Source organism: Tamandua tetradactyla, chromosome 9, assembly GCF_023851605.1.
Source record: "Tamandua tetradactyla isolate mTamTet1 chromosome 9, mTamTet1.pri, whole genome shotgun sequence".
NCBI lineage: Eukaryota > Metazoa > Chordata > Mammalia > Pilosa > Myrmecophagidae > Tamandua > Tamandua tetradactyla.
Window position 1 is genome coordinate 679,201 of NC_135335.1, and position 250,800 is coordinate 930,000.

The 250,800-nt window shown below is 54.4% G+C and overlaps 5 protein-coding genes across 13 annotated transcripts in view; 3 read left to right on the forward strand and 2 right to left on the reverse strand.

The window, feature by feature from the left end:
• Nucleotides 1–4,267: 4,267 nt before the first annotated feature.
• Nucleotides 4,268–12,708, forward strand: TSPAN4 (tetraspanin 4). The gene is made up of 7 exons (XM_077115312.1): nt 4,268–4,573; nt 9,155–9,346; nt 9,847–9,921; nt 10,871–10,972; nt 11,077–11,208; nt 11,316–11,399; nt 11,580–12,708. Exons 1-7 carry the CDS (start codon nt 4,268–4,270, stop codon nt 11,646–11,648), a joined length of 960 nt encoding a protein of 319 aa, XP_076971427.1. The 3' UTR covers nt 11,649–12,708.
• A 1,841-nt stretch (nt 12,709–14,549) lies between these two features.
• CHID1 (chitinase domain containing 1) lies at nt 14,550–35,560 on the reverse strand. The gene is made up of 13 exons (XM_077115311.1): nt 35,481–35,560; nt 30,990–31,122; nt 30,366–30,515; nt 30,130–30,262; nt 29,510–29,551; nt 28,437–28,543; nt 27,544–27,605; nt 25,800–25,892; nt 22,904–23,005; nt 22,336–22,491; nt 15,065–15,145; nt 14,839–14,881; nt 14,550–14,703 (listed from the first exon to the last, which is right to left on the reverse strand). The coding sequence occupies exons 2-13, from the start codon at nt 31,098–31,100 to the stop codon at nt 14,605–14,607; spliced, it is 1,179 nt and encodes a 392-aa protein (XP_076971426.1). The 5' UTR covers nt 31,101–31,122; nt 35,481–35,560; the 3' UTR covers nt 14,550–14,604.
• A 7,812-nt stretch (nt 35,561–43,372) lies between these two features.
• On the forward strand, nt 43,373–173,543 carry AP2A2 (adaptor related protein complex 2 subunit alpha 2). 7 transcript variants are annotated; one of them, XM_077115315.1, is made up of 24 exons: nt 43,373–43,582; nt 99,278–99,346; nt 116,214–116,356; nt 122,173–122,247; nt 130,208–130,401; nt 133,890–134,019; nt 138,695–138,796; nt 140,055–140,163; nt 141,552–141,702; nt 142,947–143,115; nt 144,668–144,805; nt 148,782–148,964; nt 149,474–149,571; nt 149,997–150,228; nt 150,341–150,514; nt 158,436–158,599; nt 160,942–161,019; nt 162,471–162,553; nt 163,446–163,535; nt 165,002–165,125; nt 170,588–170,704; nt 170,783–170,852; nt 171,031–171,165; nt 171,726–173,543. In XM_077115315.1, the coding sequence occupies exons 1-24, from the start codon at nt 43,516–43,518 to the stop codon at nt 171,801–171,803; spliced, it is 2,973 nt and encodes a 990-aa protein (XP_076971430.1). In that variant the 5' UTR covers nt 43,373–43,515; the 3' UTR covers nt 171,804–173,543. The 7 variants fall into 7 exon arrangements, with proteins under 7 accessions (XP_076971430.1, XP_076971431.1, XP_076971433.1 ...); XM_077115316.1 differs by having other exon boundaries at nt 141,555–141,702; XM_077115321.1 differs by lacking the exon at nt 43,373–43,582 and adding an exon at nt 86,663–87,528.
• Nucleotides 173,544–174,161: 618 nt separating this feature from the next.
• On the reverse strand, nt 174,162–201,057 carry MUC6 (mucin 6, oligomeric mucus/gel-forming). Of its 2 annotated transcripts, none has more exons than XM_077115314.1 (35): nt 200,708–201,057; nt 197,364–197,426; nt 196,855–196,908; nt 196,493–196,733; nt 196,299–196,425; nt 196,058–196,148; nt 195,846–195,973; nt 195,479–195,686; nt 194,926–195,048; nt 194,510–194,630; nt 194,246–194,384; nt 194,064–194,168; nt 193,901–193,973; nt 193,684–193,821; nt 193,256–193,417; nt 193,064–193,158; nt 192,788–192,920; nt 192,373–192,622; nt 192,189–192,238; nt 191,990–192,099; nt 191,513–191,664; nt 191,106–191,247; nt 190,900–191,010; nt 190,512–190,697; nt 190,199–190,438; nt 189,751–189,907; nt 189,427–189,573; nt 188,639–188,701; nt 188,066–188,131; nt 186,988–187,179; nt 186,713–186,757; nt 176,891–186,385; nt 175,967–176,005; nt 175,420–175,522; nt 174,162–174,856 (listed from the first exon to the last, which is right to left on the reverse strand). In XM_077115314.1, exons 4-35 carry the CDS (start codon nt 196,669–196,671, stop codon nt 174,679–174,681), a joined length of 13,548 nt encoding a protein of 4,515 aa, XP_076971429.1. In that variant the 5' UTR covers nt 196,672–196,733; nt 196,855–196,908; nt 197,364–197,426; nt 200,708–201,057; the 3' UTR covers nt 174,162–174,678. The 2 variants fall into 2 exon arrangements, with proteins under 2 accessions (XP_076971429.1, XP_076971428.1); XM_077115313.1 differs by lacking the exon at nt 200,708–201,057 and adding an exon at nt 199,904–200,012.
• A 27,545-nt stretch (nt 201,058–228,602) lies between these two features.
• MUC2 (mucin 2, oligomeric mucus/gel-forming) overlaps nt 228,603–250,800 on the forward strand; it is a 27,401-nt gene continuing 5,203 nt past the window's right edge. The window contains exons 1-38 of one of the 2 annotated variants that reach the window (XM_077115325.1): nt 228,603–228,693; nt 229,298–229,553; nt 230,285–230,399; nt 230,963–231,053; nt 231,131–231,240; nt 231,332–231,542; nt 231,791–231,916; nt 232,087–232,204; nt 232,282–232,420; nt 232,525–232,635; nt 232,868–232,937; nt 233,191–233,328; nt 233,417–233,581; nt 233,899–233,993; nt 234,495–234,621; nt 234,858–235,113; nt 235,313–235,365; nt 235,449–235,549; nt 236,022–236,173; nt 236,280–236,418; nt 236,850–236,957; nt 237,037–237,216; nt 237,553–237,792; nt 238,048–238,204; nt 238,303–238,434; nt 238,778–238,925; nt 239,525–239,568; nt 239,901–240,134; nt 240,919–242,215; nt 242,381–246,357; nt 246,913–247,065; nt 247,261–247,553; nt 247,743–247,917; nt 248,180–248,427; nt 249,007–249,190; nt 249,279–249,495; nt 250,023–250,201; nt 250,446–250,515. In XM_077115325.1, the coding sequence (XP_076971440.1) occupies nt 228,618–228,693; nt 229,298–229,553; nt 230,285–230,399; nt 230,963–231,053; nt 231,131–231,240; nt 231,332–231,542; nt 231,791–231,916; nt 232,087–232,204; nt 232,282–232,420; nt 232,525–232,635; nt 232,868–232,937; nt 233,191–233,328; nt 233,417–233,581; nt 233,899–233,993; nt 234,495–234,621; nt 234,858–235,113; nt 235,313–235,365; nt 235,449–235,549; nt 236,022–236,173; nt 236,280–236,418; nt 236,850–236,957; nt 237,037–237,216; nt 237,553–237,792; nt 238,048–238,204; nt 238,303–238,434; nt 238,778–238,925; nt 239,525–239,568; nt 239,901–240,134; nt 240,919–242,215; nt 242,381–246,357; nt 246,913–247,065; nt 247,261–247,553; nt 247,743–247,917; nt 248,180–248,427; nt 249,007–249,190; nt 249,279–249,495; nt 250,023–250,201; nt 250,446–250,515 (10,685 nt within the window). In that variant the 5' untranslated portion in view covers nt 228,603–228,617. Of the gene's footprint in view, nt 228,694–229,297; nt 229,554–230,284; nt 230,400–230,962; nt 231,054–231,130; nt 231,241–231,331; nt 231,543–231,790; nt 231,917–232,086; nt 232,205–232,281; nt 232,421–232,524; nt 232,636–232,867; nt 232,938–233,190; nt 233,329–233,416; nt 233,582–233,898; nt 233,994–234,494; nt 234,622–234,857; nt 235,114–235,312; nt 235,366–235,448; nt 235,550–236,021; nt 236,174–236,279; nt 236,419–236,849; nt 236,958–237,036; nt 237,217–237,552; nt 237,793–238,047; nt 238,205–238,302; nt 238,435–238,777; nt 238,926–239,524; nt 239,569–239,900; nt 240,135–240,918; nt 246,358–246,912; nt 247,066–247,260; nt 247,554–247,742; nt 247,918–248,179; nt 248,428–249,006; nt 249,191–249,278; nt 249,496–250,022; nt 250,202–250,445; nt 250,516–250,800 lie in introns of both variants that reach the window. The other variant, XM_077115324.1, reaches the window with a different exon arrangement.

Here is a 250,800-nt window from a genome sequence, read left to right on the forward strand (position 1 = left end):
TGAAGCTGCACAACTCTTCCACTGCAACAAGGTGGGAGGCTCATCCTCGCCCTTCAGGGTAAACTCACCCTCTCCATGTATATGGGTGGGTCCACTCTCCTCGAGGTTTCTTGGCTTCAGACCCAAGCTTCCATGGTCCTCACTTTGCAAACTCCCCAATTTGTCCCTTTTGTGTCCCCTTTGTCCAGACTGGCAGTGGTTCCATTTACGCCAACAGTCTCTTCAAGCACTCCAGGACTTCTCCATCCTTCTCTTCTCAGTTCCTCTAAAATCTTCCCCTTAGCCATCCAAAAAACTGTTCCAACATATCTGATGTTTGCAAACTGCAGCAACACCCCACTCCTGGTACCAAATCTGTTCTAGTTTGCTAGCTGCCGGAATGCAACACACCAGAGATGGATTGGCTTTTAATAAAAGGGGATTTATTTCATTAGTTCTTCAGAGGAAAGGCAGCTAACTCTCAACTGAGGTTCTTTCTTACATGGGAAGGCACAGGGTGATCTCTGCTGGCCTTCTCTCCAGGCCTCTGGGTTCCAACAACTTTCCCCAGGGTGATTCCTTTCTGCATCTCCAAAGGCCCGGGCTGAGCTGCAAGTGCTGAGCTGTGGTATGCTGAGCTGCTTGGGCTGTGCTGTGTTGAATCTCTCATTTAAGCACCAGCCAGTTAAATCAAACATCATTCATTGCAGCAGGCACCCCTCCTAGCCGACTACAGATGTAATCAGGAACAGATGAGGTTCACATACCATTGGCTCATGGCCACAGCAACAGAACTAGGTGCCTTCACCTGGCCAAGTTGACACCTGCCTGAACCTAACTACCACAGGGGGCCTCCTCACTTTGCACGGGGGTCTCACTCGGCTCCTCACACACCTCGGTGGGCTCAGGGGTGGGCACCTCCGACCCTGCAGGAAGTGCAGGAAGCCTGCCTTGGGGTGTGGGTAGGGGATGGGACCCTAACCCACAATTAATAGAAGAAAGGGGTGGTAAACAACTGGCGACTAATGTCAAGTAACTTTACCTTAGGGGCACCCTGTGGAAGTAAATAAATGTGCTGGGAGCGAGGGGTCATTGGCCGGAGGGCAGGTGTTCTTGCTGCGTGTTACCTGGCCTTCCTTTCATCTGCCTGAGTTGTGTCTGTGTAACTATGTGTTGATAGCTGGATATTTTGTGTTAAATGGTAGATATTTTTTGCTTTCAATCTATATACAATTAGAGTTTTCATCCCCAAAATAACTGACTATGGAATAAACAGTTCAAAAGAGTAAAAAAAGTAACAGGAGGGGGTGGAGGGCTTCCTGGAGGAGGAGGAGGAGGCCAGGAGAGTGAAGGCCAGGACTGGCTGCCATCTCCGACTGCCCTGGACAGGGTGGGGCCAGGGCCCGGGATTCCTTGGGGGGTGGGGGTCCCAGGGCTGGAAGGGCACCTGGAGGCCATTCAAGTGACCAGGGGCTGACTTGGGGCCGGTGGCAGGGAGGGTCAGCTGGCCTGGCTCTCTGTTGAGTCCATGTCCCATGCGGGAGCACTGGGGTGTGAGGAGCAGGGCTGGGGGTCTGTGAGGGGTGCTGGTGGGGCTGCCCTTAAGGCTCCAGGTTGGGGGGTATGGGGTCCTGGCACTCTTTCTCTCTGCCCCTTCCTTGGGGGTGTAGGGGCTGCCTGGGGGTGCCCGTCCCTGTGTGGGTGTGCCTGTTGCTGGCAGCTTGGGGTTGGTGCTAGGCCTGGACAGCCGGAGTGGCCCCCACGCCCCGCCTGCCTGCTGCCCCTGACCCTCGGCGGTGCACCACTTCCAGGCCCTGGAGGCTCACGGAGGGCGGGGATCCCCATGTGGGATCAGGACAGCTGGGTGGCTGGGCATGTGCAGACCCTGTGGGCTCCTGGGAAGTCACCACCCCCCCGGCCCAGGGCTGGGAGTGGTAGGCACCGCCTTGGGCCCCAGGGAGCTCGGCCCCTCTCCCCACCCTGCACTCCCAGTGGTGGGAGGGAGACAGGCCAGCCCCAGGGTCAGCTGATGTGGCCTGGGCCTTGGGGAGAGGTGGGAGCATTGCAGGCTGCCTTGGGGTCCCCTGCCCAGCTGGGGGGCTGGATCCTAGGGGGTGAGTGCTGTCAGTGCCTCCTGAGTCTGCATGAGTGTGTCTGTGTGTGAGTACACGTCTCTGCACACACGTGCAGCGTGCCTCACACGTGTGCTGTGCCTTTGCAGTGTGTGACTGTGCCCCCATGTCCCTGTGGGGCGCCTGCCCCTGCTGGCATCTCAGTGGAAGGGGTGGAACTTGGCGGTGCAGCCTCCGGGAGCCACTGGCTGTGGCTGCTGTGCGCCTTGGCTGGGTGGGGGCACCTTGGCAGGGCCAGGGTCTCTGTGGGCTGCCTGGCCACTCGGAGGCTTCCAGGGGAGAGCAGCCCAGGAGGGCTGGGCAGGTGGCCGGGCATGAGGAGGGGTACGCACAGGTGGGGCCCGGGCACAGCCCACCTGGCCCTCACGGTGGGCAGCTCAGCCCCTCCCAGCCTGGGAGCCCCCCTCACCCCCACCCCGGGCACGGGCTGCCTTGGAGCCTGGGCCACATCTGTCCCCAGGGTCCCCGCCCCAGGAGGAGGGGCTCCTGCGGGCTTGTGGTGGGCTCGAGACCAAGCCCAGCCAGTGAGTCCCCCCAGCCCGAGGCTCTGCGCGAGGGCCCTGCTCCATCTGCGTCCACTCACGGTGCCTGTCTTGGGGACAGGGCCCTCTGCATGGGCTCAGGCAGGGGCTCTGGGCAGCACAGCGGGGCAAGGGGCGCCAGGGGTCCCACCCCCCCCACTGCAGCCCCCCTTCCTCAGGCCCACTACCCCCAGGGCTCAGCCCACGGCTGTGAGGGCCTCAGGGCTGGTCAGCGGTGCCTGTGGTCCCCTCCCTCCCTCCCTCCATTTTCCTTCCGTTCTCTCCCCCTGTGCTCCTCTCTGCCCCCCCCCGCCCCCCCCACCCCTGCTCCCCTCCCCTGGGGCATGCTCACACACTCGGATTCCAGCTCCCCAGCCCTCAGCCTTGTGCAGTTTCCTGAGGGGCACCCTGCCTGCCTTGGGCCCTCCCCAGGCTGGTACCAAGTCTGGGGTCTCTGCCTGAGCTCTGCACCAGGGGTCTCAGGCCCTGTCCTCTGAGGCTGGGGTGGCAGGGCTGGGTCCAGTTCCCTGGCCTGGCTCAGTCCAGTGGTCAGAAAGTGATTAACTGACACCCACCAGTCTTCCCCATGACGCTGGGTGGATCACGGTGAGGACAAAGCCTTGAGGCAGTGCTCCCCAGCCTGAGGGCGCCACGGGCGCTGGGCATCTGACCTCACAGTGCCGGTGGTGTGGGTGTCGGGGGCAGGTGCAGCCCTGGACTGGGAGCCTGGCTCAGGCCCTCACAGCAGGTATGGGGGGCACCCCTGGGAGGGTGCGGGGTCCCCCAAAAGCGGCCTCCCGCTCGGGCTGGAGTAAATGGAAATCTGGGGACCTTGTTCAAATCCTAGGACGCTGACCAAGAATCCTGGGACGCTGCCCCTTCTTCAATCCGCAATCTCCCCTACACCCTCCAAACGGGACCCTGGCCTGCTCCCTGGGGTGGGCCCCGGAGCTGTGAACCATCCGCCAGCGCCTGGACCCGGCCCAGCGTCCCGGCGCCACCCTCCAGCCCTGGCCCCCCTCGGCGGCTCTGCGCTCCCCAGCCTTCCCCAAGCACTGATCCCCCTGAGCGGGGGGACCCGGCGCTGACCCCTGTCCCTGAGCAGGGCCGGGAGTTGGGAGCTGCTGCAGAGCGTGCTCCCCCCTGGGGCCGGGCTCCCCCCTGGGCGCCGCGGCGCTGGGCTGCGGGTCTGGGGGGGCCCGCCCCTGCGTATGCCCAGCGCTTTGTCTCCGCCTGGGCCGGGGGCGGGGCGGGGCGGGGCGGGGAACCCGGCGCCTCCCCGCGCCTCCCTTGCCCTTCGGGCGCCCTGGATCCCGCGCCAGGGAGGGTGGGCCGCGCGAGGGGCGGGGCGGGGGGCGTCGCCCCGGGGCTGCGATTGGTGGAGCGGGGGCGGCTCGGCCGGGGTTTGCGGGGCGGCGGCGCGGTGGGGCGGGGGCGGAGCGGGCGCGGATTGGCCGGGCGGTGCGGAGCGCGGGGCCATCGCGGCCGGCTGGGCAGGGGTCCGGTGCCCGCCGCCCCCGGGGCCGAGCGGAGCCCGCCACTGCCGCCGCGCGGGGCCTGGGGGGCGAGGGGAGGCGCAGACGGCATGGGGCGCGGGGCGCTAGCGGGGCGCTAGCGGGCGGGAGGGCGGGCGCCATGCGCCGCTCCAGCACGGACGAGTCCGCGTACCGGCGCAGCCCGTCGCCGGACGGCCGGGAGCGGGGCTCGGCGCGCGGGGGGCCCTTCCGGCGCTGCAGCAGCCTGTCCGGGCGCGCGGGCGGCGGCTCCTGCTTCGGGACCAAGGCGGCCCCGCGCCCCCCGCCGCCCCGGGGCCCCAAGTATGTGGTCTTCTATCTGGACCTGTCCTTCATCTTCCTCCTAGAGCTGAAGCGCTGCAGCATGGCGCGCGGCTGCCTCCAGTGCGTCAAGTACCTCATGTTCGCCTTCAACCTGCTCTTCTGGGTGAGTCTGGGGCGGCGCGGGGACCGGGCGGGACGGGGGGGTGGGGGTGGGGCCGGGCCCCTGTCCCGCGTGCCCTCCCGAGCCTTTCCGGGGCGGGGTGGGGTCTCTGCCCTATGCCGCGCCCGAGATCGGGGTTCAAGCTGGGTCGGGGCCAGCACTGCCCACCCCCCGCCCCGCGGTCCCGGGCTCGGATCCCCCGGGGCTGCGCTCCCTGCGAGCCGCGAGGCTTTGGCTGCCCCAGCCGGGCTGTCTGGGGAGGGTGCGTGCACACGTGTGTGCATGCGCGTGTGCATGTAAGGCCGGGTCCCCCAGGCTGGCGAAGGTGTCGGGACCCTGAGCAGTGGCTGGAGCTGGGGGCAGGGGGCACCTGGCTTTCCTGCTGCTTCCTCCCCCAGTGTCACTTCCCCAACTTTTGCTGGGGCAGTTTGGGTTTGTTCAGATGCCAGTGGGAATGGGCTGGGATCTGGGGGCTGAGGACACGGACCTGGGAGCTGCAGAGGCATGGACACAGCTGCTCCCCCACTCCTAGCCCCATCACTGCAGGCAGGACACCCAGGTGTCACGGCTGACCAGGTGGCAGGTAGCCTTACCTGGTGTGGGTCCTGTCTAGCCGCTGTATCCCGAGAAGGGGGCTGGAGTTGGGAGAACCTCTGGGGTTGATCCTGACTCCCTGGATCAGGGTGGGTGGGGGGCCTAGTGGGGAGGGGGCGCCCATGGCCTCACCCCACCTGACAGTCCTCAGCCCACCCTCCTTCCATGCCTGGACAAGGGGCTGGCCCTGCTGCTCTCGTGCCTGGGCGCTCCTTTGCAAATGGCGGAAGCCTGGGGCCGTCCTGTACCACCCCTCCCTTCTGGGCCCCCACTCTCCTCCCCCAGCTGTGGGTGGTCGGGGTGGGGTACTGGGAAGGGCAGCCAGCCAGGCCATCCATGGGGGTGTCACCCAAGGAGACTCCCATCCCAGAGGTCCATGCCCAGAAGGGGCACTTCGGGGTTTGCTCTCTGCCAGGTGGTCCGGGAGGGGCGAGGAGTCCAGGTCAGCTGCAGTAGGCAGGGGCCGAGGCGGGCAGGGACAGCGCAGCAGGTGCCGGGGTGGTTGGAACCGAGCAGCGGGCAGGGCTTAGTGTGGGTGCGGCTGTGGGGACAGCATGACAGCTGGACGATGCCCAGGAGCTGCCGGCGACCGGCCACAGGCTGGCAGCTTGCGCTGAGGGCACCGGGCAGTGCAGGTGGCATCACGACGGGGTCGGAGCTGTGTCTGGGCAGTGGCCCTGCGCCCAGCAGTGACCTGGACACCTGTCTGGAGGGAGGAGGGAAGGGTCCCTCAAGGGGGCCTGTCTGCTCTGAGCCCCCCCAGTTGGAGTGCATGGCCTCATAAACCTGAAAAGAACAAGTCAATAGGCCCCCAGCCCTGGCCGGTGCACAGGGTGGGGCCAGGTCCGTGGGGATTGGCTGGGGGGGCTGCCCAGCGGCCCTGGAGGGGGCGCACCCTCCTTGTCCCTGTGTTCCTGCTGGGCTCGGCCCCTCCTCTCCTGTGGGTGACGGGGCGGCAGGGCTTGGAGTGGGGCTGGGCTGCTCTCCCGACCCTGCTCTGCCCCCGCACTTGTCAGGGTGTTGGGGGCGCTGGCCTGGCCCCCACTGCCCACTCAAACTAGGAACCCGGGGACGGGGTGGGGGGGGTAGAAAGGCCCGCCTGGAGTGTGGTGGCCTCAGTTTCCCCACTGGTGCTGGCGGGTCAGGGCTGGAGTGTGTTGAGACCTTGCTTGGGGACCCACAGGTGGGGACGGACCCTGCGCTCCTGGGCCCCGGCTTGGGGTCAGGGCCTAATGCCCACATGTAGCCCCCTCTACCTCCACCTGCCTCCTGGGGCCAGAGCTGGGGGGACCTGTCCTGCTTGGGGTGTGGTGGGGACCCGTGGTGCTCTCCTGGGGATGGGCCCTGGCTGTTACTAAGTGCGGGTTTGGTTGACAAGTGGCCTTGGTGGGCGGGGAAAGGTGACCGTACTGTCCAGCACGTGCTGAGGGCTGCTGTCTGCCTGGGTGGGCCGTGGAGAGGGAGGCGGCCCCGTGTCCTCGTGGCTGATGGTCAGAGCTGGGTGCCTCGAGACCAGGGGCACATTTATGTGGGTGCACGTGGGTGGTGAGGCGCAGCCCCTCAGAGCTCAGAGCCACCTGGGCCTGAGACCCCTGCAGAGCATGCAGGGGCCACAGACGGACGGATGGACATGCCTGGCCTCCCTCCTGGGAGCCCTGTGTGGCTGTGACATGGGGGGGGTCCACCTCAGGGCACAGGTGGACGCCGGGCAGTGGGAGTGTCCCCTGGGGCAGTGGTCCCAGCCTGTGGCCTGCGTGGCCCCTGCCAGTAAAGCTCTTCCTGGGCTGGGGGCTTCCACAAGGGCTGTGGCCCGTCCCCAGGGGTGGGTAGGCCATGCGGGCGTTGCAGCTGGCCAACACTGCCTCGGGTCTTGGTTTCCCGCCATATGCACCACCCTGAAAGGAGCCATCGGGCAGATGCGCAGCCTGCAGGGTCTGGGTGGGGGCCCTGGCACCCACCACCACGCAGCTGATGTCCCTGGCAAGGGGGGGGCTCTGCCATAAGCCTGGGAGGTTCCCCGAGACCCTCTGGGCAGCCCCACCCTGTGTCCGCCTCCATGGCTGATTGCGTCGCTCTGGGCCTCTGCACAGACGGTGCTGCCCCTCGGCTGTGCTTACCCCGCACACCCCGTTCCCTGCCATGGGACGGCTGCTGGATGCCCCCGAGGCTGGGTGGGGGTTCTGGCCCTGCCTCAGCCCTCTGAACCCCAACCCCTCCACCCACCCCCTTCCGAGCTGGGGGCAGGCGGCCTGGCCACCTGTCACCCTGAGCTGGCAGCAGAACGGGGAGTGGGCTGTCACCTGGCTGGCCCCCGCCTCACCACGTGTCACCATGGGGTCCCTGCCTGCCCAGCCCGAGTCAAGCAATGTGGACGGTGCCGCAGCCCTGCTGGGCCGGGCACTCGGGGACGATGCCCCTCAAAGTCTCTGACCCCATCACAGCCACACGTGAGGTCACAGGCCGACCGGGCAGGGCCCCATGTGTCCACTGCAAGGACAGGTGGGACGTGCGGAGCGGGAGGGTGGGTCCTGAGGGGGGTGGGCTGCACTCCCGCACCCAGCTCTGAGCTCGGCAGTGTCCCTGGGAGGTGCGAGAGGCGGTGGGGCGCCAGGTACCCCTCCTGGGAGCCCATCTTGGCTGGCGGGTGCCCCGGCTGTGGTGGACGTGGGTGGGCCTGGCACCCTTCCCCGCCCGGCTCTAAGGAGCCTCCCGTGCCGAGGTGGCCGGCGGCCCATGTGCACAGGTGTGGGCCGCGTTGCCTGGCCGGGGGGCGCCGCGGGATGGGGTGCCACTGTCCCTGAGGCGGGCGTGGCTGCCTGGCCGGGTGCCCCTCTGTGTCCGCCAGCTAAGGAGATGAACTCCCACCGGGGCTGGCACAGCCTCGCCATGGTCTCACCCTGCATCCTCCTGGACTGGAGTCCGCCCCATCTGTCTAGCCTGAGGGGCACGCACACGTGCTCGCTGGCCACAGGGGCCCCACAGCCTCATGCTCCTCGGGTTGAGGGTCAAAGGGCGGCCTCTTCAGTGGGCCAAGCCACAGGTGCTGTCATCCCGAAACAGGGATGTAGGTGGTGGGGGGCGCACTGCACCCACCTGCAGTCAGCACCACGGACAGTGCCTCCAAGGACCCCTCCCCCTGCACCCCCGTGGCGGCAGGGGTTGCCAAGACCCCCAGAGCACACAACACCCAGCTCCCCAGTCAGGCCTGTCCCCCCCAGTCCCCAGGGGCCCCCCGCCTCCACCGAGCTGGGTGCAGCCCCTCCCCTGCCTGGCTTAGCGCTTAGGGTGCCCCTACCATCTCGGGAGCCTGAGCTGATGGCGGGTGGGGGGTCTCCCCACGTGTCCGTGCTGCTTCCCGGTGCCCCAGGACTGGCGGCCTCAGGGGCCATGGGGGAGCGGCCTGTCGCCTGGACCTGCGCTTGAGCTGCGCACTCACGAGGGTGTGGGGGTGCTGCTGGGGCAGGCAGGGGAACGGGGCAGGTGGGCGTCGGGGCGTGAGGCGGGTTCAGGTGGGGTGCAGGGGTGTGGGAGCAGGTGGGGTGTCCGGACCCTGGCTCCCGTGGGCCCCCCCACTGGTGGGATGGGCTTCTGCCCCCACCCACTTCCTTGGCTGGCTGGAGGGTGGGGTCTGCCCGTTGCTCCGGGAGCCTCTCCCGAGTCCTGCACTTGGTGGCCCTGGTGGCCGCTGTGTCCCTGGAGCCTCTCCAGGGCCGAGCATCCAGGAGGCAGGTTGAGTGCCCTGCAGGCCAGGGGGTCCCGAGGGCGGAGTCCGCGGTGCCTCGCCGTCTCCCTTCTAATTGGTTTTTGTGGTAACGAGCAACTATGACATCCAGCTGCCCCCCGGGCTGAGCTCTGAGCAGGAGCGCAGCGCTGGTCTGCTGGGGGGCTGGGGCGTGGGAGGGCGCGGGTGCTTCCTGAGGGCTGGCGTTCAGGTGGGGCCCTGGGAGCCCCTGCGCCCTCCAGGGCCCTCACCCTTGCCCCTGGTTGCAGCTAGGCGGCTGCGGTGTCCTCGGGGTTGGCGTCTGGCTGGCCGCCACGCAAGGCCACTTCGCCACGCTCTCGTCCTCCTTTCCACCCCTGTCGGCTGCCAACCTGCTCATCGTGGTGGGCAGCCTGGTCATGGCCATCGGCTTCGTGGGCTGTAGCGGGGCCGTCAAGGAGAACAAGTGCCTGCTGCTCACGGTGAGCGGGTGGGGCCGGGCATGGCCTCCAGAGCGGGCACCCAGGCCCTGAGGAGGGAACACGGGGGTGGAGGCGGGGCCTGGGGCAGTGCCAGCTGGTGGTGGGGGCCTCCGGTGCCCGGCGGGGAAGGACACACTTCTGCATGGGCATCCCCCTTCCCCCCGCCCCTGGGGCTCCCCCAGGCCCCTCCGGAGAGGCACAAAGCCCCTGGCCCCCCTCCCGGAGGTGCCCCCACCTGGTGCTCCCTGCAGGTGGTCCTGGGACTCTCCCTGCCAGGCCTGGACCACAGGGGCAGGAAGGGGCTGCAGGGTGCGACTCCCTCCCCTCCACACGCAGCCCCCGCAGCGGCCGGAGCTGTTCAGGGCGGGACCCCTGGGGCGCAGGGAGGCACAGCGGGGTGAGGCCACTCCTTGTGATGTGCCTGGGAGCCCGGGTCCCCCCAGCCTGCCCGCCCCGGCCTGCCCGCCCCGGCCTGGTCCACTGAGCCATCTCCCTGGCAGTTCTTCGTGCTGCTGCTGCTCGTACTCTTGCTGGAGGTCACCGTTGTCACCCTCTTCTTCGTCTACACCGACAAGGTGGGTCATCTACACAGCCAGCTGAGGCCACTCGGTCCAGGCCACACCCTCACCCCTCAGTGGCCTCGGGCCTGCCGGTGCTCAGAGCTGTCTGGGAAGGCCCAGGGTGGTCCTGGGTGGCTCTCCCGGGGCCCTCGGCAGGTGTTGGGGTCAGGTGGGGAGGGGTGAGCCGGGTTACCCTCCTGCCCTGTGCCCAACGACACCAGCACCCCCTGGGTGCTCTCCCTCTGGCAGGGACCCAGCGTCGTCCTCGGTACCCCCGTCCTGTTGGGGAGCCCACCCAGGGTCCCGTAGGACACAGCTCTGGGGGGCCACAGGTTGAGGAAGAGCCCGCAGAGGTGAGGTCGGCTCACCTGGGGCAGGTGGTGTCTGCCACTGTCTGTCCCCTGCCTGCCCCAGGAAAGCGAGTCGCTGAGTGGAGCCAGGCCCTGGTGGCCTCTGTCGGGCCTCACCTGCGCCGTCCACACTGTGGCCAAGCACACGCGTCGTGGGTTTGGCCTGTGGTGCGGTCGCACCACTGCCTTGCGGCTCCACAGGGCCAGTTAGGCCAGGCCGGGTGTCAGGCCTCCTGCCTCCCCACCACACGTCAGCGCGGGGTGCCCCCACCCCCGCCCCGACTGGGCCGCGCGCCCGCTGCCGCCCCTGCTGTCACCCTTGCCCCGGCCACGAGTCCCCAGGTTGGTCACTCATGTGCCCGACTGTCTGCAGGGCCGGCGGCTGCTCGCCCACACTCCCGCTAGAAAGCAAGTGTTTATGCCCTTCCACTCGCCTGCGCCGCCAATGATATGTTACTTTAATAATCATAAAATTACAAGAAAAAAACGTGGCTTTAAAATAAAAAAGCACAGAGGAGCGGGAGGACGGACGCTGGGGCCTGGCCGGCGGGACGGTCCACTCGTAGTGCGTTGGGCCCCCCGGGGCGCCCTGAGCCCCCACCGCCCCCCTGCAGATAGACACGTACGCGCAGCGGGACCTGAAGCGCGGCCTCCACCTCTACGGTACGCGCGGTAATGTGGGCCTCACCAACGCCTGGAGCATCATCCAGACCGACGTGAGCGGGGCGGGGGTCGCGAGACGGGGGCGGGGCCGGGGGTCGCGAGGTGCGCCTCGGCCCCTTGCCCAGAGCCCCGGCCACCCCGCGCGCCCTCTCCGCAGTTCCGCTGCTGCGGCGTCTCCAACTACACGGACTGGTTTGAGGTGTACAACGCCACGCGCGTGCCCGACTCCTGCTGCCTGGAGTTCAGCGAGAGCTGCGGCCTGCACTCGCCGGGCACCTGGTGGAAGGCGGTGAGCGCGGGGAGCCGGGCGCGGGGTGCGGGTGCAGCCCGGCGGGCTCCGGGGCGGAGGCGGTGGCGCGCGGGTCGGGAGCCCCCGGTGACGCGGCGCCCCCACAGCCGTGTTACGAGACGGTGAAGGTGTGGCTCCAGGAGAATCTACTGGCTGTGGGCGTCTTCGGGCTGTGCACGGCGCTAGTGCAGGTAAGAGCTGCGGGGGAGGCCTGCCCGCCCTCACACTCAGGACCCCGAGCTTGCCGAGCCTGCCCCGGTGCGCAAGCGCGAGCTGCGGGAGGCTCAGGAGCCCTGCTGCCGGGCCTCAGTTTCCCCAGGCTGCTGCTGGCCTTCCAGAGCAGGGCTGCCCAGCTGCCTCTGTCCTTGCAGATCCTGGGGCTGACCTTCGCCATGACCATGTACTGCCAGGTGGCTAAAGCTGACACCTACTGCGCCTAGGCCCGCAGCCCTGCCCCTCACGCTGCAGGACTCCCCAAGGGCCAGACCAGGGCACAGGCAAGGGGCAGCAGGAGGGTCCACACCCCAGCCCTAGGGCAAGCCAGAGGGGGAGGCTCCAGGCTCCATGACCTTTTTATGTCCACCCAGCCGTGCTTTTGTTTGCCCCCGCCTGGTGGGAGGCAGGGCTGACCCCCAGGTTCCTCAGGCCACTGGGGGCACATGTCCAGCCCTCCACCTTCCTGCTGCTGGCTCAGGTGCTGACGCCCCACGGCGCCCTGGACTGACATTCCACAGGGAAAATGGGCCTGGGGTGTGCCTTAAAGTGAGGCAGCAGCAGCCCCGACTAACTGCCCCGGGCTGGTACCAGGCAGGCGCCCAAGCTGTACCCAGTGGGCAGGAGAGGTGCGTCCTGCTCCAGCTCCTCCAGATGCGGAAGCCTCCCTGCCCCCACTGGTCAGCTGGACCCTGGCCCACCACCTCAGGGGCCTGTCCTTCCCGGGACCCCCATGCAGCCACCAAGGGGCTTTGGCTGCTTTGCTGCACCAAGAAAAAGGCACAGGACACCGAGCTTAAGGAGAACTGGTCTGTTACTTCTAAGGAGGGTTACCAAGACCCTTGGGGGCTCCCAGAGCTGTGTGTGCCCACCATCTTGTGAAACCCCACTCCATGACCTCCCCATTCCCCCCACCTCCCGCCTGTGCCCACCTGGTGCCTACTCACCCCCCATGCCCAACCCCAGACCCCCATGTCCAGCCTCCAGGGAGGCCCACACGGTTGTCCTCGTCCTCCTCCCCTCGGGGTGACCCCAGCTCAGTGCTCTGCCCTGCCATCTTTCTGTTCTCGTTTGTTCCCGAGACTTTCAGCCCTTTAAGTATTAAGCTGTATGGATTTTGCAAATAAAATGGGTTCGGAGGATGCTTAGAGCGTATCACATCACCTCCAAAGGGGTAGGAGCACCCCGAGAACAGGCCCTGTGGGACACCCGAAGGGGTGGGAGGGGGAGGCATCCCCCTTGGCCCACCCCACCCTGTGCACAAGCATCCCTGACCCACAGTGACCTGGCCAGTCCTAGCCCGGAGATGCGAGTGGACCCCTGTGCCCATTGGCCTCCTCTGGGCCCCGGGCCCTAGGCCCTCACCTGCCCTGTCGCCTGGGCAGCCCCTTCCCCATACACACACTGACGGTGACCCCAGCCCCCTGCTAACCAAGTACCAGTTTGTGTCCCTTGCCTGTCCCAAGTCGACTCCGTCATGCTTTCTCTCCAACTTTGGGCAAAAAGTTGTCATGCCACAGGAGGGTGGACAGGAGCCCTGCCCGGTGGGGACTGCCCCCATCTCCCAGCATGGGGTGCTGCACCGTGACAGCTGCCCTGAGAGCTGAATCTCACATTGTCACCTGACATCGGCCCTGACCCAGCCTTTTCCACCTGGGACCCCCTTTCTCATCCTCTCTGTGCGCCTCCATGCCTCCACACCGCTGAGCCTGCCCTCACGCCCCCTCCCAGCTTCCACCCCCTTGCAGGCTTCACTGCACCCCAAATACCAAACCAAGGGTACGAGCAGCTCTCCCCACACTCGGGTCTCACCCAGCCAGAGCCCCCCAACACCCATAACCTGGCAAACTGCAAAGCCCAGTTATGCTGCTGCCTGCGCACCCCCAGCACCGCTGTGCCCCCAAGCCCGCAGCCGCTCATCACCACCTTCTATCACGCAGGCTGCAGCAGGGCCCCAAGTCCACCCTGGTCCCCCACCCTGGGCATGGCCGGTGCCGCCCCGAGGATGGCCATTTGCTGTGCCACGCTGGCAGTGTGGAGCTGGGCGCAGCCCAGGCATGTCCCCTGCCAGCAGGGTCTCCTGCTGGGGTGACCTCAACCTGCTGCGAGGTCCTTGCATGAAGCTGCCGGGCCGCCCGGGTGCAGCTCCGGGGACACAGCAGTGCCCGGACGGCGGCTCGAATTGGACTTTCTGGCCTCAAACCCGTGAGCCAGTGAACTCGCCCTGAGCCGGGCCCTGCTTGTGCCAGGGTCGGAGGAGCTGGGGGGACGGCAAGGACCCCCGAGGGGGGTCCCTAGAGCCATGGCCTCCCCAGCTCCTGCCCACAGCCAGGCCACCAGCCAGCACCAGGGTGGAGCCCCCGATTCCCCACACAGACCGGCAGGTGGGCACACACCACACACCATGCACACACACACACTCATGGCCACCACGCGCCATACACCACTGAGCACAGGCTTTTCACGCTACCTCAGGGGGGTGCAGTTGCCCCCCTCTCCAGCACAGCTCCGTCACCTGCCCCATCCGAGTCCACCTCCCAGAGCCCGCAGGCCTGGGCCGGAGAGAGCAGGTGGCTAAGCCAGTCCCACCCTCACGGCTACATCCTGCGCCCCCGTCCCTTGGCCCCAGTGAGGGCAAGGCCCCATCCCCTGGCTCCTGCCTGGAGGTGGGTGCTGGGCGGGACCCACAGGAGGTGTTTGGGGCGACTTCCTGCCCTGAGCCTACCTGGGGGGAGGAACAGCAATGGGGGGCCAGTCCCCTGCCCCCCAAAACTTGGGGCTGGGAGGAAAGAGGGGTGGGGGTGAGGAAGGTGAAACATGGAGGGGGGACCGAGGTGTGTGCCCACCTGCTGTGGGGGACCAGTCCTGGGGCTGAGCCTCCTGGAGCCCCCCATTTCCAATAGGTGCCCCACCCTGGATGCCAGCTGGTCCTCCGGGCACATACGGCCCTGGCAGGACAGGCCTGAGCACAGGGGAGTGGCCCCTCGGGTGTGGCCAGCTGGGACCTGCCACCCCCTTATGGCCACAAGGGGCAGCCCAGGAACCGCGAGGGTGGACCCCATACCCCCACCCTGTCCCCGGGGCTGCAGACGCATCGCCGCAAAGAAAGGTGCGCGCCGGCCAGCAGCTTCCATGGCTCGGGAACTCGAGGCCGTGTTTACTGCGGCCCACGGCTGGGCCTCCTCAGAGCAGGTCGTAGAAGTAGTCCAGGCCCTGGCCCAGCTCCCACACGGCCACCCCGACCCCCAGCTCCCGCGCCAGCTCCAGCCGCACCTGCACAGACTGATGGCAGAGCCACAGCCACCCTTCAGCACCCACCCCTGCCAAGCGCAGCCCAGTGCTCCCACCCCCGCCCCAGGCCTCTGGTCCCCAGGCTGCAGCCCCTGCCCCTCGCCCGGAGCCCCCCGCGTCATACACCTTCAGGGTCGGATAGAAGACGACGTGCTTGCCACCGCGGCTTCTGCAGAAAACAAGAGGGACCATGTGCCCTGCCCAGCCTGCCCCCCAAGCGCCCACCCTTCTTTGGGGGCACACTCGGCCTGGCCAACCCCACCCCACCCAGCAGGCGAGGGCAAGGGCTGAGAGGCGAAGGCCCCGTGGCTCCGCGATCCGTGGGGAGCCCCCCCGCCCCCAGTACACTCACTTCTTGTACTCGAAGAAGTGCTCCGCGGCCTGGCCATCCCACACCGGTCGGGGCCGGTGCTCCTTCAGGAGCTCGATGTACCTGCGGGGGGGGGGCTGCACTAGGGCGGGGCCAGGCTCTGCCACCCCTATAGGGGCTCCTGACAGGCCTGGGTGACCCCACGTGGCGCTCACTTCCTGTGGCCCAGCCCTGCTGCCGCACCCCCAGTCCTGTACCCCAGCCAACCGCCTGGCAGGAGGCTGGGGAGCTGCCCCCCCCCCCCCGGCAGTCTGCTAGGCAGCCTCGGGGCTGGGTGCACAGTCCCCCCCGGAGCAGGGTGGGTGGAAAGACCCTGAGGGACCCTCCTGGGACCCCACCTCCCGGCAGGCTGGCCCCTGGGGGATGCGTCAGCACCGCTGGGGTCTCTGGGGACAGCAGGACCAAGGCGGGCCCTCAGAACAGGGTATTCTTGGGTGGTGGGGCTGCAGCAGGCAGCTCATGGAGGGCACAGATGCCCCAGAAATGCCAGTCGCTTGCACCCGCCTGCACCCATGCAGCACGAGCGCCCCAACCAGCTCCTGTGACGCACAGGAGGGGGTGCTCCCTCCCCCAACCAGCACCTACCCCCGATGGGGAGGAGAGCGCCAAGCAGCCCGCCCCACACAGGGCCCTCAGGGGCACAGGCTGCCGCCCCTCAGCTGGGCGACCACAGAACGCACAATGGCACTCCGGGGCAGCCGACGGCCACCCCATGGAGCCAAGGGCCAGGAAACCAAGGCAACACCGAATTGCCCAGCTCACCAGAGGGACGGCCAGGGGTGCAGAGGCCACACGGGGTGGCCACAAGGAACCAGCGTGGAAAACAGGAGGGCCCAGGCCCGGGGGACAGACAAAATGGAGGGGTCTGCGGAGGTGGGGGATGGGCCAGGGGCCCGACACGGGCTGGGAGGGGAACAAAGCCCCCAGCCATGGACAGAGGAGGGAGGAAGGGGACGAGGGAGGAGGGAGGGCTGTGGGGTTCTGCTGGGGACCTTCTGAGGGGTGCTCACCCCCCACACACACTGGACAGGTGAGGGCTGCGGGCTGGAGGCCGGGGCAGGGGTGACTGGGGCTCCGGCTGGCCCTGGCCATGCTGCTGGGAGCTCCTTCTCTGGGCGTCATCGGGGCAGCAACGCTGATGACAGGGACCCCAGGATCTCAGTGGGGCCCAGTCTCAAGACCCCCTGGGGGCACTGCTGGGAGCCACCAGCCCGACGGCACCCTGAGCCCAAGGGCCGGTGAGGTGGCAGTGCCCTCGGGAGAGCAGGCGGAGCCTCTCCACCCCCGGCCCCTCATTTGACCCTCCAGCCGCCCCCAGGGCGTCGTGATGGATCCCTGCCGCCTCACACAGTGGGCACCGACAGCTTCCAGAGACTGCCCAGCCTTCTGCAGCCGGAGACTAAGCCAGAGGCTGGCATGTCACCAAGAAGTGACCCCTACATTCGGGGGCTGCCAGAGGGCACTGAGGGCACAAAGAGAATGGGGAGCAGGCACGAGAGCACCCCCATGACCCTTACAGAGCCCCAAGATGCAGTGGGGCTAGTGGACACATGTGGCTCAGCCGACCTCACCATGCCGGGTCAGCCTGGCAGTTGGCTGAGCCTCGGTTTCTCCTTCTGTAAGGGGGGGAATGGGCTAAGGACGAGTGCACAGGCATGGCCCACCTGTCCTGCCAGGGCTGGGGCAGGGCAAGGGCACAGCTCTGGGGGCACGGGGAGAGCATGGCGGCATGGATGTGTTGGCTCTGCCAGAGCTCTGACCATGAGCGTGGGAGGGGCCCTGCGGCTCCCCGTGATCTGGCACCAGGTCGACCTGCAGGGGAGTTCACAGCTGCTGCCAGGGCCATCCCAGTTCCATGGGACTGCCATCACCCTTCCCTGCCCCCCTCCGCAGGCTGCTTAGAGCAGATGGGCAGGCCAGTGGTGCACCAGGCAGGTGTGGGGGCAGTAGGCAGGTGCAGGTGTGGGGATAATGGGCAGGTGTGGGGGCAGTGGGCAGGGGCAGGTGTGGCAAGCAGGTATGGGGGCAGTGGGCAGGTGCGGGTATGGCATGCAGGTGGGCCTTTCAGGCTTGGGTGGACATAGATGAGTCCTCTGCCAACTGCCCGGCAGGTCTGCAGACCCCTGGAGAAGCATGGTAGGTGGGTTGCAGCCCCCACCGCAGGGACAGGGCTGAGGGTGGCTGTCCCTGGGGGCCCATGTGTGCCATGTCCCCACCCTGCTATCCTCTGGGTTCAGGCCCTGACCCTGACTTTTGTCTAATGCGCCTGCCCTAATCCCCAGCGGGGAATCAGTTCAATGCCTGCGGCCATCAAACGGATGTGAGGTAGGCTGAGCCAGTCAAGGCGTGGAGCAGGGTGGAGGCGCAGCGCCCGTCCTGCCATCCGCCAGGGAAGGTGAAACAGAGCCTCCGTGAGCAGCTGCCCCAACCCTCCCAGACGGCCAAGCTGGAACCACCTGGTGATGCCAGGCGCTGGCACCCATGGGGGTAGCAAGCCAGGCACCCTGCTTTGGGGACTGTGTGGCAGAGTGTGGTGTGGTGGTACCTCGGCATGGCCAGTCTTGCCCCAGAATATACTCAGAGCCCCCAGAATGTACTCAGAGCCCCCAGAATATACTCAGAGCCCCTAAATGCACTCAGAGCCCCCAAAATGTACTCAGAGCCCCCAGAATACACTCAGATCCCCCAGAATGCACTCAGAGCCCCTAGAATACACTCAGAGTCCCTAGAATGCACTCAGAGCCCCCAGAATACACTCAGAGCCCCCAGAATACACTCAGAGCCCCCAGAATGTACTCACAGCCCCCAGAATACACTCACAGCCCCCAGAATGCACTCACAGCCCCCAGAATGCACTCACAGCCCCCAGAATACACTCACAGCCCCCAGAATGTACTCAGAGCCCCCAGAATACACTCACAGCCCCCAGAATGCACTCATAGCCCCCAGAATGCACTCACAGCCCCCAGAATACACTCAGAGCCCCTAAATGCACTCAGAGCCCCCAGAATGTACTCAGAGCCCCCAGAATACACTCAGATCCCCCAGAATGCACTCAGAGCCCCTAGAATACACTCAGAGCCCCTAGAATGCACTCAGAGCCCCCAGAATACACTCAGAGCCCCCAGAATACACTCAGAGCCCCCAGAATGTACTCAGAGCCCCCAGAATACACTCACAGCCCCCAGAATGCACTCACAGCCCCCAGAATGCACTCACAGCCCCCAGAATACACTCACAGCCCCCAGAATGTACTCAGAGCCCCCAGAATACACTCACAGCCCCCAGAATGCACTCATAGCCCCCAGAATGCACTCACAGCCCCCAGAATGTACTCAGAGCCCCCAGAATATACTCAGAGCCCCTAAATGCACTCAGAGCCCCCAGAATATACTCAGAGCCCCTAAATGCACTCAGAGCCCCCAGAATGTACTCAGAGCCCCCAGAATACACTCAGATCCCCCAGAATGCACTCAGAGCCCCTAGAATACACTCAGAGCCCCTAGAATGCACTCAGAGCCCCCAGAATACACTCAGAGCCCCCAGAATACACTCAGAGCCCCCAGAATGTACTCAGAGCCCCCAGAATACACTCACAGCCCCCAGAATGCACTCACAGCCCCCAGAATGCACTCACAGCCCCCAGAATACACTCACAGCCCCCAGAATGTACTCAGAGCCCCCAGAATACACTCACAGCCCCCAGAATGCACTCATAGCCCCCAGAATGCACTCACAGCCCCCAGAATGTACTCAGAGCCCCCAGAATGCACTCACAGCCCCCAGAATACACTCAGAGCCCCCAGAATACACTCACAGCCCCCAGAATGCACTCACAGCCCCCAGAATACACTCAGAGCCCCCAGAATGTACTCACAGCCCCTAGAATACACTCACAGCCCCCAGAATACACTCAGAGCCCCTAAAATGCACACAGAACCCCTGGAATGCACTCAGAGCCCCTAAAATACACACAGAGCTCCTGGAATACACTCAGAGCCCCTAAAATACACACAGAGCCCCCGGAATACACTCAGAGCCCCCGGAATACATTCAGAGCCTCTAGAATACACACAGAGCCCCCAGAATGCACTCACAGCCCCCAGAATACACTCATAGCCCCCAGAATACACTCACAGCCCCCAGAATACACTCAGGGCCCCTAAAATACACACAGAGCCCCTGGAATGCACTCAGAGCCCCTAGAATACACTCTGCCCCAGGGCAGGCCCACGGCAACCTGAGCCAGAGACACGGGCAGGAGAAGGCTGTGTCCGATGGGCACGAAAACAAACAACTGCAGCACAACCACCCACACGGACACACTGTGCAAACACAACACAAGTGAACCGTCAGGCACAAAAATAAATACCCAGTGCACCACTCTGTTCACAAAAGCTTCAGAGATGGGCTGGTGCGGGGCACTGAGGCGGGGGGTCTAGGAGGGACCACCCGGCCGGGCAGTCGTTCCACTGGACCCGGTGAGGCTCGTCTCTCAGCTGGAGGGGCCGAGTGGATGTCAGTCTTGTCATACATGTAGGCCTTAGGCCCATTATGGCGTGTGGGTTTTTATTTTTCAGAAGATTCGGGAGTCTGTTCGCAGCATGACAAAGTAAGCTTCTCACAGGCTGGCCCTCCTGTTAATTATAATGAGAAATTCTGGACAGAAACAAAGAATTACCTGAAGCCTCTGAAGTGAGAAAAAAGCAGTTTCTGGGAGCTGAGCCCTGGAAGAGCGGACAAGCCGAGGGGGTTTTCTAGGCCATGGCAGGGCCTGAGGGCAGAGCTCACGGCGGAAGGTGAGGGCAAATCCCAGGAAGGACCGAGCCGGAGAAGGGGAGCCCAAACTCTGGACCCCATGGTCACGAGACACACAGCCATATATGAGAAACTTCATAACGAATGAAACAACAGAAAACCCCAGCGGAAAGAGGACCAAACAGCAAGGTGAGAACTGAGATACATTTGAAATAAAGTATAACTTGGGTGGACTCGGCACGACGGAGATGACGGCAGAAAGAATCAGTGGCCTCGAAGGCACATCAATAGAAAACAGAGGAAGAGAAAGACTGAAAGCTGACAAGAAGGTGAACGTATTTTTAAAGTGGAGCCCCGGAATGGGACATGAGAAATATTTGAAGTACCCCAAAATTCCCGACTTGAGGGAATGACATAAATGTACAATTCAGAAGCTCGACATATATGAGGAAAAAGCTGACGTGAACACATCACGGTCACACTGCTGAAAATCAAAGATAAAGAGAAAACTCTTGAAAACAGCTAGAGAAAAAGGCACATTACGTTCAGGGAGTGAAGTGAAGGACTGCTGTTGACCAGAAACCGTGGGGGCAGAAGACGGGGGGTCAATGCTTTCTTAAGAGACACATCCGCAGGAATGAAGGAGCAGAGACATTTCAGACAAAGGAAAAGCAAGAGTCCTCACCGCAGTGGACAGAACTGACCATCCAGCGGGAAACTCACCTCTGCCGGGAGGAAGGGCAGGGGGGTGGGAAACAGCTCAGTAAACACAAGACCACTGCTTCCTCTTGGTTCTACGGAGCTCTTGACGCTGCCAGGTGGGGTTCACATGTGGCCACTGAGGTATGGGATGGGGCGTCCTGGGCGGGGCCAGGAAGCACCACGCCTGGCGGGCAGCGGCCACAGCACTGCGCAGACGCCACGATGCATTAGGGACGCGAGCCGGGATCCGCCGCAATGCCAGAAAAGAACACGACAGGGTGGCGCCACCAGGCTACGTGCTGCACAACACGGCATTACGACTATTCAAGTATTTCAAAAAACAAGGGGGCAAGGAAAAACAAAGTAACAAAGAAGATAAACGGGGAGGAAGTAAAAAAGTGGCAGATCTAAACCTCACCACATCGGTGAGTTTGTCTTTAGTGGACTGACCACGCTATGAAAAAGGCAGAGGTCACGAAAAAGGTGGGACAGCCTCAACCACAGTCTGCCCTCAAGGAACAGCCCCGGGACACAAAGGTGATGGGTGGACAGCGAGTGGACGGGAAAGCTGCTGCGTGACGTGGGAACGGAGGCCCCAGGGCTCCCGGCGCGCCCCACGGGTGGACGGTATCGCCAGGAGGGATGTCTCGTGACGCTGTCATCAAAAAAATGTAGTGATCACAGATTGGAAAGCACCTGAGAATAGCTTCAGAATTTATAAAGGCAAAGTGACAGAAAAAACAGGACAAAGTCACGACAGATTTGTGACACTGCACTTAGCAATTAATAGGACAAGACAAAACATTTTTTAATTGGTTTGCACACAGGACGCCTGGGCCTCACCTCACGGGGGACCGCCACAGCCCCGGGCGCTCCAAGTCGAAAAGGACTGAAGCGCTATGTGCACTCAGCAGAATCAAGTGGCAAACTAATACCTTACTGCTAACAGTTAGAATTAAGAATCTAAGCAAATCCCACAAATCTGGACATTTAACAACACATTTCTAAATAACCTGTGGGTCAAAAGGGAAACCACAAGTTTGAACTGAATACTACCAGGACACTGGACCGTCACGCCACAAGGACGCTGAGGTCCTAGGTGGAGACATGTGCAGCGAGTTGGCCACTGTCCAGGCCGCGGCGGAAGGGGGACCCGGGAGGGGCTGGGGAGACCGAGGCCACCCGAGTTCACGGGACAGCGGCCAGGGGCAGAATGCTGCCCAGCCTGGGTCACCACGCAGAGGACCGGCCTGCTCGGGCGGGGGGGGAAGGACCGCCGGAGAGGCTGCGAGGGCCTGGGCCGTGCTGCGTCCCCCGCTGGGAGGAGCGGCCGTGCGCGGGGAGGGCCGCAGCAGCCCACCAGGGAGCCTGGCTCCGAGGACCCGGTGAGGGGCTGCCCAGGCCAGCCCAGGCCCTCGGGCGGGGGGGGGGGGGGTGCCAGGGACGCCCTCAGGGCACCCACCCCACAGCTCCCCGTCACCACGGCCTGCTCACGGCGCCTCAGGCCCCTCCTTGAACGCCTCGGACACGTCGTCTGCATCTGTCCTTGCCTCCGCTGCCCCCCACTATTAGTGTCCCACTATTGTCCCAGGAGCCCACAATGAGCCGATGCCCCGGGCACACCCCACTGAGGCCCTCCCAGCCCCAAGAGGGCCCCTCTGGCCCCCACCGGCCCCCACGATGAGCTCATCTAACCCCACTCAGGCCCTCCCAGCCCCACGACGGCCCCTCCAGCCCCCACCAGCCCCCACAATGGGCTCATTCAGCCCCACAACGGCCCACAACGGGCTCACCTGGCCCCCACGACGGGCTCGCGGGCGTCTCTGGAGGATGCATAGTCCACGCCGTAGAAGTTGAGCCCGAGGAGGATCTTGCTGCGCCACTGGGACTTGGGGTCCAGGACCTGGACGCAGGCTCGGACCCAGGACAGGGGTGCATTTGGGCCGGGCCTGTGGGGGGCGGGGAGAGGGTGGGACTCAGCAGAGGCAGGGAGGCCCCTGACCCAGGGGCCCAGACACTGTGCCACTTCCTTGGAGGAGCTAGGCGGACCCAGAGGGACCGGCCATCAAGGACCCTCTCCCAGGCCACAAGGTGCCCAGGCCTGGCGGTGGGTGCTGAGCGGCCAGCAGACGCAGGGGCCTCCCGGCCTGCGTCCCCCGCTCAGCTCAGGCCTCCACCGGGGAAGGGACACAGGGTGAGGGAACGTGGATGGGACCGACTGGGGGGTGCGGGCTGCCAGGGGTGGGGGTTGGGCTGCCTCTCCCCAGCTGGGGGAGACCCCACGCCTCCCCGGCTGCGAAGGGAAGTGGGCTTCTGAGCCGCGTTGCAGCCTGCGGATGCCAGCCCTGCCAGGGCACTCACTGCGGCCCTGCGGCGTAGTCATAGGTCATGAGGCTGAAGGCGTCCAGCACCGGGGCAAGCTGCTCCAGCTCCTTGTGTGTGAACGTCCCCAGCTGGTCGGTCCTGCGGGGAGCCAGGCACACCCCCCATGGCCTGTCACATGCCCCTGCCCGCCCCCAAGGCCAGCCCCTTCCCCGGCCCCTGCGGTGGGCTCCTGGCCCCACCCTCCCCGAGAAGCTGACCCCCATCCCGTGTTCTCCCTCTCCACCCCAAGGAGCCTCCCAGGCTGTACACGGGGCCACCCTGCACAGCTCCAGGTGGCTGGGAGGCGACACCCCCAACTGTGCAGGAGGGCATCCCCAGCCCCCCAGCGGCCTGAGGGAGAAGAGCCAAGAGCAGCAGGGACACGCTGCCAAGGCCACATGCGTGGCCCGGCTCCAGGACAGACAGCCTTGCCTGAGAGCAGGGCAGAGGACGGCAGGACAGGGGACAGTGGGAGGGGACAGCGGGACATGGGACCGATGACGGGGGATAGTGGGATGGGACAGAGAGACGGAACAGAAAGACAAGGAACAGCGGGATGGGACAGCACAGTGGGGCAGGGGACAGAGGGATGGGATGGTGGGACAATAAGACAGGATGGCAGGACAGGGGACAGAGAGACAGAGGACAGTGGGACAGGATGGCGGGATGGGACAGAGGGACAGGGAACAACAGGACGGGACAGTGAGCCCATGGCAGACGGAAGGACAGGGCTGCCCCCAGATGTGCCCTCACTCAGGCTCTTTGGGTGGAGGGGAGAGGGGCTCAGGCTCGCGGGCACCAGCAGAGCAGGCGCCAGGCTGCAGTGGCCGGGAACCCACGCAGGACCCTTCCCTCCAGCCCGTGAGCCCCTCCCTGGCCAGACTAACCCCCCGGACAGGCCCCGGGCATGACGGGCCCAGGCCATGCCCCAAGGGGAGGGCTCCGAGAGGTGGCAGACAGGTGGCTTCCACCCCGTGGTCCTCACGGACGCCCCCACTGCGCTGAACTCGTCCTCGTGTGGCAGCTCACGAGGGCAGAGGGGAAGCTGGGCGAGGTGGCAGCATCCTTGTGGCCTCGGGTGGGGAGGGGGCTGTGCGGTGGCCTCCCAACATAGAGCCTGCCTGGGGGACACTGGGGGGACCTTCCAGCACTGCGCTCCTGCCACCCTCCGCCCATCCCTTCTGCTCGCCCACGGCCTCCCCGCCTCGGCCCCGATGCTCATGGGGAGCTGCAAAAGTAGCGAGTAGCACATGTGGGGCAGGTGGGCAGAGGCCCGGGCCCAGTGAGGGGAACTGCACTCTCTCCAGGGGCTTCCTCTTGCCCGCAGCCCCCGACCACCAGGGCCCTGGGCCCACCCTGCCCTGCCCCATCCCCCCATGCCACCCCCAAGGCCGGGAAGCCCTGGAAGCCCTGGAGCAAGTGCTGTGCACTGCCCACCCCCACCCAGCCCAGGCCTGAACTTGCAGGCCACAGGCACCCGCCCCTTCCAGGGCCATCGCCCTGCAGCTGTCGGCTCAGGACATGACGCCCTGCTGTCCTCACAGCCACACCCTCAGTGCCCCCAAGAGACACTGGACAAGAGGTCAGATCCACTGGACACCCTTGCCGCAGTGGACACTAGGCAGAGCCAGAGCCGTGCCGCTGGCCCTGGCATGGACCCCTTACACCCATGCACAGAAGGGACCCCGTATGCTGTCTCCCCCCAGCCCTGCTGCACCAGCTCTGGTACCCCCGGTGGGGGAGGCCCCAGACAGGGTGTGGGGGCGGGGGCTGGAGGCAGCACCCAGGTGCACAGGGACCCTGGCCACAGGGAGCGGGCGCAGCGGGCAGTGCCCTGGGAGCAGCAGACGCAGACCCGTGCCTGCTCTGTTCTCACCACAGCTGGGTGGGCTCAGGGACTCTAAGGCCCCCTGACCTGCCCCCACAGGCCCAGGCATGCCATTCAGGAGGGCCCTTCCCCTCCCTGGCCCCTACCCAGCTCACCCTGTCCACTGGGTGCCAGAGCCCTTCCCTTAGAGCAAGTGCCCAGGGCAGGATGGCCATGGTGGCCCGTGGCCCAGTCTGAATCTGTTGTGGACCCAGAAAAGCCATGTCCTTTAACCCCCATTCAATATTGTTGGGGGAGGGACCTTTTTACTGTCTCCGTGGAGACGTGAGCCACCTGTTCTAGGTGGGGTCACTTACAGGAGCCCTTTAAGAGGGAATCGTTGTGGGAAAAGCTCAGAGCTGAGAGACCCCCACAGCCAGAGACCCCTGGAGATGCAGAAGGAAAACACCCCAGGGAAGCCTGATGAAATGAGGAGAGAACAAGGGAACGTGGCCACAGGCCAACCTGAACCTCATCGGCCCTTTCTTTAGAGTTAAGATTTCTTTCTCTGGATGCTTTGATTTGTACATTTTTGCAACCTTAGGAACAGAAACTTGCAACTTAACAAGCTCCCTTTTTAAAAGCCGTTCCGTTTCTGGTATGCTGCATCTGGCAGCTTACAAACTAAAACGCTCCGTTAGCAGCCGGGTGGCTCTACCTTCCGAGCCCCGGCACTCCCGCCTCTCAGGGCTGGTCCGAGAGGGTCTGGTGGCCGCGAATGCCCAGTGTGGCTGGGAGGCAGCACACACACCCACCCTCCCTGCCAACGAGGGTGTGAAAGCCCCAGGTTGCTGCTCTGGCCCAAAGTGCCAACACGGAGGTCTCCCGGGGTCCCGGGGCTCAGCAGAAGCAGGAAGCCTCGGCGAGGGTTTCCCACACTCTCTGTGCAGGCAGCCATCCCTGCGGGCATTCGGGCAGCACCGAGGCCGGCCGAGGGTCTGCTCCTCAGGGCCTCAGGGGCACGGCCCGAGTCCCGGGCGACCCCACACTGGGGGCCCAGCCTGCACCTGCCACTGTGGCACTCACCCTGGGGTGACAGACGGGGGAACAACGAGGATGACCAGCAGCCGGGCCTGGTGCAGTGTCTCTGCCACGTGGGTGAGCATGTGGATGAGGCCCCTGCAGGAAGGAGAGCAGGAGTCAGACAGCCCTCAGGCCCCCCGCCCAGCCTCGGCCACCCCTCACTACAGGTTCCCCTGTAAGGGGTGCATGTGGGCAGCACCCAGGGAGCAGCTGGGCTGGAGCAGAGCTCAACACAGCCCGGCCAGGCTCAGGGATCTCCCCCCAGGACTCAGCCCCTCCCGTCACAGAACGGCCCTGGCTCAGCAATGCCAGGGGCTGCGGGATGGACCTAGGGGCTGAGCTGTGAAACGTCACAAGACCCCACAGATGTGCAGCTCCTGGGAGAGCTTCAGAGAGCATGGGTGGGGGTCCGGCTGACAACACCTGGGGACTGAGACTCTGGGGATGCTGGGCACCTGAAGGGGTGCGGGGAAGGCAGGGCTCCCCAGGGGAGGTGCGAGGCTAAGCCAGCCCTGTGGTCTGGTGTGGACAGCCACCATGTCCAGCAGTGAAACCGTGGGAACACAGGGACTAGCCAGGGGCTACGGTATTACAGACCCCATAAAGCCTGCCCTGGGCCCAGCTCACTCCTGTGGGCGTGGCCAGAGCACCGGACAGCCCTTACAGGAGAGGGTGCCCACAGCTGGGGGTGAGTGGGACGGGTGAGAGGGGTGCCAGAGAGGCTGTGGCAGTGGCGCCAAGCAATGGAGGGGCCCAGGGCAGGCTCGCAGCGGCATCACAGGGCAGACACCCTGATGCTGGGCCTCGGGCCTTGGACCTTGGACCCGTGAACCAGGACGCCCAGGATGCCAACCCCCGCCCCCCACCCCTGCCGGGAGCCTGTCTGGGGCTCTCCTGCAGGTGCAGCCGGCACAGGTCCCACCCCAAGCCCCTCAGGTGGGAATCCTGGCCCCTCTCCCCAGCACTGGCCCAACCCCAACAGCGATGCCCTCTGCCCCTGGAGATCCCGCCCATGGGGCCTGTGCAGCCACACCTCCCACAGCTGCCCACCCTGGACAAAGCCTTGCCCTCAGCCCAGCACCCATGGGGTGCAATCTCAGGAGTCCCACCCAGCCCGAGTGCTTCCTTCCAGGCAGGGAGCAGGCACAGTGGCAGAGGCCTGGTTCTGAGCCTCAAAACCCAACAGGGAGGGTGCCCAGGCCGTTCACCTCGCCTGCCACGCGGGAGACGCCGTCTGAGTCCCGCCCATGCACCAAAACAACAAAAAAGACCCCAATAGAAGCCTGAAGTGCAGACAGCACCTCGAGGCTTCCACCCGCGGGCCGACCGCTGCCGCCTCCCAGGGCTCGGCACGCCTCCCAGGAAGGATGTGGGGTGACTCTCATAGCACCCCCAAGCCTCACGAAGTCCCCGTGGTGAAAGCTGGCCATGTTCCCTCGTCACTGTGAACTGCTGGTCAAGCAAGTGCCACCCAGGCTGCAGCCACCAGTGGAAAACAATGTCCTGCCCATGGGGGCCAGGGGTCAGTGCAGCGGCCTGTCGGTTGGGGTCAGGGATGAGTGCACCAGCTTGCCATGGGGGTCAGGGGTTAGATGGACCAGGCAGCCTGCGCATGAGCCTGGCCCCATTCTCCATGTGGCCCATTCAGGACCCACGAGGGCAGAACGGGAGAGAACGCCCCTCCTTAGGCGCCCCTCAGAGACCCCCAGGCTCAGGGAGAAGCCCCTCAGCCCGGGTCCCCACTCACACATGCTTCTGGCTCAGCAGCCGACTCCACACCTCTACCACGAAGCCGTCAAAATGCTGGGTCTACAGAAAAAGGGAGGTGAGGGCACAGAGTCCCCAAGGCCCCGTGACCCAAACGGATGGCCAGCAGCCCACTGGCCAGGCCACCTGGCCCTCCAGGAAGGCCGATGCCATGCCCAGCCAGACCCTCTGAAGGGGGCAGTGCGGGGGTCCCCACAGGAGCCCAAGGAGTCAGTGTCCCTGCCTCCACTCTTCCCCCGCTGTCTCTTTGGGAGTCCAGGCTCTGAACTTGGGGGGAGAGGGATGGGACGCATCCGCTTGTCCCAGCTGGCCACCACCGCCCTGACCAGGCCTGTGCCCAGCGGCCACTAAGTCCCGTCTGGGCTCTGCAGATAGCACATGACACCCTCCCCTCCTCATGGCATCTGTCCTTCGGTCTGCAGGAGTGCCCAGCTGCCAGTGGGACTCCTTGCCCAGTAGCAGGGCAGACATGGCCAGCTTCTGAGGATGTGACTTGCTGAGGCAGCCAGTGGCCTGACGCCATCTCTCCAACTCCCTTCACACTTCACCCTGAGTCTCCCCAAACCCCCACCTCACCCCAAACCAGCTCTCTGACCACCACGGGTAGCCCTGGCGCCCTCCACTCAGATGCAGTGGGTGGCCAACAGAGAGCGGCTGGGCAATGGGCCTCACCCAAGGTGGGTTCCCTCAGACCCTGGACCCCAGAGGGAGCCATGGCAGCCTCCGTCCCCTCCAGCGGGCCCTGAGCTGGGCAAGCGGACCGAGGGCAGGAGCCCCCCATGACGGCTGCACGCGCAGGCATGGCTGAGGGGCGAGGGTTGCAGGCCCGGCTGGCGCGAGCCTGCACACGGCCTCTCGGGTCCCAGGGCTCACCTTCGCTACCTGCACCATGGTCTTGCTGAGCTCCTCTATCTCGTCCTCGCTGTCAAAGACGTTTCTGAAATCGTCGTACGTCCAATCCTCAAACAGGAGCCGTGGCACTGGGGGTGATAGATGTGCCCGGGGGTACAGCGTGAGGCAGAGGGCAGCGCCACTGCCTCCCTGCTGCCTTGTGCCCGCCCAGGGCTCCTTCACCCCAGGCGGTGCGCACTAGCTCCTCCTCACCTGGGCAGACCCTCTGGGCCCCTCCTCACCTGGGCAGACCCTCAGGGCCCCTCTTCACCTGGGCAGACCCTCAGGGCCCCTCTTCACCTGGGCAGACCCTCAGGGCCCCTCCTCAACTGGGCAGACCCTCTGGGCCCTTCCTCACCTGGGCAGACACTGGGCCCCTCCTCACCTGGGCAGACCCTCTGGGCCCCTCCTCACCTGGGCAGACCCTCTGGGCCCTTCCTCACCTGGGCAGACACTGGGCCCCTCCTCACCTGGGCAGACCCTCTGGGCCCCTCCTCACCTGGGCAGACCCTCTGGGCCCTTCCTCACCTGGGCAGACACTGGGCCCCTCCTCACCTGGGCAGACTCTCTGGGCCCCTCCCTGGCCCTCCCTTCCTGCCTCAGACTCTCCTGAGTCTGAGTAGACTCGTGCTCTGACTCCTTCCAGCTGCCTGGTCCACCCTGCGACCCGCCTCTGTAGCTCCCCTCTGCCCATCTCTCCTGCCCACTACCCGGCCAGCCCAGCTGTGCTCTGGGACGCTGGTGATCTTTCCTTGCCAGAGCACCCAACAGACCCGGAGAAGGCACTGCCAGTGGGAGAGGGAACGAGGGGCTGGGGGGCAGGGCAGTGTGGGCCAGGCAGGACACAGGTCAGCACAGCCTTTGTGGGGTGTAGTGTGGAGGCCAGAGGCTGCCACTTTGAGGGGCAGGGTGCAGGAGGGCCATAGGGCTCGGCCGGGGGACTGTGCATGCCAGGCTCTGGGCTGGCTTCGCTTCTGGGCAGGCGGGGAGGGTCTGAGAGCAGTGCTGCGCTAGGAGGGCACAGTGCGAGAAGCTCCAGGCGGCCCATGACTCACCGAGGCGCAGGCCCTTGTGCTTCCTGACGGCACGCATCCAACCTGCGGGTACGGAGAGGGTCAGGGCGGCCCCCCTACACTGCGGGCATGGAGGTGGTCAGGGCGGCCCTCGCACCCTGCAAAGCAAAGGCTCACCCTCCTGAGCTGGACGACAGACTCAGTCAGTGGCAGGACAGGCCACACCCAGCCAGGCCTGGGGACCCTACCTGGGGTCAGACACAACTTCCCCTTCCTGCTTCCAGAACCCCCAAAATGGGCCCTGCCCCCTCTCTTCTAGGGCCGTCCTGCTCCCTTAAGACCAGCCTGCTCCCTCTCCTAGAAGCCCCCCCTCCTCTTTCAGAAAGGGGACGCCGGCCTGCCACGTCTCTCACCCAGACGTGTGACTAGCATATCACTGAGGAGAGAGCCAGGGCTTGGGGACAGGGGCCCTGAGACCCTGGCCGGGGAGGAGCTGCCCCGAAGCAGCAGAGCCGCAGTGGACACCCCGGAGGCTCCCCGGACGCGGGGTGTGTGGGGCGGGCAGGCGGGAGCAGCGTGTGCCGCCTTCCTGCCGCCGGACATGTGAGGGCAGCCCGGGGGCCGAGCAAGCTGGCCGTGCAGCCTCTGCACACGCACAGCACCTTGGTCCACATCATGCAGGCCCGTGACCTCGAACATCTCCCGGCCGCGCCGCTTCAGCTGCAGCCAGACGGGCGAGACCAGCGTGAATTTGCTCCCGAACACCTTGGCGACGTCGTAGCCGTGACTATTCCACTGGGCAGGGAAGAGGCCAGGGACAGTGGGCAAGGTCAGCGCCCGGCCCCCGCCCCGTGCTCAGGCCACGCAGCTCCCGTGCCCTCCCCAGGGCCCGGCTCACAGGTGTGACGTAGCCCAGGACGGCTCCCGCGAAGTGCCGCTCCCGTGCCTGGGCCGGGCAGTAGCTGCGGTGCTCCAGCACCACGTCCTCGGCGCGGACGTCGGTCACCACCAGGCCCCGGTCCTGGACGGGCCTCTCGGAAAGCTGAGTCTGAAGACAGCAAGGGTGGGGAGGCACCTCCCCGGCAGGCAGCGCTGTGCGCCCGCACCCCCGTGTGGCCCGGCAAGCCTCCGCTGCACGCACTTGTGCCTCCTGCTCGAACACGCGGGGCACACGCGGCCCCTGACCAGCCTCCGGCGTCCCTGCCCCGCCTCCGGCCATCCCTGCCCCACCCTAGGGTGCCCAGGCCACAGAGTGCTCTGCCCAGGACAGGCGCAGACACCCGCTGTGAGTACCCGCCCCGGCAGAGGGCTCCCCTGGGCCCTCCCCTAAGACCAGCACGGGGTTCGCTCGATCCAGGGCCCCCATGGGACGAAGTGCAGACGCAGAGGAGCAGCTGCCGGGACAAGGCAGGAGTTGCAGGGCCCAATGGACCCCAGAGGAGCCCCACAGAGAGAAGCCAGGCCCAGCAGGAGACAGGTGTGGGGGCCGCCCACTCGCCACGCTCAGCCCCCCAGCCCCCACCTTCTCCAGCAGCGTCCTTGAGGCAGCTTTCTTGGCATCTGACTTGGACAGGGTGGGACAGGCCGGGTGGCAGGCGAGCGCGAGGCAGAGCACATGCAGCAGCGTCCTCATGGCTGCAGCGCGGCGGGTGTGGCTGTGGGGAGAGCAGGGCTTACGGAGGCCCAGTGGGCGCAAGGCCCCAGGCCTGGTGCCGCTGACTCTGCTCGGACACCCAGGAAGGGCCTCCTGGCTGGCCTCCAGGGCCGTCCCGTTGGGGCAACGCTGGCCCCCACCTCCCTTCACAAACCCAGGGAAATCCCAGCACAGTAACGATGAGAAGAAAACAGACGTTTCTCGTAAACTCAGCGTGGAGAAGGCGCTTCCAGCTATGCCCACCACGGCAGGAATTAGGAGAAAACACCAACAGGTTTTTTTTCTAGTTTCCTGGATGCCGGAATTCAACACACCAGAGACAGATTGGCTTTTCATAAAAGGGGATTTATTTTGTTAGTTCTTCAGAGAGGCAGCTAACCTTCCACTGAGGTTCTTTCTTACGTGGGAAGGCACAGGATGGTCTCTGCTGGCCTTCTCTCCAGGTCTCTAGGTTCCAACAACTTTCCCCAGGGCGATTCCTTTCTGCATCTCCAAAGGCCTGGGCTGAGCTGCGAGTGCTGAGATGAAGTATGCTGAGCTGAAGTATGCTGAGCTGCTTGGGCTGTGCTACGCTGAGCTCTCATTTAAGCACCAGCCAATTAAATCAAACATTGTTCACTGCAGCAGACACGCCTCCTAGCCGATTGCAGATGTCATGAGCAACAGATAAGGTTCACATACCATTGGCTCATGTCCACAGCAACAGAACTAGGCACCTTCACCTGGCCAAGTTGACAACTGACTCTACCACAAGTTTATAGATAAAAATACAAACCTTCCATTTAGGGAAAAACAAAAGAACCTGGAAAGGCCAATAAAACACATTTGTGGGGAAGAACATTTGGGGCTGGGCTTGGGGGTGGGAGGTCCAGGAAGGCCACCTTGGAGGGACACAGAAGGCCCCGACAGGGCCCTATGGCAGGGCAGGGTCCACCACCAGGGACGGGGCGCTGGATAAGGTGCTGGTGTCACCCAACGTCCACGGGGTCGAAGGGAATGATGTTGGGGCAGGAGCACAGGTGACCCCCCAAGCTGTGGGAGCTCAAGCCGGGGAGGCCCAGCAGTAACGGCCAGCTCTTCAGGCTTCACTTTCTTTCTCCACGCAGCACGAGCGACTCCACCAGTGGTCCCCATGCCGAGTCCTAAGACTCATGCACCCATCTCCAGGGACACACTGGGAAACCCGACGGGGGGCTCCCAGTCACGGTAAGGTGCCACGATGCAACAGGAAACACAAACTCATCGTACTGAGCAGTCCATTTACAGGCTCCAGGAGGGAAAGGCAGGGCAGACATGGGCCCAAAAGGAAGTGAGGAGGGTACTTGGCGCTGCTGGCGGCTTTGTTTCTTTAACTGTATTTCTGATTTTCCCACGGCAAACTTATTAGTCGCACAGCACAGTTTCAGGTCAAGCAAGTGTCCTGGGATCAGGACCTGCAATTCGCCTTTCCTCGTCGTTTGCACGTGGCGCCCGGCTAGGCAGGCACAGGCCTCGGCTCTCCCCACAGCGTCAGAGCACACAGGCGTGAAAGAAGTGGGTCAGTCCACAATGCGTGCGGCCTGGCCAAGGGGCTACCCCAGCCACCCTGCACCCGGCACCCAGCTGTCGTCCGGATCCCAGGCACCTCCATGCCTGCTGGGCAGTGCCCACGGCCCCTGGTCTGCTGACCATTCATCCCATCCCAGAAGCCTCCTCCAGACTGGCATCTCCCTGTAGAGCTGGCACAGCTGCCCCTTTCCACTGTCACCTCCCCAGATGAGAAGACCTCTCCCAGCATGGACTGGGGGCCCTGGGCTGCCCCTGGGGTGAGTTCCGATGCTTGGGCACGGGTCCACCCACAGTGTGCCTGTGTGCAGGCAGAGACTGGACGCTCCCTCACCCATGGAGCAGGGATGCCTCAACGCCTGGTCCGTGAGTAGGAAGGACACGTGCAGGGCGTTCTATGCAGCTGACAGGGAGGAAGGGCCGAGGTGACTGCCTTCTCTCCCATGCCACTCTGGCCAGCTGGCTGGTCCTGCTGTTAGTGAATCGTGCCAGCAACAGAATCAAGGGATAACTGTGCCCTCTGACCTGGCACCAGCACCCCCTGCTGCTGCTGGCTCCTGCAGGGGTGCCAGCCCAGAACCACCTGGAGCCTACCTGGCCTGGGACAGAGGCTGCTGCTGTGAGGCCAATGTAGGACAGCCCGGCCCAAGAGGCTGGGAGAGCAGCAGGATCCCAGAACAAATGAGCTTCCACAGGCACTGTGCACACGGAGGGCCGGCCTGCCCACTGGTGCAAGCCACAAGGTGGTGTGCAGTGGGGAGGGCCTGACGGCATGCTGCCCGCCCCCACAGGTTCTTGGCCTCCGTTGCTGACCCCACTCCACTCCTGACTCCTCTGCAGCTGGTGGCCCACCCTGGTGCTCTGCACACCCACTCCAGCCACCCAGCTGTCCATTCCGGCCTGTACTCCTCACTGAGGACGGTCGTTGCCTGGGGGCAGTGGTCCAGTAGGGGTTTGCAGTCTACCTACCAAGGAGGCCCTCAGTCTGCAGGCCCTGACCTGTCTTCACGTTGGAGGGCAGGAGGCAGGGGGAGAGGGCCAAAGGGATGGCGCCACCAGACACAGACAGCAGGAGGACAAGCCTTGCGGCCTCCATGCCTGCCAGGGGGCAGACCAGGCCGGAGCTGACACTGACCAACTGTGCCCAGTGGGCTGGCCAGAACCACTGAGGCATGGGGACAGTAGCACCAGGACAAGGGTCCACTGCCCCACTTCCCTGACCCATTACGCCCTCGATGCTTGAGGCAGAAGCTGTGTGGGATGTGGGCAGGGAACCTGTGCTGCCCAGAGGCTCTTCCCAGCTGCCAGCTCCTCCCCTGCCTCCCTGCTGGACACTGGGCACTGCTCCGCTTATCTGCAGTTGGAACTGGCCAATCCTGCTCAGAGGCCGAGAACGCAGATTCCCCATCACACCCTTCCCAGAGCGCAGGTGTCTGAGCTCTCACCTGCCACGTCCTTGTACTCAACATGTTTTCTTCTAAAAAGAGCAGCTCTTCCTTTGGGTAGAATGGCCCCACATATGGGGTTTCACGTTTACAGGTAAGCCTCCAAACCACAGGTCACCTGAGGACCTCCTGCGCTGGGCTCTTTGGAAGAAGTGGGCCCTGAGAAGCTGCTTCCAAACAAGCTGACTGAGTGCCACCATTCCAGGCCCCAAGTGCTATCGCTTCCAGAAGGCTTCTGTTTCAGCACGTGGCAGAATGGACAGCTAGCCCCCGGGGTGGCAAGCCTCACAGCAAGAAACCCACTTAAAACCACAGCCCAGCACAGGCTTGTCACGTGTGCACATATACGTACACCCTACACATGTGTGCCACGAGTGGAGCCAGCTCATCAGATCTCTCCTCTTCCACATGATGCCTTCTTTTCTACACTCATTCACGCTTTAGAGGTGCTGGCATTCGTGCATTTGAAGGACCTCCCACCTCAGTAACTCTCAGTTGAGAAACACTCATTTCAACGCCTGAGTGCGTCACCTTGCTGCTGGCCAGAGCCCTGGGCGTCACCCTGCTGCTGGCTGGAGCCCTGAACCACTCTAACGGAAATCCTCCTATTTTAACAGCAAGCATATCGGTTAACCTAGTTTTCTCTTTCATGCCCGACCAAGCTCCTACAGAGAGAGGTGAGTGTGCCCAGGACCCAGGCAGGGTGAGCAGCAGGGCAATCGCACCCAGTGATGCAGGCCAGGCCCTGTGTGAACCACACATTCTCCCCACAGCCCCAGGAGCACTGGGGTGCCGGAGAGGGAGTCTGAACCCCACCGGGCGCAGAGCCCACCAGTGCACAAGGGCTCTGCAGCACAGGGGAGGGAACTGGCCACCTGTGAGGCCACGTGAACTCTCGCTCCTGTCCACATTCCCCTTTGCCCACACTCACACTTGTTCTCACCCATTACTGTGACCCAAGCTCAAACTTACCCACTCACCCTCCTCCACACCATCTGTGCACACTTGCACACTCAGTCGATGCTCATGCACATACTCTCATGCACGCTTGCCCACACTCACATCCGCTCTCACGCCCACCCGTCCACACTCACACACTCGCCCCATGTCCACGCTCGCCCGCACGCACACCCTCTCACACCCGCTCTCACGCACGCTCGCCCTCGGTCCACGCTCGCTCTCCTCCGCACAGCTTCTCCCGCCCCCTACGCGGCCCGCCCCGCGTCGCCCGCGCCCCTCACGCCCGTGGGTCCCTGGCGGAGCCTGCTGCCCCGCACACACACTTCGCGGACGGGGGCTTGGGGCCGCACGAGGAGACACGGGCGGGCAGCGAGACCCGGACACCACTGGCCAGCCGCCGCGGGCTCACCTTCATGTCCTGGAGGCCGGCCGGAAGTCGCTTGCAGCGCCCCCGGATGTCCCGCCCACGGACCGCCCGCCGCCACGCACGGCACGCTGGGAAGGGGCGGCGGGGGCGGGGCTTAGAGGAAGGGGCGAGGCGGGGCTGGGGGCGGGGCTGGGGCGGGGCCTGTCGGGGGCGGGCGGGGCCTCCTGCAAGGTATAGCGCTGTGTGCACCTTGGCGCAGCGGCCACGTCGGGGTCGCCCTGGGCCTCAGGCTGGCAGGGACTCCGGGCGGCGTGGGCGGATGGAGAGAAAACGATGGACTCATCCCAGGCGGCGCGCTCCCCTCCACGCACCCTCTTGGACGTGGCGCGCCGCCTGTCCGGCCTTCCTTCTGCCCCTGGGCTGCAGCCTCAGCCCACAGGCCGGGTAGCTATTGCCACCATACCGAGCCGATGCAGGTCCGGCCCAGGGCCCACCAGGGAGGGTCCATCCGCACGGCCCATGGACACGGAAAATCCCCGAAACTCCCGTCCATCTTGCAAGTTCCAAACCTGGAACCCCCAGAGGCCAAAAGAACCCTTCTATTTGTGCCGGCAGCCAGGGGAATCAGGAGTTGGGGGTGCCTCTGCGGTGGAATGAAGGCCTCTCAGAAAGCACCTACACTTGGTGCACGGTGACACCCACGTCCCGTCCACCCCCAGCCCCCATTGCCCACAGCACAGTTTCCTGCAGAAAACCACGTGCCAGTCCCCACCCTGCCCTCTGCCACCCCCGGCACTGTGGCCAGCTTCGGGGCACTGTGCAGTGGTTCCCCATTTCCGCTGCCTGAACTGAACCTTATTCTCTTCTTTTCCAGTCACATTTCCTTCTTTCATTTCCCATATTTTCTGCCAGGAGACCCTCTTCCCACAGGGGGCTGGGGACTGGGCCATCTGTCTTCTAGGCCATGTCCCAATTGTCAGGGGTCACCTGGCAGGTCTGCTTTCCTGCCACCAAGGCTGGACCTCCAGCTGGGGCCAGGCAGAGTCGAGGACGCCCCTGAGCTTGTGCAGTCCTGGCAATGCAAAGGAGACCCCAGCAAGGCCAGCGCTCTCAAGTGGAAAATGCAGCTCACCACCTTAGGATCCCATCAAGTTCTGAGGCCTTCAGAGCCATAGAATGTCAGAGTCCACCCAGAGTCCACTCCAGGCCTGAGTCGCAGATGCCAAAAGTGGACAGGATGGAGGCACTAAGCCCCTGCCCCAGCCCCCTCTGCAGAGTGCCCACCAGCGCAGTTCTGGGGTCCTGTCCAGTCACCAGTGGGAAGCAGTGGACCTTCCAGTTGGTGCGGCACGGGCCACGGGGCCGGTAGCTCAATTGAAAACAGACCTCTTATGCGTGTACGTGGCTGCAGGGAGATTGAGAGTGCGCAAGGGTGAATCAGTACCAAAGCCTTAGCATCTCTGTACCAAGCTGGAACCTGCACACATCTGGTGTTTTGCTGTTCTGAACAGTTCAGATAACTCAAGTTTACCTAACTGTTTTAATTTTAATCTATCAAGTGTTTAAGTCATTGAGGCACCTGGGAAAATTGTGTTGTCAATTCAAACAAGCTAAGGTACTTGAAAAGGAAATAAAATATATTTAATTTCTAACTTCATTTGGAAACAATGCTCAATTAAAGGAGCTTGTAGGGAACAAAGCATTACGTGGAGACCCCTCAAGATGGGTGTCTGCAGCAGGCACGGGGGACAGGCAAGGGCACCCTCTGCCCTCTGCCGCGGCCCCCCCCCCCCAGCATTCTGGGGACAGGGCAGGGCTGGCACGGCCCCACCACATGTACTTGGCCCACGAGGGTTCCCAGCCTGTGACAAGTCTCTCCAGGCAGCTCGAGGACCCCACTCTCGGACCAGGTGGAGGCTGGTGAGGATGCCCTGGGCCTCTCCCCACCTGCCAGGCTAGCACTAGGTGAGGCCCTTCCCAGGAGTGGCACCCCATGACTCCATCCTGCCTTAAAGGGGAGGCCTTGGCCTGATGTCACCCCGAGAACAGGCCCAGGCTGCCAAGCGCTGACCATGTCCTCTTGCTCCTGGGCCTCAGAATGGACCAGGAAGTTGGACCCACATCAGGAATTTCCTGCTGCTGAACCCCCCACCACGTGTGTTGGAAACATCCGCCAGGGCTGCTAGGATAAGCTAAGTCCAGAGGGAGAAGTGATGGGGAGGCAGGCATGCTCATGTGCCTGAGGTGGAAGCTTCCGGGTATTACCGCAGAACAGGCACAGCAGATTTTCGGTCTGGGATTACATGCATGACCACCTGTGGGCCCTGCAGGCCCATCTGGTCTTGGCCAGGATTTTGACCAAGACGTACATCCTCCTGTGAGCAGCTGTTAGGTGGGCACTGAGCCCCCCTAAGGTCCCCATCATGGGCACTGGGCTGCCCACCCTTCTAACTCGGTGGGCACTGAGCCCACCACCCCTCACCCCCAGGCAAACACTGACCCCTCCGTTCTCCCCCAGGGGGGTACCCCTGGGTGTGGTCTGCACTAGCGGGGACTCTGTGGCCCAGTGGCACCAGCCCTGGATTTGTGCTTCTGGAAATTCCCAAATCAACCTTAAGGATCAGGGCAGCGGGTGGCTGCGCTGGTGCAGGGAGGTCAAAGAGACTGCGTCTCTTGGTGGTTCTGAAAGGCCCAAGTGATTGTTTTGGGGTCAGTTTGGTTTGTTTTCTTTCCTTGAACGGTTTTTCCCAGGCCAGCGTTAGGGCAGATTTACAGTCCATCAGCTTGGGCCGGAGGACACAGAGGGCGGGCGCTGGCCCCAGGCAGCTGGCGTGTGGGGTGGACAGCTGGCTGCCGGCGTCCCGCGGGGCAAGGCTGAGGGGAGCAGCCTTGGGGGCCAATGTGGGGCTTGCTTTGGCAGCAGTACGCTTCCCCTGGGGGCCGCCGGCTGCACTGCCCTTGGCGCCGGGGCTGGGGTAAGGACAGGCGGCATGGTAGCTCTTGCCTCCGGGGGTGGATGTGGAGGAACCCTGGTGACAGGCCACAGGTGGGAGGGCGTGCATGCGCTCAGCGACACCCAGGGCCTTTCCTACGGTGCAGGCCGGGTCCGTCAGGCCTGGGCCTGGCTGGGTGTGACGAGCCCCAGATGCGGGGTGCTTCGGGGTCTGGCCGAGGGCGTGGGATGGGCTCAGCCCCCTGGGCTACGATGGGCTCTAGCTGCGGGGCAGGCTGGCAGGGCGGGTAACTTCTCACGGTCCCTCATGCTGTGGCCACGCCCACTGCCCAGGAGGCCGGGAAGGGGCCTCTCTTTGGGGTGACCATACGCACACCCAAATCAGGGGTGTATGACTCCGGAAGCAGGCTGGACTCGATATGGGGGGTCATGTCTCGACCTCTGCCACCCGCGTGCCCATCCTGCGACCTTGGGGAACAGCGGCTGTCAGGGCAGGGGGCCGGAGCAGCTCAGGGAGAGAACTATCCTGTGTGCGGGCTTAACAAACGAGCATGAGTGCTGAATCGTTATACTGACATCCCTTTTAGTCTCCAGTACCTTAGAACCGCTAGAAACAAAAACCTAAAATTGTGGCATTGTAACCCATACCAAACTCTGAAATCTGCTCTACAACTAATTGCTGTGATGTACTTTGAAATTTATTGCTTTTATATAAGTATGCTATTTAAAGAAAAGGAGTATATCAGAGAAGATAGGATTTAACAAATGAGTGGGACTGCTGAATCATTATACTGATATCTCTGTTGGTCTCCAGTGTCTTGGGGCAGCGAGAAGAAAAAATGGAAAATCATGGAACTGTAACCCATACCAACCTTTAAAATCTGTTCTATAACTACTTGTTAACAGGTACTTGGAAATTTGTTCCTTTTTTGTATTTATATTTCACAATAAAAAAATTAAAACAATTTGTGATGTGGGGGCTTCACAGCTCCCGGGTTCTCGTGTAGCTCTGTGGGGAAAGGGGCCAGTTGCCCCCTGCCTGCCCCTGGCTGTGTCTGCTGCGCTGGGTGGCAGCGGCCGGAGACTGTCGTTCCTTCTGGCACTGCCTGTTCCTGCTCCCGTGTGTCGCTGTGACACGGCTCGGGCTGGCGGCCTGTGCTGGAAGCATCGGGGCACGCCTGCTTCTGCACAGCGAGAAGGCCTGCTCTCCTCCCTCTCCACCGGCCGGGAGTAAGGACACGTGAGCATCAGCCTTGCGCCCCAGATGGGTGCTGCGTGCCTGGGGCCCCGGGCGTGTCTGCAGCTCGGCCCACTCGCCTCTGCGTGCTTGTGCAGCCCCAGCGCCCGGGGCCCTGTCTGGCAGCTGGGCCGGCCCGGCACGCGCGTGTGAGGAAAGAGCATCCAGCCTCCGTGGTGGCCGGCGGCCAGGCTGTGTGCTTTGCCCGTGGGAAGGGAAAACGGCCGGCGCACCCACTGCACGTGTGCGGGACCCCACAGTGGCCCACGGTCCCTCCCCGAGACCCCTGCCCCAAACCAGCCAGGTGGGAGCTGGCCGCCTGTCCAGGGCAGGCCTTCGTTCCAGCTCGGCTCCCTTCTGCTCCAGGCGGCGGCAACCCCGGCTGCACGCGGAGTGCCCCGGGAGCTGGGAAAAGTCCCGGAGCCCAGGCCGCGGCCATCCCTACTGCGCAGGAACCTCGGGGCGGGGGTGGGGGGGACACCCCTTCGTAGTGTTTTAAAGACTCCTCACCCAGGCCCGACCCGTTCCCCAGGCCGGGAGAGGAGCCCCTTGAATTTCCACTTGGACATTCGCAGGCCTTGGCAAGTGCCTGGAAGCCTGGCTGGCGCTCCTGGGTGCCGACGGCCACCTCCAGCCACGTTCTCGGGACAAGTCACCCCTGCGAGGACAGGCTGGGTCTTGCTGCTAAGGGGCCAGTGGTCTAGGACAGGTGCCCAGTCCCCCCCAAGGGTCCTGGTTGTCCCCTTCTCCAGCTTCGCTTGCAGTCACCGAGGCCTGGGGGCGGACGGCGTGAGGTTCGTGGCCCCAGGGCCTGGGCAGGAGACCTTCCTTGGAAAGAGGCTCTTTAAGGATGTGATTAATAAGAGGAGGCCACATCGGAGGAGGGGCCCATCCAACGCGAGTGGGGGCCTCAAAGGGGAGAGTGGACAGCAGGGGTCCTCTGGGGAGTACCAAGGGAGCTCCTGCAGTAGGACCGGAGGGAGGGACCTCCCTGCGGACTGCACAGGCCACAGACGCCCTCGCCTTGCCAGAGGCCACGTCTTTCTGCAGTTTTAAGGTCCCAGCTTTGTTTCAGCAGCGCCAGGGCACCAAGAAGGTGTCAGCTCGGTGTCCAGCAGATACCTGGCTCCTTCACGCATGGGGTCTTCGTGCTGAGGGTATGTGGGGGCAGGAGCTTCGCCCTGGACCGGCCCCCCAGCGCCCAGACCCCTCCCGCAGCCCCTCTCCCCTCAGGCCTGCCCTGCGCCTGGATGCTGGTTCTGTGTGGTCTGCTGTGCCCCCAGCCAGCCTCTGACCACGGCCCCGCTGCCCCTTCCTTGTCCGTCCCCCCCACCATGGTGGCAGCAGGGCTACTCTGGCAAGTCAGATTCACCTCGGGGCCTCCGAGTCCCCTCTCTCCGCCACATCAAGGGTTTCTGGCATTTCAGCCCCGTTTCACGCAGGCAGTCCTGAGACTGGACTCCAGGCCTGTGGCTGCCTGAGCTGCTCCCCAGAACCTGAGCTGCTAGGGATGCTCCCCCGGGCAGAGCTGTCCCAGCCTGCTCCCTGGATCCCAGCCTGCCTGGGGGCGGCCATGCCCTCCCCAACAGGGTGGGACTGTGGGCATTTGGGGACGGACCTGGGTCCCTGGGGGGCTGGGGACTAGGGGGAAGCACCTACTCTCTTGCAAGTAACTCCTCCGAGCGCTTCACTTCAGGGTCTGCAAGCACAAGAACAGCTTCTTAAAACGAGGGGAACGGGTCCTGGAGGCCGGGGGTGGGGGGCGGTCAGTGGGAAGTGAGGTTCCAGCTGATTGGCGTCCCTTAGAGTGTCCCGTTTACCGCACTCCAATCCTCTGGGATCCATTCTCACCCCGCCTGTGCGCCCACTTGCCCACGAGACATCTGGAGAGGCCGGACACTTGACCGCGGCTCCTCTGCAGCTGTCTACTTCAGCTGTGTGTGCAGCCGCAGTTGCGCCCACGCTGGGATGGGCTGACGTTCCCAAGCTCTCCGCTTTCCTCAGGCGGCCATGATGTTCGAAGCGGCCCCCAGCCCACCACCCACGGCAGGGAGACCTTCTCCAGGTCCCCATTTTCCAGAAGGCTTGGCTCCCTCCAGGGATAATTCTTTTCCATCATCGTACTGAGCACAATGGAAGCCAACCCTGGCTAAATGAAGCAGGAGAAATTATGGGAACGAAAGGGGGGCGCCCAAAACTAGCAGGACGCCTGGGTGACTACTCTCGGGTCTGGGGAGGAGCCAAGAGAGCCGCTCATGCCATGGAGTGTCTGGGGTGGGGACACAGCAGGCCCCTGGCTCCCAGGGCCTGGGATCCTTCCTGTGCCGTGCTTGTCGGGGCGGTCATTGGGTGGCTCAGGGGCTCACATGCCCTCCCGTCCCCGCAGTCGCGGGTGAGGACAAGGACTCTGGGCACACTGCTGAGACCACGAGTGGCTAAAACTGTGACAACTGTCCAGCTCAGGCAACTTAAGAAGTGGAAGGCAGCCCGAGGTCAGGGCTGTCTGCGTGGTCTCTGGCCGTGAGGGGGTGGGCACCCAGAGAGGCCAGCTGCCGGCCTTTGGCCTGTGACACTCGGTGGGCACCCCGCAGGCATTCTCTGCGAGGAAACATGCATGGGAATCCCCGGAGGGTCGCAGCCCCAGTGGGCACTGAGGGGAGGAGTCTTCAGGCCTGAGGAGGGAAGGGATGCCCGCCCATGCTACGAGGCCCCCGCCCCTGCCCTGTGCCCGCCAGCCCCTGGAGTCCTGCTCACCCTCGCAGGTGGACCTGGGGTGTCTCCAGTGGTGCAGGACGGTCCTGTGGCCTCCACAGGGTGCTATCCAGGACCTCTTAAGTCCAGGGTCCGCCCTGCTCATCTTTGGTTTTTGGGGGTTGGCAAGGCAGCACGGGAGAAGCCTTCAGTTCCCAACTGGCCAAAGGAGAAACAGGCCATTGTTCGCCTCTGCCCTGCTGGGGGCTGGAGGCTGCAGCCTGGGGGCTCTCCCTTCTCCTGCGGGAGCCCCTTTGCTGGTCTGACTCTTGTCCCTCTGTCTGGGGGCGTCGGGTCCCGGCAGAGGTCCCTGGTGGCCCCATGGTGGCAGGAGGGCCTTTCCTCCAGGGTTCGGAAGCCCCGCGGTCCCGGATCAGGGACTTTGGGTGCTAGTCCAGGGAGGGTGCGCCGGCCTGAGGCTCAGCAGGGGCGGCGGAAGAGAGCCCTAAGGGGACAGAGTCTCGCGGGTGGGTCTAGGCCTGGGTGGGGAGGGGGCAGGGACCACCCAGCTGGCCAGGCCCGGTTGGTCGGCGGTGGGAGGGTGGGGGCAGTGGCCTCTCTTCAGGCCTCAAGCTCCCCGCAGCCCTCCCGTCGAGAGGGCAGCGCCCTGGCTCCTGCCCGGGCACAGGACGCAGCGGGGGTCCTGCCACCTCAGGGCCCTGGAGAGCCGCGGGGCCCCCACCCACGCTGCACTTGGGTCACTTGTGCCACGCACTGGAAGGGAGGGACCTGGGGGTTGCAGGCCCAGGCGGGCCGCACAGCTTAGAGGCGCCCGGAGCCCACAACGGCAGCAGAGGAGGGCCCCCGCCCCGCCCACAGAGCCCAGGCCCGAGCGCCCCCGCCACGCGTCCCCGGGCGGGACGCGAACCCGCGACGCCCGGCCTGGCTCCGCCCATCTCCCTGCGCGCGCCGCCTCTCCGACGGGCTCGCTTCCGCGGCGCCCGCCCCGGCCGCCGCCCGTGCGTGCGCGTGCGTGTGTGCGCGCGCCGGCGGCCCAGAAAGCGCCGCTCGGAGCCTGCGGCGGCTCCTGCTGAGGCGGCCCGGGCTGAGGCGGCCTGAGGGCGACCCGCGCTCTCCGCGCTCCCCGCGCTCCTCCACCCGGGCCTGCCAGTCCCGCCCGCTCCCTGGGCCCGAAGATGCCGGCCGTGTCGAAGGGGGACGGGATGCGGGGCCTGGCTGTGTTCATCTCGGACATCCGCAACTGTGAGCGCCCGGGGCGCCGCGACGGGCCTGGCGGGCGGGGCCGGGGGTAGGGCCGGGGGCGGGGGAGGCGGGGGTGGGCTCAGGCCGGGAGGGCCCGAGTTAGGGGGTGCCCCTGGAGGGTGGGGGTCTGGCCGGAGTGCGGGGGTCCGGGCGGTCCCGCGGCCGGGGTCGGGCCGGGGTCGCGGAGGCCCCTGGGGCGGGGGCGGGCCGGGTCACGGCGGTCCCGGGGGCGGGAGCGGGCCGGGGTCGCGGAGGCCCCGGGGGTCGTGGGTCGGACCGGGGTGGGGAGGTCCTGGGGACGGGGGCGGGCCGGGGTCGCGGCGGTCCGGGGGTCACGGGTCGGGCCGGGGTCGCGGAGGCCCCGGGGGCGGGGGCGGGCCGGGGGCGGGGTGCGGAGGTCCCGGGGACGGGGGCGGGCCGGGTCACGGCGGTCCGGGGGTCGCGGGTCGGACCGGGGTGGGGAGGTCCTGGGGTCGGGGGCGGGCCGGGGTCGCGGCGGTCCGGGGGTCACGGGTCGGGCCGGGGTCGCGGAGGCCCCGGGGGCGGGGGCGGGCCGGGGTCGCGGAGGCCCCGGGGGTCGTGGGTCGGACCGGGGTGGGGAGGTCCCGGGGGCGGGGGCGGGCCGGGTCACGGCGGTCCGGGGGTCGCGGGTCGGACCGGGGTGGGGAGGTCCTGGGGTCGGGGGCGGGCCGGGGTCGCGGCGGTCCGGGGGTCACGGGTCGGGCCGGGGTCGCGGAGGCCCCGGGGGCGGGGGCGGGCCGGGTGCGGGGTGCGGAGGTCCCGGGGACGGGGGCGGGCCGGGGTCGCGGCGGTCCGGGGGTCGTGGGTCGGGCCGGGGTGCGGAGGTCCCGGGGGCGGGGGCGGGCCGGGTCACGGCGGTCCGGGGGTCGCGGGTCGGACCGGGGTGGGGAGGTCCTGGGGTCGGGGGCGGGGGCGGGCCGGGTCACGGCGGTCCGGGAGTCGGGGTTCGGGCCGGGGTGGGGAGGTCCCGGGAGCGGGGGCGGGGGCGGGCCGGGTCACGGCGGGGCGCCCTGCCCCAGCGTGAGGTCGCCCCGAGCTTCGGCCTCCGCGTAGCGGGACGTTTTCCCCGCGGTTTCCGCGGAGCGTGGGTTTTCGCGTCGGGAGTGGACACCCGGGCGCGGGTGCCGGACGCGGCCAGCGAGTCGGCGTCGCTGTGCAGGGCCTCCTGCCCGGCTCGGAGAGCCGCGCCTTTTTTCCGTGAAACGAGAAAGCCGGGGTCTTGCCGGGTGTGCTGGGTCCGCTTGCTCGCTACGCGCTTGCTGGCCTCGAGACCCTCCGGGTAAGTGGAGGAGCGTCGTAGCCTCAGCCGCTGGTGAACGCAGTTGGGCTGGGGCTTCTCTGGTTCGCGCCTCCTTGGACGGAGCCGGCCCAGGACCTCGGCTCGGTTCTGGAGTTGTGTCCCCCCCTGCCTGGCAGAGTGGGTGCAGAAACACAGCCTCGGACCCCCGCTTTTCCAGGGAGAGGGGCTTGCTTTCTCTTCCTCTACCAACCGCATGTAACTTCTGAGGCTCGGCAGTCACGACCAGTCATTCATGGCTGCGTGTGTTACTAGTTCAGAGGACCCTCTGGTAAAGCGGCCTCGAATTAGCTATGACATCTGTCCTCCCAGCTTTGGGGAAAGTTGCCTGTACAGAACACTGTAAGTGGCCCACTGGGGGCCCGGAGAATGTCATGGGGAGCAGTTTTCTCATGCAACTAATTGCACACTATGCAGGTAGGTGCCTGTGTCAGGTCCTGTTTTCGACCAGACGGTGTCTGGTTGAGTGAACTCGGTAATGGCAAATATTTGTTGACTACAGCGTGTAGACCAGACTTTCCCCAGTATTGACGTTGAATTCTTTGAGGTGGGGCCTCCTGTGCTTGTAGGATGTGTTCTAGCATCCCTGGCCTTCACCCAAGAGATGCCAGGAGCGTCCCCCCACCCCCACCCCAGGGGAAACAACCAGAACTATCTCCAGACGTTGTCGGTGTCCCCTGGAGGGTAGAACTGCCCCTGATGGAGAACCACTTATGAGAAGACAGTCCCCACCTAAGGGGCTTATATGGGAGGGAGGAGGAACCAGGTGTGAATGCCCCCTTCCGCAGGGGTGCTCTCCAGACTCCTGAATTAGCCCCTCAGTCCTGGGGCATCCTGTCTCCCCACCACACATGCCCCTCTGTGCCCTCCAGGCAGTGAGCTCTTAGAGGGCAGGGACCATGTCCGTCTTGCGCATTGTGTCCTTCCTTCTGTTAGTGCCTGGCTGGCACTTGGCACTTGCTGCACAAGTGAAAGAGATGAGTAAGCCAGAGAAGACCTCCCCGGGATGACATTCTTGAGCTGGTCTGGACTCAATCCCTGTGTTCTGGGAAGAGGGGGTTCTCTTCCTCTGCCCGTCTCTGAGGAGACAGCGAGGGGCTATCAAGGTCCAGGCCCCCAGCCCCAGCCACCAAGCCTCAGTTTCTGTACCTGACAGTTGGGGGTCTAGATTTATGCTGAAGCATTGAAGTCTATTTCACTCTAAAGTTGTGGTTTCTTTTTACTTTTCAGGGCTCCTTTCTTGTATAGCCCTCCCTGAGCTGAGGGCGGAAGGGTGGCGGGCAAGGGCAGGGCATGTCCTGCCTGCAGTCGTACTATATACTATATATTGGCGTCATTTATGCCTTTTAGATCCTGTATGAAGTAAGAAGTGGAGTCACAAATAGAAGATACAACAGTATTGGCACTTATATTTACCAGTGTCACTTTCTTTGCTACAGATGTTTGTTTCTTCATGTGGTTTCAGTCAGTTGTCCAGTTTCCTTTCGGTTCAACTTGCAGAACTCCCTTTGGCATTTCTTGTAGGGCTAGTCTGGTGGTAATAAAGCCCGCTAGTGTTTGTTTATCTGGGAGAATGTCTTAATCTCTGTCAATTTTGAAAGACGGTTTTGCTGGGTACAGAATTCTTGGTTGGAAATTTTTTGTCACCAGCCCTTTAAATGTCTTCCCACTGCCTTCTTGCCTCCATGGTTTCTGATGAGAAATCGGCAGTTAATCTTACTGAGGCTCCCTTGTACATGACATGTTGCTTCTCTCTTGTGGCTTTCTGAATCCTCTTTGTTTTTGGCATTCAACAGTTTAATTATATCTTGGCATGGTGCGGATCTATTTGGGTTTATTGAGCATCTTGGAGTTCATTGAGTATCTTGAATGTGTGTTCATGTCTTTTATTAAGTTTGGAAGGTTTTATTTCTTTGGATATTCTCTCTGTCCCTTTCTCTCTTTCTTCTCTTTCTGGGACTCCCACAACATATATATTGGTGTGTTTGGTGGTGTCCCACAGGTTCCTCAGGCTCTGTTCACTTTTCTTCATTCTTTTGCTCCTTGGACTGGATGATTTCAGTGGTCTCATCTTCAAGTTCACTGATTGTTTCTTCTCCCAGCTCCAATCTGCTGTTGACCCCTCTAGGAAACTTTTAATTTCTGTTACACTGGTTTTCAGCTCTGTCTGGTTCTTTTGCACAGTGTTCAGTTCTCTGTTGATAGTCTTTCTGTGTTCATGTGTCATTTTCCTCATTTCCTTTAGTTCTTTGTCCGTGTTTTCCTTTAGCTCTTTGAGCATATTTAGGGCCGTTTTTTTGAATGTCCCATGTCTGTTCCTCCTCATTGATGGTTTCTGATGTGTTAATCTCCTTTAGCCTGGGCCATCACTTCCTGTTCCTTTGTAGGTCTTGTAATCTTTTCCTCAAACCTGGACATGTTGATATTTTAATGTGCTACTGCTGAAATTTAGACTCTGAGCTGTCCGTTCCTTAAGCTTGTACCCAGCTAATGTTATGACAGAGCTTTCCTTGAATCCCAGAGGCAAACAAAAAATTTTTTTTAAAAAGGGAAAAAAGAAAACCCCTTTCCCAGTCTTTGCAATGTGGCCTATGCTCTCCTTCAGTGCTTGTCCACACCATGAGTTTAGAGAACAGCTCCAGGCCACAGCCCAGGGGCCTCTCTGGTCCCTTCTCACAGGTGTCTAGTTTTGGGCATGCGTGAGTGGCCCTAGGAATTCCCCCATATACAGGGATAGGAGCAGGCCCTCTTCCCTAGGAAACAGTTTCCTGGTGTGGCCACTGCACTGAACATCCTACAGCCAGCAATCCATTGCCCCAGGCGGCCACTTAGGAGACGCCGTCTAGACTACATGCGGGGAAGGTTCTGGAACCCCCAGATGGATTGGGCCAGACGTACCTGCTCCCAGGTCTGAACAGGATTACCCTGCTCCCTCTAGAATGGGGCCCACACTGGGGCCCACACTGGGGGCCAGGAGAGTCTCCTGCTTTTCAGTGTCCTTTTTTCTTGATTCAGCCCTCTTCTTGTTATACAGTCCTTTAACTGCTTTCTGGAGCTTTGAGAAAATTGTTTCTGCCAGTTTTTGCTGGTTATTCAAAGCTTCAGTGGGGCTGGCGCCCTGAAACGTTTCATTCCAATGTCTTGGTTGGGGTAGGACTTCAGTACTGGAATATTTTTGAAAGTACAAAACACTGTTGAAAATGTTTTTAAACTCTGAAAGTTGACTGCAAATTAATCAGGGACTTTACCTAATCATAAGTTACCTTATTATTGTGAGACTAGTCAGGTTGCCAGGGGATAGGAAATTACCATTTATTTTTTGCCAGTGGTCAGCCATAGTCATTCAGTGTGTGCATTCAGTGTGTGCATACCAGGGGTGGGGGCGCACAGAGCAGCACAGACTTCACTGGGCTGAAGGCACTCTCCTTAGCTGCGGAAGAGGGCACGTGGAGAGACATGATAAGCATGTTGGCGAAAGCTCAATCTCCTTTTTTTTTTAATTGATAAAACTTAACATACAAGCATACAAACATTCTTAACATACAAATATTCCGTACCTGGGTTACCATCAGTGGCTCACAATATCATCACATAGTTGTATATTTGTCACCATATTCATCTTTTTGAACATTTGCATTGCTCCAGAAAAAGAAAGAAAAAAAGAGGGCGGTACAATGGTGGCTCAGTGGCAGAATTTTCGTCTGCCATGATGGAGGCCAGGGTTTGATTCCTGGTGTCTGTCCATGCGAAAAAAAAAAAGAAACAAAAAAGAAAAAACTCATACGTGCCATACTCCTTACCCCTTCCTGTCATTGACAACTAGTATTTTCATCTACCCAATTTATTTTAATCTTTGTCCTCCCATTATTTGTTTATTTTTCAATCCATATTTTTTACTCATCTGTCCATACCCTAGGTAAAAGGAGCATCAGACACAAGGTTTTCACAGTCACACAGTCACATTGTAAAAGCTATATCATTATACAGTCATCTTCAAGAATCAAGGCTCCTGGAAGCTCAGCAGTTTCAGGTACTTCCCTCCACCCACTCCAATACACCATAAACTAAAAAGAGATATCTATATAATGCGTGTTAATAACCTCCAGGATAACCTGTTGACTCTGTTTGAAATCTCTCAGCCACTGACACTTTTTTTGCCTAATTTCTCTCTTCCCCCTTTTGGTCAAGAAGGCTTTCTTAATCCCTTGGTGCCAGGTCCCAGCTGATCCCAGAATTTCTGTCCCATGTTGCCAGGGAGATTTACATCCCTGGGAGTCATGTCCCACATAGAGGGGTAAGGCAGTGAATTCACTGCTGTGTTGGCTGAGAGAGAGGCCACATCTGAGCAACAAAAGGGGTTCTCTGGGGGTGACTCTTAGGCTGGATTTTAAGTAGGCTTACCTTGTCCTTTGCAGAAATAAGTTTCTTAGGGGTGAGCCCCAAGATCGAGGGCTTGGCCTATTGATTTGGTTGTCCGTACTGCTTGCGAGAATATCAGGAATTTTCCAAGATGGGGAAGTTGAATATTGCTTCCTTTCTCACCAGACCACAAGGTGACCTTGCAAATACTCCTTTACTCACTGCCCAGATCACTCTGGGATGTATCAGGACATCACACTACCCTGGACAAACTAACAAAATCTCATGCCCTATGCAAGATTCCATGTACTTATGGTGTTAAACTGACCATGCAAGTTAAATTAGGAAATGCACAACCAAAATAGAAATTTTGCACCAAATAAATGTCTCTCCCTTTAGTCTCACACAGAAGTTGAAGTTTTAAAATGTGGGCAATATCATCCTTTACCCTGTATTCTGATACACCTTAGTCCTATCCAGATCAGCTTCGTTCATATCTCTACTTGATGTCTGGTCACTTTTTCAACTTTTTAAACAGTTCCTTTATAGGGTAATGCTGACTTTCATAGTTTCAGAGCTCTAAACTCTGAGCTCAGGTGTCACACACAAATACCTGTAGTTTTTTGGGAAAGACCACGTTATATACAAGCACTCAGTATCTCAGAATTTAGAATTAGCAGTTACACCTCCTCTCATTCCCCTGTTCTTGAGGACTCTGGGCAGACTTGCTGCGGGTGCAGTGACAACCCAGTAGGGAAGGTATCAGTGCCCTTGGCTCATTGTGACTATAACAAGCCTTGGGTCCCTTCTGTTTGTTAGCTGTTAAAATTGCATACCCCATTTGAATTGTACTTTAGCATGGCTAAAGTTTAAAAAATTTATCTGTTCGTAAATTTCAGTTCTTATGAGCCATAAATTGTACATGGAGAGACTAGGAATGTAAAAATTTTAATTCAACTTGAATTTCATTGTGAAAATTAAATATAAAATTTATAAATAATTTCCCTGAAAAGTAGGAAAGACCAAAATCAGAGTTTGTTTCTGCGTTTTTAACTTTTAAGCCTTTGAGAACGACTTAAAGTTCATTTTAGTCTTTCTGCAGTCAGTGACTGTGCATTTTAAAAATGCTGACTGTTAATAAAAGAATGCTCTTCTTGCACATTCACTTTTGCACCCCTATGCATAATTCGTATTCCTCAGAAACTGTCTTGGGAAGCGTATTACAGAGGGCCCAAGAGAGGAACTGGCCCCCATGCCACAGGGTTGAAGTTTCTGCCAAAGCTGGTGGTGGTTGCTTCTGGAAAGTAGATGTGGGTCCTGCCCTGGGTTTCCTTTCGCTCCTCTGTTCCTTATACAAGAGAGATGCCCCAGGGACTGGCGTGTTCCTAAGCCAAGTTGTTAGCAGTTAGCCATTGCTTCTTTCTCTTCCTAACATGGTTTTTGTTCTGTTGCTTGAAGGGTTTTTGGTAACAATAAGTGTCAAGATTTGTGGTCGCAGAGTTCTGCAGAATATGTGGTTTGCAGAGACTGTTTGTGGGATTAAATGACATTTCCTTGGCTCTGTAAAAATCAAGCGGAGTCAAAGCAGAGGGGCAGATCAGAGTCCACTGTAAGAAGTGATAGTTGGAGGAAGATTTTGCACTAATGGGAATAGAGAAGTTCAGGGCGGGCCACGGTGGCTCAGCAGGCAGAGTTCTCACCTGCCATGCCGGAGACCCGGGTTTGAGTCCCAGTGCCTGCACAAGAGAAAAAAAAAAAGAGAGAAGTTCAAATAAATGGATGTGACTCCTGAGCAGAAGCAGTTTGGAGAGTGAGGTGCTGTGTGAGGCTCCTCTGAACGTTCTCCTTTGGTTTAGCAGGTGCTTGAGCTTGAACCACTCTACCTACCTGCAGGTTTCAGAACTCTTAAAGGTCTGGGAAACAAAAGTGTTTAAAAAATGCTGGACTGGGAGTGGCTCGAGGGTCCATGGGGTCTCCCTGTGGACACGCTGTGTGCTAGCAGGACACTGCCCCCACCCACCTGGGTGCAAGTGATGCCCAGCACCTGCGTTGTGTGCTTCCATTGTGAAGTCTACAGTTGTGCGTTCTGAAACAGACACGGTCCCTACTGTTGGCTTAGGACCGGAGACCTGGACCTGTTAGGTGGCCTTGAGAGAAATGATAGTATACTGCCTACCACTCCCAAGAAGTGTTGGATCCTCGTCAGATCGTTTAACCCTGTACCTAGGACTCCAGGCCGGGCCACCGAGGAGGACAGGATGCACAGCAGGATCCTTGCTTGAGGGGCTCCTCTGATTGGGAGGTGGGCCCACAGAGAGGCACTGCGTTTTCCAGGCCCCTGGGAGGTGGGATACTTCCCTTCTGCGTGTGGACTTGTCAGGCACTCGCTTTTTGTTTAAAGCATCTCTGTCCAGCCCCATCTTCCACCCCTTCCCCTCCAGTGTAATAGGATGAGCACAGATGCAGTGGGAATGTTCCCACACCAGGGAATTAGAAAGTGGAGTGCTGCTGTTGGCTTCGTGTGCTGTGTTGAGTAAGTAAATAACCTTGCCTGCAGTTTAAGAAATACATTGTATGACATTGACATAGGAAAACAAAAATGACCAATTTTCGTCAGATCATCTGATGCTTAAGATTTAGATGATAGAAATCTGTCTCCTGATTCTGGTGGCATTTGCCGCCTTCACAACCTTTCTGACCCTGGTGTTCTGAAAATGCGCAGTTTTAGTCTGAGGAGAGTTTCCAGGTGGGGGGTTCCAGTGGGTGTCCCTGTGGTGAGGTGGGCACTGCTGCTGGATGAGAAGGCTCTGTGGTAGAGCTGAACAGGCCTAGCTGAGATGCACAGAATAAATAGTATGCAGTTCGGAAGCAGACCCCTTTTAAAACAGTGCCTGGAGACCAAGGTAGGGCAGCACACTGAGAATGGGGTTGGGGGCAGCTACGCATGCAGTAGAGAGGGGCGGCCTGTGAGGTAGTTCGCCTTGAGCAGGGCTGGTCCCTGCCAGTCCTTCAGGCTTTCCCTTTAGCACTGCTGGCAGAGGAGCAAGAGGGAGACCCATGTCAGTGTCAGAGGATGGTTATGGTGTGGGGTGGGGCCTGCAGGCTTGGAGTCTCCGGTGCTGGGGGTACGGTGGGAGGAGCCCAGGGTGCGGGGCTGGGGCCTGTTTCCAGTTGGTGGGGACACTGCCGAGGTTTGAGAAGAATGTGCCCTTGAGGGAGTCCTGGGAGGGTGGCGTGCTGGTCCCTGACTGGGCTCTGCTGGCCTGACCAGCTCACCTCACCTCACCTCGAAGGGCTGCTCTTCTGCTAGATGTGCTCCCTGAGGAGAGCACTGTCTGCCAGCGGTGTGGGGCAGCCCCTGAGTCTGCACCCTCCCCTCCCCTCTGCGGGTCCTGGCCCTATTGACAGTGTGGGCCCTTCATTCTTGCCCAAAGTTTCAACGCAGTGAGAGGTTGCAGTGGGTTTGGATTTATCGCTTTTCTCTTGTACTCGAGATACTTCCCATTTGCCTTTCTCCCCACCTGCCCCAGGGCTTGCTGTCCTCTTTCTGCAGGATTGCCTAGAAGCTCAGAGGCCACGTTCCAATGGCAGGTCTTGGTTTTGTTCACGGAAGGTGTACATGTAGTGTGTTTGCGTCCCTTTGAACCTCTCGGTGGCAGCACGAGGGTGTGCCAGGGCCAGTGGCCCACGCTCAGGTTGCTGCCTTGTGTTTTCTGCGGGCAGCCTCGCTTTGCGGGAGGGGTTGAGATACCATTTGCGTTCTTCTGTAACAGTTAAAAAATAAAATAAAAGCAGAGCACCAAGAAATGTTGAATAGATTCTTTTAACATGGCTCATGGAAGAAAATAAAGCAGAAAATGACTGTTTCAGGATATATTTATTTCTCTTGAAAAATACAGTCGTTTGGCATATATATATATTTTGACATGTATGGTACAACCAGATCAGGACCTTACTGTGAATCTCGTTTGAGTGTCTAGGAATCCACGTGCCTTCTGGGGTTGGGTGTGTGCTTGCTATACTGGGGATGCGCAGGCAAGCTGCGTCTCTCTACCTGGGAATCTTTGGGTGTCTTCCTTTCCTGAATGGAGGGCACACAATGCCAGCTCCTTTTAATTAGCTTGTATCTTCTGTTCGGTTACTTTTCCATTTTTACCTTCCTTGCTTTAGTGTTTAGTTATGATTTGAGTTGTTCTTGCACAGTGCAGGACATCTAGCTTTCCTGAGAGCTAAACAAGTGAAGGAGGAAGAGGTGAGGGTGATGGGCCAAACCCATTCTCGAGTCCAGTCCTTGTGGAGAGATTGCCCCCATTCCCGCGGGCTGGTGCTGGAACTGGAGAGATGGGAGATGCCCTGACCTGCTGTTGCTTATGGCTGTTTGTCATGCCTTCTCCAAGGCAGCATCTGCCATAGCTCTGATTCCAATTTGTTTTTAAATAAGTAGCCAAGAAAAATGGTTCCTAATATTTCTTTCTTGTTGTTTTGCTCTAATTTTGATAAAATCCCAAGGATGAAGTGTGTTTTGTAGTAAATATTTCAAAATCTATTTCTTTTGCCTGTTGTGTGCCAGGACTTATTCTAGGCACCAGGCATTCAGTGGTTAACAAAATGGGTGAAAATCCCTCCGTTTCCGAACTTACATTCCATGATAATAGGACAAACAGTAAACTGGAAAACATATCTACGTGTGTGACTGCATCTGCGTTCCATCTGTCCTTCCCCATCAGAGGGGAAAGTAAAGCAGGGTGTGGGGAGGAGTAGCTTGTAGCTTGAAGAAGGTGGTCAGGTTAAGTGGCTCGGAGAAGTTTAATTTTAAGGACACCTTGCAGGAAAAGTGGAGCTGAGCCTTGGGAACTCCCTGAGAAAGAGCTCTCTAGGAGGATGCGGGCACGTCCATCCCTGGTGGAGGGAGGGACAGTGGGGCAGAGCGCATCTGCAGTGAGTAGTGTGGAGGCAGATCATGTGGGGCCTGTTGGAATTCTTTAGAGGGTTTGAGCACAGCAGTGATCGGAGTCAAATAAAAATTGCTTTTTAATAATCTGATCAGACTGCCCTGTTGAGAATGAACAGTAGGGGCCAAGGATTGACCAGGGAGACAGTTTGGGAGTCTATGGTTGAGGTGATGCTGGCTTGAACCAGTTGCAGGGGGCACTGCCCAGCAGCCCCAGGCTTGGACCTGATGCGGGGCATTGCCTGGAGGCCCCAGGCCTGGACCCTGTGTAGGGGATAATGCACAGCAGCTCCAGGCCTGGACTAGATGCAGGGGCTACTGCCCGGCAGCCCCAGCTTGGACCATATGCAGGGGGGCTCTGCTTGGTGGCCCCAGGCTTGATATACTTTGGTTCAGTACTATAAAGATGCTGCTTTGCAGCCTTGGACTTATTTCCATTTGCTGCCATCCTTAATGGTTGTTTGTCTGAACATAATGTCTTTTTTCTGTGGCTGCTTTTTTTGCATGTGTCATGGCTTTATTCTGTCTTACAGCTGCATAATATTCCATCGTATGTATACAACAGTTTGCTTATTCACTCATCTGCTCATAAACATTTGTCCGGTTATCATTTCTTGGGAATCATGAATAATGCTGCTATAATGATTGGTGTGCAAATATCCATTTGTGCCCCCGCCTTCAATCCTAGTAATAGTAGGATTGAAGTAATATATATCTAGTAATGGGGATGGTGGCTCAAATGGCAAATCTATACTTAGCATACTGAGGAACCACCGAACTGCCTTCCAGAGCAGTCTCTGGCCACTTTTAAGATTATTTTTTAAAAAATATTTTTGTTGAGAAATAGTCACACACATATAGTTCAAACTATACAGTCAGTAGCCCATTATATCACATATTTTTGTGTTCTTCATCGTAATCTTTGTTTTCTTTGAAGATTTTAATCTCTTCCTCAATTTTGCAGGATAACTTGGCTGGATAAAGAATTATTGGCTGAATGATTATATAAAGGATACAGCTTTCGCACTGTGACTGTGATTGTGAAAACCATGTGTCTGATGCTTCTTTTATCTGCCTTATGGACAGATGAGTAAAACATATGGATTAAAAATAAATAAATAATAGGGGGAACAAGTGTCAAAATAAATTTAGATTGAAATGCTAGTGATCAGTGAATGGGAGGGGTAAGGGGTATGGTATGTATGAATTTTTTTTTGTTTTCTTTTTATTTCTTTTTCTGAATTGATGCAGATGTTCTAAGAAATGATCATGATGAGTATACAACTATGTGATGAAAAGAAGAATGTTCATATTGTATGTTGATTGGTTTTGTTAATAAAAATAAAAAAATAAAAAAAGAATTAGATGACACACACAAAAAATAATTATTGGCTGAAAACCTTTCTTGTTCAGGATCTTAAGTATATCAGACCACTGCCTTCTTGCTTACATGCTGCCTTTTGAGTAGTCTGAACTCAGTCTTATGTGTTTTCCCTTGTATGTAGTAGTATCAAAATCCCAGAGGGGACACCGCATATGGAACAACTACTCAAGGATGGATATCAGGAAAACACTAGAAGAGCATAAAGAAGTATTCAAAGGATTAAATAGAAAAAAGGCAGATCTAACAAAAATGAAAGCTACAGTTGACCTAATCAGAAATATACCAGATGCTGCTTTCAGGACTTTATTTCTCTTCATGCTGCTTTCAGGACTTTATTTCTCTTCAGCACCTGACAGTTTGATTAGTATGTGTCTTGGAGTTGGCCTGTTTAGATTTGTTCTGTTTAGAGTTCTTTGTGACTCTTTGGTTTGTGTATTTACCTCTTTTATAAGGGTTGGGAAGTTTTCCCCAATTGTATCTTCAACTAATTCTTCCAGCTTTTTATTCTCCTTTTGTCCTTTTGGGAACACCAGTGATTCTTATACTTGAGCGCCTTTTGTTGTCCATCATTTCCCTAAGATCCAGTCCATTTTTTCCATCTTTCTTGCCATTTGTTCTTTTGTGCTCTCTAGTTCATTTGTTTTGTGTTCTAGCTCACTTATTCATCCTTTTGTTTCTTCAAATCTGCTTTTGTGTGTGTGTCTCTGGTATATTTCTGATTAGGTCAACTGTAGCTTTCATTTTTGTTAGATCTGCCTTTTTTCTATTTAATCCTTTGAATACTTCTTTATGCTCTTCTAGTGTTTTCCTGATATCCATCCTTGAGTAGTTGTTCCATATGCGGTGTCCCCTCTGGGATTTTGATTTGGTTGTTTGCCTGGGTCATTTCTGCTTGGGTCTTCATGTGCTTTGTGACTTTCTCTTGTGTTTGGGGCATTTGATTAGGTTGATATATTTATTTTACAGGTTGGTTTTCTTCACTCTTCTAAAGTTTTGTACTTACTTAGTTTTCACTGAAGTTTCCTTTTGCACTTGGTTTATCAGTGATTCCCTGCCGGGTCAAGGTGTGGCTCTCACGTAGGGTGTAGAGTTCAACTTGAGTGTCTGTTAGAAGTGAGGCTGGGATGCGCAGTACTTCAGTGCCAGAATGCCCACCCACCATGCAGGAGACTGAGGGCTCCCTCCCAGCCTGTGTACCCCAAAACAAACAAGCAAACAAAATAATAATAATGAAGTAAAATAAGAATATGATAAAAATATGAAAAACAACAACAAAATGCACCTAAACTGTAGTAGGCCCTGGAGTCAAAAGGAGACACTCCAAGATGTATTGGGAGTGAACCCAGACTGGTGCCCACCAATGGTAGAGAAATTTAAGAGACAAAAAAAATAATAAAAATAAATGATGTAAAATAGAATAATGAAAAATATTATATAAAATAAATAAAAATGAGGAATCAATAAGATATAAAAATATAAACTATATATATATATATAAATAATTAGTAAAAAGGACTACTAATAAAAGATATATGGGCAGAATATATTTTAAAAAGGGGGAAAAATAAAAAATGAATATTACAAAAAACCCTAGGCCTGCCTGGCGACCTGGTCTAGTTTGCTAGCTGCCAGAATGCAATATGCCAGAAACGTAATGACTTTTTTTAACTTTTATTTTGAGATACTTTCAAACTTACAGAACAGTTACAAAAATAATACAACCCCCCAAAGAGAACTCCAGTATACTACCAATAACGTAATGACTTTTAAAAAGGGGAATTTAATGAGTTGCTAGTTTACATTTCTAAGGCTGAGAAAATGTCCCAGTTAAAACAAGTCTGTAGAAATGTCCAATCAAAGGCATCCAGGGAAAGATATCTTGGTTCAAGAAGGTTGATGAAGTTCAGGGTTTTTCTCTCAAGTGAGAAGGCACATGGTGAACACAGTCAGGGTGCCTCTGTCATCTGGATGGGCACATGGTGAACACGGTCAGGGTTCCTCTGTCATCTGGAAGGTCACATGGTGAACACAGTCAGGGTTCCTCTGTCATCTGGATGGGCACATGGTGAACACGGTCAGGGTGCCTCTGTCATCTGGATGGACACATGGTGAATACGGTCAGGGTTCCTCTGTCATCTGGATGGACACATGGTGAATACGGTCAGGGTGCCTCTGTCATCTGGATGGACACATGGTGAATACGGTCAGGGTTCCTCTGTCATCTGGAAGGTCACATGGTGAACACAGTGAGGGTTCCTCTGTCATCTGGATAGGCACATGGTGAACATGATCAGGGTTCCTCTGTCATTTGGAAAGGCACATGGCAAACATGGCATCATCTGCTCTCTTCCTCTCCTGGCTTTCTGTTTCATGGAGCTCCCCAGGAGGAGCTTTTCCTTCTTCATCTCCAAAGGTCGCTGGCTGTTCGACTCTGCTTCTCATGGCTATGTCGTTCTGCTCTGCTCTTTCTGAATCTCTCATTCTCCAAAATGTTTCCTCTTTTATAGGACTCCAGAAACTAATCAAGACCCACTCGAATGGGTGGAGACATGCCTCTGCCTAATCCAGCTTGACAACCACTCTTGATTAAATCACATCTCCAGGGAGATGATCTAATTGCAGTTTCAAGCATACAGTGCTGAATAGGGATTAGAAGAAACGGCTGCCTTTACAAAATGGGATTGGGATTAAAACATGGCTTTTCTAGGGGACATACATCCTTTCAAACCAGCACACGACTCTAGGCCCTCGGCCCGCCTCCTGGCCGCAGCGGCTGGAGGAGGCGCACCACAGATGGGGGATGCTATCTGTGGAGCCAGCCAGTGCCCCAGCGATCAGTCCACCTGCAACGCTCCTGTGGGGCTGCTGTCCCTGGCACCCAATTGTGCCACCACGCTGAACAGTCAGGCCATGTCTTGGGTCCCGCGGGCGTGGGCAGCGGCCCGTGCAGCTGGGGCAGGCTGGAGCCAAGGACCATCCATGTCATCTGATGGCACTTCCCCTCCCCCGCCCAACACCCATGGAGATCACCAATACCCGACCCACGCCATTCTCCCCACCCCCGTCCCCTCACCTCTCCCCCACCACAGAGCTGGAGTAAACTCATTCCACTCTACTCTGCTATCTCCCTGAAGTCCCGATAAGGTTGTTTGGCAGATTGGCTTCCTTCTAAGGTTTTGTATTTGCTTAGGTTTGCCTTGAGGGTCCCTCTTCTAGTTTCCTAGCCTCTGGAATGCAACACACCAGACATGGATTGGCTTTTAATACAAGGGGATTTATTTAGTTAAAAACGTATAGTTCTTCAGAGGGAAGGCAGCTAACTTTCCATTGAGGTTCTTTCTCACGTGGGAAGACACAGGGTGATCTCTGCTGGCCTTCTCTCCAGGCCTCTGGGTTCCAACAACTTTCCCCGGGGTGATTCCTTTCTGCATCTCCAAAGGCCTGGGCTGAGATGCGAGTGCTGAGATGAGATGCCGAGCTGCTTGGGCTGTGCTACGTTGTGCTCTCTCATTTAAGCACCTGCCATTTAAGTCAAATGTCATTCATTGCAGCAGGCATGCCTCCTAGCCTACTGCAGATGTAATCAGCAACAGATGAGGTTCATATGCCTTTGGCTCATGGCCACAGCAACAAAGCTAGGCATCATCACCTGGCCAAGTTGACACTACCACAGTCCCCTTTTGCACTTGGTGTATCAGTAATTCCTTGCAGAACAGACCATGGAGGACTGCAGTTCTGCTTGCCGCTTCCCAGCAGATGATGGTCTTGAGCCTCCTCTTCTCACCTCCCCGACTGCGGCAGCCGTCTGAGCAAGATGGGGCCCCAGTGTGGCTCCAGCCAGGGCCACTGGTCTTGGTGCAGACCGCGAGCTGCCCCTGAGGCTGCGGGTGGGCAGTGTGTGCCTCAGCGGAGACACCACTCATGGGCCCAATAGGGCTGGTGGCCCAGGCTCCTGCTTGGGATGACCTTGCGCTGTGGGGCTGGGTACTTCAGTGGCCCCTGCCCAGAGCTGGCTCCAAATCTCTGGTGGCTCTTCTGGGTGTGGGGCGGGGCAGCTGATGGTGGCTCTGCTGGGGGGCTGGTTCGTGTGGCAGCTGGGTGCACTTCCTGTTCCCCAGGAGCTTCTGGCTGCAGGGCTGCATGGGAAGATCTCCCAGGCCAGCTGTGGGGGTAGGCTGGAGTGGAGGCCAGTCAGCTCCTTCCAACCCATGCTTCCCTGCGTGCTGCCCTTTGCCCCCGTGGGGTCACGCCCAAGCTTACTCACCCGATCTCGCTATCTCAAGTTCTGTACTTTTTCATCCAGGACCTACATCTATATTACACGAGACCTTCTCTGGTCACTTGCACCTGGAAACTGCAGTCCTGGTCATTTTTCTATCCCTTTTCTCCTTGTTCCATGGAGCAGGGGTGAACTCAGCCTATCCTATTCCACTATCTTCCTGGAAGCTCTGTGAGTTTTTTTTTTTTTTTTACTTTCTTGATTTCTTAAAAAATATTTTTTAAAATATATTTTTATTGAAATACCTTCACACACTATATAATCCATCCAAAGTATACAATCATAGTGTCACATACTGTTGGGCATTATTCACCACAGTCAATTTTAGAACATTTTCATTACAATCTCCCCCCAAAATAAAAATAAAAAGAAAATCCAAAACATCCCATAACCCTCATCCTCCTCTATTATTGACCCCTATGTAGTATTGGTATAGTACATTTGTTAGTGTTGATAAAAGAATATTAAAATATTACTGTTAACTGTAGATCTTGATTGGAATAGGTAGATTTTCTCCTGTACACCTGTCTGTTACTAACTCTTTGTAAAGGTGTTGTACATTTGTTCTAGTTCATGGAAGAACTTTTTTATATTTACACAGTTAATCACAGTCATCTTCCACCACAGGATTTACTTGTTCACATGTATGTTCCCATGTTTTAACCTCCAGCTTTCCTTCTAGTGACACACGTGACTCTAAACTTCCCCTTTCCACCACATTCACCTACGCTGTTCAGCATGTTAGTTATTCTCACAGTAACGTGCTACCATCACTTCCATCCTTTTCCAGATGTTTGAGTTCAACCTAGTTAACCATTCTGCACACATTAAGCAAATGCTCCCCATTCTCTAGCCTCATTCCATCTCCTGGTAACCTATTGGTAGATTTTTATGTCTGTGAGTTTACATATTGTGATTAGTTCATGTTAGTGAGATAATATATTTGTCCTTTTGTGTCTGATTTATGTCATTCAGCATAGTGTTCTCAAGGTTCATCCATGTTGTCGTGTGCTTCAGTACTTCATTCCTTCTTTTTTTTTTTAACCTTAATTAATTAATTAAACATAATGGCATACAAACAGAAACATTCTATCATATGATCATTCCATTCTTGAGAAATAATCAGTAACTCACAATATCATCACATAGTTGTATATTCATCATCATGATCATTTCTTAGAACATTTGCATCAATTTAGAAAAAGAAATAAAAAGAAAACAAAAAAATTCATACATACCCCTTACCCTTACCCGTCCCTTTCATTGATCACTGGCATTTCAATCTACTAAATTTATTTTAACGTTTGTTCCCCCTATTATTTATTTATTTTTAATTCATATGTTTTACTCATCTGTCCATAAGGTAGATAAAAGAAGCATCAGACACAAGGTTTTCACAGTCACACAGTCACATTGCAAAAGTTATATCATTATACAATCATCTTCAAGAAACATGGCTACTGGAACACAGCTCTACATTTTCAGGCAGTTCCCTCCAGCCCCTCCATTATACCTTAACTAAAAAGGTGATATCTTTTTAATGCGTAAGAATAACCTCCAGGATAAACTCTCAACTCTGTTTGGAATCTCTCAGCCATTGACACTTTATTTTGCCTCATTTTGCTCATCCCCCTTTTGGTCGAGAAGGTTTTCTTAATCCCTTGGTGCTCAGTCCCATCTCATCCTAAGATTTCTGTCCAATGTAGAGATGGGGAGGGCAGTGAATTTGCTTGTTGTGTCGGTTGAGAGAGAGAGGCCACATGTGAGCAACAAAAGGAGGTTCTCTGGGGGTGACTCTTTGGCCTAATTTTAAGGAGCCTCAGCCTATCCTTTGTGGGGATAAGTTTCATATGAACAAACCCAAGATTGAGGGCTTGGCCTATTGCTTTGGTTGTCTGCACTGTTTGTGAGGATATCAGGAGTTCTCCACATGGGGAGGTTGAATTTTCCCCCTTTCTCGCCATGCCCTCAAGGGGACTTTGCAAATACTTTTTTATCACTGTTCAAATCACTCTAGGATTTATCGGGGCACTACTCTGGACAAACCCTAGGTGTTCTTTAGGATTGGCTGGAATGGTCCTGGTTGGGGGTTGGCAGATTATGACAGATAGCAAGGTCTAAATGAAGCTTGTATAAGAGCAACCTCCAGAGCAGCCTCTCAACTCTATTTGAACTCTCTGCCACTGATACTTATTAGTTACAATTCTTTTCCCCCTTTTGGTGAGGATGGAATTGTTGATCCCACAGTGCCAGGTCTGGACTCATGCATGGGAGTCATCTCGTATGTTGCCAGGGAGACCTTCACCCCTGGATGTCATGTCCCACGTAGGGAGGAGGGCAATGGTTTCACTTGCTAGAGTTGGGCTTGGAGAGAGTAAGGCCACATTTGAGCAACAAAAGAGGTCCTGTACATCCCTACAGGTAGTCTAAGCTTCTCTGCTCCCTACATAAGCTTCGAAAGAATAAGTCTCATGATCAAGGGCATGGCCTATTGATTTGGGTGTCCTTAAAGTTTGACACAGTATCAGGGGATTCCCTGATGGTAAGGTTTAATAGTTCCATAGTCTTTCTCCCCTCCCTCAGGGGACTTTGCCAATACTTTTTGATTATCTGCTCTTATATTATAGAGTTATAACTCTGGGATGATTCCAGGCATTACAATAATCTATACAGGATTAAAGGACCTCTTTCTTATTCTTGCTTCCTGTGTCTCAGTTGTTCAAATGAGCTGTACAGATAGGTTGAATTAGATTATGCACTACAGAAAATTTCACTTCCAGATTAAATAAACCTTTCTTCCATTGGTCTCAAAGAGTATGTGTGGTTCTGAAATATAGACATTGTCTTCCTTACCCTTATGCTCTGAATTACTTTAACCCCTACCTGTTTGGTTTCATTCTTATCTCTAAATATCAGGTGAAGTATATAAAACAGTCTCTCAAACTCCAGAAATAACAATTACCACTCTGGACTTAACGCATCTGCTCTAAAAGTTTACAATCTAGGCCCCTGTTTTCTTATAAGCATTTTCTTAAGGTGACTATACCATCGTATTCTTTTTGTTTCTGGCTTATTTTGTTTCACCAAATGTCCCACATGTTCATTCTCATTGTTGCATGCCTCCCAACATTGTTCCTTTTTGTAGCAGTACAACCTCCATTCATAAGCATATACTATTATTGTTTGCCAATCTACTTCTCTGTCAGTGCATCCTTCAGCCACCTGCATTCATTGGGCATCATGTAGAAGGCTCAAAGTCCACAGTCCATCAACGTTCTCAATTTTAGATAATTTCATTGTTCCCAAGAGACAGAAAACCAATAAATACCCCCTGACCAAGCAGGAAATCTAAACCTTCTCTTAACTCTTGTCCCTCCCCCAATTATTTACCTCTGCTGTTGCTGTGGTAGTGCTGATGGTTTCCTTTGGAACACAGCTCATAGCATGCAATAGCAGTTTTCCCCCTGCACCCTGGACTTAAACACTCTTTGTACAATAATCATATCGTTGAAGTAATTCTTAGAAGAACTCATTAGTATTTCTAGTGTGAGTCAGTGGGTCTGTGGGTCTATATTAATCTCTTTCAATCTTGTTCATCTTCTATATGGTAATATTACTTCTAGATCCACTAGAGAATCATCTTTGCTCCTATCTATTCCTTTACATTGGAGTTCAACTTCATTAGCTAATGGTTCACCCACCTCTAGCTTCTATGCATCTGAGTCCCCTATATTCTCTATTATAAGCCTGTAATTATACCTTTATGCTGGTCATAAAAGTGGAATCATACAGTATCTATCCTTTTTTATCTGGCTAGTTTTGCTCAGCATTATGTCCTTAAGGCTCATCCATCTTGTCATGTGCTTCAGGACATCATTTTGTCTTACTGCTGCGTAATATTCCATCATATATATATATAAACCACATTTTGTTGATCCATTCATCTGTTGATGGGCATTTGGTTTGTTTCCATCTTTTGACAAATGTGAATAATGCTGCTTTGAACATTGCTGTGCAAATGTCTGTTTGTGTCATTGCTTTCAGCTCTTCTGGGTATATACCAGGTAGTGCTATTACTGGGTCATAGGGCAGTTTGATATTTAGTTTCCTAAGGAACCGCCAAACAGTCTTCCACAGTGCCTGTACCATTATACATTCCCGCCAGCAGTGCATAAGTGTCCCAGTTTCTCCACATCCTCTCCAACATTTATAGTTTCCTATTTGTTTAATAGAGGCCATTCTTTTTTTAAAATTTATTTTATTTATTAAACATACTAACAAACACAAATATTCTTACCATATGATCGTTCTATTCTACATATATAATTAGTAATTCGCAGTATCATCACTAGTTGTATATTCATCATCATGATCATTTCTTAGAACATTTGCATCAATTTAGAAAAAGAAATAAAAAGAAAACAGAAAAAATTCATAATACCGTACTTCTTACCCCTCCCTTTCATTGATCACTAGCATTTCAATCTACTAAATTTAATTTGACATTTGTTCCCCCTATTATTTATTTTTTTAATTTTTAATTTATTTTATTTTTTAAAATACCAAAAAATGCAAAGCAAATGCAAACATATTTGTTTATTTTTAATCCATATGTTTTACTCATCTGTCCATAAGGTAGATAAAAGAAGCATCAGACACAAGGTTTTCACAATCACACAGTCACATTGCAAAAGCTATATTATTATACAGTCATCTTCAAGAAACATGGCTACTGGAACACGGCTCTACATTTTCAGGCAGTTCCCTCCAGCCTCACCATTATACCTTAACTAAAAAGGTGGGATATCTATTTAATGTGTAAGAATAACCTCCAGGATAACCTCTCAACTCTCTTTGGAATCTCTCAGCCATTGACATTTTATTTTGTCTCATTTTGCTCTTCCCCCTTTTGGTCAAGAAGGTTTTCTAAATCCCTTGGTACTGATTCTCAGCTCATTCTAGGATTTCTGTCCCATGTTGCCAGAAAGGTCCACACCCCTGGGAGTCATGTCCCACGTAGACAGGGGGAGGGTGGTGAGTTTCCTTATTGTGTTGGCTGGAGAGAGAGGCCACATCTGAGCAACAGAAGAGGTTCTCTTGGGCCTAATTTTAAGTAGGCTTAGCCTATCCTTTGTGGGGTTAAGTTTCCCCAAGACTGGGGACTCAGCCTATTGCTTTGGTTGTCCCCACTGCTTGTGAGAATATCAGGTATTCTCCACTAGGGGATGTTGAATTTTCCCCCTTTCTAACCATTCCCCCAAGGGAACTTTGCAAATACTTTTTTACTCACTGTTCAAATCACTCTGGGATTTATTGGGGCATCACTCTGGACAAACCTATAAAATCTTATGCCCTAATCAAGGTTCCATGTACTTATGGTGTTCAATTAAGCTGTCCACATAAGTTATATTAGGAACTACACTAGTCAAAATATAAATTTTGTGCCAAATAAACATTTTTTGCTTTTCTCACACATAAGTTAAAGTTTTAAAATATTAATTACCAGCTATTTTCAACACCCTGCAGTAATGACATTCCTTTGTTCTTCCTCATGCAAAAACATTTTAAAATTTGTACATTCAGTCACTATCATTATATACTCTAGCATTTGCAGATTATACCTTCTCAGTTTTTATTGTCTATCTTTCCTTCTGATTTCATTTGTGCCCCCAGCCCTCCTCCCTCTATTATTCTCACATTCAGCTTCATTCAGTGTTCTAACATTATTGTATTACAGTTAGGTAGTATTGTGCTATCCATTTCTGAATTTTTACAATCCTGTTGCACAGTCTTTAACCCTTCACCTCCAATTGCCCAATATCTCCCTTATTTCTATCTCCTGATGGTCTCTGTTCTTAGCTGAAATTCTTCAAATTCATTCACTAGTGTTGGTTCATACCATCATTGAGACCATATAGTATTTGTCCTTTAGTTTCTGGCTAATATCACTCAGCATAATGTCCTCAAGGTCCATCCATGTTGTTACATACTTCATAACTTTATTCTGTCTCGCAGCTGCTTAATATTCCATTGTATGTATATACCACAGCTTGTTTAACCACTCGTTTGTTGATGGACATTTGGGCTGTTTCCATCTCTTGGCAGTTGTAAATAATGCTGCTGTAAACATTGGTGTGCAAATGTCCGTTTGTGTCCTTGCCCTCATGTCCTGTGAGTAGATACCTAGCAATGGTACTGCTGGATCATATGGCAATTCTATACTTAGCTTCCTAAGGAACTGCCAAACTGCCTTCCAAAGTGGTTGTACCATTTGACATTCCCACCAACAGTGGATAAGTGTGCCTCTTTCTCCACATCCTCTCCAGCACTTGTCGTTTTCTGTTTTATTGATAATGGCCATTCTGGTGGGTGTAAGATGATATCTCATTGTGGATTTGATTTGCATTTACTTGTAGCCAGGAAAGGTGAGCATCTTTTCAAGTGCTTTTTAGCCATTTGTATTTCCTCTTCTGAGATGTGTCTGTTCATGTCTTTTGCCCATTTTGTAATTGGGTTGTCTTTTTGTTGTTGAGCTGAACAATCTCCTTATATATTCTGGATATGCTATAACTTTTCCAAATATTGTCTCCCATTGTGTAGGCTGCCTTTTTACTTTTTTGACGAAGTTCTTTGATGCACAAAAGTGTTTAATTTTGAGGAGTTCCCATTTATCTATTTCTTTCTTTAATGCTTGTGGTTTGGGTGTAAGGTCTAGGAAACCGCCTCCTATTATGAGTTTTATAAGATATTTCCCTATATTTTCTTCTAAAAGTTTTATGGCCTTAGATCTACTGTTTAGGTCTTTGATCCATTTTGAGTTAATTTTTGTATAGGGTATGAGGTATGGATCCTCTTTCATTTGTTTGCATGTGGATATGCAGTTCTCCACGCACCATTTATTGAAGAGACTGTTCTGTCCCTTGTGAATTGGCTTGACTGCCTTATCATAGATCAATCATCCATAGATGAGAGGGTCTATATCTAAACACTCTGTTCGATTCCATTGGTCAGTATATCTGTGTTTTTGCCAGTACCGTGCTGTTTTGACCACTGTAGCTTCATAATACACCTTAAAGTATGAAACCTCCGACTTAATTTTTCTTTCTCAGTATATTTTTAGCTTTCCAGAGCACCCCGCCTTTCTAGATAAATTTGATTATTAATTTTTCTACTTCTGAAAAGTAAGTTTTTGGAATTTTAATTGGCATTGCATTGCATCTATAAATCAATTTAGGTAGAACTGACATCTCAACTATATTTAGTCTTCCAGTCTATGAACACGGTATGCCCTTCCATTTAGTTAGGTCTTCTTGATTTCTTTTAGCAATTCTTGTAGTTTTCTTTGTATAGGTCTTTTGTATCCCTAGTTAAATTTATTCCTAAATATTTTAATCTTTTGGTTGTAATTTTGGAATTTTTTTCTTGATTTCCCCCTCAGATTGTTCATTACTAGTGTATGGAAACAGTACAGATTTTTGAGTGTTAACTTTATAAGCTGCCACTTTACTGTACTCATTTATTAGCTCTAGTAGTTTTGCTGTTGATTTTTCGGTGTTTTTGACATACAGTATCATATCATCTGCAAACAGAGTTTTACTTCTTCCTTTCCAATTTTGATGCGTTGTGTTTCTTTTTCTTGTCTAATTGTTCTGGCTAGAACTTCCAACACAATGTTGAATAACAGTGGTGATAGTGCACATCCTTTTCTTGTTCCTGATCTTAGGGGGAAAGTTTTCAGGTTTTCCCCATTGAGGATGATGTTAGCTGTGGGTTTTTCATATATTCCCTTTATCATGTTGATGAAGTTCTCTTCTAATTCTTACCCTTGGAAGTGTTTTCATCAAGAAAGTATGTTAAATTTTGTCAGATGCCTTTTCTGCATCAATCGAGGTGATCATGTGGGTTTTTCTGCTTTGATTTGTTGATATGGTGTATTACATTAATTGATTTTCTTATGTTGAGCCATCCTTGCATACCTGGGATGAATCCTACTCAGTCATGGTGTATAATTCTTTTAATGTGTTGCTGGATTCAATTTGCAAGAATTCTGTTGAGGATTTTTGCATCTATATTCATTAGAGAGATTGGTCTGTAATTTTCTTGTATCTTTGTCTGGCTTTGATATGAGGGTGATGTTGGCCTCATAGAATGAGTTAGGTAGCCTTCCCTCCTCTTCAATTTTTCTGAAGAGTTTGAGCAGGATTGGTACTAATTCTTGATTGAATGTTTGGTAGAATTCACATGTGAAGCCATCTGGTCCTGGACTTTTCTTTTTAGGAAGCTTTTGAATGACTAATTCAATTTCTTTACTTGTGATTGGTTTGTTGAGGTTGTCTATTTCTTCTTGAGTCAGTTGGTTGTTCATGCCTTTCTAGGAAGTTGTCCATTTCATCTACATTGTCGAGTTTATTAGCATAAAGTTGTTCATAGTATCCTCTCATTACCTCCTTTATTTCTGAGGGGTCAGTGGTTATGTCTCCTCTTCCATTTCTGATTTTATTTGCATCCTCTCTCTTCTTTAGTCAACGTCAGTTTTCTCATAGAACCAACTTCTGGTTTTGTTGATTTTCTCAATTTTTTTCATGTTCTCAGTTTCATTTATTTCTGCTCTAATCTTCATTATTTCTTTCCTTTTGCTTGCTTTGGGGTTAGTTTGCTGTTCTTTCTCTAGTTCTTCCAAGTGGACAGTTAATTCCTCCACTTTTGCTCCTTCTTTTTTGATATAGTCATTTAAGGCAGTAAATTTCCCTCTTAGCACTGCCTTTGCTGCACCCCATAAATTTTGATATGTTGTGTTTTCATTTTCATTTGCCTTGAGATATTTACTGATTTCCTTTGTAATTTCTTCCTTGACCCACTGGTTGGTTAAGAGTGTGTTGTTGATCCTCCACATATTTGTGAATTTTCTGGCCCTCTGCCTATTATTGATTTCCAACTGCATTCCTTTATGATCTGAGAAAGTGTTTTGTATGATCTCAGTCTTTTAAAATTTATTGAGACTTTGTTTGTGACCCAGCATATGGTCTATCCTTGAGAATGATCCATGAGCACTTGAGAAAAAGCTGTATCTTGCTGTTGTAGGGTGTAATGTTCTATAAATGTCTGTTAAGTCTAATTTGTTTATTGTATTATTCAAATTCATGTTTCTTTATTGATCTTCTGCCTAGATGTTCTGTCCATTGATCAGAGTGGGGAATTGAAGTCTCCAACTATTATGTTTATTTCTCTTTTCAGTGTTTGCCTCATGTATTTTGGAGCACTCTGGCTCAGTGGATAAATATTTATGATTGTTATGTCTTCTTGTTGAATTGTTCCTTTTATTAATACATAGTGTCCTTCTTTGTCTCTTTTTTTTTTTTTTTTTAAAGGAAAGACAGAGAGAAGGAAGGAAGGATAGAAGGAAGGAAGGAAGGAAGAAAGGGAAACATCTTTAAACATTTTCTTGTTTTATTGTATTTTGTTTTTCCGTTTTTTGTTACATGGGCTGGGGCCGGGAATCGAACCGAGGTCCTCCGGCATAGCAGGCAAGCACTTTGCCCGCTGAGCCACCGCGGCCCGCCCTCTTTTAATTGTTTTACACTCAAAGTCTAATTTGTTGGATATTAGTATAGCTACTCTTGCTGTTCTAGTTTGCTAGCTGCTGGAATGCAATATACCAGAAATGGAATTGCTTTGAAAAAGGGGAGTTTAGTAAGTTGCTAGTTTATAGTTCTGAGGCTGAGAAAATGTCCCAATTGAAACAAGTCTGTAGGAATGTCCAGTCGGAGGCATCCAGGGAAAGGTACCTGGGTACAAGAAGGCCAGTGAAGTTCAGGGTTTTTCTCTCTCAAGTGAGAAGGCACATGGTGAACACAGTCACAATTTCTCTCTCAGCTGGAAGGGCACATGGTGAGCAAGGTGTCATCTGCTACCTTTCTCTACTGGCTTCCTGTTTCATGAAGCTCCCCGGGAGGCATTTTCCTTCTTCATCTCCAAAGGTCACTGGATTGTGGGCTGTCTGCTTTTCATGGCTATGCCATTCTTTTCTGCTCTCTCTGAATCTCTTTCATTCTCCAAAATGTTTCCTCTTTTATAGGACTCCAGAAACTTATCAAGACCCACCCCAGTGGGTGGAAACATGTCATCACCTAATCCAGCTTAACAACCACTCTTGACTAAATCACATCTCCAGGGAGAGGATATGGTTACAGTTTCATGCATACAGTATTGAATATGGATTATTCTGCCTTTATGAAATGGGATTTAGATTAAAACATGGGTTTTCTAGGGGACATACATCCTTTCAAACCAGCACACTTGCCCTTTTCTGATTGTTGTTTTCATGAAATATCTTTTCCCAACCTTTCACTTTTAACCTGTGTTTATCCTTGGGTCAAAGATGAATCTGCTGTAGATAGCATATAGATGGGTCCTGTTTTTTAATTCATTCTGCCATTCTATGTCTTTTGATTGGGGAATTTAATCCATGAGCATTTAGTGTTATTACTATAAGGGCAATACTTTCTTCCACCATTTTGCCTTTTGGATTTACATGTCATGTCTAATTTTACTGATAGTCTTCATACTCTTCTCCACACGTCTCTCTCCTGTCTTTTCCTATATGTCTCTAGGGCTCCCTTTAGTATTTCTTGCAGAGCTGGTCTCTTGATCACACATTCTCTCAGTGATTTTTTGCCTGAAAATGTTTTAATTTCCCCCTCATTTTTGGGGGACAGTTTTGCTGGATATAGGAGTCTTGGTTGGCAGTTTTTCTCTTTTAGTAATTTAAATATATCATCTTACTGTCTTCTTGCCTCCATGGTTTCTGCTGAGAAATCTTACACATAGACTTACTGGGCTTCCCTTGTATGTGATGGATTGCTTTTCTCTTGCTGCTTTCAAGATTCTTTCTTTCTCTTTGACATTTGACATTCTGATTAGTAAGTGTCTTCGAGTACATCTATTTGGATCTATTCTGTTTGGGGTACACTGCACTTCTTGGATCTGTAATTTTAAGTCTTTCATAAGAGGTGGAAATTTTCATTGATAATTTCTTCCAATTAGTTTTTTCTCCTCCTTTTCCCTTCTCTTCTCCTTCCAGGATACCCACAACACGTATATTCGTGTGCTTCATATTGTCCTTCAATTCCCTGAGTCCTTGCTCATATTTTTCCATTCTTTTCCCTATATTTTATTTTGCTTGTCGGATTTCAGATGTTCCATCCTCCAGTTCACTAATCCTGTCTTTTTCCTCTTGAAATCTAACATTGTAGGTTTCCATTGTTTTTTTCATCTCTGCTGCTGTGCCTTTCATTCCCATAAGTTCTGAAACTTGTTTTTTCGGACTTTTGATTTCTTCTTTTTGTTCATTCCTTGCCTTCTTTCTATCCTCCCTCAATTCATTGATTTGATTTTTGATGAGGTTTTCCATGTCTGTTTCGAACATTCTGAATTAATTGTTTCAACTTCTGTATCTCATTTGAATTGTTGGTTTGTTCCTTTGACTGGGCCATATCTTCAGTTTTCCTAGTATGATTTGTTATTTTTTTGCTGGCATCTGTAAAATTACAGATCCAAGAAGTGCAGCGTATCCCAAATAGAATAGATCCAAATAGATGTACTCGAAGACACTTACTAATCAGAATGTCAGATGTCAAAGAGAAAGAAAGAATCTTGAAAGCAGCAAGAGAAAAGCAATCCATCACATACACGGGAAGCCCAGTAAGTCTATGTGTAGATTTCTCAACAGAAATAAACTTAATTAGTTTATTCTGGAGATTGTTTTCACTTTTTTTTTTACCTTGGATTTTCTTGCTGGGTGACTTTGTTGTCTATCTGTTCTTTGGCATTCAGTTCAGCTTATTCTAGTCCTCTAGCTTAAGTTTTGTTTAACACATCAGAATTTTTCAGTTCTTGTTTTCTTGTTTCTTGCCCTGCCTCTGTGGTGCTCTTTTTTCCCCTTAGGAGGGTCTACTTAGGTATTATAGACGCCAGTTAGATTTTCCCAGACCAAACTGGCCTCCTCTCAGGAGGGAAGAGTCATCTGTTTCGTTTTCCCAGAAGGTGAGACCCAGCAGGTTCAAAGACTTTCCTGTGAAATCTCTAGACTGCGTTTTTTTCCTATCCTGCCTGGTATGTGGTATTTGTCTGCCTGTGGGTCCCACCAGCATAAGGTGATGAGGTATCTTAACTTCAGCAGACTCTCCCTGCTGGAGTGTGGTGGAGACAGAGGAGAGGTTGTATGCTGGCTTTAATCCTTCAGTTTTTCAGTCCCTGGGGTCTGATTTCCTTGAAGGAGGGAATCCACCTGAGCTGGGCCCCACCCTTCTCCTGGGGAAGGCACAGGCTCCAGACAAGCTCTGAAACAGGCCTAATTCCACCCTTGCCGGGGGCAGTTGGAGCCTGAGAAGCCCTGCAGCTGTATCCAAAGAGCAGTGAAGCTGTAGAAACACAGCCACAAAAAACAACAAAAAAATCCTTTTCAGAGTAGGACCCCTGTTCCTCAGTTTGCCAATCAAGAGTTTAAGTTGGTATGTTACTTTGAATATGTGTAGGTCCTGTGTGCCCCCTCCTTCCCTTCAGGGCTGGGACCCTTTCCAGTATTATGTACTGTCTGATCCAAAAAGCCTCTATTTCTTTTTTTCTTTTTTCATCTACCCTGCCCCCTCTGCACCAGGGCAAAAACCAGCAACCTCAGCTTTTACTTGTGGTTCAGCTGTGCTGCGGGCCTATTTTTAGTAGTCAGAATTTGTTAATTGATTCCACAATTGGAGCTTGGTTTTGCTCAGCCCCTGCTGCTGGTGAAGTCTCTTTCCTTTCCCCTCTGGGAACCAGCCTGTAGGGGAGGGGTGCCGGCTCCCTTACTTGGGGAACTCATGGTTCTGGGGGAGCTCGCAGCTGGTCCAGACTGGGGTCTGCTCTGTGTTCCATCACTGATGTGGCCCCAGCAGTTGATCTGTCCTGTTCCTGGCTATTTACTAGCTGCTCTGGAGGATGAACTAAATCCCACTCCTCACTAAACTACTCTGTTGGCTCCTACCGAGCCTGTGCTTTAAAAATTAGAAAACTTTCAATGTGCACGTCATCACGTTGTTGGAGGCAGAAGGGAGGCTTGCTGAGGTGTGACCATGAGGGCCTCTCTGAGCCAGTGACCATGTCCAAACCCAGGGCCTGGGACCTGGCCCTGTGGGGTGAGAGGGGCCTGAGTGGGCAGGAGCTTGTTCCCTGTTCATGACCTGTGGGCAGTACAGCTGGAGCAGTCAGAAGAGGGACATGAAGCCCAATTTCGTCCCCAGCGCTAGGCAGGCAGCTGTTGAAGGAAAGTGAAGTGAATGAGGCTGCTGGCTGTATTTAAATGATGACCCCAGCTTCTACGTGGACAATAGGTCAGAGGAGGCCGTGAGTAGAAGGTGGAAGCTGTTGAAGTCCAGACAAGAGTTGGTGGAGGTAAAGGAGAGGGTGCAAACCAGGCACTCAGGTGGAGGCAAAAATGGGCAAGATGAGTGAAGGGGGGACCTGAGGAAGGGCCGGGAACATGGATGCAACTTGCTGTGCAGTGGCTCCCAGTGCTGAGTGAGCATGGGCTGTTCCCAGGCTCTGTTGCTTTAGCACTCTGGGACAGTTCTCAGCATGCAGTGAGCACTTGTCCGGGCCCCTGCCACGTGTCAGGCATTCATTCCTCTCTAGATATTAGGTGCTAGGCACTGTCCTTGTCTCTGGGGATATAGCAGTGAACAAAGCTGCAAAACTTCCTGCTCCTGTGGAGCCAGCATTCTGGTGGTGGGAGATAGAAAATAAAAATAAAAATAATTGCTTTGGTAGAAGACCAGAAATGTAACAGAGAAGGATTAAGGAAGGAAGCTGATAGGGAATAGGGTGAGGGTTTTTTCAGTTTTAAATCGAGTGACCAGGGTTGGTTGTGAAGGTAACAGTTTGAGCAGAGACTTGAAGTGGGTGAGGCATGGGGCTGTACAGCATTCGTGGAAAGGGCCTCTTGGGTCGAGGGCACAGCATGTGCAAAGACCCAGGATATGGGAAAAGAAGGAGTTCTGTGGCTGCAGTAGAGTGAGCCTGGGGCAAGTAGTGGGAGAGAGAGGAATGGTCTGAGGGGTGATAGAAAAGGCTCTGTTGGGGTGGAACCTTTTGTAGCACATTATAAAGACTGGGGTGTTTTTCTTGAATGCTAAACATTGAGGACAAGACATGGTCCCTTTTCTGGATTGTTAAAGCTGCTGAAATGCAATATACCAGAAATGACTCAGCCCTTACAATGGGAATTTATTAGCTTACAAATTTGAAGTTCTAAGGTCATGAAAATATCCCAATTCAGGCACCAACAGGCTGATACCTACTCTGAAGATAGGCTACTGGCATTCAGGATACGTCTGTCACTTGGGAAGGCACGTGGCAACGTCTGCTCGTCCTTTGCTCTTGGTTTTCCTTGCTTTCAGTTTTTGGCTTCAGCAGCTTCCTCTCTCAGCTTCTGTGGGTGTGTCCTTGTTTCTCAGCTTCTCTGAGACTTCGTTGAGCTCTCTGGGGTTTTTCCTTTGTGTCCTTTATCGTCTCTGTTCTAGTTTGCTAGCTGCTGGAATGCAGTACACCAAAATGGAATGGCTTTTAAAAGGGGCAATTTAATGAGTTACTAGTTTACAGTTCTAAGGCTGAGAAAATGTCCCAATTAAAACGAGTCCATAGAAATGTCCAATCAAAGGCATCCAGGGAAAGATACCTTGGTTCAAGAAGGCCAATGAAGTTCAGGGTTTCTCTCTCAAATGAGACGGCACATGGCGAACACAGTCAGGGCTTCTCTCTCAGCTGGAAGGGCACATGGCGAATACGGCGTCATCTGCTAGCTTTCTTCTCCTGGCTTCTGGTTTCCTGAAGCTCCCTGGGAGGCATCTTCCTTCTTCATCTCCAAAGGTCACTGACTGGTGGACTCTCGGCTTCGTAGTGTTGCTCTCTTTGAATCTCCCTCTCCAAAATGTTTCCTCTTTTATAGGACTTCAGAAACGAATCAAGACCGACCCAAATGGGTGGAGACATGTTGTCCCTTAATCCAGTTTATATGTCATATTTAATTTTCCTTCTTTCTATACTCTTCTCCACACCTCTCTCTTCTGTCTTTTCGTATCTGTCTCTAGTGCTCCCTTTAGTATTTCTTGCAGAGCTGGTCTCTTGGTCACAAATTCTCTCAGTGATTTCTTGTCTGAAAATGTTTTAATTTCTCCCTCATTTTTTTAAACTTTTTTTTATTAATTAAAAAAATTAACATACAAAACATTAAGATATCATTCTGTTCTACATATATAATCAGTAATTCTTAATATCATCACATGGTTGCATATTCATCATTTCTTAGAACATTTGCATCGATTTAGAAAAAGAAATAAAAAGACAACAGAAGAAGAAATAAAATGATAACAGAGAAAAAAAAAGATTATACATACCAAACGCCTTACCCCTTGCTTTCATTTACCACTAGCATTTAAAACTAAATTTATTTTAACATTTGTTCCCGCTATTATTTATATTTATTTCATATGTTCTACTCTTCTGTTGATATAGTAGCTAACAGGAGCATCAGACACAAGGTTTTCATTCACAGAGTCTCATTGTGAAAACTCTATCATTGTTCAATCATCATCAAGAAACATGGCTACTGGAACACAGCTCTACATTTTCAGGCAGTTCCCTCCAACCTCTCCGCTACATCTTGAACAACAAGGTGATATCTACTTAATGCATAAGAATAACCTCCAGGATAACCTCTCAACTCTGTTTGGAATCTCTCAGCCATTGACACTTAGTCTCATTTCATTCTTCCCCCTTTGGTCGAGAAGGTTCTCTCAATCCCTTGATGTTAATTCTCAGCTCATTCTAGGGTTTTTCTCAGTCCCTTGATGCTGGGTCTCAGCTCATTCCAGGATCTCTGTCCCACGTTGCCAGGAAGGTCCACACCCCTGGGAGTCATGTCCCACGCAGAGAGTGGGAGGGTGGTGAGACTGCTCGTCATGTTGGCCGGAGAGAGAGGCCACTTCTGAGCAACAAAAGAGGCTCTCTTGGGGGTGACTCTTAGGCCTAAATTTTAAGTAGACTTGACCTATCCTTTGTGGGGTTAAGTTTCATATGAACAAACCCCAAGACTGGGGGCTCAGCCTATACTTTGGTTGTCCACACTGCTTGTGAGAATATCAAGAATTCAACTTGGGGAAGTTGAATTTCTCCCCGCTCTCACCATTCCCCAAAGGGGGCTTTGCAAATACTTTTCCACTCACTGATCAAATCACTCTCGGATTCATCGGGGCATCACTCTGGACAAACCAACAAAATCTCATGTCCTACCTGAGATTCCAAGTACTTATGACATTCAATCAAACTATCTACATGAGTTATATTAGGAAATGCCCTAGTCAAAATATAAATTTTGTAACAAATATTTTTTGCTTTAGGCTCACACATAAGGTGACATTTTAAAGTATTAATTATCATCTATTTTCAGCACCCTGAAATAATGACATTCCTTTGTTCTTCCCCTCTCCCTCATTTTTGAAGGACAACTTTGCTGGGTATTGAATTCTTGGTTGGCAGGTTTTCTCTTTTAGTAATTTAAATATATCATTCCACTGTCTTCTCACCTCCATGGTTTCTGCTGAGAAATCTACACATAGTCTTATTGGGTTTCCCTTGTATGTGATGGATTGCTTTTCTCTTGCTGCTTTCCAGAGTCTCTTTCTCTGACCTCTGACATTCTGACTAGTAAGTGTCTTGGAGAACGTCTGTTTGGATCTATTCTCTTTGGGGTGCGCTGCACTTCTTGGATCTGTAATTTTAGGTCTTTCATAAGAGTTGGGAAATTTTCAGTGATAATTTCTTCCATTAGTTTTTCTCCTCCTTTTCCCTTCTCTTCTCCTTCCAGGACACCCACAACACGTATATTCGTGCGCTTCATATTATCATTCAGTTCCCTGAGTCCCTGCTCATATTTTCCCATTTTTGTCCCTATAGTTTCTGTATCTTGTCCGATTTCAGATGTTCCGTCTTCCAGTTCACTAATCCTAACCTCTGTCTCTTGAAATCTACCATTGTAGGTTTTCGTTTCTTCTCTCTTCTGCTGTACCTTTCATTCCCATGAGTTCTGTGATTTGTTTTTTCAGACTTTCCATTTCTTCTTTTTGTTCATTCCTTGCCTGCTTCATATCCTCCCTCAATTCATTGATTTGGTTTTTGATGAGGTTTTCCATGTCTGTTCGTACATTCTGAATTAGTTGTTTCAGCTCTTGTATCTCATTTGAACTATTGGTTTGTTCCTTTGACTGGGCCATACCTTCAATTTTCCTGGTGTGATTTGTTATTTTTTGCTGGTGTTCTGGATATTTAATTACCTTAATTAGTTTATTCTGGAGATTGCTTTCACTTTTCTTACCTAGGGTTTTCTTGCTAGATGAATTTGTTGTCTATCTGTTCTTTGACCTTCAGTTCAGCTTTTTCTGAACCTCTAGCTTAGGTTTTGTTTAACAGAGGATAATTTTTTGGTTCTTGTTTTCTTGTTTCTTGTCCTGCTTGTATGGTGCCTTTTTCCTCCCCACCCTTAGAAGGATGTACGTAGGTATTATAGACTCCACCCAGGTTTTCCCGGACTAAACTGGGCTCCTATCAGGGGGAAGGAGTCACCTGCGTCAGTTTTCCCTGAGGGTGAGACCCAGCAGGTTAAAAGACTTTCCTTTGAAGTCTCTGGGCTCTGTTTTTCTTATCCTGCCCAGTATGTGGCACGTCTGCCTGTGAGTCACACCAGCAAAAGATGTTGTGGCACTTTTAACTTTGGAAGACTCTCCCTGTTGGGGGTGTGGTGGAGACGGAGGAGAGGTTGTAGGCTGGTTTTAATGGCTTCAAATTGCCAAGCCCTGGGGTCTGAATTCCTTGAGGGAGGGATTCCACCTGAGTTGGGCTTTACCCCTCCCCTGGGGAAGGCACAGGCAGGAGACAGCCCTGTGTGCAGCCGGATTCTGCCTATGCCTGGGGCAGTTGCAGCCCGAGAAGTCCCGCCGCTGAATCCAGAGGCTACCAAGTCTCCGTAGAAACACAGCCACTAAGACCTCCGTTTCCTCCCCTTTCCTCTTTTTCCGTAAGCCCAATGAGTGAACTCTGCTTGACCAGGTTTAGAGTCTCTTTCCTTTCCCTCTGGGAAACTGCCTGTGGGGGAGGGGTGCCGTGTGCCACGGCTTGGGGAACTCACGGTTTTGGGGAGGCTTGCAGCCGGTCCAGCTGATCCAGACTGGGGTACGCTGTGTGTCCGGTCACTGACGTGGCTCTGAGAGCTGTTCTGTACTGTTTCTGGTTATTTAGTAGTTGTTCTGGAGGACGAACTAAAACGTGCACATTGCTAAGCCGCCATCTTGGCCCCTCCTCCCCCTTAATCCACTTTAACAACCATTCTTGGCTAAATCACATCATCCAGGGAGATGATTTCATTACAGTTTCAAACATACAGCATTGAATAGAGATTATTCTACCTTTATGAAATGGGATATATTCAAACATGGCTTTGCTTAGGGGGTATACTTCCTTTCAAACCAGCACAGTCTCATAAAGGGGGAATAAGACCCACTTTGAATTGGCTGGGTCACATCTCAATTGAAACAATGTGTTCTAGTTTGCTAGCTGCCAGAATGCAATATACCAGAAACAGAATGGCTTTTAAAAGGGGGTATTTAATGAGTTGCTAGTTTACAGTTCTAAGGCTGAGAAAATGTCCCATTAAAACAAGTCTAAAGAAGTGTCCAATCTAAGGCATCCAGGGAAAGATACCTTGGTTCAAGAAGGCCAACAACGTTCAACATTTCTCTCTCAGCTGGAAGGGCACTTGGCGAACATGGCGGCATCTGCTGGCTTTCACGTGTCTCTACCAAAAAAGGGACTCTCTCCAAAATGTTTCCTCTTTTAAAAGATTCCAGCAAGCAACTCCACCTTCAATGGGTGGAGACATACCTCCATGGAAATCATCTAATCAAAAGTTACCACCCACAACTGGGTGGGTCACATCTTCATGGAAACAATCAAAATGCTCCCACTCAGCAATATTGAATGAGGATCAAAGGGCATGGCTTTTCTGGGGTCCACCACAGGTGCAGACCAACACAATGTAATCAAAAGGTCCCACCCATAGCACATCTGCCCCCACAGGAATGGATTGAAAGATCATGGCCTTAAACCCTGACCAAAACCATTCCTGCCAACCCTAAAGAACACCTAGGGCTTTATATGATATTCTATAAAGGTTCCAGGCACTAGGGTAACTTTCCAGAAACCTACAACCTCTGGATAGGTCCCTGGACCAGCTAAGTCCTGAAACGCAGAGGGTCCAGCCTCTTCAGAACATCAGATAGTCCCACCCCCGTACCCCATATTATCGACAGCCCTTTCCAACATGAAAAGTTAGAATGGACATAGCCCAAATTCCCCTAAAGAGCGGGAGAAAGATGAAAGGAGATGGTGAAGGTATTCAAAGAAGGTCTGGTTTAACAGATGAGTGTGAGTGCTGAATCATTATATTGACATCTCTTTAGTCTCTAGTACCTTAGAGCAGCTAGAAGTAACAATCTAAAATTGTGGAATTATGTAATCCATACCAAACTCTGAAAGCTGTTCTACAACTAATTGTTTCAGTGTGCTTTGAAATTTATTGCATTTTTATATCTAATTTATTTTTTACACTTTAAAATAAAAAAAAGAGATCATGGCCTTTTTTGGGGCACATGACAGCTCCAAACCACCAAGTACCTGTCCTCAAGTGGCTGACAAACCTGTAAATAAGCCCATGCAGAGTGCTGAGGTCAGCGTGGAACGGGGTTCCCAGGCAGGGCAACAGAAGGGCGGGGCTTGGACTGCCTTCAGTTTAATCTTAGCAACATATTTGCATTTAAAAATATGCTTTCTTTTGGTGGATTCTAGGTTTTTGGCTGATCTAAGGAAATTATTTAAAACTAAAGATGTACATTTTTCCTTTAGACAAGTTTTGTTGTATATATCAAAGACACCCTACGTTAAGATTTTGATGTTTTGGTATTTCATAATCTTGTGTTATAGGATCCTATACAGTTTGTTTTGGAACTTGAGCTGTTTCAGAAATATCAGTACTGTCAGTTGATTAGTTAGCTTGCAAATGAGAAGAAATAATTAACCAGCATGCCACTCCTGAAGAATAACCAGGGGCAGTAATTCTAAAATTTCAGGAGCTTTTATCCAATGCCTATCTTCACAGAGTGCATTCTTTGCTACTCTATAGAATGTAAACTGAAGCCTGCTTTTGGCTCATGGTGAGGGGCTAGCCTTGGTTTCTCATTAGCCATAGGACCCCTTAGCTCCCCCCTGGTGACTGCCTGTTTAGTAGCAGGCTGCGTTTTAAGGCAGAAACAGCGCAGGGTACAAAGACTAAAGTTCAAACACCTTTAAGGTGAGGCTTATCGCAGTTCCGTTCCTCTTGCGGAGCCTTTACTATTCTAAAGTTGATTTCTGAAGCCAGGGTAGGTCAGAAAATCCCCCTCTCCCCTCTCCCAAAGCTCATTCTTTATCTAAGAGTTTTTTATTAGTGATTCCTAGCAGAATGGGGTGGGCTCTGCCTGTAGAGGGAAGTGCAGCTGGAGTGCACATTAAGTCAGACACCACCAGGGAAATACCTTCCCAGAGCTGCCTCTGCAGGGTTGCCGAGCTTGCACATGGGGAGTGTGCCACAGCACTCGGGCTGTGCAGCATAGTTGCTGTAGCTGATTTAAGCGTGCTAATCTGGGACTAGACCAGACCCCATGAGCATACCAGATTGTCTCTAGACATTTCCCTTTGACTTGCATGTTTGGGCCAAGTGCAGCAGTTTGTTTTGGTGGCGTTTCCTTTTGGCACTTCCAGGGTATAGTGCTAGTGTGAGGGGCTGGTGTTTGTGGACCTGCGTGCTGGGGTTTTTCTTCCTGGATCTTCCTGATGGTGCAGGAAAGTGGGGCTGGCGCCTCTGGGTGGTGAATTGCTCTCCCCCAGGGGTCCAGTGTAGATTTGAGCCTGGCTGGACCCCAGTACCCGAGAGCTGAGCCAGTGTTGTCGGCCACTGATTTCTTAGGATGGGGACCCCGCTTGCCCTGGTGTGCATTTGCCCTCCAAGGTCTGGGTGTCTACACTGGTCTCATGATTTCCTTGATGCCAGTATTCCAAATGAGCAAACCCAGTGTTCATTTGGAGAGGGGCTGGGGGTGTCCAGTGGCCACCCTACCCAGCTTTGCTTCTGCTGTGGTTGGCAGCCTTGTGGGGGAAGGTGTCTCTGAGCCCGGTAACTGTCCGTGTACTTGAGGACAGGAGGGTTCAGTGAGAGGAGGCAGGGCGGTGATGCATTAAGGTCCAGCCCAGTGTCCTGGGGCAGCAGATGGCGGTCACCTGATCTAGCTGGAGGGTAAAGGAGAGGTTTTTGGGAGAGGCATCAGCCTCTGGGATGAGTGGAAAGTATGGAAGGGAAGTTGACGGTAGAGGACATAGAATGCTGAAGTCTAGAGGGGGATGTGGGGCATGTTGGGAGTTTCGATGAATCCCTTTGAGTCTGTCCCTTGAGGAAAGGGCAGTGAGCAGGTGGACAGGGCCCAGAGCAGGCAGGGCCTGCATGCTGTTCCCCTGTACTCAGAGGAGCCTGGGACTTAAAGAAGGGGAAGTAGCTGTCAGGTGTAACTTCAACATTTCCTGGAGTTGGGGAATCCAGTGCCTCACCAGGAAGCCTACTCTTAGTTTTTCTTTCTTTTATTTTTATTATTTTGGTAAAATAAAGCACAAATGGAGAAAACCACACAAAGCACATGTTTAATGAAGAGTGAGTTGTTATAAGGCACTTAACCGTGTCCCTGCCACCCAGGTCAAGGACCCGAACTCTGGCCTCATCCTGGAAACTCTATCAGGAGCTGGCCCACCACCACATCCCCCCTCAGGCACTTCCGTCCTGGGCCCCCTGTGTGTCCTTATGCATTTCTTTCCCAAGAGTGTATCCCTAAACCTACAGTTTCATCTTGCCCATTTCTGTACATGTCATACTTTGTAAAAAATTTAGTAGTTATTAATATAATATTCACCCATTTGCTTCTTAATAAATTAAGAGTCTTACAAACTTATTTCTTCCACAACATTTGTTGACTTGCATTCGAGTAGATTTAGTCTCTAAACACACTTCATGGCACGGCAGTGGCACAGTTATTTTAGTATTTTTTCCCCTCTATTGAAAACTTCTCATTCTTTCTTGTTTGCTTATTTAGTTTAGATTTGTTTTCAGAGAAGTTGGAGTTTTGCAGAAACATCAAGCAGAAAATATGGGGTTCCCATACTCTACCCCCCCATCATTAACTCTTTGTATTAGTGTGGTACCTTTGTTACAATTGATTAAAATAAATTGTTATAATTGTACTGTTAACTATAGTCCATAGTTTACATTAGGGTCCCTGCTTGTATTGTACCGTCCTATGGCTTTTGTTTTTTAAATTTTTATTCTAGTAATGTGTCTTGCACCCTGCCGCTTTGCTGATTTTGTTAATTGGCTTAGTAACTTTTTTGTGGAATTTTCAAGATTTTCTGTATGCAGGATCATGTCATCTGCAAATAGGGAAAATTTTATTTCTTCTTTTCCAATTTGCATGTCTTTTATTTCTTTTTCTTGCCTAATAATTCTGGCCAGAACTTCTAGTACAGTGTTGGCTAAGGTTGGTCACAGTGGGCATCCTTGCCTTGTTCCAGACCTTAGAGGGAAAGCTGGTGGAGGGTCTTGCCTCAATATTGATTGCTGCTGACTGATCAGAGTGGTGGTTGCTGAAGGTTGAAGTGGCTGTGGCAATTTCTTTTTTTTTGTTTTTTTTTGCATGGGCAGGCACCGGGAATCGAAACCGGGTCTCTGGTATGACAGGCGAGAATTCTGCCACTGAGCCACCAACGCACCACCTGGCAATTTCTTAAAATAAGATGACAGTGAAGTTCCCTGCATTGATTGACTCTTCCTTTCAGGAAAGATTTCCCTGTAGCGTGTGATGTTGTTTGATAGCATTTGTCTGTAATGGAACTTCTTTCAAATTTGGAACTCTGATGCTGCTTTATTGACTCTCTGTTGTTGTCATTTCAGCAGTATTCACAGCAGCTTCACCAGGAGTAGATTCTGTCTCAGGAAACCACTTTCTTTGCTCATCCACAAGAGGCGACTCCTTATCTGTTAAGCTTTTATCATGAAATTGTAGCACTTCATTTTCATCTTCAGGCTCTGCTTCTAATTCTAGTTCTCTTGCTGTTTCCACCACATCTGCAATTACCTCCACCCCTGAAGCCTTGACCCCTTCAAAGTGGTCCATGAGGGTTGGAATCAACTTCTTCCAAACTCCTGTTAATGTTGATATTTTGACCACCTCCCATGAATCACAGATGTTCTTAATAGCATCTAGAATGGTGAGTTCTTTCCAGAAGGTTTTCTGTTTACTTTGTCCAGATCCGTTGGAGGAATCGCTATCTTTGGCTGTGTTTTAGCTTGCTAATGCTGCTGGAATGCAATCCACCAGAGATGAGCTGGTTTTTATAAAGGGAATTTATTTAGTTACAAATGTACTAATTTGGGAAGGCACACGACGATGGCTATTGGCCATCTCTCCTGGCTTCTGGGTTCAAATGGCTTTGCACAGGGTGTGTCCTTTTGGCATCTCCAAATGTCTGGGTCTGAGCTGCTCTGAGCTCTGAGCTGATCTGGGCTGTGCTCCTGAGCTCTGCTGAACTCTTTTTTGACCTCTCTCTTTTAAGCCTCTAGTTATTTTAAATTAAACATCACCCATTGCGAAGGCATTCCCCTTAGCCAGCTGCGGATGTAATCAGCCATGGATGAAATTCACAGGCTGATGGTTTAAGTCCACAGTGATAGAACAACTGGGCACCATCACCTGGCCAAGCTGGTGCCTGAACCTAACTATTGGAAGCAGCTATGGCAATAGTCTAAATATTTCTTAAATAATAAGACTTGCGAGTCAAAATTAAAATATTTTTTAAGAAATGTCAGGGGCCTAGATTGTAAGCTTTTATAGCTGACACAATTAGTCCAAAGTGGTAATTGTTATTTCTGGATTTCGAGGGGCTGTTTTATACACACACACACACACACACACACATACACACACGCAAACTGATATTTAGAGATAAGAACAAAGCTGATCAAATAGGAGTTAAAGTAATTCAGAACACGGGTAAAGAAGTCAATTTCTATATTTTAGAACCACACATACCCTTTGAGACCAAAAGAAGAAATGTTTGTTTAGTCTGGAACTGAAATTTTCGATAGCACATAATCTAACTCAACCTGTCTGGATAGCTCATTTGAACAGTTGAAACACAGGGAGTCCAGAATGAGGAAGAGGTCCTTTAATCCTGTATGGCCTAATGTAATGCCTGGATACATCCTAGAGTATATTAAGCAGACAATCAAAAAAGTATTGGCAAAGTCCCTTGAGGGATGGGAGAAAAAATATGGAACTATTAAACTTTACCATCAGGAAATCCCTTGATACTGTGTCAAACTTTAGGGACACCCAAATCAATAGGCCATTCCCTTGATCTTGAGCTTGCTTTTGTGAAGCTTATATAGGTAGTGGAGAAGCTTAGCCTACCTATAGGCATGCCTAAGAGTTACTTCTGGAGGACCTCTGTTGTTGCTCAGATGTGTCCTTGCTCTTTCTAAGCCCAACTCTGCAAGTGAAACCATTGCCCTCCCCCCTACATGGGACATGACATCCAGGGTGAAAGTCTCCCTGGCAGCATGGGAGATGACTCCCAGCAATGAATCTGGCCCTGGCACCGTGGGATCAGCAATGCTGTTCTTACCGAAAGGGGGAAAAGGAGTATAACTAATAAAGTATCAGTGGCAAGTTTCAGTTAAACATTACTGCATATAATAACTTGCCATCCCCCATCCAGGAACATTCCAGCCAATCCTAAAGAACACCTAGGGCAATAGATAAGATTCCACAAGTGTTCCATGTACTGGAGTAATTTTCCAGAAACCTACAACCTCCAGATGAGTCTCTGGACCAGATAAGTCCTGAAACCTAGAGGGCCCAGCCTCTCCAAACATCAGATAGTTCCATCTCCTTACTCTATATTAGTGACAGCCCCTTCCAACATGAAAAAGTTAGAATGACCATAGCCCAAACACCCCTAAAGAAAGGAACAGAAAAATTGAAGGTGATGGTGAAGTTATACAGAGAAGATAGGATTTAAAAAATGAATATGAGGCGAGCCACGATGGCTCAGCAGGCAGAGTTCTCGCCTGCCATGCCGGAGACCCAGGTTCAATTCCTGGTGCCTGCCCATGCAAAAAAGAATATGATTGCTGTATCAGTAAAGTGATATCTCTTTTAGGCTCCAGTATCTTAGAGCAGCTAGAAGTAAAAACCTTAAATTATGGAATTATAACCCATGCCAAACTCTGTAATATGTTCTACAACTAATTGTGGTGCTGTGCTTTGAAATTTATTGCTTTTTTGTGTATGTGTTATTGTTCACGAAAAAGAAAAAAAAAGTTGGTTGAGGTGATAAAAAGACAGGCTGACTCTCTTGTTAGGTAAATGCAGCCAATGCTTATTTACCATTCTAGGTAAATCTAGGGCCCTTAAGACTTATCGTGAATATTCTATACCTGTGCTCTATCAGTGCAGCAGCAGAGCTTGGGTGATAGCACATCAGTTCACAACATAGTTCACTGAGTGCATTAAGCCCACTGTTCAGCCCTACTGCTTAGAAAAAAGGGATTCCTTTCAAAATATGGCCGTGCGTTGACCACACACCTGGTCACCCAAAAGCTCTGATGGGGATGTGTGATAAGGTGAGTATTGTTTTCATGCCTGCTAATTCAACATCTATTCTACAGCTCATGGATCAAGGAATAATTTTGACTTTCAAGTCAATTTTTTTTAACTTTTTTATTGTATAATATAACATATATACAAAACAAAGAAATAAAAAAGCAATAGTTTTCAAAGCAGTCTTCAACAAGTAGTTACAGGACAGATCCCAGAATTTGTCATGGGCTACCACACGGTCCTCTCAGATTTTTCCTTCTATCTGCTCCAGAATATAGGTGGCTAGAGGGCTTAAATATTTTTTTATCCCCACAATCGACTTTCATCCCTGAATGTCATGCCCCAGGCTAGCTGATTCAGTTGTGTCCTATACTGTTTTGCTTGTCCTGAGCTGCTTTTTCCCTGAGGGCAAATTCTGGGAATGGGGGTGGATGCCAGTCTGGGCAGAGTTTCCTAGGTAAATCTTTCCCAGCTGGAATTAGGCCATGAAAAAGGAGTGCTGGCCTGCTGCACATCGCCCCAGGGAGCGGGAAAAGCCGGCAAGGGTACCAGGAGCTTCTCCCGTGGTTCTTCATTTTTTTTTTTTTAAATTTTATTCACAAACCTTACAGTCCATCCCAAGAGTACAGTTGCTGACTCCCAGTATAATCACAAAGTTATGCCTTTACCACGTAGTCTGTGAGAACATTTCCATTTCTTCTGCAAAGAAAGAAGAGGAAAACAAAGAAGGAGAAACAATAGCTACAGGAATCCCAAACCCCTCCTTTATCTCCCCCCATTTATTGACATTTAGCGTTAGTATATTGCCTTTGTTACAATTAATGAAAGAATATTACAGTGTTACTGTTAACTATAGATCCTAGTTTGCATTGATTATATATTTTTCATGTACCATCTCAGTTTTAACTCCTTGTAATAGTGATATATATTTGTTCTTGTTCATGTAAAAACTTTTTTATATTTGTGCAATTAACTACTATCATTGTCCGCTCTAGGTTTTGCTAAGTTTAACAGTCCTGGTTTTTGTCCTTTATCTTTCTTTCTGATGCCATACATGCCCGTAGCCTTCCTCTTTCAACCAGATTCACGCTTGACTTTGTGACTATTACTTACAATACTGTGTTACTGTTTTAGTTTGTAAGCTGCCAGAATGCAATATGGAAATGAAACGGCTTTTAAAAAGGGGAAGTTATTAAGTTGCAAATTTACAGTTCTAAGGCTGTGAAAATGTCCGAATTAAGGCAAGGCTATATAAATGTCCAAATTAAGGCATCCAGAGAACGATACCTTGGTCAAGAAAGCCGATGACGTTCAGGGTTTCTCCCTCAGTTGGAAAGGCACGTGGTGATGTCTGCTAGAAGATTCTCCAGGAATCTTCAGTGGTTTCCCCAGGGCTCTGTTTGTTCTGTTGGCTGTGTTAGTTCTGGTGGTTCTAAAACTTTTTCCAGAATAGTTTCCTCTTAAAGGGCTCCAGTAAGTGACTCACTTTGAAAGGGTGGAGACACATCCCCATGGAAAACACATCACCAAGGAAACCATTTAATGAGAAGTTACCACCTACAATTGGGTGGGTCACATTTCCATGGAAACAAAAAATGTACAACTACCATCGCATCTATCTGCTTTTAATAGCTGTCTCCCTTCTCTACTTGATCTGAGCTACCAACCCTAACCTACATATTTTCCTTGCAGCCCCCATCAGATAGTTTATGCTCACTGTAATTTTTTATCTTGATGTCTCTAGTAATTTTGGATATCTGAAGTTCATTCTCTCATAGAATCCCCAGAAAAAGCTTATAGAACATTGTTTTCTGCATTCTTACGTGTTGATAAAGTTGGTGAGTTCCCTTTATACCTGAAGATGAATTTTGTTGAATATAAAAACTCTCATCTCACATTTCTTTCCTTGGGTATCTTAAATTTGTCAGGTCCCTTTCTTTTGGTGTAAACTTCTGTCAAAATCTGGTCGTGATCTGATTTTGTGCCTCGTATAAGCCATTTGCTCTTTTTTCTTTGATGCTCAAAGATTTTCTTTTCTTTTCTTTAAAGTCTAGCAGTTTTATTAGCGTATGTCTTGGTGGGGTTGTTTGGGGTTGACATTCCCTGGTAGGTTTGGTATGCGTTTGAAATATGCAGTTTAAAATCTGTTCTTTAAAAAAATATTTCAGCGAGGCTTTCTCGTTGCTCGTTCTTCTTTCTCAGGAGCTCCTGCTGTCCATGGCAGGCGGGGTGGGGTAAGGAAGCCCAGCCAGAGTTGGGGTCAGGGCCAGGGTCAGGGGGGCTTCATGGCAGAGAGTAGGTGGGCAGAGGAGGGAAGGCAGTGGCCCAGCGGGGGTTGGGGTGCTGTCCGGAGCCTCTCGAAGCCACGTGGGCTGGTGTGAGTGGCTGTCCAGCCTCCCCGCACCCTGGCCAGGGCTCATGAAGTGGGGGCCCATGTGGTGGGGGCCCTACTGTGAGAAGCCTGGCTGGTCTCTGAGCCTTCCCTTCACTCCCTTTCTCCAAGCTTCTCGGTTCCCTCTCCTGAGATGTGGGTGCCAGGTCCAGCGCCCAGACCCCTCTACGCCCACTGAAGGAGACGGGTACAGAGCTGCCCTCTTCAGTTATCTCTGCTGTTGTCTCTGTAACCTCATTGCTGTCCAGTGAACCATTATTTTGAAATCGCAGCATTTTCTTGGTGCCTTCCAGGAAATACAACAAGAAGATGGATTGTTGGGTTAGAAAAAGGGAGATTCGAAGCCTTACTTTCTCAACTTGCAGCTGCAAACTTTATAGTTAAAGGTATTGAAACTTGTAAGAAATGGAAAAAATAAAATAAATGAAAGCTATCTTCCTCTCAGCTTTATAGATGTGGTTGATACCCCATGTCTTAATGCAGCACAACATTTTGTACACTCCTGTGAAGTTGCAGCATCATTTTGAGACCACCATTGAGAGTTTAAAGAAGAAAATAATTGAACATTTAAGTATACACATTGTTCCAGGTTTTCAAACTAGAAATAGAAAAGTCACTGAATGTTTTGGAGCAGCTGGAAGGAAAAATCTGAAATTGTGAAACTGTGATCCCTACCAAACTCTGAAATTTGTTCTATAGCTGGTTACAATGTACTTCAAAACTTTTTGCTTTTTGTATATATATTATATTTCACAATAAAAAAAAATTTTTTTTTCAAAAGAAAAAGCCACTGAAGCCTCTCTCAGGGTAAGTTATCACCTTGCTTTGCTGGAGAAGCCCACACATTAGCTGAGAGAACAGTAAAGTCCTGATGTTGCTAAATGCCCACTGGATGAATAGTCCGTAAAAATCAGGCAGTGGCACTTGTGGTGTTACTGTGACTTGTTGAATTAAAGATGTAGCTGTGCACTTACAGACTGAGTTAGTATCTTGCTTACAGAATGTCACTTTTACCTTACAACTGAGCAGATCTACAGCCCTGGCTGGACTTGCTGCATCAGCATCAACTACTCTTTGAAGGACATTTTGTTTTGTGGGAATGCTTGGGCAACACATACAAGTAGTGATAAATATTCAAAAGGATGAAAACTTTTTTTGAATTTCACAGTTTATCCTGGAGCATCTTTATTAATGTTTGCACCATTGGTGCTAGAGTAATGGTAGAGGAGATGGATGGCACCAAAGCATGGATCAAGGCAGTGGCACTGAACCCGACGCAGGTGTCGTTGCAGTCTTCTTCCCTGCCACACTCTCACAGTCGAAAACACAAGAGCCTGCTTCACAGAAGACTGTCCTGGATGAAGCACTAAACATTATATCAATTATCTTGTAATTTTGTTAAATCTCATCTTTGTAATAAGTATCTCTTCTATTCTGAATAATGAAGTGCAAGATTATCTACTGAGCATTGCCGTTACATACTGGAGTGTAACAGTTGTCCTAAGGAAAAGCACTTGTGTGATTGGGTTGAACCAGCTGCATGGAATATCATTTTTTCATAAAGAATGACTGGCAGACACATGATGCTTATTCACACTTGAGCAGTAGCCGACATTTTCTTGAAAATAAACGGTGTGCCTCTCATTTTTGCCAGTGATAAAATTTTGAAAGTTAGAATTTTGGAAAACTTGGATTTGTCACCATGAACTTTATACTTTCCGAATATGTGACAACTTTTCTGATGAGATTGGTGGTGAAATTAATGAATGCGATTTTTTGTTTGTTTTCTCTTTTTATTATTTATTATTATTTTTTTAATGAATGTGCTTTTAAAAAATATTTTATGATATGCTGATATATGGAAATTCTGGATAATACAGTGAAAGAATATTTTCCTAATTACCTGTGGGTAAAAGAGCCATTCACAGTGCAAGATGACCAGTAGATTTTTTTTTATTAATTAAAAAAAAATTAAAAAAACAAAACATTGATATCATTCCATTCTACATATATAATCAGTAATTCTTAATATCATCACATAGTTGCATCTTCATCACTTCTTAGAACATTTGCATCGATTTAGAGAAAGAGATAAAAGGACAACAGAAAAAGAAAGAAAACGATAACAGAGAAAAAAAAGATTATACATACCATACCCCTTACCCCTCGCTTTCATTTATCACTAGCATTTAAAACTAAATTTATTTTAACATTTGTTCCCCCTATTATTTATTTTTATTCCATATGTTCTACTCTTATGTTGACATGGTAGATAAAAGGAGCATCAGACACAAGGTTTTCACAATCAGAGTCACATTGTGAAAGCTATATCATTGTTCAATCATCATCAAGAAACATGGCTACTGGAACACAGCTCTACATTTTCAGGCAGTTCCCTCCAGCCTCTCCACTACATCTTGAACAACAAGGTGATATCTACTTAATGTGTAAGAATAACCTCTAGGATAACCTCTCGACTCTGTTTGGAATCTCGCAGCCATTGACACTTAGTCTCATTTCACTCTTCCCCCTTTTGGTCGAGAAGTTTCTCTCAATCCCTTGATGTTAATTCTCAGCTCATTCTAGGGTTTTTCTCAGTCCCTTGATGCTGAGTCTCAGCTCATTCCAGGATCTCTGTCCCACGTTGCCAGGAAGGTCCACACCCCTGGGAGTCATGTCCCACGCAGAGAGGGGGAGGGTGGAGAGACTGCTCGTCGTGTTGGCTGGAGAGAGAGGCCACTTCTGAGCAACAAAAGAGGCTCTCTTGGGGGTGACTCTTAGGCCTACATTTTAAGTAGACTTGACCTATCCTTTGTGGGGTTAAGTTTCATATGAACAAACCCCAAGACTGGGGGCTCAGCCTGTAGCTTTGGTTGTCCACACTGCTTGTGAGAATATCAAGAATTCAACTTGGGGAAGTTGAATTTCTCCCCACTCTCACCATTCCCCAAAGGGGGCTTTGCAAATACTTTTCCACTTACTGATCGAATCACTCTCGGATTCATCGGGGCATCACTCTGGACAAACCAACAAAATCTCATGTCCTACTTGAGATTCCAAGTACTTATGGTGTTGAATCAAACTATCTACATAAGTTATATTTGGAAATGCCCTAGTCAAAATATAAATTTTGTAACAAACATTTTTTGCTTTAGTCTCACACAGAAGGTGACATTTTAAAATATTAATTACCATCTATTTTCAGCACCCTGCAATGATGACATTCCTTTGTTCTTCCTCATGCAAAAACATTTTTAAAATTTGTACATTGTACATTTCACTATTATTATACACTCTAGGCATTCCTAGATTATACTATCTCAGTCTTTAACATCTATCTTTCTTTCTGATTTCATTTATGTCCCCAGCCGTCCTCCCTCTATCATTCTCACATGCAGCATCATTCAGTGTTTTAACATAATTATGTTACAGTTAGGTAGTATTGTGCTGTCCATTTCTGAGTTTTTGTATCCAGTCCTGTTGCACAATCTGTATCCCTTCAGCTCCAATTACCCAATATCTTACCCTATTTCTATCTCCTGATGGTCTCTGTTACCAACGACATTTTCCAAGTTTATTCACTAATGTCAGTTCATATCAGTGAGACCATACAGTATTTGTCCTTTAGTTTTTTGCTACTCTCACTCAGCCTAATGTTCTCAAGGTCCATCTATGTTGTTACATACTTCATAAGTTTATTCTGTCTTAAAGCTGCATAATATTCCATCGTATGTATATACCACAGTTTGTTTAGCCACTTGTCTGTTGATGGACATTTTGGCTATTTCCATCTCTTTGCAATTGTAAATAATGCTGCTATAAATATTGGTGTGCAAGTGTCCGTTTGTGTCTTTGCCCTTAAGTCTTCTGAGTAGATACCTAGCAGTGGTATTGCTGTGTCATATGGCAATTCTATATTCAGCTTTTTGAGGAACTGCCAAACTGCCTTCCACAGCAATTGCACCATTTGACATTCCCACCAACAGTGAATAAGTGTGCCTCTTTCTCCACATCCTCTCCAGCACTTGTCATTTTCTGTTTTGTTGATAATGGCCATTCTGGTGGGTGTGAGATGATATCTCATTGTGGTTTTGATTTGCATTTCTCTAATGGCCAGACACGTTGAGCATCTGTTCATGTGCCTTTTGGCCATTTGTATTTCCTCTTCTGAGAGTTGTCTGTTAAAGTCTTTTTTCCCATTTTGTAATTGGATTGGCTGTCTTTTTGTTGTTGAGTTGAACAATCTCTTTGTAAATTCTGGATATTAGACCTTTATCTGATATGTCGTTTCCAAACATTGTCTCCCATTGTGTAGGCTGTCTTTTTACTTTCTTGATGAAGTTCTTTGATGTGCAAAAGTGTTTAATTTTGAGGAGTTTCCATTTCTTTCTTTCTTTCTTCAGTGCTCTTGTTATAGGTGTAAGGTCTATAAAACTGCCTCCAATTATAAGATTTATAAGATATCTACCTACATTTTCCTCTAACTGTTTTATGGTCTTAGACCTAATGTTTAGATCTTTGATCCATTTTGAGTTCACTTTTATATAGGGTGTGGGATACGGGTCCTCTTTCATTCTTTTGCATATGGATATCCAGTTCTCTAGGCACCATTTATTGAAGAGACTGTTCTGTCCCAGGTGAGTTGGCTTGACTGCCTTATCAAAGATCAAATGTCCATAGATGAGAGGGTCTATATCTGAGCACTCTATTTGACTCATTGGTCAATATATCTATCTTTATGCCAATACCATGCTGTTTTGACCACTGTGGCTTCATAATATGCCTTAAAGTCAGGCAGTGTGAGTCCTCCAGCTTCGTTTTTTTTCCTCAAGATACTTTTAGCAATTTGGGGCACCCTGCCCTTCCAGATAAATTTGCTTATTGGTTTTTCTATTTCTGAAAAGTAAGTTGTTGGGATTTTGATTGGTATTGCATTGAATCTGTAAATCAATTTAGGTAGGATTGACATCTTAACTATATTTAGTCTTCCAATCCATGAACACGGTATGCCCTTCCATCTATTTAGGTCTTCTGTGATTTCTTTTAACAGTTTTTTGTAGTTTTCTTTGTATAGGTTTTTTGTCTCTTTAGTTAAATTTATTCCTAAGTATTTTATTCTTTTAGTTGCAATTGTAAATGGAATTCGTTTCTTGATTTCCCCCTCAGCTTGTTCATTACTAGTGTATAGAAACACTACAGATTTTTGAGTGTTGATCTTGTAACCTGCCACTTTGCTATACTAGTTTATTAGTTCTAGTAGTTTTACTGTGGATTTTTCCGGGTTTTCGACATTATAGTATCATGTCATCTGCAAACAGTGATAGTTTTACTTTTTCCTTTCCAATTTTGACGCCTTGTATTTCTTTTTCTTGTCTAAGTGCTCTGGCTAGAACTTCCAACACAATGTTGAATAACAGTGATGATAGTGAACATCCTTGTCTTGTTCCTGATCTTAGGGGGAAGTTTTCAGTTTTTCCCCATTGAGGATGATGTTAGCTGTGGGTTTTTCATATATTCCCTTTATCATTTTAAGGAAGTTCCCTTGTATTCCTATCCTTTGAAGTGTTTTCAACAGGAAAGGATGTTGAATTTTGTCAAATGCCTTCTCTGCATCAATCGAGATGATCATGTGCTTTTTCTGCTTTGATTTGTTGATATGGTGTATTACGTTAATTGATTTTCTTATGTTGAACCATCCTTGCATACCTGGGATGAATCCTACTTGGTTATGATGTATAATTCTTTTAATGTGTTGCTGGATTCGATTTGCTAGAATTTTATTGAGGATTTTTGCATCTATATTCATTAGAGAGATTGGTCTGTAGTTTTCTTTTTTTGTAATATCTTTGCCTGGTTTTGGTATGAGGGTGATGTTGGCTTCATAGAATGAATTAGGTAGCTTTTCCTCCACTTCAATTTTTTTGAAGAGTTTGAGCAGGTTGGTACTAATTCTTTCTTGAATGTTTGGTAGAATTCACATGTGAAGCCATCTGGTCCTGGACTTTTCTTTTTGGGGAGCTTCTTAACGGCTGATTCAGTTTATTTACTTGTGATTGGTTTGTTGAGGTCATCTATTTCTTCTTGAGTCAGAGTTGGTTGTTTATGCGTTTCTAGCAAGTTGTTCATTTCATCTACATTGTTGTATTTATTAGCATTAAGTTGTTCATAGTATCCTGTTATTACCTCCTTTATTTCTGTGGGGTCAGCGGTTATGTCTCCTCTTCCATTTCTGATCTTATTTATTTGCATCCTCTCTCTTCTTCTTTTTGTCAATCTTGCTAAGGGTCCATCAATGTTATTGATTTTCTCATAGAACCAACTTCTGGTTTTATTGATTTTCTCAATTGTTTTCATGTTCTCAATTTCATTTATTTCTGTTCTAATCTTTGTTATTTCTTTCCTTTTGCCTGCTTTGGGGTTAGTTTGCTGTTCTTTCTCCAGTTCTTCCAAGTGGACAATTAATTCTTGAATTTTTGCCCTTTCTTCTTTTTTGATATAGGCATTTAGGGCAATAAATTTCCCTCTTAGCACTGCCTTTGCTGAGTCCCATAGGTTTTGATATGTTGTGTTTTCATTTTCATTCGCCTCGAGATATTTACTGATTTCTCTTGTAATTTCTTCCTTGACCCACTGGTTGTTTAAGAGTGTGCTGTTGAGCCTCCATGTATTTGTGAATTTTCTGGCACTCTGCCTATTATTGATTTCCAACGTCATTCCTTTATGATATGAGAAAGTGTTGTGTATGATTTCAATCTTTTTAAATTTGTTGAGACTTGCTTTGTGACCCAGCATATGGTCTATCTTTGAGAATGATCCATGAGCACTTGAGAAAAAGGTGTATTCTGCTGTTGTGGGGTGTAATGTCCTATAAATGTCTGTTAAGTCTAGGTCATTTACTGTAATATTCAAATTCTCTGTTTCTTTATTGAACTTCTGTCTAGATGTTCTGTCCATTGATGAGAGTGGGGAATTGAAGTCTCCAACTATTATGGTAGATGTGTCTATTTCCCTTTTCAGTGTTTGCAGTGTTTGCCTCATGTATTTTGGGATATTCTGGTTCGGTGCATAGATATTTATGATTGTTATGTCTTCATGCTGAATTGTTCCTTTTATTAGTACATAGTATCCTTCTTTGTCTCTTTTAACTGTTTTACATTTGAAGTCTAACTTGTTGGATATTAGTATAACTACTCCTCCTCTTTTCTGGTTATTTGCATGAGATATCTTTTCCCAACCTTTCACTTTCAATCTCTGTTTATCTTTGGGTCTAAGATGTGTTTCCTGTAGACAGCATATAGAAGGATCCTGTTTTTTAATCCATTCTGCCAGTCTATGTCTTTTGATTTGGGAGTTCAATCCATTAACGTTTAGTGTTATTACTGTTTGGGTAGTACTTTCCTCTACCATTTTGCCTTTTGTATTTTATATGTCATATCTAATTTTCCTTCTTTCTACATTCTTCTCCACACCTCTCTCTCCTGTCTTTTCATAGCTGTCTCTAGTGCTCCCTTTAGTATTTCTTGCAGAGCTGGTCTCTTGGTCACACATTCTCTCAGTGATTTTTTGTCTGAAAATGTTTTAATTTCTCCCTCATTTTTGAAGGACAACTTCGCTGGGATAGAATTCTTTGTTGGCAGTTTTTCTCTTTTAGTAATTTAAATATATCATCCCACTGTCTTTTTGCCTCCGTGGTTTCTGCTGAGAAATCTACACATAGTCTTATTGGGTTTCCCTTGTATGTGATGGATTGTTTTTCTCTTGCTGCTTTCGGGATCCTCTCTTTCTGTTTGACCTCTGACATTCTGACTAGTAAGTGTCTTGGAGAACGTCTATTTGGATCTATTCTCTTTGGGGTACGCTGCACTTCTTGGATCTGTAATTTTAGGTCTTTCATAAGAGTTGGGGAATTTTCAGTGATAATTTCTTCCATTAGTTTTTCTCCTCCTTTTCCCTTCTCTTCTTCTTCCAGGACACCCGCAACACATATATTTGTGCACTTCATATTATCATTCAATCCCCTAATTCCCTGCTCATATTTTCCCACCATTTCCCCTATAGTTTCTGTTTCTTGTTGGATTTCAGATGTTCCATCCCCCAGTTCACTAATCCTAACCTCTGTCTCTTGAAATCTACCATTGTAGGTTTCCGTTGTTTTTTTCATCTCTTCTGCTGTACCTTTCATTCCCATGAGTTCTGTGATTTGTTTTTTCAGACTTTCCATTTCTTTTTGTTCATTCCTTGCCTTCTTCATATCCTCCCTCAATTCTTTGATTGGTTTTTGATGAGGTTTTCCATGTCTCTTTGTATATTCTGAATTAGTTGTTTCAGCTCCTGTATTTCATTTGAACTATTCCTTTGTTCCTTTGACTGGGCCATACCTTCAGTTTTCCTGGTGTGATTTGTTATTTTTTGCTGGCATCTGGACATTTAATTACCTTAATTAGTTTATTCTGGAGATTGCTTTCACTTCTCTTACCTAGGGTTTTCTTGGTAGATGAATTTATTGTCTGTCTGTTCTTTGACCTTCAGTTCAGCTTTTTCTGGACCTCTAGCTTAGGTTTTGTTTAACAGAGGATAATTTTTCAGTTCTTGTTTTCTTGTTTCTTGCCCTGCTTGTATGGTGCCTTTTTCCTCCCTACCCTTAGGAGGGTCTACGTAGGTATTACAGACTCCAGCTGGGTTTTCCTGGACTAAACTGTACTCCCATCAGGGTGAAGGAGTCACCTGCGTCAGTTTTCCCTGAGGGTGAGACCCAGCAGGTTGAAAGAGTTTCCTGTGAAGTCTCTGTTTTTTTTAACCTTTTTTTTTTTTTTTTTACATGGGCGGGCACTGGGAAATGAACCCGGGTCCTCTGGAATGACAGGCAAGCATTCTTGCCTGCTGAGCCACTGTGGCCCGCCCCCTGTTTTTTTTTTTATCTTGCCCAGTATGTGGCGCTTGTCTGCCTATAGGTCCCACCAGCATAAGATGATGTGGTACCTTTAACTTTGGCAGACTCTCCCTGTTGGGGGTGTGGTGGAGACCGAGGAGAGATTGTCAGCTGGTTTTAATGGCTTCAAATTACCGAGCCCTGGTGTCTGAATTCCTTGAGAGAGGGATTCCACCTGAGTTGGGCTTCACCCCTCCTTTGGGGAAGGCACAGGCGGGAGACAGCCCTGAAAGCAGTCCGTTTCTGCCTATGCCTGTGACAGTTGCAGCCGAAGAAGTCCCACTGCTGAATCCAGAGGCAGCCACGTCTCTGTAGAAACACAGCCACAAAAACCTCCGTTTCTTCCCCTTTCCTCTTTTTCCATTAGCCCAATAAGCGACCTCTGCCCCATTTTTAGTAGTCATAATTTGTTAATTAATGCCACAATTGGTGTTTGGTTGGACTCAACCCCTGCTACTGTTAGAGTCTCTTTCCTTTCCCTCTGGGAAGCCGCCTGTGTGGGAGGGGTGCCGGGCATCAGCTGCCGCAGCTTGGGGAACTCATGGTTCTGGGGAGGCTCGCAGCCGGTCCAGCTGGTCCAGACTGGGGTACGTTGTGTGTCTGGTCACTGTCGTGGCTCCGGGAGCTGTTCTGTACTGTTTCTGGTTATTTAGTAGTAGTTCTGAAGGATGAACTAAAATGCGCACATTGCTAAACCGCCATCTTGGTCCCTTCTCCCCTGAGCAGTGGATTTTAATGTAAAAGTATAGAAAAATTTCATTGATAAGGTTCCAGATTCCACATTGTAACTAATCTTTATCAACTACCGCTTGTTGAGTTTTGGTCTAGTATCAAAGAAGAAAATCTGCATTTGTAAAGCTGTTAAACTCCATTCTCCAACTACAAAATAAGGGAAAACAAAACGTGGTTGCTTCTTTTTCCAGCCCTGGTCGTGCTCTACAGAGGATTATGCTTTTTAACCATTTGTTTGTTTCTTCTGGAGGTTACCTCTGTAATTCTAAATTATGTACTTTTATTTATTGATTTACCAACCTTAGATAATGCTTTGAAAGTTTATTTTGCTCATTTACATTGTTTCCACTTTTTGCTGCCTCCCGTGCCTCCCAATGTAAAATGTCCCTTTTATTTAACATGTATGAAGCCTTTACCTGTTAGCAAAATTGTAATAAAAGATGCACCTCATTTAATGTGATAAGGTGGTGTGTGTTGAGACTGTCAGGGTGGGGTAGGGGTGGGCTGTGTGGAAGAGGGTGCTGCTGGTTCCCCAAGGCTGAGAAGGGGTTGGGACCTCTGTTTCCAGAGCAGCAGTGGGGAGCCCACAGGCTGGGGCAGCGGAGGGAGTGGCAGGCTCTCCTGGGGTGGGCAGGCTGCACGGGTGCTCCCTCCCACTGGAGATGGACTCGGTGACCCACCATTTACCTTGAGAGAGCGTCTCCTTAACAGTGAACTTTCTTGGGCTTTCAGAAGTGTATTACATTTACACAGACTTGTTTTTTTCTATGTGATAAACCGACAGTCTCTATATACGCCACCTTATCACATTAAATGAGGTGCATCTTTTATTACAATTTTACTAATAAGTAAAGGCTTATTACTTTACTTATTACATGTTTGCAGCCCCCTTTGGGCTGTATAACCCTAGTGAAACCACCTGTGTGCTGGGCCTTGGCTTTCACAGCTCATCGCAGTGGGGGAAACCTGAATATGGTTCAGTCTTCATTCCTGGCCTGTTGCATTATATGCATGCACATCTCAAATTAATGCAAGTTCATTGGTAGATTTAGGAGGCAGCAGAATTTGGCTGTAATATGTATTATTTACCTGGATCCCTGTGTTGTACAATGGAGAGTTCTCAGTCTTCACTGAGAACAAAGTGCCCTTATCAGGTATTGTACTTGATGTATCTCATCGGAAGCCTACAGTAGTTAAGACTTTATACTTCTGTCATCTTTGGCAGTGAAAATCAATTTGAGAAGTAAACTATTATAAGCAAATAATGATTTCTGTGAAAACATTTAGCAGGCATCTTGAGTGCTTCCTTCAGTCCCTGAAAAAGGCAACCATGTACGTGAATCCTCCTTTGCCTTAGGCCACAGGCATCCTGGCCCACCATGCAAGGAAGGGGGGTGGGTGTGCTCCCCACAGCTGGGCCTGTGCCCGAGGTGCTGCGCCTGAACACCGTGATCGCTGCCTGCCATGATGGGGAAATGGGCATTTCTTTAGAAATCAGTAAGAATGCGTTTTTATTCTTTTCTTTTTTTTTTAGGCAAAAGCAAAGAAGCAGAAATAAAGAGGATAAACAAAGAATTGGCAAATATTAGATCAAAATTTAAAGGTAAGTGTGTTTAACTTTTTCCATGAAATGTCCTGTTGTATATTTTATATAGTAAGGACCTAATCTTTTAATATCTTGTTTATTTTTGTTATTACTATTACTTTTTTTTTACCTCAAACCAAAGTAAAGTTCTTTGGTTTAGTAAACAGTTACTATTGTGGCTCTATCAGAATTAATAATGTTTGCTCTGTCAGAATTAATAATGTTTAAGGTTCTGTCAGAATTAATAATGTTTAAGGCTCAGCCATGGGTTATTCTTGAGTTGCTGGGATGGTACACATTCAGTTGGTACAGAGAGTGTGGGCCCCTCCTGGGAACATTTCTTTTCCTGGAGTTGAAATAATCACTAATCAAATGCGGCTGTTTCCTCTTACCAAGATTCTGGCCTGGTAGATGTTTTAAGTAACCTGAGCACTTGTGTGCTGAGTGTGTCCTGTGCTGGCTTCTGGGGACGTCCAGGCTGGTAATGGTGCGGCACTAGGTCTTCCGGAGACCTCTGTGTCACAGCTCGCATGTCCTGTCACTGGGTAATGGGCGCTTGGGTCACGTCCCTTTCTCGGTTCTAGTGAGTGCTTCTGCCTGAGTCCTGCGGGAGGCACATTTCATTCCTAGAGGTGGAATGTCGCATCATGTGGAGGGTGATTAGCCCCCTTTTTGAGGGCCTGCCAACCTGTGCGCTAAAGTAGCTGTGTTGTTTCCATTCCCTCTAACAGTTTCCTCCCTGCTCTTGCTCCCTTGTGGTTGTGGGGATTGTATAGTGGCATGCAGTTGTGATTCGTTTGCATCCCCCTCATGACGAAAGACATAAGACGTTTTTCACAGCTAAATTCAGTTAATGCCACACATAGTAAGGAAACTTGGCCTGGATTGTGGGGGCCATTGAGGAGGAGTAACTCCTGCATCTGGTGAGGGCGATTCTAGTGCTTTCCGTAGAGCAGGTGTTGCTGGGAGAGTCTTCCTGTCAGTGATGTCTGACTCGTCCATCCTTGATATCTTGTCCTGTTCTTCTGTTTGAATGTCATCTAATGTTTACAGAGTGCAGATCACCAACTAAGAGGCAGGGGGAAAAGGTGCCAACAAGCAAGCCGAAAGAGTGTGGCTTACTCTTCGGGCACATCCCTGCGCTCAGGAGAGGCCTTGAGGTTACTCCTCTTCTTTTTCAACAGTGAGCCTCTCACTGGGTAGAATAGGGTCTGACGGGGCTGGTCAGGTACTCACCTGCCTTCTCCATGGGTATCCGATCCCAAGGCCTGCCGCCCTCGTGTCAGAGCCTGCCAGTTTTGAAACCTGCCTATCTCTGTCTAGGTCCCCAGCACTGGCTGCATGTAACACAGCCCCTTCCTGGAAGGCCCTCCCGAAGTGGCCACTTGTAGACAGATGGTCAGCCTGGCAGCCTAGCTGCCTCCTGGAAGCAGGAGCAGTGCTTCTCAGCAGGGCTGGTGGCCTGTTTCCCTCATCCCTGCAAAACCGTTATCTTGGACTCATTTTTGCTACAGTCACTGTTGAAAGAGGCAGGATGAGATGCCCCAAAAGCATGAGTGACCATGTCATTGGGTTATTACGTTAAAAAGGATGGAGCATGTGAAAGTCCACATTTAATGTGTTTTTGTTTAAGTTGACAGATTTCTTTCTTCTAAGGTTTCCAAGTCCTTTATTCAGCTTTGAGATGAATAGACACCCAGGTGTTAATTTTTAAAGAGATTAGATTTTTGTATTTATTGTCAAGGATAAAGATATAAAATATCTAAAACCTTTTCTTTGGAGGTTTACTAAAACTTAAAGTAGGTTATAGCTGTGGGAAGGAGATTTGAAAATTAATTTTCATTGATTCATTTGACATGCTTTTGGTTTCTGTAGTTTTCATGTAGACAAGGAAATTGAACCCAGTGTTTAAACTTAGGAAGAGTTTGACCCTAAAAATCCCATGACCAGAGTACTTTTCCTGCTTGTGAGAAGTCAGGGTTAATAGGGACATGGAGATGTGCTTTCTGCCTCTGCGCTCCAGGAAATCCTGTCTGGAAGCCAGGACCACCCGTGTCAGGGGTGGCAACTGTAAACCTGTATGCTTATCTTTCAATTAGTTTTATATTCCACCTTTTAAAATATAAAATGAGTACATGATTGTTTTTCACTTAGAAGAAAACTTTTATATTGTGGTTTTTCATCTCTTGAAGGATAGTTGGACATCTAACGCAACTTTTTTAAACATTTTTTATTGTGAAATGTAACATATATACAAAAAAGCAATAAATTTCAAAGTACATTTTAACGAGTAATTACAGAACAGATTTCAAAGTTTGGTGTAAATTACACTTCCACCATTTCAGGTGTTTCCTTCTAGCTGCTCTGAGACACTGGTGACTAAAAGAAATATCTGTATAATGATTCAGCAGTCATACTTATTTGTTAAATCCTGTCTTCTCTATTATAACTCTTCCTTCTCCTTTGATCCTTCTCCCAGTCTTTAGGAATATTTGGACTATGCCCTTTTTAATTTTTTCATGTTGTAGAGGGCTGTTGACAATATGAGATAGGGGGCTGGAACTAGTAGGTATATGGGGAGGGCGGTAACTCTATGTTTCAAGGTTTATCTGCCTAGGAACCATCCAGGTTTTAGGTTTCTGAAAAGTAAACTTAGTGAGTGAAACCTTTATAGAGTCTCAGATAGAGCTGTAGGTGTTCTTAAGAGTTAACGATAATACTGTTGGTTGGGGTTTGGCAAACCGTGGAAATTAGTAATATCTAGCTGAAGCTTGCCTAAGAGTAGCCTCCAGAAGAGCCTCTTGGCTCCATTTGATCTCTCCTAGCCACTGATGCCTTTTGTTACATTTCTTTTCCCGCTTTTGGTCAGGAAGGTATTGTCGAGCCCATGGTGCCAGGGCCAGGCTCATCCCTAAGAGTCATGTCCCATGTTGGCCAGGAGACTTTCACCCCTGGATGCCATGTCCCATGTAGGGGGAAGGGTAATGATTCTCTTTGCAGAGTTGCGCTTAGAAGGAGAGAGAGAAGCCACATCTGAGCAACAAAAGAGGTTTTCTGGGGGTGACTCTCAGGTCTGATTTTAAGTAGGCTTAGCCTATCCTTTGCAGGGATAAATTTCATATGAACAAACCCCAACATTGAGGGCTCAGCCTATTGCTTTGGTTGTCCCCACTGCTTGTGAGAACATCAGGAATTCTCCACATGGAGAAGTTGAATTTTACCCCTTTTTCGCTATTCCCCCAAGGGAACTTTGCAAATACCTTTTTATTACTGTTCAAATCACTCTGGAATTTATCGGGGCATCACTCTGGACGAACAAACAAAATCTTATGCCCTACTCAAGGTTCCATATACTTATGGTCTTCAATTAAGCTTTCCACATAAGTTATATTAGAAAATGCACTAATCAAAATACAAATTTTGTACCAAATAAACATTTTTTTTGCCTAAGTCTCACACATAAGTTAAAATTTTAAAACATCTATTATCTGCTTTCAGCACCCTGAAGTAATGATATTCCTTTGTTCTTCCTCATGCAAAAACATTTTTAACATTTGTACATTTAGTCACTATCATTATACACACTAGGCATTCCTAGATTATACCATCTCAGTCCTTAACGTCTTTCTTTCTGATTTCATTTGTGCCCCCAGCCCTCCTCCCTCTATCATTCTCACATTCAGCTGCATTCAGTGTTTTAACATAATTGTATTACAGTTAGGTAGTATTGTGGTATCTGTTTCTGAGTTTTTACCATTGGTCCTGTTGCACAATCTGTAACCCTTCAGGTCCAGTTACCCAATAGCTTACCCTATTTCTATCTCCTGATGGTCTCTGTTACCAATGAAATTCCAAGTTTATTCACTAATGTCAGTTCATATTGACATATGTGAGACCATACAGTATTTGTCCTTTTGTTTCTGGCTAATCTCACGCAGCATAATGTCCTTAAGGTCCATCCATGTTGTTACATACTTCATAACTTTATTCTGTCTTACAGCTGCATAATATTCCATCGTATGTATATACCACAGCTTGTTTAGCTACTCTTCTGTTGATGGACATTTGGGCTGTTTCTATCTATTGGTTGTAAATAATGCTGCTATAAACATTTGTGTGCAAATGTCCGTTTGTGTTCTTGCCCTCATGTCCACTGAATAAATACCTAGCAGTGGTTTTGCCTGGTCATATGGCAATTCTATACTTACTTCCTGAGGAGCTGCCACACTGTCTTCTACAGTGGTTGTACCATTTGACATTCCAACCAACGGTGGATAAGTGTGCCTCTTTCTCCGCATCCTCTCCAGCACTTGTCATTTTCTGTTTTATTGATAATGGCCATTCTGGTGGGTGTGAGATGATATCTCATCATGGTTTGGTTTGCATTTCCCTAATAGCCAGGGAAATTGAGCATCTTTTCATGTGCCTTTTGGCCATTTGTATTTCCTCTTCTGAGAAGTGTCTGTTCATGTCTTTTGCCCATTTTGTAATTGGGTTGTCTGTCTTTTTGTTGTTGAGTTGAGCAATCTCTTTTTATATTCTGGATAATAGATCTTTATCTGATATATCATTTCCAAATATTGTCTACCATTGTGTAGGCTGTCTTTTTACTTTCTTGATGAAGATCTTTGATGCAGAAAACTGTTTGATTTTGAGGAGTTCCCCTTAATTTCTTTCTTTCTTCCATGCTCGTTCTTTGTTGTAAGGTCTAGGAAGCTACCTCCTATTATAAGATTGATAAGATATTTCCCTGCATTTTCTTCTAAAAGTTTTATGGTCTTAGATATAGTGTTTAGGTCTTTGATTCATTTTGAGTTAATTTCTGTATAGGGTGTGAGGTATGGATCCTCTTTCATTCTTTTGCATGTGAATATCCAGTTCTCTAGGCATCATTTATTGAAGAGACTGTTCTGTCCCAGGTGAGTTGGCTTGACTGCCTTATCAAAGATCAATTGTCCATAGATGAGAGGGTCTACATCTGAACACTCTATTCAATTCCATTGTTCAGTATATCTATCTTTATGCCAGTACCATGCTGTTTTGATCACTGTAGCTTCATAATATGTCTTAAAGTCAGGTAGTGTGAGACCTCCGACTTCATTTTTCTTTCTCAGGATATTTTTAGCTATTCAGGGCACCCTGCCCCTCCAGATAAATTTGGTTATTGGTTTTTCTATTTGTGAAAAGTAAGTTTTTGGGATTTAATTAGTATTGCATTGAATTTGTAAATCAGTTTAGGTAGACTTGATATCTTAACTATATTTAGTCTTCCAATCCATGAACATGGTATGCCCTTCCATTTTTTTTAGGTCTTCTGTGATTTCTTTTGACAATTTCTTATAGTTTTCTATGTATAGGTCTTTTGTATCTTTAGTTAAATTTATTCCTAAATATTTTATTCTTTTGATTGCAATTATAAATGGAATTTTTTTTCTTGATTTCCCCCTCAGATTGTTTATTACTAGTGTATACAAACACTACAGATTTTTGAGTGTTGATCTTGTAACCTACCACTTTGCTGTACTCATTTATTAGCTCTAATAGTTTTGCTGTCTATTTTTCAGGGTTTTTGACATAGAGTACAATATCATCTGCAAACAGAGTTTTACTTTTTCCTTTCCAATTTTGATGCCTTGTATTTCTTTTTCTTGTCTAATTGCTCTGGCTAAAACTTGCAACACAATGTTGAATAAAGCGATAGTGGACATCCTTGTCTTGTTCCTGATGTTAGGGGGAAGGTTTTCAGTTCTTCCCTGTTGAGGATGATGTTAGCTGTGGGTTTTTCATATATTTCCTTTATTATGTTGATGAAGTTCCCTTCTATTCCTATGCTTTGAAGTGTTTTCAACAAGAAAAGATATTGAATTTTGTCAGATACCTTTTCTGCGTCAATCGAGATGATCATGTGGTTTTTCTGTTTTGATTTGTTGATATGGTATATTGCATTAAGTGATATTCTTATGTTGAACTATCCTTGCATACCTGGGGTGAATCCTACTTGGTCATGGTGTGTAATTTTTCTAATGTGCTGCTGGATTTGATTTGCAAGTATTTTTTTGAGGACTTTTGCATCAAAGTCATTAGAGAGATTGGTCTGTAGTTTTCTTTTTTTTCTTGTAATATCTTTCTCTGGTTTTGGTATGAGGATGATGTTGGCTTCATAGAATGAGTTAGGTAGTTTTCTGTCCTCTTCAATTTTTTTGAAGTTTGAGCAGGATTGGTACTAATTCTTTCTGGAATGTTTGGTAGAATTCACATGTGAAGCCATCTGGTGCTGGACTTTTCTTTTGGGGGAGCTTCTTAATGGCTGATTCAATTTGTTTACTTGTGATTGGTTTGTTGAGGTTGCCTGTTTCTTCTTGAGTAAATGTTGGTTGTTCGTGTCTCTCTAGGAAGTTGTCTATTTCATCTACATTGTTGAATTTATTAGCATAAAGTTGTTCATAGTATCCTCTCATTACTTCCTTTATTTCTGTGAGGTCAGTGGTTATATTTCCTCTTCCATTTCTGATTTTATTTATTTCCATCCTCTCTCTTCTTTTTGTCAACCTCACTAAGGGTCCAACCATCTTATTGATTTTCTCATAGAACCAACTTCTGGTTTTGTTGATTTTCTCGATTGTTTTCATGTTCTCAATTTCATTTATTTCTGCTCTAATCTTCATTATTTCTTTCCTTTTGCTTGATTTGGGATTAGTTTGCTGTTCTTTCTCCAGTTCTTCCAAGTGGACAGTTAGTTCCTCGATTTTTGCTCTTTCTTTTTTTTTGATATAGGTATTTAGGGCAATAAATTTCCCTCTTAGCATTGCCTTTGTTGCATCCCATAAATTTTGATATGTTGTGTTTTCGTTTTCATTTGCCTTGAGATATTTACTGATTTCCTTGACCCACTGGTTGTTTAAGAGTGTGTTGTTGAGCCTCCATATATTTGTGAGTTTTCTGGCAATCTGCCTATTATTGATTTCTCGCTTTTTTCCTTTATGATCTGAGAAAGTGTTTTGTATGATTTGAATCTTTTAAAATTTGTTGAGACTTGCTTTTTGCCCAGCATATGATCTTTCCTTGAGAATGATCCATGAGTACTTGTGAAAAAGATGTATCCTGCTGTTGTGGGGTGTAATGTTCTATATATATCTGTTAAGTCTAGCCCATTTATTGTATTATTCCAATTCCCTGTTTCTTTATTGATCCTCCGTCTGGATGTTCTGTCCATTAATGAGAGTGGGAAATTGAAGTCTCCAACTATTATGGTGTATGTTTCTATTTCTCTTCTCAGTGTTTACCTTATGTGTTTTGAAGCATTCTGGCTTGGTGCATAAGTATTTATGATTATTATGCCTTCTTGTTGAATTGTGCCTTTTATTAATCCATAGTGTACTTCTTTGTCTTTTTTAACTGTTTTGCATTTGAAGTCTAATTTATTGAATATTAGTATAGCTACTCCTGCTCTTTTCTGATTTTTATTTGCATGGAATATCTTTTCCCAACCTTTCACTTTCAACTTATGTTTATCCTTGGGTCTAAGATTTGTTACCTGTAGACAGCATACAGATAGGTCCTGTTTTTTAATCCATTCTGCCAGTCTACATCTTTTGATTGGGGAACTTAATCCATTAACATATAGTGTTATTACTGTATAGGCAGTACTTTCCTCTGCCGTTTTGCCTTTTGGATTTTATTTGTCACATCTGATTTTTCTTCTTTTTTACCTTTACTGATAGTCTTCATTTCTGTACTCTTCTCCACACCTCTCTCTCCTGTCTTTTCTTATCTGTCTCTAGTGCTCCCTTTAGTTTTTCTTACAGAGCCGGTCTCTTGGTCACAAATTCTCTCAGTGATTTTTTTGTCTGAAAATGTTCTAATTTCCCCCTCATTTTTGAAGGAGAGTTTTGCTGGATATAGAATTCTTGGTTGGCAGTTTTTCTCTTTTAGTAATTTAAATATATCATCCCACTGTCTTCTCGCCTCCATGGTTTCTGCTGAGAAATCTACTCATAGTCTTACTGGCCTTCCCTTATAGGTGATGGGTTGTTTTTCTCTTGCTGCTTTCAGGATTCTCTCTTTCTCTTTGACATCTGACATTCTGATTAGTAAGTGTCTTGGAGTACGTCTTTTGGATCTGTTCTATTTCGTCCACGCTACACTTCTTGGATCTGTAATTTTAAGTCTTTCATAAGAGTTGGGAAATTTTCAGTGATGATTTTCTCCATTAGTTTTTCTCCTCCTTTTCCCTTCTCTTCTCCTTCTGGGACACCCACAACACGTATATTCGTGTGCTTCATGTTGTCATTCAGTTGCCTGAGTCCCTGCTCATATTTTTCCATTCTTTTCCCTGTATTATCTTTTGCTTGTGGATTTCAGATGTCCCATTCTCCAGTTCACTAATCCTGTCTTCTGCCTCTTGAAATCTGACATGGTAGGTTTCCACTGTTTTTATTCATCTCTTCTACTGTGCCTTTCATTCCCGTAAGTTCTGTGATTTGTTTTTTTAGACTGTCACATTCTTCTTTTTGTTCATTCCTTGACTTCTTTATATTCCTTCAATTCATTGATTTGATTTTTGATGGGTTTTTCCATGTCTGTTCGAAGATTCTGAATTAATTGTTTCATCTCCTGTATCTCATTTGAATTGTTGGTTTGATCCATTGACTGGGCCATATCTTCAATTTTCTTGGTATGATTCATTGCTTTTTGCTGGCATCTAGGCATTTAATTACCTTAGTTTATTCTTGAGATTGTTTTCACTTTATTTTTTCCTAGGATTTTCTTGCTGGCTGACTTTGTTGTCTATCTGTCCTTTGACATTCAGTTCAGTGTATTCTAGTCCTCTAGCTTAGGTTTTATTCATCAGATCAGAATGTTTCAGTTCTTGCTTTTTTGTTTCTTGCCCTACCTGCATGGTGCCTTTCCCCCACCCATTAGGAGGGTCTACTTAGGTATTATAGACCCCAGTCAGATTTTCCCGGACCAAACTCGCCTCCTCTCAGGAGGAAAGAGTCACCTGCATCAGTTTTCCCTGAGGATGAGATCCTGCACGTTGAAGGACTTTTCTGTGACGTCTCTGGGCTCTGCGTTTTTTCCTATCCTACCTGGTGTGTGGTGCTTGTCTGCCTTGGGTCCCACCAGCATAAGGTGATGAGGTATCTTAACTTCAGACTCTCCCTGCTGGGGCCTGGTGGAGACAGAGGAGAGGTTGTATCTTGGCTTTAATCCTTCAGTTTTCCAGACCCTGTGGTCTGAATTCCTTGAGGGAGGGAATCCACCTGAGCTGGCCCCACCCCTCTCTTAGTGGCGGCACAGCCTCCAGAGAAACACTCAAACAAGCTTATTTCTGCCTATGCCTGGGGCATTGGAGCCCGAGAAGCTGACGTTAGGCTTCAGTGACATTAGTCTGTTAGCCTTCAAAGTTATTACTGTAAAAGCAGTTTTTGAACCTACCGTCTTTCAGTTTTTGTCAAATCTGTACGTTCTTTTTTTCCCTCTGTCTTTTTAACCTTCAAATTACTGTTACTGGTACTCTTCAATTCTGTACACCCTTCACATCTCCCTCTCCTATCTCTTTTTTCAGCTAACAGAACTCCTTTTAGTATTTCTAAATACTAAAAGGCAGGTCTCTTGTTGACTAGTTCTTGCGACCTTTGTTAGTCTTTGAAAATTTTAATCTCTTCCTCAATTTCAAACAATTTGGCTGAATAAAGAATTCCTGGGTGGGAGCCTTTCTCGTTCAGATCTTAATATATCATACCACTGCCTTCTTGCGTCCATGCTGCCTGTTGACTAGTCTGAATTCAGGCTTAAATGTTTTCCCTTGTATGTAGTAGATCATTTTTCTCGTCCTACTTTCTGCTTCTATTCAATATTTGACAGTTTGATTAGTGTGTGTCTTGGAGTTGGCCTATTTAGATTTATTCTGTTTGGGGTTTGTTGGGTTTCTTTGATTTGCATATTTATGTCCTTTATAAGGGTTGGAAAGTTTTCCCTGATTATATGTTCTAACCAGCGTTCCCAGTCCTTTACTCTTCTTTTAGTCATTTTGGGAACAGCAGTGATTCTTTTATTTGAGCACCTTTTGTTGTCCATCATTTCCCTAAGAGCCAGTTCCATTTTTTTCCCATCTTTCTTGCCATTTGTTCCTTTATACTCTCTAGTTCAGTTGTTCTGTCATCTCTCTCATTTATTTTTCCTTTTGCTTCTTTGAATCTATTGTGTGTCTCTGGTATTCTTCTAATTTGGTCTACTGTAGCTTTCATGTCTGTGAGAGCTGCCATTTTTCTGTTTAATATTTCAGGTTCTTCTTTATGCTATTCTGCTGTCTTCCTAATAGCCTTTATTTCTTTATAAATGTTCTTGAATAATTGTTCTGTATTCTGTGTCCCCTCTGGAATTTTGATTTGTTTTTTACCCTGGGCCGTTTCTGCTTGGATCTCCCTGTGCTTTGTGACTTTCTCTTGTGTCCTGGGCATTCTATTAACTTAATAAGGTTGTTTTGCAAGTTGGTTTCCTTCACTTTTCTCAAGTTTTGTATTTACGTGGTTTTACATCTAAGATTCCCTTTTCCATTTGGTTTGTCAGTTATTCACCACCAGATCTTATGTAGGGGCACAGTTCTACTTGAGGGTCTATTGTAAAGCTAGGCGGGGTGTGGCGGAGTGCCCGACTACCAAACAGGAGACTCGGGCTTGTTTCCTGGCCCATGTACCCCAAAAAACAAATAATAATGAAATAAATTTTACAACCCAACACAGCAGTAGTTGGCCTCAAAGTCAGAAGAATGCATACAAAGTATTTTGTTATGGACTCAGACTGGTGCCCACAGAAAGGAGGGAAAAATATATATATATAAATATATAAAAGTATGTATTACAAAATAAAAAGAAAAGAAAAGATGGGGAGTCTGCCTGCCTGCACTTAGCACTTCCCGCCAGCAGGGGGTGCTGCCAAGGCTCCTCCTCCCTCAGTCCTCCCTCCCCGACTGCAGGGGTGGCTGGGGGATGGCATGCTCAGCAGGGACTACTCCCAGTGCACGGTGGCAGGATGGGGAGCCGATCCTGTGCCTGGCGCCTGCTGGATCTGCCATTACCACACCTGATGGGATAGCTTTTCATGGTGTCTGACCAGGCGACTGTTCCCAGCACTCGGGGGCACAGGTCTTCATAGTGGACAGCCAGGCCTGCCCCCAGGCTCCCCATGGGAGCTGCCGACTGTGGAGCCACTTGGGGAGGTTTCTCCGGCCAGTAGCGGGGGCAGGATGGAGCAGAGAGATCACATCTGCCGGTCCCCATATACCACTGCCCACCCCCAGTGGGGGTCACGGCTGAACTGACCCACCCTGTCCCGATCCCTGCCTCTGCCCTCCCTGTGAAATATTGAAGACCATCTTCGACCACACACCCCCTGGGACTGCAGTCCCATCATTCTCTCCCTGTGGAGCAGGGGTGAGTCCAACCTACCCTGCTCTGCTGTCTTCCCACATATCCCCTGCCTTTTTTGAAAACTCATCACAGAGCCTTTCAGGCACCTGCAGAAGCAGAGGGAGAATGCAGGGCATCTCCAGCCAGGGTGGGCTGGCTGCATCTAACCCTGAATATTCTAAGCAAATTTCAGATGTCATGTTCTGTTATTTTTTTAGTTATTTGGGGTATATGGTACTACTTTTTTTTTTTTTTTTGCATTGGCAGGCACTGGGTATCGAATCCGGGTCTCCAGCATGGCAGGTAGGAATTCTGCCTGCTGAGCCACCGTGGCCCGCCCTATATGGTACTACTTTAAAAAGTATTAAGTATGTTAAGCCTCCATTTGTGCTGGCTTAAATGTATTGTGTAGCCCAGAAAAGCCATATGTTAATCCTGATCCAGTCTTGTGGGAGCAGCTGCTTATTTTAATCCCTGTTCAGCTTTGTAGGTTGAAAACTTGATTAGATTTGTCTCCACAGAGATGTGGTACATCCAGTTGTGAGTATGACATTAGATTAGAGGGAGATGTGACTCCACCCACTCCAGGTGGGTCTTGATTAGCTTACTGGAATATTTTAAAAGAGGAAGCATTTTGGAGAGAGCTCAGAGCAGACAGAGCCTACAGAAATGACAGAAGTGAGAGAAATGACAGTAGCCTCAGAGCTGACAGAAACTGCACAGCAGAGCTGACACAGATGCAGACACCTGGAGAACAGACACAGATGTGTCAGGATGCTCGGAGCCCAGCAGGCATCACCATGAGATGGTAACAAGCCAGAGCTTGGAAAGACAGATGCCAGCATGTGACTACCCAGCTGACAATGTGCTCCTAACCCATGGACATTGCTTGAATTAATGTAACCTCTTATTGGTGCCTTAATTTGTACACTTTCACTTCTTTAGAACTGTAAACTTGTAACTTATTAAACTCCCCTTTAGTAAAAGCTGTTCCAGTTCTAGTGTATTGCATTCCGGCAGCTAGCAAACTAACATACCATTTTTATGGGAGTTTGTTTTTTGTTTGCTTACAGTGCTCTAAAGCCTCTTAAAAATAATTTGCCAGATGGTGATTCCCTTTACGATTATTTGATACAGAAGTTTCCTTTAGGTGATTGTTTTAAGGAGGGAACATTTTTAAATGTTTCTATTATTTCAGAGAAGATCAGTATATTTAAAGTTCCAGAGCAGCAAACAGTCTACCTGCAAATGATGATGAAGTTGAAGGCAGATAATAGATTTTAAAATAATAAACAGTTTAAAGGCAGAAATATTAAACATTTGATACTAGAAAACAGAAGAAAGCAATTAAATTGAATTTTGCATGAGTTTTATTACTACTGAAGATTCATTGCATTAAAATAAACAAAAATATTTTTCTTTATTTTAACAGAGCTGTTTTCCCAGCTCAAAGTTAAACTTCATTTGTTAATAGCCTGAAATTGAATTTTACTTTTCTTTTACTTGGTCAACCCTCTTTTCCAATTTATGAATTATTCAGTTGCTCACTCAAACTTTAATTAACAAAAGCCTGGTGCGCAGCTCCCACTTTGGATGGCACATGGGTTTGGTCAAGGGGTCAGGCTGGGTCAGCAGCACTTTGGGGAAACAGCGTGTCGAGAAGAGGGGTGCACGGCGTGATGGCACGCAACCCAGGGGAGCACTCAGTCTGCACCTCTGGTGCTGGGGCCACTCATCGCCTGCCTCTCTGGTCATTGGGCAGGTCCTGCCTTGTACCCTGCCAGGTCCGGGTGTCAGTGACCCTGAGGTGGGCATTTTCACCTCTCTGAGATGAAAGTGTGTCTTAGAAGTGAGTGGTGTTGATCAGTGGCACCTTGCGGTCTTATTTGTACCTGACACTGTCCTGGGGTCTGCACGGATGACCCGCTGAGGGTCCTGAGGCCTGGAGAAACTGCAACTGTGTGAGCTGAACCTGGAGTTGCCCCGGGGACCTGGCGGCTAGTGCAGCTTTCCATCCAGTCTCTCCTTCCATCCCTTAGCAAGCCGGGGAGAGGCATTGCTAGTCCCTACCCACTTTACAGCTCAGAAAATTACAGCTCATCAGAACTTTATTCCCCCCATCAGAGCATTTTGACGTTATTGTACTTCTTGCCCAGTGCTAAAACTAGGATTTTGAATACTGTACTAGACTGTGTCCACTCAGGAGGTAGAAACCACAAAGTGGGCTAGAGGGAGATGTTTATAATAAAGAATTATTAAACTCTGATTAAGCAGTGGCTATAAGATATAGGGGAACTATATAGTCCCCTGGGGCTGAAGGAGAGTCCCCAAGGAGGAACAGTTTAGAAGGACCCCTCCCAAGGGTACCTCCTTAAAGCCAGCTGCCTGGCCAGCAGGAAAGCACCCAGCACAGATGGTCAGGCTCTGGTGGCATGGGACCCTCCATGCTGCAGGCAGGCCGCCCAGGGGCTTGCAGGGGGAAATGGGGTGCTGGGCAGTCTGGTCCCCTCCAGGGTGCCAGGTCCTGTGCTGAGAGGACCGAGAAAGGTTCCCTGCTGGCTGAGGCTGTGAGGTTGCTGTGGAAGTGTGTGTCTGGGCATTTGGCCGGGGCAAAGCTGCACCCATGACCTCACCTTCACTGCTATGAAGTAGTCTTGTGTGGCATGGTCTAGAGGCCGCAGCTGGGTGAGCACACAGAAACACATGAGACATCGCAGAGAGCCCTGGCCTGGCCTCTCATGAGCTGGGAGGTGGCGAGGGGTGAGGGGCAGGACCCACAGTGTCCCCTGCAGCAGCGTCAGGTGCCTGAGGGGTCTTGGCCTTGCTCTCTGTTGTGTGCAGGAGTGTGTGGTGGAAGGCCAACAGAGCCAGGAGGCTCACGTTCCGAGAGAAGGGAGTGTTGGCGCATGAGAGACGAGTGGTGTTCTTTGCATGTCAAGGCATGGAAGCAGGCCTGCTCACTGCACTATCTTAGAGGCGCTCTCCGGCAGGCATGGCTGCCCTTTTTACTTCTCTCTGACTGCGGCAGCCCTCAGGGGCCAAGATTGACCACTGTGGCCCCTTGGGCACTGCCATCCTTGTGTCTGGCTGCTGCTGAAAAGCCATGATCAAGAAGTTTGGTGATTTCCAACCTGTGGAAAAGGAGCTGAAGTCTCCATCTTCCCAGAGGCGAGCAGGGCAAGCCTTCACTGTGGTTCGTGCCACAGAGCAGAAGTTCTGCAGGCCCTGTGAGTGCTGCTCCAGCATCTGTATGGTGGAAACAAGAGGTCCCTTCTTTGGGAGTCACAGTGAGCCCTTCTGTGGGCCAGGCCCATGTGCTGCAGAGTGCCGGTGGGCACACCAGGCATCTGTGTCCTCTGGGAGCCCCCCTTGTGGGAGACCAGGCGCAGAGCGGCCAGAAGCCATATGGTTGCCAGCCAGTAAGAAGGGCTCTCAGAAGAGAACTCAGGTGGCAAAGGCACAGTTTCCCCAGGTGGTCCCTGGGCAGGTAGGGAGCATCCGAGAACAGGGGGATATACTGAGGAGGGACTTGTGCAGGGGGTGAGCAGTGTGTCTGCTGCTATGGTGGGCATCAGGGACTGCCAGCCTTGGCCAGCCAGGCCTGGGCCATGTATGCTGAAACATACAGACCACTGTCACTTTTGATGGCCTTTGTGGGTCGCAGGCCGTCGCCACCTACTCTCTCATGGGGGATACCACCCCGTTGGTTCTTCATTTCGTCAGGGTTCCTGCTCCACTCCCTGCTGTGCTTAGACCCAGAGTTTTGTGTCCTGCTCTCCTCACCTCTTTGAATTCCCAGAACAGCCTCTGGACACTGGCCCTTGGCTGGGTCAGTCCTGGCTGTGGTCTGAGGACGTCCTCTGAGGGCCAGCCTGTTCCTCATTCTCTATGCCAGTGACACTCTGGGCCCTTTCGCTCGGCTCAGCTGTGCTTTCATTAAAGTATGCCCATGGTGCTTCCTTGAACATCTGGTAGGTTTTCAGGAAGGGACTTTGCAGTACAGAACATCTGATCCAGTGCGAAGCCGAGGTTTGTACAGAGCATGGATGGCACCTGAAGGAGACTTTCACAGCTCAGTCCAGTTGGGGTGCCAGGCCTGTCCTTACTCACACTTCAGGCCTTCAGTGACAGGTGATAGAGACAGGTGTCCAGGAGTCGGGAGGGGAGGGAGAGCACAGTGCAGGCTGTGGTGGCAGAGGGGCTCCTGGGATGCTTGCATGGGCTAGGAGAGATGCCAGTTGTGTCCTGGACAAGGGGCGGCTCCGTTGTTTGCTGCTGCTGCTTGCCACAGGTGCTGGGTGCTTAGCAGACAGCTGCTGTTGTGGCGGAGGAAGGGGGGGTCCTCCCCTATAGGCTGGTGGCCCCGAGGAGTGTGCCACAGCCAGAAAGTGTCAGGGCCGGGTACTGTAAAGGCAGCGAGTGAGTGTTTGGGATCAGCAAGGGACATTGGAGCTAGGTCGGGTTTGCAGTTTCATGTTTGTTCAGTCCTTTAGTTTTTGTCCATTTGCTCCTGAAAAGGAGAAAAGTTTTCTGAAGTGGTCCTCAAGGTCAGGTACCCAGCAAGCAGGTACTTCACTTGCTTTCTTTGAGCAGTTCCAGGATGTCCAGTGCTCCTGTCCAGAAGCAGCGTGTCCATGCTCCTGCCTCCTCGGCTGTGAGGGGAGCTCGGGCACTGCACACATCTCTTTGGTGCCTCGGTGTCCTGTTGAACAGTCACACACGTCCGCAGGAGACCTCCAAACCTCTGGGAGAGGCAGTCGGGCCCCTTAGGCATAACCTCTGCTGCCTGTTAAAGGGCGACTCTGAGGAAGCTTCCTATCCTTCTCTGACCTTTCAAAAGTCCCTGTGGAGTGGTTCTTTTTCTTCGTGGAATTTCATATTCTGCCAGTTACATGTTTTGAGTTGGCCTTGCCTAGACCTCTGGTGCAGGTTTCACTCGCGCTCTGATTATTAGACAGATTAAAGAGGCAGAAATCCTCTGGGAATGATTTCTTTGTGTGTGAATTTTATGGCTTGGTGCTTTGTCCTAAAACTGTTGTAAGATGGAAAATAGTATATTTAGTGTACGTTCATCTGCCTAAATTAGGTGGGGTTATTAAAGGATTAACTTGGCAATTTCAGATGGGATTTGTGGGCCTGAGGGTCATGGCGGGCCGATGGCGAGGCCTGGATGGGCACAGCCTGGTTCCAGGCCCACCAAAGGGTGTTGGTGGGAAGGGTAATGTGTTGTTGCTCAATAGTCTTTTTTTTTTTTTTAAAGTGAAGCCCTGAATTGGGAATTTTGTGTGTTCTACACACAAAATTATTCACACTCAGCTGCAGGTCTGCAGCCACAACTGGCCAGGCCCAACAGCACTTGTGGTTCGTGGTCAGCTTCTTCTCTCTGTGCCAGTGCTCTGCAGCCGGCAAGTTCTACTCCCCTCTCCCCCTCACGCCCACCCTGGAGTAAAAACCTTTTCTCACCTTTTCTGTAGGTGACAAAGCCCTGGATGGCTATAGTAAAAAGAAGTATGTCTGCAAGCTGCTTTTCATCTTCCTCCTTGGCCACGACATCGACTTTGGACACATGGAAGCTGTGAATCTGCTGAGCTCCAACCGGTACACAGAGAAGCAGATCGTGAGTACTTACTCATGCAGACATTCTAAAAATGCTGGTACAGAACATCGAATATTATAGGTTGTGTACTAGTGTGTAGAATGCTCTTCTTTTTCTCCCCCTTTCTACCTCATCTTTTAACACAAATGCTGTGGCTCTGCTTCGAGATGGAAACATTGCTATGCCCCAGGATTTGTTCTGCAAGCCACAGATGCCCACAGAAGCAGCCGCACAGCCACCACCAAGGTAGACAGCCTCAGGAAAGCAGGACTGTGAAGGACAGGAGGTATTGTTCTAGGTGAGGGCAGACTCTGGGAATCGAACCCAGGTCTGCAGGACTCTGAAGGATGGGAGTTATTTTTCTAGGTGAGGTTCTTTTTTTTTTTTTTGGCATGGGCAGACTCTGGAAATCGAACCCAGGTCTCCAGCATGGCAGGCAAGAATTTTGCCACTGAGCTGCTGTTGCCTGCCCGAGGTTCTTTTAATAAGGTAACCGTTTGTTTTTTTTTAATATTAACAGAACAACATACAAACACAAACATTCTTAACGTATATATTCCATATATGGTATACAATCGGTGGCTCACAATATCATCACATTGTTGTGTATTCATCTTCTTTAGAAAATTTGTATCACTCCAGAAAAAGAAATAAAAAGAAGAAAAAACTCATATATACCATACTCCTTGCTCCTCTCTCTCGTTGACCACTGGTGTTTCCGTTTACCCAATATATTTTAACCTTTGTACCTCCTATTATTTGTTTATTTTTTATCCATATTTTTTACTCATCTGTCCATGCCCTAGATAAAGGGAACATTAGAAACAAGGTTTTCACAATCACACAGTCACAATTGTAAATGTTACATCTTTCTACGTTCATCTTCAAGAAAAAAAAAAGGCCTTCATTCTTATTCTGGGCTCCCTGTGTTTGGATTATTTAAATGATCTGTCTAGAAAGGTTGAGTTAGATTACGTGCTACAGAAAATTTAGGTTCTGGACAAAATAGGTAGCCATTTTTATTGCTACTTTGTTTATATACTTTTGTTCCATCAAATATAAGAAGTTCACTTTTGGTTTAGCCTGGCACTACTGATGCCCAGTACTTGATGAAATGGGTACCTTAGGGCCTAAAGCCCAGTACTTGATGAGATGGGTATGTACTGATGAAGCCCAGTGCTTGATGAGATGGGTACCTACGGGTGAAGCACAGTACTTGATGTGATGGGTACCTTACAGGTGAAACCCAATACTTGATGTGATGGGTACCTTACAGGTGAAGCCCAGTACTTGATGTGTTCAGTATCTTATGGTGCCTTATGCCTCCCATGAGCTTCAAAAGGGAAGTGTAGGATTGAGGTAAGATGGTAGGAAGCTCCTGGATTCAGTCCCTCACCAAAGTAACTATTGAACTGGCAGGAACTGTCTATATGAACTTTTTTAGGAACTTGAGTCTAGTGGAACACTGACTTAGGAATCTTTTAAATTCACTGTTTCACCTTTATCCTTTATCCTAGTGGCAGGTAGCTGTAGGGACTGCAGACATTTCTTGTGCAGCTTGCTGGAGAGAAGGTGGGCTGTATTAGCTCTGTCTTAGAAAACTTGGGGTTGTGTGTCTTGAGTGCTGATCGTTGCTTTTGGTTGCTGGGGTTCACCACCAGTGGCAGCCATTATTTCAATCCTCATGGGCTGAAGTGGCCCCAAAGGAAATTTAAAGAGACAGTAGTTCCCCTTCCCCCACCACCCTGCCACTTTCCCAGTTTCAGAGGTAATATAGTTTGGAAAAACAGATGGTTCCCGCAAGCCATCTGAACAAGAAGCAAAAATCAGAAATCCCTGAGGAGTGGCAGAATTAGATTTCCAGAGTTACCACAATCTAATACTCACATTGTCAGTTCTCAGCAGAAAAAGTTTACACAGTATACAAAGAAACTGAAAAGTATGGCCCATTCACAGGAGGAAAAAAAAAACAATTTATGAGGATATCAGCTAAAGACATTAAATCAAATGCCTTAAATGTGCTCAATGAACCAAAGGAAACCATGGACGAAGAACTAAAGGAAATAAGGGAAAGTATGTCTGAACTAAATTATACTATCAGTTAAGAACTAGAAATTATGAAAGAAAACCAGACATTCTGGAATTGAAAAGTACAAAAAATAAATCCCAGCTAGAGGGAGTCAACAGCAGATTTGAGCAGGCAGAAGAAAGGATCAATTGGAATAAAATTGAAAGATAACACAATTGTAATTATCCAGTATGAGGAGGAAGAAAAACAATGAAGAAAAATGAGTAGAGCCTCAGGGACATGTGGACCGCCATCAGACTGACTTCCCACATATGCGTTATAGGCATCTCAGAAGGTGAACAGAAAGGACCAGAAAAAAATATTTATAGAAATAAGGACCAAATTTCCTCAAAAATGATGAAAAACATGAATATACATATCCAGGAATCCCAATAAGCTAACTCCAAGAGGAATAAATCTAGAGATTCATACCAAGGCAGCTCACAGGCATGTTGTCTTAATCCAGGAACAGAGAGACAATTGAAAGAAGTAAAAGAGAAGGGATTCGTCATACATAAGGGTCCTCAACAAGATTAAAAGCTGATTTCACCCCAGAGACCATGCATGCCAGAAGGTAGTAGAATAATATATTTAGTCCTGAAAGAGAAAACAAAACAAAACAAAACAGTCAACCAAGTATTCTCTAATTGGTAAAACTGTTCTTCAAGAATGAAGCAGAAATTAAGACATTTACAAATAAACAAAAGCTGAGGTGAGTTCGTCACTAGTAGACCTGCCCTACAGGAAAAGCTAAAAAGATTTCTTCAGATACTAAATAGTAACTTGAAACAATAAAAAGCAATAAATATTAATGATATTTATTTTATATCTATATCTATGTATTTTTATTTATAAATCAGAGGTAAATATAAAAGTCAGTCTTATTGAACTTCCTTGTTTTTCCCATATGATTTAAAAGGCAAATGCATAAAAAATAATTGTAAATCTGGGTACATGGACACAAACCGTATAAAGATGTTTAATATGAAGTTGGAGGGATGGAGATGTATAGGAGCACAGGGTTTGTATATGTGGAAAACAGGGTGGTGCTATACAAATTAGATTGTTCTAAGTTTAAACTATTATTTATAATCCTTAGTTATTTCTCAGTAGGAAATAACTAAAAAAATTTATAGAGAAGGAAAGAAGGGAATCAAAACGGTATACTATATATTTAAAAAAAGCTAAATACAAAAAAGGGCAGTAATGGAGTTGAGGACCATAAAATATTTTAGACATTGAGAAAGTAAATCACTAAATGGTAGAAGTAAATTATTCTTTATGAGCAATCTCATCAAATATGAATATATTAAACTCTTCTGTTACAAGGCAGAGATTGAAGGGCTGGATTAAAAACAACAGAAACCATATATTGTCTACAAGAGACTCATTTTAGCTATAAGAACACAGAAAAGTTGAAACGAGAAAGACAAAAAGGACATTTAATGCAAATAATTAGCAACACACAGTGGGAGTGGTTGTGTTATTGTCAGACAAAATAGACTTTAAATAGACTACTGATTTTACAGAAATAAAAAGGATTATAAGAAAATATTATGAATTACTATGCCAACAAATTAGATAACCTGGATGAAATGAACAAATTCCTATAAATATGCAAATTTCCTAAACTAAAGAAAAAATAGAAAATCTCAGCAGACCTATAACAAATAAAGAAATTGAATAAAAAATCAAAGACCTTGTTGCTTCCTATGAAACGGAGCTCGAACGATATTAAGGAATGATGAGAAAGAAAGAAAGAAAGAAAGAGACAGACGGGTTCAGGGGGTCTGAAGCTTAGCCATAACAGACAACAGACAGCTTTATTCTTAACTGGTTCCTGCTTATATACTGCAGGGTTTAGGTGGCTAAAAGCATGCATACATTTCGTGAAAAAACAGAGTGCTTACTTATCAGTATATTACTCTCTACATACAAGAGATAGCTAACAAGACCTTGGGGCTTAAGAAAAAACAAACATTCTCTCCCTCTCAGACTGTCCTCCAATTAAGCAGATAGCAGTCTCCACAGTTTACTGCCGACGCCACTCTGAAGCCAGTTGCTCCCAACAAATTCTGCAGGTTTTCCATTAACCCTGGCTCCCACAAGACCTCCCAACAGAAGAAAGTCAAGGACAAATGGCTCTACCGGTGAATTCTACCAAACATTCAAAGAAGATTTACACCAGTCCTTAAAAGACTTCCAAAAAATAGAAGCAAAGGGATTATTACTAACTCATCCTGTGATGCCAGCATTACCCTGATACCAAAGGCAAATAAGGACAGTATAAGGAAAGAAATTTACAGCAAATATCCCTTATAAATATAGATGTAAAAATCCTTAGAAAATACCAGCAAACCAAATCCAACGGTAATATAGAAGCATTATACACCATGACCAAGTGGAATTTATCCCAGGAATGTAAAGATTTTCTATTTTATAGACAATTAAAACAATACAATGCAATTTAATAATACACTACATTAATAGAGTGAAGAATAAAGAACACATGATTATTTCAGTTGATATAAAAAAGGTATTTGACAAAATTCAGCATCCTTTATGATAAAAACAATCAGAAAACTAGGAATAGAAGGAAACTTTCTCAGTATGATAGAGGGCATATGTAGAAAATCAACCGCTAGCTTTCTATCAATGGTGAAAGACTGAGAGCTTTCCCCTAAGATTGGGACCAAGACAGGAATCCCCCCTGTCACCATTGTTACTCACCATTGTCCTGGAAGTTCTTGCCCAAGCAATTAGGCAAGAACAGGAAATAAAAGGCATCCAAATTAGAAAGAAAGAAGTAAAAGCCATCACCATTTACAGATAACACAATTCTATATATAGAAAATCCCAAAGAATCCACACAAGAAAGCTACTAGAATTAATAAATACATCCAGCAAAGTTCCAGGATACAAGACAAAAGTGCAGAAGTCGGTTAGGCTTCTTTATATAAATAAAAGCAAAAGAAATTAAGGAAATATTCTATTTATAATATCATTGAAAAGAATAAAATACCTGTGAATAAATTTAACCAAGGTGAAATATTGCTGAAACACATTTAAAAAGACCTAAATAAATGGAAAGGCAACATGGATTGAAAGACTTAATATTGTCAAGATGGCAACACTATGCAAAACAGAGTCAGTGCAATTCCTGTCAAAATTCTATTGGCCTTTTTTGCAAAATGGAAATACCAATTAATATGGAACTGCAGGGGACCCTGCCTGGCCAGAGCAATGTTGAAAAAGAAGAACAAAGTGGAGGACTCACATTCGACTGACTACAGATCTACAGTAATCCAAACAGTGGAACTGAGAATAGGGAGTCTGGAAATCAGCCTGCGTTGTCTTCCACAGTGGGCCAGTGGGAGGAGCAGTTTCTTCAACAGATGGTGCTGGGATGACTCGAAATCCACATGCACAAGAAGGAACTTGCACCCCATCTTCTCATCATATACAAAATTAAGTCTAAATGGATCAACGACCTAAGTATAAAAGCTAAAGCTGTAAAATTCTTGCCAGAAAACGTAGGGGAATATCTTGATGACCTCAATTAAGCAATGGATTCTTAGATTTGACACCCAAAGCACAAAATATAAAATAAATTGGACTTAATCAAAATTAAGAACTGTTGTGTATCGAGGCCCATTTTTAAGAAAGTGAAAAGACAACCTACAGAATGGGAGAAAAATTTGGAAGTCATTTATCAGATTTATCAGGTGAGTTTTTCTTTTCTTTTTTTCTTTTTTTTTTACATGGGCAGGCACCAGGAATCAAACCCAGGTCTCTGGCATGGCAGGCGAGAACTCTGCTACTGAACCACCGTTACCCACCCCAAGTGAGTTTTTAATATCCAAAAAATACCAAGAATTCTTACAGTTCAACTGCAAAATGGCAAACAACCCAACTGAAAAAAGAGCAAAGGACTTGAATAGGTAATTCTCCGAAGAGTATCCAACAGGCACATGAAAAGATGTTCAACATCATTAGACACTAGAGAAATGCAAATCAAAACCACGGGGTACCACTTCAGACCCACTAGAATGGCTGTAAACAATAAAGAAGGAAAATAAGCATTTTGAGTATTTGGAGAAATTAGAACCCTTATGCATTGCAGGTGCAAATATAAAGTGGTACTGTTGCTGTGGGGAAAAGTTTGGAGGTTCCTCAAGAAGTTAAATGCAGAATTACTGTGTGGCAATGCCACAACATGGTATGTACCCCAAGGATTGAGAGCTGTGACTCAGGTCCCTGGTGCCAGTTAGTCCACTGCAGCCTAATTCACAGTTGCTAAAAGGCAGAAAGAGTCCAATGGGGACATGAGATATCCAGACAGTGAGTGGGGTATTTATTCAGCTATACAAACGGAATGAGATTGTGGTACATGCTGCAGCATGGGTAAACCTTTACAACAAAACCCTGAGTGAAGTAAGCCAGACTCAAGAGGACAAATACTGTATGACTCTGCTTCTGTTAGGTGTTTGAAATTGGCAAGCGCATAGAGACAGATTTGGTGAGAGGGCACCAGTGGCTGGGGGAGGCGGACATGGGAGTTATTGCTTAATGTGTGGACACTTTCTGTTTGGGGAGATGAAAATGTTTTGGAAATAGGTGGTGGTGATTCCTCAATGTTGCAGATGTATTTGATGCCACTGAATTATGAACTTAAAAATGCTGAGAAAAGTAAATTTTATGTAATGTGTATTTCACCACAATAAGTTAATGTAAAAAAAAATTAAAGGGACACGTGGGCCTCTTACAGCATTTATACATTGTCACAGTTGCCTAATTGCCGCTTTTATGACTTTGTTTTATTTTTTATTTTTATTTATTTTTATTAATTAAAGAAAGAAAAGAAATTAACCCAACATTTAGAAATCATTCCATTCTACATATGCAATCAGTAATTCTTAACATCATCACATAGATGCATGATCATCATTTCTTAGTACATTTGCATCGATTTAGGAAAAGAACTAGCAAAACAACAGAAAAAGATATAGAATGTTAATATAGAGAAAAAAATAAAAATAATAATAATAGAAAAAAAGACAAACGAACAGACAAACAAAGAAAAAAAACCTATAGCTCAGATGCCACTTCATTCAGTGTTTTAACATGATTACTTTACAATTAGATATTATTGTGCTGTCCATTTTTGAGTTTTTGTATCTAGTCCTGTTGCACAGTCTGTATCCCTTCAGCTCCAATTACCCATTATCTTACCCTGTTTCTAACTCCTGCTGGTCTCTGTTACCAATGACATATTCCAAGTTTATTCTCAAATGTCGGTTCACATCAGTGGGACCATACAGTATTTGTCCTGTAGTTTTTGGCTAGACTCACTCAGCATAATGTTCTCTAGGTCCATCCATGTTATTACATGCTTCATAAGTTTATTCTGTCTTAAAGCTGCATAATATTCCATCGTATGTCTATACCACAGTTTGTTTAGCCACTCGTCTGTTGATGGACATTTTGGCTGTTTCCATCTCTTTGCAATTGTAAATAACGCTGCTATAAACATTGGTGTGCAAATGTCCGTTTGTGTCTTTGCCCTTAAGTCCTTTGAGTAGATTCCCAGCAATGGTATTGCTGGGTCATATGGCAATTCTATATTCAGTTTTTTGAGGAACCGCCAAACTGCCTTCCACAGTGGTTGCACCATTTGACATTCCCACCAACAGTGGATAAGTGTGCCTCTTTCTCCACATCCTCTCCAGCACTTGTCATTTTCTGTTTTGTTGATAGTGGCCATTCTGGTGGGTGTGAGATGATATCTCATTGTGGTTTTGATTTGCATTTCTCTAATGGCCAGGGACATTGAGCATCTGTTCATGTGCCTTTTGGCCATTTGTATTTCCTCTTCTGAGAGGTGTCTGTTAAAGTCTTTTTCCCATTTTGTAATTGGATTGGCTGTCTTTTTGTTGTTGAGTTGAACAATCTCTTTATAAATTCTGGATACTAGACCTTTATCTGATATGTCGTTTCCAAATATTGTCTCCCATTGTGTAGGCTGTCTTTCTACTTTCTTGATGAAGTTCTTTGATGCACAAAAGTGTTTAATTTTGAGGAGCTCCCATTTATTTATTTCTTTCTTCAGTGCTCTTGCTTTAGGTTTAAGGTCCATAAAACCGCCTCCAATTGTAAGTTTCATAAGATATCTCCCTACATTTTCCTCTAACTGTTTTATGGTCTTAGACCTAATGTTTAGATCTTTGATCCATTTTGAGTTAATTTGTATAGGGTGTGAGATACGGGTCCTCTTTCATTCTTTTGCATATGCATATCCATTTCTCTAGGCACCATTTATTGAAGAGACTCTTCTGTCCCAGGTGAGTTGGCTTGACTGCCTTATCAAAGATCAAATGTCCATAGATGAGAGGGTCTATATCTGAGCACTCTATTCGAACCCATTGGTCAATATATCTGTCTTTATGCCAATACCATGCTGTTTTGACCACTGTGGCTTCATAATATGCCTTAAAGTCCGGCATCACTAGACCTCCAGCTTCGTTTTTTTTCCTCAAGATACTTTTAGCAATTCGGGGCACCCTGCCCTTCCAGATAAATTTGCTTATTGGTTTTTCTATTTCTGAAAAATAAGTTGTTGGGATTTTGATTGGTATTGCATTGAATCTGTAAATCAATTTAGGTAGGATTGACATCTTAACTATATTTAGTCTTCCAATCCATGAACACGGTATGCCCTTCCATCTATTTAGGTCTTCTGTGATTTCTTTTAACGGTTTTTTGTAGTTTTCTTTGTATAGGTTTTTTGTCTCTTTAGTTAAATTTATTCCTAGGTATTTTATTCTTTTAGTTGCAATTGTAAATGGGATTTGTTTCTTGATTTCCCCCTCAGCTTGTTCATTACTAGTGTATAGAAATGCTACAGATTTTTGAATGTTGATCTTGTAACCTGCTACTTTGCTGTACTCATTTATTAGCTCTAGTAGTTTTGTTATGGATTTTTCCGGGTTTTCGACGTATAGTATCATATCGTCTGCAAACAGTGATAGTTTTTCTTCTTCCTTTCCAATTTTGATGCCTTGTATTTCTTTTTCTTGTCTAATTGCTCTGGCTAGAACCTCTAACACAATGTTGAATAATAGTGGTGATAATGGACGTCCTTGTCTTGTTCCTGATCTTAGGGGGAAAGTTTTCAATTTTTCCCCATTGAGGATGATATTAGCTGTGGGTTTTTCATATATTCCCTTTATCATTTTAAGGAAGTTCCCTTGTATTCCTATCTTTTGAAGTGTTTTCAACAGGAAAGGATGTTGAATCTTGTCAAATGCCTTCTCTGCATCAATTGAGATGATCATGTGATTTTTCTGCTTTGATTTGTTGATATGGTGTATTACATTAATTGATTTTCTTATGTTGAACCATCCTTGCATACCTGGGATGAATCTTACTTGGTCATGATGTATAATTCTTTTAAGGTGTGTTGGATTCTATTTGCTAGAATTTTGTTGAGAATTATTGCATCTATATTCATTAGAGAGATTGGTTTGTAGTTTTCTTTTTTTGTAATGTCTTTGCCTGGTTTTGGTATGAGGGTGATGTTGGCTTCATAGAATGAATTAGGTAGCTTTCCCTCCACTTCGATGTTTTGAAGAGTTTGAGGAGAGTTGGTACTAATTCTTTCTGGAATGTTTGATAAAATTCATATGTGAAGCCGTCTGGTCCTGGACTTTTCTTTTTAGGAAGCTTTTGAATGACTGATTCAATTTCTTTACTTGTGATTGGTTTGTTGAGGTCATCTATGTCTTCTTGAGTCAAAGTTGATTGTTCATGTCTTTCCAGGAACCCGTCCATTTCATCTAAATTGTTGTATTTATTAGCGTAAAGTTGTTCATAGTATCCTGTTATTACCTCCTTTATTTCTGTGAGGTCAGTGGTTATGTCTCCTCTTCCATTTCTGATCTTACTTATTTGCATTCTCTTTCTTCTTCTTTTTGTCAGTCTTTCTAAGGGCCCATCAATCTTATTGATTTTCTCATAGAACCAACTTCTGGTCTTATTGATTTTCTCTATTGTTTTCATGTTTTCAATTTCATTTATTTCTGCTCTAATCTTTGATATTTCTTTCCTTTTGCTTGCTTTGGGGTTAGTTTGCTGTTCTTTCTCCAGTTCTTCCAAGTGGACAGTTAATTCCTGAATTTTTGCCTTTTCTTATATAGGCATTTAGGGCAATAAATTTCCCTCTTAGCACTGCCTTTGCTGCGTCCCATAGGTTTTGATATGTTGTGTTTTCGTTTTCATTCGCCTCGAGGTATTTACTAATTTCTCTTGCAATTTCTTCTTTGACCCACTCGTTGTTTAAGAGTGTGTTGTTGAGCCTCCACGTATTTGTGAATTTTCTGGCACTCTGTCTATTATTGATTTCCAACTTCATTCCTTTATGATCCGAGAAAGTGTTTGTATGATTTCAATCTTTTTAAATTTATTAAGACTTGCTTTGTGACCCAGCATATGGTCTATCTTTGAGAATGATCCATGAGCACTTGAGAAAAAGGTGTATCCTGCTGTTGTGGGATGTAATGTCCTATAAATGTCTGTTAAGTCTAACTCATTTATAGTAATATTCAGATTCTCTATTTCTTTATTGATCCTCTGTCTAGATGTTCTGTCCATTGATGAGAGTGGTGAATTGAAGTCTCCAACTATTATGGTAGATGTGTCTATTTCCCTTTTCAGTGTTTGCAGTGTATTCCTCATGTATTTTGGGGCATTCTGGTTCGGTGCATAAATATTTATGATTGTTATGTCTTCTTGTTTAATTGTTCCTTTTATTAGTATATAGTGTCCTTCTTTGTCTCTTTTAACTGTTTTACATTTGAAGTCTAATTTGCTGGATATTAGTATAGCTACTCCTGCTCTTTTCTGGTTGTTATTTGCATTAAATATCTTTTCCCAACCTTTCACTTTCAACCTATGTTTATCTTTGGGTCTAAGATGTGTTTCCTGTAGACAGCATATAGAAGGATCCTGTTTTTTAATCCATTCTGCCAATCTATGTCTTTTGATTGGGGAATTCAGTCCATTAACATTTAGTGTTATTAGTGTTTGGAGAATATTTTCCTCTACCATTTTGCCTTTTGTGTTATATATATCATATCTGACTTTCCTTCTTTCTACACTCTTCTCCGTACCTCTCTCTTCTGTCTTTTCGTATCTGACTCTAGTGCTCCCTTTAGTATTTCTTGCAGAGCTGGTCTCTTGGTCACAAATTCTCTCAGTGACTTTTTGTCTGAGAATGTTTAATTTCTCCCTCATTTTTGAAGGACAATTTTGATGGATATAGGAGTCTTGGTTGGCAGTGTTTCTCTTTTAGTAATTTAAATATATCATCCCACTGTCTTCTAGCTTCCATGGTTTCTGCTGAGAAATCTACACATAGTCTTATTGGGTTTCCCTTGTATGTGATGGATTGTTTTTCTCGTGCTGCTTTCAAGATCCTCTCTTTCTCTTTGACCTCTGACATTCTAACTAGTAGGTGTCTTGGAGAACACCTATTTGGGTCTATTCTCTTTGGGGTGCGCTGCACTTCTTGGATCTGTAATTTTAGGTCTTTCATAAGAGTTGGGAAATTTTCAGTGATAATTTCTTCCATTAGTTTTTCTCCTCCTTTTCCCTTCTCTTCTCCTTCTGGGACACCCACAACACGTTATATTTGTGCGCTTCAATTGTCATTCAGTTCTCTGATCCCCTGTTCAAATTTTTCCATTCTTTTCCCTATAGTTTCTGTTTCTTTTTGGAATTCAGATGTTCCATCCTCCAATTCACTAATTCTAGCTTCTGTCTCTTTAAATCTACCATTGTAGGTATCCATTGTTTTTTCCATCTTTTCTACTTTGTCCTTCACTCCCATAAGTTCTGTGATTTGTTTTTTCAGTTTTTCTATTTCTTCTTTTTGTTCAGCCCATGTCGTCTTCATGTCCTCCCTCAATTTATCGATTTGGTTTTTGAAGAGTTTTTCCATTTCTGTTCGTATATTCAGCATTAGTTGTCTCAGCTCCTGTATCTCATTTGAACTATTGGTTTGTTCCTTTGACTGGGCCATATTTTCAATTTACTGAGGGTGATCCGTTATCTTCTGCTGACGTCTGGGCATTTAATCAGATTTCCCTGGGTGTAAGACCCCGCAGGTTGAAAGATTTTTCTGTGAAATCTCTGGGCTCTGTTTTTCTTATCCTGCCCAGTAGGTGGCGCTCGTGGTGCTCATCTGTCTGTGGGTCCCACCAGTAAAAGATGCTGTGGCTCCTTTAACTTTGGAAAACTCTCGGTGTTGGGGGGGGGGTCGCCAGCTGAAGCGGCTTGGGGGAGCGCCTGTCCAAATTTCCCAGCCGGCCCGGGGCGCCAAGCGTGGCGGGGGGGCGCCAAGCGTGGCGGGGGGGGGGCGCCAGCCGCCGCGACTTGGAGGAGTGCCTATCCACTGTTCCCAGCCGAACCGGGAAGCCACGTGTTTGGAAGGGACCCCGGTCGCCGTTCTCCGCGGCTTGGGGGATCTCCGATCCAATTCTCCCAGCTGGTCCGGGGGGCTGTGCGTTGGTGGGGGGGCGCCAGCCGCTGCGGCTTGAGGGGATCGCCTGTCCAATTCTCCCAGCCGGCCTGGGAAGGAGGGAGGGAGGGACTCCGGCCGCCTGCCGCCCCGGCCTGGGGAAGCCCACGCCCCTTGGCGATCTCACCGGAGCGAGTTCTCCCAGCCAGTCAGCCATTCCAGAATGGGGTACGCTGTCTTTTTGGTCTCTGTCGTGGCTCCGGGAGCTGTTCTGTATCGTTTCAACTTCTCTAGTAGCTGTTTTGGAGGACCCGCGCATCTTACTAAGCCGCCATCTTCTCCGGAAGTCCAGTGTTTGTTTCTGCAATGGCGGCCACCGAATGCGGCGCCGCGCGGCCAACGGGCAACAACCGAACCTCCCGCCGCTGTCGCCGCCGCCCTATGACTTTGTTTTTAAATGGGCACTACATTCTCATGGTTTAGAAGTCACAGCTTTAAGTTTGTCTTCGCAGAGACCCCCAGGGGTATTTTCAAATTCCAGAGCCTTCTCAAGCTTTGTGTTTTTTCTTGCAGTTACGTTACTGTGTATTTTCCCCATTGTTATAAGGTGACATTTATTCCTCTTTATCAAAAATTATAACTAGCAAAAAGTAAAAAAAAACCCAGTATTTCGTTAAGTACTGGTATTTATATGGTGTGAATTTCTCAAGGCCTGGTCTGGAGAAACAAGAGACTGACTCCTGGGGACCGCATAGGTACAGAGTGGCAGCTGTGGCCCGTGCCCCATGATGGACACCGTCCAGCGACCTCTGGGTCTCTGGGAGGGAGCTCTGGCCCCCAGGGGGAGCTGGTGGGGAAGGGATGACCAGTGTGTAGGGCGAGGGTTCAGGAGGGAGGAGAACAGAATAGGTGACCCAGAAGTCAGGTGAGCCTTGAGAAAATCGCTTGGTCACTGGTGTGGAAGGTGGGCATGGCCTCTGCGAGTGGGAGCAGGTGGGGGAAATGCAGGCTGTTGGGACACAGCAAGCTTAAGTCAGATGGGCTTCCAGAAGCCCTCAGCTGCAGCAAGGCCGGCCCTGGCTGGCCGTCCAGGATACTGAGCAGGCAGCTGGCAGTGATCTGAGTGGTACTGTGGGGAGGACAGGTCCAAAGGACCTGGTCAGGGGGCGGTGTGCGTGGTCAGGGCTGTCACCTCACTACCCATGGCTTAGGTAAAGCTCCCCAGCCAAGCATGAGCAGGGCCCGTGCATTCACAGCCTTCTGCTGTCTCGTCTTCCTCGCCACACAGGGCTACCTGTTTATCTCCGTGCTGGTGAATTCGAACAGCGAGCTGATCCGCCTCATCAACAACGCCATCAAGAACGACCTGGCCAGCCGCAACCCCACCTTCATGGGCCTGGCCCTGCACTGCATCGCCAACGTGGGCAGCCGCGAGATGGCCGAGGCATTTGCTGGGGAGATCCCGAAAATCCTCGTCGCTGGGTAGGTACCTTGTGCCTAGTTTAGTAGGATTCTCTCTCCCATTAAATAAATCGAACAGTGCTATTTAAAGACTTTATAAAACAAATTAATTTCCCCATCTCGCATGGTGGGAGTCTGACTTTGGATCCATGAATCAAGAAACCCGAGTTTAGACTTGAGGCCCGGCCCAGCCTGTGCCCCCGACACCTGCTGAGATGGCAAGGGGCAGCCCCACTTGGTCAGCTGCAGCTCGAGGCAGGGATCTCCCTTCTGTAGGAACCGCAGAGGAGACCCAGTTCCCTTGCTCTGTGGTCTGGATTTTGGTCTTGTTCTTTCCCCAAAAGCATTACTCAAGAAAGGTAATGAATCAAAATTCTGAGAATTCAGATTTTTGAGAGAAACCAAGAAGCTCTAGAAAGGGTTTCCTAACAGCCAAGATCTGCTGGTGCCAGGAGGGCCAGGAGGACCAGCGTGTGCGCAGTGTGTCTGCTGCAGGAAGCCTTGCTGAGCTGGACAGCTGGCCAGGCCTGCCCAGGGGCTGTGCTTTTGGCTAAGTGGAGTCGTCCCTGGCAGGACACTTGAGCAGACTGTAGGTGCCCCAGAATGACGTGTAAGACCAAACAGGATCCAGCATAATCCCAACTCACCAGGCCACAGTAGAACTAAGGGGCCCGGAGGGATCCAGTGGGGTGTCAGAGAAACTGCACCTGCTTTGTCTAGGTCTAGACCCTGGTTCTCGGGGGCCTGCTGCCTCTGAGGGCTCCAGCCTAGTGTGCCTAGCATCTTCACTTGCCACGTGGGGCGTGTGCTGCTGGCACTTGGTGGAGGGTCCAGGAAAGCTGGTGAGCGCCCGCTGCACCCAGGAGCCCCCACTGCAGGGTGTGGCCCAGTCCTGCGTGTCCGTGAAGCTGTGAAGAGGAAATGTGGCTGGGACTGAGCTGCTGCATTCGGTGTGGGTGACCATGCATGCATAACCCCCAGGAGCTCAGAGGCAGGTCGACACAGCAGGAGAAGGAGTGTGGGAAGGAAGTCATGGCACTAAGGGAGCAGGACCAAGAGGAGGCCATGGTCTATCTAATAAGTCGACCTGAAACGGATGCCCTAAAAACGAAATTGCCGCGATACGAAGCAGACTCAAGGTGGCCAGAGTGACTGGAGGTGGGGTGGGGAGCTCAGGGCTTAAAATTTACTTGAAAGAGGTCTGGGGAGTGCTGCTGCAGCTGCCTCTGCATGGGACCCCTTCCTCCCTGAGGGCCACTGAGTGCCGTGAGGCCCTGACAAGGGGACCCTCGGTGTGGCCTTCCCTGACCGTCATCCATCCCTCTTGCTCCCATAGTTTCCCTGCCCTTCCCTTCTTGGTGGCACTGCTGCCTCCACCCTCAGAGTACCAGCTTCCTGGGGCCAGAAGGTTCTGTCTGCTTTGACTTTTGCTTCATCTGCAGCGTTTAGAGTGACACCTGATACATGGTTAAATGTTTCATAACTATTTGTTGAGTAATTGAAATTTAAAGCAGACAGACGTAATCTCTGAAATGGAGGACCCAGTAAATGAGCCAAGAAACTATTGAGGTAGTACAGGAACCTTTCCCTGCATGACGCGAGGGTGCTCCGCTGATGCAAGGGTACAGATGGGCTGGTGGGAGAAAGTTCTGGAGACTGCTGGATAAGGGAAGAGTTCTTCAGACAGCAGTTGAGCAGTGTTGTAAGAGAAAGAAGTCAGGACCTCAGGCTTGCCCCAACTGAGCTGTACTGTAAGAGTGGAGGTGATGGGCAGGTAATAAAGCACCCAGTATCCTAGTTGAAAAACAATTACCAACTCTTGAAATCCAGCAGACAGATGACCCAAAATACAGTCTCCGGAAGGGAGTTCTGTGTGCGAGGACTGGCAGGGGACGCCCGGGGCTGACGGTTGAAGCACCAGGCTGTCATCTTGTACACCTGGGATGCAGTTAGTTGATACAGAAAGAGAAAGACGTCATCGCCATGTGCAGTGCACAGTCCAAGAACTGACTTCCTTAGCGCGAGCTACAGACTGGGAAAGGGGGCAGGACTGTCCCTCAGTCTCTCCCGTCCATTTTCTCCACCTTTTACCACTGGCGTCCGTTCTCCTGCTTTCTCTGCTGAGCGCACGCCGGGGCGCGGCTCCTCTTAACTAGGGGCTGACTCACCGCGGAGGGTGGGAGAATCCGCTCTTAGTCGGGAGTTCTGGTTGCCAGCAGTAGAAGCAGGCTGCCTACCCTGAACAGGAAGGAGAGAGCAAGTGGCCTTTGGGGTCCTCGTCTCGGGCAGGTCCGAGGATTGTGTAGTGAGGGGTCCTGTAGGTCAGGGACCACCCACACAGGGCGCCAGAAGGAAGCTCAGCCCTGCTCAGCCCCCGGGGTTCACATACAGGAGGGTGCTTACTCCTGTCTGGAGTATCCTAGGGGGAGGCTTGGGTATTTCTCATGTGGGTTTTGTTTAGGAGTAAGGACTACAAACAGAAACACCCTCTAGATGCTGCTCCTTTCTTCATGGGTCTGGAATGACCCGGAGCTCATGATTACCCCTAGCCTTGGCCACAAGGCAAGGCTCTCAGAGAGCACCCAGAGCCCTCCAGCCCCAGGATGCCGGGCTCCCCTTGCTGTGCAGACTGTTTTTCCTGACCCCCATACCCCAGGCACCCTACAGCCAGTGCACAGTGGGATGGGGAGGTGCGCCACGCCTGTGCACTCTTGCGCAGAGGGAGCAGCCAGGAGCTAGATGTACCCCTTGGTCCCTGTGCCCTGAGCCGAGACTACACCTCAGGTGTCTTCCCCAAGGACTCCCCACCTCGTTCTTCTCAACCACTACGAGCTGGAACCCTTGCCCCCTTCTAGAACCTCTCTGATAGGGGCAGCAGGGCTGGCGGGGATGGGCATTGTGGCCAGCTGCCTCTGCTGCCTCAGCATGGAGCAAAGCGGGAGTGAGGGGCCGAGGCAGGGAAGGACCCCTCCTCGTGCACAGCTCCCACATATGTCCCCTCTGACGTGTGTTGAATGAGTTGCAAACGTGCTCAAGTTTAAACAACTGATGCGGAACTGAGAATAATATTCAGAGGAAGTAATAACTGAGAATAATATTAGTTAGTTGAATATTTTTCTGCCCTCACAGCCAAAGCTGTGTTTAGCACTTGGGAAAAATATTAGACTTGGTGTTTTTGGAGTTGAGAATGCTACCAGTTAAGACCTTTACCCCTGGGACTCTCCTGTGCTGATGAGATTCAACATGAACTGCTCTTTTGAGCAGATGGTTGTTGGTTATTGTTGGGACATGGTCCACTTTGTGGCCAGGTCTGCACAGTGCCCAGTGCCAAGCAGGGCACTAGACCCTTTGCAGGTGGAGAGGTGTACGTGCTCCCACAGAGGGATGGGGCCTCCTGGTACCCCTGTAGCCTCTGACGGCACTGTGGTCACGGGCACTCAGCTTGGGGTTTCCGAGATATCTAGTGGACCCAGAGGGAGTGTCTCCGGGTAACTGGCCCTGTCTTCCAGGGACACCATGGACAGCGTGAAGCAGAGTGCTGCCCTGTGCCTGCTACGCCTGTATAGGACATCCCCCGACCTTGTCCCGATGGCCGACTGGACGTCCCGTGTGGTACATCTCCTTAACGACCAGCATCTGGTAAATGGCCTTGCCCTGTGAATAAACTTCTGTGTACCAGCTGTTGTGAAAGCAGCCCAGGGTGGTTTCTTAGGAGGCTTTAAGCAAGGCCTCCACTACACCTGGTTGTCCATAGCAGGCCTTCCAACCTGAGGGTACCTGTCCTGTGGGCAAGGCGCAGGCCTTCCTTCCCCTGTCCCCAGGCACTTGCTGAGAGCCTCCTGCATGCCCAGCCGTGAGTATAGAGTCTCTGCAGATGCCCTCCCCTGCAAGAGGTGGTTGTGACCTGGCGTGCCATCAGCCAGGGTCTCCTATGGCCTGGCCTGCATTCTGGTGGGCATGTGACTGAGCTTCACAGTCCTGCCACATGCCAGGCTCTGCTTCATCATCCCCGTTTTGGAGACAGGGAAATGGAGCTTTAGGAAGATACAATCACTCGTCCACAGTGCCACAGCTACTGCGATGATACTGGAAGGGAGCTCAGGCCCTGACCCACCTGCCTCTGGTGCCCACGGCCACTGCACTAAATTGCCTTCTGAAGGACCTTGTCATCTGGTTGTTAGGCAAGGTGTGCTGTACACAATTACCTTTTCTAGAATGTTCTGCATGCTCTGTTGGCTTGACAGTGTCCACTAGATGTCTTTATCAAGACCTGGCTCTGAGAAGGGCCCAAATTGAGGTGGGATTGAAGCCCCAAATGACCTGCCATGGATGGGTTTCTCACCATGGGAGGGTGGGAACCTGGGGGCCCACGAGGCTGCCATCCCTATGGGGCTAGGACCGGGCTCTCATTAGAGGTTTCTTCGGGCAGGGATCCATGTCTAGGCTTCTTAGCTTCCTCAGGCCAGCAACAGAGAGGCTGGGAGAGCAGGGAGGACCCTAACTGGACAGCAGAGGGGCCGTCTTTCCAGAGAGCAGTCTGTCCAGACTGCTGGCGAGGCACGGAGTCTTGGGTAGCATGACATCACCACACACTTAGCATCCGTCATCTTTGTCCTGCCTTTTGGGTTAAAAGCAAGTCATGGTCCCATTCATGCTGAAGGGGATAGGCCCACACAGAGGTGGGCACTAGGGGTGGCATCGGGTGCCTCAGCAACGTCTGCTCCATCACGTCTGAGCAGAGTCGGGGAGAATGGCCTCATCTTGCCTAAATCCTGTCCTGTGAAGTTGAGGATCACCGTTCAGCCAAGATGGTGGGCAGCCTGCACGCTGAGCAGAGGCATCGTGCACGTGTGTACCAGTCAGGGTTGTCTAGCGGACAGAACCATCAGGAGAGAGCTGCAAACATGAGATTTGTAAAGGGATCTCTTGCACTCATGGGCACACAAGAGTCTGGACTCCAAACAGCAGGCCACAAGGCTGGAGCTCCCATGAAGAGTCTTGACGAACTCCACAGGAGAGGCTCGCTGGCTGAAGAAACAGTGAAAATCCTCTCTTCTCCCTTAAAAGTCTTCAGCTGATTGGGTTCTTTCCTTGCAAGAGATGTCCTTGATCAGCCACAGGTGTAGTCATCTGACTGGTGATTTAATAAGACAGCCCTCTGGTTTATCAACCAGCCATGAGATGTCCTTGCCTGACCAGAAAACTGGGCACATCACCTGGCCAAGTTGACACGCAAACCTGACCATCACAGTCCACCCCTTGTCAACTTGACACCTGTACACATTGCCTTAGACCATGCTTAATTCCTAAATAGAACATCATAATGGACATGTATTTCACCTAACAATGCTCAGCTGTCCTCTGTACAACTGGAAACACACTACTCTCTCCAGAATAGGGTATACTGGATTAATTGGGTACCTAATCTCTTGATAATTGATAACTTAAATATTATGACATGGACAATGCAGCTTATGTCATATGATAAGGGGATGAGATAGCGAAGATAGAAGAATCTGTATGTTGTTTTATATACAAACACAAATAAAAAAAAAAGAAAATATGCATACCATCACAGTGTGTTAGTGAGTTACCATACATTTTTCCCACAGGAGAAATCTACTTTAAAGAAACAAATTAAAAATAAATGTTTATTACACGTGGATTCAGGGCAGGAGCTGGTGGGGACGACTAGGCATCTTTGCCCTGGACCTGCACTGGCACTGTCATTTCCCACGCCCTCAGGTGGAATGCGGGGAGAGGGCTGGCAGGCTAAGGCCAGGGAGGGAGGGCTGAGAAGACCCCTTCTGGGGTTCAGATGCTCCTGACCAGGAGGCATTGCTTGAAGCCGTCAGGTTTGCCCTCCAGGGTTTGATTTTACAGATGAGGAAACCAAGGCTCCAAGAGACAAAGTGGCTTCATCGCAGACACAGGCTGGAACCAGGAGTGTTGCTGGGTGAGAGCTGGCTTAGTTCGAGTGGCCGAATGACAGCCAGGGACAGGCCGGCACAGCTCCTCCTTTGGGCCTGGGCTGCACAGCCAAGGCTATGTGGGGCGCTTGGCTGGACCCCATGAGCTGCTCAGCCTGGTGGGCCCTGAGACTCTGACCCCACCCTTGGTGTGCCCTTGTGTTTCATGAGCATGGCTTCATTGCCCCAGTGCGCTGGGTAGTCTGCGTAGGCCACAGAAACCCAGCTTGATGAGATGGGGAGACTCGCAGGGCCTTGGCTCCCAGGACGTCCGTCCTTCAGCTCTGGTGTCCTCGGCACATGGCTGCATGGCTGCCATGCCACCCATTGCCCACCTTCACCGTCTAGGAGGGCTCAGGCATGGCTTTCTCCAGTCTTAGGCTGGGTTGGCTGGTATCCTCCCAAATTCACATCTGCTCAAGATGGGGCCTCATCTGAAGCAGGGTCTTTGCAGATGAGGTCAAGTTAAGAGGAGGCCTTGGGTCAGGGTAGGCCCTGACTCCAGTAGGACTGGGTCCTTATAGGGGGAGGCATGTGCAGACCAGGGCAGAGGGTAGAGTGCCTCAGCTATGAGCCTTGGGGCGCTGGGGCCCCAGAGCTTTCAGAGGGGGCATGGCCCTGCACACACCTGGGTTGCAGGCTTCTGGCCTCAGGATGGAGACGGTACATTTCTGTTGTTTGAAGCCCCCAGTTTGTCGTCTCTGTGATGGCAGCCTCTCAGGACACTAACACAGGTCTCCAGGTGGGAAGTCCTTGGGAAGGGAGCCCTGACCGGGAAGACAGCAGTGGTGGAGACTCGGGAATGTGTGCATGTGCAGGTGTGAGGGCATGTATGTGTGTGTGTGTGTGCATGCAAGTGCAGGTGTGAGTACATGTGCATCTGTGTGGCAGGGAGTGCAGGGTGGGGCTGTTTGGTGATGTGGTCGGGGCCCATTCACTCGATAAGAAGTTGGGGTTCCAGTTGAGTGCTGTGGGCTTCGCTGAAGGTGGGCTGTAGGACCGGGCCAGATGTGGCCTCAGCACCTACTTTGTGCCAGGCATTGGCCGGCAAAGCCCTCTGCCTGCACAGGGTTTGTGTCCTGACCAAGGAGAGAGCTGCAAGCAGCTGGGGCGGGGAAGGGCACGAGTCGGGGTGGGGGCCTTCTGGAAGGTGACCATGTAGGGCCTCTGCCCCTCCGTGCCACCTCCTCTCGCCTCCCTTCCAGGAGGGCCGCAGGCCGGTGTCTCCTGCGATGAACGTGAACACTGTTAAATGACCGATGCCCTCAGCTTTGTCAAAATATCACAGGTTACTCCACAGGCAGTTGACACAAGTTCCTTATGAGTCACGCCTTGTTCTAGATACTTGGAGCCAGTGCATGAAGTCTCTGTCAGTAAGAATTTGACACATCTTAAATACTGAATTTCTTAAAAGTCCACTGTCAGATGTGGGAAAGTCTGTCGGCATTTACCTGCTGAGAGTAGGCCACTGATGGGTCCTTCCCTTTGACCCAGCTTTCGAGTGAAGCTGAAGAAACAGCACCGTGGCGAGCCTCTGAAGACTGTCATGTGCCACTGGCGTCCCTAGGCTCCCCCAGGCTCAGACATGGGGGTGGAGAGGGGGAGCGAGGGGTTAGTTACATGGCTGGAGTAGATGTTTCCTGAGCGAACATGGCTGATCTCTTCAGAGTGTCTTTTTCTCTCCAGGAAGATGGTTTTCTCGAGAGTAAATGAAGCTGCAAATAGCCACACAGGGAAAGGCCTCTGGGCCTCGCCCCGGAGGTTCGTCCCTGGCTGTCCATTCCTTCCCTCAAGGCCAGGCTGGGCGCTGCGCTCCAGGGCCTTCGCTGCTCTCGGGGGTCATGCCTGCTGGGGCTGCTCATCCTGCCTCTGGGGTTTGGGGACCACAGAGACATGGCCTGGACCACTTTCATAAGGGGAAGAATGATCTTTTTCAGTTGCTGTTTTTCAGAAACTCAATCTTGGGTTCTAAATGAGTCTAAAGATGACATCTCCCTCTATAATCAGCATGGAGTGATTTAAAACGGGGTGGCAAGTACACATGACCTTACCTGAAGGAAGAGAGAGGCAGCAGGCCGGTGGTCGAGTGCAGCGCCTGCTCCACCTGCCAGGCCCAGCGTAGCAGCTGCGTCTCCCTGGCAGGCGCTGGGCCAGGCCCTGCTGATTCCCCGGCATTCCGAGGGGAGCTGGGAAAGGAAGGAGCCGCCTTGGTGTGGAGCACCTCAGGCCACCGCCAGGATATGCCTGAGGCTGCCAGGGCCCAGGGGTACCAACGGGTATGCCTTGAGTTGAAAGTCTCACCACCTGTGCCGAGGGTCTCAGATGTGTTGTTGCTGTCCTCCCAGGGTGTGGCCACTGCTGCTGCCAGTCTCATCACCACCTTGGCGCAGAAGAGCCCGGAAGAGTTTAAGACCTCCGTCTCCTTGGCTGTCTCCAGACTGAGCAGGGTGAGTCAGCAGTGCGTTCCGTCTTATTTCACTTCATGAAGATACTAGTTTACAGTTCAGAATGTGAGGCCTTTGGCTCAATTTATAAATCCAAGGATGGAAACAGCCTTGCGGTACCTGCTTGGCTTCCCTTTGAGCCTTTCTGTGAGTCGTGAGGTGCAGGGTCCACTTGGTGACTTGCCTTCCATCAGTCCCTGTCCCTGTTGTCACGCCTACCCTGATGCCCCCACTTCACTGCCTTCCCTCCCCTCCAAGGAAACAGTCCCAACATGGGTAGATGGACGCTTTTTTTTTTTTTTTTACATGGGCAGGTACCCGAATCAAACCCGGGTCCTCTCGCATGGCAGGCAAGCATTCTTGCCTGCTGAGCCACCGTGGCCTCTTGATGTGGATTCTTCACTCATTTTGTTTTTATGTTAGTTTCAAATATGTACATTAAAGCTGTCAGTTTCTCTTTACGCCTGGCTTTGTCTGTGCATTGCATGTTTGAGGGCCGCTTACACTGACTCTGGCTCTGCCCTTAGGGAAGTGCTGTGCTTCCGTCTTGCTGCTCAGCTGCCTTCCAAGGGCTCCTGCCTGTGGCTTACCCAGTCCTTTCCTGGGCCCACAGCTTAGGGCCCACCTTCCTGTGGCAGAAGGTGTAGCCACATCCCTGTACCTCGCATAGGGCAGGGGTCAGGGGAGCCTGCTGGCCTGTTTATTCATGCCGTGAAAATGAGGTTGTGGGGAGGAGCTGCCCTGGCCCCAGGACAGAAGAGGAGGGAGAAGCTGGCCCGAGGCTGGAGGAAGCATGGTGCCCCAGGCCGAACACTTTATTCCAGAAGCCGGTGGCATCCCTGTTGCAGCAGGGTGTGTCAGACAAGATGGTGTACCCTTGCTCCTCAGGGCTGCAGCCCTCCCTTTCCTGTTTCTCAGTTTCCTGGCCAGAGAGGAAAGATGGTACTTCAAATCCAGCCATCACAGTGCTCTCTTGAGAGCAACTAGGGCGAGCAGGAATGAGCCGGCCTGTCGCTAGCATGGCAGGGAAGTCACCCAGGCAGGAACAGCCCCGGGCTCTGCTCTGCAGGGTGCAGCTTCCCGAGCCTGAGAACCTGCTTGCAGCTGAGCCTGCTTGGCTGGCTGTGCCTTCTTACCCTGTACAATACAGAGAAGTGGTGCCATGCATCCTCAAACAGTAGAGGATGTTTTTTGTGGTCACGTGGCCTGTTCCGTGAGTGTGGCTGCTTTGGGTCCACCCCACCCCTCTGCTTCCTTACAGATCGTGACGTCCGCATCCACCGACCTCCAGGACTACACTTACTACTTTGTCCCGGCTCCCTGGCTGTCAGTCAAACTCCTGAGGCTGCTACAGTGCTACCCGCCCCCAGGTAACACGCTGGGGGTCTCACCGCGTCTGAGGGCCAGGTCAGGGTAGGGGGCTGGCACCCACCTTGCCTCACAGTTTCTGTTCACACCGGGACCCCAGGGTTTTGTTTCCACAGGCCCACATCCACAGAGCAGTTGTTGGAGAAGTGACCGTTCTGCTAAGGTTTGGGGAAGCCCATGCTTTTATATAGTTTCAGATTTGTGCAGATTTTTTATTTTGAAAAAATCCTTTAAAATAAAACCTGAAATCATTAGAAACTTTGTATCCTTTAATTTTTTACAGTCTACAAACCTTAATTATACATCAAGGATATTGTTATGCTTGGACTTTATTCTAAAACATTTGATTCCACGCTAAATACCTAGAAATAGAATTTCTCGGTTGAAGAATGTGCATTAACATTTTTGTTAGATATTTCCCAATTTGTCTCTAGGACGATTGCCTTGTTGTTGTAACCTTTAGCTTTTTAATCTAATTTATTTTGTTAACTATAAGTATCTCTGTACTAAATATCTTCTTACACTCGGTGTAAAGGCTGGGCACGCACTCAGCTGCACAGTCACGATGTGGGTGGAATGGCAGGCCTGGCTCAGCGCTCTTCCAGTGGCTCAGCGCCCTTCCAGTGGCCCAGCGCTCTTCCAGTGGTGCAGCGCTGTTCCGGTGGCGCAGCTCCTGCCTCCCCATGGCTCATGGCCGCCCTCCTTTTTGTGGAAGTGTGGCCTTGTCCTTTCTTCCAGCTGGCATCTGGTGTCCCTGCAGGCCCAGGCACTGGAGCTGCCCTTTCCTCACTCCCCTTGCCGGCTCCTGACTGGGAGCCCTCTCTGCCTGTTTCTGACGTGGGGACTGGTTTGCAGAATGCCTGCTTGTGTGTGTGTCCGTGAGTGCCCAGGCCGTCTGACCCCATAGCCTCTGCATTCTTCCTGTTCTGTTTCTTACTTACTTTACAGTTTCTACTGAGGGAAACATCTCTTCCTCCTTTTTCCTTGAAACTTTCTTTTTTTGACTTTTCTATTTTTTTTAAATTAAACAGGTTGTAGGTATACAGAAAAATAATGCATAAAATGCTGCGTTCTCATGAACCACCCCACCATTTATGCCTTGCATTAGTGTGGTCCATTTTCCTCAAGCTTCTGTATCATGGGATTGCCCATGTCTCTGAAGTTTTTCTTTTCCTTGACTTACGTGATGTACATCTCACCAGAGGTGTTCTGTTTGTTACTTGTATTGAAATCTGAGGTGTTTTCCAGCCATTTCCTCCATGCCTCTTGTGCTCGGGTGTGGGAAACTCCATTAGCAATGCCCGGAAGACTTGCAGGGTGTGGGCAGACTGGTCGTGGCGCAGAGGGTACTGTGGGCGGGCCCCTCCTGAGCGCTTTCTTTCGTGCCCAGAAGACCCTGCAGTGCGAGGCCGCCTGACCGAGTGCCTGGAGATGGTTCTCAACAAAGCCCAGGAACCGCCAAAGTCAAAGAAGGTCCAACACTCCAATGCAAAGAATGCCGTGCTCTTTGAGGCCATCAGTTTGATCATTCACCATGACAGGTGAGTGCATGGCCTGTAGTGCTCTGCTTCCTTTTACCTGGAAAGAGGATCGCCCTCAACCTATGCATTACCCTTTCTCACTGAACTTAGGTCCCAGAGCTAGCATTTGGTATTTGTCCATTCTTTCAATACTCACAATGTTGCCTTCATCTTCTCACATGTGCCCTGCGAGATCACCTTTCTCCTTCTCCCTTCACCAAGACGTCATGGTCTTTCTCTGGTCTCAGAGTTTCTATGCTCTTTGCTCTGCTGGCTGTAGGCACATCTTCCTGCAGATGGCCTTCTCCCATTTCCCCTGAGCAGTCGAGCTCCTGACTAGCTCCTCACGTAATCACACAGAAAGAAAAAGGGTGTGTGTGTGTGCATGTATGTGTGTGCATGCATGAGTCCACATGTGTACATCCATGTCTGTGTGTACGTGTGCATCTGTGCATTCATTTATGTGTATGTGTGTGCATTTGCATGATTGTGCATGTGTGTGTATGCGTGTGCATTTGTATGTGTGCGTGCGTGCATTTGTGTGCCTGTGCATGGGTGCATATGTGTGTGCATGCGTTTGTGCATTTGCCTGTGCCTGTGTGTATGTGCATGTGTGTTTTGCCCCATGAGCTCTTCCAGGGCACAGAGCAGCACTGGGGATCTGGTGTGTCTGAGGCAGTTACCAGGAGGTGGATGCAGTGACTGTACCCATGGGCCCAGCACCATGGAGAGATGCAGGGGCAGGACTCTGGGCACATTTACACGGCTTGCTTTTTGGTCCTGTCTGAGACGTGCTTCCTGAGGCCTGGGGGTCTGGTATGGGGTTGCAGTGGTTTCGAGTCCCTGTAGAGCTGCAGTGTGGACTGCAGGCAGGGCAGGTGAGAAGCCTCTCCCATGTGGGCTGTCTGGGCCAGTGCAGGGAGAGCAGGTGTAGCTCAGGACTGAGCAGCTGCCCCTAGCCCCCAAGCTTGCTGACAGATGCCTCTTCTTAGGTAAGGGCTCAGGGTTGCAGTGACGTGCTAACCACCAGGGCTGGTGGGACCCACAGTACCTGTCAGTAGAGAGGCAAGCTGCTGCTGCGTCAGCTCCAGCAGGCACGGAAAGCGTTGGTTCAGTTGTGGTTGAGGAACAGAGCAGAAGCAATGTCCTTTTTTAAGTGGAGGGCTCTGGAGTCTCCACAGGCCCCTGTGAGTTCCCCCTTGGGTGTGTGATAAGTTGGCATGGTGAGGCGCATGCCTGGGTCCCAGTGCACCCCCTCCCCGCAGCGAGCCCAACCTGCTGGTGCGCGCCTGCAACCAGCTGGGCCAGTTCCTGCAGCACCGCGAGACCAACCTGCGCTACCTGGCCCTGGAGAGCATGTGCGCGCTGGCCAGCTCCGAGTTCTCCCACGAGGCCGTCAAGACGCACATCGAGACGGTCATCAGCGCCCTCAAGGTGAGGCCCGCACACACGTTGGGGGTGAGGCTCTCCCTGGGGCCAGGGGGTACTCCGAACTGGCCTTGCTGTGGCCATCCTCACGGTCAGACAGAATAGTCTCCCCCCATCCTGCGAGAGGAGCTCTCGCGCCAGCTCAGGGCTGCACAGCTGAGGCCGAGGGGCCACGCTCCTGACTCAGCCCGTGGCTTCCTCTTCTGCCGTAGCTGCGCGGCCTTTGCCTATGAAATGGGCCTCCTAACACAGTGTCGACCATGGGGTCTTGCACATGGTGAAGTCCAAATAAAAGTTTGAATAAATAGAAACAATTCTTTTTGGTGCGAAGATAAAACATTTTGTTCTTTCCTCCAAAAACACTCACCCTTAGCAAAAAAATTCACCTTTCCTGGTGAACTGCAGTTCCAAACTTGAGAGAGGCTGGTCGAGGTCACTTCCCTGTCCCTGACCTTGTCCTGCCTGGATGGACCCTGTGGTGTCCATTCAGCCTGGTAGGTGCATGACCAAAGACTGAGCATGGCACCCAGCACTCTGGCCTTGTCTGCGTTGTGAATCTGACACATTTGTATTTGCGTGTAATTGAGCAAATGGGAGACTGTGCGAAGAGTTTGCAACTTAGATTTTTGGTATTCTGGGTTCTTGGTTGTAGTTTTGCTGTCTGTTTTAGTCATTTTCTCTAGTGAGAAAGACTCATCGTTTCCCTGTGAGATGATGGTGTCCTGTCACTAGGGGCACTGAGTCTGTCCTTCCCGAGGGGGCCGCCCAGCTCCCTGACGTAGAGGAGGTGTGGAGGTGGGGTGCCTGGCTCCCCGGGATGGGGGTGGAGGGGGGTGCCCAGCTCCCAGGGGTGGGGTGGAGGGGGCCGCCTGGCTCCCAGGGATTGGGGTGAAGGGGGCCTCCTGGCTCCCTGGGCCACCTGGCTCCCTGGCATAGTAGTCGGTGTGTGGGGTGCCCGGCCTCTCAGGTTGGCGGTGGAAGGGGGCACCCTGCTCCCCAGGATGGGGGGTGGAGGAGAGTCACCTGGCTCCCTGACAGAGGAAAACCTTCCCAGGACTTTGGCAGATGCCCCTGGGACTTCATGTGCATTCTCAGTATTTTGGGCCTGTGTCAGTGCAGTTCTGGGGTGGGGCCTGAGAACCTGCATTTCCAGCAAGTACCCAGGCGACGCGGAAGCTGCTGGTCTGTGACCACACAGTGGAGAAACCTCAGTGACCCGCCTGCCCAGGACCAGCCAGGCCTTGTTTCTCAGAGGAGCCCACCAGGGCAGCCAAGTTCCCAGGGCTAGCCCTGTTTGGTCCCAAGTGCAGATAGTGAGAGGTGGGGCAGGGGGCTCCACCCGGGGAGTCTGTCTGGTTCTCCAGATTCAGATGGTGAGTTGGGAGAGTTCCGAGGTCGAGCTTTGGGCTGGAGAGGAGCAGCTATCCCTGCGTGGGTCAGGTAGTGGAAACGGCTCCAAGGGCCTTTCAGCCCCTTTGCTATATACATGTGGCGGGTGGTGACCATCCGCTGAGCTGTGGCTCCTCGGGCACCTTTTACTTGTACCTTGTCCCACCAGACGGAACGGGACGTGAGTGTGCGGCAGCGGGCGGTGGATCTGCTCTATGCCATGTGCGACCGAAGCAATGCGCAGCAGATTGTGGCAGAGATGCTGAGCTACCTGGAGACTGCCGACTATTCCATCCGCGAGGAGATTGTGAGTCCCCTGGTGCCTGGGGCCGGGGAGCAGGTCCCTCTGGGGTTCACTGTTGTGTTCAGCAAACTTGTATTGAAAATCTGCTAAACCCTAGATGAAAGACTAACTTTTGTCGAGGAAACATTCACACAGCAAACATGAACCCTTTAGAAGTGTACAGTTCAGCAGGATTCAATTTACTCACCATGTTGGGCCCCCACTTCTCTCTCTAGTTGCAAAACTTGTTCATCACCCCAGAGCACCCCATACCCACCAAGGATTGACTCGTCATCCTGCCCCCCTGCCCCATGCCAGTGCCTGGCAGCCAGCAGGCAGCTTTCTGTCACTATGGATTTGTCTATCCTAGATATTTCATGAAGAGGAACCACACTGTATGTGGTCTTTTTTTTTTTTTTAAAAACTCTTTTGTAGTATAGTATAACGTATGTACAAAGCAAATAAAGAAGAATGCAATGGTTTTCAAAGCACTCTACAACAAGTGGTTACAGGACAGATCCCAGAGTCTGTCATGGGCTACCATACGATCCTCTCAGATTTTTCCTTCTAGCTGCTCCAGAATATAGGGGGCTAGAAGGCTTAAATGTTTTTTTATCATCACAGTCAACTTTTTTACCTTTTTTTTTTGGGGGGGGGGGATGGTGTGCATGGTCTAGGAATCGAACCCAGGTCTCCCGCATGAAAGGCAGGCATTCTAACCACTAAACTAACTACCTGTGCGTCCTATCTTCTTTTTTTTGTGAAAAAAATAACATATATACGAAAAAGTAATAAATTTCAAAGCACAGCACCACAATTAGTTGTAGAACGTATTTCAGAGTTTGACATGGTTACAATTCCACAATTGTAGGTTTTTACTTCTAGCTGCTGTAAGATACTGGAGACTAAAAGAAGTATCAATTTAATGATTCAGCACTCATATTCATTTGTTAAATCATATTTTCTCAGTGTAACTCCAAATCATTACCTCTGATCTTCCCATCCCTCTCTTTAGGGGTGTCTGGGCTATGGCCATTCTAAGTTTTTCGTGTTGGAAGGGTCTGTCACTAATATGGGGTAGGGAGGTAGAACTGTCTAATGTTCTCAAGAGGCTGAGCCCTCTAGGTTCTAGGACTTGTCTGGACCAGGGACCCGTCTGGAGGTTGTAAGTTTCTGGAAAGTTACTCTAGTGCCTGGAACCCTTGTGGAATCTTACTGTTGCCCTAGGTGCTCTTTAGGATTGGCTGGAATGGTCCTGGTTGGGGATTGGCAGGTTATGGCAGATAGCAAGGTCTACCTGAAGCTGTGGCATTTTGTATCTGGCTTCTTTCATAGCACACATTGTTTTCAGGGTTCTTCCTCATTGTTCACACATCAGCCCTTCACTCCTCCTTACACCGAGTAAAGTCTGTCTATCGGGTGGGCTGGCCACTTCGTTCATCCATTTCCCTAAGGGTGGGTGCTGGGCTCTTTCCACATCTGGCCACTGTGAATCGTGCTGAGATGAACACTGGTGTATGGGTCTGAGTCCCGCTTTCAGTTCCTCTGGGCACATGCCTTAGAGTGGAAGTACTAGGTCAAGTGGCAGTTCTGTGTTTAATGCCTCTAGGAGCTGCCAAACTCATTTCCACAGTGGCCTCACCGTTTACATCCCAGAGTCAGTGGGCTCCTATGTTTCCACGTCCTCGCCAGCACCTTCCAATTTTCAGTGTCCAGTGTAGCTGTGAAGTTTGCAGCTCGTGTCCTGAAGTCTGCAGCAGGCTTCCCTCAGTCCCGATGCCCATGGTGGTACTCTCTCTCATCCTGCATGGGTTTGGAATGCCCGAATTGCTATGCCTTTGCCTGGCCTATTTTCCATTTATCTTTAGAATCCTAATCTCCAGGATTTTACTACAGGGTCATCTTAATTTCAAATATTGTCATTTCACAAAGTGGGTGCATGGCATGTTGTTAAAGTTTTACCTGCTCATTGTGTGAGAGACTGAACTTAATAAAAAGTTCTCAGAGCAAGAAATTCTCGATACTATACAGCAGCAGAGAAGAGGGCCTGAGCCCTGTGGAGTTCACTCGGGCCGGGTGCTGGGCTCTCAGGGTCCGTGGGGGGGTAGGCAGGGTGTTCTGGGGGGGCCTGTAGGGGGGCAGGTAGGATGCTCTGTGGGGGGTGGGCAGGCAGGGTGCTCTGGGGGGGCCTGTGGGGGAGCAGGCAGGGTGCTCTGGGAGGGGACCTGTGAGGTCAGGCACGTTGCTCTGGGGTGGGGGTGGGGAAGCAGGCAGAGTGCTGCTGACCCTGTCGTGGTTGGTGTGAATGTGAGCATGGGTGTGTGGGGTGCATGTGCCCAGGCGGTGCAGCGTGCCAGGTGCCAGGTGAGGGTGGTTCCTCAGCAGAGGGACACGGAGGTCAGGGGCTGGCTGTGGTGGAGGGCCTGGGGGGCGTGGGGTCGTGCTGGGTGTGGGGACCCAGGCACAGCGGTGACTGTAGCCTCACCTGCTCTCCTCATTCTGGGCGTGTGCACGGAGGCGAGGCAGGGCAGCTGAGTCGTGTCTGACGGTAAGGTCGTGAATGTCGGTCAGCTCCGTGTGTGTTCCTGTTTCCTCTTAAATGCGCAGGGAGGTACAATAGCTATGCCTTTGTGTCTGGCTTATTTCATTCAGTTTACGTCCTCAGTTTTCATCCACGTTGTCAACTTCTTCAGGACCTCATGCCTTCTTACTGCTGCATAGATATATATGGCACATTTTGTTTATCCATTCCTCTTTTCGTTGTTAGTTGGCTTGTTGCCATCTTTTGGCAACTGTAAACAGTACCACTGTGTGCTTCGTTGTGCGAGTCTGTTCGTGTGATCACTCTCAGATCCTCTGCTTGTATGTGGGGCAGTGGAATTGCCCATCCTGGGCAACTTGATAATTATTTTTCTGAGGAACTGCCAAACTGTCTTTCAACAGTGGCTGTAAAATTACGCATTCCTATCATTAGTGAATAAGTGTTCAGATTACTCCACATCCTCTCCAAAATTTGTAGTTTTCCATTTGTTTAATGGCAGCCAATCTTAACCATATGAAGTGATATCTCATTATGGCTTCAATTTGCATTTCCCTAATTGTTAGTGAAGATGAACATGTGCTTTATAGTCATTTGTATTTCCTCTTCAATAAAATGTCTGTTTATATCTTTTGCCCCAGAAAAAAAAAAAGCTCAGGGAGGGTCCTCGGTCCTTGGCCCTGGCTGGGAGCTCGGGCACTGGCTTGAAGGTCCTGATGGGGGTAGGGCGGGCAAGGTGTGTTGAGGTGACACTGCTTGGTAGCGTGATCAGAACAGACTGGGGGTGCAGAGGGAAGGTGGTCCAGGCCCACAACAGGGCTTGGGGTGGGGGGTAGTCGGGGCCCCAGGAGGCTGTGGCTAGAGGGAAAGGGACTGGGGGGGGGGGCTCCCGCCAGGTCTGGTTGCTTGTGTGAAAGACGGAGCCTGTGGGAGGGACCGTCTGGCCACTGTCAGCCCTTGTTCTGGCAGCTCCTGCGGTACAGGGAGGGTGGAAGTGCAGGGAGAGGGCTGCTTCGGGGAGACGAGGGGTTTGCTTTTGAGTTGCCAGAGGGATGGGCACCATAAAACCGGCTGCACCATGTACTGTGGGAGGACGGGGGTGAGGTATCCCAGAAGGTGGAGGGTCTGGAGGAGCCCAGGGAGAGGGAGAGCAGGACCCCCAGGGGAGCCAGCCAGAAGGGGAGGAGGCTGCAGGGCCGAGGGAAGCTCCAGCCTGCCTCTCGTGCTCCTGCTGTAGCTTTGCCTGGCCTTGCTATTGCTCTCCTGGGCTCTTCTGTTCTGGCCCTGGCCCTGCCGGCTCTCCTCCCTTCACCAGCAAATCGAGAACTTGCGGAAGCGCCATGCACGCTTCTGAGTTTGCCATAAACCTTGAGGGCCTTCTCAGCGCCGCTGGGATTCTGGTCTGGGGTTGGCGAGGTGCTGGCTGGCGCTGCGACGCGACTGCAGCCCGTGTCTGCACAGGTGCTGAAGGTGGCCATCCTGGCTGAGAAGTACGCCGTGGACTACACCTGGTATGTGGACACCATCCTCAACCTGATCCGCGTCGCCGGCGACTACGTCAGCGAAGAGGTGTGGTATCGGGTCATCCAGATCGTCATCAACAGGGACGACGTGCAGGGCTACGCTGCCAAGACCGTGTTCGAGGTGAGGCCTGGGCTGTGCCTCTGCCTGGTGGCAGGGAGAGCAGGGCCTTGGCGCCAGGCCCGCGGGGTCCTCCTCTGCTCCCTCGCAGCCGTTTGTCAGGGTCCCAGGTCTTTTGCCCCCGGCCCACCCACTCGTGGATTGGTCCAGCCAGATCCCACTTTCTCTAGCACTGAAACGCGAGTGTGCCGGGGTGCACTGCCCTCCACTGAGGGCTGCTGGTCCCTGGGGAGGGGTCAGGATCCCCCCCCCCCAAGGACAGCTGAGCTTGGGTCTGCCTTTGGGGGTGTCCCCTTGCATATGCCTCCCAGGGTGTCTGGGAAGTAAAATTGGGGCCTTTTTGAAGTATCGGGGGGAGGAGCTTGGCACTCACATGGGCAAATACGCTTTAGAAGAAAGGGGTCTGAGCTTTCTCTGCTTGTGGCTCATCTCAGTTTCTCCCAGCTCCCTGACAGCCCCTAAGGTTGTCAGCTCCTGCGTGAGTCTGGCTCAGTGTTTCTGTGACTTTACAGGCTCTTCAAGCTCCAGCCTGCCATGAAAATCTGGTCAAAGTAGGCGGCTACATCTTAGGAGAGTTTGGAAACTTGATAGCTGGGGACCCAAGATCCAGGTAAGGAAGCCTTCTGGAAGCCCGGGGCCGGTTTGGCGTCCTACTCCTGCTCTCAGCTGGAGGCCGGGGCAGAGACAGGCAGGCCCTTCACAGCTTGTCAGAACTGCTGGGAGTAGGAATGGAGGGTGGCTAGACCACTTCCACTGTGGAGTCACATCTTTTATTTTCCTTCAAGCAGTAGGAGCAAAAAGGGGTCCTAGAGGAGAACATAGATGTTCAAAGTCAGGATGTGCAGTCAGGTCTGGGCTTTGGAAAGGCCCTTTCTGTGAGAGTCTGGTGGATGTGGCATTGGCCTCTGGGGCAGCCACATCACCCGCCCCTGCTGCCTGGGCTGTTGCTTCAGGCTCACTGGCCATGCAGCAGGGTGGGTTCGAGGCGAATGGGCAGCCTCCCTGCTCACTGCCTGCTCTGCGTCCACTGCCCAGCCCTTTGGTCCAGTTCGACCTGCTGCACTCCAAGTTCCACCTGTGCAGCGTGCCCACCCGTGCTCTCCTGCTGTCCACCTACATCAAGTTCGTGAACCTCTTCCCTGAGGTGAAGACCACCATCCAGGACGTGCTGCGCTGTGACAGCCAGCTGAAGAACGCTGACGTGGAGCTGCAGCAGAGGGCTGTAGAGTACCTGCGGCTCAGCACCATCGCCAGCACCGACATCCTGGTAGGCACGCTGGCCACTCGACAGAGAATGCTGCCCACGTCTGCCCGTACTGGGAAGGGAGGCACTGGCTGGGGGCTGGGGGCTGGGGCCAACCCGGTTGCCTTCCCAACAGGCTACAGTGCTGGAGGAGATGCCCCCGTTCCCAGAGCGCGAGTCCTCCATCCTGGCCAAACTCAAGAAGAAGAAGGGCCCAAGCACTGTGACCGACCTGGAAGGTACCAGGCGAGAGAGAGGTGCTGACATCAACGGGGGCACTGAGCCCACTCCCATCAGCGCCAGTGCCACGGTGGGTGCAGCCTGGGGCCTAGGCCCTGTTCCCCAGTCGCCTTTGGGGTTCAGAGCCGGCTGGAGCATGTGCCCACGCAGTGGGGGTATTGCCACGCTCTGCCTCAAGGCAGCCAGGACCTGCAGTGTGCGTGGGGTTCTCCAGGAAGCACCGTCAGGCCTTTCCCAGAATCCCAAGGCTCTGTCTCCTGTACTCCGTCCTTCAGGTGTCAGCTCCCAGCAGCTCACCTTTGCTTTGGGAATGGTGTGCCTTATGAAGGAGGCCCGTCCACATGCTCTGCTGGTCTAGAGCAGACCTGCCTAGGCCTGTTTTAGGGTTTCCTGATGTGAACTGCATCTTAGCGTGTCTTCCTTTGGTGTGTGGAATGGTGAGAACGCTCACCTGTAATGAAGACATGTCCCTTGTTATTTGTGGAGTGGCAGATGTCACTTTGGAGGGTGAGTCTATCTTCTCTCCCCACCAGAGCATGAGCTCCACGAGAGCCGGGCTTTAGTGTCCTGTCATTGTCCAGGGACTCTCAGCCCTGCGGGCTGCCCCCAAGGCTCCCTTGTCTCTCCTGCTGCTGTCTGTCTTTCTGGCTAGACAGGAAGCCTTCAGGATGGTCTGTGCTCCAGCTGTCAGTCTGCTGATGGGAGTCCGTGCCACTTTCCCAGCCACAGGGCCTCGCTTTGCCAGGACCAGCTCTTGAGTGGGTTGTGGGTGGGTGTGGGTCCTGGTGCTCCCTGATGGGCTGCCCACCCGGCCAGCTTCAGCTTGCCTGTGCCCTACTGGCCGTGGTGCTGCTCCTTAGAACAAGGGCACCAGCCCAGAGGAGTGCCTGACTCACATCACGTGCCCCTCCTTGCACATCCAGGCACAGGCCTCTTCCCCGGGGAGCCTTCCAGAGGAGCTGCTCTCCGGCCCACGGTGGCGTGGGCCTGCCTATGGACCTGCACTGCTGCACTGCAGCTTGACTGTGGTGGGGTGGTAGCTTTGAAAGGAGCGAGCATGCTTGTTTTGTCCTGGTGGCTGCCTATCCTTCGTGCCTGCACAGTGCTCTCAGCGCTGTCAGTCTGCTTGGCGGACACAGGTCTCTGTGCCTTCGAACATGTCCCCCAAGCAGGTTGGCTCCTTGGAAGTGACCCTCAGGTCAGCGACTCGGTCACTCTCTCTTCCTCTGAGCTTAAAGGGATCAGGAAGGCCTTTGTTGCTCCAGAGAAGCCGGTTTTGATGATAGGTTGGATTAGTGCCTTGAGGTAGGTTTCTGGGTGCTGGTGAAGGTTTGCTGGTAAGCTGGCTCTTGGGGACACCTGTCGGGGTGCTGGTCTGCACAGGCAGGCCATCCCCCTCCTGTGGGGCCATTCCCATGAGGTACACATGGCAGCACCTCCCTGGAGAGAGCAAAATGTGTTCCGGGCTGCTGTGCAGGAGGACACCACCATGAGATTGCGAGGAGAAGTGTGTGCAGGGCTCCCTCATGGCTGGATTTTCAGTAAGGTAGCAATGAAGCCTCTGTAGGAAAGCTGACCTGCTGCTTCAGCCCAGGAGGGAACCTCAGGTGTGTGCTCCTCCTCTCTCCAAAGGCTCTGACTTTAGAAGAAATAAGCTTACCTTAGCACAGCAAATATCTCTTAGTGGCTAGTTGGAGAAAAAACCTTTGGTCTGATTCTTCAGTTCTTGCTTGGTTCTTCTTCTCCAGGTCGACCCTTGAGAAGGAGTACACTCATGGCCAGGCCACATGGCTGACTCGGCTTGCACGGTTCTACCTGGGTCGCCTCTGATAGGGCCATGCCTGCTTTTGGGGCATCAGTCACTTAGCAGGAATCAAGGGGTCTGATCCACCCCAAAGAGGTGCGAGGTCTCAGTGGAACTTGAATGAGATTGGATATCTGGACCAGGGCACTTACTTAGCCTAGAGCGGGGCTGACCTTCTTTGGGAAGGCTGACTCAGTAACTTTTCTAACTTCAGGTCGTAGGCTTTCTTCCAGAATGTAAGGGCCCTGGCAAGTGCATACTTATAAGGAGCAAATGGCGTCCCCTTTCTAAGTTGTAAACTTCCAGTGTCACATATCCTAACCTTGCTGTTGTGTGAGGTTCTAGTTTGTCCTCAGTAGTCAAGTGACTGAGGGACAGTGCCCCACAAACGATCCCCCTCTTAAGGCAGGCAGACAGTGGGGCATTGAGGGTGGAGTGGGTGGTTGAGTCAGGAGATGCGGGACAGAAACTGGGGGAGCTTCCAGCTGGAAAGTCTCCTCCTGAATAGCTTCCTGTCCAGCCTGAAGAGTGCATTCCCCTTGGAGAGGGGGCCAGCCTTGATTTTACCTATTTTTGCTTCTGGGATGCACGTTAAACTTAATTGGACAGAAGGCCTTTCCTACTTTATGTGTGTAGAAACATTACTGATTTTTGCCCATTAATTTTATATCCCTCTACCTTGCTGAAGTTATTAGCTCAAGTAAGTTTTTTGTAGATTTCTCAGGATTTTCCAAGTATAGTATCATGACATCTGTAAATAATGAAAGTTTTACTTTTTCCTTTCCAATTTGGATGCCTTTTATTTCTTTTTCCTGCCTGCTTGCTCTAGTTAGAACTTCTAGCACAATGCTGAATAATAGTGGTGACAGAGGGCATCCTTGTCTCATTCCCGATCTTAGGAGGAAAGCTTTCAGCATCTCATCATTGAGTACGATGCTGGCTATGGGTTTTTCGTTTATGCCCTTTATCATGTTGGGAAGTTCTACCTTTGATTCCTACCTTTTGAATGTTTTTATCTGAAAGGTTGTTGAATTTTGTCCAATGCTTTTTCAGCATCAGTTGAGACGATCATATGATTTTTCCCTTTCAGTTTGTTAATATGCTGTGTTACACAGATTGATTTTCTTGTGTTGCACCATCTTTGCATTCCTGGTATAAACCCTATTTGGTCTTGGTGTATAATTCTTTTAATGTGTTGTTGGATTCAATTTGCTAGTATTTTATTGAGAATTTTTACATCTGTGTTCATTAGGGAGATTGGTCTGTAGTTTTCCTTTCTTGTAGCATCTTTACCTGGTTTTGGTGTTAAAGTCATATTAGCTTCATGGAATGAGTTAGTTAGGTATTCTCTAGGATTGTCAGGAATGGTTTTGGTTAGGGTTTGGCAAGTTATAATAGGTAGCCATGTCTGACAGAAGCTTGTGTAAGAGTGGCCCCAGTGTAGCCTCTCGACTCTGTTTTAACTCCCTCAGCCACTGAACCCTTATTTGTTGCACTTTCTTCCCCCTTCACTCTGTATCTTTTAATTGGTAGGTTTAGTCCATTAACATTCAAAGTTATTATTGTCAAGGCATTTCTTAAATCCACTGTCTTACCCTTTGGATTTTATTTGTCAGATCTGTATGTTCTTTTCCCTCTCTCTGTTTTTATCCTTTAAGTTACCCTTACTGGTGCTCTTCAGTGCTGTGCCCTTCTCCAGACCTCCCTCTTCTGCCTTTTTTTTTTTTCAGCCAGCAGAGCTCCCTTTAGTATGTCTTTAAGGGCCAGTTTCTTATTGACATATTTTCTCAGCCTTTTTTTGTCTGTGATTTTAATCTCTCTCCCTGAGTTTTTTTTTTTGTTTTGTTTTGTTTTTTTTTTGACATGTGCAGGCTCCAGGAATTGAACCTGGGTCTCTGGCATGGCAGGCGAGAATTCTGCCCCTGACCCACCATTACACTGCCCTCTCCCTCAGTTTTGACGTACAATTTGGCTGGGTACAGAATTCTTGGCTGAAAGTCTTTTTCTTTAAGGATCTTGAATATACCATACCGCTGCCTTCTTTTTTTAAAATTTTTTTAAAAAATATAACAACAAACAAACACAAACATTCTTAACATATGATCATTCCATTCTGCATATATAATCAGTAATTCACAGTATCATCACATAGTTGCATTTTCATCATCACAATCATTTCTTAGAACATTTGCATCAATTCAGAAAAAGAAATAAAAAGACAACAGAAAAAAATTCATACATGCCATACCCCTTACCCTTCCCTTTCATTGATCACTAGCATTTCTATCTAAATTTAGCATATGTTCCCCCTATTATTTATTTTTATGCCATATGCTTTACTTGTGTGTTGATAAGGTAGATAAAAGGAGCCTCAGACACAAGGTTTTCACAATCACACAGTCACATTGTGAAAGCTATATCATTATACAATTATCTTCAAGAAACATGGCTACTGGAGCACAGCTCTACATTTTCAGGCAGTTCCCTTCAGCCCCTCCATTATACTTTAACTGAAAAGGTGATATCTACTTAATGTGTAAGAATAACCTCCAGGATAACCTCTCAACTCTGTTTGGAATCTCTCAGCCATTGACACTTTATTTTGTCTCATTTCTCTCTTCCCCCTTTCAGTTGAGAAGATTTTCTCAATCCCTTGATGCTGAGTCTCAGCTCATTCTGGGATTTCTGTCCCATGTTGCTGGGAAGGTCCACACCCCTGGGAGTCATGTCCCACGTAGACGGGGAGGGTGGTGAGTTTGCTTGTTTTGTTGGCTGGAGAGAGAGACCACATCTGAGCAACAGAAGAGGTTCTCTGGGGGTGACTCTTAGGCCTAATTTTAAGTAGGCGTGACCTATCCTTTGTGGGGTTAAGTTTCATATGAACAAACCCCAAGACTGGGGGCTCAGCCTGTTGTGTTGGCTGTCTGCACTGCTATCACTGCCTTCTTGCCTCCGCAGTCCCAGTTGAGTAGTTCAAATTCAGTCTCATGTGGTTATCCTTGTATATAGTAGATTGTTTTTCTCGTGCCACTTTCAGGATTTTCTGCTCCTCTTCAACATTTGACAGACTGATTAGTGTGTGTCTTGGGGAGGCCTATTTGGATTTATTCTGTTTAGAGTTCGTTGGGCTTCTTTGATTGCCTATTTATGACCTTTATAAGGGTTGGGAAGTTTTCCCCAATTATATCCTCAACTACTGTTCCTTGCCCTTTCCTCTTCTGTTTTCCTTCTGGAACACTGATGATTCTTATATTTCTGTGCTTTGTTTTGTCCATCATTTCCCTGAGATCCAATTCAGATTTTTCCATCTCTTTTGCTGTTTGCTATTTTGTGTGTTTGAAATGAGTTGTCCTGTCTTCTTCTTCTCCTTCTTCAGATCTGCTGTTGATTTCCTTCAGTTGTCTAAAGCCTTGTATTTGTGGGACGGGTGCGGTGCAGGATGCAGGGTGTGGGGAGGGTACAACAGTGCAGTGGTGGGTGGCGGTGCAGGTGTATGCATGAGTCGGGGCCTCTGCTGGTGCTTGTGAGCATTGGGTGCAGGTCATGGGGGCTGTGGGGGTGGGGTGCAGCTTAGGGAGGCCTTGGAGCACAGAAGCAGGGTGCAGCGTGGGGGATACAGAGGTAGGACATGGCAGGAGGCGGATGGGGTCCTGAGTGGGTGCACGGGGGCTGGTATGTGGGCAGGATGTAGGTGGGTGCATGGAGTGTATGGGTCATGGGTGTCAGAGTGTGGGGTACAGGGCACAGAAGTCGGGGCACAGGGAAATTGGAACACGGGTGTGTCCTTGCACAGGGGAAGGTGTTCAGGGGGGCCGCAGTGCGGATGTGTGTGTAGGGGTGGGGCACAGGTCACAGAGGTTGTGGGGTGTGTGTCGGGTTGGTTGTGATGGGTGGGTGGGGCCTGGGCACGAGACTGCAGGTGCAGAGGTGGGGTGGGTAGGGGTTCTCACTTGTGCAGTGTGGAAGCTGTGTGGCACAGGTGTTTCTGAGAGCACCTGCCAGGTGTGGGAAAAGGGCACTTGTGCTGTGGAGTGGGGCAAGGTTTGCACACATGTGGGGCATGGGGTGAGTGGGTGCAGGGGTCAAACGGTTCATGCATGGATATATGGATGCAGGCCAGGGAGGATGTGGCTGTGTGAGTACGTGGGTCTGGGAGGCAGGGCCCTGGTGTGCACGTGTGCAGAGCTTAGGGGCAGTGGAGTAGAGTTGTACCTGCGTGGGCTGGGGGCAGGTGTGACCTGGATGCACAGGTCATTGCCTACCCAGAGCTGAGGGAGCGTGGCGTGAAGGTGATGGAGGTGCTTAGAGCATCATGGGGGGTGCGGGTAACAGTGTTCATGTGCCTGGGGTATGGGGGGAGTTGCAGAGTGTGGGTGACCTGCACGAGGGTAGCACGTTCATGGAATGGGGCTTGGTTTCCTTCCTGGACCCCGTCTCCCTGTCCATGTACACCCAAGGGCTCTGGGCTTCAGTCTGAAAATGGGTGGCTAGGCTGTTCACACTAGCTGTCCTGTCTTCAGTTCTCTGCATCTCAGTTCCTCCACTCTTCCAACCAGGGCCTCCCCATGAGGTGTAGAAGACTCTCCCAGGTCACTTACATCCTGGAATTGCTTTCCCAGTGTTTTTTCTGTTCCTTCTCTAGCTGTTCTTTCAAGCACGGGTGAACTTGACCTATCTTGTTCTACCATCTTCCCGAAGTGTGGCCTTTGCTAATTTAAAAAGCGTTTGAAAACCAGGGGAATACTTGCTCCGCTATTCAGGAGTCGGTGGTAAAAGTCTTTCCACTGGCTGGCAGAGGAGAGGGGTCACCCACCAGGCGCAGGTGCCCTGGACCCTGCCCTCCACCTTCCAGACCCAGTACCTGCTGAGCACGTCCTCAGCAGAGCTGCCCCAGGACCCAGGCTGGGCAGGGGCCCACCTTTGCCTGTAGTTCCGTCCAGACGTCTGCCATGCTTGAGAAATGTCTCAAATTCCATCTCTGCCAGCTCCTCCTGGATAACTGATTTGGCACCAGCCTCCAACCCTGGCCCTTGAGTGACCAGTGTCGGCTCCAGCTGCCAGCCCCCTGCATGCTCTCCTCGTAAGGAGTTGTTGAGCTGCACTTGCAGAGCAGAACCGGCCCCTATGCTTGGGCCCTTCCAGCACTCGGGCTTGCTGATGCCCAGCAAGGGACCGGCTTTGCCCGCTAAGCTTGCCTGAGCACATGGCCATTCCCAGGCCCTAGCGGCCCTTGGAGGCTCCTCTCAGCCCTCCTTGGCCCATACCTGCCTGACGTGGTCCATGTGTTGTGAAGCTTCATTGGTTTCAAAATAAAAGCCATGCATGAAGTTCTGTAATTCAGCGTTAGGCTTGTAGCCTCAGGCAGGGGAGTAGTGAGCAGCTGTTTTTGGCGAAGTGTCTCGTGTATGAGTGCCCTGGCCTGGGTGCACAGGTCGGGCAGGAGGCAGGAGGCTACCAGCACACGGGGCCTGGGCACCCCACTTGCCGGGGGTCCTCACGCCCAGTGTAAGTAAAATGGAACAGAACATAGTTCGTGGTCATATACAACAGCTTTGGGTCTAGTCTGCGCTCCTTGACAGGGTCTCTCCCTTGTGAAGGCCCAGTGGGATGCGCCAATGCCCCCAGGTGAGGCTGCTCTTCAGAGCAGGCCACGCCCCTGGCTCTGCCTGTGGACTCCAGCCACATCCCTCTCCTGTCCAGTGGGCCTCAGCCTCCCTGCCCTGGGGATGCGGCTCCCTGTTGGCATCCAGAGCTGACCTGTGGGTCTCACCGTGGAGATCCTCTTGTGTCTTTCATCCAGGGCCAGAAGATCCAGGTTATTTGTTTAGAGAACAAATTTGTTTAATGCTACTAAAACCTACTTAATGGTGATTAAACTAAGAATGTGCCCTGTTGGGTGGCATGCTTGCTTGCTTCATCTTTTTAGACATGCTCTCCTTTTGGATGATGGACAGTAATACCAATGTGCTTATTTCTTAAACTATACATTTTTTTCTTAACTCAGGGCAAAACATTTTTCAGAACTGTATTTTCCACTCACGTGGGTCACGTTTCTAGGTGTGACTGGTCTCTTAAGCTCATTCTCTCCCGACTTGATTCCAGGTGTGACTGTGAAGAAGTGGGCCGGGAGGCCTGGGAGCCCCTCACCCAAGAGACATGGCTGATGCCCTCCTTCCTTCTTTTCCAGTCCACACCGTCGCCATCGGCCGACCTCCTGGGTCTCGGGGCTGCGCCCCCTGCCCCCGCAGGCCCCCCACCCCCCGCCGGCGGTGGGCTGCTCGTGGATGTGTTCTCCGACTCAGTGTCCACTGTCGCTCCTCTTGCTCCCGGCTCTGAAGACAACTTTGCCAGGTAGTCGGGGTCGCTTTGTCTTGGAGAGCCAAGGGCCCCTCCCTTTGCCCTGCGCTCACGTGGCCTCTGAGACCCGGGCACTCCCTGCCCACTCCCACTGAGGGAAGGGGTTTGACTTTTTCAAGAAGGGAAAGTGGTGTCAGCAGCCAGCTGGGTGTGCATTGGTCGTGTCTCGTGTTCTCTGGTGGTGTTCAGTCATGTTGTTTCAGATGTTTGTTTCTAGAATGTCCAGCACTCTTTGTAGCTGGATTTCTTTTTCTTGTCACTCCTTTTCCTCTCTAGTCAAGCTATTTTCAACTCTGACCAAATATGCTTTCTAGGTGTGCACCTTTTTTCTTTGAAGGAGGTATTCTTCCTTCATTCAGCTGCTGATGTGTCCCCTGAAGCCCACCTTACCGCACATGTCTGCCCCTTTCCGAGACCGCCCTTGTCGCCATTCTTCCTGTCGGGTCCCATGTGCACTGGCCCACCTGGCTCTTTTTCTCTCGGCCACCCACTTGTGAAACACAAGCGTCGGACTCCTCCCACCTGTACGTTTTCCTCTTTCCTTTGTTGTGCTGGTTCTGAGCCCTTTTTCTACTTGCCAGCCATGTGCCAGGACACCACCACACATGGGCCCATCCTCAGGGCCTCTGCACACCTTTGAGTTGCACAGTCTCCTGTCTCAGGTGGAGATGGTAAATGCCTCAAGGAATGATCATTTAGGCCTAATTTCTAAGACTAAAGTAGAATTCTTGTAGCCTTAATTTTTTTAAAATTTCTTTGTGTTCATATCACACTCTAATTCTTACTTCCTTTTCCCTAAGAGAAAATGCCATAGGAAAGGCAGGTTTGGAGGTGTAGGTTGCCTCTCCAGCTTTTAGAACTGCTGAGTTTGGAATTTGAAAGAGATGCAGTGAATCCAAGTGCAAGTTCTTTCCGTGTGGAAGCAGGTCTGATCCGGGGAAAAAGCACTGGACTCAGGATTGGCGTCTGGGTCTGAGCCATGGTTCAGTCAGCTGTGGGCACCAGTGCCCTCTGTCCCCTGCAGGCCTCCAAGGTCCCTGGTCATGCTGGACTCAGTAGGGCATTTCTAATGTGTCCTAGTGACTTTGGGATACAGCTAGAAGGGGCGACCCTCCCATGTCCTATTGGAGATGCAGCCCAGCTTTGATGGGATGAGGGCAGTGGAAAGAAGAGATGGAGATGAAGGTCAGTTTACCCAGATAAGGCCAACCCTACTCCTTTCTCTCCCAGGTGTGGTGTGCCCCACCTTTTTTCCATGGGACCAGTTTGGAAGCCATATGTGGCCCTTACCCTTTCCTTATGTTGGTCCCGGGTACCTCGGCTGTCTGACAGACGTGCGCAGTTTGCCATCTGAGCTCAGATCCACGTGGTGGCTCTGGGCAAGCCCTGCCTGCTGCCTTGATGCCATTGGCACTCTTGGAAGGTCCGAGCTCGCCATGGGCCTGCTGCGGTGCTTGCATCACTCTGTAAATTCCTCAGTCGTTTGGATTGAGATGACCCCAAACAGCCAGAGGTGTTGGACATAGGATCCCTTGATGCCCTTCCCATTGCTGATAAATTTCAGGGGAGGCTTGGGTCACAGTATTGGCCTCTTCAGTTGGGGCAGGGATGCATGGTGGCGGTGCCCAGGCAGCGTGGGCCCAGCCCGCCCAGCCTCACTGCACATTGCTCCTTGGAGGGCTGCTCTTCCGGAGCCTTGCTCAGATCCTGATCTGTGATGGCCCTGGGGGCATCTCGCCTCTCCTTTAGATTCCAGGGGGAACATGGCAGGTCGCGCACATTCTAAACCATGTTTTAGAAAATATGGTTTTTGCCTTTCATATGGCATTGTCAATGTACCTAGACAGCTTATCAGGTTTGGAGTCTGGAGGGCTCTGATGAAGTGGAGGGGGCTGTGGTTTTTAGAAGGAGTGTGTTCCCGGGAATACAGCTGCCTTGCTGCTCCTGGTGTGGGCATGGCCCCGTGGCCATGTATGAGAGGGCCCAGCCAGGCTTCTCCCCCCACGTCTAGGCTTCTCTTTCCATGTCCAGCCTTCTGTCCCCCTGCTTCCAGTCTTCTCCCCCCACGTCCAGCCTTCTGTCCCTCCATGTCCAGGCTTCTCCCCCCACGTCCAGACTTCTTTCCCCCTAGACTTCTGTCCCCCCATGTCCAGGCTTCTCCCCCTACGTCCAGGCTTCTGTCCCTCCACGTTCAGGCTTCTTTCCCCCCATCCCAGCTTCTGTCCCCCCACACCCAGGGCATCGCTATAGTAGGACAGGCTGTCTCTCTCTGTACTAACTGTCACTCTTGCGTCTCTGTTGCTGCTTCCTCTGTCTTTCTGTGCTGCTTGAATTAGCCCTGACCTGGCATCAACTGAGCTAGTTTCTGAGGAACCAGCTGAGACTGTGCCCGATGCTGATGAACTTACCTGCACGTAAGCAACACTTCCCTGTCTCAGGGTGGGCAACCTCAGAGGACCCATAAGAGACAGGATAGTGCAGGAGCTGTGGGCCTGGGGTGGACCCAGGCCTGCACACCTGGACGTGGAGGCTTCAAAGTGGGGACTGCTGCCTGGAGCATGTTGCCCAGGCATCTTCTGGGCTCCCTATGCTCCTGGGAAGACCTTGGGCACAGCTCCCTGTGGAGGATCTGGGGCCACACACGCTGGGCCAGACTCCCCACCTCCCAGCCACAGCTTTGCCTTTGTGACCTTGACTAGTGGCATCTCTCCCTCTTCTGAAGATGTGTGTTCCCTCGGGATGTTCATTTAAGAGACTTGTGAGATGAGGTGTGAGGATGGGTACCATGAGAGTTTGGGGTACTACATGAAGGCCAGATACCACGTGAGGATGGCGTGCCACATGTGGAGGGGGTAACGTGAGTGGATGGGGTACCAGGTGAGGATGGTGTGCTATGAGAGGATGGGGTATCATGTGGGGATGGGTATCACGTGGGTGGAGAGGATGGGGTACCAGGTAGAGGTGGGGTACATGAGAGGATGGGGGGTACCAGGTGGGGATGGATTGCCATGAGAGGATGGGGTACCTTGAAAGGTTGGGGTACCAGCTGGGATGAGGTACCAGGTAGAGATGGAGTACCACGAGAGGATGGGGTACTGGGTGGGGCTGGGGTACCACGAGAGGATGGGGTACCGGGTATGGCTGGGGTACCATGTGAGGGTTGGTCCCAGCCTGGAAACGGTGAAGTTCCTCGGGCCTCACTGCTGACCCAAGCCACCGCCCTGTCCCTTTGCATGCTTTTCCTTTCTTGGTCCCAGTCCACACATGACTTTAGTTTATGCCAGAGCAGCTCAGGAGAGCGTGAGCTCCTCTGGGATTAAAAAGTGAACTCTATTTTCCCTTGGCTCTGCGTGGTGGAGGTGTCTCGTGGGCTCCCCTGGGCTCCCTCTGTCATGCACACACTAACCCTGCGTTGGGGTGGGGAGGGTCCTGCACCCTCAGTGGTGTTGCTCAGGGCACAGGGCAGGAGTCTGAAGGCTGCAGAAGCAGCTCTGTGTGGGGCTTCATGCCACGAGTGGCCAGGAGCAGGATGTCGACGGCGCCCCTGGGGCCAGGGGCCCGATGGGGGACCGGGGCCCCAAAGCTATGGCTCCCTGTATGCCTGCCAGGCCCACGCCAGCCAGGGCTGCAGCTCACTGCAAGAGCTTAGGTGTCAGTGGCCTCAGCTGGGCACGTATTGGTTGCACTGCTCACCCTTCTCCAGTGTCCAGCCCGGATGGCCCCTGGCATGCTGAAGGCTTCCTGCCACGCCTTCCTTCTCATCCTCACGGCTCACCCCACCCCGGGCACGTGCGGCCCTTTACACTCACTCCGTCCGTTTCCACTGAAGTGGTTTTAGTGATACTCTCCCTCCCTTCTCCCCTAGGTTTGTTTGTAAAAATAATGGTGTATTGTTTGAAAACCAGCTGCTTCAAATTGGACTTAAGTCTGAATTTCGGCAGAACTTAGGTATGTGTTTTGACTCTCTTTTAGAAATATTGCACACTTAATCTCTGGGATGGCTGCTGACGTGGGGCTCAAGCCCGCTGGTGACCAGCACCCCCACACAAGACCCAGGCAGGAGAGGAGGAGAAAGAAGAGACCAAGCCTCTGCCCTCCACGGGGTTAGAGTGATGTTGCTGGGTCTGACAGAATAATTTTTATAGGAGTTTCTGTGTTGACAGCAAAATCATGGTGTTTTGTTCCTGAATGGATGAAGTTTGGGTGCACCAGGTCCTGGCGGCTCCACTTGGCTTCTGGTTCTGGGTGGGAGGAGGAGCACCCACCTGTGAGTCCTTTCAGAGTGCTCAGGTCACTTGCCATCCTGAACGCGCAGGAGAACACGCTCAGATCTGTGTAAAGATTTTCATGGTGACCGAAATGTGGAAAGCATGGTCATCCTAAATGTCTCATAGCTAGGAGGCCCGAGTGTTGACTGTGGAGGGTGTTTTGTGGGGAATCCCACAGGTGTCTAGGGTGCCCTTTGTCCATCGTGTGCTGCCAGCTGTGGGGGGACCCGGGCCCACCAGCCGGTCTCCCTGAGCCATCCTGCTGGTGTGCAGAAGGGGCAGGCCGTGCCGGGCCGGGGCGGGACACAGGAGAGCTCCTGAGCCGGAATGTAGGGGGTGTCTGCAGGGGAGGGGCTGGACAGCTGTCCTCAAGGTAGAAGTAGAGAGGACAATTAGTTTCACTTTGGCATGCTTCTTTTAAAACCAGGAAAAAAAACTGCTTTTCATTTAACGAGAGTCGGAGATCACACCCGTCTCCTTGAATTCACCTGCAGTCCGAGGACTGGCCCTACTCTTGCTGCAGCATCCAGGTCGAGTGTGAAATCACCTGCTCTCGTTCTGTCTCGGCCCAGGTCGGATGTTCATTTTCTATGGTAACAAGACGTCCACGCAGTTCTTGAATTTCACGCCGGCGCTGATCTGCTCTGATGGCCTGCAGTCAAATATCCTTGTTTCTCTTGCCCCTTGCCCTCAGGGAGACAGGATATGGGGTTTAGAGGGGTCTTCAGGGTTGCCTTAGTAAGAGCCGTCCTTCCGCATTGGGGAGGTACGTTCTAATCTTTGGCTGACAGTTAATTCTGACAATGTCTAGGAAATAGCATGTCTGTTTTCCTGATTTCATTAGTTTGCATCACTTTCTTTTCTGGCTTTTTTTTTTTCTCTTTGATCATTGTCTTTCGGTCATTTCTTGAGCTGGGTGTCCTTTCTGTAGGTCAGGGGAGGGCCCTATGGATACTAACCCTTAATAAACACAAGCAGCGTTGTTAGAGCCTTCCCAGTCAGGAGGGGTGCTTATGCCAATGATGGGGCCCCCCTCTCCAAGAAAGGGGCCACTGACCAGAACCAGGGTGGAAAAGAAAGACTCTGCAGCTCCAAGGGGAAGGAAGGGACGTCTCTCTGTCTCTGCTGGTCATAGAGGGCCGCAAATGAAACAGTCTCTCCACCATGTGGCCAGATAAGGCTCTCACTGAAGGTGAATGTTTTAAACGTAGACCCTTAGGGCAGTATATTGCAAGACAGTCCCATAAAATGCACGCTTGTAACGTCAGCCTTGCACAGTTTCATCCAAGGTGTCTTGTACCTGTAGACATACGACCCCCCTGAAGAGCCTCATGCTGCCCCCCACATCCCCCACTGGCTGCCCAGGCCCAGCCTTGGTGACAGGGATTGTTTCCCTGAGGAGCGTCCTGGAGGGTCCCTTTTTATGCATAAAAGCAAACCTTGGCCAGAACAAGGCAGGTTCTCCTGTGATTCACACCTTGCTTGGAAGCCCTAAGTTAAATGCTCTCCTATGGTCTCTGGGGCTGGCTGCTGCTGCAGTACATTCCGCAGTCACCAGAGCTGAGCCTCATGCAGTGTGGAAACAGACAGGGAGTCACAGTCACCTGACCGTCTCAGAATAGGTGGCCAGTTGAGCAATAGTGTGATGAAAAATGCTGTCCAGTAGGTTTGAGGCCCCTGGCTAGTTTCTCTACCTTTGAGGGGCAGGAAGCAGTGTGGGTAACCTCAGACTTTGCATTTGGAGGTGGTGAAAGGGTGAGGCCGAGTCATGAAGAGACCTATGCTGGCTGGAGTCTTGGTCCCATGGGGAGCTTCAGATTGCACCTGGTGGGAGGTGCCTGCAGCCTCTCTGGAGACCTCAGCTCTGTTCTCACTTGCACTGCTCTGTGAGGTCGGGCAAGGCAGCCACACCATCACTGATGGACTGACGTGAGGTCACTGCCATCTTGGCTGCCCAGGCTCCTTCAGCACCTCCCCAGGGGCTGTTGAAGGTGCTAGGAGGACGGCATGTGCCAGCAGCCACTGGCCTAGGTCAGACCGTGCCCCTTGCAGCTGCTCTATTCCATGAGAGTGGTCGGCTGCACGGGCCTGCTGCTCCGCCGATCTGGACTCCTTGACACACACTCACACCTGCATCTGCAGACCAAGCCCGTGGACCCCACAGTGGACGGGGGTGCACAGGTGCAGCAGGTGGTCAACATCGAGTGCCTGTCTGACTTCACAGATGCACCGGTCCTCAACATTCAGTTCAGGTATGAGACCACCTGGCTGGGCGAGGTCTGGGGGCTCGAAGGCCAGGTCTGTTGTTCGTTGTGAGCATTTGCCACATTTGGGCATGTTGGGGGTCATGGCAAGACTGGAAGTGGGGATGGCAAAGGAGCCCCGTGGACTGCGTGGCCTCGGAGCTGCTCACCTGCCTCATTGGGCTGCCTCCTGCGCAGGGCCTTTCCTCGAGAAGGCTGCCTTCCACTGTGTTGGCTGCTGCTGCTCAGCTTCCCAGGGAGTTTGGGAAACAGGGGAAGGAGGGCAGTGCCGGAGGGCAGTGCCAGAGGACGTCCACGAGCCTGGCCTTCGGGACCCAGTCCCTGGGGACAAGCCCCAGGCCCCCCATGCTTTCTTGGGTCCCCCGTGTCAGCTGCCCAGGGGCACTTGTGCACAGGTGTGCCCAGAGCATGCGTCCCCTTGTGGGTATCGTTTGCCCGTGTGAATTCTGGGCTACTAGGTTCCTTATCGTTGTGGCTTTCAACGGCATAGGAGTGAGTCCTACCAGTGCCCTGTGGGCATTTGCCAGGTTTCTGGAAAAGCACGCTTTCAGACATTTAAAAATAGCAGGAAATTTAACATTGTGTGCTTTGCAGACTTGAGGGAAATACCTGGGCAGTTTTTTTTTTAAACATAACATACAAACATGAACTTTCTTACCCTATGATCATTCCATTCCTTGTATATAAACAATAACTCACAATATCATCACATAGTTGTATATTCATCACCATGATCAACTCTCAGAACATTTGCATCATCCAGAAAAAGAAATAAAAAGAATAAAGAAAAAAATTCATATATACCATACCCCCTCCCCCTTACCAATCACCAGCATTTCAATCTACTAAATTTACCTAAACATTTGTTCCCATTATTTATTTATTTTTAATCTGTATGTTTTACTTGTCTGTCCATAAGGTACATAAAAGGAGCATCAGACTCAAGGTTTTCACAATCATACAGTCACATTGTGAAACTGGAATTACTACTGGAACACAACTCTACATTTTCAGGCAGTTCCCTCCATCCTCTCCATTATATCTTTTTTTTTTTTTTTAACTTTTTTAAAGCTTTTTTTATTGTGAAATATATATGCAAAAAAGTAATGGATTTCAAAGTACATTGTAACAAGTAGTTATAGAACAGATTTCAGAGTTTGGTATTGTTATAGTTCTACAATCTTGGGTTTTTCCTTCTAGCTATACCAAGACACTGGAGACTAAAAAAAATATCAATATAATGATTCAGCAGTCATCCTTGATTTGTTAAATCCTATCTTACCTATCATAACTCCACCTTTTCTTTTGATCTTTCTCCCAATCTTTAGGGGTATTTGGGCTATGCCCATTCTAACTTTTTCATGTTGGAAAGGGGAATCGATAATAAGGGATAAGAGGATGGGACTAGTTGATGTCTTGGAGAGGCTGGCCCCTCAGGATTTTAGAGCTTATCTGGCCTAGGAACCCATCTGGAAGTTGTAGGTTTCTGGAAGGTATTCATAGTACATGCAACTTTTGTAGAATCTGGAAGTTGTAGGTTTCTGGAAGGTATTCATAGTACATGCAACTTTTGTAGAATCTCAGGTAGAGGTGTTCTTTAGGGTTGACAGGAATGATTCTGGTTGGGCTTTGGAAAACCATGATAATCAGCCGTATCTGATTCATATCAGAAACTTGCAAAAGATAGCTCCAGAATAGCCTGTCGACTCTATTTAAACTCTCTTAGCCACTGATACCTTATTTTTTAACTTTTTTTATTAATTAAAAAAATTAGCAAACAAAACATTTAGGTATCATTCCATTCTACATATACAATCAGTAATTCTTAGTATCATCACATAGTTGCATATTCATCATTTCTTAGTACATTTGCATCGATTTAGAAAAAGAAATAAAAAGACAACAGAAAAAGGAATAAAATGATAATAGAGAAAGAAAAAAGACTATACATACCATACCCCTTACCCCTCACTTTCATTTACCACTATTTCAAACTGAATTTATTTTAACATTTGTTCCCCCTATTATTTATTTTTATTTCACATGTTCTACTTTTCTGTTGATATAGTAGCTAAAGGGAGCATCAGACATAAGGTTTTCACATTCACAGAGTCTCATTGTGAAAGCTATATCATTGTTGAATCATCATCAAGAAACATGGCTACTGGAACACAGCACTACATTTTCAGGCAATTCCCTCCAGCCTCTCCACTTCATCTTGAACAACAAGGTGATATCTACTTAATGCGTAAGAATAACCTCCAGGATAACCTCTCGACTCTGGAATCTCTCAGCCATTGACACTGTCTCATTTTACTCTTCCCCCTTTTGGTCGAGAAGTTTCTCTCAATCCCTTGATGTTAATTCTCAGCTCATTCTAGGGTTTTTCTCAGTCCCTTGATGCTGAGTCTCAGCTCATTCCAGGATCACTGTCCCATGTTGCCAGGAAGGTCCACACCCCTGGGAGTCATGTCCCACACAGAGAGTCCCCCCTCAGTTTTTTTTTTTTTTAAATTAACCCAACATTTAGAAATCATACCATTCTACATATGCAGTCAGTAATTCTTAACATCATCACATAGATGCATGATCATCGTTTCTTAGTACATTTTCCATTATATCTTGACTAACAAGGTGATATCTACTTAATGCGTAAGAATAACCTCCAGGATAACGTCTCGACTCTGGAATCTCTCAGCCATTGGTGCTTTATTTTGTCTCATTTCTCTCTTCCCCCTTTTGGTCGAGAATCCCTTAGTCTTGAGTCCCAGCTCATTCTAGGATTTCTGTCCCACATTGCCAGGAAGGTCCACACCCCTGGGAGTCATGTCCCATGTAGAGAGGGGGAGGGCAGTGAGTTTGCTTGTCATGTTGACTGAGAGAGAGAGGCCACATCTGAGCAACAAAAGAGGCTCTCTTGGGGGTGACTCTTAGGCCTAATTTTAGGTAGGCTCAGCCTATCCTTTGTGGGGTTAAGTTTCATATGAACAAATCCCAACATTGAGGACTCAGCCTATTAATTTGGTTGTCCCCACTGCTTTTGACAACATCAGGAATTCTCCACTTGGGGAAATTGAATTTTCCCCTTCTCGCCATTTCCCCAAGGGAACTTTGCAAGTACTTTTTTTATTCACTGTTCAGATCACTCTGGGATTTATCAGGACATCATTCTGGACAAACCTACAAAATCTCATGCCCTACTCAAGGTTCCATGTACTTATGATGTTCAATTAAGCTGTCCACATAAATTATATTAGGAACTGCACTAGTCAGATTATAAATTTTGTACCAAATAAACATTTTTTCTTTAGTCTCACATATAAGCTAAAGTTTTAAAATATGAATTACCATCTGTTTTCAACACCCTGCAGTATTGACATTCCTTTGTTCTTCCTCATGCAAAAACATTTTTAAATTTGTACATTTAGTTGCTATCATTATACACTATAGGCATTCCTAGATTATACCATCTCAATCTTTATTGTCTGTCTTTCCTTCTGATTTTATTTGTGCCCCCAATCCTCCTCCTCCTATCATTCTCACATTCAGCTTCATTCAGTGTATTTACATTATTGTATTACAGTTAGGTAGTATTGCGCTATCCATTTCTGAGTTTTTATATTCAGTCCTGTTGCACAATCTGTATCCCTTCAGCTCCAGTTATCCAATATCTATCCTATTTCTATCTCCTGATGGCCTCTGTTCTTAGCTGAAATTCTCCAAGTTCATTCACTAATGTTAGTTCATATCAGTGAGACCATACAGTATTTGTCCTTTTGTTTCTGGCTAATCTCACTCAGCATAATGTCCTCAAGGTCCATCCATGTTGTTACATACTTCATAACTGTATTCTGTCTTACAGCTGCATAATATTCCATTGTATGTATACCACAGCTTGTTCAGCCACTCGTCTGTTGGTGGATATTTTGGTGTTTCCTTCTCTTCACAATTGTAAATAATGCTGCTATAAACATTGGTGTGCAAATGTCCGTTTGTGTCCTTGCCCTCATGTCCTCTGAATAGGAACCGCCAAACTGACTTGCACAGTGGTTGTACCATTTGACATTCCCACCAGCAGTGGATAAGTGTGCCTCTTTCTCCACATCCTCTCCAGCACTTGTCGTTTTCTGTTTTATTGATTAATGGCTATTCTGGGGGGTGTGAGATGATATCTCATTGTGGTTTTGATTTAAATTTCCCTAATAGCTGGGCAATTTTTGTCGGCAAACTAATTTTCTATCATCTATTTTAAGGGGAAAAAGCAGTTTAAGCATGGAGCCCCAGGAAACAGATCAGTGTGAGAGAAGTGGGGTGTGGTGCCAGCCCTGGGGGGGCATCCTGCCCTGCCAGAGGCCCCCCCACAGCACATCCCCATCAGATGCCAGGCTTAGCGCTGGCCTTGAAGGACCAGCCCAGAGCTTTCATCAGCTGGGCAGTCCAGAGAACAAGAGGTAGCAGGTGTAGCTTTACCTTTCCTGTCTCTTGAAGATGGGCAAATTAGGAATCTGGTCTCAGATGAGTTTCAGATCTCTGTCCATTTGCTGTCTAAAATGCCTTTGTGTGCAATGGGAACAATCAGTTTAATGGGCTGAGCCCCCAATCTTGATGTTCACTCTTTATGAAACTTATCCCTGTAAAGGAGAAGCTAAGCCTACTTATGATTAGGCCTAAGAGTCACCCCCAGAAAACCTCTTCTGTTGCTCAGATGTGGCCTCTCTCTCTCCTTTTAAAGCGACACGGCAGGTGAACTCACTGCCCTCCCCCCTATGTGGGACATGCCTCCCAGGGGTATAAACCTCTCTGGCAAAATGGGACAGAAACCCTGGGGATGAGCCAGGGCCTGGCAACATAGGATTGTGAAAAACTTCTCGACAAAAGGAAGAAGAGAAATGAGACAAAATTTAGTGTCAGTGGCTGAGAGATTCCAAACAGAGTTGAGAGGTTATCCTGGAGGTAGGTTATTCTTATGCATTAAACAGATACCCCTTTTTAGTTAAGGTGTAATGGAGAGGCTGGAGGGAACTGCCTGAAACTGTAGAGCTGTGTTCCAGTAGCCATGTTTCTTGAAGATGATTGTATAAAGATGTAATGTTTACAGTGTGAAAGTGTGATTGTGAAACTACATGCTCCTTTTATCCAGGGTATGGACAGATGAGTTAAAAATAAGGCCAAAAAGAAATAATAGGGGGATAAGGGTAAAAATAAATTGGGTAGATTGAAGTACTAGTGGTCAATGAGAGTGAGGGGTAAGGGGTATGGGTGTATGAGTTTTTTCTTTTTATTTCTTTTTGTGGACTGATGCAAATGTTCTAAAAATGATCGTGGTGGTGAACACACAACCATGTGATGATGGTGTGAGCCACTGTGTACACTGTTGATGGACTGTATGTGTGTGAAGATGTCTCAATAAAAATATGTTAAGAAAAAAAAAGCCTCTTTGTGGCCTACAGGTATGGGGGAGCCTTCCAGAACGTGTCCGTGAAGCTGCCCATCACTCTGAACAAGTTCTTCCAGCCCACAGAGATGGCCGCGCACGACTTCTTCCAGCGCTGGAAGCAGCTGAGCCAGTGAGCGGCGGGTGGGGCCTTGGGCCGGGCTCTTCGGCCCCGACTGGCCACAGTGCTTACATGTGTCATTTCTCGTAGTCCTCAGCAGGAAGTGCAGAATATTTTCAAAGCAAAGCATCCAATGGACACAGAGATCACCAAAGCAAAGGCAAGTGCCTTGCTTAGAGCTGTAGGCAGGGGCAAAGACACTCCATGGTCTAAAGAGCTCAATTTTGCTCTTACCCTTGGAGTGATGCCTACACCCACGGCCTGGGGAGCTGGGGGGAGGGGCAGCCCGGGGCGGGCGCCAGTGGCACGGGCCCCAGGGTACACTCTCCTTTGCACAGATTATTGGATTTGGCTCTGCACTCCTCGAAGAAGTGGATCCTAATCCTGCGAATTTTGTGGGAGCTGGAGTCATCCACACCAAAACCACCCAGGTCGGGTGCCTGCTGCGCCTGGAGCCTAATGTGCAAGCCCAGGTCAGTCCCTGCCGAACAGTGGCTGGTGTTCACGCTGCCTCTGGTGGCCACGCGCTCTGTGCCCCGGGGGAGTGCACGGGGCTCAGAGGCGCAGTTGTGGGACTCTGGTCACCTCGCGCCCTTCCCTCTTGGGCCCAGCCCTTCAGTTCACCCTCAAGTCCTGGACCTGTCCTCAAGCCTTCTGTGAACAGACCCTTTTCCATTTGGTCTCTCCTGCTCTGCACATGCGCCAACAGCCACCCGTGCTGCTGCATCGACAGCAGCACAGTGCTCCCCACCGGCTGGCGCCCTATGCCCTGTGATGCCACCAACACTCAGGCCCCTGCTGTGTGGCGTCGACGTTTGTTTCACTCGGGGCTGCCTAGAGGGGCTTCGCTGGGTCCCAGGTGCCCCTGTGGCATCCTCTGGGGTCGTGCCTGCCACCCCCGACGCGCAGTGCCCTAGAGCTCCAGTGGCTGCGCATCCTTGCCGCAGTCAGCCCTCAGGCTTCTCTGCACAGGGAGGGCGCTCACCTGTCTCCGCTCACCTGCCTGTGCTTACCTGCCCATGCTCTCTTGCAGATGTATCGGCTCACGCTGCGCACAAGCAAAGACACCGTCTCGCAGCGGCTATGCGAGCTGCTGTCAGAGCAGTTTTGATCCAGAGGAGGAAGACGAGGCCGGCTTGTATGTGAGGTTTCCCTCACACCCACCGTTTCTCTTCGTTTCCATACCGCAAATAAACACCCCTTGTCTGACAGTCGCAGTACCCATGCCAGCGCCCGCCCAGCGCTGCTGCTCCAGCCCCTGCCCCTCCTGGGCTGGAGATGGAAATCGCAGGTGGGCTGTTGAAGGAACTGCGAGACCTGGGCCAGGGCAGGAGGGGTCAGTTTCGGTAGGAATCAAGAAGGTTCTTTGGTTAAATCTACAAATTAAAGGGAAAGTACACATTTGGATGACAAGGGGAATTTTTCTGAACGTCTTGCTGCTACACGCAGCAGGCCCCAGTTCCTGAGGAGAAGCTCAGTTTGGTTTCCAATGAGGCCAAGGCTCCCATAGGCCTTTCAGCCACTCCAGATGGCACCAGTGGCCAGGAGCGGCAGGGCCCAGGGCTGGGCAAGCGCAGGTGGCTGGGGCCCTGGCACAGTGACACAGCTGTGGTTTGGGACATCATTCAGTTGCACAGCTCCTCTGGGACAGGTTTTAAAATCTAGAAATTACAGACATTTGTATTTTTAATGACTCTGTCAGCAAAAATACGTGTTGTGGCTCAGTTTATTTCTGTTTCCCATTTCCCAACACGTGTTGTTAATGGGACGTCTTTAACGTCCCTCTCTCTCCATTTGACACCTTAAATCCGCCGCCTGGCTCTCTGGTGCATGGGCCAAGAACAAGTGTGCTGTCTTCTGAGCATCTTCTGATGACCCATCTCTCTTTGAGCCTGGGCGGGGTTAAATGTAGGACGGCTGAGCAGGGTGCCCTCAGGTGACCTCATTCTGCTGTGGGCAGTGGCCTATTCTCTGAGTGCCACTCTCACCCCAGGGTGTGGTGTGGGGCTAGCGTGCTGCGGACCTCCCTGTGCCCGGTCCTGGTGCCCAGTGGAGGCTCCCGGGCTGCTGGTCAAGGAGGAAGAGGAAGCAGAGGAGGGCAGAGTGTTGGGGGCAGCAGGCTCATGGGCACAGGCGTGGGCATCCTGGCTAGCCAGGCCCCTGCACACCACATGTCACTAGCTTGGCTCTCAATGTGTGTTCCTGTAGCAGGCCACCTCCCCCAGCCGCACCCCAAGGCAACGACGCCTTAGGTGCCAGGCCCAGTGGCCTCCGTTCTGTTGCTGAGATGATGCCCTGGAATCAGGGCCTGGTGGTAGGAACGGGGTGATAGGAACAGTTTATTCTCAACAGACACACTGTTGTCAGCACCTGGGAGCCCCTGGGCCATCCCCGTGGTGCTGCTGGCCAGGCCCTGGGCCTCTGTCCCAGTGCCTGTGGAGTTCGCTTTTCTCCCCAAGCCTGTGGCAGGGGCCACAGCAGGGCCCAGGGTGTGTGCCAAGGGCGAGCTCTAGCCCAGGGGCCTGAGGAGGTGGGGAGTGCACGGCCGTGGCCCAGCCATGCCATGCGGAAGTCCTGGGGCAGCCTGTGTGGGTCCCCCTCTCCCCCGCCCTGCTCCCAACCTTTGGGCCGCTCCAGGCAATGCCATGCTGTGGAGCAGGTGGCCCTCGGGTGGGCTCACAGTGATCCTCCATCTGTGAACCAAACCCCTCCCTTAAGAGCAGGATTGACTGCTGTGTTATGGGCAGCTTTTTCATCTCTGTATGGTGACGTCCCTGGTATTGGAAATACACAAATTCATCAGTGAAGTGTGTTGTTACCTTTTAAAGAAAAATAAATGCCTAGAACAGTGGCCTGGGACGTGTGTGTGGTTTTTGGGGGTGGGGGGAGTCTCACCCCAGGCTGAAGGCCGTTAGAGGTGGGGTCCTCAGCCTCTAGAGGCCGAGGGCACACTGGAGTGCAGCATGTGTTTGATCAGGAAGTGTTGGTGCTTCAGGGTTTTCTCGGCGTGTGGAGGTGAGCCTGGCAGCATATGTCACCTACCCTGCTGTCCCACCCCAGTGCATATTGGGAGACAGCCTCTGGGAGGCCCCTACTCTTGGGCGGCTTCTGGTCAGAGGTGCACAGGCCAAATGGGTGTCAGTTCCGTCCACAGGAGGGGCTGGGAGCAGTGCGGGCAGGAAGGTAGCCAAAGCAAGAGACCGGGGCTTCTCCAGCAGAGCCCCCTAGGCCAAGCCTCAAGCAGGGGCTATCTGGGCTCCCTCCGTAAGTTACTGGGGAACGGGTCTGCTTGGAAGGGTGCGCGCAGCTCCAGAGGAGGGTGGTGCCTAGCCTAGGCGTGGGCCCTAGGCTTGCCTGAGGTGCTTGGTGCAGCCCCAGCACTGGCCTGCGGGTCCTGGCACCCCCTGATCAGCATGGCGGGAGGTTCGTAGCTTAAGAACATCACAGGGCTTGGGAAATGACAGACAAGCAGAGCTCACAGATAAATTCTGCTGCCTCGGCAGTGACGCTTCACTTTATTTGTAGTCCGTGGGTGGGTGCTTTCTTATTTACAGAGATGTCCCTGGAGTCCAGGCCTGGCCGTGCCCTCCTTTAGGGAGGTGGGGGATGCTGGCGCTGGGAGGCCCTACTCCTGTCTGGGGTGCTTTTCTGTGCCTCTTGCCCCCCATCCCCCATCTCTGCTCCTTCCCTCCTGCACGACCTCACCAGCCCTCTCCCCCAGGCCCTCCAGTCAGGACCCGCATGCCTGCTGGCCAGCTGTTCCCTGAAGACTGGGGGGCTGGACAGTTGAGAAATGCCAGCAGGACATCCTCTGCAGCCCCACAGCCAGCAGCTCAGGACACACATCATGCCCTCTCTGCTCTGGGCAGGGTCGCTGTGCAGCTCCTTCCCAGCAGGTACCCATGGTGAGCTAGGGTACAGGCCCAGGGAGGTGTCGGTTGGCTTCTGGTCTGCAGCCCTTGAGTCCAGGGGACTGGCACAGGCCCCTAGGCTCCACAGGGCCGGAGATCACAGGCACAGCTGCTGAAGACCAGCAGTGTGAGCACGAGCTGCTTCTCTGGGTCGCTGGGGTCTGGGCAGGGCAGTACCAGCTGCTGCTCATGGGAGCTGCGGGGGTGGCAGCAGCCACACTGGATGTCCACCTGCCTGGTGTCCACGTTGAAGCTGCAAAGAGGCCCCGAGGGCCGGGCAGGTCAGTGAAGCATGGTGCGGGGGTTGGGTGGGTCCCAGGAGTGGCAGCAGGAGGCAGAGCCCCAGAGGGCCTGGGCTCCTCCTTTCCTGGCATGTTCTCTGGTGTTGCCCCATCCCGTCCTCAGGCCCAATGCTTCTACCTGGGTTGGTGGCCAGGGCAGCCACGAGGCATGGGCAGAGGAGCTCACTGTAGGGTGCTGTCTGGGCTCGGGGCTCACAGGTGGGTCTTCAGGGGCCCTGACTTGGGGCCCAGGCTTTGGCCCCTATGACCAGCGGCACCCCAGGTGCACTCCTCAGCATGTGGGCCCTGGGGACTCTGTCTAGGTCTGTGTCATTGCTTTGCTAGATGGAGCTGGGGCAGTGCTGCACTCATCTTTCCCACAGAATCGGGTTCCCAGGACAGGCCCCCAGCTCCGAGTCCAGCTGTTGTGGAGAGCAAGCCTCCTGACAACAGGGGGCCAGGGGAGCTGGTGGGGAGGTCTCATCTGCAGCAGGGGGGTGGTCACCTTGCAGAGGCGGGCGTGTGGGGGTCTCACCTGGCAGAGGAGGGACAGAAACCCTTACAGCGTGTCACTGTCACGTTGGCTGTGCATCCTTGGTAAGTAATCTCTTCCTTGTACTCTCTTGCACTGCAGACTCCTGGAAGCCAATAGGCCGCAGTGAGAAGCAGCCCCCAGGACACACTGGAGAGTGGGCAGGTCCCTGACCTGTCCCCACTGGAGCAACCTGGGGCCCAGCGCTACCAGGCCTTGGTGGCAGGTGCTTCTGCCTCAGCTTCCAATTCCTGTAGTCCCCTGAGACAGCAGCTCATGCACAGAGGGGGAGCTGCCATGTGAGCACTGGAGACCGCACCCAGGCTCTAGCCCCAGCTCCACACCCGCTTCTTGCTACTGACTCCAGAAGAGCTCAGACAAAGCATGATGGTCTCTAATTTTTATCCTAGAGCCTATCTCGTTGCCTCAGCTATGCCATGAGTTCTCGGAGATTGAGTTTCCAGAGGGGGAGTTCTCAGGAGACAGAGCAAACCCTGAGCACTGCGACCCTCCTGCCCTGCCCCCTGCCCTCCCTGTCCTTGACACCAACCTTGGGGCAGAGGTGTCTCTGGTGTGCTAGGCCTGTGGCCTGTTGGAGGGGAAAGAAGAGATGTCAGTGATGCTGAAGGGATCAGATGTCATAGGGGCCTCTGCACCTAGTCAGGGACAGCAGTCTGCCTACTTTGGGGAGCAAGACATGAGCTCCAGTCATAACGGCTGCACAGGTCCAGGATAGACACGGGCTGTGTCCACTCGTAGGAGCTCCGGGAGTTCTGGCCGCAGCACATGGCGCTGACTGATGAGACGGACCCTAGGGTCTGTGCGATATCTCGAGCATGCAGGCAGCTAGCAGAGCAGGGACTCAGCAAGCAAATGGCAGTTTCCAACATGCTACAGCAAAGACTGAGTGTTCTGCCCTGTGGCCTATCCCCATCCCCATGACGTTCACGCCCTTGTGGGCCACCTGCAAGGGATTTCTCCAGCTGGGAGATGGGGATGTGAGTCCTAAAGAGGGACCTGGGGTGAAGGGGGAGGTGTACCTCAGAGTACTCAACCATTTATTCCACAGAGGCCCAAGAGTGCAACTGAACACAAAGGCTCAGGCAGCAAGAGTGATGTGCCCAGGAGCCCACGTGGGTCCAGGCACCATGGAAACTTGACGCTGGGTCAGTGTGACTGCAAAGCCTTTGCTCAGCCCTATAATTGTTTGTCCTCTGGGTGGAACTGGAAGGCTTAGAGGGGAGAAATGACATGGACAAAAGCTATGCCTACAGAGTTGCCCATAAGCAGTGTGAGGGTCAACTGGAGCATGGTGCAGATGGGGGATTGGACAGCTTCAGATACTGGTCATAAGAAAGCCTGTCAGATGGTGGAAATGATGAGAGGAGCAAGGAAAGAGGGATGCTGACTAAAGGGCAGGGCAGGGAGAGGGGCAGGAGGGGCACCTGCTGTCACGTGTTACACAAACACTTACCAGTTGTATTGGGTAGAGGTGAAACTAGAGAGGAGACAGATGGTTGCTGGGTTGACAAACTCCCAAGGACAGGGATCGAAGAGCTTGCAAAAGGTGAGCCAGAAATGGTCAGGACCATGGTGGTCAACGGCCCAGTGGTTCCAGGAGGCCTGGTAGTGAGCTGTGTGGCAGAGGAACTAGGGGATTCATTTATTCCAAGAGTGGAAGACACTAGGATGGATGTAGAAGCAGCAGTGGTCAGAGATGTGGACCGATATGTGGTGGACTGAGATGACAGCGGGGAAGAGGTAGGGTTCCAGGATGTGGCTCCAGTACTGGAAGGAGGGGACAAAGTGGTCGACACTGGGAGAGAAGTGATGCGAGACAAATGGGAGGTGGACATGGTGGGCACACCAGACGGGGATAAAGGAGTGGAGAAAAGAGGTTGAGAGGAGGTGCTAACAGGAATTGTGACAGTAGCAGAGGACAGGTACGAAGAAACAGAACTTGTGTTTAATACAGTGACATCATCAGGAGAATAAGGCGTATGGGGTTGTGAGGAGGGACTTGCAGTAGATTGCGGGCTGATAACAAAGGGAGTGGAAGAGAAAGTTAAAAAAGATGATACTGAGGTTGAAGAAGGAGGAGAAGACACTGCAGGAAGAGAGAAGGTAGGAGAACGTCCAACGGTAGTCTTCGCAGTGAGGGTGGTGTGCGGGGCCGGTGTGGACGGAGGCTGCGGGGTTGGCGAAGGGTGTGGGACCGAGGAGCTGGTGGTTCTCGGTGTGCTGATGGTGCCGTGGGGCGGGCTGCTCACACTGGTGGTGGTCTTGGGAGGGGACGTGGTGGGTGTGGGCGCGGTGCCTGTGCTTCGGATGATTGTGGTGGAATGAACCGTGCCCGTAGGCTTTGGAGCGGTGGTGGAAGAGAAGGTCTGTGCGTGGGAAGGTGGGACTGTTCGCGGGGAAGTGGGCGTTACTGAAGAGGTCGAGAATGGTGGCCCAACGGTGTGACTGGTGGTCCTGGGCGGCGATGGGGTTGAAACGGTGTTGGAGGTCGTGTGGGACGTTGCAGAAGGGCTCCGTGTCCCGTGTGACGTTGCGGAGACGGAGCCTGTCTCTGTGGAGTGGGTGGAGAACGGTGTACGAGGGCTGCTGGGGGTGGCCGAGCTGGTGTGGGCGGTCGGGGTCCCAGTGCCTTTGCTGGTGGTGTGGGGAGTGAGGGTGGTGTGTGGAGCCGATGTGGACTCATGCGGCGGTGTTGGGGAAGGATGTGGGACCGAGGAGCTGGAGGTCCTTGGTGTGGTGACGGTGCCGTGGGGTTGGCTGCTTACGCTGGTGGACGCTGTGCGTGGCGGGGTGGTGGGCGTGGGCCCGGTGCCTGTGCTTGGGACGACGGTTGTGGGAGCAGTGGTGCCCGTTGGCCATGGCCTGGAGGTGGAGGTGACGGGCTCCCCGTGGGTGGGTGTGATCGTTCGGTGATTAGTTGGCGTCACTGAAGATGTTGAGGGTGGTGGCACAACGGTGTGACTGGTGGTCCTGGGTGGCAGTGGGGTTGGAGAGATGGTGGTGGTCTTGCTGGACGTGGCAGAAGGGGGTCCCGTACTGTGTGAAGTCCTGGAGACAGCGACCGTCGGTGGGGAGATGGTCGTGAAGGTGGTATGGGCGCTGCTGGGCGTGGACGAGGTGGTCTCAGCCACTGGGGTCCCAGTCCCCGTACTGGACGGCCTGGGCGTGAGGGTGGTGTGCGGGGCCGGTGTGGACGGAGGCTGCGGGGTTGGCGAAGGGTGTGGGACCGAGGAGCTGGTGGTTCTCGGTGTGCTGACGGTGCCGTGGGGCGGGCTGCTCACACTGGTGGTGGTCTTGGGAGGGGACGTGGTGGGTGTGGGCGCGGTGCCTGTGCTTCGGATGATTGTGGTGGAATGAACCGTGCCCGTAGGCTTTGGAGCGGTGGTGGAAGAGAAGGTCTGTGCGTGGGAAGGTGGGACTGTTCGCGGGGAAGTGGGCGTTACTGAAGAGGTCGAGAATGGTGGCCCAACGGTGTGACTGGTGGTCCTGGGCGGCGATGGGGTTGAAACGGTGTTGGAGGTCGTGTGGGACGTTGCAGAAGGGCTCCGTGTCCCGTGTGACGTTGCGGAGACGGAGCCTGTCTCTGTGGAGTGGGTGGAGAAAGGTGTACGAGGGCTGCTGGGGGTGGCCGAGCTGGTGTGGGCGGTCGGGGTCCCAGTGCCTTTGCTGGTGGTGTGGGGAGTGAGGGTGGTGTGTGGAGCCGATGTGGACTCATGCGGCGGTGTTGGGGAAGGATGTGGGACCGAGGAGCTGGAGGTCCTTGGTGTGGTGACGGTGCCGTGGGGTTGGCTGCTTACGCTGGTGGACGCTGTGCGTGGCGGGGTGGTGGGCGTGGGCCCGGTGCCTGTGCTTGGGACGACGGTTGTGGGAGCAGTGGTGCCCGTTGGCCATGGCCTGGAGGTGGAGGTGACGGGCTCCCCGTGGGTGGGTGTGATCGTTCGGTGATTAGTTGGCGTCACTGAAGATGTTGAGGGTGGTGGCACAACGGTGTGACTGGTGGTCCTGGGTGGCAGTGGGGTTGGAGAGATGGTGGTGGTCTTGCTGGACGTGGCAGAAGGGGGTCCCGCACTGTGTGAAGTCCTGGAGACAGCGACCGTCGGTGGGGAGATGGTCGTGAAGGTGGTATGGGCGCTGCTGGGCGTGGACGAGGTGGTCTCAGCCACTGGGGTCCCAGTCCCCGTACTGGACGGCCTGGGCGTGAGGGTGGTGTGCGGGGCCGGTGTGGACGGAGGCTGCGGGGTTGGCGAAGGGTGTGGGACCGAGGAGCTGGTGGTTCTCGGTGTGCTGACGGTGCCGTGGGGCGGGCTGCTCACACTGGTGGTGGTCTTGGGAGGGGACGTGGTGGGTGTGGGCGCGGTGCCTGTGCTTCGGATGATTGTGGTGGAATGAACCGTGCCCGTAGGCTTTGGAGCGGTGGTGGAAGAGAAGGTCTGTGCGTGGGAAGGTGGGACTGTTCGCGGGGAAGTGGGCGTTACTGAAGAGGTCGAGAATGGTGGCCCAACGGTGTGACTGGTGGTCCTGGGCGGCGATGGGGTTGAAACGGTGTTGGAGGTCGTGTGGGACGTTGCAGAAGGGCTCCGTGTCCCGTGTGACGTTGCGGAGACGGAGCCTGTCTCTGTGGAGTGGGTGGAGAAAGGTGTACGAGGGCTGCTGGGGGTGGCCGAGCTGGTGTGGGCGGTCGGGGTCCCAGTGCCTTTGCTGGTGGTGTGGGGAGTGAGGGTGGTGTGTGGAGCCGATGTGGACTCATGCGGCGGTGTTGGGGAAGGATGTGGGACCGAGGAGCTGGAGGTCCTTGGTGTGGTGACGGTGCCGTGGGGTTGGCTGCTTACGCTGGTGGACGCTGTGCGTGGCGGGGTGGTGGGCGTGGGCCCGGTGCCTGTGCTTGGGACGACGGTTGTGGGAGCAGTGGTGCCCGTTGGCCATGGCCTGGAGGTGGAGGTGACGGGCTCCCCGTGGGTGGGTGTGATCGTTCGGTGATTAGTTGGCGTCACTGAAGATGTTGAGGGTGGTGGCACAACGGTGTGACTGGTGGTCCTGGGTGGCAGTGGGGTTGGAGAGATGGTGGTGGTCTTGCTGGACGTGGCAGAAGGGGGTCCCGCACTGTGTGAAGTCCTGGAGACAGCGACCGTCGGTGGGGAGATGGTCGTGAAGGTGGTATGGGCGCTGCTGGGCGTGGACGAGGTGGTCTCAGCCACTGGGGTCCCAGTCCCCGTACTGGACGGCCTGGGCGTGAGGGTGGTGTGCGGGGCCGGTGTGGACGGAGGCTGCGGGGTTGGCGAAGGGTGTGGGACCGAGGAGCTGGTGGTTCTCGGTGTGCTGACGGTGCCGTGGGGCGGGCTGCTCACACTGGTGGTGGTCTTGGGAGGGGACGTGGTGGGTGTGGGCGCGGTGCCTGTGCTTCGGATGATTGTGGTGGAATGAACCGTGCCCGTAGGCTTTGGAGCGGTGGTGGAAGAGAAGGTCTGTGCGTGGGAAGGTGGGACTGTTCGCGGGGAAGTGGGCGTTACTGAAGAGGTCGAGAATGGTGGCCCAACGGTGTGACTGGTGGTCCTGGGCGGCGATGGGGTTGAAACGGTGTTGGAGGTCGTGTGGGACGTTGCAGAAGGGCTCCGTGTCCCGTGTGACGTTGCGGAGACGGAGCCTGTCTCTGTGGAGTGGGTGGAGAAAGGTGTACGAGGGCTGCTGGGGGTGGCCGAGCTGGTGTGGGCGGTCGGGGTCCCAGTGCCTTTGCTGGTGGTGTGGGGAGTGAGGGTGGTGTGTGGAGCCGATGTGGACTCATGCGGCGGTGTTGGGGAAGGATGTGGGACCGAGGAGCTGGAGGTCCTTGGTGTGGTGACGGTGCCGTGGGGTTGGCTGCTTACGCTGGTGGACGCTGTGCGTGGCGGGGTGGTGGGCGTGGGCCCGGTGCCTGTGCTTGGGACGACGGTTGTGGGAGCAGTGGTGCCCGTTGGCCATGGCCTGGAGGTGGAGGTGACGGGCTCCCCGTGGGTGGGTGTGATCGTTCGGTGATTAGTTGGCGTCACTGAAGATGTTGAGGGTGGTGGCACAACGGTGTGACTGGTGGTCCTGGGTGGCAGTGGGGTTGGAGAGATGGTGGTGGTCTTGCTGGACGTGGCAGAAGGGGGTCCCGTACTGTGTGAAGTCCTGGAGACAGCGACCGTCGGTGGGGAGATGGTCGTGAAGGTGGTATGGGCGCTGCTGGGCGTGGACGAGGTGGTCTCAGCCACTGGGGTCCCAGTCCCCGTACTGGACGGCCTGGGCGTGAGGGTGGTGTGCGGGGCCGGTGTGGACGGAGGCTGCGGGGTTGGCGAAGGGTGTGGGACCGAGGAGCTGGTGGTTCTCGGTGTGCTGACGGTGCCGTGGGGCGGGCTGCTCACACTGGTGGTGGTCTTGGGAGGGGACGTGGTGGGTGTGGGCGCGGTGCCTGTGCTTCGGATGATTGTGGTGGAATGAACCGTGCCCGTAGGCTTTGGAGCGGTGGTGGAAGAGAAGGTCTGTGCGTGGGAAGGTGGGACTGTTCGCGGGGAAGTGGGCGTTACTGAAGAGGTCGAGAATGGTGGCCCAACGGTGTGACTGGTGGTCCTGGGCGGCGATGGGGTTGAAACGGTGTTGGAGGTCGTGTGGGACGTTGCAGAAGGGCTCCGTGTCCCGTGTGACGTTGCGGAGACGGAGCCTGTCTCTGTGGAGTGGGTGGAGAAAGGTGTACGAGGGCTGCTGGGGGTGGCCGAGCTGGTGTGGGCGGTCGGGGTCCCAGTGCCTTTGCTGGTGGTGTGGGGAGTGAGGGTGGTGTGTGGAGCCGATGTGGACTCATGCGGCGGTGTTGGGGAAGGATGTGGGACCGAGGAGCTGGAGGTCCTTGGTGTGGTGACGGTGCCGTGGGGTTGGCTGCTTACGCTGGTGGACGCTGTGCGTGGCGGGGTGGTGGGCGTGGGCCCGGTGCCTGTGCTTGGGACGACGGTTGTGGGAGCAGTGGTGCCCGTTGGCCATGGCCTGGAGGTGGAGGTGACGGGCTCCCCGTGGGTGGGTGTGATCGTTCGGTGATTAGTTGGCGTCACTGAAGATGTTGAGGGTGGTGGCACAACGGTGTGACTGGTGGTCCTGGGTGGCAGTGGGGTTGGAGAGATGGTGGTGGTCTTGCTGGACGTGGCAGAAGGGGGTCCCGCACTGTGTGAAGTCCTGGAGACAGCGACCGTCGGTGGGGAGATGGTCGTGAAGGTGGTATGGGCGCTGCTGGGCGTGGACGAGGTGGTCTCAGCCACTGGGGTCCCAGTCCCCGTACTGGACGGCCTGGGCGTGAGGGTGGTGTGCGGGGCCGGTGTGGACGGAGGCTGCGGGGTTGGCGAAGGGTGTGGGACCGAGGAGCTGGTGGTTCTCGGTGTGCTGACGGTGCCGTGGGGCGGGCTGCTCACACTGGTGGTGGTCTTGGGAGGGGACGTGGTGGGTGTGGGCGCGGTGCCTGTGCTTCGGATGATTGTGGTGGAATGAACCGTGCCCGTAGGCTTTGGAGCGGTGGTGGAAGAGAAGGTCTGTGCGTGGGAAGGTGGGACTGTTCGCGGGGAAGTGGGCGTTACTGAAGAGGTCGAGAATGGTGGCCCAACGGTGTGACTGGTGGTCCTGGGCGGCGATGGGGTTGAAACGGTGTTGGAGGTCGTGTGGGACGTTGCAGAAGGGCTCCGTGTCCCGTGTGACGTTGCGGAGACGGAGCCTGTCTCTGTGGAGTGGGTGGAGAAAGGTGTACGAGGGCTGCTGGGGGTGGCCGAGCTGGTGTGGGCGGTCGGGGTCCCAGTGCCTTTGCTGGTGGTGTGGGGAGTGAGGGTGGTGTGTGGAGCCGATGTGGACTCATGCGGCGGTGTTGGGGAAGGATGTGGGACCGAGGAGCTGGAGGTCCTTGGTGTGGTGACGGTGCCGTGGGGTTGGCTGCTTACGCTGGTGGACGCTGTGCGTGGCGGGGTGGTGGGCGTGGGCCCGGTGCCTGTGCTTGGGACGACGGTTGTGGGAGCAGTGGTGCCCGTTGGCCATGGCCTGGAGGTGGAGGTGACGGGCTCCCCGTGGGTGGGTGTGATCGTTCGGTGATTAGTTGGCGTCACTGAAGATGTTGAGGGTGGTGGCACAACGGTGTGACTGGTGGTCCTGGGTGGCAGTGGGGTTGGAGAGATGGTGGTGGTCTTGCTGGACGTGGCAGAAGGGGGTCCCGTACTGTGTGAAGTCCTGGAGACAGCGACCGTCGGTGGGGAGATGGTCGTGAAGGTGGTATGGGCGCTGCTGGGCGTGGACGAGGTGGTCTCAGCCACTGGGGTCCCAGTCCCCGTACTGGACGGCCTGGGCGTGAGGGTGGTGTGCGGGGCCGGTGTGGACGGAGGCTGCGGGGTTGGCGAAGGGTGTGGGACCGAGGAGCTGGTGGTTCTCGGTGTGCTGACGGTGCCGTGGGGCGGGCTGCTCACACTGGTGGTGGTCTTGGGAGGGGACGTGGTGGGTGTGGGCGCGGTGCCTGTGCTTCGGATGATTGTGGTGGAATGAACCGTGCCCGTAGGCTTTGGAGCGGTGGTGGAAGAGAAGGTCTGTGCGTGGGAAGGTGGGACTGTTCGCGGGGAAGTGGGCGTTACTGAAGAGGTCGAGAATGGTGGCCCAACGGTGTGACTGGTGGTCCTGGGCGGCGATGGGGTTGAAACGGTGTTGGAGGTCGTGTGGGACGTTGCAGAAGGGCTCCGTGTCCCGTGTGACGTTGCGGAGACGGAGCCTGTCTCTGTGGAGTGGGTGGAGAAAGGTGTACGAGGGCTGCTGGGGGTGGCCGAGCTGGTGTGGGCGGTCGGGGTCCCAGTGCCTTTGCTGGTGGTGTGGGGAGTGAGGGTGGTGTGTGGAGCCGATGTGGACTCATGCGGCGGTGTTGGGGAAGGATGTGGGACCGAGGAGCTGGAGGTCCTTGGTGTGGTGACGGTGCCGTGGGGTTGGCTGCTTACGCTGGTGGACGCTGTGCGTGGCGGGGTGGTGGGCGTGGGCCCGGTGCCTGTGCTTGGGACGACGGTTGTGGGAGCAGTGGTGCCCGTTGGCCATGGCCTGGAGGTGGAGGTGACGGGCTCCCCGTGGGTGGGTGTGATCGTTCGGTGATTAGTTGGCGTCACTGAAGATGTTGAGGGTGGTGGCACAACGGTGTGACTGGTGGTCCTGGGTGGCAGTGGGGTTGGAGAGATGGTGGTGGTCTTGCTGGACGTGGCAGAAGGGGGTCCCGCACTGTGTGAAGTCCTGGAGACAGCGACCGTCGGTGGGGAGATGGTCGTGAAGGTGGTATGGGCGCTGCTGGGCGTGGACGAGGTGGTCTCAGCCACTGGGGTCCCAGTCCCCGTACTGGACGGCCTGGGCGTGAGGGTGGTGTGCGGGGCCGGTGTGGACGGAGGCTGCGGGGTTGGCGAAGGGTGTGGGACCGAGGAGCTGGTGGTTCTCGGTGTGCTGACGGTGCCGTGGGGCGGGCTGCTCACACTGGTGGTGGTCTTGGGAGGGGACGTGGTGGGTGTGGGCGCGGTGCCTGTGCTTCGGATGATTGTGGTGGAATGAACCGTGCCCGTAGGCTTTGGAGCGGTGGTGGAAGAGAAGGTCTGTGCGTGGGAAGGTGGGACTGTTCGCGGGGAAGTGGGCGTTACTGAAGAGGTCGAGAATGGTGGCCCAACGGTGTGACTGGTGGTCCTGGGCGGCGATGGGGTTGAAACGGTGTTGGAGGTCGTGTGGGACGTTGCAGAAGGGCTCCGTGTCCCGTGTGACGTTGCGGAGACGGAGCCTGTCTCTGTGGAGTGGGTGGAGAAAGGTGTACGAGGGCTGCTGGGGGTGGCCGAGCTGGTGTGGGCGGTCGGGGTCCCAGTGCCTTTGCTGGTGGTGTGGGGAGTGAGGGTGGTGTGTGGAGCCGATGTGGACTCATGCGGCGGTGTTGGGGAAGGATGTGGGACCGAGGAGCTGGAGGTCCTTGGTGTGGTGACGGTGCCGTGGGGTTGGCTGCTTACGCTGGTGGACGCTGTGCGTGGCGGGGTGGTGGGCGTGGGCCCGGTGCCTGTGCTTGGGACGACGGTTGTGGGAGCAGTGGTGCCCGTTGGCCATGGCCTGGAGGTGGAGGTGACGGGCTCCCCGTGGGTGGGTGTGATCGTTCGGTGATTAGTTGGCGTCACTGAAGATGTTGAGGGTGGTGGCACAACGGTGTGACTGGTGGTCCTGGGTGGCAGTGGGGTTGGAGAGATGGTGGTGGTCTTGCTGGACGTGGCAGAAGGGGGTCCCGTACTGTGTGAAGTCCTGGAGACAGCGACCGTCGGTGGGGAGATGGTCGTGAAGGTGGTATGGGCGCTGCTGGGCGTGGACGAGGTGGTCTCAGCCACTGGGGTCCCAGTCCCCGTACTGGACGGCCTGGGCGTGAGGGTGGTGTGCGGGGCCGGTGTGGACGGAGGCTGCGGGGTTGGCGAAGGGTGTGGGACCGAGGAGCTGGTGGTTCTCGGTGTGCTGACGGTGCCGTGGGGCGGGCTGCTCACACTGGTGGTGGTCTTGGGAGGGGACGTGGTGGGTGTGGGCGCGGTGCCTGTGCTTCGGATGATTGTGGTGGAATGAACCGTGCCCGTAGGCTTTGGAGCGGTGGTGGAAGAGAAGGTCTGTGCGTGGGAAGGTGGGACTGTTCGCGGGGAAGTGGGCGTTACTGAAGAGGTCGACAATGGTGGCCCAACGGTGTGACTGGTGGTCCTGGGCGGCGATGGGGTTGAAACGGTGTTGGTTGTCATACTGGATGTTGCAGAAGGGCTTCCCGTGCTGTGTGAAGTCATCGAGATCCCGACCGTTTCTGTGGCAAAGGTCGAGAATGGCGGTTTTTGGCTTGTGTGTTCGGTGCCTGGTCCTGTTGTGGGTTCAGAGGATACAGGTTGGTTTGTGTTCCCGTTTTGTGGGTTTGTTGTTGTCGGTCTCCCATGGGTACTTGATGTCACTGCGGGGAAGCATTGCCTTTCTGTCCCTCCTCCGTTTGCCCCCACAGTACCTCCTATCAATGTCATTTCACGCATTTCTGCTGACAGTTTGCTGTCCCCCTTACTTTTCAGATCCTTCACCTGGTGTCCTTTCCCCTCCTTCTTGTAGGGTCTGTCCAAGGTCTGGTGTCCCGACCCTTCCATGCATTTCTTGTGTCTAGCTGTACTCTTCCTTCCCTGCAGCTTCTCACCCCACGCGTCTCTCCCCTTCCACCCTGGCTGCCGAGGGCAGGTCTGAATGGTGTCCTACCCTGTCCCCAGGCACTGGGGCCCGCTGCTTGACTCACCTGCTTGGGGCGTAGCTGTCGTGGCCTGGATGCCATGTGTAGTTGCTGAGGGGAGATGGCCATGAGGAATGAACCGTCAGTGGCCTTGTGCTTGAGGCAGGGATGGGTGCTGGGTGCCTCTGTGCTTCTGGGGGCTGAGCGGGTTGGTCTGGCATGGCCGGGACTGTGCCCTGTTCCTTGTCCTACTGGGGGCCAATGTGCTGGCCAGCCCTAGGTGTCGGTGCCATGGCAGCCCCCGCATGTGGGTGGGTGAGGTCTGCACGGGGCCTATTTACCTGTGGTGTGCACCGCTGTGGTTCGTGCCGTCGACCTGGCCGTGGACTCTGTATTTGTGGCTGGGTGGGACACCGCAGGTCGAGTCGTTGCCTGGGTCACTGTGGGTCTCATGGGTGTGGAGGTCCGTGTGGCCGTGGGAGCTGGTGCTGACGTTGTCCACGGTGTGGCAGCCGTGGTGCTCGGAGGAGCCTCTGTAAGGAGAGCCATGCTGGGCTACTTCCTCAGGCCTGTGTCGTTGCATTCCCACCTTCACCTGTCCCACCTGCCCAGCCCACACCCACCCAGCTTGCGGCGCTGTATGCAGGGCAGTGGGCCCCGCGTTCCTCTCTGTGTGCCCGGCGCCCACCCCTACCTGGCCTGCCCAGACCCTGGCTTGGCCACTGCAGTGCTTGCTCACAGCATCCTTGCCAGCGCCTGGAGCACCAGGGGACGGTTGCCTGTGCCCTTTACCCTCATGTCCTCATGGGGTCATAAGGGGGCAGAGGCGCATTCCCTGCTGAGGTTCCTGTCGGCTTGGTGGGGCAGCCCGAGGCTGTCCCAGCATGTGTGGAGGACAGGCCTGGTGTGCTGCCTGCAGCGGTGGATGCCACAGGTGTGGTCGGGGAGCTAGGTTGCATGCTGGTGCTGGGGGTCGGCGTGGTGGGCTGGGATGAGGCCACTCTGGTGGTCCTGGGCTCTGTGGGAGCAGGTCTGCCGTTCGTGGTGTGCAGGGGCACCCCCAACACTGTTTGGCCAGGAGCCCCTGTGAGCCTGCTGGCCCTGCCCCACAGCTCCCTCAGGCTGGGCAGGTGGGTGTGAGGCCCAGGACTGGCCAGGGGTCAAGGAGATGCAGCCTTTTGGCAGGGTCCTTCGGAGAGCCCCCAGACTCACCTGTCACACAGCCTGCCTCACCCTCCCTGTGGTGGGCTGGAGCTAAGCTGTCCCCACCCCCTCTTCCAGCCACCTGGCCAGCAGCAGCTCCCCTGCCTGTGCAGAGGCTGTGCCTGCAAAGCCAGGTGCACCCCCCACCCAGCAGCTGGGAGCCCCAGGAACATGCAGCTGATCCCGAGAAGAGCCCAGAAGCGACGGCTGCATCACCTTGGCACCTATGCTGTTTGTAATCACCTGTGCTGAGTGGTGGCTGTGGCGTGCTGGGCACCAGAGCTGCAACAGATGGAGCAGGGCTGGTTGTGTGCACAGCTGATGGGCCCCTACTCAGAGCTCACCTGCCCTGCCAGCAGTCCCCTTCCGCACGGAGGCCTCCAGGAGTGTTTTCCAGGGCCTGGGCCTGAACCGTGCTCCCCCGGGGACAGACCCCAGCTCCCCCTGCCCTCCCTGTGGTGATGTGCTGGTCCAGGGCCCCCTGTTTTCAGCCTGCTGTGCCAGCAGCTCTCTTGCCTCCGGGGCCCATTTCCCAGGGGATTCTTGCTCCATGCCCAGACACCCCGCAGGCCTGCTGGGTCTGGGGCTGCTGTGTCCAGGGGCTGCTGCCCATGGCTGTCTGGGCCGGGCAAGGGGCTAGTGGGGAGTGGAGAGAAGTCCTGGGGTGTCTGGTCTCCTGGCATCTCAGCACCCTGGTAGTGGACAGCTGGGGTCTGGGTGAGCTCCGAGAGGGCTGTGCCCACTCTGCCTGCACAAGGAGAAAGCCACCTGGGCCGCCTGGGGGCTCACCGCATGGCACACACGCCCCCTCTGTGTGGTCGAAATACTCGTCCTGGGAGCAGTTGTAGCAGCCTGAGGATGGAGCAGCACCAGTGAGTCCTGGGCAGGCCCAGGTGCCTGGAGCCCCTTCCCGTCCCCGCCCCTCTCCAAGTCAGCACCTCTCTGTACAGATCTCCAGGGCTGCCTCTGCTCCAAGCCTCTTCTCTGTCTCTATAGTGGGCCACTGGTCATTTTCATCCCTGTCCCCTTGGCCACCCAACTGCTAAAGCCAGGTCAGATCCCCCCCTTGGAGGAGAGCTCAGGTCCGGCAGAGGCCCTGTGCCGCCTGCTACCCCTTGGGTCCCCTCCCTACCCTCACTGCTGCTCTGACCACCCCTGCCCCAGGGCCTTGGCCCTGGTAGGTCCTTCAGCCACACCTTCCTGCCTGCGACCTTTCCCTCCTTCAGGTTGTTGCCCAAATGTCTGCCCCCGCAGAGGCCACCCTGACCTTGGAATAGAAGCTGCTGCCTCTCTGTCCCCTCACCCCTGCTTTGCCTATTTCTCTCTATGGCACTTACACCACCTAGCACACTATCATGTTTTAGTAATTCATTTTGTTTTCAAAAGTCTTCCTCCAGCCTAAATGGAAGCTTCCAGAAGGCAGGATTGTCAGTTTTGATTACGGGCCTGGTACGCCGGGGAGATATTTGCTGAGAGCAAGCGAGGGTTGGGGAGTGCACAGGGCCTCCCACTCCAGCAGGGCTGGGGTGCTGTCACCCTTCCCAGTGGGGTCCCGGCCTGAGCCCTGGCGCCGCTACCTTCGATGTTGCTGACCGGGAGTCCGTGGGGCTGGCCAGGGCAGAGGCAGGGCTGGTAGTGCCACGTGCAGTTGGCCTCCGATGCGTACTGGTACTCGCTGGCCCCACCAGCCTGGCTGTGCGTGTTGTAGAAGTCACAGTAGATGGCTGGGAAGGAAGTGGCTGTCAGCTATAGCTATGCCCTGGAACCTCTGGCCCAACCCAGGGGTCTGAGCGGCCTGAGTCAGATGCAGGACATGTGTCCTCCTGGCAGGGTCTCCCCAAAAGGCGCTGGGGTCCGCGCGGCCCTGCATGGGCATGGGCTGACCCCCCGGGAGCACTCACGACAGAAGTCCGGGGCCCTCCAGTCCACGCACACGCCCTTGTCCAGGCAGGCCTTGGCGTAGGCGGCCACAGCATCACACAGACACTCGCAGTCCCCGCCCATGTCGCACCCGCACGTGTCGCGCACGCACGCCTCATAGTAAGGCAAGTGGTACACCTGCGCAGACGGCCAGAGTCGGGTCGCAGCCAGGCAGAGGTCACCACGGAGCGTCTGTGGCCTGCGCTCCAGGCCCGGGAACGGGAGGGAGGACCTGAGCCAGGACCAGGCAGAGCCGAGGCAGGGGCGGGTCGGGGTGGAGGCAGAGCCGGGACGGGATGGGAGGTGGGGGACCTGGGCGAAGCCGGGGCGAGGGGGTGACCGACCAAATGCAGGAGGGGGAGTCAGGGCGGGGAAGAGGGAGAGGCGGAGGTGGGCGAGGGCTGCGGGCGTGGGGCAAGGCGGGCGCACCTGGCCATGGCAAGGCGTGAAGGTCTGGCTGTTGATGATGCTGCACTTGCGCTCCGCCCAGGCGCGGCGGAAGGCGTTGGTGCTGCAGGGGTCCACCACGAAGCTCACATCCCCGCAGAGGGGGTTCTCCTTCCACGAGTTCACGAACTCCAGCTCGTTGGCAGCCACGTACTGCGTGCGTGTCTCTAAGTCGTCCTTCATGTTCCCGTTGTAGTTCCCGCACAAGCCACAGAGGGCGCCCTGCGCAGGGTAGCGTGTCAGCCCGGGGCCCGGGGCGTCCTGGCGAGCCCCCTCTGCCTCTGAGGCGGGGTACCTGGGAGGTGCGCGTGACGGTGATGAAGACGGCCATGTGCTTGTTCCAGGTGAGGCGCAGCTGGTATCTGCCCGGGATGCTGAGGTCCAGCTCCAGGTGCAGGGGGCCGGGCCGCACCTGCAGGCCCACGCGGGGGTCCTCGCCGCTCACCGTGTATGTCCTGTCCGCCAGCACGACAACCAGAGCCTGCGGGGCCAGCACGTCACTGGCCGCTGGGAGCGCAGCCCACCCCGCCTGCCGCTGGGGGCCCTCGGGGCTGGGTCTGCCCAGGGCTGGGCTCTCGGGGCAGGGTCACACCATCCCCTGAGGACACACGGCGGGACTCTACGGCCCCTGTTGGGTTAGGGTTAGCCAAGGGCAGAGGGGGGCACCCCGCCCCCATGCTCACCCCGGCAAGGATCTTGATGGCCCGGGAGCACGTGACCCCTGACCTCCCGCAGATGACATTCTCCGTCAGGATTTTGAAGGTGGGCTGTGAGTTGTGGGTGCCACAGCCGTCCTGTGGGGAGGGGGTGCTGAGGAGGAGTCCCGTGGGGGGTCTTCCCGTCGGCCCTGAGGCCCCTGCCCCCACCCTCCCCATGGGCCTGCGGGTACCGTGACCAGGATGTACTCGCAGTTCCCGTCAAACACGAAGCGCTGCCCGTCGAAGGTGAGCACGTGGCCCTCCCCGTAGAGCGTGCAGGTGGACGCGCAGCGTGAGCTCTGCTCGCATGCCCACTTCCCACTGGAGCAGGTGCTGGGAGAGGCCGAGGGTGTGGGGTAGAGAAGACCTGGGCACACCGGCCTCGTCCCAACCTCCTGCTCCCACTCCCCTGGCATGCAGGCCTCCAGGCTGGCATCCCTGAGTGGCGGGGACCACCCTGCTGCCTGTCGCGAACCGCGGTGGGCTGGGGTCTAGGCCTGTGTCAGGGTCTCCCAGCTGCCCTGGGCCACATCCAGCTGGGAGGCACCTGTGGGCCCCCCGGTGACCCAGGCCAGGCTGGGGTTGGGGGGCCACTTACCAGGTTTTACAGTCGGTGTTGAGTTCAGCACCCCGAGAGTAGGAGATGCCTGCAAACTCGCAGGGGCAGTCATCAGGGGGCACGCACTGCCCGCTGGCATCCTCATAGAGGCCACTGGGACAGACGCAGCCAGGCTCACATCTGGTGGGGACCTGGGGGTGGGAGCAGGTGCTGTGATGGTGGCTGTGGGCTGCTAACCTGTGCCTGCTGCGGCCCCAGACCCTGGGTATCTTCTGGGGAACCCCCCCCAGCCTTTCTCCCAGGACAGCAAGGCCCCACAACCGCGTTCCCCCACACTCAAGGGCCCATCCCAGGTGGGGGAGGGCATGGGTAGCTCCCCCACCCCCAGGGGCCTGAGGGTTTGGGGGAGGTTCCCGCATGGCGCAAAGGAGAGGCTGCAGGGCCATGCACCGGCAGCACCCCCTAATGCCTTCTGGGGGGCGACTTGTACTTTCCCGCGGCCTTCCCTGGACTCACACAGGTGATGCTGCTGGCCAGCATCTGGCACGTGGGGGCGCAGGCCGCCCCAAACCTGTTCTCTGAGGACTGGCTGCAGGACTGGTAAGTCTTGGGAGGCAGGCAGGACGCTGCAGGGAAGAGGAGGGGCCCAGAGGCCAGATGAGCGCCCCCCCAGGTTACCGCCCATCCCCCCCCCACCGGCCTCATGGCTACGTACCCAGGGGCATGGGTGGCCCCGCACAGCGCAGCTGCCCATGACTGCAGAAGCTGCAGGAAAGAGGTCAGGTGAGCCACCTGCTCCTCAGGCGTGTGTGTGTGTATGTGTGTGTGCGTGTGCATGTGCGTGCGGGCAGCTCCCACCCTCCGTCCATGGCTCACCCCAGCCCCTAGACCTGGCTCACCAGGTGATACCGTTGATGACCGTTGATTGGCCGGGCAGGATGAACTTGTAGCTGTCCAGGTGGCAGGGACACTGGGCCTTGGGCACACACTCAGTCTTGTGGTTCAGGTAGGTGCCCTCGGGGCAGTTGCAGCCGTCCACGGGCACCTGGCTGGGATGGCACTCCAGCGTGCGGTCAGACAGCGACAGGCAGGTGCGGTCGCAGGATCGGCTGTCGTAGCTGAAAGTCTGATTGCCCGGGCAGGATGTAGCTGCAGGGCACCAGGGGAGTCAGAGCTTCCCAGAGGGCGCTGTGCCCTGTAGGGGCTGTGGTTGTGGGTGCCAGGCTGGCCCCATTGACTAGGGGAAGGCCACTAGCCCCCTCCGCCCGCATTCCCCCGACCACGCCCCTCCCCGAGATCTCGGCCTGCACTCACTGCAGTTGTCCACGCTGCTCCTCCAGCCCCAAATCAGGAAGCCCTGTGAGGCGCAGGCGTGCGCGTAGTCGCCGAGTGCCGCGCAGATGTGCGGGAAGGTCTCCTCGTAGTTGCACACCTGGTAGACGCACCTCTGCGCAAGGCCGAGCTCTCAGGCTGCTGCGCTTTGGCTTATGGGCGCCCGGCCACGGGGACGCGGCCACGCCCCCCTTTCCCACCCCGCCCCCATCCCTGAGGGCCGCCCACCACCACCGCCACCACCGCAGGGCCCCGCACCTTGTAGAAGGGTGTGGGGTTCACCGCCGCGTGGCACTTCTCGAACACGGAGCCCTTCTTCACCAGCACTGAGCAGTGGGTCTCCGCGCACACCTCTGAGGAGGACAGGCGCGTGCTGCTCCCACTGCGACCCCCACTGCAGCGCCCCCCACCGCAGGGACGAATGCTGCTGGGTCGCAGCCAGGCACTCACTGTTGAGCTGGCTCATGGAGCAGGGATCAGTCTCACGCTCCAATGCGGCCGGGCAGTTCCCCGCCCGCCAGGAGTCCACGAAGAGTGAGGCCGTGCCCTCGGCGATGCCCACGCTGGTGGTGAAGTCGTCGGTCGTGTCCCCATTGTAGTTGCCGCAGAGCCCTGCGGGGGCCGGCCGGGAGCGGGTGGGCGGGCCTGCGGCCCTGCCCCCGCTCCTCCAGGCCCCGCCCACCAGTCCGCCCTGCACCTCCAGGCCCTGCCCCACGCATCCAGGCCCCGCCCCTATCCCACAAGGCCCCGCCCCTTTCCTGTGGGACCGGCTTGTGCTTCCCACCCTGTGCCCGACTTCCCCAGCCCCTCCCGCCAGGTCGCACGCCTGGGGCACACGGGACACACCCGCGCTCGTGGCTGGGCCGGGAGGGGCTCACCTCTGGTCTGGCCTCTGAACTGCGGCCCCACTGTGAGGTACGCCTGGAACACGGGCTGCAGCAGGATGGTGACCTCCAGCCCGAAGGGGGTGGCCAGCTGGAGGTGGGTGGATGTCTGCCTGAAGACCGTGATGTTGCCTGCAAGGAGGGGGCTTCAGTGGGCGCCGTGGCCCCAGGCAGAGCCCACCCACCACCCAGGCCCAGACTGGGGACGCACGAGCCTGGTAAGGCAGCCGCTTCGCCTCTCCGTTGTTGGTGATTATCTCGTCCTGAGAAATCATGATTTTGTCCTGAAGAGACGAAGGCCGAGTCACGGGAGGCCCGAGTGAGGCAGGGGTGGGGGTGGGTGAGGGCACTGCTTAGCAGGTGGGCGCACGTACCCGGCTGGTCACGTAGATGATGGCCACGAGGGAGGTCTCCGAGGGCGAGTAGCCGGACTTGTCATACACGGCCATAAGTGTACCCTCATCAGGGAGCTGGGGGCTCTGGGGAGGGGATGGCTCAGTGCGGGGCTCGGGGGAGGAACCCTCTGCCGCGCCTCACGGTGGGAGCTGCACCCTACCTGGAGGAGGACGTAGGTGCAGGTGCCATGGAAGCGGTAGGGCCTGGCGTCAAATGTGGTGACAAAGGAGCCCCCTTCCAGGGAGCAGCGGCCGGGGCAGGGCCTGTCCGTGCACTTCCAGCTGCCCTGGCTGCACTGGCTGGGGGAGGGGTGGGCGCCCAGCGCCATGGCGGTCAGGGCTGAGGCCACCCCCTGAGCTACCCATCCCCGCATGCCCCCGCGTCTCCCCACAGCCCTGTGCCCCACGAGTTGGCCCCCACCCACCAGGTCCTGCAGGCGGCCGTTGTGACCTGGCCGGAGGCGTAGACGGCCCCGTTGAGCATGCAGGGGCACTCGGTGAGCGGCACACAGGTTTGGTTTCTGGAGAGGTCATCGAGGACCAGACCTGTGGGGGCAGGCGCTTCCTGGGACTGCGGTGGGGGCTCCCCTCCCTCCTCCCCGACCCCCGCGCCACCCAGCCCCAGCTCTGACTCCCGCACCAGCCCCCACCGTCTTCTGGGCTTCCCTGGGTGGTCCCCAGGAGTCCCACCCTCCGCCTGTGGCAGCACACATGGCCAAGGGGCCTGTACTGGAGCCCAGCTCCAGTGCTCTGGGTGGGCTTCAATGGGGGCCAGCGGGAGGGCCCCCCAGCTCTGTCCTTGTCCACAAGGGCTTGGGGGCGGGCACGGGACTCTGGGCACCTTCTGGGCAGAAGCAGCCGAAGGTGCAGACGCGGGGGCAGCTGTGCTGTGGGTGGGAGCAAGTCTTCACGCAGGCGGCGCCGCACTCCTGGTACACCTGGGTGGCAGGGCATGGCCCCACAGCTGCGGGCACATGGTGCTACCTGAGGGCGCTTGCCACCCCAGAACCCCCAGAGCCCAGCCTGCCCCAACCCCGCCAGGTTCAGGGCACAAGTCCAGCACCCTCTGGCCAGAAGTGCCCTTCAGCTCATTTTTCTGTCGAGGACAAGCCCCAAAGCCAGGGGTAGCCCAGGCAGGGGTCCCGGTTGAGCCTCAGACCAGGGGCAGGAGACCTGGAACGAGAGCCCAAGCCCGGCTCCCCATATTCCATCCACACCACCCCGTATCCACACTGCCCCGTGTCCACTCTGCCCCGTGTCCACACTGCACCATATCCACTCCGCTCCATGTCCACACCACCCTGTGTCCACACCGCCCCGTGTCCACACCGCCCTGTGTCCACACCCCCCCATGTCCACACCGCCCGTGTCCACTCCGCCCTCCCGGTGCTCACAGCAGAGGTCGGGGCCCCGCCAGCTGTTGACCGCGTGCCCGGCCATGCTGCACTGGCGGGAGAACTCGGACAGCGTGGAGCAGGTGCAGTTGTGCTGCCCGGGCCGGGCACACGCCGCCATGTCCGCCTGGCAGCTCCGCACAAACGGCTCCCGTGGCACCGCGCACTCGGGGGACACCAGGGTGAGCAGCTGGGTGCAGGTCTGGGCCTGGCAGAGGGAACCCAGGGTCACCCAGACCAAAGCCACATCCTTGCCACCTAGGGGGTCTTGGCCGGCTGGCTGGGGGGCCACTGTTGGCCTCAGAGACTCCGTAGGAACCTGTGGCACGCGGAGGCCAGGCGCAGTCTGTCAGGGCCACCCCCTCACCTCAGCCCTTGCCCGAATGTGCTCCCCCGGCAGCTGGCCGAGGCTGGGGATCTCTTCGTAGGCACAGATCTCATTGGGGTCATCCAGTTTCTGCAGCGCCGCGTACTTGTGGGGCTCCAGGAGTTTGCCTGGGGACAAGGCGGGGTCAGCAGCATGAGACCCAGGCCACGGGGGGACCTGCCCCCCCCGCCAGCCCCCTCCGTACAGCCTACCATCCTCGCTCAGAAACTCATTCAGCTTCTCGCCGTCAAAGTGCCCGCACAGCCCGCACATCTTGCCCATGAGCTTCCTCTCCACCGTGACCTGCGGCAGATGAGCTCCGCTGGCCCCCAGGCCTGTCCGCCCCGTCCGTCAGTCCCTCCCGGGCCAGGCCTCTCTCCCTGGCTGCAGGTCTTGGGCGCCCACGGCCCGCAGCAGCCCTGCCCCCTATACCCCTGCCGGCCCCGGCCTCACCATGAGGTAGTCGCCCCTGTGCCACGTCACCATCAGCTCCAGTTCCAGCTGCTTAGCCACCAGCTGCACGTTCTGGCCGAAGGGCAGGATGCGGAGCCCGGGGCTGGTGTACGGCAGGCGGACGGCCCTGCGGGGACAACACCTCAGCGCGCCGCCCCAGCCCCGCCACAACCCCCGGCCCGCGCGGGCCCTACCCGACATTCTTGACGGAGGTGACCGCCTGCTCCACGGTGACCACGGTGGAGCCCAGCTCCACGATGATGCGGGAGATGGCCCCGTCGGGCCCTCGTCGCAGCTGAACACTGAAGGCAGGCACGACGTCCTTGCAGGTGGCGGCGAAGATGTAGTTGCACGTCCCGGAGAAGTCGAACATGTGGCCGTCGAACGTGGAGAAGTGGCCGGCCCCCCACGTGGAGCACCAGCCTTTGTCCCCAGCTGCAGAGAGCCGTCGGGTCGGTGGGAAAAGTCCTCGCCAGACAGGGCTCACCCCCACCCCAGACCACCCCACGCCCACCCGCAGCTCTGAGGCTGGGGTCCCCCTCTTCCCGGGCCTTACGGGCTTGCAGGCCGCCTTCCTTGTGGGGCTCAGTGGTGCTGTCAGCTCCTAGGGCTAGAAGACATGAGGCCACCATTCAAGCCACCAGGCCCAGCAGGGTCCAGTGCCCACAGCTCTCAGTGGCTCCTCTTAGAAGGCAGGGACAGGTAGAGGGGCCTCTGTCCAGGCCTAAGCACTTAGCGCCCAGCACCTGGGCCCGGGCACTCAATCCCCAGTACCCAACACCTGCGTCAAACACCCAGTGCCCAGCACCTGGCTCCCAATACCCCAAGCCCAGCATGCAACACCTGGCACCCAGCACGCCTTGTCTCCCCTGGCCCAGGGCCCAGTGGACCCTTCTGCTGCTGGACGCTGCTGTGGAAACCCCGGCCCAGGAGTGCCCAGGTGAGCCAAGTGCCTGCGTGTAGTGGGGGCGTGGCCTGGGTTTGGCACCCCCCCATGCATGCAGGCCCTGAAGCTGCACTCTGGGCAGCTCGCAGCAGGACTGGACAACTGCCGGCAGCTCTCACCTGTCTGTGAAGGGTCACTCCGGCTCTGGCTTCCAGGGTTGGCAAAGGAGGTGTTGCCCAGAGCTGTGGGGATGGGGGTGGTCAGTGCTGGACAGCCCCACTATCTTGGGCAGGGCCACGTCCACCTCTGCTTGGGAACCCATGTCCTGTGCCCCTCCCCAGAGCTGTCCCGCAGGGCTGGACACCAGAGTCCCCTGCTCGCTGCACATGGGCTTGCTGCCAGGCCTCAGGAGTCTGAGGACAGCCAAGTGCCCTGGGCTCCTCGAGCTATTGCCCCTGTGGCTGCACTCACGCTGGAGCCGCCTCTGTGCATCTGCCCGCAGTGCCTGCCTGCACTGGGAGAGAGAGAGAGAGACAAGCTCCCCACTACAGCCCTGACCCTGGACGCACGCATGCACACGCATGCACACGCATCCAAAGAACACACATGCACGTAGGCACATGCATGCAGCGAGCACACGGAGAGCTGTGATGCCTGGGGTGGGCTGTGCTGGCCAGGAAGGCACCGGAGGAGACCCTGGGCTCTTTAGGGGTTGGGGGGTGGTTCTGCTACCCCCGCGCTTGGCACCTCTTCTGGTGCTCACGCATTCATTCACTTACTCATTCACCCCGCGCCAGGCCCTGCGGGTTCGGCCGGCGGGATCCCACGTGCTGGCAAAAGGAGCACCCTAAGGGCACCCCGAGGCCCCCGTGCTGGCCACCCTGGAGGGGTGAGGGGCTAGGGGGAGGGGTGCAGGGCTTCCTAGAGGGTGAGAAGGAGTGGGCGCAGCTCGCTCGGAATTGGGGCAATGGGAAATAGCGCCCTAGGTCGGGGTTGATGGGGAAAGGAGCAGAGGCAATGTGGGGGGGGGACCCCTGGCGCACTTCCTGCTTTTCTCTTTCCCTCTCTGGTGCCCTCGGACCGTGGTGACCGTTGCCACAGAGATGCCCTGATCCCACGGTCATGCGACTGCAGCGGCCAGCAGCCCTGGCCTCACCTCAGCCCCCAGAAGGCCTGGACGGGGGCCCTGGGGTCCCCGCCATGAAGCCAAGACTGTGGGGGTGGGGCCTCCCTGCCCCACTGCTCCAGCCCTGCCTTCCCCGTACCCACCTCTGCACTGGGGGCTCGAGCCTCCTCTCTTGCCCCTCTCCCCTGCCGTCCCCTTCTTCTTCCCCAGGAGGAGGCTTCCTACTTGGTGGACTAAAGCCTTGCCCTACCCATACCCCTGCCCTCGGGGCCTGGACTGCCCAGCAGGAGCTGCTGGTGTCTTGATGACTGGCTAAGAGTGGGTTTAAGAGGCTGCTTCAGATGTGGTCCCCTTTGACCCTGAAGTCGTTTTCTGCTCGGCTGTGCCTGGCTGCCCTGGTCTGCTTACACTGAGACATTTTTTCCGCCCGGGTGTAGTGTGTGGCTCTGGCTGCCCTGAGCGGGGTCCCTTCCCTGTCTCCCCTGAGGTATCAGTGAGCGGAGCGGCCCCCAGCCCCCACCTTTCCTTCCCAGGTTGAGCTCCTGCGGGAGAGGAGTAAAAGTCTGCTACCCAGCCCAGACGCCAGCACCTCTAACTGTGCAGTGTCTTGAGCTAGAGGCTCCCCTAGGAAACATGCTCATGCCTCAGTTTCCCCCCTTGGTTTTGGGGTGGTGGTCCTTCACCTTGTCATCTCTCCCTGGGCTCAAGCCCTGCCCCGGGTACCTCAGACTCAGCGGCGCACCCCCTTGGCTCTGCCTCGGTGGATCCTGTCCCTGCCCTGCAAACGGCTCCCTCCTGCCCCCTGCGAGTTCCCTCTGTGTCACCTCCCTGGCCCCTCACCCAGTCCTGTCACCGCCCTTCCCTTCCGACAGCGATGCCCCCGCCACCCCCAGCAGCGGCCGGGCTCATTTGGCATTGCCTCCTGCTCCGGGGACATCTATGCTTTCTGGTCGCCTGGAGTCCGGCTGGCCCTGCCCAGCCTGTGGGGCCTGTGCTCGGCTTGTCCACTACTGCAGCTTTTCAGGGCCGGACGTGCCAGGGCAGGTGTACGTGCTGTCCTTCTGCACGCATGGCGCCCCCCCTGGCCCTCCCCGGGCTCCCCGAGAGCGGGGCCTGCTTCTCCTCCCACGCATGGCAGAGCTGGTGCCCCAAAGCATCTGCAGTCCCCTGGCCTCCACCCACGTGCCCCCTCCCCCCTTTTGTTCTCTCAGCAGCCACGCTAGAAGGAGCTATGCCCCCAGCTTTTACAGGCAGGGAAACGGAGGCACGGAGCCTGTTCTGGGACTCGCCCTCTTGGCTGCCACTTGGGGCTGACCAGAGTGGACAGTGACTCTGGGTCACCAGTGCCATCTCATGCCCAGCACCCCGGGTCCTGCTGTGCCCAGCTATTGTTGAAGAGACCCTTGTGTCCCAGGGATCCCCCAGCTCCAGCTGAGACCACCCCCTGCCCATTGTGCTCACTGGGGGCGGCAGGGGCAGAGGCACCAGTCGGGGAAGCGGTGCTGGCCACACACACCAAGCCCTGGCTGAGCGAGGGGGATCAGGGCGCCCCGAGGGGCTGCAGACCTGGTCCCCACCGCCCGGCCCACTCACCGGTGCCGAGCAGGGCCGCCCACAGCAGCTGCTGCCACGGCCTGAGCATGTTGCTGCCGCCGGGGACTGCGGTCACTGCTGGACCTGACCTCCCGCCGCCGGGCCTCGGCTGTCTCGCCACAGCCACCTTTGCAATGTGGGTATCCGGCCGGGCGCCTTAAGTAGGGGCGGCCGGCCCTGCCCCTGCCGCGCCCACCCGTGCCCCACGCTCGGGCTGCGTTGCGGCCAAACAGGATCTGGGCCCAGCTTTATCAGGGCCCGTCCTGGCCACCCCAAGAGCCCCCACCAGTCTGCCCAGGCCGGATGCGGGGCCCTGCCCGGGTCACACTGCCCCGTGGGAACCCCGCCACTGAGCACGCCTGGGGGCACCGGGCAGGACAGCGCTGCTGGGGCGGGACCCACAGGATGGTGGGGGGGCAGCCCAGGGGGGCAGGGGCCGTGCCTTCCCAGGACCCTCCGGGCCGTGCCCACCCCTGTGGGGAGCTCTAGCCGCTCCGGCTGCCCGGGGCTTGGACCCCTGTGGGCAGGGACGGCAGTCTGGGGCCTCTCCTGTGCGGCCATGGGCCGGCTGAGGGGACAGGATGGCCTCACTGCCCAGACCCCGGCCTGAGGACATGGCCCTGTGGGGGCATCTCGGTGGGGTCTGGCAGTTGAGAGCCTCTCCCTCCGGGGCGTGTCCCACGCCCTCCAACACCACAGGGGCCTGGGTGGCTCTGAAGACGCGGCCCTCGGGCTCCGACTCCCCTCCCCCGCCACTGGGCCCTGTTCTCCTGCTGCAGCAGCCCCAGCCCAAAAGGCGCCTACCTTGCCCATGGTGCAGGCAACAGCGTCCCAGGCCCTGGTCCCCCAAATGGGCGGGGTCCCCTCTGCTGCAGCTGCAGCTGGCAGAGCGGGTTGAGCCCCCGACTCCTCACGCTCTCTGCCACCCACATTCTGTGCACCTCCAAAGCATCTGCAGTCGCCCTGACTCGTCCAGGCCTGCACCCCTGCAGGGTCCCCAAGGGTCCGCCTGTCCCTCAAGGTGACATTTCTTGTGGTCCTGCCGTTGGGCAGTCAGGCCTCTGCTCTCTGATCCCAGGTCTCCCTTCCTGGAGCCCATCCTGCCGTGCAGCCCCCACCCCAGGGCCGCGGCTCCCGCTGTTCTCCGTCCCTGAGCACCCTGCACGATCGCCCCACTTCCTCCCCTCCCTCCCCCCACTTCCTCCTCTCCCTCCCCCCACTGCCTCCCTCCCCTCCCCCCACCACCTCCCTCCTTCTCCCCCATTTCCTCTGCTCTCTCCTCTCCCTGGTCTGTTACCATGATCAGGGCAGTGGCTGAGGGGGCTTTGGGAGGAGGAGACGGCCTCTCAGTGACAGCTGCTGCTTCTGAGAGGGCACTGACGGGGAGCTGGGGTCTCCCCCAGACCAGCTCCAGGCAGGGGCGTGAGTGGGGGTTTCTATGGGCAGAGAGGTGCTCTCCGGTTAAAATCAGACGGAGGCGCCGTCACCGAGCGCTCTCACTGTTGTTCGGCCTCAGTCTTTGGTGTCACCAATTCTTGTTTTCTTGATTCTTTGGTCACGGTTTGCTTTTCTCAGGGTTGCTTCTTTCGTGCAGCCTGCACAGTCTTACGTCGTCCGCGTCTCTCTCTGGGCACCCTGCAGCCTGCAGCGTGTGTTCTCCCTTCCCATACAGCACATCTGGCTTCGAGGGAAACGAAAAGCAGCGTTTCATTAGGGTCTGCAGAGGCGCGCTCGGCCAAGGGGAAAATACTCCTTTTCTCTGCACTGCCCTTGTTAAGATTTTCAGTTACTTATTTTTCCACTAACTTTTTTTAACTGACACCTCCCCAGTGTCTCTCTCTCCCCTCTCCGCGCCCTCCCTCCCCACTTCCTCCCTCCTTCCCCACTCCCTTCCTTCCCATTTCCTCTCCTCCCTCCCCAACTGCTTGGCAGAGGCCCTGCTGCACGCCATCTCCCAGCCCGTCCGCCTTGCTCCCTGCGCAGCCTGGACCAGCACACAGCGCCAGAGGCCTCGGGAAAGGTTCAGGCAGTGGGTGTAGGACGGGCCGAAGGGGGTTTTGGGCCCCCATGACTGAGCGCATCGCTGTGGGGCTGTGGGATGTGGCCTACTGGGGACCCAGGGGCCAGCTGGCGGCTACTGTGGGCTTTCCAGCCTGCTGGGCCTCCCTGGACGGTCTGGGCCCCCAAGGCTGCCTACGGTGGGGGGACCGGGAACGGAGCCCATGGGTCAGGTGTCCCTGCCACCCTGTGGACTCAGCGCAAGGTATGGCCACTGCGGAGAGTGGCTGAGACCCTGGTGCTTGGGGCCACGTGTGAAGCCCCCCCTCTGCGTCCTGGGGGACGCCGGGTGTGAAGCCCCCCTCTGCATCCTGGGGGGGACCACTCACCCTGGCTCTGCACAGCTCAGGCTCGGGCCCTGCAGGCTGGGCCCAGGTGTGGCCAGGTGGGCCCTGGGGGCAGGTGGGGGTTGGGCCCAGCTCATGGCCAGGCTGGGGGGCCCCTGGGGGGTGGACTTGGAATTTCCTGGAAAAGCCTCGCCCACCAGGAGTGCCTGCCTGGCGGAAGTCGGGAGAATGGCCGTTTGTCCCTGGACCCGGGAGCGCGGCTGAGCAAACAGCGAGATAAGAGCTGGGTCCCTGTTCCCGGCCGGGCGATAAGAGCGGGAAGCCGAGCTGCGGCCGCAGGTCAGGGCAGCCCCCCCAGCCCCCTCGCGGGCCCCCCGGGGCGCTGGTCTAGGCCTGGTCCTGACGCAGGGGACCCCACGGCCAGCGCGGCCTCCGTCTGGCCACAGGGGGTGGCCAACCCTGCTGGGGACCTGGACAAGGAGGAGAGCGTTCGCCTCCATGGTGGGTGCCCCCAGAAGGTTCTGGAACAGGCTGCTGCCTGCTGCTGTCATGGGCAAGGCCCCAACCTGGCCCGGTTGGCGGAGGTGCCCGAGGGGGCGTGGCAGCGAGGCTGTGGGCAGAGGCTGCAGAGGCGGGGAAGGCCTCCCACCCTGGCCAGCCTGGGGAGAGCAGGGTCCCCATCAGTGGGAGACCCCCTTCTCTCTCGCCTCCTCCCCTCGGCCTCCCTGCTCTCTCTCCCAGGGTGGGGGCGCCCTCGACGCTCCCCCTTCTCTCCTGAGTCCTGCATCCACAGGGGGTGCATCAGCTGTGAGGTCCCAGCCCTCTTGAGACCCCCGAGCCACATCTTCACTGTGAATCCCAAGTTCTCCAACATGCCCAAGGCCCTGCCAACCCTGCCCTCATCCCCAGCCCTGCCCCTGCCAGCTCTTCCAGACCCACCCAGCGTGCTGTGGCTGGTCCTGCAGGGATAGTCGGCGGCCAGCAGTGTCTCCCCTGGGCAGAGGTCTGTGGCTGAACGGGGCAGGGTGGCCCCAGTAGGAGGTGCTAGGGCTGGGCCTCCGGACCCTTCCCCCCTTTGACGAGCTGCCCACCCCGCTTCCCTGCGTGTTGGTGGTTCTTGGGGTGCCTGTGGCCCCCGCCCTGCGCCCGGTACCCCCTCTGCAGCCCCTTCACGGAGGCGCCTCCTCTGCATGGGTCGCCACTGGTGGCCGGATGCTGCCCGCTGCCCGCCTTCTCCCCAGAGGACCCTCGGCGGGACCCTCCTGCACCTGTGCTGCCGGCAGGGGACAGATGCTGCGTCGGAGGTGCGGGGCTGGGTCCCGGGATGGGGCCACTCGGGGGGAGGGGCTGCCCAGCAGGGACCCCCGGCCTGGTGGGATTGCCCAGCGCGCCTGCCCTGCCCTGGGGCCGGGACCCTCTGCCCTGTCCATTCTCGAGCCTGTGCTGGGAGGGGGCGGGAAGACCGCAGGTCGGGGGGGCTCTGGGCACCTGGAGAGGAGCAGCTGGCGCCAAGTCTGGCCCCCAGGGCGGCACCCACAGCCAGCCACCCCCCAGAGCAGGGCTGGGACCCCCACGTCCTCCCCATGTGTGCCTCCCGTAGATGGAGGCCTGCTGCGGCTGCAACAAACTTCTCATGGGAGCACAGACCCCCCAGCCGGGGAAGGGGGCGGGTGGGGGGGTGGGGGGCGGCCCCTCTGTGTCCTGGGACTGTGACCCCTCCGTAATGGTGCTGAGTGCCAGTGGCCGCCGAACGGAGAGCAAACAGATAAGGCCGGCCCGAGGCGTGCGTGGCTGGTGGTGAGGCGGTGTTTGCTCTCTGGGGCAGCGGGGCGCGGGGGAGGCCGCAGGGCACGAGGCCGCTGGACACGGGCCGCCTCTGGGGCGGGCAGCTGCAGGTCACCAGGCCGCCAGGAGGGACGGCTGGGGGTGCTGGGGGAGGGGAGGGTCCCTGCTTGGCGCTGGGGGCGTGGGGGGGGAAACGTGGCGGGCGGCGCAGCTGGCTGAGCAGAGGCGATGGTCAGCAGCTTTGGGGACCCAGACCCTGGAGGAGGGCAGAAGAGACGCCCTAGGCGTGGGACCCGCCCGACCTGGGTGCTGGGGGGCTCGGCGGAAGTCCTGGCACAGGCTGGGGGCAGGGCGCGCCGCAAGGTCCCAGGGGGCGGCTGCCGAGGGCCCAGCTGTCCCTCTACTTGCAGTGGCCCCTCCTGGAGGCCGGTCAAGGCAAGCGCGGGGTCCGCAGGGTGGGGCCGGTTCCTGGGCCCTCAGATCAAGGGTCCCTGGCTGACATCCACGCAGCGGAGGCTGGCCCGGGCAGCAGGGCCTGGACCCCGTCAGCGCGTGGAGGTGACCCTATCGCTGATGCTCAGCCCCGCCCAGGCCTGTCCACGCCGAGCCTCCTGGCCACCATGGCAGGGCCCCTGGCCCGGAGCTGGTTGTGTGAGGACTTATGCGGGGTGGAGGGGGAGGGGCTCTGGGTCCCCAAGGCTCACAGCAGGTGGGCAGCGGCTGAAGGAGCCCTGGGCCCCCCCAACAGGACCGCCAGAGACAGGCACCGTGCAGGGTCCCGGGTCATCCACGTGTCCAAGGTCCGGGAGGACAAGACGGAAGGAACAAGAGCCCCAAGCTGGAGATGCAGGAAGCATGCCTGGAGCCAGGGCTGGGGGCTACAGGCTACCTCTCCCTCCCCTCGCCCACCTCTCCCTCCCCTTGCCCATTTCCCCTTTCCTCCCCTTCCTTACCCTCCCCTCCCCTCCCCACCCCTCACCCACCTCCCCTCACATCCCCCCCCTCCGCTCCCCTCCCCTCTTCTCCCCTCCCCTCCACCCCGCCTCCCTCCCCCACCTCCCCCTCCTTCCTGCTGGGCAAGAACGGATGTTTCTGGCTTTACACTGTCCTTACACCTTTCTTAGGCGGAGCTGACACGGTCACCTGCACGTGTCTAGACTCTTACGTCCCTGCAGGTGCCGCCTGGCCCCTCCCGCCAGGCCATGTGGGTGAAAAGGTTGGAGGCGTAGCTGCGGCGTGGCCGTGGGCTCCTGTCCGTGCATCCACTCGCAGGGTGGATGTCAGGCTCCCGACGGGGGGCATCAAGCCAGGCGCAGTCCACGCGAGGGGTCCTGTGGTTCCGGGACCCCCTGTGGCGGGCCAGCCGCACCCCAGGAAACCGCCCCCCTCCTTGTGGCCGTCGGCGCCCCAGAGCTGCGTGCCCCACGCCCGCCCCCAGCACCTTCCACTTCAGCCCCTGGATGTGGAGCGCTCGCGCCCGGTCCTTGTTCCGTTCCTGGGGAGGAAGGATGGGTGCGCCTTCCATGGGGTCTCCCGGCACCCCTAGACCTTCGCAACGTGTCTGTCCAGAGACTTCCCCATTTTTAAATCGGGCTGTTTCGAGAGATCTCTGTATGTTCCAGTATGAGTGCCTTGTCAGCCTTGGGTCTGTGGGGACTTTGCACTGTTTGGTTTTGTGGAACCCCTGAAACCCAGAGTGACCAACCTTTCCAGGATTATCAATTAATTCCATCCGCTTATTCTTCAGTGTGATCACCCCTTTCCAACGTGATAAGTCAGAACAGGCACTGCCCAAAGATCCCCATGGATTGGGAGAAGGATCTGTGGCCTCTCTGGCTTGTCTCTTCATTCTCCCAGCAGTGGCTGCACGAGAGCAGAACCTCTGAGTTTCGATGAAGCCCAGCGTGTCAGCTTGCTCTTCTTGGGGGTGTGCCTTTGGTGTCGTATCTAAGAAGTCTCTGTCTAGCCCAAGTTCACAGAGGTTTCCTCCTGAGCTTTCTTGTAGAAACTTTGAAGAAGTTTTCCCATTTAGGAGAGGACTCATCTGGATTTAATTTTTGATTATGGTTTTCCCTGCATGTAGATGCCCACCTGTGCCAGCCCCACCTGTGGTTTCAGGGTACATTCTCACGCATCTTTTGGGTGCTTTGAAGCACTGGTGTTCGAAGCACACTTCAACAAGTCCTTTCAGAACAGACCCCGCAGTGTGTCATGGGCTGCTGTCCCACCATCTCAGAGTTTTCCTCCCAGCTGTTCCTGAACCCTGGAGACTAGGAGTATTACTATGGTGACTCAGCAGCCGTGCTTGTTTCGAAGTCCCATTTTCTTGTGAGAGTGCTTCCTTCTGCTTTGAACCTTCTCCCAGTCTATGAGGATCTTTGGGCAGCGCCTGTTCTGACTTATCACGTTGGAAAGGGGTGTTCACACTGAAGAAAAAGGGGATGGAATTAATTGATAATCCTGGAGAGTCTGGTCCCTCTGGGTTTCAGGATTTATCTGGCCTAGGAACCGTCTAGGAGTGAGAGGTTCCACAAAAGCAAGCTTAGTGCATGAAGCTTTTAAAGAGTCTCCGATGAAACCCTAGGTGTCTTTTTTTTGATGGGGGTGGGGGTGGGGTGATTGTTTTTGTTCGGTCTTTATTTACTGGAAAGCACAAAGTATTTGGTCATTTTTATAACTAACCATAAAGGCATAGCAATAGAAAGAAAAGGGGAAAGAGCAAGAATTTGAAAGGAAAAAAAAAAAAAGCCTAAGTCTTTATTTAGCTACTGTCGTGGTCAGGGTCTTGTGCCGACTTGGCCAGTGGGTTTATCTGGTTGGGCAAGCACTGGGCTGTCTGCTGAGGACATTTCATGGACTTAAATCATGATCACGACTGCATCCACAGCTGATTCCATTTGTAATCAGCCAAGGGGAGTGACCCTCCCTAACCAGCCTGCCGTCCACCCTTCATCTCGGAACTCTTCGAGGCATAGCTGTGAACATCTTCCAGCTCAGCTCCAGGGCTCCTCACCCCAGCCACACTGGCCTTCGAAGTACACACCTCGGGGGCCTTTGCTTCCTCCAGCCAGGCTGTTGCTGCCCTCGGGTGCTCCAGATTTGGCAAGCCAGTTGTCTGAAATTCTCAAGGGTGGCACAGCACTGTTGGGGGGCTAGGTTCAACGGTTCGAGCAGCAAAGTATTTAACTCCATTTAGAGTCAAACGGAGTCCGGAAGAGGAGACCCGAACACAGGATGGTGCTTGGCATCTGGGAGGAAAATTAGGTGTGACAGATTTACCTGTGTGGTTCAAATGGTCCCCAAAAGCGCTTGAAGGGAAAGGGCTCCCCAAAATGTTTTAGACAAGGGTGGCTGCAATGGAACACGTAAGATCGTGGCCACCCAGGGGCAGGCAGGTGGGCACTCGGGTGGGGCGGCAGTGGCGCTCACGCGCACACACAGGTTCAGGCTCCACGGCAGTCACGCCTCCTCATCCAACGCAGTTCCCTCCACCTCCTCCACCAAGAAGCAATCTGGGATGTGTTCCTGGTTCCAGAGAAGGAAGTTTCCGCTGAGAGGAAGGTCTCGGGAAAGCTGGAACTCTCCTCCTCCATAAGTTTTCAATCCAAGACTCGAACCTATTGTACCGATGAATTAAATTCCCTATTTCCTTTTCCTGGCCCCATAATGCCCAGCTGCGCTGTCCTCCCGCCACACACTGACACATGGGGGCATCAGCCGGGCTGGGATGTCACCGGCAGATGGCCACGATGACAGGGGCAGACCGTCCTCTTCTCACCGCAAGTGCCCACGTCTCGGCGAATAAGGGGTAGAAAAGCCCCCTATGCAGGTGACGGTCTCTTGCCACCCTGACAGTTCCCAGAAGTCTTCCACCAAAGCTCGGGCTCCGAGAGGCTGCTATGGATTCAGGAATCCAGGAAAAGACCCAAGGAATCTGGCTGATGACTTCCCTAGTAGGCGGAAGGAACCAGTGCTTGCTTGGACATCAAAACAGGCATGGTGTAGCTCTCTCTTCTCCTTTAACAGAAAACGACCCCGTAAGGTCCCTGCCTGGGAAGGAGAGAGGTAGCTCTGGCTGCTCGGAGAGAAGTCTTTGAGTCATCCAAGTGGCGGAGGGGGTGAGCAGGGTGAGAAGAAAACCCGGAGGCCTCGTTCTCCTCAGGGGGCCTCTTCCCCGAGTTTGATTTGAGATCTTACCTGATTCCAACTAAAACACAAACAAACACCGGAGTATCTTCTCACTCATCGTCATATCATTGGAGTCCAGCTCTGGGAAGGTGGCATCTGCCAGGGAAGCCCCCTGGATGTCAAGCCCCCTTCCCCGCAGAGCACCAGCGGTGCCCAGGCTGGAGCGGCCTGGGCCCTGCCTGCACCCCCAGCTCCAAGGCAGATGCCGAGTCCACCCCACCTAGGGTACAACAGGCAACTTCCCCTGGTGGGACCCCACTCCAGTCCCAAAGCACAAGAGCACGGGGCCCTGCAAGCTACTTACGGCCAACAGCATTACGTTATTTGTACATCTACACAAAAATAGATCCTTTTCTGTAATAAATATGTATGTAGTCATAACTGGTTACGCGTTGTACTCATAACTAGACGTCACCAGTAGTCATTGGCACAGTTTGTCATTTAAGCTCAGGGTCAACTTCTGTATCATTTCACCCGACCCAAAATGCAACAGCAAAAGGAGAAATCAAAGGCGTTTCGTCTCTGTGAGCTTTCTTAAATACAGTCAAGTCATACAAACAGTGTGTAAGGGTCAGCAGTGCCTCCCTCCCCTCCCCCAGGTGTCTGAGATGGGGTGGGGGTGGAAGGAAGCAGGGGTCACGGCAGCTGCTGGACCCCTGTGCCTCTGGCGGGAAGGGGCGCAGCTGCCGGGCTGGCCGCCGGTCTGCCATTCTCGGTTCGGGCTGGCCAGGGCGTGCTGCCCGCCGAGGCTGATGGCCACGACATTAGCTGCCCCCTGGGAATGATCACATCGGCATATGTCTTTGCTGCAAGTAGAATTCCTCAGAGGCTGGCTTGACGAAGGTCATAGGCTAAGATGAAATCTGCTCAAGGCCCCCCTCTTTCGCTGGTGTCCTCAGTCTCTGCAGGTGAGCCCGGTGTCCGCCTTTGTTTCCATGGAGAGCGTCACCTGGGACAGGTCCTGGGAGCAGAAGGCCAGGGCCCCTTCACAGGCACGGCGTCCTCAGGGGGACGGTCACCGCCGCCTCCTTGCGGGCATGGGAGACTGAGCGGTACGTGGGGATCTGGACTGTCTTCCCCTCAGTGATGTCCTTGAGTGCTTTGAAGATGGGCTCCTTATCAGAGGCTCCGGGGGGACACAGCTGAGCTGGTCCTTCGGAGCTCTGGCCTTTGGCTCTGATATGAGGACATGGTAGCAGCTACCCCAGCCCAGGGTGACCACCTGCTTCTGTGTCTGCTCGCTGTCCCTGGTCACAGCTGACGACACCCCTGCTTCCCACTGCCTCCTTAGGGACTCTCAAGGGTCACCAGGTGGAATGCTGTGGGGTTTAGCAAACCACGGCCATCAGCACTGAAGCTTGATTAAGGGCAGCCACTGATGCCTTGTCTAATTACACGTCTCCCCCACCCCAACTCAGTCCGGAAGGCGTCGTTGAGCCCACGGTGCCAGGACTAGATTGCTGAGTTGTTTTTTTTTCATTTATTTATTAATTAAAAAAATTAAGAAACCAAATAAAACATCAACATATATAATCAGTAATTCACAATATCACTTAGTTGCATATTCATCATTTCTTAGAACATTTGCATTAATTCAGAAAAAGAAATTAAAAAAAAAAGATTATACCTACCATACCCCTTACCCCTCGCTTTCATTGATCACTAGCATTTCAAACTAAATTTATCTTAGTGATTGCTGAGTTTTTAAAATCAGAAATGCATGTTGGATTTTGTCAAATGTACTTTTTTGCAGTATTGCGATGAATGCATGGCTTTTCTCCTTAGATTGTTCATCTGGTGAATTAAGTTGAATGATTTTAGAATTTTAAGCCAACCTTTCGTTCCTGGGGTAAAAGTCACACGTCAAGATCCTTCACCTGTCTGTGTGACGTCTTGGATAGTTTCTATTGCTAAGCCTTCGAGGTCACTAATCTTTCCTTCTGCAGTGTTTAATCTGCCAGTAAACCCATCTGCTGTATTTTTCATCTCATACATGGTAATTTTAATCTCTAGAAGCTCAATTTGGGTCTTTTATATATCTTTCATGTCTCTGCTGAACATGATTCATCTCTCCTCCAGAATTTTCAACATATGAAATGCAATCAATAGCTGTTTTAATGTCCTTGTCTGCTATTCCTAACATCTGTGCAGTTTTCTCTCGGTTTTGATTGATTGCTTTTTCTTCTGACTATGGGTTGAATTATCCTCCTTCTTTGCCTGCCTGGTACTCTGATTAGATGCCAGATGTTGTAAATTTTACCTTGTTGAGTGGTGGATATTTTTGTGTTCCTGTAAGTGTTCTTGTGCTTTGCTCCAGGGTGCAGTTAAGGTACTTGGACTCAGTTTGACCCTGTTGGGCATTACTTTATTTTTTGTATGCTGCATGGTGGGGTCTCATGTCATTCTTTTTCCCTGTGAGTATCCCATTATTGCAGCACCGTTTTGTTGAATTTTTGTTTGTTTGCTTGTTTTGGTTGGTTTATTTGTTTGGGGAGGTGCACGGGCTGGGAATCAAATCCAGGCCTCCTGCACGGCAGGTGAGAATTCTACCCCTGAACTATCCTCGTGCCCCCGCCACCTCTCGGCCTTTTTGATTTGTCAGGTAGCACCAAGTGCTAAGACACGTGCTGTTCCTCAGTTTCAAGGCAGGACTCCATAGCACTCTGCCTGGTGCATCATGAGCTTCGAGGTTTCCAGGGCCACTGGTTGGAATGGACACTGCCCCCCGCCTCTGTGAGCCTGAGGCCACTTCCCCACACGCGCGCGCTGACCAGTACCCTGCACGGCTCTTCCTGGGAGCCATCAGCAGGTCTCTGTGGTTCTCTCTTCTCTGTGAACCCGGGCCACCTCAGTCTCCCTGGGTTTCTCCTCAGTTCAGAGGCCAGCAAGCTCCCCCTGCATCCCCCTCCCAGCTTCATGTCCTGGGAATTCTCTCAAGGCTCCACTCGCACGTTTCCTCACGGGTCACTGCCCGGTGGCTGAGTCTTTGCAGTTGTGGCCTCCCAGATTGTCCTGGGTCTCAGTTGTTCTTGCAGGATGGGGGTCTGTCTCTTACGCTCTGCTGGAGGTGGAGGTCCCTGATGAGATTTATGTTCAGTTGCTTCTTTTAACTGTCAAGAAGTAGATAGTCGCTAAACGAAATGTGGGAAAATGAAGAAAAGTAGCTAGAGGAGAAGCGCTCGTCCCCCGGCTCCCTCTGTCTGCCCCGCCCCCCCAGCCTCGGGGCACCCGGCACCGCAGTGCACCCCTCCAGGGCCATTGCATAGGGCATGCTGGCCGAGTGGCCGTGCCCACGCTCTGGGTTCAGCTGTCTCCACAGCGCAGGCTCCCCTGACCTCTGTTCTGGGGGCCCCCATTCAGCTCTGCTCGCCTCTCGGGGGGTGAGGGCAGTAGGGGGCGAGCCTGCTCTCCCAGCGTCTCTGCCTCTGCAAAACCAGCGCTACGAAGGTCGGGACCCGTGCTGCTGCCGGACAGGGGAGCGCCCAGCTCAGCGTCCCGGCCACAGGCACCCCGGAGCCAGGCTCCGTCACGCACAGGCAGCCCCTCCCTTGGGACACTGCCCACCCCTTCCCTGACTCCCTCAGGACTTGGGTGTGTCTGGGGGGAAAGCAGTGTCCTCCCAGGGTGGGCCCTGCAGGCCCCTCTACCTCTCCGGGGCGCCCGGCCTTTGGGACCCGGCTACTCTCCCCCTGCAGCTGCAACAGCGTATGTGGCTGACGCAGGCTCTCCTGCTCCCTGGGGACTCCGGCCGGGCCGCACTGCCCACTCCAACCCCGGGCCCAGCTCCAGGATTCTGGTTTTGGGGTCCCGGGCCCTCTGAGTGGTCTCCGTGGATGGGCTGTCTCTTCCCCTTCCCGCAGGGGGCTCTCCTGTCCTGGGAGCACTTCCACTGGTGGAGACACCCACCGAGGGGGGAGGTGTGGACCCTGTGGTCCAGCCTGGGGTGTCCAGGGCCTCCAGGGGCCCCCTTCCCCCTTGAGAGCTGCGGGCTGTGACTCTTGGGTGCTCACAGGGTCCCTGTCCCAGGGTCTCACCACTGCAGGAGGAGGGGGCTCACACTCACAGGCATGCCCACATGCTCACACACACCAGGCACACCCGCATGTTCACACTCAAACAGGTTCACACACCAGCTCACACATACACATACACATACAGAGCACACTCCCACACTCAGACTTGCATCTTGGCACACAAACACCTTTTTAAAAAAATCGATGTATCACGTGCACACTCAGAGTGCACGGACCTGTGTGTGCACTGCCGTGGATTCTTGCACACATGCACACCTGTCACCCCCACCTGTATGGGGACACAAGCTGTACCTGTGCCACTCTTCTGGTCCCTGCCACCACGAATCAGTGTAGCCTGTCCTGGGGGTCCCACAGGTGGAGCCTGAGTGCCCCCTGCGCCAGCTCCAGCCGTGCTGGCTGGTCCCAGGGCCCAGGTGGATGCTTGGCTCTGGGTGCCCAACGCCGGGACCAGCAGCACTGGGGCGCCACCTGCTGGTGGGGGCCGGCCTCTCCTGTGACCCAGTGTCCTGCACTGGGGCTTCCCGGGTTGGTCACTCCCCTGGGCCTTCCCACACCCCCGGGGCCTCCAGCCTGGGTGGAGCCAGCTCTGTCCTGGGTGGGAGTGCAGGGGGCTCTTCCCCTCCCTGAGATGGGGCTTCCCAGGCCACGCTATCTTGGCTGGAGGAGGCCCAACCTTAAGAGGGAAAACCGAGGAAGGCAGAGAGTAAGAGAGAAGTGGGGGGCCAAGTAAGTGGGGACACCTGGGGGTCCTGGACACCACTGTCCAGCTCCCATCGCCTGGCAGGGTCTGTGCCCCTGTGACCTCGGGGCTGGCCTGGGTCTTGGTGGGGCTCCCGGAAGGATGGTGTCCCCGTTGCAATGCACCTGCGTTTCCTTTCGGGTGCTGGCATGTGCAGACTCCAAACCCAAGAGGCTGGGCCTGGGGGTGCGCCCCTGTCTCTGCCCCCCACTCCCGAGGACCCCAGTGCCTTGGTCAGTGCCTGCTGTGCCCCAGGACGGGCGGCAGCTGCCTGGAGCTCAGGGGGGAGTGTGGGGGGAGGGCCAGGCCCCTAGCCCCTCGGACCTGCTGTCCAAGGACCCAGTGGTGGGCTGGCTGCTCCCTACGGCCTCCCCAGACCCCCAGACCCCATGCTTCCCAGCAGGCCCTACGTCAGTGCCTGCCCCCACACCCGCACAGTCCCCCAGGCGTCCCCTGTGGAAGTCCAGAGTTCCGCAGAGATGCCGGGGATCCCTCCACCCTGGGTATCAACACCCAAGAGAGGCCAGGGGCCGGGACAGCCTCAGTCCACCCCAGAGGGCCCCAGACCATGATGACAGGGACCCCCCAGGTCCAGATGGTGCCCCCCATGCACAAAGAGCCCCACTCGCATTCCTGGATGCATCAGTCCCTGCGGTCTTGGAGAGGGAGGGTGAATTCTCCATCTAGGTGGAGGCCACGCTGGGGAGGGGGGCGGGGCTCCAGACATGATGGGCGGGGCTCCAGGTGGGGAGGGCGGGGCTCCAGGTGGGGAGGGTGGGGTCAGGTGGGGAGGGCGGGGCTCCAGACATGGTGGGCGGGGCTCCAGGTGGGGAGGGCGGGGCTCCAGGTATGATGGGTGGGGCTCTAGGTAGGGAGGGCGGGGCTCTAGACATGATGGGCAGGGCTCCAGGTGGGGAGGGCGGGGCTCTAGACATGATGGGCGGGGCTCCAGGTATGATGAGTGGGGCTCTAGGTAGGGAGGGCAGGGCAGACGGGACCCTCAGGTTGCAGCAGGGTGGACCCCACCTCGAGCAGAGGTTGCGGCCCCTCTCCTGAGTCCACTGGCAGGATGCATCCTCAGGACAGACCCCCCCCTCCTGGGGACCTGGCTCTGCTCTGTGGGCCCTGTGGCTCAGCCGGCACCTCTGGACGCCCAGGTGCTGGGCCACGGCCAGGAGGTCTCCCGGTGTGCGGTCTCCGCTCCCTGAGGAACCCAGGGGTGGGGGGGCCCGGAGCCGCTGGCCTCTAGCCCTCTCCCCACCCTGACCCCCAACCCCACCAGCCACCCTCCCTGCAGCCCCCGCCCTGCACAGCCAGATCCCCGGTGCTAGGAGCCCCGGCGAGCGCCCCCATGCCAGCGGGGAGTGGGGCCTGGTGCGCGCTGGGTCCCAGCCCCTTGGCCCGGGGAGGGAGAGGCCGACTGAGGTCCCGGCCCGTCCGGCCGGCCCTGGTCACCGGCTGTTTCCCAGAAGATGGCGGGCGGCGGCCCTGGAGCCATGCCCGCAACAGGACCTGGCCATAAAGGTGGGCGGGGTGCGGCTGTGTGGGGGTGCTGACCCCCGTGGACTTTCCTCCCGGCCTGGCCCACAGCTGTCACCTCGGCCATGTTTGTTCTGGAAGGAGCTGCCCCCGCCCACCGCCTGCCGCCGCCTCTGTGGGCCTGGGGGGCTGCGCGGGGACGTGCACGGTCCCCCTGCTGCGCGTCACCCCAGCGACCGCGTGGGGAAACCGAGGCCCAGACAGGAAGGGAAGGTGGGAATCGTGCGGGGTCGTTGCCTTGGCCGGCCTCGTCTGGGTCAAGAGAGGCAGAAATGTCCACTTTCACGTTAGTTCTGAGGGTGGGTGTTGGCTGTCTCAGCCGCCCTGAAGGCCCAGTCCACAGGCCCTGCACCCCAAGACTTCCCAGCCCCCCGAGACTCCCCAGGCCCCGTGCACCTGTGGAGAAGGCTCAGCGTGGCCGCCTCCTGCAGTCTGGCGGTCTTCGGCCCTGTGAGCCAGGCGTCAGGGCCCCTGGGCCGCCCTCCGCATTCCCTGGAAGAAGGCCCCCCACGAGCTGTGGCCAGTGGGGCCCTTCTCTCTAAAGCAGCCAGGGGACCCCAGCACAGCCGGGACAAGCGGTGCCGCAGCTGCCCTGAGAAACCGGCTCAGGAGGAGTCGGGACGCAGCCCTGGTCAGGGACCCTTTCCCAGTGCTGGGGGCCCTTTCCCAGGGCTGGGGGCCCTTTCCCGGGGCTGGGGGCCCTTTCCCAGGGCTGGGGGCCCTTCCCTGGAACTGGAGGCCTGGATGGAGGAATTGCGGGGCTGGCCGTGGCCGCACCAGTGTCCACAGGAGCCGAGGTCACTGTCCCCGCGAGGCGCTGGGCCGCGTGTCCTGACCGCCCTGATAGGGTCCTGACCCGCCGCGGGACCCCACGTCACAATTTGCAGTAAAGTAAAGCAGCACAACTCTTATTTATTTATTTTTGTTTAGAAAATATAAGTATGCTTCAGAAAAAAGCCGCTTATGCCGACATGGAATGGCTTGTCGTATTGTTGAAGAATGATGTCCTACCTGGGCCAGGCCGGGGCAGCTGCTACTCGGGCAGAATTTGGAACCCTGAGTCGGGCTGTCCTCAGTCCTTTCAGGAGGTGTCCGTGCTCAGCCGCGAGCTTCGCCTTGGCAACCCCCTTCCTGGCGCTGCTTGCGGGCTCCCTTCCCTCGGCTTCCAAGGCCCAGGAACAGAAAGTGTTTGGAGGAGGTGGAGGTTGGGTGTACATTTATTTTTCACTGTGACTTGCTCAGGACCACATTTTCCAAAATGCCTTGTTTCATTTGTTACTATTTATGGGCAGGAAAGTTCTATTAAAATTGTTTTCGTTTATGGAAGAGTATTTTTTAATTAGGGTTTATTTGGAAAAATTCTGAATTTAATTAAGATGTATGCCAATATCTTTCAAAGTAAGGTAATATTCATAGACAGTTGTTCTGATCAGATGGCTTAGAGACATTTCTGGAATCTTCATATTCAAAGATTCCTTACTAATGAATGTCTTTGACTTAAATCTAACCAAAACCTGCAACATTATACTTTGTACGTTTTCATTATATAGTGTTAACTAGCTTAGATGCAAGCAAAATGCTTGTTATTAAAAGAAAATGAACTCATACACATGCAAAAGCTTTCTCAGCTTCCAAGTCTGACATGCTAAGTATCGGGGAGGTGTCACCCCTAAACCAAAGCTTTTTGGGGCCCTCGATCCCTCCTAGAAGTGCAAAAGGTTCCCGAGATGGAAGAGTTTGGGAGATACTAACGGGCCCTCCCCTGGACATGGCAGAGGCTTCATTTCCCTTCTCTCTCCAGGGTTCCCCGACATCTTCTGGGGGGCACTGATGACGGGGTGTGGCTGCCCCAGCAGACGGGGTGCTGGCCCTCTGGGGCCCCCATTCTACACTGCGGCAAGGGTGCAGCTTGGGGGTTGTGGCCCTAGCTTTCCCGTTTGGGGGTTCACCCACTGAAGGATGTTGTGGAGACGGAGGTGGTTTGCAGACAGGGTGCACCCCAAGACCCACGCCTGTCCTCTGCCGCCCCCTCCTTCTGGGGCTGCCAGCCCCAGCTGCAGGAGGTGGACCCCTACCCGCCCTGGGGGTCGCACCTGAGGCCTGTCCCCTGCGTCTCTCTGCCGAGGCCCTGGTGGGAAGATCCTGTCTGTATGCCCCACCCTGGGACCTAATCTCTGGCCTGAGGCTGAGAGCCACTAGGACCCTGGGATCTCCAGGCCCCACCCCACAGGGCTGGAGGCCGGACGTCCGGCCTGGCCCCGGACGCCACTGCCCTGTAGTGCCTTTACGGCTGTTTCCTTATTGTGCTATTGAACGTTACTGACATGGGGCCGTGACGCAGCAGCCGGCGTTTATGGGCTCCCGGGCCCCCGCTGTCCCGCCAAGACTCCCGGGGCACTGCTGCTGGGGGAACGTGGCAGGGATGTGGGGAGAGGCTGACCCCTTCGCTAGGCCCTGGATGAGAGCCATGGGAAGTCATTATAAAAATGGGGAGTGCGGAGAAGGAGGTGGGAGGAAAACGTTTCCCCCCAGGTTGCACTGAGTCTTAACCCTGCACGCGGCTCCCCGCTGCGCTCTCTCCCCCCACTTTTTTGTCTTTATTAGAGAAGTGGCAGGTTTACAGAACAAAGTGAAATCCAGGGTCCCGCCCCCATGTGTTACGATTGATGACAGCAGATTTGTCGGTGGTTTAACTCAAGGTTCACCGTGCAATGCAGTGCACGTCTAGGGATGCTCTTACATTTTGTTTTGTTACCATAAATACAAGCGCCTCTCCCCTTCGGCCGCACTCAGGTGTATTCTCAGTGCCGCCAGCCGCGTCCCCCACATCCGCCACCGTCCCCCGCATCCGCCACCAAAACGTTCCCAGTGGAAGCCCCGTGCATTTTAAACCTCAGCTTCCCACCCCTGGCCCTCGGGTGCGTGACCCTTCCGAGGGGGCACAGAGCATGTCGCGGGGCGGGGGAGGTCCCGAGCGAAGGCCCCGCCGTCCGCAGTGGGAAGCCACTCTCTCTGGGAGCGGCACGGCCCGCACTGGGTCGGGCCTTGTCGCGTCCCCCAGGCCGCGAGTGTGGCTGGGCCAGCGGCAGCCCTGAAGTGACCAAACTGTGGGATTGGCCAGAGCAGGTGTGGAGGGCACAGGTGGCACGTGTGGCCTCGCTGCAGGCCGCGGGGTCGGGGAGGAGACCCACCTCCAGGCTGGTGCTGAGAGCAGCGCTCCAGGGTCTTCGCTTAACATCCTCGCAGGTGGGGGGAGGGGCGCCATGACATTTGCACCTGGCCTTCAAGTCAGGCTTCGGTCAGGTCAGGCCCTGGCCTGGGTGCCCGCAGTGGCCAGTGTGCGGAGCTCTATGGACCGGCAGCCGAGTATCCACCACCCCCAGGTTCCTTCCCCCATGGGGCTGCTTGTGGGGACCCCCGGGTCTCTCTGCCCCCAACACTCTGCTCTTGGGGCTCTGTCTGGATGCCTTGCGAGGAACCATGCCAGGGCTGCCCATGGGATATATGCTTATGTCCGTGAGACGGTCACTTTCAGGAAGGCCTGGGTTGGGGTGCTGGGCTGGGGTGCCCTGGGCTGGGGTGCTGGGATATGGTGCACTCGGTTGGGGTACACTGGGCTGGGGCACTGGGCTGGGATGCAGTGGGCTGGGGTGCTGGGCTGGGGCACACTGCGCTGGGGTACACTGGGCCGGGGTACACTGGGCCGGGGTGCACTGGGCTGGGGTGCACTGGGCTGGGTACATTGGGCTGGGGTGCACTGGGCTGGGGTGCACTGGGCTGGGGTGCACTGGGTTTGGGTACACTGTGCTGGGGTACACTGGGCTGGGGTGCACTGTGCTGGGGTGCACTGGGTTGGGGTGCACTGGGCTGGGGTACACTGGGCTGGGGTGCTGGGCTGGGGCACTGTGCTGGGGTGCACTGTGCTGGGGTGCACTGGGCTAGGGTGCACTGGGTTGGGGTACACTGGGCTGGGGTACACTAGGCTGGGGTGCTGGGCTGGGGCACTATACTGGGGTGCACTGTGCTGGGGTACACTGGGCTGGGGGGCTGGACTGGGGCGCTGTGCTGGAGTGCACTGGGCTGGGTGCTGGGCTGGGGTGCACTGTGCTGGGGTACACTGGACTGGGGTGCACTGGGCTGGGTGCTGGGTTGGGGTGCACTGGGCTGGGTTGCACTAGGCTGGGGTTCTGGGCTGGGTGCTGGGCTGGGGTGCGCTAGGCTGGGGTGCTCGGCTGGGGTGCACTGGGCTGGGGTACACTAGGCTGGGGTTCTGGGCTTGGGTGCATTGGGCTGGGTTGCACTAGGCTGGGGTTCTGGGCTGGGTGCTGGGCTGGGGTGCGCTAGGCTGGGGTGCTGGGCTGGGGTGGCTGGCAGGCTGTGCTGAGGCAGGGCTTGAGAGTCTTGACATGGATTTTCTTTTGCTCAGAAAGGTTTGGGTTGCCCTTGAGGTCTTAGAGCTGATGGGGTGAGTCCCCCCACCTTTTCGAGGGTGTCTCCTCGACTCAGAGTGAACCGGCCATGGATGTGAGCCGGGTTGGAGCTGAACCACACGGCAGCATCCAGGGTGTGGTGAGGTGTCCGGCTGCAGGTGCCCCAGGGACCCTCAGAAGCAACCACCCAGCCCCCACGTGGGCCTGTCCATATCCATCGCCATCCATCCTCCACCCATCACCATCTGCTTTTCATGTTTATCATCTGTCATCTGCCCATGTGTTCATCACCCATCTACGATCTATACTCAATCAATCATCTATCACCTATCATCCATCTTTTAATCATCTGTCATGGCATATGTCTATTACTTCTGGTTTTAAGCCTCTGGGTTTGGGGTGATGACTCTGCAGTGCTGATGCATGTGGCTGGGGCATCTCAGGCTTCCTGGAGGGCGTCGGGGGAACAACAGTGGGGGGGGTGAGGAGGGGCCGCCGAGGGGGGGATGATGGTGGGGGGGTCGAGGAGGGGCCGCCGAGGGGGGTTGATGGTGGGGGGGTGAGGAGGGTTCACCTTACCCCCACCCCAAGGATGGCAAGGACTCTGGTGTCCGGCCTGTTTGACACACCCACACCTGCGGTGCCACGCCCTGGCAGGGTCCCCTCCCTGCTCCGGGGTCCCCACATCTCCCCTTGCATCTCCCCAGCCTGCAGTCAAGCTGCTGCCTACTGCTCACGGGGTGCTGGCCTCAGGGACCCCCCCCCCCCTTGCTCCTTCACCTTCTAGCACCCTTGTGAACAGATCACAGCCCTGAATCCTCACTACTCACTGAGTGGCGTGTCCTTTTCTGACCAGACAGTAATCATATGGGGTGGACTTCCGAAGTCAGTCCAGGTGCAAAGGCAAGACGGAGCCTGGAGAGCAGGCGAGCGGAGTGACTGGTTTTGGGATCGGGGCGGGGGGGGGTGGGTGTCCTTCGGAAAATCCGTGGAGCGTGAGCCATTGCCAAGGGAGACCTGCTCATTCCCGCCCCCCTGGGGCTGCCTTCTGTGCTGGCCGCCAGGAGGGCAAGTGACGGCTGAGGAAGATGAGCTAGAACGAGGGGGGCAGCCCTTGGCCCCAGTAAAAGCATGCTTCTCCGTGACGACGGAACAGCCCTGCGCTTTGGCCTCACTTGGCTGAGCTCGTGCTGTCCCCTGAGCCCAAACCAAGTGGTGTGGCCAGTGTCAGCACTGCCCGTCAGGACTGGTCCTGGCTCAGCGTGTCGCCGCAGCCCTGGGCCAAGAGACCACTGACCTGAGCCAGGAGCAGCCCACGGGGGCGAAGGGGCTACCAGTGAAAGGAGGGCGGGGGGAGGGGGGATGGTGGTGAGTTCATAATCTGCATGTGGGGAATCAGCAGCCTCGGCGAGCTGAAGTCTGGGCTGTGGCACTCACCCAGGTGCAATGCCAGGTGAGCTCGGCTGCCAGGTTAGACAGAAAAACAGGACAGAACTGTGGGCTGCCTACAGGAAATGCACTTTATATAAAAAAGACGCAAATATGTTCAACATGAAAGGCACTAAAACGATACCACGTGCACTGGGTTGAACAGCTTCTCCCCAGAATTCCTGCCCCCTGGAACCTCAGAACATGACCTGGTCTGGACACAGGACCTTTGTAGATGTGACCATCATGGGGATTGCCCTGGGTTAAGATCAGCCTAAAACCAGGACTGGTGTCCTTACGAGAAGAGGACGGACACACAGACACGGGTGGAGGCAGGGGCGGGAGCGATGCTGCAGGGCAGGAAGAGCAGGTGTTGCTGGCAGCCTGTGGGGGCCAAGAGAGAGCTGCGAGGTGCCCCCTCTCTGCCCGGGGTCCCCACGCCTCTGTCCGCTCTGCCTCCAGCAGGAACCAACTCTGCCGCCACGCTGAGTTCAGACTTCCGGCCCCAGCACTGAGAGAGCATCAGTTTCTGCTGTTTGAAGTCACCCACGTGTGGCCGTTTGTTCCAGCAGCCCCGTGAAACAAATGCACCTTCTAACACCAGCCAAGAGAGAGCTGGGGTGGTCACGCTAATACCACACTCAGCGGGTTCAGAGCCAGGGAGTATAAGCAGCCACTAAGAAAAGGTTATTTCACAATGAGGAAGGGTCAGCCGGTCAAGAAGATACACAGTTGTAAATATCTGTGCCCCTAACCACAGAGCTTCAAAATGCTGGAAGCAAATACGGAACTGCAAGGAGAGGCTGACAAATCCATATTTACAGGTGAAAGTTTCAAAACTCGATACAAAAATAGGCAGAAAACCAGCCAAGCCACAGAAGATCTGAGCTGCACTGTCGGCCAGCTGGACTTGCTCACACCTGGGCGGCCACCACGCCAGCAGAACACACACCCTCCCCGAGCACACGGGGAACACCCGCCACGGAGACCATGCCGGAGCCCACTGGTAAATTCACAAGACTCAGCTTGTACCAAATACGTCCTCTAGTCACAACAGAATTAAATTAGAAATCAATAGCAGAAAGAAACTTGGACCTTCCCCACATATTTAGAAATAAAATTACACACTTTTAAATGACGCAAGGATTAAAGAAGCAATGCAAATGGAAATTGTAAAGTATTTTGAACCGAATGAAAACGAAGACATATAATTGTGGGATGATCACAAAAGCAGCATTTTGCGGGAAATTTATAGTACACAGTAACTACATTAGAAAAAGAGAGAAAGGTAAAGAACAGCCAAGTAAGAGGAAGAAAGGAAATAAAAATCACTGATAAAAATGAAGCACAACATAAAATAAAGCAATAGAGAAAAATCAATGAAACCAAAAGTTGTTTTTTCGATGAGGATCAATAAACTGATAAACGTCCAGCCACCACATGAGCAAGAGACACAGTGACGTCATTACAGAAGTGCATAATATGAGGATATTAAGAAGTTATTCTGAACAACTTTATGCTAATAAATCGAACACCTCAGATACGATGGACAAACTACCTGGAAGAAATCCTCAGAGTTCACTCATGAGTAAATGACTTGAAAAACCCTGTATCTAACAAATAGAAATCGTAGTGAAAAAATCCCAAATCCTCCTGGAGCATATAAAAACACTGCTATAATTGAGTGCAATTAGCAAAATTTCAGTTATAAAAGATCAATATACAAAAATGAATTATAATTCTATATGCAATGAACAAGTTGAAATTGAAAGAAAAAAACGCCATTTAGAATAGCATGAAATTATAAAATACGTAGGGAAAACTCTGACAAAAGTTGTAAACCACCTGCACACTGAAAATTCAATAGTGCTAAGCTGTCAATTCTTCCCAATTGATCTATATATTTAACACAATCCCAATCAGAATCCCCCCCTTTTTTTGTAGAAATTGGAAAATTGATTTAAAATTCATATAGAAATGTAAAGGACACAGAATAGCCAAAACAACTCTGAAAAAGAACAAAGTGGGAGGATCAGACTACCCAGTGTCAGGAATTTCTGTAAAGTGACTGACAGAATGGGGTGGTACTGCTCGAAATGTGGACACACCGATCGATGGAACAGAAGGGAGGTTCCCGAAATAAGTCCACACACCATAAGTGAACCTCAACGCAAGAGAAATAATTTAAGAGTTTGGGGGAAACTTGGATGGAATGCAGAATGTGACAAAAAATCCAACTATATTACAAATATATGAAATGGTCTCACTAAAGGAAGTAAGGGAAATGTGCTGACCTAAATTCTCTGGCAATGCATGGGGTCTGGAGGTCTCAAGGCAAAAGAAACTGCATGAGCACTGCACTCTAGCTGATTGACACTGCTTCAGCCTTGAGACTACCATCCAGGTGTGCTGGAACTTGGACAATTAAGTAAAGTGAAGTGGAGGGCTGACGGTAGGAGCTAGGTTTCTCACTGTTGGGGGTGGGATTTACAGATAAGCAAGAGGGGGAGATGAAAAGGATCCACAGGACAATGGATTAGAGCTGGAGACATGGGGTAATATGACTGCCTTCCAGGGTTGTGAGGCCTTAATAAGGTGTGGCTGTTATGCCAAAGGATAGGGCCAACACATGAGGCCCTCAAAGGTGGGGACCCACTGGAGCAGCCACAGAAGCTGTACCCCCTTTTTCCATCCTTCCATTCATCCATCCATCCATCTATCCATGCAAACATCCATCCAAATATCCATCCATCCTTCCATCCATCCATCCATCCATCCACCCATCCATCCATCCTTCCATCCATCCGTCCTTCCATCTGTCCCCCATCCATCCAAACATCCATCCATCCATCCATCCTTCCATCCATCCATCTATCCATGCAAACATCCATCCAAACATCCATCCATCCTTCCATCCATCCATCCATCCATCCATCCATCCATCCATCCATCCTTCCATCCATCCGTCCTTCCATCCATCCCTCCATCCATCCAAACATCCATCCATCCATCCATCCAAACATCCATCCACCCATCCATCCATCCTTCCATCCATCCATCCATCCATCCATCCATCCATCCATCCATCCATCCATCCATCCATCCATCCATCCATCGTTCCATCCATCCATCCGTCCTTCCATCCATCCATCCATCCATCTATCCATGCAAACATCCATCCTTCCATCCATCCATCCTTCCATCCATCCATCCATCCATCCATCCTTCCATCCATCTGTCCTTCCATCCACCCCTCCATCTATCCAAACATCCATCCATCCATCCATCCAAACATCCGTCCACCCATCCATCCATCCATCCATCGTTCCATCCATCCATCGTTCCATCCATCCCTCCTTCCATCCATCCATTCATCCATCCTTCCATCTATCCATCCATCCACCCATCCATCCATCCATCCATCGTTCCATCCATCCATCGTTCCATCCATCCCTCCTTCCATCCATCCATTCATCCATCCTTCCATCCATCCATCCATCCATCCCTCCATCCATCCACCCACCCACCCTATCCCTCCATCTATCCATCCATCAATCCTTCCTTCTCTCCAACCATCCATCTCTCCATCCAAATGTCTCTACCCAAATATCCATCCACTGTTTATCCATCCATCACCCAGCCACTAATCCACCCCTCACTCCCTCCCCCCTTCCTCCCACTGTGAACTTAGCAAGTGCATCCAATGCAAGGCTGGTCCCAGGAGGGGCCCACATAAGCTGCTGCTGAGGCCCTGACAGTGGGAAGACCAGTGATGGTTACAGAGTATGTCCAGAGTGAGGACACTGGCCAGGGCGAGGGCATGACACCTGGGCCAAGTCTCAAGGGGGGTGGAGTAACAGCCCCTGAGAGCAGCTGGACTCCCTGGGGTGCGTGTCCCACCCAAAGACCCTGAGGGCGGGCCCCCTTCCTCGTCCAGCTCCTGCCCTCCCAGCTGGGGCTCTGGCCCAGCCGTCACCCAGCCCGCTGACTCACAGGGACACCCGCCCGAGAGCAGACGCCTCTGTGTGCTTAACTTGCTCATTGCTCACTTGCAGAGGTGGGTCAATGGCCTATTTTTAAACCCTTGACATGGAGAGATGACCCAGGGCTGCACACCTGGATCTTTCAGGACCTTTGAAAGTCCCAGGACCTGGAAGTGTCTGCCACATTTTGGTTTCCCCTTCAGTGTCTCAGTGAGGACATGGGGAGAGAGAAGCACAGCTCATGATTTATTTGCCCTCCCTTGAGTCCTCAGATGCTCCCTGTGTGAGTGTATGTCCAGGCTGTGACATTGACCCCTTGGGTGGCTGGGACTGGGGTCACCCTCGGGTATCTGGAGGGGCTGGGAACCCACGACTCTGGGCACCCCTCCATCTGCGTCCTCCTCTCCCCGCCTCCGCCCTTCTCTCCCTCCTCCATCCTTCCCAACTCCCCCTCCTGCTATGCCTCGTTACCCTCCTCCCTTTCCTGCTTCTCCACCCCTTCCCCCTCAGCCCTTTGCCCTCCCCTCACTCCAAGGCTCCTGCCAAGGGCTGCCTGTCACTTCCTGATGAGTCAGGGCACTGGAACAGCTGGCAGTGAGCAGGCATTTAGGCTGCCCGTGGTGACATCTTCCCTGCGTACGCTCTGACGTCGACTGCAAATTCCCTGGTGTCAGGACAAGCGCTGCTGGGAGGAGGCCGGCGAGGGGAAGGTTCGGGTGTCCAGGTGGAGGTCCCGTCCAACAAGAAGGTGGGGGCAGCCAGCCCCGCCTTCAGCAGCCCCCAGGGGCCACAACCCGGTGCTTGGCTGGGTGGGGCCCTCTCCCTCAGCCTCGTCCCAGGGCACGGCACCTCCCGCAGCTTCCTCGGCGTGGCCAGTCCCCTCACCCCTGTGCCCCTTTGTGTCCCCCATGAACGCCACAGGGTGCTGGGATTCCACTGTCCACCACGGCTGGCCCATGGGGGAGGCCCCCGGATGGAGATCCTGGAGGGGCTTTGGGCTTCACGGGCAGGACACCTACTGGGTCACTGATGTGTGGCCACGTGTCGCCTGATAAACTGAAGCATTTAACACAATGCCGTATCATGAACTTGCTTGGATATTCCCCACTTTATTTCTGTGTTTCCAGCACCTCAAATAGCAGGCCTGGCTGTGTCTCCTTGTCCCAAGGACCCAGGCTGTCAACGGTCAGAACTGCAGGGGAGAGGACAGCTAATGACCTGCACCCACCCCCCCAGGGTGACTGCACTTTCCAGAGGGTCGCCTGGTCCCATGGTCTGCAAGGGGAGCTCAGGCCCCTTTTCTGGATGAAGGAGCTGAGCTGGCTGAGCCCAGGACATGGATCCCCAGACTCTACTTGGGGATGGCCTTCCCTGCATCTCCCCCACCCCCAGCTTCCCTCCACCCTCTAGCACCCTGCCTGTGTGGGGCTGCCTGAATTCACTGCTCCTGGGGACCCGTGAGAGGCCCCAAGACTGGGCTCCAGGAGGGTGCTGGGGTCAGAATCCCTGAGCCACAGGTCATGGATGCAGCCCCTTCTCAAGGGGCCATGGGGTTGGCTCTTCTGACGCCGGAGGACCCTCCCCTTTGCATACCTGGGAGGAGTCCCACCTTCTCACACCTGGGAGGACTCCCACCTTCTCACATGTGGGGGGACTCCCACTTTCTCACTTGTGGGGAGGATCCCGCCTACTCACACCTGGGGAGGACTCCTGCCTTCTCACTCTTGAGGAGGATTCCCACCGTCTCACTCCTGGGGGGACTCCCATCCTCTCACACCTGGGAGGACTCCCACCCACTCACACCTGGGAGGACTCCTACCCTCTCACACCTGGGGAGGACCCTATCTTCTTACTCTTGGGGAGGACTCCTCCTTCTCACTCCTGGGAAGGACACCCATCTTCTCACACCTGGGAGGACCCCCATCTTCTCACTCCTGGGGAGGACTCCGCCTTTTCACTCCTGGGGAGGACTCCCACCTTCTCACACCTGGGGAGGACTCCCACCTTCTCATTCTTGGGAAAGGCTCTTGGCGTCTCACTCTTGGAGAAGACTCCTGACTTCTCACTCCTGGCAAGGACTCCCACCATCTCACTTCTGGGGAGGACTCCCACCTTCTTTAGAGCAGACGTTTCCTTCCCTCGGGCACTTCCCATGAGGAACCCTGGCCTCAGGGGAGACTTAGGGCCCACTCTTGGGTGCTCCAGCTCTGACAGGTGTGAGGAGGTAGGTGTGTCACACCTGCCACATGAGGGGCCTTTCCACGGCGGCCGGGGCTCGGTCTGTGGCCCTCTGTTTCATGTCCCCAGTGTCTGGGTAACTCGGTTAGTGGCTGTTTTCCTCCTACGACCACTTTCCAGCACTGCCCTCGGGCATGCGTGCATTCGTTAGCGCACCCTGTTGGGTGGTGCTGAATGAGCCGGCAGAGACAGGCTGAGCCTAGACCTGAGGGCCGCCCGCCACGGGGTGACCCGTTAGCTCTCCTGTGCCTCCTCTTCCCCGCCAAGGAAGAGCAGGGTTCCCCGGGGCCTCGCTCATGCCTGGCACGTCTCGTCACGCACAGCCACCGTGGGGGGCTCTGCCCGGGCCCTGGCTGTCCATCTGGATGGTGTGGGGACAGTGCACCGCCCACCGTGGGGACCGCTCCTCAGGCCGGCCGGGCAGGGACTGGTGCCGGTGCCCGGGGCGGGTCGTGGGGCCTGGCATGGAAAATCACTGGCCTCCCCAGGGCTCGGGGCCAGCGTGGGAAGGCCAGGACAGGGAAGTGGCACAATGGCCGCCCGGCCCCGGGGCTCTGGTTTCGCTAATCCCAGTCTCTCTCAGCCTGGGCGGGGCCGCTTCCAGGCCAGGAACCCACGGGGAGAGCTGGACTCTGGGCGCTGGGCCGGGGGCTTCACCCTAGCCCTGGGGAGCGCAGCCCAGGGCCTGCCCACCCGTGGCCCTTCATGTCCGAGGGTCTGGAAGTGGCAGCAGCCGGCTCGGGCTCCTCCAGGGTACGGGGTGGGCAGCGGGTCACAGTGCGGGGGGCCGGGCAAGGGGCTTCCACGGTGGGGCTGGGCCCCTGGGTGCAGGTTTGTGACCCCGGCCGGGCGCTGGCTGTGTGGGCACTGTGGGCAGGGATGTGGGTGTCCCCTGCCTCACCCACTCCCGTGGGGAGCTGGGGAGGGGCACGGCGTCCGAGCAGCTGAGCCAGAGGCAGACAAGGGGCACCTGTGAAGTGTCTTCCATTTGGAGATGTGACCCCTCCGGGCTCCATTTATCCCCTGCTGGCTGGCGAGGGCCCACTGTGCCTCCCTGGGCCCGCCCCGTGGACCCTGAGCCCAGGGGGGGCTCTGGGCTGGGCAGGCATGTGCAGAGGCCGTGCACATTTCCTCGGGGCTCTTCCAGGTGGTTCCTGAGCAGGTGCCAGCCTTGTCCCCCACGCTCGGTCCCCCACGCCTGGCCACTGGCTCCTCACACATGCCCTGCAGGGGCTGCACAGACAGCGGGCCGTGCCCGGGACCCCAGCCTCCTCCCCGGGGGATCCCCACTCCCAGCACGAGCCCAGCTCCCCCTGGGCCCTGGTGGGCCTCCGTGGACTGCTCCAGTCCTGGCCTGGATGCTCCCCAAGTTCCGAGTCCATGTAATTCCAGAGACCGGCTCTGCCTGGGAAAGGGAAGGGACTTGGGGAATGGTTGGAGGCTCAGGCGGCAGCCACATGGGGGGGCCTTTCCTGGACCCCCCAGGAACCCAGGTGGCCCCTGCCCCAGGGGGGGCCACTGCTCGCTGGTCAGTGAAGGGAGGGCAGGGGCCCTTTGTCCTGGAACTTGAGCCCAGGGATGGAGGTGGGGGGGCCCCAGGCTGATGGCACAGGGGGGCCTGGGGGAGTGCGGGGTCCCACCGGGGGTGGGCAAGGGCCCTGCAGCCAGGATGTGCCTCTGGTCGCCCGCTCCCCCTGCCCTGGGCCGGCGCATGGCGGGAGGGGGAGGTTGGATCTGGGCGTGTGCTGGAATTGGGGTAATTGGGGCTGCATCCTGTGGAACCTAAATGTACCCAGGGAGCAATAAAAAGATAACTCTCAGATAACCTGAATCAATATTTCCCCACGGCGACTGAGGGAGCCCGAGCCCCCACAGCTGTTTTCTGGATAATCCGGCCAAGGCCCCACCCAGCCCCGCCTCCGAGCTCCGCCCCTGACGGCCCGGGGTCATATAAGGCCAGGACCCCTGCCCTGGGTCGCTCTCCCAAGCTGCCTGGCCGAGCACCATGGGGCTGTCCCTTGTGCGGCTGGTGGCTGTCTGGCTGGCCCTGACCTCGGCCAGGGGAGCGGAGCTGCAGACAGGTGAGCGGGTGCGGGGGGCAGCCAGGCCAGGGTGGCCGCTGCTGGGGCCGGGAGCCAGGGTCCCTGGACAGCTCGGGCTGGGACTGTCCCCAGCCTGGGAGGCCTCCGCGGTCCCCACTGTGCTGACTCTCAAGGTGGGAGAGGGGAGGGCAGAAGGGGGGCTGGCGGGCTCTCCTGCTCCAGTGTGAGGGAATGCGGGCAGGCTACCAGGCTGCGAGCAGGGGTGGCGGGAGGAGGGGGTGTCTGGGCAGCAACTGAGGGCATCCAGGAGAGGCCTGCCCACCCCACCAGGCCCTGGGCGACAACATGGCACGGTGCCCACCGGAGGCACAGGGCAGAGGGGGGCACGAGGGCGTGGCAGCTGGGCACGTCCTCCAGGGTCCCGGAGCCCCGGTGGGGGCCAGCCAGGGTCTGCAGCATCCCTCCTGCAGGGAAGGCCCAGGCAGGACGATGGTGCCTCCCCCCTGGGGCTCTGCCCGAGAACCCCCGGCTTCCGGTGTCGCCTCCGGGCTTGGGAAGCTCGGGTGGCTGCAGGTGGGGGCTGGGGCCTTGGGGTCCCGGCACCGGCTGCCGGGTTGCTCACCCCACCACCCCGCCCCAAAAGGCAGGAGCCACGACCACGGCCACAGCGTCTGCAGCACGTGGGGCGACTTCCACTTCAAGACCTTCGATGGGGACGTGTACCGCTTCCCTGGCCTCTGTGACTACAACTTCGCCTCCGACTGCCGTGCCACCTACAAGGAGTTTGCCGTGCATGTGAAGCGCGGGCCCGGCGGCCCCCACCTGCAGTACATCCTGCTCACCATCAAAGACGACACCGTCTACCTGACGCGCCAGCTGGCGGTGCTCAACGGGGCCATGTAAGTGGGCGCTGTCCCCACGGCCTCCGGGCACAGTGTGGGGGCTGGTTCAGGCCGCGCAGTCACTCAACAAACACTGACTGAGCTCCTGCCAGGGCTGGGCCTGGGGCTGACGCCTGGGGGTCCTCGGCAGCCCTTCCTCCAGAGCCGTGTGACAGAGGCAGCCTGGCCCGGGGCGGCAGGGAGCCTGTGCAGGGCGGAGCGCCCTCAGCATTGTTGCCCTGGCTAGAGTTACAATGTGGGGTGCCCGGAGAGGCCCCGCTATTGTTCCCGCCATTGTCTGGGAGCCTCGGAGCCCGCGAGCAATCCCGCCCTTCTGGTTTCTCACCTGCAGGGTTTGCCTTTTCCCTGCCGAGAGTGCACAGGGCAGAGGGGCAGCCTCAGGAGGCCCCCCAGGGGCACTGGGGCGGGCAGGGGATGGACAGGCCCCGCCCTGGGCAGAGGCCCTGAGCAGAGGGCCAGGGAGAGTGGGCGGCCTGGCCGGGACAGAGGCTGAGGCGGGGAGAGGGTTTGGGGGCAGGTCCACTCTCCAGGTGGACGGGGCTCCAGCCCCTGCCTGTGTCCCTCCAAGGGGCGGTGGAAATCCCCTGTGGCCCCAGGGCATGCACCTGGCCAAGAGGGGCGGGACCCTCACCCCTTCCCACCTGCGCGGGGGCACACACCTGGGGCGCAGGGCAGGCAGGGGCTGTGGCCCGGGTGGGGGATGTCAGGTGACGCCCATGTCCCCCCAGAGTCAGCACCCCGCACTACAGCCCTGGGCTCCTCATCGAGAGGAGCGACGCATACATCAAGGTCTACTCCCGCGCCGGCCTCTCCCTCATGTGGAACCACGAGGACTCTCTCATGGTGGGTGCAGCCCCCCGCCCGCACACGGCACGCGGGGCCCCTGAGCAGTGGGTGCGGAGGGAGGGAGGCCAGTGTCCAGCCATAGTACCCGGCCTGGGCCCTGCCTCCTGGGTTGGCACCAAGCTTCTCTGTGTGTCATGCAAACTCGCACCACGGGGTGCCCTCCCCAGCACCCGGCCCTTCCCGCGGATGTCCCGGGAGCGCTGGGCTCCATCCACCCCATTCAACACATCGCATTAGGCTCAGGCCTGCGCCCCGCTGCTGCGGCACTGGGGCGCTACCCCGCGCCCCGCTCTGGGCCACCTTGCGCTGGGCCAGGAGCCCCGGCTGCATCCACGTCGCGGCCAAACAGGCCCCAGGCCTGGGCAGGGAGGCTGTCCAGCCGGCCACCCGTTTGCCATGAGGCTTACACACGCACACGCATGCACACACATGCACACAAACCCTGACAAATATGGGGGTGCTCTTGACCCCGTGACTGCCCACCCACCTGCCTGTAACCCACCCACCTGTGACCCACTCACCTGCCCGTGCCGCTCACCTGCTCACTCTTCCCCCGACAGCTGGAGCTGCACAGTAAGTTCCGGAACCATACGTGTGGCCTGTGCGGAGACTACAACGGCCTGCAGTCCTACTCAGAATTCCTCTCGGAAGGTGAGGGCAGGCGGCAGGGCCTCGGGGCGCGGGGGTGGGGGCCGTCCCGGGCGCCCCTGACCGCCGTGCCCCCCTAGGCGTGCTCTTCAGCCCCCTCGAGTTCGGAAACATGCAGAAGATCAACAAGCCCGAGGTGGTCTGCGAGGACCCCGAGGACGTGCCGGCACCCGCGGGCTGTTCGGAGCATGTGAGTCCAGGGAGACCCAAGCCCGGGAGCCCCGCCCAGGACGCAGCTGCAGCCGGCCGCTCCCACCCCTGTCCGCCTCTCCCTCCCGCAGCGCGCTGAGTGTGAGCGGCTGCTGACCGCCGCGGCCTTTGAGGACTGCCGGGACCTGGTGCCGCTGGAGCCCTACGTGCGCGCCTGCCTGGAGGACCGCTGCCGGTGCGTGGGGAACGCCACCTGCGTCTGCAGTACCGTCGCCGAGTTCTCCCGCCAGTGCTCCCACGCCGGCGGCCGGCCGGGCAACTGGAGGACCCCCTCGTTCTGCCGTGAGCGCCTTGCCCCAGCTGGGCTCGGGAGGCGGGGCCGGTTCCCAGGGCGCGCCAGACCCCCTGCCTCCGGGACCCCCGGGACCCCTGGGCCTCGCGTGCCCCCACTTCCCCACCCCTGCCGTCGGGACCCCCGGGCTCGCCCGCCCCCCTGCCGCCCCGGGAGCCCATGGAGCTGAGCCCTGAGGCCACTTGGGCCCAGGGCCTCTGGAGGCGCCTTGCCCACAGGCCCGCCCTGTCGGTTGTAGCCAAGAGCTGCCCCGGGAACATGGTCTACCTGGAGAGTGCCTCGCCCTGCATGGACACCTGTTCACACCTGGAGGTCAGCAGCCTCTGCGAGGAGCACCACATGGACGGCTGCTTCTGCCCCGAAGGTGCGGGGGTAGGGGGGGCTGCCTGGGCCAAGGGGCTGTGAGCTGCAGGAGGGCACGTGCGGCCCGAGGGTGGCAGCAGCGAAGGGGACGGGCAGAGGGCGGGGGCAGACATGCGGAGGGCTGGACCCCCGTGGCGGCCAGGGTGATGCCCCCTGCCCTCGCTGCCCCAGGCACGGTGTACGACGACGTGGCGGGGGCCGGCTGTGTCCCCGTGCACCAGTGCCACTGCAAGCTGCACGGGCGCCTCTACGCCCCTGGGCGGCAGGTCACCAATGACTGCGAGCAGTGGTGAGTGGGGTTCCCGGGCTCAGGGCCGGGCAGGTGTGCGGGGCAGCCGCTGACCGCCCCGTGCCTGCTGCCCACAGCGTCTGCAGGTCCGGCCGCTGGGTGTGCACAGAGCTGCCGTGCCCCGGGACCTGTGGCCTGGAGGGCGGCTCCCACATCACCACCTTCGACGGGAAGAAGTACACCTTCCACGGGGACTGCTATTACGTCCTGGCCAAGGTGCGTGGGGCCGTGGCCGCCCTCTACCCCGGGAATCGAGACGCGGGGTCCCGGGGCAGGGCCCCGCCTTCTGACACGGCCATGCCTGCCCCCCACCTCTCCAGAGCGACCACAACGACTCCTACGCCCTGCTGGGCGAGATGGCCCCCTGCGGCTCCACTGACAAGCAGACCTGCCTCAAGACGGTGGTGCTGCTGCTGGACCAGAAAAAGAACGTGGGTGCCCCCTCTTCCCGGGCACGTGTACCCCTTCCCCAGGCCCCTCTCCGCCCCCCTCCCTGGGCTCCCCACACCCCTTCCCCAGGCCCTCCCCACCCCCGGGCACCCGCACCCCTTCCCTGGGCTCCCTGCACCCCTTCCCCAGCTCCCTCCCCACCCCACCCCCATCCCGGCTCCCCCTTCCTCTCCGAGCTCCCTCACTGCTCCGGGCCCTTTGGCCCTCCTGCAGGTGGTGGCCTTCAAGTCGGACGGCAGCGTGCTCCTCAACGACCTGGCCGTGAACCTGCCCCACGTGACAGGTGAGCGCACAGGGGGCCATGGGGGGCCGGGGGGCAGGAGGCTCGGGTCCGCTGGAGCCTGAAGGTGGGCGCGTCAGCCCCCCAGTGTGAGGCCCTCACCGAGGCTGGGACCGGGAGGGCAGAGAGGAGCCCCGTGCCCCTCCCCCTGCCCCTCACCACGCCCCCTCACTGCCCTCGCCCCGCCCCTGCCCCGCCCCACCCCCGCCACGCCCCCGCCCCTCACCGCCCCCCCCCCCCCGCCCGTGCCCCCCAGCGACCTTCTCCATCCTGCGGGCCTCCTCCTACCACCTGGTCGTGAACACGGCCTTTGGCCTCAAGCTGCAAGTCCAGCTGGCCCCGGTCATGCAGCTCTTCACGACGCTGGACCAGGCCGCCCAGGGCCGCGTGCAGGGTGAGTGGCCCCCGCCCGGCTCGACCCCGCCCGGCTCGGCCCCGGAGAAGGCGGCCAGCCCGCTCCAATCCTGCCCTGGCACCCTCAGGCCTCTGCGGGAATTTCAATGGCCAGGAAGGGGACGACTTCAGGACGGCTGGAGGGCTGGTGGAGGCCACGGGCGCCGGCTTCGCCAACACCTGGAAGGCCCAGGCGAGCTGTGCCGACAAGCTCGACTGGCTGGACGACCCTTGCTCCCTCAACATTGAGAGTGGTGAGGCCCGGGCGCGCGGCGCGCAGGTGGTGCCAGGACGTAGGGCAGAGGACGGCTGAGTGCTGGGGGGCCTCGTCTTGGGGCTGGAGCACCCCCCTAGCCCCGGGAGGGTCCGACCTCTTGGGGTCAAGAGGGGAGGTGGTAGGCTCCCCTGCTTTAAAACGGGCACCCCCACACCTTCCTCAGCCCGCCTGCCTGGAGGCTCGATGTAGGCGGACCCTGGGCTCACCCCTACTGGGCTGGTGCCCTGGCAGCAGGACTCGGGGGGGCTCGGGAAGGCAGTGCCCCTGCTGAGGCCCTGACCCCTGACCCCCCAGCCAACTACGCTGAGCACTGGTGCTCCCTGCTGAAGAAGGCGGAGACCCCCTTTGGCAGGTGCCACTCGGCCGTGGACCCCACTGAGTACTACAAGGTATGGTGGACAGCTCACATGCCTCCCCCCAGCTCAGGCGCTGCCCAGGGGGCCAGTAGGCAAGGGCCCACTGCCTGAAGATGGCCGCGTGCCCCGCATGGGGTGTGCACACGTGTGTTCTGTAGCGTGTCTGTGTGTACACGTGTGTGTCTGTGCATGTCTGAACCCAAGCGCCTGCAACACGGGGTATGTGCCTGCCCCTGGCCACCTGTGTGTGCAAGGTGTCACTGTGCGTGCACCTGAGCATCTATGCACCTGCGCATATGGGGTGTTTGTGCGTGTCTGCACCTGTGCACCTGAGACCTGCACATACGGGGTGTCTGTGCGTGTCTGCACCTGTGTACCTGCACACCTGCACACCTGTACAGCACTGCACCTGTGTCCCCGTGTACACGGGTTTTCCACGTGTGCTTACACCTGTGTACCTGTGCACATGGAGTATTTGTAAGGGACTGCGCCTGTATCTTTCCACTAACGCTGCACCATCTGTCCGTTGTCCAGAGGTGCAAATACGACACCTGCAACTGCCAGAACAACGAGGACTGCTTGTGCGCAGCGCTCTCCTCCTATGCCCGCGCCTGTGCTGCCAAGGGCGTCATGCTCTGGGGGTGGCGGGAGCGTGTCTGCAGTGAGTACACGGCCCCTGGGGGCCCTTGGGGGCTGGGAGGGGGTCCTGAGGTCCTGGGAGTCTTGGGGTCCCCAGCGAGCTGACCTTGGCTGGCCTCGAGTGTCCCAGGGAGACAGGGTACACAGCTCCCCCACCAGGAAGTGGGGGGGCACCCTCGCTGCTCACGGGTTGGGGTGGAAAAGGCTGCGGGGCTGCCTGGGCACCCATCTGGCCGTCACACCCGCCCTGCCCCGCAGACAAGGACGTGAACGCCTGCCCCAGCTCCCAGATCTTCCTCTACAACCTGACCGCCTGCCAGCAGACCTGCCGCTCGCTGGCCGAGCCCGGCAAGCACTGTCTGAAGGGCTTTGCGCCCGTGGACGGCTGCGGCTGCCCTGACCACACCTTCCTGGACGAGAAGGGGCGCTGCGTGCCTCTGGCCAAGTGCTCCTGCTACCACCGCGGCCTCTACTTGGAGGCGGGTGACGTGGTCCTGAGGCAGGAGGAGCGCTGGTGGGTGGCCCCAGCCGGGGACCTGGGGTGGGGGGCAGGGGCCGAGGCCTGCCCCACCCTTGCTGCCGCGGGGACCCTGCAGGGTGAGGTCCGAGAGGAGGCAGGGGGCGGCCAGGACCTGGCCTGTGCCTGGGCCCCTGGGACACGGCGGAGGTGTCTGGCCCCAGGTGGTCACTTCCCACTCCCCTCCCCCTCGCAGTGTGTGCCGGAACGGGCGGCTGCACTGCCTACAGGTCAAGCTGATCGGCCAGAGTAAGTGGCCCCACCCTTGCCCCCGCCCTGCCCTCCCCCTCCCCCATGCTGGCTTGAGCTCAGGGGTCCCCTCCATCCTGCAGGCTGCAGACACCCCAAGATCCTGGTCGACTGCAACAACCTGACGGCCCTGGCCACCAAAACCCTGCGACCAGCCAGCTGCCAGACGCTGGCTGCTGGCTCTGTGCGTGCCGGGGCTTAGCGGCCGGGCGGAGGGCTCGGGGGCTGGCAGGGGTCTCGAGGGCTGGGCAGGGGTATAGGGGGCTGGGCAGGGGCTCGGGGGTGGCTGAAGGGGCTGTGACAGGGTGGCAGCCTCTGGCCAGTGGCCCCTCTTGGGGGTTGGGGGACTCGAGCAGGCTCCTGTGGGTGGCCCACCCTGAGGCTCTGATGCCGAGTCCAGTGAACAGGCAGTCTTGTTGGGGTCCCCTGAATCCCTGGGAGGGATACCGTGACCAGCCGAGTCCAGGGGTCAGTTTGGGGGTCTCTGCTAAGCAGCCCTACCCCCTCCCTGCCCCATGTTGGGCTCAAAGGGAGGGGCCCCTGGGGAGGGAGGCCAGGGGTCTGGGTGAGGAGGTGGCAAGGGAAGGGCTGCTTCCGGGGAGGGGCTGTGGCCTCACCCCTTGCCCCCCTGAACCCCACCCCCGCCCGCCCTCCAGTACCAGACGGAGTGCATCAGCGGCTGCGTGTGCCCCGAGGGGCTGCTGGACGACGGCCGTGGCGGCTGTGTGCTGCAGGACAACTGTCCCTGCGTCCACAACAAGGACCTCTTCTCCCCTGGGGCCAAGATCAAGGTCGACTGCAACACCTGGTAGGGGAGACGGGTGCGGGCAGGTGGGCCCCACGTCTAAGCGGAGGAGGGTCCCGGTCCCCAGACTCTTCAGACCCTGAGGCCCTTGTGCCCTGGCCTCCCCCAGCACCTGCCAGCGGGGACACTGGAAGTGTACCGAGTTGTTGTGCCATGGCACCTGTGCCATCTACGGGAGCGGCCACTACGTTACCTTCGACGGCAAGTTCTACGACTTCGACGGGCACTGCTCCTATGTGGTCGCCCAGGTGAGCCTGTGGGGGCCGCCCAGGTGAGGCTGCAGCACCTGGGAGGCTGGGTCTGCTGCTGCCTCCGGCTCTGCTCGCCCTGCCCCGGGTGCAGTCCCCAGCCGAGCTGTGGGGTGGCTGTGCACCTTCCCCTTTGCGGCCTCCCGGGGTGCCCGGTGGGGGTGGGGGCCCTGGGGTGGGCAGGCGCGCTAGGGGAAAGGAGGTTTAGGAGTGGCTCAGCAGGGCAAGGCCAGGCAGCTGCCCACAGGGCGGGTCAAATCCCCCAGACCTCTCTTGCGGCAGGGGTATAGCCAGAGGAGGCTGAAGCTTGGCAGGCGGGAGGTGGCCGAGCAGGGTCTCTGGCTGCTGGGTGGCTGTTGGGAGCTCAGCTGGCCAAGGTGGGTGCCCCAGGGCCTCTGGCCAGCTCGTGTTCACGGCCTGTGGCTTCCCAGGACTACTGTGGCAAGAACTCGCCGGGTTCCTTCAGCATCGTCACCGAGAACGTCCCCTGTGGCACCACCGGTGTGACCTGCTCCAAGGCCATCAAGATCTTCCTGGGGGTGAGTGGGAGGCCTCCCCGGGCGCGGGGGCTCTTGGGACCTTGCCTCTGGCTGATGACCGCCTGCCCCCTGTGCACAGAGGACAGAGCTGAAGCTGGAGGACAAGCAGCGGGTGGTGATCCAGCGAGCCCCAGGCCGCCCGGTGTCCTACACCACGCGGGAGGTGGGCCAGTACCTGGTGGTGGAGGTCAACATCGGCATCATTGTCATCTGGGACAAAAAGACCACCGTCCTCATCAAACTGGCGCCCCGATACAAGGTGCCCCCCACTGCCCGCAGACCCTGTGCCCCAGCCCCTGGGCACCCACCCCTCCCTCCTGGAGACATGCGGTCTGTCGATCCCCTACCGGCCCCACCCCCACCTCCAGCTGCTCCCCCTACCGGCCCCGCCCCCACCAGCTCCTCCCCTACCGGCCCCGCCCCCGCCTCCAGCTGCTCCCCCTACCGGCCCCGCCCCCACCAGCTCCTCCCTTACCGGCCCCGTCCCCGCCTCCAGCTGCTCCCCTGCCTCCGCAGCCCTGGCCCCACCTCCGCCTCCAGGCTCCGCCCCCACGCGGCCCCCTCACTCTGTCCCGGGCGCCCCTCTGTCCCACAGAACAAGGTGTGCGGCCTGTGCGGGAACTTCGATAAGCGCGCCAACAACGACTTCACTACGCGGGACCACATGGTGGTGGAGAACGAGCTGGACTTCGGGAACAGCTGGAAGGAGGCTTCCACGTGCCCCGACGTGACCGTCACCCCCCAGCCGTGCAGCGCCAACCCGCACCGCCGCTCCTGGGCCCAGAAGCAGTGCAGCCTGCTCAAGAGCCGGATCTTCAGCGTCTGCCACAGCAAGGTGGGTCTGGGGCCGGCGGGGACCGGGCGGCTGCGGGGAGCCTGAGGGGTGACTCCTGGCGGAGTCCAGCCTCTGCCACCCTGTGGGTCTCATGATTGGGGGGAGGAGGGACACGGCCCCCAACAGCCCTCAGCCCCCAGCAGCCAGTGGGGGCAGGTGTTAGCCGGTGTGGGGGTTTTCTACAGGTGAGGCCCCGAGGCCCCCTGCAGGGCCTGGGGGGGCTGGGGCAGGGATCACCAGGGGCGTCTCCCGCAGGTGGACCCCAAACCTTTCTACGAAGCCTGCGTCCACGACTCCTGCTCCTGCGACTCGGGCGGAGACTGCGACTGCTTCTGCTCGGCCGTGGCCTCCTACGCCCAGGAGTGCACCCGGGAGCACGCCTGCGTCTACTGGAGGGGCCCCGACCTGTGCCGTGAGTGTGGGGACCCCTGGGCCGGGTCTGTGCCCCACCCACGGGCGTGGTGGGCAAGGCCCCGGGTGTCGCCGCCTGACCCGTGCCCCCACCCCCAGCCATGTTCTGCGACTACTACAACCCGCCCCACGAGTGCGAGTGGCATTACGAGCCCTGTGGGAACCGCAGCTTTGAGACGTGCCGGACAGTCAACGGCATCCACTCCAACATCTCCGTGGCCTACCTGGAGGGTGAGCGGGCGCGGCCAGGGTGCTGCAGGGGCCGGGCAGGGGCACAAGGGGGCGAGCTAGCGAGCCGGCGGACGGCTGGGGGCGCTGGAAGAGCGTGCGGGAAGACAGAGGGGCCGTGTACAAACAGGGCAGGGGTGGAATCGGGGGCGGAAGCTTGGCAGGAGCTGCTGGCCTCTGTGCCACCTGCCCACCGGGCGGAGAGCCCCAGGCCCCGCCTTGCCCGTCCCTGCTGCTCCCAGAGGAAGGTCCTGAGGGCAAGGGCATGTCAGGGGGTGCTGGCCCCAGGTGTCCAGTGGCCAGGGTTGCTCTGCGGTGGTCTGAGTCTGTGCCCTGCGCCCACCAGGTTGCTACCCCCGGTGCCCTGCGGGCAGGGCCATCTACGACGAGGACCTGAAGATGTGTGTCACCAGGGACCAGTGTGGCTGCTACATCGACGATGAGCGCTACCTGCCCGGGTCACCAGTGCCCTCCACGGATGTGTGCCACTCCTGGTACCGAGCCGCACCCTGGGGCCTGGGAGGCCAGTCCAGAGACAGCACGCACATGCACACACACTCACACAGGGGCACACATGTGTACACACACATTTGCGTGAGCACACAGTCACACAGATGTTCACTCACTGTCACACGTGCACGCACCCACACACAGGCACACATGTGCACACACACATTTGCATGAGCACGCAGTCACACAGATGCTCACTCACCATCACACGTGCACACACACAGGTGTGTGAACACATGCACCTGCACCAACCCCCATCCATGCACACACAAGACACGCGCACACACTTACTTGATGTGGTGTGCACAGAGCTGCACACACAGGGGAAGTCACACACGTCTCCGATACAGGCTCACACTCAGTCCCACATACACACACGTGGGAGGGCGTGGCAAGTCCCCCTCCGCCCGCGTGGGGACAGGCCTCCTGTCTGCTTGGCTTGGCCATGTTTCCCTTTGTCTGTGCCTCCCGAAACCCGAGGGGTGGTCCTGGGGAAGGGCTCTGGCGTGGCACCTCGGGGCTGGGGGCTGCTTAGGCATGGGGGCGGATGTCCGTCACCTGCAGCACAGCCCTTGCTTTGCAGCCTGTGTACCAGCTCCTCCAAGGTGATCTGCAAGCCCGATGAAGGTGTGCTGCTCTCTGCTGCTGGCCCGGGGGTCTGGCCAGGGCCCCACTGGGAGGGATGTGGGGTGGCCCCTGCCTGGACTCAGGGGCCGGCTCCGGGTGGGGGCTTCTCCCGGGCTCTGATCATCAGCCACTCCATGGGGGTCACGGAACACAGGGCCCATGCCTTATGGTGTATTTCTGTCTCCCTTCATGGGGGCTCCAGCTTCCAGGTCCTTCGAGGGCAGGGCTCTGGGGCGAGTCCCGTGGCACCTCTCGCAGCCCTGGGCCAGGCCAGGGGTACCTGAGGGTCTGCACGTGCCCCTGCTGTGTTCACGCGGCATCCCCCACCCCAGGGAAGGTCGTCAACCGGACCGAGGACGGCGTTTTCTGCTACTGGGAAATCTGTGGCCCCGACGGGACGGTGGAGAAGCACTTCAACATCTGCGTGTCCACTTTGCCCCCCACGACGCCCCAGACGACCACCTCCACCACGACGCTCACCACCTCCACCATGACCCCCACCACCTCCACCATGACCCCCACTACCTCCACCACGATCTCCGCCTCCACCCCGCCCCTCCCCACAGGTACGGCCCCCAGGCTCAGGTGCCACAAGGGATGGGGCCGGGGGGACTTTCCCAAAACCTACACGAAACGATGCCTGAGAGTTAGAGAAGTCAGAGGCATGTCTTTAAATGTCTCTGGGTTGGCCCAGGTTGGTCTTAGCTCCCACTTAGCGGGTCACCAGAGGTGCGACAGACACAGGCAAAGTAAATGTTTGCAACTTAAAAGTAAAAGAACGATTTTGTGGTCTTGAAAGGAGAGCCTCTTTAATCTGCTCCCTTCATTGTAGCTTCATCTCCAACAGCTACAAGGAAACCCCAGGTCGGAGGCTTTATCACAACAGGGCAAACAGGGACAGTCTCGCAAACTGGCCACATGCAGCTTCCGTGGCGCAGACGTGGCGGGGCCAGGCGTCTTCTCTGAGACTTTATCTGTGTTGCCAAATCTGGGGTCAGTTTTGGGTGGCAAATTGCCGGTCAGGACCCTGAGCCTTGCAGCCTGCGTCCTGGCTGGTGCAGGTGGCCCTTTGGTTATTTATTTTTTAGCACCAGGATTTGAGCCTAGCTAGGAACACCATCTGGGCTGGAGCCCTGAGCTTGGGCTGGGCCTGGGGGCCCTTGGTTTCTGAGACTTGGTCGTGGAGATGGGGGTCAGCGGGACGGCCAGCCCTAAATTGGTCAGTTCTGCAGTTTGGTCCTCCAGCAGTGTCGGGGCAGTCGTGGTGGTCAGTGTGTGCTCTGAGTCCCAGTGGCTGCCCCAGGTGCCCCCCTCAGTGGAAATGAGTGGGTCAGGGTTTTGCTTCCCCAGGGCCATGCTGCTTCTTGTCCGACTGGATCAACCAGAACCACCCTGATGGCAGCGAAGATAGCGGTGACCGGGAGACCTTTGACAGTGTCTGTGAGGCCCCCAAAGGCATCGAGTGCCGGTCAGCTGTGGCGCCCCACCTCAGCTGGGAGGAGCTGGGCCAGAACGTGAAATGTGACGTCACGAATGGCTTTGTTTGCAAAAACGTAGACCAGTTTGGAAACGGACCATTTGCACTCTGCTATGACTATGAGATACGTGTCAATTGTTGCCTGCCAATGGACATGTGTCCCCTGTCCACTCCTGCAACAACCACCCCTACCACTCCAACAACAACCACCCCTGTCCCGCCAACCACCACTCCCACCCCTTCGACAACCACCACCCCTATCCCTCCAACAACCACTCCTACCCCTTCAACAGCGACTCCTTCCTCTCCACTAACTTCAACCACAACAAGCTCCACTACGTGTGTGCCTTCCTGTGAATGGACTGGCTGGAATGATACTGGAAAACCTGACTCTAGCAAACCAGAGAGTGGAGACATTGAGTCCATTAAGAACATCTGTATGGATGGCTGGGTCACCAATATTTGGTGCAGAGCCACGATGTATCCCGATGTGCCAATCAGTGACCTTGGTCAGAATGTGGTATGTAACATCTCTGTTGGGCTGGTGTGCAGAAACCAAGACCAGAAGCCAGGAAAAATCCCGATGCCCGTCTGCCTTAACTATGAAATCAACGTTTACTGCTGTCGATGTATTTCCCCCACCACACCTCTGACCTCGAGCCAGACATCTGGATTTACTACTCACACCCCAACTGGCACCAGCTTCAGTACGCCAGGTACCACCTTCAACACATCCACCTCTGCACCTCCTTCCACAACTGTTCCCACCACCAGCACCAAGACCCCAACTCCCACCACTGTCACCACCACAGAGACTCCAACTCCCATCACTACCACCACCACAGAAACCCCAACTCCTATCTCCACCACCACAGGCACCTCAACCTTGACTCCCACCTCTACCACCACCACCACTGAGACCCCAACTCCCACCACTACCACCACGACAGGGACCCCAACTCCCATCTCCACAACCACAGGGACCCCAACTCCTACCACTACCACCACCACAGAAACCCCAACTCCCATCTCCACCACCACAGGCACCTCAACCACAACCCCCACCTCCACCACCACCACCGAGACCACCACTCTGACCCCCACCACTACCACCACAGAAACCACAACACCCTTCTCCACCACCACAGGCACCTCAACCACAACCCCCACCTCCACCACCACCACCGAGACCCCAACTCCCATCTCCACAACCACAGGCACCCCAACTCCCACCACTACCACCACCACAGAAACCCCAACTCCCACCACTACCACCACCACAGAAACCACAACACCCTTCTCCAGCACCACGGGCACCTCAATCACGACCCCCACCTCCACCACCACCACCGAGACCCCAACTCCCACCACTACCACCACCACAGAAACCCCAACTCCCATCTCCACCACCACAGGGACCCCAACTCCCATCTCCACCACAGGCACCTCAACCAAGACCCCCACCTCCACCACCACCACAGAGACCCCAACTCCTACCACCACCACAGAAACCCCAACTCCCATCTCCACCACCACAGGCACCTCAACCACAACCCCCACCTCCACCACCACCACCGAGACCACCACTCTGACCCCCACCACTACCACCACAGAAACCACAACACCCTTCTCCACCACCACAGGCACCTCAACCACGACCCCCACCTCCACCACCACCACCGAGACCCCAACTCCCACCACTACCACCACCACAGAAATGACAACTCCCATCTCCACCACCACAGGCACCTCAACCTTGACTCCCACCTCTACCACCACCACTGAGACCCCAACTCCCACCACTACCACCACCACCGAGACCCCAACTCCCATCTCCACAACCACAGGCACCCCAACTCCCACCACTACCACCACCACAGAAACTCCAACTCCCACCACTACCACCACGACAGGGACCCCAACTCCCATCTCCACCACCACAGGCACCTCAACCTTGACTCCCACCTCCACCACCACCACTGAGACCCCAACTCCCACCACTACCACCACTACAGAAACCCCAACTCCCATCTCCACCACCACAGGCACCTCAACCACAACCCCCACCTCCACCACCACCACCGAGACCACCACTCTGACCCCCACCACGACCACCACAAAAACCACAACACCCTTCTCCACCACCACAGGCACCTCAACCACGACCCCCACCTCCACCACCACCACCGAGACCCCAACTCCCACCACTACCACCACCACAGAAACCCCAACTCCCATCTCCACCACCACAGGCACCTCAACCTTGACTCCCACCTCTACCACCACCACTGAGACCCCAACTCCCACCACTACCACCACCACCGAGACCCCAACTCCCATCTCCACAACCACAGGCACCCCAACTCCCACCACTACCACCACCACAGAAACCCCAACTCCCACCACTACCACCACGACAGGGACCCCAACTCCCATCTCCACCACCACAGGCACCTCAACCTTGACTCCCACCTCCACCACCACCACTGAGACCCCAACTCCCACCACTACCACCACTACAGAAACCCCAACTCCCATCTCCACCACCACAGGCACCTCAACCACAACCCCCACCTCCACCACCACCACCGAGACCACCACTCTGACCCCCACCACTACCACCACAGAAACCACAACACCCTTCTCCACCACCACAGGCACCTCAACCACGACCCCCACCTCCACCACCACCACCGAGACCCCAACTCCCACCACTACCACCACCACAGAAACCCCAACTCCCATCTCCACCACCACAGGCACCTCAACCTTGACTCCCACTTCTACCACCACCACTGAGACCCCAACTCCCACCACTACCACCACCACAGAAACCCCAACTCCCATCTCCACCACCACAGGCACCTCAACCTTGACTCCCACTTCTACCACCACCACTGAGACCCCAACTCCCACCACTACCACCACAACAGGGACCCCAACTCCCATCTCCACAACCACAGGCACCCCAACTCCCACCACTACCACCACCACAGAAACCCCAACTCCCACCACTACCACCACGACAGGGACCCCAACTCCCATCTCCACCACCACAGGCACCTCAACCTTGACTCCCACCTCTACCACCACCACTGAGACCCCAACTCCCACCACTACCACCACCACAGAAACCCCAACTCCCACCACTACCACCACGACAGGGACCCCAACTCCCATCTCCACAACCACAGGGACCCCAACTCCTACCACTACCACCACTACAGAAACCCCAACTCCCATCTCCACCACCACAGGCACCTCAACCACAACCCCCACCTCCACCACCACCACCGAGACCCCAACTCCCACCACTACCACCACCACCGAGACCCCAACTCCTATCTCCACCACCACAGGCACCTCAACCACAACCCCCACCTCCACCACCACCACAGAAACCCCAACTCCCACCACTACCACCACCACGGAAACCCCAACTCCCATCTCCACAACCACAGGCACCCCAACTCCCACCACTACCACCACCACAGAAACCCCAACTCCCACCACTACCACCACGACAGGGACCCCAACTCCCATCTCCACCACCACAGGCACCTCAACCTTGACTCCCACCTCTACCACCACCACTGAGACCCCAACTCCCACCACTACCACCACCACGGAAACCCCAACTCCCATCTCCACCACCACAGGGACCCCAACTCCCACCACCACCACCACCACCACCACCGAGACCCCAACTCCCATCTCTACCACCACAGGGACCCCAACTCCCATCTCCACCACCACAGGCACCTCAACCACGACCCCCACCTCCACCACCACCACCGAGACCCCAACTCCCACCACTACCACCACCACAGAAACCCCAACTCCTACCACTACCACCACCACAGAAACCCCAACTCCCACCACTACCACCACCACGGAAACCCCAACTCCCATCTCCACCACCACGGGCACCTCAACCACGACCCCCACCTCCGCCACCACCACCGAGACCCCAACTCCCACCACTACCACCACCACAGGGACCCCAACTCCCATCTCCACCACCACAGGGACCCCAACTCCCACCACTACTACCACCACCACAGAAACCACAACACCCTTCTCCAGCACCACGGGCACCTCAATCACGACCCCCACCTCCACCACCACCACCGAGACCCCAACTCCCACCACTACCACCACCACAGAAACCCCAACTCCCATCTCCACCACCACAGGGACCCCAACTCCCATCTCCACCACCACAGGGACCCCAACTCCTACCACCACCACAGAAACCCCAACTCCCATCTCCACCACCACAGGCACCTCAACCTTGACTCCCACCTCTACCACCACCACTGAGACCCCAACTCCCACCACTACCACCACCACAGAAACCCCAACTCCCATCTCCACCACCACAGGCACCTCAACCACAACCCCCACCTCCACCACCACCACCGAGACCACCACTCTGACCCCCACCACTACCACCACAGAAACCACAACACCGTTCTCCACCACCACAGGCACCTCAACCACGACCCCCACCTCCACCACCACCACCGAGACCCCAACTCCCACCACTACCACCACCACAGGGACCCCAACTCCCATCTCCACCACCACAGGGACCCCAACTCCCATCTCCACCACCACAGGCACCTCAACCAAGACCCCCACCTCCACCACCACCACCGAGACCCCAACTCCCACCACTACTACCACCACAGGGACCCCAACTCCCATCTCCACAACCACAGGGACCCCAACTCCCACCACTACCACCACCACAGAAACCCCAACTCCCACCACTACCACCACAGGGACCCCAACTCCCATCTCCACTACCACAGGGACCCCAACTCCCATCTCCACAACCACAGGGACCCCAACTCCCATCTCCACTACCACAGGGACCCCAACTCCCATCTCCACAACCACAGGGACCCCAACTCCCATCTCTACTACCACAGGGACCCCAACTCCCACCACTACTACCACCACAGGGACCCCCAGCACAGTTCCTACCATGACTACTACCACAGAAACCCCACCTCCTACCATCACCACTGCCACAGGGACCCCAACCATGTCCCCCACCTCCACCACCACTGCTGAGACCCCAACTCCCATTGTCACGAGCACGGAAACTGCCACTTCTCCAAGCAGTCCATCAGCGCCTCCTCCTCTAACCAAATCAACCACTGCCTGGACCCCCACCCCACTCACCCCCGAGAGTCCCATCACGTCATCCGTGACTGGGCCAAACACCAGCAAAACCACGTCCTCTCCTCCACCTGGTTCCACGCCCTCATCTCCTGGCAGCAGCACGGCCTCCCCGCCTACAGGTAAGTGGAGCAAGGGGCACAGCCCCTGCGGGTGTGTGGTGCCTGCTCTTTCTCTTTGCCTCCTGTGGGGTCGGGGCTTTTGCTGTTAGGATGGATCCTGCACCCTGGGCCTTCTCCTCTGAGCCGGAGCCCTGCCCCAGGGGGTCTCCAGGCTGGCTCCACGTGCCTCTGTCCCCTGCTGAGCCTGGCCCTTCAGGGCTGTAGGGAGCTGCAGACTGTGCACGTGGGCGGGACCTACAGTCAAAGACCCCTCATGTGGCCCCACGGAAAACCTGTGCTCAGGGTCCAGCCTCCTTTGCCCCTAGTGCCGTCAGCCCCTGCGCTGTGATGTGGCCATGGGGGCACAGCCTGTCCTGACGGGAGCTACTGAGGCCGTGTGGGGCCAGCGGCCTGGAAGTAGGCAGGCAGAACCCTTCCCCCAGGTTCCCTGGGTACTGCCCTGTGCGCAGGGCTGGTGCCCCCTCCTTGGGGCCTCTCGGGCGGTCGGGCATGTCGGCATTGCTCTCGAGCGAGTCAGGTGGACCAACTGTCCCTCTCCACTCAATTCCTCTTCAGGGAGCACCCCCGGCAGCCCTACCACGCCCACGCCCACATGGCCAACCCCCACGGGGAGCCCCATCAGCACTCCCAGCCTCGGAACCAGCGTGACCATCAACACCTCCACCCAGATCACCTGCTGCATTGTGAACAACACCTACTACGCCCCAGGTAACCGCGCGCTCGGTCCCCACACGCAGGTGCACGGGGTGGGCTCCTGTGGGCGTGGGGCGGCGCCCCAAAGCTCAGCACCTGCCGGCCTCGGGCCGGGCGGGAGTGGAGGTGGGCACCCCCGGGCGCCCAAAGCAGGGCACCGTGGTCCTTCCTCCGGGTGGAGACCTGTGTGAGGCCCGGGACCCCCTGCAGGCGAGCTCGTGTACAACCGCACGCACGGGGGCATCTGCTACTACGTGAACTGCTCCATCAACTGCACACTGGAGTTCTTTAACTGGTCCTGCCCGGCCACGCCCACCCCAACACCCACGTCCACGCCGTCCACGCCCATATCCATGCCGTCCACTCCATCCACGCCGTCCACTCCATCCACGCCGTCCACTCCATCCACGCCGTCCACTCCATCCACGCCGTCCACACCCACGTCCACGTCAGCCACGCCGTCCACAACCACTGGATGCCTAGACCTTGTCCCCCCCAGAAAGGTCAGTGGCCGCGATGGGTTTCGTCCCCTCGCCCCCGAATGCACCACTGAGTCTCCCAGAGGCCCCAGGATGCCAGGGCAGCTCAGCTCCGGGACGGGCCCCTCAGCCTCCAGCCTCCCGGGACCACCCTCCGTGCCAGCTGGGAGCCGTCTTTGAGCCCCACCCTCCCGCCCATCTGTCCGTCTGCAGGAGAACGAAGTGTGGTGGCTGTGCAACTGCACCCAGGCCATCTGCAAGCACGGGAACACGGTGGAGATTGTGCAGGTGGAGTGCAAGCCTCCGCCCATGCCCACCTGCAGCAACCAGCTCGCGCCTGTGCAGGTGCCAGACCCCGACGGCTGCTGCTGGCACTGGGAGTGCGACTGTGAGTGTGGCTGGTGCCCAGGGCCCTCCCCTCCCCTCACGCATGGGGTGCTTCCAGCTTAAGGGTGGAGCTGGGCTCGGATTCCAGGCCTGCTGACCCCAAGCTGCTGGGGGCTGCTGGGGGCTGCTGGAGAGAGGCAGGTGTGGGGTCCTCCGCTGGCCCTGGGCAGCCCCCACCCACCTCAGCCGGGCTGGGGCTTTGCCTTTGGCCCATGGGCACCCTTGGCACCACGGGACCCCCTGCTCATGAGGCTCCCCCGCAGGTTACTGCACGGGCTGGGGGGACCCGCACTTCCGTACCTTCGACGGCCTGTACTACAGCTACCAGGGCAACTGCACGTACGTGCTGGTGGAGGAGGTCAGGCCCACAGTGGACGGCTTCGGGGTCTACATCGACAACTACTACTGCGACATCCACGACCAGGTGTCCTGCCCCCGCACTGTCATTGTGCGGCACGAGACGCAGGAAGTGCTGATCAAAACCGTGCAGATGGCGCCCATGAAGATGCAGGTGCCATGGGGCGCTGGGCAGGCGGCGGGAGGTTCTGCCTGTGGACTCTCCAGTGCTGGCCCCGACCCCCTCTCTCCTGGGAAGGGGTCTGCGGGGCCAGCGTCCCCTTGCCCCTCGCCCAGGATGGGGGCCAGGGTGGGCTGCCTTCAAGGGGGCTGGGACACACCAGAGAAGTCTCCCCACTTCCCCTTGCCAAGCAGCCTGGGGCCCCAAAGACCCCCGGGGGGCTCTGGGATTGGGACAAGGGTCTGCCCAGAACAGAGAAAGGAAGCAGGGAAGGGAGGCAGAGGAGAGCGCCACCCCCACCTGCCCAGGTGTGACAGCAGGTGGGGTGGGGATGCAGGTGCCCACTGAGGCTGTAGCTGGACCCTTCCTAGTCTGACCCGCAGGGCTGCCTGCCCCAGGGGCCCTGCATGGATGGGGGTGCCCCCCCGAGCTGCCCCCCTAGTCCGACCCACAGGGCTGCCTGCCCCAGGGGCCCTGCGCCGACGGGGGTGCCCCCCGAGCTGCCCCCCTGATGTGGGGCTGGGGCTGCCCCCCCTGAGCTCCCCCCCCCCTGACGCGGGGCTGGGGCTGCAGGTGCAGGTCAACAAGCAGGTGGTGGCGCTGCCCTACGAGAAGTACGGGCTGCAGGTGCGCGAGGCTGGCATCAACTACGTCGTCAGCATCCCCGAGCTGGGTGCCCTCATCTCCTACAACGGCCTCTCCTTCTCCGTCCGGCTGCCCTTCAGCCGCTTCGGCCACAACACCAAGGGCCAGTGCGGTGAGCGGGGCGGGGCGGGGCGTCTGCCCGTCTGTCTGTCCGGCCGGGGCCCCCGGGGCGCGGGCTCAGCACGGCCTCTCGCGGACAGGCACCTGCACCAACAGCACCGCCGACGACTGCGTGCTGCCCAGCGGGAAGGTTGTGGCCGACTGCCGGGCGGCCGCCGACAGCTGGGTGGTCAACGACCCCTCCAAGCCACACTGCACCCACGGCGGTCTCACCACCCAGCCCCCGCCCGTGCCCACCCCGGCGATCACTCCCCCAGCCTGCACCCCGTCTCCCCTCTGCGAGCTCATCAAGACCAGGTCAGCTGCGCCCGGGCCACCCCGCTCCCCTGGGACCCACGGCCGCATCGGTCGGAGGAGCAGGCGCCTTCCCGGGGCCTTTCCTCCTTGCCAGGGCCCGCTGGCGTGAGGCAGGGGCAGGGAGCCCCTGGCCCAGGGCAGAGCTGGTGTGCCGGGCGGATTCGGGGGGCAGGCCTGGGCTTCAGAGGGGCTCCCCCAGGCCGTGCTGGGGTGTGGGAGCCCAGCCCCTGAGGCTGGGTCATCATGCAGGGCTGCCAGAGGGGCACTTGCGTGGCCTGGCAGCTTGGGCGTGAGCTCCAGTCTTTGGGGCACCCTTGCCCCACTGTGGCTGCGTCTCTGGGCGTGGGCTGCTGCTGTAGTCCCCGCAAGTGTCCGCATGTCGGTACTGGGGAGGGGGCGGGCTGGGCGGAGGTTCTGGTCCTTGGGAGTGAGGGTCACAGGCACTGCTTCCCTCGCCCCTCCCTCCCCCCCTCCCTCGCCCCTCCCTGTGCCATGCTGCAGCCTGATTGCATCCCCTCCCCATGCAGCCTGTTTGCCCGGTGCCATGGCTTCGTGTCCCCCGACCATTACTACGAGGCCTGCGTGTTCGACAGCTGCTGGGTGCCCGGCAAGGGCCTGGAGTGCGCCAGCCTGCAGACTTACGCGGCTCTCTGTGCCCAGGAGGGGGCATGCATCGACTGGCGGGGCCACACGCACGGGGCCTGCCGTAAGGGCTGGCGGGGTCTGGGGTCTGCAGGCCACTGCGTTCCCCGAAGTCAGAGCAGGGAGGGCAAGGAACAGGCCCCAGGGTGGGGAAAGGGCCGGCCAGAGGGGAAGGAGCACTGTGGGCATCATGGGGTCCCCTCTGCTGGCTGGGGAGGACAGTCGCCTGTGAGAGGACCACTGGTCCCACTTCTCCCCTGGGCCCCGGGTCCTCCCTGGTGCCCTCTGACCCCTGCCTCCCCCCACAGCGGTCAAGTGCCCATCCCACAGGCAGTACCAGGCCTGCGGCCCCGCCCAGGAGCCCTCCTGCCTGGCCAGGTGAGGTGCTGGCGGCCGTGCCGGGTCACCCCTGTGGCGCTGGCCAGAGACGCTATCCGGGGTCACTGTCCAGGGTCACTGTCTGGGGTCACTGTCTTGGGATCACTGTCTGGGAGACACTGTCCAGGGGACACTGTCCCGGGGTCACTGTCCAGGGTCACTGTCTGGGGTCACTGTCCTGGGATCACTGTCCAGGGGACACTGTACTGGGGTCACTGTCTGGGAGACACTGTCCAGGTGACACTGTCCGGGGTCACTGGGTGACACTGTCCGGGGGTCACTGTC

Excerpts from the sequence above, each read along its gene's own strand:
- TSPAN4 (XM_077115312.1), top strand. The coding sequence starts at position 4,268 with ATGCGCCGCTCCAGCACGGACGAGTCCGCGTACCGGCGCAGCCCGTCG. Across the intron at positions 4,574-9,154 it reads CCTTCAACCTGCTCTTCTGG|CTAGGCGGCTGCGGTGTCCT; the intron begins GTGAGTCTGGGG and ends CCCTGGTTGCAG. Across the intron at positions 9,922-10,870 it reads TCTTCGTCTACACCGACAAG|ATAGACACGTACGCGCAGCG; the intron begins GTGGGTCATCTA and ends GCCCCCCTGCAG.
- CHID1 (XM_077115311.1), bottom strand. The coding sequence starts at position 31,100 with ATGAGGACGCTGCTGCATGTGCTCTGCCTCGCGCTCGCCTGCCACCCG. Across the intron at positions 29,552-30,129 it reads CCTGCATGATGTGGACCAAG|GTTGGATGCGTGCCGTCAGG; the intron begins GTGCTGTGCGTG and ends CCGTACCCGCAG. Across the intron at positions 28,544-29,509 it reads GCACAAGGGCCTGCGCCTCG|TGCCACGGCTCCTGTTTGAG; the intron begins GTGAGTCATGGG and ends TATCACCCCCAG.
- AP2A2 (XM_077115315.1), top strand. The coding sequence starts at position 43,516 with ATGCCGGCCGTGTCGAAGGGGGACGGGATGCGGGGCCTGGCTGTGTTC. Across the intron at positions 163,536-165,001 it reads CTCTGATGGCCTGCAGTCAA|ACCTGCATCTGCAGACCAAG; the intron begins ATATCCTTGTTT and ends ACACACACTCAC. Across the intron at positions 171,166-171,725 it reads AGCCTAATGTGCAAGCCCAG|ATGTATCGGCTCACGCTGCG; the intron begins GTCAGTCCCTGC and ends GCTCTCTTGCAG.
- MUC6 (XM_077115313.1), bottom strand. The coding sequence starts at position 199,952 with ATGCTCAGGCCGTGGCAGCAGCTGCTGTGGGCGGCCCTGCTCGGCACC. Across the intron at positions 196,426-196,492 it reads ACCTCCGTCAAGAATGTCGG|GGCCGTCCGCCTGCCGTACA; the intron begins GTAGGGCCCGCG and ends TTGTCCCCGCAG. Across the intron at positions 192,239-192,372 it reads GTCATCAACGGTATCACCTG|CTTCTGCAGTCATGGGCAGC; the intron begins GTGAGCCAGGTC and ends TCTTTCCTGCAG.